General features: G+C 37.4%; 19 protein-coding genes and 7 pseudogenes across 28 annotated transcripts; 25 read left to right on the top strand and 1 right to left on the bottom strand.

Annotated features, from left to right (window-relative positions):
- The first annotated feature begins 2,598 nt into the window (after positions 1-2,598).
- LOC148062401 (interferon-inducible GTPase 5-like) lies at positions 2,599-3,441 on the top strand (annotated as a pseudogene).
- Positions 3,442-4,196: 755 nt separating this feature from the next.
- LOC148062400 (B-cell receptor CD22-like) lies at positions 4,197-10,650 on the top strand. The gene is made up of 14 exons (XM_087779094.1): positions 4,197-4,236; positions 4,288-4,665; positions 5,057-5,311; positions 5,463-5,723; positions 6,292-6,546; positions 6,608-6,895; positions 7,012-7,281; positions 8,337-8,606; positions 9,021-9,284; positions 9,385-9,467; positions 9,548-9,574; positions 9,986-10,074; positions 10,132-10,192; positions 10,255-10,650. Exons 2-14 carry the CDS (start codon positions 4,551-4,553, stop codon positions 10,423-10,425), a joined length of 2,409 nt encoding a protein of 802 aa, XP_087635220.1. The 5' UTR covers positions 4,197-4,236; positions 4,288-4,550; the 3' UTR covers positions 10,426-10,650.
- Positions 10,651-17,725: 7,075 nt separating this feature from the next.
- LOC148062399 (myeloid cell surface antigen CD33-like) lies at positions 17,726-24,039 on the top strand. 2 transcript variants are annotated; one of them, XM_087812076.1, is made up of 7 exons: positions 17,726-17,847; positions 18,313-18,702; positions 19,044-19,361; positions 19,881-20,156; positions 20,223-20,322; positions 20,393-20,435; positions 23,201-24,039. In XM_087812076.1, the coding sequence occupies exons 1-7, from the start codon at positions 17,772-17,774 to the stop codon at positions 23,417-23,419; spliced, it is 1,422 nt and encodes a 473-aa protein (XP_087668202.1). In that variant the 5' UTR covers positions 17,726-17,771; the 3' UTR covers positions 23,420-24,039. The 2 variants fall into 2 exon arrangements, with proteins under 2 accessions (XP_087668202.1, XP_087668203.1); XM_087812077.1 differs by lacking the exon at positions 19,881-20,156.
- A 2,496-nt stretch (positions 24,040-26,535) lies between these two features.
- Positions 26,536-36,731, top strand: LOC148062398 (uncharacterized; annotated as a pseudogene).
- An 847-nt stretch (positions 36,732-37,578) lies between these two features.
- Positions 37,579-39,653, top strand: LOC148062397 (interferon-inducible GTPase 5-like; annotated as a pseudogene).
- Positions 39,654-40,597: 944 nt separating this feature from the next.
- On the top strand, positions 40,598-43,323 carry LOC148062396 (B-cell receptor CD22-like). Its single transcript, XM_087779093.1, has 6 exons — positions 40,598-40,625; positions 40,681-41,058; positions 41,450-41,704; positions 41,856-42,116; positions 42,715-42,969; positions 43,031-43,323. The coding sequence occupies exons 2-6, from the start codon at positions 40,944-40,946 to the stop codon at positions 43,321-43,323; spliced, it is 1,179 nt and encodes a 392-aa protein (XP_087635219.1). The 5' UTR covers positions 40,598-40,625; positions 40,681-40,943.
- A 174-nt stretch (positions 43,324-43,497) lies between these two features.
- Positions 43,498-50,893, top strand: LOC148062395 (B-cell receptor CD22-like). Its single transcript, XM_087779091.1, has 10 exons — positions 43,498-43,746; positions 47,092-47,155; positions 47,321-47,590; positions 48,645-48,914; positions 49,328-49,591; positions 49,697-49,779; positions 49,860-49,886; positions 50,298-50,386; positions 50,444-50,504; positions 50,567-50,893. Exons 1-10 carry the CDS (start codon positions 43,498-43,500, stop codon positions 50,735-50,737), a joined length of 1,548 nt encoding a protein of 515 aa, XP_087635217.1. The 3' UTR covers positions 50,738-50,893.
- Positions 50,894-58,193: 7,300 nt separating this feature from the next.
- LOC148062389 (myeloid cell surface antigen CD33-like) lies at positions 58,194-98,984 on the top strand. Of its 3 annotated transcripts, none has more exons than XM_087812083.1 (7): positions 58,194-58,306; positions 58,769-59,158; positions 59,508-59,825; positions 60,326-60,601; positions 60,668-60,767; positions 72,231-72,273; positions 98,559-98,984. In XM_087812083.1, exons 1-7 carry the CDS (start codon positions 58,231-58,233, stop codon positions 98,616-98,618), a joined length of 1,263 nt encoding a protein of 420 aa, XP_087668209.1. In that variant the 5' UTR covers positions 58,194-58,230; the 3' UTR covers positions 98,619-98,984. The 3 variants fall into 3 exon arrangements, with proteins under 3 accessions (XP_087668209.1, XP_087668211.1, XP_087668208.1); XM_087812085.1 differs by lacking the exons at positions 72,231-72,273; positions 98,559-98,984 and adding exons at positions 60,842-60,884; positions 62,075-62,488 and having other exon boundaries at positions 60,668-60,714; XM_087812082.1 differs by lacking the exons at positions 72,231-72,273; positions 98,559-98,984 and adding exons at positions 60,842-60,884; positions 62,075-62,488.
- LOC148062394 (interferon-inducible GTPase 5-like) lies at positions 64,865-65,707 on the top strand (annotated as a pseudogene).
- LOC148062393 (B-cell receptor CD22-like) lies at positions 66,760-70,694 on the top strand. Its single transcript, XM_087779051.1, has 11 exons — positions 66,760-66,767; positions 66,851-66,939; positions 67,363-67,617; positions 67,679-67,966; positions 68,261-68,530; positions 69,121-69,384; positions 69,490-69,571; positions 69,670-69,688; positions 70,099-70,187; positions 70,245-70,305; positions 70,368-70,694. Exons 1-11 carry the CDS (start codon positions 66,760-66,762, stop codon positions 70,536-70,538), a joined length of 1,596 nt encoding a protein of 531 aa, XP_087635177.1. The 3' UTR covers positions 70,539-70,694.
- On the top strand, positions 76,661-83,692 carry LOC148062392 (sialic acid-binding Ig-like lectin 8). Of its 2 annotated transcripts, none has more exons than XM_087812075.1 (7): positions 76,661-76,773; positions 77,232-77,621; positions 77,969-78,286; positions 78,832-79,101; positions 79,174-79,273; positions 79,345-79,387; positions 82,244-83,692. In XM_087812075.1, exons 1-7 carry the CDS (start codon positions 76,698-76,700, stop codon positions 82,460-82,462), a joined length of 1,416 nt encoding a protein of 471 aa, XP_087668201.1. In that variant the 5' UTR covers positions 76,661-76,697; the 3' UTR covers positions 82,463-83,692. The 2 variants fall into 2 exon arrangements, with proteins under 2 accessions (XP_087668201.1, XP_087668199.1); XM_087812073.1 differs by having other exon boundaries at positions 78,832-79,107.
- On the top strand, positions 85,614-91,865 carry LOC148062391 (sialic acid-binding Ig-like lectin 5). Of its 2 annotated transcripts, none has more exons than XM_087812072.1 (7): positions 85,614-85,726; positions 86,207-86,596; positions 86,938-87,255; positions 87,757-88,026; positions 88,099-88,198; positions 88,270-88,312; positions 90,758-91,865. In XM_087812072.1, exons 1-7 carry the CDS (start codon positions 85,651-85,653, stop codon positions 90,974-90,976), a joined length of 1,416 nt encoding a protein of 471 aa, XP_087668198.1. In that variant the 5' UTR covers positions 85,614-85,650; the 3' UTR covers positions 90,977-91,865. The 2 variants fall into 2 exon arrangements, with proteins under 2 accessions (XP_087668198.1, XP_087668197.1); XM_087812071.1 differs by having other exon boundaries at positions 87,757-88,032.
- LOC148062390 (myeloid cell surface antigen CD33-like) lies at positions 94,813-97,044 on the top strand. Of its 2 annotated transcripts, XM_087812089.1 has the most exons (4): positions 94,813-94,933; positions 95,414-95,809; positions 96,113-96,430; positions 96,792-97,044. In XM_087812089.1, the coding sequence occupies exons 1-4, from the start codon at positions 94,858-94,860 to the stop codon at positions 96,794-96,796; spliced, it is 795 nt and encodes a 264-aa protein (XP_087668215.1). In that variant the 5' UTR covers positions 94,813-94,857; the 3' UTR covers positions 96,797-97,044. The 2 variants fall into 2 exon arrangements, with proteins under 2 accessions (XP_087668215.1, XP_087668214.1); XM_087812088.1 differs by having other exon boundaries at positions 96,113-97,044.
- An 8,878-nt stretch (positions 98,985-107,862) lies between the features above and the next one.
- On the top strand, positions 107,863-108,390 carry LOC148062388 (interferon-inducible GTPase 5-like; annotated as a pseudogene).
- Positions 108,391-109,289: 899 nt separating this feature from the next.
- LOC148062387 (sialoadhesin-like) lies at positions 109,290-122,101 on the top strand. Its single transcript, XM_087779090.1, has 19 exons — positions 109,290-109,351; positions 109,407-109,784; positions 110,176-110,433; positions 110,585-110,845; positions 111,439-111,693; positions 114,238-114,381; positions 115,653-116,070; positions 116,121-116,164; positions 116,226-116,450; positions 118,153-118,407; positions 118,469-118,756; positions 118,978-119,247; positions 119,988-120,257; positions 120,672-120,935; positions 121,041-121,123; positions 121,204-121,230; positions 121,648-121,736; positions 121,794-121,854; positions 121,916-122,101. The coding sequence occupies exons 1-19, from the start codon at positions 109,300-109,302 to the stop codon at positions 122,084-122,086; spliced, it is 3,813 nt and encodes a 1,270-aa protein (XP_087635216.1). The 5' UTR covers positions 109,290-109,299; the 3' UTR covers positions 122,087-122,101.
- Positions 122,102-126,622: 4,521 nt separating this feature from the next.
- On the top strand, positions 126,623-127,705 carry LOC148062386 (interferon-inducible GTPase 5-like). The gene has a single exon (XM_087812087.1). The coding sequence runs from the start codon at positions 126,623-126,625 to the stop codon at positions 127,703-127,705; it is 1,083 nt and encodes a 360-aa protein (XP_087668213.1).
- A 1,111-nt stretch (positions 127,706-128,816) lies between these two features.
- LOC148062385 (B-cell receptor CD22-like) lies at positions 128,817-131,534 on the top strand. The gene is made up of 6 exons (XM_087779089.1): positions 128,817-128,856; positions 128,912-129,289; positions 129,681-129,935; positions 130,087-130,347; positions 130,926-131,180; positions 131,242-131,534. The coding sequence occupies exons 2-6, from the start codon at positions 129,175-129,177 to the stop codon at positions 131,532-131,534; spliced, it is 1,179 nt and encodes a 392-aa protein (XP_087635215.1). The 5' UTR covers positions 128,817-128,856; positions 128,912-129,174.
- A 208-nt stretch (positions 131,535-131,742) lies between these two features.
- On the top strand, positions 131,743-135,128 carry LOC148062384 (uncharacterized). Its single transcript, XM_087812090.1, has 4 exons — positions 131,743-132,006; positions 133,174-133,449; positions 133,516-133,615; positions 134,773-135,128. The coding sequence occupies exons 1-4, from the start codon at positions 131,745-131,747 to the stop codon at positions 134,963-134,965; spliced, it is 831 nt and encodes a 276-aa protein (XP_087668216.1). The 5' UTR covers positions 131,743-131,744; the 3' UTR covers positions 134,966-135,128.
- Positions 135,129-136,026: 898 nt separating this feature from the next.
- LOC148062383 (interferon-inducible GTPase 5-like) lies at positions 136,027-138,373 on the top strand (annotated as a pseudogene).
- A 902-nt stretch (positions 138,374-139,275) lies between these two features.
- On the top strand, positions 139,276-145,431 carry LOC148062382 (B-cell receptor CD22-like; annotated as a pseudogene). Its single transcript, XR_015709213.1, has 14 exons — positions 139,276-139,338; positions 139,394-139,771; positions 140,163-140,417; positions 140,569-140,829; positions 141,410-141,664; positions 141,727-142,014; positions 142,174-142,443; positions 143,182-143,451; positions 143,866-144,129; positions 144,235-144,317; positions 144,398-144,424; positions 144,836-144,924; positions 144,982-145,042; positions 145,105-145,431. The product of XR_015709213.1 is annotated as a B-cell receptor CD22-like (transcript).
- A 2,235-nt stretch (positions 145,432-147,666) lies between these two features.
- LOC148062381 (interferon-inducible GTPase 5-like) lies at positions 147,667-151,899 on the top strand. The gene is made up of 2 exons (XM_087779087.1): positions 147,667-147,744; positions 150,811-151,899. The coding sequence occupies exons 1-2, from the start codon at positions 147,667-147,669 to the stop codon at positions 151,897-151,899; spliced, it is 1,167 nt and encodes a 388-aa protein (XP_087635213.1).
- Positions 151,900-153,695: 1,796 nt separating this feature from the next.
- Positions 153,696-157,504, top strand: LOC148062380 (B-cell receptor CD22-like). The gene is made up of 7 exons (XM_087779086.1): positions 153,696-153,879; positions 153,942-154,229; positions 154,367-154,636; positions 155,184-155,471; positions 155,609-155,878; positions 157,012-157,287; positions 157,354-157,504. The coding sequence occupies exons 1-7, from the start codon at positions 153,696-153,698 to the stop codon at positions 157,455-157,457; spliced, it is 1,680 nt and encodes a 559-aa protein (XP_087635212.1). The 3' UTR covers positions 157,458-157,504.
- Positions 157,505-162,218: 4,714 nt separating this feature from the next.
- LOC148062379 (interferon-inducible GTPase 5-like) lies at positions 162,219-163,061 on the top strand. The gene is given in 1 exon segment (XM_087779085.1): positions 162,219-163,061. A coding segment is annotated over 1 exon segment (843 nt).
- A 736-nt stretch (positions 163,062-163,797) lies between these two features.
- LOC148062377 (B-cell receptor CD22-like) lies at positions 163,798-203,017 on the top strand. Of its 2 annotated transcripts, none has more exons than XM_087812067.1 (14): positions 163,798-163,859; positions 163,915-164,292; positions 164,684-164,941; positions 165,093-165,353; positions 165,976-166,230; positions 198,349-198,636; positions 199,578-199,865; positions 200,775-201,044; positions 201,569-201,832; positions 201,938-202,020; positions 202,101-202,127; positions 202,446-202,510; positions 202,568-202,628; positions 202,691-203,017. In XM_087812067.1, exons 1-14 carry the CDS (start codon positions 163,808-163,810, stop codon positions 202,859-202,861), a joined length of 2,721 nt encoding a protein of 906 aa, XP_087668193.1. In that variant the 5' UTR covers positions 163,798-163,807; the 3' UTR covers positions 202,862-203,017. The 2 variants fall into 2 exon arrangements, with proteins under 2 accessions (XP_087668193.1, XP_087668194.1); XM_087812068.1 differs by lacking the exons at positions 163,798-163,859; positions 163,915-164,292; positions 164,684-164,941; positions 165,093-165,353; positions 165,976-166,230 and adding exons at positions 195,696-195,873; positions 195,929-196,306; positions 196,768-197,022; positions 197,174-197,434; positions 198,032-198,286.
- LOC148062378 (sialoadhesin-like) lies at positions 166,374-170,281 on the top strand. Its single transcript, XM_087779049.1, has 9 exons — positions 166,374-166,410; positions 166,781-167,050; positions 168,105-168,374; positions 168,755-169,018; positions 169,112-169,193; positions 169,283-169,301; positions 169,718-169,806; positions 169,865-169,925; positions 169,987-170,281. Exons 1-9 carry the CDS (start codon positions 166,374-166,376, stop codon positions 170,155-170,157), a joined length of 1,263 nt encoding a protein of 420 aa, XP_087635175.1. The 3' UTR covers positions 170,158-170,281.
- LOC148062376 (B-cell receptor CD22-like) lies at positions 193,905-220,104 on the bottom strand. 2 transcript variants are annotated; one of them, XM_087812070.1, is made up of 12 exons: positions 219,953-220,104; positions 217,207-217,267; positions 216,736-217,077; positions 215,677-215,964; positions 214,333-214,584; positions 213,083-213,343; positions 211,489-211,755; positions 210,041-210,307; positions 209,888-209,972; positions 209,754-209,823; positions 205,380-205,469; positions 193,905-194,119 (listed from the first exon to the last, which is right to left on the bottom strand). In XM_087812070.1, exons 2-12 carry the CDS (start codon positions 217,250-217,252, stop codon positions 194,075-194,077), a joined length of 2,013 nt encoding a protein of 670 aa, XP_087668196.1. In that variant the 5' UTR covers positions 217,253-217,267; positions 219,953-220,104; the 3' UTR covers positions 193,905-194,074. The 2 variants fall into 2 exon arrangements, with proteins under 2 accessions (XP_087668196.1, XP_087668195.1); XM_087812069.1 differs by lacking the exon at positions 193,905-194,119 and having other exon boundaries at positions 204,509-205,469.
- Between the last annotated feature and the right edge of the window lie 3,470 nt (positions 220,105-223,574).

Here is a 223,574-nt window from a genome sequence, read left to right as displayed (position 1 = left end):
TCTCTCTCTCTCTCTCTCTCTCTCTCTCTCTCTCTCTCTCTCTCTCTCTCTCTCTCTCTCTCTCCTCTCTCTCTCTCTCTCTCTCTCTCTCTACCTTCCTATTGTGTCACTAGAGTCATTATTCAATATTTATTGTCATAGTCATTTTTCTGATTAATATTTTCATGCAATAATTCATAATCATTTGAATTACTCATTTTCATAACTGATTAATTACAACTCCGATCGGCACCAAAATTATAAATCATGTTACGATACAACATTTTTGTTTAAATCTTTTATGAATGACAAAATATACCACCATGTTCGGTTTAAATGATGATAATTCATGATTCTTATCTTGTGGAAAAAGTTTCTGACCATTGAAATCCTTGTTCCCATTTTGGTGAGAGTTTTTTCGTCAGCAATCGTTTTTGGTTTGGTCCTGCGTTGCTTCAGGTAATTTTGATGTGTTGTTATATTACACTTTGTTGGTCGTTATGAATGAAAAACACACAACTAAATGTCTTCTCAGAAACAAACACAGGTCAGAAAATCACGATGACTCGGTCAAGATGGTAAGTTTTCTTTGGAAACCCTGTTACTCTAAACAACATCCAGCAATAAACAGTCTTTAAACTTACAGTTTGAAGATTCCAAGTCAGGGGTAGAATGCGAGGCGGTTTGCTTGGGTTCAGACCAGCAGATGCAATCAGAGGAGAAGTTAGTTGTGATCCTGTAACCAATCAAAGGGCAAGGCGATGGAACAGGAACAGAGACGATGTGATCAGACAAAGAGGAATTTTTCTTCACGCATATTGTAAAGTTCCCTTTGAAACCATCAAGTTATCCATCACAATACAATAAAACCCATCTTTATTCTACAAACTAGCAGTTAAACTGATGAGGCTTCTTGAAATATTAATCTCATTACCTGATCTCTGGTAGTTAACGCTTGTGTTGTCTCTGGGTCAAGGTGACCCGTTTGTGGTAGCCCTTATGTATAAGTTAATTTGTCAAAAGCCTGTGGTTTCTTAAATTCTCTGAAGACTTTTTAAACATGAACAATTTCTGGTGCCTTTAGGAAATATTTGCTAATTTCAAAATCTTCTTCACATTTGGAGCAATTATTTAAAAAGAAAAAAAAATGTAACCCTAGCCCTCACACTAACAATTTAATTGTTTTATTTTATTTCTTCAATTTTTTCCAAGACTGTCTTTATTTAACAATCTTCTTTTCTTTATATTATTTCATTGTGTTTTTCTAAATCACCTTTTTTTTTCAAATTAAATTATAGTAACTTTGTCAACTTCCATTTCAACTGTTTTTTTTTTCTATTAGGTGTTGGGGAATTTAAATGACTAATCGAGCAAATGCATAGAAAAGAAGTGTGAAGAGCGTTAGGAGATAAAATAATGAATAACTCGATAAATTTCATGAACTAATACTAATATTTTGGACTATTTTATTCTGTCATAGCATTGAATTTGCTTGCAGTGGAGGGGATTTAAGCTATTTAGAAAAATAAAATCCTATCCTTTGTTTAAAGAGTTAACTTGTGCTAACGACTACTCAATTCAGGACATCGAGTATTTAAACAATATTTGAAGGAGTGACATGTGAGAAACATTTAAACATTTTTTATAGATGCTGACACACTTTTTCCACCTCCCCCACAGACTATATGTTTTATATATGGTGTCTTGTTTATTTAAAGTGAGGTTTAACTTGATTTTTTGAATGCATTTGGTTGGAAAACATCATTTTATTGGTGCCATCTTTATTTATGAAGGTTTTGATATTCACTTATACGAATGGCTTTTATTTTGTGCTGCTCCGTGAAGATCTGGACATTTTTTGGAGAAATCATAAATCACAGCCGACCATCAAAACATTAAAACATATGAAACATTTATTGTGAAATAATCTTAGAAATATAACAAATTACCTCCCTGCTTTAGGTATACTCTGTCATAGTTCTTTAACAGTTAATAAATGCAATAATTTTATATAAATAAAACTTAAGACAGCACTGTAAAATGTGTTTCTTGCTACTTCACGTGAAGATTGTTCTTGCAATGTTGTGAGAACTTGACTGTTGTGCATTTATTTATGAAACAAGAGAATACCTTTGGTTTCCTGTTTTATCTTTCTGGATGCCACAAAAATCTCAGTTCTTTTCATTTTTTTTTTTTTTCATTTGCTCCCTCATGCTTAAAAATCACCTTTACTTTGTGAATTATTCATTAATGTCTTTTAACAAGTTTTGAATGTATTTAAAAATATATATAAGTATTTATGGATGTTTTTATAGATGGATGCGTTATTGCTGCTTGACCAAATAATTTCTCCTCCACGTATCAATAAAGTATCTGTCCATCCATCCATCCATCCATCCATCCATCCATCTTTTGACATTATGGAAATTAATGCAAACAGCGTTTTCAACCAACACGGTAAATTCCAGTCACAGTCAAAAAGCACTGTTGAATGATTACCTACAGAGTTCAACTTCTTTTGTGGTTTACAAAATTAAAACAATTAACATGTAAGAGATGTAACGGAAAACCTCCTCTAAATGAATCCCTCCTTTGATAACTGATCTCTTTCCTGCAGAGATGGCAGAGGTTCTTAAAAGCCTCAACCTCCTGGGGACACTGAAAGAGTCGATGGAGAGCAACCAATTTGCCGACATCAAGGATGCTGTGGAAGATCTCCTGCTGAGCAGGATCAACTTGGGCATTTTGTGAGACCGCAGCCACGAAAAATATACCTTCATGAACTCTCTCCGAGGGGTTGGACCTGGATATGAAGGAGCAGCTCCTTCACCGACTCTCGAAGGGGATGTAGAGAGCTACTCTGACCCTAAACACCAGGACTTTCGCTTGTGGGACCTGCTTCCTGTACCAAATGGGACTACGGTTGACATGGACAGCTACATGGATAAAGTAAACTTCCTTCGCTACAATGCGGTCTTTTTGACATTTTCACAGACGCCTGAAGCTAATGCAGTTGAGCTGTTTTCAGAGGCCCGGTCACTACAGAGACAAAATGTGTATATTATTATCTTATGGTTGGCGACAGAAACCCAAGAAGAAGTGGAGCTAAAGAGGAAGGCTTCCATGGAGGTGCTAGCATCACATGGAATTAGCCAGCCCAAAGTATACTTGGTGTTGCCCTCCAATCTAGAGAAGTTTGACTTCCCTGCTCTTTTGGAGGACCTGACCAAAGACCTTCCAGAGATCAGAAGTCAAGCTCTTCTCCTGGCTCTACCAGCGCTCACACCGGAGCTCATCGCCCAAAAAAAGGAGGCTTTTAAAGCTCTAGTCTGGGCAGCTGCCTCGCTCTCTGGTGGGATTTCAACCCTCCCTGTTCCCTTCGTGGCGTCCATGGTGGATTCAAGTGTAGCAGTTCGTATTCTGTCAAAGGCACAGACATCTCTCTGCCTCGACGAAGTTTGAACTTTGGGTTAACTACACTTTAAGTCGCACATTAGACAGGAAGTGAAACGAGTCTCACAATAGAAAAGTGAGCATTGAAGATGAACTGTGACTTCCTCTTGATAACACTTGAGCTGCTCATGTTCTCAGAGGTAAGTTTAAACTTTATTATATTAAGAAACATGCTGATGAAAGTAAATTACAAGTCTTTTTTTTAAGTCATTAACAAATTATAGTTCAATAATTGACTAAAACAATAATTTGGAATTGTATAGAAATATGTGTTTGTTTTAAATGTTTACTAGTTTAAAGGGTATTTTTATTCCTAGTAAATCATTTTATAACTTTGGTTTGACAAAAACAATCCTATGACTAATATGGAATTTCCCCGGCCGAGTAATGAATGTAATTAAAGGATTTATTGTATTTTTTTTTGTTTCTGTTTTAAACTGCAGAAACAAAAATATATCCTGAAAAGTTGACGTACACGATTCTCTAAATATATTTAAAAAAAGATGTGTCAGAAAAGGCACTTCACCTTTTTTATTCATGTCTTTGAACGTTCTTCCTCTTCCTGTTTCTCATTATCACTTCTTTAGTCCTTGTCTCTATTCTTTTTATGCTTTTTAAATTACAGCACAAGAGGTTTTGACACACAAGAAGAAGATTTTACAAATTAAACAACAATATATTTCTTATATTTAGGGTATTTATTTAATTTTATTCATAGTATTTCTTTCTTATTTCAGGTCATATCATTGAAGATGATGGGGAAAGATACACTTATATTAGTGTTTCTTCTGGCTGTAACAAGAGGTAAGTGTTGATTCACAGTTTTGAATTCCGACTCATCAGAACTCTTGTCAGCTGCAAATCAAAATCCCAACTTTGAGTTCAACAACAACCCACTGACTGCCACAGAAGGATCCTGTGTTCCAATTAAGGGAAGCTTCAAAAAAGATGTCGATGTAAACGAAGCCTATTGGATTTGGTTAAAAGATGCTCAATGGAATTATAAAGAAAATGACTTTGTGGGCACCGTCGTTCATAGTACTGATGTCGGGAAAAAACCCATCAGTCCAGAGTATGAAGGAAGAGTGACTTACATCAAAGAAGGGAAACAACTCACCATGACCATCTGTGACCTTAAAACAAAGGATAACGGAAAATATTCCTTAAGATTTTACAACACAAGAGACTGGGTAAAAAAATGGCATTTAAGTGATGTTTCTCTCACGGTTGAAGGTAAATTGTAAATCTGTATTTTTTCTGAACACAAATATACGTATATAAAAGACTTTCATGAATAAACTGTTGACAACGCCATGTAGGACTTACAGTATCTGAGATTAAATAACAATTTTTAAAACATACATTTAAGTACAAGAACCTCTTGATCGTAGGAGTTACTGAGAAGAAAGCTTGATTTTGGACGTCCAGAGTTGATTCTCTGATGTTTGTTTATTTGACGAAGACTTTTTAAAACCATTGATTTGTAAAAGACACTTATTAAATTACAATTAACATTGGACATGCATTCAATAGGTATGTGGAAGTGAAATGTGATCTTCAAGGGGATTTATACTTTGTATAGAAATGTTTTATATTTGTGTAATAAAAAGTTTAATTTCTGCAGAAAACCCATGCCTCATCAGTTTTGAGGAACGAGCTACAGTTTACTCCGTGACACTTCAGTGTTCCACCCTCAGCTCGTGCACCAGTCGTCTACTAATAAAACCTCTGGACCGATCATCAACAATCGATGGCATTGATGGACAACGTAGGACGGTCAGCTACGAAGCTAACTGGAAAGACAACGGGAGGCAGTTTTCCTGTCAAACCGAAGACAACAACGACCCGAATCTAGTCCGCAACCTCACTGTTAACATACGTAAGTGAACCTTTTCTACCGTCAAGATCGAAGACACTGGTGGAACACGTGAGAATTCAAAGGCAATGAAATACTGAACAAGTCAAAAGTATTAGCATCAGCTAGTTGACCGCAGCAATAGTATCATCGTTGGATTGTGATTCATCTCCAGATAAACCCAGAGAGACGCGGGTGAGCGTCGTCAATGCCAACAGGAAGTCTGACGTGGTGGAAAAGGACGAAGTGACCCTCGTCTGTTCATCAAGAGGGAACCCGGAGCCCACCTACAATTGGTATCTGGGGAGAGGGTGGAAATCCTCAGGACAAAACCTGACCTTCACTTCCATCAAACCTTCAGACAGTGGGAATTATACATGTGACGCTCAAAATGATCTCGGATTTCAACAGGATAGGGTTCAATTGAACGTTCAAGGTGAGATGATCAACTGTTGGTTCTTTTTTGATCAAAATTCCAGCAATTCTTCCCTCGCGTTCTTCAGTAGAAACTGGTGATTAAAAAAACAATCACTTATTCCAGTGGCGGCTTCTGATTCATTTGGTTAAAGAACGTTAGTGTGGAAGTCAATATGTGCCGACAGACTTTAAATTTCTAACACTGAGCATCAAAATCAGACTTTAAGATCAAACCCTCAAATGTTAAGTTTAATTTTTGGAAACATTTAAAAAAAAAAAAAAAATAAATAAATAAAAGTGGTTGAATTGTGATGGTTTTTTTAATTTTTAGTATGATTTTATTTTGATATTATAAAAACTTTTTACTTCAAAACACTTGTTTGTTTGTTTGTTTGTTTGGCGGGGTTGTTTACAACTAATTGATTTTAATTTAATTTTTTACATTGCATTCTTTTTTTTTACACCTAATTATAGCTACATTGAGTTGATTATATATATATATATATTCCTATAGTAATAAATACTTAAAGAGCCTTAAACTGAACTTCATTAGTTTAAATGTGTAACTCTTTACTGTCTATTTTCAGCTCTACCAGAAGTTGAGATCAAGACAACTAAAACTACAGTCAGACGAGGAATAAAGATGAGTTTGCAATGCATGGTGAAAAACAGTGACACAGAAGCTCATAGGTTTGAATGGAAAAAGGATGGAGAAACTGTGTCTGGAAAGGGTAATTATGTCATATTTAACACTCAACCTGAGCACAGAGGTATTTATACCTGCACTGCCTGGAACAGATTTGGTTCTGGAACATCAAGTCCTCTGCAGATTCCGGTTGAATGTAAGTATGAACAGAAAAACCATTAGAAATTCTAAACACTGAACGTTTTTTTGTTCCTTAGACAAACCCACAAATACAAGAATATTTACCAACATACCAAGCAAGACCATACGTTTGGATGAAACCCTCAAATTAACATGTGATGTTGACGCCTATCCTCCACCTCAAAGTTTCTCCTGGTACAAAACAACTATTGGATCTTCAAACAACCGGCACATAGACTCGACCATCATCAATAGCAAGACTATTACAAGAGTGCAGATATCAGACGAAGGTTGTTACCAGTGCGTCACCAGAAACAGCATCGGAAGAGGAGACGAGAGTGAATCAAAGTGCATCGAAGTTCTGTGTTAGTATTTCAACTTATAATCTCTCTCTCATTAAAAAATGCACCACGACAATTTAGCATTTCACCAGTAGAGGGCGACACCTCATTACTGTTTTTAACTTTCACTTGTGTTGCAGACAAACCCATGACTGTGAAAGTCCAGGTTGAACCAAGTCAGGAGGTGAAGGAGAACACGTTGATGACTTTTCAATGCCAATCACAGTCTCATCCCCCGGTGACCTCGGTGACCTGGACCAAGACGACCAACGGAAGAGCAGAAGATCTGGATCGATCTCAGACTTTGACTCTGCAGTCAGTCTCGTCCGCTGATAGTGGAGAGTATCGCTGCACAGCCCATAATGAAGTCGGAGCCTCAGAGTCTCCTCCGGTTAACGTCAGGGTCATGTGTAAGATGAAGACTCTTATTTTTTTCCATTTATCTGCTTGGATCTCGAATTTAAGAGAATGTCGCATAATTCAAAACTTCATTCTTATTTATTCGAGTTATTGGGGTCTGTTGGATGTAAACTGTCGTTTAATTAAACACAGTTCAAAGGGGCAAAGGTCATAAGAAACAGCTTAGCCAATTGTTTGCTAGAAATCAAACAATGGCTGAGTTAAAACACTCTACAGCTAAATGTGGACAAAACTGAAACTCTGGAGATTGCTCCTGATGATAAGGCTCCAGGGTTGAGTCAGTACTTGGGTGACTAAGGTCAGTCTGTCAAACTGAGCCTGAGAAACCTGGGTGTTGTATTTGATAAAGACATGTCTCTTGTTCAACACTGCAGAAAACTGACCAGAAACTGTTTCCTTCAACTGAGAAAAATCTCTAAACTTAGAAAAATGTTGTCGGAACATGATCTGGAGCTTGTAATCCAGCTCGGGCTCTGAGGTCTGTGGATCAGAATCTACTTATGGTTCCACGCACACGGTTCAGGACCAGAGGAGAGAAATCTTTTCAGGCTGTTGCTCCTAAGCTTTGGAACGATCTTCCTCTCTCTTTGCGCTTGATGGATCTACTGACTCCTTTAAGAAACATCTTTAGACGTTTCTATTTGTTCAGGCTTTTCCTTGATTTTCTGGAACTCCTGTTGTGTTATCAGTTTTATCTTGATCTTTAAAGTATATACTTTATTGAATATTGTTTTGATTGTTTAAGCGCTTTGTGACCCTGGTCTGGAAAAGCGCTATACAAATAAACATTTCTTACTTACATACTTACTATATGCGAGCAAAGAGAAAGGTTATCTATCATGTTACTGTATTTCAACACATTTTACTTCTTAATACTCTTGGATTTACACCATCTTTTATTCATTTTATGTATTTTGACTGTTAAGTCACTACAGAACATTTTGTGTAAATAATTTATGAATGAATAAATATACCACACAATTTATCATTTCACCAGTAGAGGGCGACACCTAATTACTGTTTTTAACTTTCACTTGTGTTGCAGACAAACCCATGACTGTGAAAGTCCAGGTTGAACCAAGTCAGGAGGTGAAGGAGAACACGTTGATGACTTTTCAATGCCAATCACAGTCTCATCCCCCGGTGACCTCGGTGACCTGGACCAAGACGACCAACGGCAGAGCTGAAGCTCTGGATCGATCTCAGACTTTGACTCTGCAGTCAGTCTCGTCCGCTGATAGTGGAGAGTATCGCTGCACAGCCCATAATGAAGTCGGAGCCTCAGAGTCTCCTCCGGTTAACGTCAGGGTCATGTGTAAGATGAAGACTCTTATTTTTCCCATTTATCTGCTTGGGATCTCAAATTTAAGAAAATGTCACATAATTGAATACTTCATTCTTATTTATTCGAGATATTGGGGTCTGTTGGATTAAACTTTCGTTTAATTAAACACAGTTCAAAGGGGCAAAGGTCATAAGAAACAACTATATGCGAGCAAAGAGAAAGGTTATCTATCATGTTACTGTATTTCAACACATTTTACTTCTTACTACTTTTGGATTTACACCATCTTTTATTTATTTTATGTATTTTGACTGTTAAGTCACTACAGAACATTTTGTTTAAATAATTTATGAATGATTAAATATACCACTCAATTTAGCATTTCACCAGTAGAGGGCGAATCTTCATTACTGTTGTTTTCTTTGAAACGTTTTTTCTGTTCAGATGTTCCAAGAGACGTCAAGATCCTGAAAGAGCAGCAGTTACCAGACCAAACAGGATCCGTGACGCTCACGTGCAGCGCTCAAAGCTACCCACAAGTCCAACAATACCTCTGGTACCTGAAGAAGACAGATGGACAAAATGACTCCCAAGTGTCGAGTCAGCAGAATCACACTGTGGACTCTGACAAGCCTGGGATCTACTATTGCTCCGCCAGAAACCAACTAGGCGAAAAGAGTTCGGAACCAGTGGAGATATTTTTGGAAAGTGAGTAAAAATTCCATCAGAACATTGATAATGATAATAACATATTTATTAAATGTTTTATTCAAGTATGAGATTCAACTAATGTTCTGTTTCAATACAGGCGTCTTTATGAAAGTCCTGAAGTACGTTTCCATCTGTGCTTCACTTCTGCTCATTCCTCTAGTATTTTGTCTCATCTTCAAGTAAGTCATAACATTAACACCATTTTTATTTTCATCTTGTACTAATTTGCCTTTTATTTAACATTACTTTTCAACCGCTGGATTTGGAGGAAATTCAAACATCGACAGGTAAGTTTTTCATGTCATACAAATAAATAAATACACATTTATTAGGAGACAAAAATAAATAAGTACTTATTTTTTACCTTAAAAATTTAATGACAACGAAACATTAACTCCACACGCTTTTGTTATGTTATGTTATTTCATGTTTTTATTTTTAATTGGGTTAATCTTGCTCGAAAAAAATGAATAAAAAATATTGGATAGTAAGTGAGGACATGGTTTCATTTATTTGCAGAATTGTCTCCATGACATTAATCCAATGTTGAATTTTTCATTTAACTTTGCTGTAACTTGACATTTCTAACTCCTTAAAATTAAAATATCATTTTAATAAAGTTTAATGATGATGATCATGATGTGACCAATAAAAAACATCATGGTCAAATTAGTAGATACACTTCACTTTATTTGCAGAATCAAGCGGTTAAAAACCCAAAGGAAGTTCAAGCCGGACCTTCTTCAGAGGAGCCTCTGAATTATACTTCAGTGTGTTCTAGAGAAAAGTGAGTTTTATAAGATGTTTCTGTCTGAAAATTATGGATTAATTGTTTTGTTTTCAGTAGAAAGCCAAGACCAGAAGACGTGTACGCTGTCGTATCCAAACAACATAAGCGAAAAAAAGTAAAATAATTAATTTCTTTTTTTTTTCCAAGCATTTAATAATTTATATTACTTTTTTCTAGGCTGCTCGAAATGATGCAAAAAAGTCTCCATCAAAGCATGACAGCAGTGACCAGGAAGTGGAGATGAATTATTCCGAAGTGAAGTTCACAGCTAACAGACCAAACTGCAAAGTCAGCAAATCAAGCAGCTTTGAAGAAGAGGAGACGGAATACTCATCGATCAAAGTCTGAGGAGAAGAAAAGTAGAACAGAATTGATCTTTTAAATCCTTCAATATTTTTCAAACAGAAGATAATTGAAGAACCATTGTTTAATTTTCTTGGATCTTTCATGTTGCTTAAGTTCTGCTGTTGAAACAAAAGAGTCCAAATTAAAAAAAAGTTTCTATATGTTTGTAATTTATGAAAAGAAGTTTTGTATGTTTTAGACTACTAGGTTCATGTTCTGGCAGATCATTTAAACACAAAGAAATGTTACCCAGATTGAAAATTGTCTCAAAAATCAGAAGAAGAAAAAAATGACATTCTTTCCTATGGAAAATTAACATCTCTAAAAATTGAGAAAAAATGCTGCGAAAACCAATAGAAATGTTCAGCAGACAATGTGAACAAAAACAAAATGTAACCTAAATACCGAAAATGTGACTTCATAAGTCCCAAAAATCTGATGAAAAAAAAAACGATTTTTCATTTGAAAAAGTTTTTTTTTTTTTTTTTTAATACACAGAATAGAATGTTTCTAAAATGGTAAAACATTTTGTGGGGGTTTTGTGTTCCGGTGAACCGACCCCTCCCCAGTCTCGTACTGGTAATCGTGGTGGTGGAAAATGAAGGACAGACACATGGATGAGTTTAAGAAAAATGCTCGTTCAGAGAATTATGCAAAAGTCAGAGACAAACTTACGTGAACACAGGTGCTAGCAAGCAGAGAGATCTATCGCAGACGTCTTTGAATGCCAGAACGCAAAGATCTCACAAAATGGTGGATCTTTTATAGTATGAATATTCATGTTAACGCCTCTAGTCATTTGTGCATGTAGGATTGGTCAGTAACTGTAAACACTTGATTCTAAGATGGCCGCCGCACGTGGCTGTCGTGGAAATTCACCAAAGTTTGTTGTCTTTTTTTTTTTTTACAAAAAGCAAACATGGTGTTCGGGTGGACACATCAACGTTACCCACATTTTAAAACATGACTTTCTGATTTATTTTTTTTTACTTTTAAAAAATGTCCCGAAATGAAAGTGTCTATAAATGGAGAAAGAAAAATGCATCATAAAAAATTCATGTGATCACAAATGAATGGTCACCAACATTTGAAAGTTGGGTTTACCGAAGTCTCAAAAATTCAGAAAAAAAATTAAAAATCACCTTGAAAATTGAAAAAAAAATGCTCAAAAATCAAAGTCTAACATAACTCCTCTTAATGTATGGAAAGAAAATGCATAGAAACCAAAGTTCTTCTTATTACAGACTGTATGACCACACAAAAAATATAGTAACATTTCAAAATGTGATCTTTTTGCGGAGTTAGTCTCGAATTCTCAAAATGATTTAAGTCTACAATGGGGAAAGAAATGATGAAAAAACATGTCCCAGCGGACCATGTTACACATGTGTAAAATTATTTGTGTTACCTAAATTTTTAATATATACATTTCTGAAGTCTCAAAAGCCCAGTAAAAAATGATTTTTTTTATTTGACGAAGTAAAAAAAAAATGTCTGGAAATCAATGTCACCAAAATGGTTTGGCACATGGCAGCGATAAACAACACAAATACAATGATAATTTGCAGTCAAAACTCTTGTTGGTCACATTTATCACTTTAAAAACAATTTAACTTGTATTTAAACCACAAACGAAATCACAAAAAGGCAATTTGTACAACAACCAGGTACAAGAAATTAGAATTAGAAGTATCAATCATGTAGAAATGATTATAAAATGATTCAGTAGCAGCAGTAGCAACAGTGTGGTTACATTATTAACATTAATTATAGAAAGTTGGGTACGATCTGAGTTTAATATATCTTTCATAACTACTGTGGTTTTGGTTGAGGAGACAAGAGTGAACCAAAGTGCATCAAAGTTCTGTGTTAGTATTTCAACTTATTATTAATCTCTCTCTCTCTCTCTCTCTCTCTCTCTCTCTCTCTCTCTCTCTCTCTCTCTCTCTCTCTCTCTCTCTCTCTCTCTCTCTCTCTCTCTCTCTCTCTCTCAATAGTAACCTTCCTATTATGTCACTAGAGTCATTATTCAATATTTGTTGTCATAGTCATTTTTCTGATTAATATTTTCATGCAATAATTCATAATCATTTGAATTACTCATTTTCATAACTGATTCATTACAACTCCGATCGGCACCAAAATTATAAATCACGTTACGATACAACATTTTTGTTTAAATCTTTTATGAATGACAAAATATACCACCATGTTCGGTTTAAATGATGATAATTCATGATTCTTATCTTGTGGAAAAAGTTTCTGACCATTGAAATCCTTGTTCCCATTTTGGTGAGACTTTTTTCGTCAGCAATCGTTTTTGGTTTGGTCCTGCGTTGCTTCAGGTAATTTTGATGTGTTGTTATATTACACTTTGTTGGTCGTTCTGAATGAAAAACACACAACTAAATGTCTTCTCAGAAACAAACACAGGTCAGAAAATCACGATGACTCGGTCAAGATGGTAAGTTTTCTTTGGAAACCCTGTTACTCTAAACAACATCCAGCAATAAACAGTCTTTAAACTTACAGTTTGAAGATTCCAAGTCAGGGGTAGAATGCGAGGTGGTTTGCTTGGGTTCAGACCAGCAGATGCAGTCAGAGGAGAAGTTAGTTGTGATCCTGTAAGCAATCGGAGGGCAAGGCGATGGAACAGGAACAGAGACGAAACAGGTCAGTGACAGGTGATCAGACAAAGAGGAATTTTTCTTCACGCATATTGTAAAGCTCCCTTTGAAACCATCAAGTTATTCATCACAATACAATAAAACCCATCTTTATTCTACAAACTAGCAGTTAAACTGATGAGGCTTCTTGAAATATTAATCTCATTACCTGATCTCTGGTAGTTAACGCTTGTGTTGTCTCTGGGTCAAGGTGACCCGTTTGTGGTAGCCCTTATGAATAAGTTAATTTGTCAAAAGCCTGTTGTTTCTTAAATTCTCTTAAGACATTTTAAACATGAACAATTTCTGGTGCCTTTAGGAAATATTTGCTAATTTCAAAATCTTCTTCACATTTTGAGCAATTATTTAAAAAGAAAAAAAAATGTAACCCTAGCCCTTACACTAACAATTTAATTGTTTTATTTTATTTCTTCAATTTTTTCCAAGACTGTCTTTATTTAACAATCTTCTTTTCTTTATATTATTTCATTGTGTTTTTCTAAATCACCTTTTTTTTCAAATTAAATTAAAGTCAACTTCCATTTCAACTGTTTTTTTTTTCTATTAGGTGTTGGGGAATTTAAATGAAAATTGCAGCTTGCTCACAAGGTTCTGAAGAACATTTAGCCCTCCTTTAGATGATAGTGTCGAGAATAACAAGGTAGAAGCCGAATTAAGCACCAAAATAATTTTACTTTAAAATGTGTTTTGAATAGGAAAATCAAGCTGACGAATACGAGGACTTCGATCCAGAGGAATCATCTCCATGACAATGATTCAATCACCAGAGTTGCACCACAGATCACAGAAATCAAGAGTTGGCTTCAGTCACAAGGGAAAGAGAAAATCTATCGTCTGTCATAATGTTATGGATACATTATAGTTTTGATCATCATCTCATATCATCTCTTGCCTCACTTTTTTATGCTCCTCACTTGAATAAAAGGTTAAAAATTTGTTGTAACGCTCCAAGAAAAAGAAATGAAAAGAAAGAAGAAATTGTGTTTTCATTATCATAATGCAGATCATTTTACGATCATTTATCTTAGAACATCTGCTCACTTCCTCCACCAACTCTTTTTCTCACCCATCATCTGATATCTCATGTTTCAATGTAATTGTAGATATGCGTTAATAAAATGTTCATTTTTACCAAGAAAATGCCTGTGTCTGCAAATAACAAGTGTTATTTAAATTTAGTTAGTAAATGCATGTCTGTGATTCAATAAGTTTTCTTCTTGAAAAGAAAATAATTTATTTTATAAAAAAAAAATCTATAATGGTTCAGACTATGACAAGGACACCTGCAGGAGCCAAAGATCTCACTCTGGGAATGAAAAAGAAAAAAAATGCTTCAGGGAATCTCGTCAATAACATTCCAGACGCACCAACCTTGACACTTAAACACATTGTTTTCTCTTCCTTTCATCGCTTCTCTACATTGTCTGTTTTTCTCTCCCCTAACTCTGACGCAGCTTAAGACAGAGCTGTTGGGCTCAAAGTTTAACTCCATTCTAGAGGAAACCACGGTAAGGTTCTCAACGAATCCCTATTAAAGTTCCGATCTCTGTAACTGGGTTTCCATTACCGTTTTCGTGAAATAAATCCATATTTCTTCCCTTTTGACTCAAACGTTCGCTAGCTAGTCAACTATTGCATTTCTTCCTCAAGTATGATCCCAAAAGGTTTTTTTCTGAATAAACTGGTTGCATGACTTGCTACATTATTTCCTATCTCTGCACGTTTTTTTTTTTTTCTAGAAAGGGTAATAGAAACCCAGCTATTGTCGCAAGCATCCAGGTTTCATTGTAAGCTGGCCTACACGTCATGACCGTCTTTAGCATAAATGCTAACTGAAGCTTCTAACGGTAAAACATCTTGTCGGCTACAAATAACACCTTACATTCCTGGCATTGAAATGTCCTCTGGAAATGGATAAATAATGGATAACGTCTTACCAGGTTTGTGTTTCTTTTACCAGCTATTAACGGCTATTAAATTGCAGTCCGATTAGAATAGGGGTTTGTACTGTTGCTTCTCAGTAAGGGTCGTCAGAGCAGTTGCTAAACCACCTTTAGCTGTGGTGTAGAATTGTAGTTGTGATGCCACAAAGAATCAAGAATGGGCACCAGATCAGAAACATTTCAATGCCCGTCGTCAACCATGTACGTGTGTCGCCTGTTTCCGTGCCCGTCGTTGTGGTCGGCCGCCATCGATTCTCCGCACTGATGCGTCCTTCTGTCTTCAGGGAGAAGACGGGGATAATCAACCTGTGGGCTCTTTGGCAGGACTGGAGAGGCAAGAGTTGAATTATGCTGCTCTGGAGTTTATCGGTGCCAGGCCCAGGGAAGGGGTCTTCGGGAGGGGGGATGATGGCAGCAACTACTCAGAAATCAAAGCCAAATGAATCGCGATCCTTCCCTGATCCCTTGGCTAGGCGAGACACAGTGGCAACCCAGTTCTCCCGCTTATCTTCTGCTGCACAAAATCTATTGTAACGTTTTCACCACTTTCTCTTGTTGTTACTCATCTTGTCCACATCCCTGTTCAGTCAATGGCCCTATACCTTTTGGGAAAAAGCCACTTCTTCAGGTCAGAACATGACCTACGGACAATGTAGAATTTTGCTACCAGAAACTGTAAATATTTCTAATTCATGCAATTTTAACCTGCTTTTTTATTATTTATTTTATTGATGTTTCCCACTCGTTCAAGATTCATCCAGTCATGCTTTTCATCTGTCTGATAATTGTTGCTGTGTCTGCTGCCTGTCAAAGTGTCAGGGCGGGGAAAACCGGTTTTTTTGTTTTGTTTTTATCTGTCTTTAGTCATCCCAACTTAGCAAGTTGATGAGAAATCATTGACGTTTTGTTCTGTTCCATCAATCGTGAGAAAAAGTTAATTTTTTCTCGTCAAAAAGATTTTGTCGTGCTAAGCTAAAGTTAGCGAGTCAATTAAAGCATTACATTTGAATTATTTTTATTTTTTTCAAATGTTCTACAATCTGTTAAATTCTCTTACTTTAATTGTAATAGTGCCACCCAACCACTTTAGCTACGAAGCTTGTTAGAGACGGCGTTTGCAGTCATTTCCATATACTCTTAAGCACTGAACAGACATTAAAAAAGTTTACACAAAAATAAAACAGAAAAGTGCCAAGGGCCTTTTCCTCGTTTTGTAAGCAAAAGTGTGTTGTGGCAGCCGTGCACAAGTTTTCATGAAATTGCAATTCCACTATTCTAACCCTGGGGGGAGCCAAATTCAAACATTTTCGAGCTTATGTAGCTCCGCTTTGAGGGCCTACAATCCAAACCTTTTTTGAATTCACTTATATCTGCATCTTTTCATTCGTGTTACTCTGCAAAAGTGAGGTTCAATTTCCACAAACATCTTTTGAAGACGTTTGATGAACAACAAAAACATCAATGATTTCATCCTCTGTAGGAGAAAATAAATGTTACGGTCGTTCCATCATTTCATTTCCAGCATGTGTGAGCTACTGGGTTGATTTGTAAAAAAAAGACAAAAAAAGAGCAAGCGTGCAACTGCAACTGAAGTGTTAAACCTGACAATGTTTTTGTGTGAGTGTGTGTTTCTATTCAAATAGTGCGTAAAAAGGGGCGACACTATGGTTTATTCTTGCATCACTGGTGAAGATAACTCTGCGTTTGACTGAAAATGATGCTGCCAAACCAGCGTTGCCGTCACCAAAAGACATTTGATGGACCTGTGATGTTACTTCACAGCTCACTAATAATCCCCTAACTCTCCTGACGGTGTTGATAATATTTATTAATATTTTATATATGGAAAGGAAGTGAAATGTACAGCTGGTTATGGGAGTTACGACGGTAGTCACGTGTCTGAGTACAAAATAAAGATTTAATTCCTCCAGTCGACTTAAACATTTATCTGCTTGAATACGTTGTAATTTTAAATAATAACTAATGTGCATTAGAGTGAACCTATGAACTCAAACAGACGGTTTATCTGCAAAACTTGTTCTTCACCGATCTGCTATAACATTATGACCACATGTGGGTGTAGTATTAAGTATTAAATAATTGACAATAGGGATGTCATTTGGATTGGTGGTCATTATGATTAGGCTCATCGGTGTGTAAAGTATATGGTTATTTGTTCATTTAAGTCATGGAAAGAGTTTTTTTTAAAAGCACAACTGGACCAATGTCTTTGACTTTAGATGATATCAATAATGCATTGATCAATATCATGTTGATACCGTTGAGTTGTTTTCACTCTTGCACAAACTCAATGACACTTTTATGTTCCATCACGTTCCAATTTGCATTATTTCATTGAATAAACAGCAGAAAAAGCCTCAAGATCTTCGTTCATTTTTTCTTATGAAAGTGTGTTGCTTTTGACTATTTTGAACATTTTAACCACAAATCTCATTGTACACAACGTTTTTGAAAATACTTAAGGACTGGTCATATTTTTACTTTTCATCTGAACAACTAATAGGATTAAAATATGTTTGTTTTTCCCCCCCAGAGTTTAAAAGAGGAACAAGTAGAATGATTGGCCAATTTTTTATCTCAGTGTGTGAAGGGTGGGGGTGTACATACTTGCCGAAAAAAGGGAAGAACAAAAGTGAGGACTAGTATTCTAGAAGCAACAAATCTGGTCACAGCTGCGTGGACAGACAAACTGTTGTCCATGTTAAAAGAAAAAATGATTATTCTCTTCTGGATTCATCTGCTCATTTCTATGGGAGGCAACGTTGGCGCTAAAGGTAGGATCCCTTTTTTCTATTAGCCTCTGTTGTATTGCTATTAAGCATCAGTGTTTTAACAGCTTAAAAAAAAAGAGGAAGTTAATTGAAACTTTGATAGACTTTGGAGCGAGGCACTCATAAGGATCTTTCATTTTGAGTTTACAGAAGAAATATGTAATATATAGGAAATGATCAGTGAGTGTGTAAAATACCAACAAAGTAACACAAATTAATCAAATAATCTGAATCAATTTATAAAAACAAACTATTGAATATATTTTTAAACTATTTGTATTCATACCATGTAAAAAACATACCACTATTGACATAAAATATATACATTTTAAATAAACAATTTATGAATAAAAAAAGATGCATGAAAGTGTGATATAAATGTGAGAATGTGTTCATCTAAAAAACAGATGATTAAATGTGATAATGTTTTTGTACAACTTTTCCCCCTTTTTGTGTTTTGTTAAACAGAGGTGTGTTACGACTACAACTACTGTGTCACGTTGAATGAAGGTGAAATAACTGCAGAAGAAGGACTCTGCTTGGTGATTCCTTGCTCCTTCACGACATCTAGGGTATTCATCCCTCAGTACATACTTTGGTACAAATGTCCAAATAAAGGACTTTGTACTCGATCATGGAAACTAATCTACACCAACAAGAAAGACACAACCGTTGAAGACGAATTTCAAGGACGAGTATCCATGTTGGAGCCTGATATGAGTCGACGGAACTGCAGCATCATCATCAATGACCTCTCACAGTCAGATTCTGGATCATACTGGCTCAGAGTTGAAGGAAGGAACACAGCAGGTTTTACCGGTTACAGCTACTTAATGAAAACAGACATTTCCGTCGAAGGTACGACCGCTTTCATTAATCATTTCTAATCACACGATCACTTGAGAAAATGTTTTTGAGAAATAGCAGTTTGTCGGAGACGGTAGTTTCATTCATTTCCCATCATGGCTGAAGTAGAGACAGTACATTCTGAACTATCGAAAAATTAAAACTGGATCCAGCCTTTCGCTTGTTTTAAAAACAAATTAACATTAAGACTTGAGACGCTTCAGTTTTCAAAGAAGTTTTATAATCTTCTAAAAGAAGGGGGCGCCCAAAACAAGCGGTGAACCCGAGCAGATGAGTCTCCCCATTTTAAGAATGTTTCCAGATAATAATCATAAACATTAATCTCAACCCAGTACTGCGTCAAACACCAACTCTGAAGGTTCCTTCACTGAAAGAGAGTCGGCTGGAAACATTGACCTGCACTGCTCCTGGACTCTGCTCCGGATCTGAGCCCATCATCAGCTGGAATTGGAAGGACAAGCAGAAGCGTCAAAGCTACATCGGAGGAAACGTCACTGTTCACGCAAATTTTCCTCTTGGTTCTTTCATGAAACAGTACAGCTCAACGCTGACATTCAACCCTACACCGGAGCACCACAACAGCACAATCACCTGCACTGTCAAATTTAAAAAGACCACCACGTCTAAGGATAAGACCCTGAAAGTTCAGTGTAAGCATGTCTCTCTTCTCGCTCTCATTTCTGTCGTTGATTTGATGAATGATGGAGGTCGATGATAAAGTGGAGTTACAGTCATAATTATTTTAACAGATACATATTATTTTAGTTTAACTCTGTCCCCAAGAATAATCCAGACAAGTCCTGATCCCTTCAGATGAGACTCAAGCTTGTTTAGTTTTTCTAATTTACCTGCAGATGTAAAGAGACCAGTCATTGTGGGAAACTCAGACGTCATGAATGGAAGTTCTCTAAGTCTGAGCTGCAGTTGTGAGAGTTTGCCTGAATCTCTTGTCACGATGATGAAGAAAGAGCTTAATCAGACTGATAACAAAACCACACATCGTGTTTTTATACCATACGTGACGGCAGAAGATTCCGGACGCTACATCTTTAACGTTCGATATGAGATGGAAACACTGAAAACACACGTGGATGTGACTGTGACTTGTTTGAACCATGTTTTCTGATCCTATTCAATTGTTTGAAAAACCTTTTTTTTTCTTTTTTTAGTGTCTGCTGGGATCTTGAACGGGTCATGTGAACGACATGCAGGAGTTCTCACTTGTGTCTGCGGCAGTCGTGGACGTCCCTTACCCTCCATCTCCTGGCCACTGCTGACCAACCACAGTGACTATACCGTCAACACCAACGTATCAGAAGATGGAATCGTGAGCAGCATCAGTGTGAGAGATGATCACAGTGTGAAAGTCCAGTGTGTTGTCGGCCACAACGACAGAGAAACAAAACAGGAACTTCTCGTTCTCAACGTGATCTCTAACCGTGAGAGTAAGTGTCTTCTCTTCAAAGTACTGTGAACACTCTTACATTTCATGATTCTTATCTTGACTACAGACCAGTGGAAAAAGATTCTGACAACTGAAATCGTGGCTGCATTTTCGGTGGGGGGCATTTCATCTGTGTTTGTCATTGGTTTGGTCCTGTGTTGCATCAGGTACTTTTGATGTGTTGCTAGTTTACAGTTGTTGGTCATTCAGAATAATAATAACACAATTTCTTCTCAGAAACAAACGGAAGTCAGGAAAGCATGACGAGTCAGTGGAGATGGTAAGTTTCCTTTCAAATCTGTTTGAAAAAACCCAACATTAATACTGAAGTCCCATTGGATGCTGGACGGCAAACTTTTATTACATTTATTTCTTCACACAAACCCTTAAGCCATTCATCGTGATAAAAATCTACTATCCAAAAATAAGCGATTGACCTGATAAATCAATAGATTGCACTATTTGCTCAAAAATGACAGATTTCATTCATATAGTTGCTCAAAAGGCAAAGGTTATTCATCCAAGAGCGCTTCATGAAGCGTCATCAACCCATCACTAAGAGATATCCAGTAATTATTTAACTTTAACTGTCATAATGACGGCATTAATCTGACTTCATGAAAATCCGTAAAAAAATATCAATGAGAGGGAAGCCTTGGGTTAAATGCTAGACTGAAATGTTATGCGGATTTCCAATCATGCTATAAACGTTAAATCTAAAGGTATAAACGAGGTTGGGCAATTACAGTGGTATGAACAAGTTTGGGCACCCCTGTACAGTTTCATGATTTTGGTATTTTTGTTGTTTGGATAAAAGCCTCAAAACTCTTCCTATAGCTTCCAATTAGGGTCTGGATTCTGATGGAAAGTTTTTTTAGACCATTCTTCTTTACAGATCCTCTCCAGTTCAGTCAGGTTTGAAGTCTTCCCAGCATGGACGGCCCGCTTTAAATCACACCATACATTTTCAATAATATTCAGGTCTGGGGACTGAGATGGCCATTCCAGAACGTTATACTTGTTCCTCTGCATGAACGCCTTAGTAGATTTTGAGCAGTGTTTAGGATTGTTGTCTTGTTGAAAGATCCAGTCCCGGCGGAACGTCAACTTTGTTACAGATTCCTGGACATTGTTCTCCAGAATCTGCTGATATTGAGAGGAATCCATGCGCCCCTCATCTTTAACAAGATTCCCAATCGCTGCATTGGCCACACAGCCCCACAGCATGATGGAACCGCCACCAAATTTTACTGTAGGCAGCAAGTTCTTTTTTTGGAATGCTGCTTTATTTTTCCGCCATGCATAACGCCCCTGGTTATGCCCAAATAACTCTATTTTAGTTTCATCAGTCCACAGCACCTTATTCCAAAATGAAGCTGGCTTGTCCAAATGTGCTTTAGCATACCTCAAGCGACCCCGTTTATGGCGTGTGCAGAGAAAAGACTTTTTACTCTTCCATAAAGCATCTCCTTGTGTAAAGTGCACTGAATAGTTGAACGATGCACAGTGACACCATCTGCAGCAAGTTGATGTTGCAGGTCTTTGGAGCTGGTCTGTGGGTTGACTGTTCTCACCATCATGCGCCTCTGTTTATCTGAGATTTTCCTTGGTCTGCCACTCCGGGCCTTAACTAGAACTGTGCCTGTGGTCTTCCATTTCCTCACAATGTTCCTCACAGTTGAAACTGAGAGCTTAAATCTCTGAGACAGCTTTCTATATCCTTGCCCTAAACCTTGATGTTGAACAATCATTGTTTTCAGGTCATTTGAGAGTTGTTTTGAGGCTCCCATGTTGCCACTCTTCAGAGAAGATGCAAAGAGGAGAAACACTTACAATTGGCCTCCTTAAATACCCTTTCTCATGATTGGACTCACCTGTGTATGGAGGTCAAGGGTCACTGAGGTTACCAAACCAATTTTGAGTTCCATGGTTGAGTTTCTCAGCAGCATCCAAAGGCAGGAAGTGCCTGATTTTTGAGATGTTACGAAGGTGGAAGTAGACAGTCCTTGAGATTTGTTTTATGTGTGAGTCAAATGATGAGTCATCGTCAAAGCAGACACCCATGCTGTTTCTCAAATCGCATACTTGCGTACTCAAAGTTAGTATTTATAGTGCGTAAGTGCGTCTCAATTCTCAATATGCGAAATTTAGTGCGGCATGCACACTTAAATGTCGCACTAAAACGCCCACAAAACTGAGTATGGTTCGATGGACACTATCTACTATAAATGGCTACCATCTTAGTGATGTAAACGGAAGTTACATCATATAAAAAAACATATATATGCATATACTTACAGGATATTTGCATCTGCATTTTCAGCCAACAGTAGAAGGATGAGACGTCTTCGGTGCTGATACCAGCTTCTATATCACGCGAATATTTCGATTCTCATATTTTTTCTTTATTTCTTTTTCCAAACTTGCAAAACGTGCTGCAAGCAGGTGTCGGCGATAGCGTTCAAACAGTTGGTTGCAACCATCGTTAAATAGTAGTAGAAGAAGAAGCTGTCGCGTCATTTCCTGTTAGTGCAAACGGCAGTGTTTGATTGAGACATACTATCTGTTGAGAATTTGCGTACTTGTTAGTACGTACACTATCCTGATGCATACTAACTTCTAGTATACTAAGAGAAGAATGCGATTTGAGACACAGCACCAGATTCTTTACAGTGGTGCTAGTAGCAGGGCCAGTTCCATTTTGTAAAGCTAGTCATTAGTTAAAGATTGTCTGAGATGTTGTGGGTCAACTAGTAGAACCTCAGTTTTGTCCAGAGTTCAGTAAGAGGAATTTTTAAGTCATCCAGGACTTGATATCTGTAATTTGTGTTAGCTGATTTAATTCATCTGACTTCATTGACGAGTAGAGTTGGGTGTCAGTGAAAGTTTACAAGAGTGTCTTCTGATCAAGTCCCGTGATCCAAGAATGTAACCCTGTGGGACACCGTGGCCGACCTTAGTGTTCACCGCTTTCAGAAGAATCTGCCGCATCTATACAGTTCAAGGTCCAGTGTGAAGGACCTGACAATTTGAAATTCTCCGCAGGAAAATGTCGGCGACAGGTCGGCGGACGTTGACCAGAACACAGCCATGTTGGAGCCGATACCTCGAGAAGCTGACGCGTCCTACTCCACCATCAACTTCTTCCACCCGAGAGAAAAAACTCCTGCCAAGCCATCGGAGACGACGGAGACAGAATACTCAGAGATCAAGAGAGGAGACATGACGAGCTCGACGGCTGTCAAAATATCACCAAAAAAATGATCAAGAATACGAAAGTTTATTCAGCAAAAATCCAGATGTGAAGGATGAAGAGGCCGAGAAGGAGACGGCACTATATTCCAATTCCAATGAGATCAGACATCGTCACTAGTCATTTCTATTAACCTTATTTTCCGGACTATAAGTCGCAGATTTGTTCATAGTTTAGCCGGGGTGCGACTTATACTCTGGAACGACTTATGTGTGAAATTATTCACATTATTACCGGTTTATCATTTCACATGTTATATTCACTTTAAGCCGCAAGAGGGCGCTCTAGGCCTGTGTTGATAATTTCAGAAGAGGAAGCGCCGCATCGTCTACCTCCGGAGTTAGCGGAGTTGTTTAAAAGTGAAACCGAGCATGAAGATTTCATTGGATTTTAGTTATTTGGAGTTACACGGATGGTTTGGTAAACTTCTTAGCATGTTATTTATGCTATAGTTATCTGAATAACTCTTAATATGTAATGTTAACATACCAGGCACGTTCTCAGTTGTGTCGTGTAACGTAAGCATACAATTATTCAGCCTTTTGTCGCATCTATTCTATTTTTATTTTAAATTGCCTTTCAAGATGACATGTCTGTTCTTGGTGTTGGATTTTATCAAATAAATTTCCCCCAAAAATGCTACTTATACTCCAGTGCGACTTATATATGTTTTTTCCTTCTTTATGATGCATTCTATGGCTGGTGCGACTTGTACTCCGGAGCAACTTAGTCCGGAAAATACGGTTCTATTCCTTGAATGAAATGCTTCTATCTGGGGAGTGGGAGACGACCACAGTCATGAGCTCATCATTGTTTATAGAAGAAAATCAATTACAAAAAGCAAAATTATTTGTGAAAGTGAAATGGTCATTATTCTAACTTTGTTGTCTTGACCTTAATTTGTAAGTATTTTTACCCGAGTGTTATTTTGTTTACTTAAGCGTTTGTGACCCTGGCTCCTGAAAGGTGCTTTTGCATATAAAGCTTACTTAAATACTTGTGGTGAGATGTTTAAAACGTTATCTTTTGATGTTTTTTTTTTCTTAATATCTTGACAGGTTTATATGTTTTAAGCTTGAAACCATCAGACGGACCGTGTCAGCTCCAAAAATTGTTGCCACAATCTGTAAAATGTTGTTTTTTGAAGGCTCGAAAAAAGATACAATTCGACTGATTTTAATCAGTCAAACTTTAAAAAATGGGCAAAAATCGACGTGTCCCAAATGAAAAAAAATGTCGGAATACTTAAGTATGATATCAGATGGACCATGTGAGTGCAAAAAATAGTTGCCCAAATGTGTAAAATGTCGTTTTTTGAAGGCTTGAAAAAATGTATAATTCGACCGATTTTAATGACTCAAACTTTAAAAAATAGCCAAAAATCGAATTATCCGAAAATGGAAAAAAAAAGTCGAATACTTAAGTATGATATCAGACGGACCATGTGAGCGCAAAACATTGTTGCCCAAATGGGAAAATGTTATTTTTGAAGGCTCGAAAAAAGGTATAATTCGACAGATTTTAATCACTCAAATTTAAAAAAATTGCCAAAAACCGACGTGTCCGAAAATGGAAAAAAAGGTCGAAATTATTTCTGAAAGCAAACCAACTTCTTTGGCTTTTGACTCACATTTGTTGAATAATTGGGTGAAGATTGGAATGTCTTCTTGACACACCTTCTTAGTTTCTGTCAAATCCACACTGGCATGTTGGTCAGGGGTTTGTTGGCAGTCAGCCGTTTTGTTTTCCCCTCTAATGACGTTTGTAACCCTTGTAGCCGCTGTTTCTTTATTTCTAAACCATTTGAGTTGTTTTTTTTTACCAATTTATTCAATTCATCCATTTTATCTTGGTTTAGAATCATTTTTTCAAAAATCATTTTTGTTTGAATCCTTATTTACCAGTATGTCTGTAAAATTAAATATGTGTGAATTCTATTATAATTGTTACTTAACCAAATCAGCTGAACTCAGAATTGTACGTTTCTTTCTTCTTAACTTTATATATGCTTTAGAGTTTAGAGTTTCCAATGTTTAAATCCTCGTTAGGTATACGCTCGTACCACTGTCGTGATTTTACACTCGTTTAGGCCTAAAGAATAAAGTTTGCAGTGTTTTAAACACTTAAACGAACATACGTATGTATAAGAAGACCGTTAGTCTTAAACAAAAGTTTAGGTACCACAGTTTAAGTTTTAGTTTTAGCGCTTTTGATTTACGCAGCTATTAGCTGGGCTCAGACTTCAGGAGAGATTAGGTGAAATAGAGTAAGAAGGGGCTGTATGGGGGAATCACACATTAAGAAAGCAGTTTAACTTCAGGAATCTTTGTTTAAAAGTTTTGGTCATAGCAAATACTCTTGTTCATTTTAGATCATAACCAAAATTTTGCAATTAATCAGCCTCATACAGATAAACCATAAATTGCGATTAAAACCCTTATGAAAAAAAGTATCTTTCAGAACATCTAAGTTTGGGTCGATTTAACTTCAAATTTACCTCTAGGTAAGATTACCTGAAGTGGGAGAACCACCTTTGATTTATAGTAAGTAAGTAAGTAATTCATTTTTATTTATATAGCGCTTTTCCAGACCAGGGTCACAAAGCGCTTAAACAATCAAAACAATATTCAATAAATATATACTTTAAAGGTCAAGATACAACTGAGAACACAACAGGAGTTCCAGAAATCAAGGAAAAGCCTGAACAAATAAAAATGTCTTGAGATGTTTCTTGAAGGAGTCAGTAGATCATCAAACACAGAGAGAGAGGAAGATCGTTCCAAAGCTTAGGAGCAACAGCCTGGAAGGATTTCTCTCCTCTGTTCCTGAACTGTGTGCGTGAAACCATCAGTAGATTCTGATCCACAGTGCGGCTAATAATTAATAAATTGTTATTAATTAACTATCAAACACTAATTCGAATCAATCTCATTAACTGTAATAACTACTTGTTTGCCGTGATTATTTGTTCTTTAATGAGTAAGAAGCTCTTAGATCGACTGTTAATCAAACCAAAATAGAGAAATGGATGATGAATGACGCTGCCATAAAAATCAAAATTGTCGAATACTGAATGTTATTCTACGGACCAGCTTCATGGCACTTGAAATGTCTTACCTCAGTTGAGATGGCTCCGTAAACTTATACAGACGATCATATGTCTACTCGTGTTGGACAAAGAATGAGCTCGAGTCCAGTCTTGGATCTTCATCATCATCATCCGTCAGCATCTCCAGGCGAGGACTCTTTGCTGATCTGAACACTGGTTGGTCCAAATTGCCCATCATCGGTGCAGAACGGAGCAAAAGCTCTGTGTCCAGCTGGCTGTCTGTACCAACACTTCTGCACTTGATGAAGCCTGTGTCGCTGTTCACAATATAAAAGGTGAAATAAATAAATGTCCATTAATACCGATACACATGATGCACTAACACACATCCGATAAACTAACACCTTTTACAGCATATTTTCACCAACACACCTGATTTAAAGATATTTTTAGTAGTCCATCACGTTCCAATTATATTACATTTAAGAAACAACAGAGACAGCCTCACGTTTGTCTTCTAGAAGTTCTTTATAAAATGAGAATTCAGAAAATAAGAATTTGAATTAAATTTCAATCAAAAAGTGTATTGCACACATTTTCTATGAAAAGTCTCGCTCTCGTATGTCTTCATGTAACACAAAAAAAGAGACATTTACGCATAAATTACTGTCCATAATAAACAAGCGATTATTTGTTACTTAATGATAGAATATTGATTGTAAGTATTGTTTACTGCATAAGTTCAAACCAAAAAAACAAAGACAATCTTCAGACATATTTCCAGAGTTTAAAAGAGGAACACGTAGAATGATTGGCCAATTTTTTATCTCAGGGTGTGAAGGGTGGGGGTGTACATACTTGCCGAAAAAAGGGAAGAGCAAAAGTGAGGACTAGTATTCTAGAAGCAACAAATCTGGTCACAGCTGCGTGGACAAACAAACTGTCGTCCATGTTAAAAGAAAAAAGGATTATTCTCTTCTGGATTCATCTGCTCATTTCTATGGGAGGCAACGTTGGCGCTAAAGGTAGGATCCCTTTTTTCTATTAGCCTCTGTTGTATTGCTATTAAGCGTCAGTGTTTTTACAGCTTAAAAAAAAGAGAAAGTTAAGAGAAACTTTGATAGACTTTGGAGCGAGGCACTCAAAAGGATCTTTCATTTTGAGTTTACAGAAGAAATATGTAATATAAAGGAAATGATCAGTGAGTGTGTAAAATACCAACAAAGTAACACAAATTAATCAAATAATCTGAATCAATTCATAAAAACAAACTATGGAATATATTTTTAAACTATTTGTATTCATACCATTTAAAAAACATACCAATATTGACATAAAATATATACATTTTAAATAAACAATTTATGAATAAAAAAAGATGCATGAAAGTGTGATATAAATGTGAGAATGTGTTCTTCTAAAAAACAGATGATTAAATGTGATAATGTTTTTGTACAACTTTTCCCCCTTTTTGTGTTTTGTTAAACAGGTGTGTTACGACTACAACTACTGTGTCACGTTGAATGAAGGTGAAATAACTGCAGAAGAAGGACTCTGCTTGGTGATTCCTTGCTCCTTCACAACACCGAGCTTATTCACCCCTCAGTACATACTTTGGTACAAATGTCCAAATAAAGGACATTGTACTCGATCATGGAAACTAATCTACACCAACAAGAAAGACACAACCGTTGAAGACGAATTTCAAGGACGAGTGTCCATGTTGGAGCCTGATATGAGTCAAAGGAACTGCAGCATCATCATCAATGACCTCTTACAGTCAGATTCTGGATCATACTGGCTCAGGGTTGAAGGAAAAACAACTGGTTACACCTACGCAATGAAACAAGACATTTCCGTCAAAGGTACGACCACTTTCATTAATCATTTCTAATCACACGATCACTTGAGAAAATGTTTTTGAGAAATGGCAGTTTGTCAGAGACGTTAGTTTCATTCATTTACCATCATGGCTGAAGTAGAGACAGTACATTCTGAACTATCGAAAAATTAAAACTGGATCCAGCCTTTCTCTTGTTTTAAAAACAAATGAACATTAAGACTTGAGACGCTTCAGTTTTCAAAGAAGTTTTATAATCTTCTAACAGAAGGGGGCGCCCAAAACAAGCGGTGAACCAGAGCAGATGAGTCTCCACATTTTAAGAATGTTTCCAGATAATAATCATAAACATTACTCTCAACCCAGTACTGCGTCAAACACCTACTCTGAAGGTTCCTTCACTGAAAGAGAGTCGGCTGGAAACATTGACCTGCACTGCTCCTGGACTCTGCTCCGGATCTGAGCCCATCATCAGCTGGAATTGGAAGGACAAGCAGAAGCGTCAAAGCTATATCGAACGGAAACCGTTCACGCAAATATTTCTCTTGGTTCTTTCATGAAAAAGTACAGCTCAATGCTGAAGTTCAACTCTACAGCGGAGCACCACAACAGCACAATCACCTGCACTGTCAAATTTAAAAACACCACCACGTCTAAGGATAAGATCCTGAAAGTTCAGTGTAAGCATGTCTCTCTTCTCGCTCTCATTTCTGTCATTGATTTGATGAATGATGGAGGTCGATGATAAAGTGGAGTTACAGTTTTTGTCATAATTATTTTAACAGATACATATTATTTTAGTTTAACTCTGTCCCCAAGAATAATCCAGACAAAATTCTCCTCAGTCCTGATCCCTTCAGATGAGACTCAAGCTTGTTTAGTTTTTCTAATTTACCTGCAGATGTAAAGAGACCAGTCATTGTGGGAAACTCAGACGTCATGAAGGGAAGTTCTCTAAGTCTGAGCTGCAGTTGAGAGAGTTTTCATTAAATCTCTTGTCACAATGATGAAGAAAGAGCTTAATCAGACTGATAACAAAACCACACATCGTGTTTTTATACCGAACGTGACGGCAGAAGATTCCGGACGCTACATCTGTAACGTTCGATATGAGATGAAAACACTGACAACACACGTGGATGTGACTGTGACTTGTTTGAACCAGGTTTTCTGATACTATTCAATTGTTTGAAAAAACTTTTTTTTTCCTTTTTTTAGTGTCTGCTGGGATCTTGAACGGGTCATGTGAACGACATGCAGGAGTTCTCACTTGTGTCTGCGGCAGTCGTGGACGTCCCTTACCCTCCATCTCCTGGCCACTGCTGACCAACCACAGTGACTATACCGTCAACACCAACCTATCAGAAGATGGAATCGTGAGCAGCATCAGTGTGAGAGATGATCACAGTGTGAAAGTCCAGTGTGTTGTCGGCCACAACGACAGAGAAACAAAACAGGAACTTCTCGTTCTTAATGTGATCTCTAATCATGAGAGTAAGTGTTTCGTCTTCAAAGTACCGTGAACACTCTTACATTTCATGATTCTTATCTTGACCACAGGCCAGTGGAAAAAGTTTCTGACCATTGAAAACCTTGTTCCCATTTTGGTGAGAGTTTTTTCGTCAGCAATCGTTTTTGGTTTGGTCCTGCGTTGCTTCAGGTAATTTTGATGTGTTGTTATATTACACTTGGTTGGTCGTTATGAATCAAAAGCACAACTAAATGTCTTCTCAGAAACAAACAAAGGTCAGAAAATCACGATAACTCGGTCAAGATGGTAAGTTTTCTTTTAAAACCCTGTTACTCTAAACAACATCCAGCAATAAACAGTCTTTAAACTTACAGTTTGAAGATTCCAAGTCAGGGGTAGAACGCGAGGTGGTTATGCATCACAATACAAAAAAACAACTTTATTCTACAAACCAGCAGTTAACCTGATGAGGCTTCTTGAAATATTAATCTCATTACCAGATCTCTGGTAGTTAACGCTTGTGTTGTCTCTGGGTCAAGGTGACCCGTTTGTGGTAGCCCTTATGTATAAGTTAATTTGTCAAAGGCCTGTTGTTTCTTATATTCTCTGAAGACTTTTTAAACATGAACAATTTCTGGTGCCTTTAGGAAATATTTGCTAATTTCAAAATCTTCTTCACATTTTGAGCAATTATTTAAAAAGAAAAAAAAATGTAACCCTAGCTCTTACACTAACTAGTTTAATTGTTTTATTTATTCAATTTTTTCCAAGATTTTCTATATTTAACAATCTTCTTTTCTTTTTATTATTTCATTATGTTTTTCTAAATCCAATTTCAACCGAACCTTAACCCTTACCTTAACCGAATGACTCACCAGGAGTCCAGAAAGGAAGAATACAATTCTGAACTTTACTAAACTATTTTCTCCAAAAAGAGTTTTAAACGACGATTGTAAGTTATTCTAGACTATAAAAAAAATTACAGTTTCTTTAAACAAAACATGAAAAGTTGCAATTTCAATTTGAAGTGTTTTTTGTGTTTGTCTTTCATCTATATCATACATATATATATATATATATATATATATATATATATATATATATATATATATATATATATATATATATCACCTTTTTTTTAAATCAAATTCTAGTGACTTTGTCAACTTCCATTTCAACTGGGGTTTTTTTCTATTAGGTGTTGGGGAATTTTAAATGAAAGATGCAGCTTACTCACAAGGTTCTGAAGAACATTTACCCCTCCTTTAGATGATAGTGTCGAGAATAACAAGGTAGAAGCCGAATTAAGCACCAAAATAATTCTACTTTAAAATGTGTTTTGAATAGGAAAATCAAGCAGAAGAATACGAGGACTTCGATCCAGAGGAATCATCTCCAAGACAATGATTCAATCGCCGCAGTTGCACCACAGATCACAGAAATCAAGAGTTGGCTTCAGTCACAAGGGAAAGAGAAAATCTTATGTCTGTCATAATGTTATGGATACATTATAGTTTTGATCATCGTCTCATATCATCTCTTGCATCACTTTTTTATGCTCCTCACTTAAATAAAAGGTTAAAAATTTGTTGTAACTCTCTAAAAAAAGAAATGAAAAGAAAGAGGAAATTGTGTTTTCATTATCATAATGAAGATCATTTTACGATCATTTATCTTAGAACATCTGCTAACTTCCTCCACCAACTCTTTTTCTCACCCATCATCTGATATCTCATGTTTCAATGTAATTGTAGATATGCGTTAATAAAATGTTCATTTTTACCAAGAAAATGCCTGTGTCTGTAAATAACAAGTGTTATTTAAATTTAGTTAGTTGAAAAGAAAATAATTTATTTTATAAAAAAAAATCTATAATGGTTGAGACTATGACAAAGACACCTGCAGGAGCCAAAGATCTCACTCAGGCAAGTTTTCACATATTATAGTTTGATATGATTCACTTGATCTGTAGTAGTAGCTCCACAACACAGATGGAGTGAAAAGAGAAATATATGTGAGGTTTAGACTAGAGCCGAACCCAAGTGCAGAAGTAAACAACCAGAAACAGAATAAAAAAAATGTTTAATCCCAATAGTTCCAAGATAAATAAAGTTCAAGTGTCTATATGAGAGTCCAAGGGAACTTAAATCTCACCACAAGTTGTGCGGGAAACAAAAACTCAAGGAGACTGAAACGACAAAATAGGCTCAGGATCGAGGAGAACAAAAACACTACAATTAATTAAATGTAATCCATCGTCGTTAGCACAGCCGCAGTATTTTCTCAAGACGCAAGCAAGCTGCACGCAACCCAGCAGTCAGCCTGAACCTCTGGCTCCTTCGAGCAACCAAACTGCTCTTCCAGAAAAGACTTGTGACCCCTTGCACCGAGTAAAGATACGTCTCTGGTTGGTTATGCCAAAGCGGTCAAGGTAGATCTTTGCCAGCCTGCAAGAAAGAACCAGGACCGGACCCAAGAAGACTGTCAGCACTTTCCGCCGCCAAGCCTTCTTCACCGTGGTCCCTGCAAAGTCACACCCCACATCGCTGGATCCAGGGCCTTCAGTCGTGCTCCTCCTGCTCCTGCTCATCCTCCTACTCCTCCTCATCCTCCCCATCCTATTCACCTCAACCTCCTCGTCACGCCTTCCTCTCGATGATGTAAGAAAGTAAGAAACTGTAAGATTGTCACTCTTGCATTGATTGATGTGTTGGGATTTTTCAAATTGATAGTTGATTGAGGTAGCGAGATTAGCTTAAGATAGTATGTAAAGCTTTCCCAGAAGTTGACAATTATCAAAGCCTTCAAGTCCATTACTTACTTGAGTAATTAATATTGTTCCTTGCATGATATCAAAGCAAGCATCATCATTCCATTACATCGTTCTTAACTGTTCTCACTTTTTTCTTTGTTTCTTTCAATGAATCCTATAAAAAGTACGTCAGTTGCCTTTACCATTTTTCATGTTTTTGTATAATCAATTTAAGAGCCTCTTTCTCAGAAAAGAACATTAATCACGACAACAAGTAGTAACTTCAGTAAATGTGATTGATTAAAACTAGTGTTTCATAGTTAATTAATAAGGCAAATTAATTCATTATTATCCATGTAAATTTAATAGTTTCCATTGGACTAGAATACAAGGGTGGTGCTCCAACTTCAGGTAATTTTACCCAGAGGCAATTTTTAAGTTAAATCGACCAGAACTTAGATGTTCGGAAAATAAACGTTTTTATAAGGCATATAACATTACTACACAAATAAAACTTAAGACAGCACTGTAAAATGTGTTTCTTGCTCCTTCACGTGATAAAAGATTGTTCTTGCAATGTTGTGAGAACTTGACTGCAGTGAATTTAATTATAAAACAAGAGAATACCTTTCGAGTTGGTTTCCTGTTTTTTCTAATTTGCTCCCTCATGCTTAAAATTCACCTTTACTTTGTGAATTATTCATTTATGTCTTTTAACAAGTTTTGTAGTATTTATAAATGTATTTGATTGTTTTTACAAGTATTTATGGATGTTTGTATGGATGGATGCGTTATTGCTGCTGGAGCAAATAATTTATTCTCCAGGGAATCAATAAAGTATCTGTCCATCCATCCATCCATCCATCCATCCATCCATCCATCCATCCATATATCTTTTGACATTATGGAAATTAATGCAAACAGCGTTTTCAACCAACACGGTAAATTCCAGTCACAGTCAAAAAGCACTGTTGAATGATTATCTACAGAGTTCAACTTCTTTTGTGGTTTACAAAATTAAAACAATTAACATGTAAGAGATGTAACGGAAAACCTCCTCTAAATGAATCCCTCCTTTGATAACTGATCTCTGTCCTGCAGAGATGGCAGAGGTTCTTAAAAGCCTCAACCTCCTGGGGACACTGAAAGAGTCGATGGAGAGCAACCAATTTGCCGACATCAAGGATGCTGTGGAAGATCTCCTGCTGAGCAGGATCAACTTGGGCATTTTTTGAGACCGCAGCCACGAAAAATATACCTTCATGAACTCTCTCCGAGGGGTTGGACCTGGATATGAAGGAGCAGCTCCTTCACCGACTCTCGAAGGGGATGTAGAGAGCTACTCTGACCCTAAACACCAGGACTTTCGCTTGTGGGACCTGCTTCCTGTACCAAATGGGACTACGGTTGACAAGGACAGCTACATGGACAAAGTAAAATTCCTTCGCTACAATGCGGTCTTTTTGACATTTGCACAGACGCCCGAAGCTAATGCAGTTGAGCTGTTTTCAGAGGCCCGGTCACTACAGAGACAAAATGTGTTTGTTATTATCTTATGTTCGGCGACAGAAACCCAAGAAGACGTGGAGCTAAAGAGGAAGGCTTCCATGGAGGTGCTAGCATCACATGGAATTAGCCAGCCCAAAGTATACTTGGTGTTGCCCTCCAATCTAGAGAAGTTTTACTTCCCTGCTCTTTTGGAGGACCTGACCAAAGACCTTCCAGAGATCAGAAGTCAAGCTCTTCTCCTGGCTCTACCAGCGCTCACACCGGAGCTCATCGCCCAAAAAAAGGAGGCTTTTAAAGCTCTAGTCCTGATCCCTTCAGATGAGACTCAAGCTTGTTTAGTTTTTCTAATTTACCTGCAGATGTAAAGAGACCAGTCATTGTGGGAAACTCAGACGTCATGAAGGGAAGTTCTCTAAGTCTGAGCTGCAGTTGAGAGAGTTTTCATTAAATCTCTTGTCACAATGATGAAGAAAGAGCTTAATCAGACTGATAACAAAACCACACATCGTGTTTTTATACCGAACGTGACGGCAGAAGATTCCGGACGCTACATCTGTAACGTTCGATATGAGATGAAAACACTGACAACACACGTGGATGTGACTGTGACTTGTTTGAACCAGGTTTTCTGATACTATTCAATTGTTTGAAAAAACTTTTTTTTTCCTTTTTTTAGTGTCTGCTGGGATCTTGAACGGGTCATGTGAACGACATGCAGGAGTTCTCACTTGTGTCTGCGGCAGTCGTGGACGTCCCTTACCCTCCATCTCCTGGCCACTGCTGACCAACCACAGTGACTATACCGTCAACACCAACCTATCAGAAGATGGAATCGTGAGCAGCATCAGTGTGAGAGATGATCACAGTGTGAAAGTCCAGTGTGTTGTCGGCCACAACGACAGAGAAACAAAACAGGAACTTCTCGTTCTTAATGTGATCTCTAATCATGAGAGTAAGTGTTTCGTCTTCAAAGTACCGTGAACACTCTTACATTTCATGATTCTTATCTTGACCACAGGCCAGTGGAAAAAGTTTCTGACCATTGAAAACCTTGTTCCCATTTTGGTGAGAGTTTTTTCGTCAGCAATCGTTTTTGGTTTGGTCCTGCGTTGCTTCAGGTAATTTTGATGTGTTGTTATATTACACTTGGTTGGTCGTTATGAATCAAAAGCACAACTAAATGTCTTCTCAGAAACAAACAAAGGTCAGAAAATCACGATAACTCGGTCAAGATGGTAAGTTTTCTTTTAAAACCCTGTTACTCTAAACAACATCCAGCAATAAACAGTCTTTAAACTTACAGTTTGAAGATTCCAAGTCAGGGGTAGAACGCGAGGTGGTTATGCATCACAATACAAAAAAACAACTTTATTCTACAAACCAGCAGTTAACCTGATGAGGCTTCTTGAAATATTAATCTCATTACCAGATCTCTGGTAGTTAACGCTTGTGTTGTCTCTGGGTCAAGGTGACCCGTTTGTGGTAGCCCTTATGTATAAGTTAATTTGTCAAAGGCCTGTTGTTTCTTATATTCTCTGAAGACTTTTTAAACATGAACAATTTCTGGTGCCTTTAGGAAATATTTGCTAATTTCAAAATCTTCTTCACATTTTGAGCAATTATTTAAAAAGAAAAAAAAATGTAACCCTAGCTCTTACACTAACTAGTTTAATTGTTTTATTTATTCAATTTTTTCCAAGATTTTCTATATTTAACAATCTTCTTTTCTTTTTATTATTTCATTATGTTTTTCTAAATCCAATTTCAACCGAACCTTAACCCTTACCTTAACCGAATGACTCACCAGGAGTCCAGAAAGGAAGAATACAATTCTGAACTTTACTAAACTATTTTCTCCAAAAAGAGTTTTAAACGACGATTGTAAGTTATTCTAGACTATAAAAAAAATTACAGTTTCTTTAAACAAAACATGAAAAGTTGCAATTTCAATTTGAAGTGTTTTTTGTGTTTGTCTTTCATCTATATCATACATATATATATATATATATATATATATATATATATATATATATATATATATATATATATATATCACCTTTTTTTTAAATCAAATTCTAGTGACTTTGTCAACTTCCATTTCAACTGGGGTTTTTTTCTATTAGGTGTTGGGGAATTTTAAATGAAAGATGCAGCTTACTCACAAGGTTCTGAAGAACATTTACCCCTCCTTTAGATGATAGTGTCGAGAATAACAAGGTAGAAGCCGAATTAAGCACCAAAATAATTCTACTTTAAAATGTGTTTTGAATAGGAAAATCAAGCAGAAGAATACGAGGACTTCGATCCAGAGGAATCATCTCCAAGACAATGATTCAATCGCCGCAGTTGCACCACAGATCACAGAAATCAAGAGTTGGCTTCAGTCACAAGGGAAAGAGAAAATCTTATGTCTGTCATAATGTTATGGATACATTATAGTTTTGATCATCGTCTCATATCATCTCTTGCATCACTTTTTTATGCTCCTCACTTAAATAAAAGGTTAAAAATTTGTTGTAACTCTCTAAAAAAAGAAATGAAAAGAAAGAGGAAATTGTGTTTTCATTATCATAATGAAGATCATTTTACGATCATTTATCTTAGAACATCTGCTAACTTCCTCCACCAACTCTTTTTCTCACCCATCATCTGATATCTCATGTTTCAATGTAATTGTAGATATGCGTTAATAAAATGTTCATTTTTACCAAGAAAATGCCTGTGTCTGTAAATAACAAGTGTTATTTAAATTTAGTTAGTTGAAAAGAAAATAATTTATTTTATAAAAAAAAATCTATAATGGTTGAGACTATGACAAAGACACCTGCAGGAGCCAAAGATCTCACTCAGGCAAGTTTTCACATATTATAGTTTGATATGATTCACTTGATCTGTAGTAGTAGCTCCACAACACAGATGGAGTGAAAAGAGAAATATATGTGAGGTTTAGACTAGAGCCGAACCCAAGTGCAGAAGTAAACAACCAGAAACAGAATAAAAAAAATGTTTAATCCCAATAGTTCCAAGATAAATAAAGTTCAAGTGTCTATATGAGAGTCCAAGGGAACTTAAATCTCACCACAAGTTGTGCGGGAAACAAAAACTCAAGGAGACTGAAACGACAAAATAGGCTCAGGATCGAGGAGAACAAAAATACTACAATTAATTAAATGTAATCCATCGTCGTTAGCACAGCCGCAGTATTTTCTCAAGACGCAAGCAAGCTGCACGCAACCCAGCAGTCAGCCTGAACCTCTGGCTCCTTCGAGCAACCAAACTGCTCTTCCAGAAAAGACTTGTGACCCCTTGCACCGAGTAAAGATACGTCTCTGGTTGGTTATGCCAAAGCGGTCAAGGTAGATCTTTGCCAGCCTGCAAGAAAGAACCAGGACCGGACCCAAGAAGACTGTCAGCACTTTCCGCCGCCAAGCCTTCTTCACCGTGGTCCCTGCAAAGTCACACCCCACATCGCTGGATCCAGGGCCTTCAGTCGTGCTCCTCCTGCTCCTGCTCATCCTCCTACTCCTCCTCATCCTCCCCATCCTATTCACCTCAACCTCCTCGTCACGCCTTCCTCTCGATGATGTAAGAAAGTAAGAAACTGTAAGATTGTCACTCTTGCATTGATTGATGTGTTGGGATTTTTCAAATTGATAGTTGATTGAGGTAGCGAGATTAGCTTAAGATAGTATGTAAAGCTTTCCCAGAAGTTGACAATTATCAAAGCCTTCAAGTCCATTACTTACTTGAGTAATTAATATTGTTCCTTGCATGATATCAAAGCAAGCATCATCATTCCATTACATCGTTCTTAACTGTTCTCACTTTTTTCTTTGTTTCTTTCAATGAATCCTATAAAAAGTACGTCAGTTGCCTTTACCATTTTTCATGTTTTTGTATAATCAATTTAAGAGCCTCTTTCTCAGAAAAGAACATTAATCACGACAACAAGTAGTAACTTCAGTAAATGTGATTGATTAAAACTAGTGTTTCATAGTTAATTAATAAGGCAAATTAATTCATTATTATCCATGTAAATTTAATAGTTTCCATTGGACTAGAATACAAGGGTGGTGCTCCAACTTCAGGTAATTTTACCCAGAGGCAATTTTTAAGTTAAATCGACCAGAACTTAGATGTTCGGAAAATAAACGTTTTTATAAGGCATATAACATTACTACACAAATAAAACTTAAGACAGCACTGTAAAATGTGTTTCTTGCTCCTTCACGTGATAAAAGATTGTTCTTGCAATGTTGTGAGAACTTGACTGCAGTGAATTTAATTATAAAACAAGAGAATACCTTTCGAGTTGGTTTCCTGTTTTTTCTAATTTGCTCCCTCATGCTTAAAATTCACCTTTACTTTGTGAATTATTCATTTATGTCTTTTAACAAGTTTTGTATGTATTTATAAATGTATTTGATTGTTTTTACAAGTATTTATGGATGTTTGTATGGATGGATGCGTTATTGCTGCTGGAGCAAATAATTTATTCTCCAGGGAATCAATAAAGTATCTGTCCATCCATCCATCCATCCATCCATCCATCCATCCATCCATCCATATATCTTTTGACATTATGGAAATTAATGCAAACAGCGTTTTCAACCAACACGGTAAATTCCAGTCACAGTCAAAAAGCACTGTTGAATGATTATCTACAGAGTTCAACTTCTTTTGTGGTTTACAAAATTAAAACAATTAACATGTAAGAGATGTAACGGAAAACCTCCTCTAAATGAATCCCTCCTTTGATAACTGATCTCTGTCCTGCAGAGATGGCAGAGGTTCTTAAAAGCCTCAACCTCCTGGGGACACTGAAAGAGTCGATGGAGAGCAACCAATTTGCCGACATCAAGGATGCTGTGGAAGATCTCCTGCTGAGCAGGATCAACTTGGGCATTTTTTGAGACCGCAGCCACGAAAAATATACCTTCATGAACTCTCTCCGAGGGGTTGGACCTGGATATGAAGGAGCAGCTCCTTCACCGACTCTCGAAGGGGATGTAGAGAGCTACTCTGACCCTAAACACCAGGACTTTCGCTTGTGGGACCTGCTTCCTGTACCAAATGGGACTACGGTTGACAAGGACAGCTACATGGACAAAGTAAAATTCCTTCGCTACAATGCGGTCTTTTTGACATTTGCACAGACGCCCGAAGCTAATGCAGTTGAGCTGTTTTCAGAGGCCCGGTCACTACAGAGACAAAATGTGTTTGTTATTATCTTATGTTCGGCGACAGAAACCCAAGAAGACGTGGAGCTAAAGAGGAAGGCTTCCATGGAGGTGCTAGCATCACATGGAATTAGCCAGCCCAAAGTATACTTGGTGTTGCCCTCCAATCTAGAGAAGTTTTACTTCCCTGCTCTTTTGGAGGACCTGACCAAAGACCTTCCAGAGATCAGAAGTCAAGCTCTTCTCCTGGCTCTACCAGCGCTCACACCGGAGCTCATCGCCCAAAAAAAGGAGGCTTTTAAAGCTCTAGTCTGGGCAGCTGCCTCGCTCTCTGGTGGGATTTCAACCCTCTCTGTTCCCTTCGTGGCGTCCATGGTGGATTCAAGTGTAGCAGTTCGTATTCTGTCAAAGGCACAGACATCTCTCTGCCTCGACGAAGTTTGAACTTTGGGTTAACTACACTTTAAGTCGCACATAAGACAACAACAAAGTTGATTAAGCAGTGACCACTAAACCACCAACCACTACACTGAAGCACACTAACAGGAAGTGAAACGACTCTCGACAGAAAAGTGAGCATTGAAGATGAACTGTGACTTCCTATTGATACCATTTTGCTTGAGCTGCTCATGTTCTCAGAGGTAAGTTTAAACTTTATTATATTAAGAAACATGCTGATGAAAGTAAATTACAAGTATTTTTTTTAAGTCATTAACAAATTATAGTTCAATAATTGACTAAAACAATAATTTGGAATTGTATAGAAATATGTGTTTGTTTTAAATGTTTATTAGTTTAAAAGGTATTTTTATTCTTAGTAAATCATTTTATAACTTTTGTTTAACAAAAACAATCCTATGAATAATATGGAATTCACCCAAAACATATATTCTACTAATAATAAATCCAATTTCTCGACGTTTCAGTGCAAGTAATCTCTCTCTTTTTTGGTCAAAAGTTATAACATCCATTAAATTCAAAGCAGTGAATCTCAAAATAAGAGCAACAACAAAAGTTAGGGTAAAGTAATGAATCTAATAAAAGGATTTATTGTATTTTCTTTTGTTCGGTTTTAAACTGCAAAAACAAAATATATCCTGAAAAGTTGACGTACACCATTCTCTAAATATATTTTAAAAAAGATGTGTCAGAAAAGGCACTTCACCTTTTTTATTCATGTCTTTAAACGTTCTTCCTCTTCCTGTTTCTCATTATCACTTCTTTAGTCCTTGTCTCTATTCTTTTTATTTGACACACAAGAAGAAGATTTTACAAATAAAACAACAATATATTTCTTATATTTAGGGTATTTCTTTAATTTTATTCGTAGTTTTGCTTTGTTATTTCAGGTCATATCATTGAAGATGATGCGGAAAGATACACTTATATTAGTGTTTCTTCTGGCTGTAACAAGAGGTAAGTGTTGATTCACAGTTTTGAATTTTGACTCATCAGAACTCTTGTCATTCAGCTGCAAATCAAAATCCCAACTTTGAGTTCAACAACAACCCACTGACTGCCACAGAAGGATCCTGCGTTCAAATTAAGGGAAGCTTCAAAAAAGATGTCGATGTAAACGAAGCCTATTGGATTTGGTTAAAAGATGCTCAATGGAATTATAAAGAACGTGACTTCGTGGGCACCGTGGTTCATAGTACTGATGTCGGGAAAAAACCCATCAGTCCAGAGTATGAAGGAAGAGTGAATTACATCAAAGAAGGGAAACAACTCACCATGACCATCTGTGACCTTAAAACAAAGGATAACGGAAAATATTCGTTAAGATTTTACAACACAAGAGACCGGGAAAAAAAATGGCATTTAAGTGATGTTTCTCTCACGGTTGAAGGTAAATTGTAAATCAGTATTTTTTCTGAACACAAATATACGTATATAAAAGACTTTCATGAATAAACTGTTGACAACGCCATGTAGGACTTACAGTATCTGAGATTAAATAACAATTTTTAAAACATTCATTTAAGTAAAAGAACCTCTTGATCGTAGGAGTTACTGAGAAGAAAGCTTGATTTTGGACGTCCAGAGTTGATTCTCTGATGTTTGTTTATTTGACGAAGACTTTTTAAAACCATTGATTTGTAAAAGACACTTATTGAATTACAATTAACATCGGACATGCATTCAATAGGTATGTGGAAGTGAAATGTGATCTTCAAGGGGATTTATACTTTGTTTAAAAATGTTTTATATTTGTGTAATAAAAAGTTTAATTTCTGCAGAAAACCCATGCCTCGTCAGTTTTGAGGAACGAGCTACAGTTTACTCCGTGACACTTCAGTGTTCCACCCTCAGCTCGTGCACCAGTCGTCTACTAATAAAACCTCTGGACCGATCATCAACAATCGATGGCAGTGATGGACAACGTAGGACGGTCAGCTACGAAGCTAACTGGAAAGACAACGGGAGGCAGTTTTCCTGTCAAACCGAAGACAACAACGACCCGAATCTAGTCCGCAACCTCACTGTTAACATACGTAAGTGAACCTTTTCTACCGTCAAGATCGAAGACACTGGTGGAACACGTGAGAATTCAAAGGCAATTAAATTCTGAACAAGTCAAAAGTATTAGCATCAGCTAGTTGACCGCAGCAATAGTATCATCGTTGGATTGTGATTCATCTCCAGATGAACCCAGAGAGACGCGGGTGAGCGTCGTCAATGCCAACAGGAAGTCTGACGTGGTGGAAAAGGACGAAGTGACCCTCGTCTGTTCATCAAGAGGGAACCCGGAGCCCACCTACAATTGGTATCTGGGGAGAGGGTGGAAATCCTCAGGACAAAACCTGACCTTCACTTCCATCAAACCTTCAGACAGTGGGACTTATACATGTGAAGCTCAAAATGATCTCGGATTTCAACAGGATAGGGTTGAATTGAACGTTCAAGGTGAGATGATCAACTGTTGGTTCTTTTTTGATCAAAATTCCAGCAATTCTTCCCTCGCGTTCTTCAGTAGAAACTGGTGATTGAAAACAATCACTTATTCCAGTGGCGGCTTCTGATTCATTTGGTTAAAGAACGTTAGTGTGGAAGTCAATATGTGCCGACAGACTTTAAATTTCTAACACTGAGTTTGTGCATCAAAATCAGACTTTAAGATCAAAACCCTCAAAAATGTTTTTAATAAAGTTTAATTTTCGGAAACATTTAAAAAATAAGCAATGTCAAAATAAAAGTGGTTGAATTGTGAAGGTTTTTTGTAATTTTTAGTATGATTTTATTTTGATATTATAAAAACTTTTACTTCAATACACTTGTTTGTTTGTTTGTTTGGCGGGGGTGGTTTACAACTTATTGATTTTAATTTAATTTTTTACATTGCATTCTTTTTTTTTACACCTAATTATAGCTACATTGAGTTGATTATATATATATATATATATATATATATATATATATATATTCCTTTAGTAATAAATACTTAAAGAGCCTTAAACTGAACTTCATTAGTTTAAGTGTGTAACTCTTTACTGTCTATTTTCAGCTCTACCAGAAGTTAAGATCAAGACGACTAAAACTACAGTCAGACGAGGAATAAAGATGAGTTTGCAATGCATGGTGAAAAACAGTGACCCAGAAGCTCATAGGGTTGAATGGAAAAAGGATGGAGAAACTGTGTCTGTTGAGGATATTTACGTCATATTTAACACTCAACCTATGCACAGAGGTATATATACCTGCACTGCCTGGAACAGATTTGGTTCTGGAACATCAAGTCCTCTGCAGATTCCGGTTGAATGTAAGTATGAACAGAAAAACCATTAGAAATTCTAAACACTGAACGTTTTTTTGTTCCTTAGACAAACCCACAAATACAAGAATATATACCAACATACCAAGCAAGACCATACGTTTGGATGAAACCCTCAAATTAAAGTGTGATGTTGACGCCTATCCTCCACCTCGAAGTTTCTCCTGGTACAAAACAACTATTGGATCTTCAAACAACCGGCACATAGACTCGACCACCACCAATATCAAGACTATTACAAGAGTGCAGAGATCAGACGAAGGATGTTACCAGTGTGTCGCCAGAAATAGCATCGGAAGAGGAGAAATGAGTGAACCAAAGTGCATCGAAGTTCTGTGTTAGTATTTCAACTTATTATTAATTCTCTCTCTCTCTCTCTCCCTCTCTCTCTCTCTCTCTCTCTCTCTCTCAAAAGTTTATGAATTATAAAATGCACCATGACAGTTTAGCATTTCACCAGTAGAGGGCGACACCGTATTACTGTTTTTAACTTTCACTTGTGTTGCAGACAAACCCATGACTGTGAAAGTCCAGGTTGAACCAAGTCAGGAGGTGAAGGAGAACACGTTGATGACTTTTCAATGCCAATCACAGTCTCATCCCCCGGTGACCTCGGTGACCTGGACCAAGACGACCAACGGAAGAGCAGAAGCTCTGGATCGATCTCAGACTTTCACTCTGCAGTCAGTCTCGTCCGCTGATAGTGGAGAGTATCGCTGCACAGCCCATAATGAAGTCGGAGCCTCAGAGTCTCCTCCGGTTAACGTCAGGGTCATGTGTAAGATGAACACTCTTATTTTTTTCCATTTATTTGCTTGGGATCTCAAATTTGAGAAAATGTCGTTGTTGTTTCTTTTGGAAAATAATGAAAAGGGCAAAACTAAAAGCAAGAAAACTTGAAAGTGTTGTCCAACACAAAGTAAGTAATAACTTAACAAAATTGGACGCTGGATTTTTGACGGCAGCATCAATAAATGTAAGTGCTGCATGAGGCCCCTGGACCGTACTTTGCTCCCCCCCCAACTTCTTCAGTTTTCAGTTTATTTTGATGATTTATTGATCTTAATTAACAACTGAAAATCTGATGTAAATTATTGAGATAGTTTGACGAGTGTTATCAGATTTTCTCAACCACAGGCATTAACATTAAGAATTTAATCATTGATTGTGTTTTAGGAATGGAATGTGTGGAAATTTATTTAAAGAACACATAACAGGTTTACTAATACTAGCCATAACGACAAACACTAACATTTGTCTGCGTCATTTAAGAGAAGCTGTAATTCATTCTAATCTAGTCTAACTTTTTTTTTGTTCCTTAGACAAACCCACAAATACAAAAATATCTACCAACATACAAAGCAAGAGCATACGTTTGTATGAAACACTCAAATTAAGGTGTGATGTTGACGCCTATCCTCCACCTCGAAGTTTCTTCTGGTACAAAACAACTATTGGATCTTCAAACAACCCGTACCTGAGCTCGACCACCACCAATAGCAAGACTATTACAAGAGTGCTGAGTCTGAGACCTTTCTACTTGCCACGGGAGTTTTCACATGTTGTCGCGGTGCTTGTGTACATTCCACCGTCGGCGAGCGCGGAGGCAGCATGTGACGTCATCACTGGAGCAGTGAACGGGTTACAGACTCAGAGCCCTCAGGCCCTCTTTATCATCTCCGGTGATTTTAATCACGCATCTCTTTCTTCCTGTCTGCCCAAATTCACGCAGTACGTCACTTGTGCCACCAGAGACAATAACACACTGGACCTTTTCTATGCGAACACTAAAGACGCTTATTTATCATCCCCCCTTCCTCCTTTGGGACGAGCTGACCACTGTCTGGTCCATCTCCTACCTGTTTACAAGCCACTTGTGAGCAGGCAACCAGCAGTGACTCGCTCAGTCAAGAAGTGGTCTGAAGAAGCTGAGGAAGCTCTGCAGGTCTGCTTTGAGACCACGGACTGGAGCATCTTCAGTGAGTCCCACAAGGAGGATATTGACGGACTAACTTCATGTGTCACGGACTACATAAACTTCTGTGTGGAGAGCATTGTACCAACAAGAACTGTACGATGCTTCTCCAACAACAAACCCTGGATCAATCCTGATATAAAGGCTCTCCTAAAGGAGAAGAAGAGAGTCTTTAGGTCAGGAAACAAAGAGGATCTGATGGCAGTCCAGAAGGAGCTGAGAAGAAAGATCAGGGAGGGAAAGGAGAGGTACAGGAGGAGGATGGAAGAGAGTCTGGCCAACAACAACACCAGAGATGTCTGGAGAGGTTTGAAATCCATATCCGGACATCAGACCAGGCTCTCTGTAGCAGCGGGGGATAAAAATTGGGCCGACAACTTAAACAGTTATTTTTCAAGGTTTGAGGTGTCGGCTCCCCCCCCTGCTCAACCATTCACACCTCTTCTTTTACCTTCTCCTCTCCCCCGAGCTTGTATTGTTTCAGCCCCCCCGCTGACTCCACAGGGGACAATGCCCCCCCACTCCAGCCTGTCCCTCACACCTCTCCAGGTGAGAAATCAGCTTAGGAGAACCAAGACAACAAAGGCCCCTGGACCAGACGGCATCGGTGGCAAAGTACTCAGGACGTGCTCTGACCAGTTAAGTGAAATTGTTGGACTTCTGTTCAACATGAGCTTGACCCTGGGAAGAGTTCCACTACTGTGGAAGACGTCCTGTGTGGTACCGGTGCCGAAGACTCAGCACCCTAAGGATCCCAGCTGCTACAGACCTGTGGCCTTGACATCCCACCTTATGAAGGCTCTGGAGCGGCTGGTCCTTAGTTACCTGAGTCCTCTGGTGCGCTCCTCCATGGATCCGTTGCAGTTTGCCTACCAACCTGACATCGGCGTGGAGGACGCCATCATCTTCCTTCTCCACCGAGCACTTTCTCACCTGGAGTTGCCTGGAAGCACTGTGAGGATCCTTTTCCTGGATCTAAGCAGTGCTTTCAATACCATCAGGTCAAACATCCTGAGGGACAAGCTGGAGCTGTCTGGAGCGGACACTCACCTCACGGACTGGATTGTGGACTACCTCACCAACCGTCCACAGTTCGTGAGGACCCGGGATGGTGTTTCGAGGACTGTACTGTGCAGTGTAGGGGTCCCCCAGGGAACAGTGTTAGCACCGTTCCTCTTTTCACTGTACACTGCAGACTTCCAACACCTGTCTCCCACCAGTCACCTGCAGAAGTTCTCGGACGACTCCGCCATCGTCGGCCTCATTAGGGACGGGGATGACGGGCCGTACCGGGGACTTGTCCAGGACTTTGTTGACTGGTGCCTGGAAAACCACCTTCAGATCAACTCCAGCAAAACTAAGGAGTTGATCGTGGATTTCCGGCGGTGTCCCTCCATCTCCCCCTCACCACTGAACATCCAGGGACAGGACATTGAGATTGTCACGACTTACAAGTTCCTGGGTGTTCACCTCAACAACCGCTTGGACTGGGTGGATAACACTGCTGCTCTTTATAAAAAAGGGCGGAGTAGACTCTACCTGCTCCGGAGGTTGAGGTCGTTTGGTGTCCGGGGGCCACTCCTGAAGTCATTCTATGACTCAGTAGTGGCCTCTGCCATCTTCAACGGTGTGGTCTGCTGGGGGAGCAGCATGACAGCAAAGGATAGGGCTAAACTGGACAGCCTTATTAAGAAGGCCAGTTACGTCCTAGGGCGCCCCCTGGATCCTGTGGAGGAAGTGACTGGAGGGAGGATGCGGAGCAAGCTGGGCTCCATGAGGAGGAACTTGTCTCACCCTCTCCAGCACACACTGAGGGCATTGAGGAGCTCCATCAGTGATAGGATGCTCCATCCCCGGTGTGTGAGGGAGAGGTACCGCAGGTCTTTCCTCCCTGCTGCCATCAGACTCCACAACAAAAACACACCAAGATAACTATTTAACTGCACCTCTTGTTATTTATGTAAATATGATTGTGTAAATATTATATGTGCAGATTTATCTTTTATTCCATTTAGATTTTATTTCTCGTTTTTATTTCTGGGTGTTTTTATTTCTCTTGCTGCTGTTAAACCGAATTTCCCCTCGCGGGACTAATAAAGGTTTTCTGATTCTGATTCTGATTCTGTTGTTACCAGTGCGACGCCAGAAACAGCATCGGAAGAGGAGACATGAGTGAACCAAAGTGCATCGAAGTTCTGTGTTAGTATTTCAACTTATTATGAATTCTCTGTCTCTCTCTCTCTCTCTCTCTCTCTCTCTCTCTCTCAAAAGTTTATGAATTATAAAATGCACCATGACAATTTAGCATTTCACCAGTAGAGGGCGACACCGTATTACTGTTTTTAACTTTCACTTGTGTTGCAGACAAACCCATGACTGTGGAAGTCCAGGTTGAACCAAGTCAGGAGGTGAAGGAGAACACGTTGATGACTTTTCAATGCCAATCACAGTCTCATCCCCCGGTGACCTCGGTGACCTGGACCAAGACGACCAACGGCAGAGCAGAAGATCTGGATCGATCTCAGACTTTCTCTCTGCAGTCAGTCTCGTCCGCTGATAGTGGAGAGTATCGCTGCACAGCCCATAATGAAGTCGGAGCCTCAGAGTCTCCTCCGGTTAACGTCAGGATCATGTGTAAGATGAAGACTCTTATTTTCCCATTTATCTGCTTGGGATCACGAATTTAAGAAAATGTCACATAATTCAAAACGTCATTCTTATTTATTCGAGTTATTGGGGTCTGTTGGATGTAAACTGTCGTTTAATTAAACACAGTTCAAAGGGGCAAAGGTCATAAGAAACAGCTTAGCCAATTGTTTGCTAGAAATCAAACAATGGCTGAGTGAAAACACTTTACAGCTAAATGTGGACAAAACTGAAACTCTGGAGATTGCTCCTGATGATAAGGTTCCAGGGTTGAGTCAGTACTTGGGTGACTTAGGTCAGTCTGTCAAACTGAGCCTGAGAAACCTGGGTGTTGTATTTGATAAAGACATGTCTCTTGTTCAACACTGCAGAAAACTGACCAGAAACTGTTTCCTTCAACTGAGAAAAATCTCTAAACTTAGGAAAATGTTGTCGGAACATGATCTGGAGCTTGTAATCCAGCTCGGGCTCTGAGGTCTGTGGATCAGAATCTACTTATGGTTCCACGCACACGGTTCAGGACCAGAGGAGAGAAATCTTTTCAGGCTGTTGCTCCTAAGCTTTGGAACGATCTTCCTCTCTCCTTGCGCTTGATGGATCTACTGACTCCTTTAAGAAACATCTTAAGACGTTTCTATTTGTTCAGGCTTTTCCTTGATTTTCTGGAACTTCTGTTGTGTTATCAGTTTTATCTTGATCTTTAAAGTATATACTTTATTGAATATTGTTTTGATTGATAAAGCGCTTTGTGACCCTGGTCTGGAAAAGCGCTATACAAATAAAAATTACTTACTTACATACTTACTATATGCGAGCAAAGAGAAAGGTTATCTATCATGTTACTGTATTTCAACACATTTTACTTATTACTACTCTTGGATTTACACCATCTTTTATTCATTTTATGTATTTTGACTGTTAAGTCACTACAGAACATTTTGTGTAAATAATTTATGAATGAATAAATATACCACGCAATTTAGCATTTCACCAGTAGAGGGCGACACCTAATTACTGCTTTTAACTTTCACTTGTGTTGCAGACAAACCCATGACTGTGGAAGTCCAGGTTGAACCAAGTCAGGAGGTGAAGGAGAACACGTCGATGACTTTTCAATGCCAATCACAGTCTCATCCCCCGGTGACCTCGGTGACCTGGACCAAGACGACCAACGGAAGAGCAGAAGATCTGGGTCGATCTCAGACTTTGACTCTGCAGTCAGTCTCGTCCACTGATAGTGGAGAGTATCGCTGCACAGCCCATAATGAAGTCGGAGCCTCAGAGTCTCCTCCGGTTAACGTCAGGATCATGTGTAAGATGAAGACTCTTATTTTTCCCATTTATCTGCTTGGGATCTCAAATTTAAGAAAATGTCACATAATTGAATACTTCATTCTTATTTATTCGAGATATTGGGGTCTGTTAGATTAAACTTTCGTTTAATTAAACACAGTTCAAAGTGGCAAAGGTCATAAGAAACAACTATATGCGAGCAAAGAGAAAGGTTATCTATCATGTTACTGTATTTCAACACATTTTACTTCTTACTACTTTTGGATTTACACCATCTTTTATTCATTTTATGTATTTTGACTGTTAAGTCACTACAGAACATTTTGTTTAAATAATTTATGAATGATTAAATATACCACGCAATTAAGCATTTCACCAGTAGAGGGCGAATCTTCATTACTGTTGTTTTCTTTGAAACGTTTTTCTGTTCAGATGTTCCAAGAGACGTCAAGATCCTGAAAGAGCAGCAGTTACCAGACCAAACAGGATCCGTGACGCTCACGTGCAGCGTTCAAAGCTACCCACAAGTCCAACAATACCTCTGGTACCTGAAGAAGACAGATGGACAAAATGACTCCCAAGTGTCGAGTCAGCAGAATCACACTGTGGACTCTGACAAGCCTGGGATCTACTATTGCTCCGCCAGAAACCAACTAGTCGAAAAGAGTTCGGAACCATTGGAGATATTTTTGGAAAGTGAGTAAAAACTCCATCAGAAGATTGAGATTAAAATGATAATAACATATTTATTAAATGTTTTATTCAAGTATGAGATTCAACTAATGTTCTGTTTCAATACAGGCGTCTTTATGAAAGTCCTGAAGTACGTTTCCATCTGTGCTTCACTTCTGCTCATTCCTCTAGTATTTTGTCTCATCTTCAAGTAAGTCATAACATTAACACCATTTTTATTTTCATCTTGTACTAATTTGCCTTTTATTTAACATTACTTTTCAACCGCTGGATTTGGAGGAAATTCAAACATCGACAGGTAAGTTTTTCATTTCATACAAATAAATAAATACACATTTATTACGAGACAAAAATAAATAAATACTTATTTTTTACCTTAAAAATGTAATGACAACGAAACATTAACTCCACACGCTTTTGTAATGTTACGTTATTTCATGATTTTATTTTTAATTGGGTTAATTTTGCTCGAAAAGAATGAATAAAAAATATTGGATAGTAAGTGAGGACATGGTTTCATTTATTTGCAGAATTTTCTCCATGACATTAATCCAATGTTGAATTTTTCATTTAACTTTGCTGTAACTTGATCTTTCTAACTCCTTAAAATTAAAATATCATTTTAATAAAGTTTAATGATGATGATCATGATGTGACCAATAAAAAACATCATGATCAAATTAGTAGATACACTACACTTTATTTGCAGAATCAAGCGGTTAAAAACCCAAAGGAAGTTCAAGCCGGACCTTCTTCAGAGGAGCCTCTGAATTATACTTCAGTGTGTTCTAGAGAAAAGTGAGTTTTATAATACGTTTCTGTCTGAAAATTATGGATTAATTGTTTTGTTTTCAGTAGAAAGCCAAGACCAGAAGACATGTACGCTGTCGTATCCAAACAACATAAGCGAAAAAAAGTAAAATAATTATTTTCTTTTTTTTTTCCAAGCATTTAATAATTTATATTACTTTTTTATAGGCTGCTCGAAATGATGCAAAAAAGTCTCCATCAAAGCATGACAGCAGTGACCAGGAAGTGGAGATGAATTATTCCGAAGTGAAGTTCACAGCTAACAGACCAAACTGCAAAGTCAGCAAATCAAGCAGCTTTGAAGAAGAGGAGACGGAATACTCATCGATCAAAGTCTGAGGAGAAGAAAAGTAGAACAGAATTGATCTTTTAAATCCTTCAATATTTTTCAAACAGAAGATAATTGAAGAACCATTGTTTCATTTTCTTGGATCTTTCATGTTGCTTAAGTTCTGCTGTTGAAACAAAAGAGTCCAAATAAAAAAAAAGTTTCTATATGTTTGTAATTTATGAAAATAAGTTTTGTATGTTTTAGACTACTAGGTTCATGTTCTGGCAGATCATTTAAACACAAAGAAATGTTACCCAGATTGAAAATTGTCTCAAAAATCAGAAGAAGAAAAAAATGACATTCTTTCCTATGGAAAATTAATAAAAATAGTCAAAAATCAACATTTTTAAAAATTGAGAAAAAATGCTGCGAAAACCAATAGAAATGTTCAGCAGACAATGTGAACAAAATGTAACCTAAATACTGAAAATGTGACTTAATAAGTCCCAAAAATCTGATAAAAAAAAAAAACGATTTTTCATTTGAAAAAGTTTTTTTTTTTTTTTTTAATACACAGAATAGAATGTTTCTAAAATGGTAAAACATTTTGTGGGGGTTTTGTGTTCCGGTGAACCGACCCCTCCCCAGTCTCGTACTGGTAATCGTGGTGGTGGAAAATGAAGGACAGACACATGGATGAGTTTAAGAAAAATGCTCGTTCAGAGAATTATGCAAAAGTCAGAGACAAACTTACGTGAACACAGGTGCTAGCAAGCAGAGAGATCTATCGCAGACGTCTTTGAATGCCAGAACGCAAAGATCTCACAAAATGGTGGATCTTTTATAGTATGAATATTCATGTTAACGCCTCTAGTCATTTGTGCATGTAGGATTGGTCAGTAACTGTAAACACTTGATTCTAAGATGGCCGCCGCACGTGGCTGTCGTGGAAATTCACCAAAGTTTGTTGTCTTTTTTTTTTTTTACAAAAAGCAAACATGGTGTTCGGGTGGACACATCAACGTTACCCACATTTTAAAACATGACTTTCTGATTTATTATTTTTTACTTTTAAAAAATGTCCCGAAATGAAAGTGTCTATAATGGAGAAAGAAAAATGCATCATAAAAAAATCATGTGATCACAAATGAATGGTCACCAACATTTGAAAGTTGGGTTTACCGAAGTCTCAAAAATTCAGAAAAAAATAAAAAAATCACCTTGAAAATTGAAAAAAAAATGCTCAAAAATCAAAGTCTAACATAACTCCTCTTAATGTATGGAAAGAAAATGCATAAAAACCAAAGTTCTTCATATTACAGACTGTATGACCACACAAAAAATATAGTAACATTTCAAAATGTGATCTTTTTGCGGAGTTAGTCTCGAATTCTCAAAATGATTTAAGTCTAAAATGGGGAAAGAAATGATGAAAAAACATGTCCCAGCGGACCATGTTACACATGTGTAAAATTATTTGTGTTACCTAAATTTTTAATATATACATTTCTGAAGTCTCAAAAGCCCAGTAAAAAATGTTTTTTTTATTTGACGAAGTAAAAAAAAAATGTCTGGAAATCAATGTCACCAAAATGGTTTGGCACATGGCAGCGATAAACAACACAAATACAATGATAATTTGCAGTCAAAACTCTTGTTGGTCACATTTATCACTTTAAAAATAATTTAACTTGTATGTAAACCACAAACGAAATCACAAAAAGGCAATTTGTACAACAACCAGGTACAAGAAATTAGAATTAGAAGTATCAATCATGTAGAAATGATTATAAAATGATTCAGTAGCAGCAGTAGCAACAGTGTGGTTACATTATTAACATTAATTATAGAAAGTTGGGTACGATCTGAGTTTAATATATCTTTCATAACTATTGTGGTTTTGGTTGTGGAGACAAGAGTGAACCAAAGTGCATCGAAGTTCTGTGTTAGTATTTCAACTTATTATTAATCTCTCTCTCTCTCTCTCTCTCTCTCTCTCTCTCTCTCTCTCTCTCTCTCAATAGTAACCTTCCTATTATGTCACTAGAGTCATTATTCAATATTTATTGTCATAGTCATTTTTCTGATTAATATTTTCATGCAATAATTCATAATCATTTGAATTACTCATTTTCATAACTGATTAATTACAACTCCGATCGGCACCAAAATTAAAAATCATGTTACGATACAACATTTTTGTTTAAATCTTTTATGAATGACAAAATATACCACCATGTTCGGTTTAAATGATGATAATTCATGATTCTTATCTTGTGGAAAAAGTTTCTGACCATTGAAATCCTTGTTCCCATTTTGGTGAGCGTTTTTTCGTCAGCAATCGTTTTTGGTTTGGTCCTGCGTTGCTTCAGGTAATTTTGATGTGTTGTTATATTACACTTTGTTGGTCGTTATGAATGAGAAACACACAACTAAATGTCTTCTCAGAAACAAACAAAGGTCAGAAAATCACGATGACTCGGTCAAGATGGTAAGTTTTCTTTGGAAACCCTGTTACTCTAAACAACATCCAGCAATAAACAGTCTTTAAACTTACAGTTTGAAGATTCCAAGTCAGGGGTAGAATGCGAGGTGGTTTGCTTGGGTTCAGACCAGCAGATGCAGTCAGAGGAGAAGTTAGTTGTGATCCTGTAACCAATCAAAGGGCAAGGCGATGGAACAGGAACAGAGACGATGTGATCAGACAAAGAGGAATTTTTCTTCACGCATATTGTAAAGTTCCCTTTGAAACCATCAAGTTATCCATCACAATACAATAAAACCCATCTTTATTCTACAAACTAGCAGTTAAACTGATGAGGCTTCTTGAAATATTAATCTCATTACCTGATCTCTGGTAGTTAACGCTTGTGTTGTCTCTGGGTCAAGGTGACCCGTTTGTGGTAGCCCTTATGTATAAGTTAATTTGTCAAAAGCCTGTTGTTTCTTAAATTCTCTGAAGACTTTTTAAACATGAACAATTTCTGGTGCCTTTAGGAAATATTTGCTAATTTCAAAATCTTCTTCACATTTGGAGCAATTATTTAAAAAGAAAACAAAATGTAACCCTAGCCCTTACACTAACAATTTAATTGTTTTATTTTATTTCTTCAATTTTTTCCAAGACTGTCTTTATTTAACAATCTTCTTTTCTTTTTATTATTTCATTGTGTTTTTCTAAATCACCTTTTTTTTTCAAGTTAAATTATAGTAACTTTGTCAACTTCCATTTTAACTGTTTTTTTTTCTATTAGGTGTTAGGGAATTTAAATGAAAAATGCAGCTTGCTCACAAGGTTCTGAAGAACATTTAGCCCTCCTTTAGAGGATAGTGTCGAGAATAAGATGGTAGAGACCGAATTAAGCACCAAAATAATTCTACTTTCTCTAAAAATGTGTTTTGAATAGGAAAATCAAGCTGACGAATACGAGGACTTCGATCCAGAGGAATCATCTCCAAGACAATGATTCAATCGCCGCAGTTGCACCACAGATCACAGAAATCAAGAGTTGGCTTCAGTCACAAGGGAAAGAGAAAATCTATCGTCTGTCATAATGTTATGGATACATTATAGTTTTGATCATCATCTCATATCATCTCTTGCCTCACTTTTTTATGCTCCTCACTTGAATAAAAGGTTAAACATTTGTTGTAACGCTCTAAGAAAAAGAAATGAAAAGAAAGAAGAAATTGTGTTTTCATTATCATAATGCAGATCATTTTACGATCATTTATCTTAGAACATCTGCTCACTTCCTCCACCAACTCTTTTTCTCACCCATCATCTGATATCTCATGTTTCAATGTAATTGTAGATATGCGTTAATAAAATGTTCATTTTTACCAAGAAAATGCCTGTGTCTGTAAATAACAAGTGTTATTTAAATTTAGTTAGTTAGTAAATACATGCCTGTGATTCAATAAGTTTTCTTCTTGAAAAGAAAATAATTTATTTTATAAAAAAAAAATCTATAGTGGTTCAATTATATGGTTCAGACTATGACAAGGACACCTGCAGGAGCCAAAGATCTCACTCTGGGAATGAAAAAGAAAAAAAATGCTTCAGGGAATCTCGTCAATAACATTCCAGACGCACCAACCTTGACACTTAAACACATTGTTTTCTCTTCCTTTCATCGCTTCTCTGCATTGTCTGTTTTTCTCTCCCCTAACTCTGACGCAGCTTAAGACAGAGCTGTTGGGCTCAAAGTTTAACTCCATTCTAGAGGAAACCACGGTAAGGTTCTCAACGAATCCCTATTAAAGTTCCGATCTCTGTATCTGGGTTTCCATTACCGTTTTCGCGAAATAAATCAATATTTCTTCCCTTTCAAACGTTCGCTAGCTAGTCAACTATTGCATTTCTTCCTCAAGTATGATCCCCAAAGGTTTTTTTCTGAATGAACTAGTTGCATGACTTGCTACGTTATTTCCTATCTCTGCACGTTTTGTTTTTTTTCTACAAAGGGTAATAGAAACCCAGCTATTGTCGCAAGCATCCAGGTTTCATTGTAAGCTGGCCTACACGTCATGACCGTCTTTAGCATAAATGCTAACTGAAGCTTCTAACGGTAAAACATCTTGTCGGCTACAAATAACACCTTACATTCCTGGCATTGAAATGTCCTCTGGAAATGGATAAATAATGGATAACGTCTTACCAGGTTTGTTTTTCTTTTACCAGCTATTAACGGCTATTAAATTGCAGTCCGATTAGAATAGGGGTTTGTACTGCTGCTTCTCAGTAAGGGTCGTCAGACCACATGGACAGCAGACATTCCGTCTTATTGTCTCTTTCGACTTACTCCATAATTGTATTTAATTTGAAAAATCGATTAGATCAGCAGAGAACAGGCGGCAAATGCAAAAGTTAACAAGCAAATTTCCAAATCCTAGGCCATCGAGGACTGTTAGCTTTTAAGCTAACTTGAGCAGTTGCTAAACCACCTTCAGCTGTGGTGTAGAATTGTAGTTGTGATGCCACAAAGAATCAAGAATGGGCACCAGATCAGAAACATTTCAATGCCCGTCGTCAACCATGTACGTGTGTCGCCTGTTTCCGTGCCCGTCGTTGTGGTCGGCCGCCATCGATTCTCCGCACTGATGCGTCCTTCTGTCTTCAGGGAGAAGACGGGGATAATCAACCTTTGGGCTCTTTGGCAGGACTGGAGAGGCAAGAGTTGAATTATGCTGCTCTGGAGTTTATCGGTGCCAGGCCCAGGGAAGGGGTCTTCGGGAGGGGGGATGATGGCAGCAACTACTCAGAAATCAAAGCCAAATGAATCGCGATCCTTCCCTGATCCCTTGGCTAGGCGAGACGCAGTGGCAACCCAGTTCTCCCGCTTCATCTTCTGCTGCACAAAATCTATTGTAACGTTTTCACCACTTTCTCTTGTTGTTACTCATCTTGTCCACATCCCTGTGTTCAGTCAATGGCCCTATACCTTTTGGGAAAAAGCCACTTCTTCAGGTCAGAACATGACCTACGGACAATGTAGAATTTTGCTACCAGAAACTGTAAATATTTCTAATTCATGCAATTTTAACCTGCTTTTTTATTATTTATTTTATTGATGTTTCCCACTCGTTCAAGATTCATCCAGTCATGCTTTTCATCTGTCTGATAATTGTTGCTGTGTCTGCTGCCTGTCAAAGTGTCAGGGCGGGGAAAACCGATTTTTTTGTTTTGTTTTTATCTGTCTTTAGTCATCCCAACTTAGCAAGTTGATGAGAAATCATTGACATTTTGTTCTGTTCCATCAATCGTGAGAAAAAGTTAATTTTTTCTCGTCAAAAAGATTTTGTCGTGCTAAGCTAAAGTTAGCGAGTCAATTAAAGCATTACATTTGAATTATTTTTATTTTTTTCAAATGTTCTACAATGTGTTAAATTCTCTAACTTTAATTGTAATAGTGCCACCCAACCACTTTAGCTACGAAGCTTGTTAGAGACGGCGTTTGCAGTCATTTCCATATACTCTTAAGCACTGAACAGACATTAAAAAAGTTTACACAAAAATAAAACAGAAAAGTGCCAAGGGCCTTTTCCTCGTTTTGTAAGCAAAAGTGTGTTGTGGCAGCCGTGCACAAGTTTTCATGAAATTGCAATTCCACTATTCTAACCCTGGGGGGAGCCAAATTCAAACATGTTCGAGCTTATGTAGCTCCGCTTTGAGGGCCTACAATCCCAACCTTTTTTGAATTCACTTATATCTGCATCTTTTCATTCGTGTTACTCTGCAAAAGTGAGGTTCAATTTCCACAAACATCTTTTGAAGACGTTTGATGAACAACAAAAACATCAATGATTTCATCCTCTGTAGGAGAAAATAAATGTTACGGTCGTTCCATCATTTCATTTCCAGCATGTGTGAGCTACTGGGTTGATTTGTAAAAAAAAGACAAAAAAAGAGCAAGCGTGCAACTGCAACTGAAGTGTTAAACCTGACAATGTTTTTGTGTGAGTGTGTGTTTCTATTCAAATAGTGCGTAAAAAGGGGCGACACTATGGTTTATTCTTGCATCACTGGTGAAGATAACTCTGCGTTTGACTGAAAATGATGCTGCCAAACCAGCGTTGCCGTCACCAAAAGACATTTGATGGACCTGTGATGTTACTTCACAGCTCACTAATAATCCCCTAACTCTCATGACGGTGTTGATAATATTTATTAATATTTTATATATGGAAAGGAAGTGAAATGTACAGCTGGTTATGGGAGTTACGACGGTAGTCACGTGTCTGAGTACAAAATAAAGATTTAATTCCTCCAGTCGACTTAAACATTTATCTGCTTGAATACGTTGTAATTTTAAATAATAACTAATGTGCATTAGAGTGAACGTATGAACTCAAACAGACGGTTTATCTGCAAAACTTGTTCTTCACCGATCTGCTATAACATTATGACCACATTTGGGTTTAGTATTAAGTATTAAATAATTGACAATAGGGATGTCATTTGGATTGGTGGTCATTATGATTAGGCTCATCGGTGTGTAAAGTATATGGTTATTTGTTCATTTAAGTCATGGAAAGAGTTTTTTTTAAAAGCACAACTGGACCAATGTCTTTGACTTTAGATGATATCAATAATGCATTGATCAATATCATGTTGATACCGTTGAGTTGTTTTCACTCTTGCACAAACTCAATGACACTTTTATGTTCCATCACGTTCCAATTTGCATTATTTCATTGAATAAACAGCAGAAAAAGCCTCAAGATCTTCGTTCATTTTTTCTTATGAAAGTGTGTTGCTTTTGACTATTTTGAACATTTTAACCACAAATCTCATTGTACACAATGTTTTTGAAAATACTTAAGGACTGGTCATATTTTTACTTTTCATCTGAACAACTAATAGGATTAAAATATGTTTGTTTTTCCCCCCCAGAGTTTAAAAGAGGAACAAGTAGAATCATTGGCCAATTTTTTATCTCAGTGTGTGAAGGGTGGGGGTGAACATACTTGCTGAAAAAAGGGAAGAGCAAAAGTGAGGACTAGTATTCTAGAAGCAACAAATCTGGTCAGAGCTGCATGGACAGACAAACTGTCGTCCATGTTAAAAGAAAAAATGATTATTCTCTTCTGGATTCATCTGCTCATTTCTATGGGAGGCAACGTTGGCGCTAAAGGTAGGATCCCTTTTTTCTATTAGCCTCTGTTGTATTGCTATAAAGCGTCAGTGTTTTAACAGCTTAAAAAAAAAAAAGAGGAGGTTAATTGAAACTTTGATAGACTTTGGAGCGAGGCACTCAAAAGGATCTTTCATTAGAGTTTACCGAAGAAATATGTAATATATAGGAAATGATCAGTGAGTGTGTAAAATACCAACATAGTAACACGTATTAATCAAATAATCAATTTATAAAAACAAACTATTGAATATATTTTTAAACTATGTGTATTTATACCATGTAAAAAACATACCAGTATTAACATAAAAATATATATATTTTAAATAAACAATTTATAAATTAAAAAAGATGCATGAAAGTGTGATATAAATGTGAGAATGTGTTCTTCTCAAAAACAGATGATTAAATGTGATAATGTTTTTTTACAACTTTTTCCCCTTTTTGTGTTTTGTTAAATAGAGGTGTGTTACCACGACAACTACTGTGTCACGTTGAATGAAAGTAAAATAACTGCAGAAGAAGGACTCTGCTTGGTGATTCCTTGCTCCTTCATGACCTCAAGCTTATTCACCCCTCAGTACATACTTTGGTACAAATGTCCAAATAAAGGACTTTGTACTCAACCATCAAAACTAATCTACACCAACAAGAAAGACACAACCGTTGAAGACGAATTTCAAGGACGAGTGTCCATGTTGGAGCCTGATATGAGTCGACGGAACTGCAGCATCATCATCAATGACCTCTCACAGTCAGATTCTGGATCATACTGGTTCAGAGTTGAAGGAAGGAACACAGCAGGTCTTACCGGTTACAACTACGCAATGAAACAAGACATTTCCGTCAAAGGTACGACCGCTTTCATTAACCATTTCTATATCTACATGTTCACGATCACTTGAGAAAATGTTTTTGAGAAATGGCGGTTTGTCAGAGACGGTAGTTTCATTCATTTACCATCATGGCTGAAGTAGAGACAGTACATTCTGAACTATCGAAAAATTAAAACTGGATCCAACCTTTCTCTTGTTTTAAAAATAAATTAACATTAAGACTGGAGACACCTTAGTTTTCAAAGAAGTTTTATAATCTTCTAACAGAAGGGGGCGCCCAAAACAAGCGGTGAACCCGAGCAGATGAGTCTCCCCATTTTAAGAATGTTTCCAGATAATAATCATAAACATTACTCTCAACCCAGCACTGCGTCAAACACCTACTCTGAAGGTTCCTTCACTGAAAGAGAGTCGGCTGGAAACATTGACCTGCACTGCTCCTGGACTCTGCTCCGGATCTGAGCCCATCATCAGCTGGAATTGGAAGGACAAGCAGAAGCATCAAAGCTACGTCGGAGGAAACGTCACTGTTCACGCAAATTTTTCTCTTGGTTCTTTCATGAAACAGTACAGCTCAACGCTGATATTCAACTCTACACCGGAGCACCACAACAGCACAATCACCTGCACTGTCAAATTTAAAAAGACCACCACGTCCAAGGAAATGATTCTGAAGGTTCAGTGTAAGCATGTCTCTCTTCTCACTCTCATTTCTGTCGTTGATTTAACGAATGATGGAGGTCGACGATAAAGTGGAGTTACAGTTTTTTTCATAATTATTTTAATGGATACGTATTATTTTAGTTTAACTCTGTCCACAAGAATAATCCAGACAAAATTCTCCGCAGTCCTGATCCCTTCAGATGAGACTCACGCTTGTTTAGTTTTTTTAACTTACCTGCAGATGTAAAGAGACCAGTCATTGTGGGAAACTCAACGTCATGAATGGAAGTTCTCTAAGTCTGAGCTGCAGTTGTGAGAGTTTGCCTGAATCTCTTGTCACGATGATGAAGAAAGAGCTTAATCAGACTGATAACAAAACCACACATCGTGTTTTTATACCGAACGTGACGGCAGAAGATTCCGGACGCTACATCTGTAACGTTGAATATGAGATGAAAACACTGAAAACACACGTGGATGTGACTGTGACTTGAAAACCCTTTTTTTTTTCTTTTTTTAGGGTTTGCTGGGATCTTGAACGGGTCATGTGAACGACATGCAGGAGTTCTCACTTGTGTCTGCGGCAGTCGTGGACGTCCCTTACCCTCCATCTCCTGGCCACTGCTGACCAACCACAGTGACTATAACGTCAACACCAACGTATCAGAAGATGGAATCGTGAGCAGCATCAGTGTGAGAGATGATCACAGTGTGAACGTCCAGTGTGTTGTCGGCCAAAAAAACAGAGAAACAAAACAGGAACTTCTCGTTCTTAACGTGATCTCTAATCATGAGAGTAAGTGTCTCGTCTTCAAAGTACCGTGAACTATCTTACATTTCATGATTCTTATCTTGACCACAGGCCAGTGGAAAAAGTTTCTGACCATTGAAAACCTTGTTCCCATTTTGGTGAGAGTTTTTTCGTCAGCAATCATTTTTGGTTTGGTCCTGCGTTGCTTCAGGTAATTTTGATGTGTTGTTATATTACACTTGGTTCGTCGTTATGAATGAAAAACACAACTAAATGTCTTCTCAGAAACAAACAAAGGTCAGAAAATCACGATGACTCGGTCAAGATGGTAAGTTTTCTTTTAAAACCCTGTTACTCTAAACAACATCCAGCAATAAACAGTCTTTAAATTTACAGTTTAGAGGGTAGAACGTGAGGTGGTTATGCATCACAATACAAAAAAACAACTTTATTCTACAAACCACCAGTTAACCTGATGAGGCTTCTTGAAATATTAATCTCATTACCAGATCTCTGGTAGTTAACGCTTGTGTTGTCTCTGGGTCAAGGTGACCCGTTTGTGGTAGCCCTTATGTATAAGTTAATTTGTCAAAGGCCTGTTGTTTCTTATATTCTCTGAAGACTTTTTAAACATGAACAATTTCTGGTGCCTTTGGGAAATATTTGCTAATTTCAAAATCTTCTTCACATTTTGAGCAATTATTTAAAAAGAAAAAAAAATGTAACCCTAGCCCTTACACTAACTAGTTTAATTGTTTTATTTATTCAATTTTTTCCAAGATTTTCTATATTTAACAATCTTCTTTTCTTTTTATTATTTCATTGTGTTTTTCTAAATCCAATTTCAACCGAACCTTAACCCTTACCTTAACCCAATGACTCACCAGGAGTCCAGAAAGGAAGAATACAATTCTGAACTTTACTAAACTATTTTCTCCAAAAAGAGTTTTAAACGATGATTGTAAGTTATACTAGACTATAAAAAAAATTACAGTTTCTTTAAACAAAACATGAAAAGTTGCAATTTCAATTTGAAGTGTTTTTTGTGTTTGTCTTTCATCTATATCATACATATATATATATATATATATATATATATATATATATATATATATATATATACTGTCATAATTATCTGATATCACATGTTTTGATGTCATTGTAGATATGCGTATATATATATATATATATATATATATATATATATATATATATATATATATATATATATATATATATATATATACTGTATATATATATATATATATATATATATATATATATATATATATATATATCACCTTTTTTTTTAAATCAAATTCTAGTGACTTTGTCAACTTCCATTTCAACTGGGGTTTTTTTCTATTAGGTGTTGGGGAATTTTAAATGAAAGATGCAGCTTACTCACAAGGTTCTGAAGAACATTTACCCCTCCTTTAGATGATAGTGTCGAGAATAACAAGGTAGAAGCCGAATTAAGCACCAAAATAATTCTACTTTAAAATGTGTTTTAAATAGGAAAATCAAGCTGACGAATACGAGGACTTCGATCCAGAGGAATCATCTCCAAGACAATGATTCAATCGCCGCAGTTGCACCACAGATCACAGAAATCAAGAGTTGGCTTCAGTCACAAGGGAAAGAGAAAATCCATCATAATGTTATGGATACATTATAGTTTTGAAATCATCTCATATCATCTCTTGCCTAACTTTTTTTATGCTCCTCACTTAAATAAAAGGTACAAAATTTGTTGTAATTCACCAAAAAAAAAAGAAATGAAAAGAAAGAGGAAATTGTGTTTTAATTATCATAATGCAGATCATTTTACGATCATTTATCTTCTTCTTCTCACTTCCTCCACCAACTCTTTTCCTCACCCATCATCTGATATCACATGTTTTGATGTCATTGTAGATATGCGTTAATAAAAAAAATCATTTTTACCAAAAAAATGCCTGTGTCTGCAAAAATCTAACAAGTTGTATTTAAATTTAGTTAGTTATTAAATTCATGCCTGTGATTCAATACGTTTTCTTCTTGAAAAGAAAATAATTTCTTTTATAATGTCAATATGACAAAGACACCTGCAGGAGCCAAAGATCTCACTCAGGCAAGTTTTCACATATTATAGTTTGATATGATTCACTTGATCTGTAGTAGTAGCTCCAAAACACAGATGGAGTAAAAAGAGAAATATATGTGAGGTTTAGACTAGAGCCGAACCCAAGTGCAGAAGTAAACAACCAGAAACAGAATCAAAAGAAGATTAATCCCAAAAGTTAGAAAAATAAAGTTAGAGTGTCCATATGATAGTCCAAGGGAACTTAAATCTCACCACAAGTTGTGCGGGAAACAAAAACTCAAGGAGACTGAAACGACAAAATAGGCTCAGGATCGAGGAGAACAAAAACACTACAATTAATTAAATGTAATCCATCGTCGTTAGCACAGCCGCAGTATTTTCTCAAGACGCAAGCAAGCTGCACGCAACCCAGCAGTCAGCCTGAACCTCTGGCTCCTTCGAGCAACCAAACTGCTCTTCCAGAAAAGACTTGTGACCCCTTGCACCGAGTAAAGATACGTCTCTGGTTGGTTATGCCAAAGCGGTCAAGGTAGATCTTTGCCAGCCTGCAAGAAAGAACCAGGACCGGACCCAAGAAGACTGTCAGCACTTTCCGCCGCCAAGCCTTCTTCACCGTGGTCCCTGCAAAGTCACACCCCACATCGCTGGATCCAGGGCCTTCAGTCGTGCTCCTCCTGCTCCTGCTCATCCTCCTACTCCTCCTCATCCTCCTCATCCTATTCACCTCAACCTCCTCGTCACGCCTTCCTCTCGATGATGTAAGAAAGCAAGAAACTGTAAGATTGTCACTCTTGCATTGATTGATGTGTTGGGATTTTTCAAATTGATAGTTGATTGAGGTAGCGAGATTAGCTTAAGATAGTATGTAAAGCTTTCCCAGAAGTTGACAATTATCAAAGCCTTCAAGTCCATTACTTACCTGAGTAATTAATATTGTTCCTTGCATGATATCAAAGCAAGCATCATCATTCCATTACATCGTTCTCAACTGTTCTCACTTTTCTCTTTGTTTCTTTCAATAAATCCTATAAAAAGTACGTCAGTTGCCTTTACCATTTTTCATGTTTTTGTATAATCAATTTAAGAGCCTCTTTCTCAGAAAAGAACATTAATCACGACAACAAGTAGTAACTTCAGTTAAATGAGATTGATTAAAACTAGTGTTTCATAGTTAATTAATAAGGCAAATTAATTAATTATTATCCATGTCAATTTAATAGTTTCCATTGGACTAGAATACAAGGGTGGTGCTCCAACTTCAGGTAATTTTACCCAGAGGCAATTTTTAAGTTAAATCGACCAGAACTTAGATGTTCGGAAAATAAACGTTTTTATAAGGCATATAACATTACTACACAAATAAAACTTAAGACAGCACTGTAAAATGTGTTTCTTGCTCCTTCACGTGATAAAAGATTGTACTTGCAATGTTGTGAGAACTTGACTGCAGTGAATTTAATTATAAAACAAGAGAATACCTTTCGAGTTGGTTTCCTGTTTTTTCTAATTTGCTCCCTCATGCTTAAAATTCACCTTTACTTTGTGAATTATTCATTTATGTCTTTTAACAAGTTTTGTATGTATTTGATTGTTTTTACAAGTATTTATGGATGTTTGTATGGATGGATGCGTTATTGCTGCTGGAGCAAATAATTTCCTCTCCAGGGAATCAATAAAGTATCTGTCGAACCATCCATCCATCCATCCATCCATCCATCCATCCATCCATCCATCCATCCATCCATCCATCCATCCATCCATCCATCCATCCATCCATCCATCCATCCATCCATCCATCCATCCATCCATCCATCCATCCATCCATCCATCCATCCATCCATCCATCCATCCATCCATCCATCCATCCATCCATCCATCCATCCATCCATCCATCCATCCATCCATCCATCCATCCATCCATCCATCCATCCATCCATCCATCCATCCATCCATCCATCCATCCATCCATCCATCCATCCATCCATCCATCCATCCATCCATCCATCCATCCATCTTTTGACATTATGGAAATTAATGCAAACAGCGTTTTCAACCAACACGGTAAATTCCAGTCACAGTCAAAAAGCACTGTTGAATGATTATCTACAGAGTTCAACTTCTTTTGTGGTTTACAAAATTAAAACAATTAACATGTAAGAGATGTAACGAAAACCTCCTCTAAATGAATCCCTCCTTTGATAACTGATCTCTTTCCTGCAGAGATGGCAGAGGTTCTTAAAAGCCTCAACCTCCTGGGGACACTGAAAGAGTCGATGGAGAGCAACCAACTTGCCGACATCAAGGATGCTGTGGAAGATCTCCTGCTGAGCAGGATCAACTTGGGCATTTTGTGAGACCGCAGCCACGAGAAATATACCTTCATGAACTCTCTCCGAGGGGTTGGACCTGGAGATGAAGAAGCAGCTCCTTCACCGACTCTCGAAGGGGATGTAGAGAGCTACCCTGACCCTAAACACCAGGACTTTCGCTTGTGGGACTTGCTTCCTGTACCAAATGGGACTACGGTTGACATGGACAGCTACATGGATAAAGTAAACTTCCTTCACTACAATACAGTCTTTTTGACATTTTCACAGACGCCTGAAGCTAATGCAGTTGAGCTGTTTTCAGAGGCCCGGTCACTACAGAGACAAAATGTGTATATTATTATCTTATGGTTGGCGACAGAAACCCAAGAAGAAGTGGAGCTAAAGAGGAAGGCTTCCATGGAGGTGCTAGCATCACATGGAATTAGCCAGCCCAAAGTATACTTGGTGTTGCCCTCCAATCTAGAGAAGTTTGACTTCCCGGCTCTTTTGGAGGACCTGACCAAAGACCTTCCAGAGATCAGAAGTCAAGCTCTTCTCCTGGCTCTACCAGCGTTCACCCCGGAGCTCATCGCCCAAAAAAAGGAGGCTTTTAAAGCTCTAGTCTGGGCAGCTGCCTCGCTCTCTGGTGGGATTTCAACCCTCCCTGTTCCCTTCGTGGCGTCCATGGTGGATTCAAGTGTAGCAGTTCGTATTCTGTCAAAGGCACAGACATCTCTCTGCCTCGACGAAGTTTGAACTTTGGGTTAACTACACTTTAAGTCGCACATTAGACAGGAAGTGAAACGACTCTCACAATAGAAAAGTGAGCATTGAAGATGAACTGTGACTTCCTCTTGATACCATTTTGTTTGAACTGCTCATGTTCTCTGAGGTAAGTTTAAACTTTATTATATTAAGAAACATGCTGATGAAAGTAAATTACAAGTATTTTTTTTAAGTCATTAACAAATTATAGTTCAATAATTGACTAAAACAATAATTTGGAATTGAATAGAAATATGTGTTTGTTTTAAATGTTTACTAGTTTAAAAGGTATTTTTATTCCTAGTAAATCATTTTATAACTTTGGTTTGACAAAAACAATCCTATGACTAATATGGAATTCACCCAAACGACATTTCAGTGCAAGTAATCTCTCTCTTTTTTGGTCAAAAGTTATAAAATCCACTTAATTCAAAGCAGTGAATCTCACAGTAAGATCAACAACAAAAGTTAGGGTCGAGTAATGAATCTAATAAAAGGATTTATTGTATTTTCTTTTGTTTGGTTTTAAACTGCAAAAACAAAATATATCCTAATAGTTGACGTGCACCATTCTCTAAATATATTAAAAAAAAGATGTGTCAGAAAAGGCCCTTCACCTTTTTTATTCATGTCTTTGAACGTTCTTCCTCTTCCTGTTTCTCATTATCACTTCTTTAGTCCTTATCTCTATTCTTTTTATGCTTTTTAAATTACAGCACAAGAGGTTTTGACACACAAGAAGAAGATTTTACAACTAAAACAACAATATATTTCTTATATTTAGGGTATTTCTTTAATTTTATTCATGGTATTTCTTTGTTATTTCAGGTCATATCATTGAAGATGATGGGGAAAGATAAACTTATATTAGTGTTTCTTCTGGCTGTAACAAGAGGTAAGTGTTGATTCACAGTTTTGAATTTTGACTCATCAGAACTCTTGTCATTCAGCTGCAAATCAAAATCCCAACTTTGAGTTCAACAACAACCCACTGACTGCCACAGAAGGATCCTGTGTTCAAATTAAGGGAAGCTTCAAAAAAGATGTCGATGTAAACGAAGCCTATTGGATTTGGTTAAAAGATGCTCAATGGAATTATAAAGAACGTGACTACGTGGGCACCGTCGTTCATAGTACTGATGTCGGGAAAAAGCCCATCAGTCCAGAGTATGAAGGAAGAGTGACTTACATCAAAGAAGGGAAACAACTCACCATGACCATCTGTGACCTTAAAACAAAGGATAACAGAAATTATTCGTTGAGATTTTAGTACAAGAACCTCTTGATCGAAGGAGTTACTGAGAAGAAAGCTTGATTTTGGACGTCCAGAGTTGAAACTCCATCAAATCTCTTTACTCAGAAACACTTCCTAACATCAACTATTGCTTTAAAATCCAACAAAAAAAATCTGATGTTTGTTTACTTGACAAAGACTTTTAAAACCATTGATTTGTAAAAGACACTTGTTAAATTACAATTAGCTTTACCATTCTTTTTACATTGGATTCTTTTTTTACACCTAATTATAGTTACATTGAGTTGATTATATATACTGTATATATATTTTATTCATTAATAAATACCTAAAGAGCCTTAAACTGAACTTCATTAGTTTAAATGTGTAACTCTTTAATGTCTATTTTCAGCTCTACCAGAAGTTGAGATCAAGACAACTAAAACTACAGTCAGACGAGGAATAAAGATGAGTTTGCAATGCATGGTGAAAAACAGTGACCCAGAAGCTCATAGGTTTGAATGGAAAAAGGATGGAGAAACTGTTTCTGTAGAGGATATTTACGTCATATTTAACACTCAACCTGAGCACAGAGGTATTTATACCTGCACTGCCTGGAACAGAGTTGGTTCTGGAACATCAAGTCCTCTGCAGATTCCAGTTGAATGTAAGTATGAACAGAAAAAACATTAGAAATTCTAAACACTGAACCTTTTTTTGTTCCTTAGACAAACCCACAAATACAAGAATATATACCAACATACCAAGCAAGAGCATACGTTTGGATGAAACCCTCAAATTAACGTGTGATGTTGACGCCTATCCTCCACCTCGAAGTTTCTCCTGGTACAAAACAACTATTGGATCTTCAAACAACCGGCACATAGACTCGACCACCACCAATAGCAAGACTATTACAAGAGTGCAGATATCAGACGAAGGTTGTTACCAGTGTGTCGCCAGAAACAGCATCGGAAGAGGAGACATGAGTGAATCAAAGTGCATCGAAGTTCTGTGTTAGTATTTATACTTATTATTAATCTCTCTCTCGCTCTCTCTCTCTCTCTCTCTCTCTCTCTCTCTCTCTCTCTCTCTCTCTCTCTCTCTCTCTCTCTCTCTCTCTCTCTCTCTCTCTCTCTCTCTCTCTCTCTCTCTCTCTCTCTCTCTCTCTCTCTCTCTCTCTCTCTCTCTCTCTCTCTCTCTCTCTCTCTCAGAAGTTTATGAATTATAAAATGCACCACGACAATTTATCATTTCACCATTAGAGGGCGACACCTAATTACTGTTTTTAACTTTCACTTGTGTTGCAGACAAACCCATGACTGTGAAAGTCCAGGTTGAACCAAGTCAGGAGGTGAAGGAGAACACGTTGATGACTTTTCAATGCCAATCACAGTCTCATCCACCGGTGACCTTGGTGACCTGGACCAAGACGACCAACGGAAGAGCAGAAGATCTGGGTCGATCTCAGACTTTGACTCTGCAGTCAGTCTCGTCCACTGATAGTGGAGAGTATCGCTGCACAGCCCATAATGAAGTCGGAGCCTCAGAGTCTCCTCCGGTTAACGTCAGGGTCATGTGTAAGATGAAGACTCTTATTTTTTCCCATTTATCTGCTTGGATCTCGCATTTAAGAAAATGTCGCATAATTCAAAACTTCATTCTTATTTATTCGAGTTATTGGGGGCTCTGGAGATTGCTCCTGATGATAAGGTTCCAGGGTTGAGTCAGTACTTGAGTGACTTAGGTCAGTCTGTCAAACTGAGCCTGAGAAACCTGGGTGTTGTATTTGATAAAGACATGTCTCTTGTTCAACACTGCAGAAAACTGACCAGAAACTGTTTCTGTACTTTATTGAATATTGTTTTGATTGTTTAAGCGCTTTGTGACCCTGGTCTGGAAAAGCGCTATACAAATAAACATTTCTTACTTACATACTTACTATATGCGAGCAAAGAGAAAGGTTATCTATCATGTTACTGTATTTCAACACATTTTACTTCTTACTACTCTTGGATTTACACCATCTTTTATTCATTTTATGTATTTTGACTGTTAAGTCACTACACTTATTTATGAATGATTAAATATACCACGCATTTAAGCTATTCACCAGTAGAGGGCGAATCTTCATTACTGTTGTTTTCTTTGAAATGTTTTTTCTGTTCAGATGTTCCAAGAGACGTCAAGATCCTGAAAGAGCAGCAGTTACCAGACCAAACAGGATCCGTGACGCTCACGTGCAGCGCTCAAAGCTACCCACAAGTCCAACAATACCTCTGGTACCTGAAGAAGACAGATGGACAAAATGACTCCCAAGTGTCGAGTCAGCAGAATCACACTGTGGACTCTGACAAGCCTGGGATCTACTATTGCTCCGCCAGAAACCAACTAGGCGAAAAGAGTTCGGAACCAGTGGAGATGTTTTTGGAAAGTGAGTAAAAACTCCATCAGAACATTGACATTTAAATGATAATAACATATTTATTAAATGTTTTATTCAAGTATGAGATTCAACTAATGTTCTGTTTCAATACAGGCGTCTTTATGAAAGTCCTGAAGTACGTTTCCATCTGTGCTTCACTTCTGCTCATTCCTCTAGTATTTTGTCTCATCTTCAAGTAAGTCGTAACATTAACACCATTTTTATATTCATCTTGTACTACTACTACTAATTTGCTTTTTATTTAACATTACTTTTCAACCGCTGGATTTGGAGGAAATTCAAACATCGACAGGTAAGTTTTTCATGTCATACAAATAAATAAATACACATTTATTAGGAGACAAAAATAAATAAATACTTCTTTTTTACCTTAAAAATGTAATGCCAACGAAACATTAACTCCACACGCTTTTGTAATGTTATGTTATTTCATGATTTTTTTTCAATTGGGTTAATTTTGCTTGAAAAAAATGAATAAAAAATATTGGATAGTAAGTGAGGACATGGTTTCATTTATTTGCAGAATTTTCTCCATGACATTAATCCAATGTTGAATTTTTCATTTAACTTTGCTGTAACTTGATCTTTCTAACTCCTTAAAATTAAAATATAATTTTAATAAAGTCTAATGATGATGATCATGATATGACCAATAAAAAACATCGTGGTCAAATTAGTAGATACACTACACTTTATTTGCAGAATCAAGTGGTTAAAAACCCAAAGGAAGTTCAAGCCGGACCTTCTTCAGAGGAGCCTCTGAATTATACTTCAGTGTGTTCTAGAGAAAAGTGAGTTTTATAATACGTTTCTGTCTGAAAATGATGGATTAATTGTTTTGTTTTCAGTAGAAAGCCAAGACCAGAAGACATGTACGCTGTCGTATCCAAACAACATAAGCGAAAAAAAGTTAAATAATTATTTTCTTTTTTTTTTCCAAGCATTTAATAATTTATATTACTTTTTTCTAGGCTGCTCGAAATGATGCAAAAAAGTCTCCATCAAAGCATGACAGCAGTGACCAGGAAGTGGAGATGAATTATTCCGAAGTGAAGTTCACAGCTAACAGACCAAACTGCAAAGTCAGCAAATCAAGCAGCTTTGAAGAAGAGGAGACGGAATACTCATCGATCAAAGTCTGAGGAGAAGAAAAGTAGAACAGAATTGATCTTTTAAATCCTTCAATATTTTTCAAACAGAAGATAATTGAAGAACCATTGTTTAATTTTCTTGGATCTTTCATGTTGCTTAAGTTCTGCTGTTGAAACAAAAGAGTCCAAATAAAAAAAAAGTTTCTATATGTTTGTAATTTATGAAAATAAGTTTTGTATGTTTTAGACTACTAGGTTCATGTTCTGGCAGATCATTTAAACACAAAGAAATGTTACCCAGATTGAAAATTGTCTCAAAAATCAGAAGAAGAAAAAAATGACATTCTTTCCTATGGAAAATTAATAAAAATAGTCAAAAATCAACATTTTTAAAAATTGAGAAAAAATGCTGCGAAAACCAATAGAAATGTTCAGCAGACAATGTGAACAAAATGTAACCTAAATACCGAAAATGTGACTTAATAAGTCCCAAAAATCTGATAAAAAAAAAAACGATTTTTCATTTGAAAAAGTTTTTTTTTTTAATACACAGAATAGAATGTTTCTAAAATGGTAAAACATTTTGTGGGGGTTTTGTGTTCCGGTGAACCGACCCCTCCCCAGTCTCGTACTGGTAATCGTGGTGGTGGAAAATGAAGGACAGACATATGGATGAGTTTAAGAAAAATGCTCGTTCAGAGAATTATGCAAAAGTCAGAGACAAACTTACGTGAACACAGGTGCTAGCAAGCAGAGAGATCTATCGCAGACGTCTTTGAATGCCAGAACGCAAAGATCTCACAAAATGGTGGATCTTTTATAGTATGAATATTCATGTTAACGCCTCTAGTCATTTGTGCATGTAGGATTGGTCAGTAACTGTAAACACTTGATTCTAAGATGGCCGCCGCACGTGGCTGTCGTGGAAATTAACCAAAGTTTGTTGTCTTTTTTTTTTTTTACAAAAAGCAAACATGGTGTTCGGGTGGACACATCAACGTTACCCACATTTTAAAACATGACTTGAAATGAATGGTCACCAACATTTGAGGTTGGGTTTACCGAAGTCTCAAAAACTCAGAAAAAAAAAAAAAAATCACCTTGAAAATAGAAAAAAAAATGCTCAAAAATCAAAGTCTAACATAACTCCTCTTAATGTATGGAAAGAAAATGCATAAAAACCAAAGTTCTTCATATTACAGACTGTATGACCACACAAAAAATATAGTAACATTTCAAAATGTGATCTTTTTGCGGAGTTAGTCTCGAATTCTCAAAATGATTTAAGTCTAAAATGGGGAAAGAAATGATGAAAAAACATGTCCCAGCGGACCATGTTACACATGTGTAAAATTATTTGTGTTACCTAAATTTTAAATATATACATTTCTGAAGTCTCAAAAGCCCAGTAAAAAATGATTTTTTTTATTTGACGAAGTAAAAAAAAAAAGTCTGGAAATCAATGTCACCAAAATGGTTTGGCACATGGCAGCGATAAACAACACAAATACAATGATAATTTGCAGTCAAAACTCGAAATCACAAAAAGGCAATTTGTACAACAACCAGGTACAAGAAATTAGAATTAGAAGTATCAATCATGTAGAAATTATTATAAAATGATTCAGTAGCAGCAGTAGCAACAGTGTTTGGTCCTGCGTTGCTTCAGGTAATTTTGATGTGTTGTTATATTACACTTTGTTGGTCGTTATGAATGAAAAACACAACTAAATGTCTTCTCAGAAACAAACACAGGTCAGAAAATCACGATGACTCGGTCAAGATGGTAAGTTTTCTTTGGAAACCCTGTTACTCTAAACAACATCCAGCAATAAACAGTCTTTAAACTTACAGTTTGAAGATTCCAATTCAGGGGTAGAATGCGAGGCGGTTTGCTTGGGTTCAGACCAGCAGATGCAGTCAGAGGAGAACTTAGTTGTGATCCTGTAACCAATCAAAGGGCAAGGCGATGGAACAGGAACAGAGACGATGTGATCAGACAAAGAGGAATTTTTCTTCACGCATATTGTAAAGTTCCCTTTGAAACCATCAAGTTATCCATCACAATACAATAAAACCCATCTTTATTCTACAAACTAGCAGTTAAACTGATGAGGCTTCTTGAAATATTAATCTCATTACCTGATCTCTGGTAGTTAACGCTTGTGTTGTCTCTGGGTCAAGGTGACCCGTTTGTGGTAGCCCTTATGAATAAGTTAATTTGTCAAAAGCCTGTTGTTTCTTAAATTCTCTTAAGACTGGGGAATTTAAATGAAAATTGCAGCTTGCTCACAAGGTTCTGAAGAACATTTGCCCCTCCTTTAGATGATAGTGTCGAGAATAAGAAGGTAGAGACCGAATTAAGCACCATAATAATTCTACTTCAAAATGTGTTTTGAATAGGAAAATCAAGCAGAAGAATACGAGGACTTCGATCCAGAGGAATCATCTCCAAGACAATGATTCAATCGTACATATGCGTTAATAAAATGTTCATTTTTACCAAGAAAATGCCTGTGTCTGTAAATAACAAGTGTTATTTAAATTTAGTTAGTTAGTAAATACATGCCTGTCATTCAATAAGTTTTCTTCTTGAAAAGAAAATAATTTATTTTATAAAAAAAAAATCTATAATGGTTCAGACTATGACAAAGACACCTGCAGGAGCCAAAGATCTCACTCTGGGAATGAAAAAGAAAAAAAATGCTTCAGGGAATCTCGTCAATAACATTCCAGACGCACCAACCTTGACACTTAAACACATTGTTTTCTCTTCCTTTCATCGCTTCTCTACATTGTCTGTTTTTCTCTCCCCTAACTCTGACGCAGCTTAAGACAGAGCTGTTGGGCTCAAAGTTTAACTCCATTCTAGAGGAAACCACGGTAAGGTTCTCAACGAATCCCTATTAAAGTTCCGATCTCTGTAACTGGGTTTCCATTACCGTTTTCGCGAAATAAAGCCATATTTCTTCCCTTTTGACTCAAACGTTCGCTAGCTAGTCAACTATTGCATTTCTTCCTCAAGTATGATCCCCAAAGGTTCTTTTCTGAATGAACTAGTTGCATGACTTGCTACATTATTTCCTATCACTGCACGTTTTGTTTTTTTTCTACAAAGGGTAATAGAAACCCAGATATTGTCGCAAGCATCCAGGTTTCATTGTAAGCTGGCCTACACGTCATGACCGTCTTTAGCATAAATGCTAACTGAAGCTTCTAACGGTAAAACATCTTGTCGGCTACAAATAACACCTTACATTCCTGGCATTGAAATGTCCTCTGGAAATGGATAAATAATGGATAACGTCTTACCAGCTTTGTGTTTCTTTTACCAACTATTAACGGCTATTAAATTGCAGTCCGATTAGAATAGGGGTTTGTACTGTTGCTTCTCAGTAAGGGTCGTCAGACCACATGGACAGCAGACATTCCGTCTTATTGTCTCTTTCGACTTACTCCATAATTGTATTTAATTTGAAAAATCGATTAGATCAGCAGAGAACAGGCGGCAAATGCAAAAGTTAACAAGCAAATTTCCAAATCCTAGGCCATCGAGGACTGTTAGCTTTTAAGCTAACTTGAGCAGTTGCTAAACCACCTTTAGCTGTGGTGTAGAATTGTAGTTGTGATGCCACAAAGAATCAAGAATGGGCACCAGATCAGAAACATTTCAATGCCCGTCGTCAACCATGTACGTGTGTCGGCCGCCATCGATTCTCCGCACTGATGCGTCCTTCTGTCTTCAGGGAGAAGACGGGGATAATCAACCTGTGGGCTCTTTGGCAGGACTGGAGAGGCAAGAGTTGAATTATGCTGCTCTGGAGTTTATCGGTGCCAGGCCCAGGGAAGGGGTCTTCGGGAGGGGGGATGATGGCAGCAACTACTCAGAAATCAAAGCCAAATGAATCGCGATCCTTCCCTGATCCCTTGGCTAGGCGAGACGCAGTGGCAACCCAGTTCTCCCGCTTCATCTTCTGCTGCACAAAATCTAGTGTAACGTTTTCACCACTTTCTCTTGTTGTTACTCATCTTGTCCACATCCCTGTGTTCAGTCAATGGCCCTATACCTTTTGGGAAAAAGCCACTTCTTCAGGTCAGAACATGACCTACGGACAATGTAGAATTTTGCTACCAGAAACTGTAAATATTTCTAATTCATGCAATTTTAACCTGCTTTTTTATTATTTATTTTATTGATGTTTCCCACTCGTTCAAGGTTCATCCAGTCATGCTTTTCATCTGTCTGATAATTGTTGCTGTGTCTGCTGCCTGTCAAAGTGTCAGGGCGGGGAAAACCGATTTTTTTGTTTTGTTTTTATCTGTCTTTAGTCATCCCAACTTAGCAAGTTGATGAGAAATCATTGACGTTTTGTTCTGTTCCATCAATCGTGAGAAAAAGTTATTTTTTTCTCGCCAAAAAGATTTTGTCGTGCTAAGCTAAAGTTAGCGAGTCAATTAAAGCATTAAATTTGAATTATTTTTATTTTTTTCAAATTTTCTACAATGTGTGAATTCTCTAACTTTAATTGTAATAGTGCTTCTCACAGCACAACTTTAAACACCCAACCGCTTTAGCTACGAAGCTGGTTATAGACGGCGTTTGCATTCATTTCCATATACTCTTAAGTACTGAAAAGACATTAAAAAAGTTTACACAAAAGTAAAACAGAAAAGTGCCAATGGCCTTTTACTTGTTTTGTAAGCAAAGGTGTGTTGTGGCAACCGTGTACAAGTTTTCATGAAATTGCAATTCCACTATTCTAACCCTGGGGGGAGCCAAATACAAACATGTTCGAGCTTATGTAGCTCCGCTTTGAGGGCCTACAAACCCAACCTTTTTTGAATTCACTTATATCTGCATCTTTTCATTCGTTTTACTCTGCAAAAATGAGGTTCAGTTTCCACAAACATCTTTTGAAGACGTTTGATGAACAACAAAAACATCAATGATTTCATCCTCTGTAGGAGAAAATAAATGTTACGGTCGTTCCATCATTTCATTTCCAGCATGTGTGAGCTACTGGGTTGATTTGTAAAAAAAAAAGACAAAAAAAGAGCAAGCGTGCAACTGCAACTGAAGTGTTAAACCTGACAATGTATTTGTGTGAGTGTGTGTTTCTATTCAAATAGTGCGTAAAAAGGGGCGACACTCTATGGTTTATTCTTGCATCACTGGTGAAGATAACTCTGCGTTTGACTGAAAATGATGCTGCCAAACCAGCGTTGCCGTCACCAAAAGACATTTGATGGACCTGTGATGTTACTTCACAGCTCAATAATAATCCCCTAACTCTCATGACGGTGTTGATAATATTTATTAATATTTTATATATGGAAAGGAAGTGAAATGTACAGCTGGTTATGGGAGTTACGACGGTAGTCACGTGTCTGAGTACAAAATAAAGATTTAATTCCTCCAGTCGACTTAAACGTTTATCTGCTTGAATACGTTGTAATTTTAAATAATAACTAATGTGCATTAGAGTGAACGTATGAACTCAAACAGACGGTTTATCTGCAAAACTTGTTCTTCACCGATCTGCTATAACATTATGACCACATGTGGGTGTAGTATTAAGTATTCAATAATTGACAATAGGGATGTCATTTGGATTGGTGGTCATTATGATTAGGCTCATCGGTGTGTAAAGTATATGGTTATTTGTTCATTTAAGTCATGTAAAGAGTTTTTTTTAAAAGCACAACTGGACCAATGTCTTTGACTTTAGATGATATCAATAATGCATTGATCAATATCATGTTGATACCGTTGAGTTGTTTTCACTCTTGCACAAACTCAATGACACTTTTATGTTCCATCACGTTCCAATTTGCATTATTTCATTGAATAAACAGCAGAAAAAGCCTCAAGATCTTCGTTCATTTTTTCTTATGAAAGTGTGTTGCTTTTGACTATTTTGAACATTTTAACCACAAATCTCATTGTACACAACGTTTTTGAAAATACTTAAACGACTGGTCATATTTTTACTTTTCATCTGAACAACTAATAGGATGAAAATATGTTTGTTTTTTTTCCCCCAGAGTTTAAAAGAGGAACAAGTAGAATGATTGGCCAATTTTTTATCTCAGTGTGTGAAGGGTGGGGGTGAACATACTTGCTGAAAAAAGGGAAGAGCAAAAGTGAGGACTAGTATTCTAGAAGCAACAAATCTGGTCACAGCTGCGTGGACAGACAAACTGTCGTCCATGTTAAAAGAAAAAATGATTATTCTCTTCTGGATTCATCTGCTCATTTCTATGGGAGGCAACGTTGGCGCTAAAGGTAGGATCCCTTTTTTCTATTAGCCTCTCTTGTATTGCTATTAAGCGTCAGTGTTTTAACAGCTTAAAAAAAAAAGGAGGTTAATAGAAACTTTGATAGACTTTTGAGTGAGGCACTCAAAAGGATCTTTCATTAGAGTTTACAGAAGAAATATGTAATATATAGGAAATGATCAGTGAGTGTGTAAAATACCAACATAGTAACACGTATTAATCAAATAATCAATTTATAAAAACAAACTATTGAATATATTTTTAAACTATGTGTATTTATACCATGTAAAAAACATACCAGTATTAACATAAAAAAATATATATTTTAAATAAACAATTTATAAATTAAAAAAGATGCATGAAAGTGTGATATAAATGTGAGAATGTGTTCTTCTCAAAAACAGATGATTAAATGTGATAATGTTTTTGTACAACTTTTCCCCCTTTTTGTGTTTTGTTAAACAGAGGTGTGTTACCGCGACAACTACTGTGTCACGTTGAATGAAGGTGAAATAACTGCAGAAGAAGGACTCTGCTTGGTGATTCCTTGCTCCTTCACGACATCGAGCTCATTCACCCCTCAGTACATACTTTGGTACAAATGTTCAAATAAAGGACTTTGTACTCAAACATCAAAACTAATCTACACCAACAAGAAAGACACAACCGTTGAAGACGAATTTCAAGGACGAGTGTCCATGTTGGAGCCTGATATGAGTCGACGGAACTGCAGCATCATCATCAATGACCTCTTACAGTCAGATTCTGGATCATACCTGCTCAGGGTTGAAGGAAGTTTAAAAGGACAAACAACTGGTTACAGCTACACAATGAAACAAGGAATTTCCGTCAAAGGTACGACCACTTTCATTAACCATTTCTAATCACACGTGCACGATCACTTGAGAAAATGTTTTTGAGAAATGGCGGTTTGTCAGAGACGGTAGTTTCATTCATTTACCATCATGGCTGAAGTAGAGACAGTACATTCTGAACTATCGAAAAATTAAAACTGGATCCAGCCTTTCTCTTATTTTAAAAATAAATGAACATTAAGACTGGAGACACTTCAGTTTTCAAAGAAGTTTTATAATCTTCTAACAGAAGGGGGCGCCCAAAACAAGCGGTGAACCAGAGCAGATGAGTCTCCCCATTTTAAGAATGTTTCCAGATAATAATCATAAACATTACTCTCAACCCAGTACTGCGTCAAAAACCAACTCTGAAGGTTCCTTCACTGAAAGAGAGTCGGCTGGAAACATTGACCTGCACTGCTCCTGGACTCTGCTCCGGATCTGAGCCCATCATCAGCTGGAATTGGAAGGACAAGCAGAAGCGTCAAAGCAACATCGGAGGAAACGTCACTGTTCACGCAAATTTTTCTCTTGGATCTTTCATGAAACAGTACAGCTCAACGCTGACGTTCAACTCTACACCGGAGCACCACAACAGCACAATCACCTGCACTGTCAAATTTAAAAACACCACCACGTCTAAGGATAAGACCCTGAAAGTTCAGTGTAAGCATGTCTCTCTTCTCACTCTCATTTCTGTCGTTGATTTGATGAATGATGGAGGTCGATGTTAAAGTGGAGTTACAGTCATAATTATTTTAACAGATACATATTATTTTAGTTTAACTCTTTCCCCAAGAAAATCTGGACAAAATTCTCCGCAATTCTGATCCCTTCAGATGAGACTCAAGCTTGTTTAGTTTTTTCCACGTATACTTGCAGATGTAAAGAGACCAGTCATTGTGGGAAACTCAGACGTCATGAATGGAAGTTCTCTAAGTCTGAGCTGCAGTTGTGAGAGTTTTCCTGAATCTCTTGTCACGATGATGAAGAAAGAACTTAATCAGACTGATAACAAAACCACACATCATGTTTTTATACCGAACATGACGGCAGAAGATTCCGGACACTACATCTGTAACGTTCGATATAAGATGAAAACACTGAAAACACACGTGGATGTGACTGTGACTTGTTTGAACCATGTTTTCTGATCCTATTCAATCGTTTGAAAATAATATGTTTCTAACCTTTTTTTTCTCCTTTTTTAGTGTTTGCTGGGATCTTGAACGGGTCATGTGAACGACATGCAGGAGTTCTCACTTGTGTCTGCGGCAGTCGTGGACGTCCCTTACCCTCCATCTCCTGGCCACTGCTGACCAACCACAGTGACTATACCGTCAACACCAACGTATCAGAAGATGGAATCATGAGCAGCATCAGTGTGAGAGATGATCACAGTGTGAACGTCCAGTGTGTTGTCGGCCACAACGACAGAGAAACAAAACAGGAACTTCTCGTTCGCAACGTTATCTCTAACCGTGAGAGTAAGTGTCTTGTCTTCAAAGTACCGGGAACACTCTTACATTTCATGATTCTTATCTTGACCACAGGCCAGTGGAAAAAGTTTCTGACAACTGAAATCGTGACTGCATTTTCGGTGGGGGGCATTTCATCTGTATTCGTTTTTGGTTTGGTCCTGTGTTGCGTCAGGTACCTTTTGATGTGTTGCTAGTTTACAGTTGTTGGTCATTCAGAATAATAATAACACAATTTCTTCTCAGAAACAAACAGAAGTCAGGAAAGCATGACGAGTCAGTGGAGATGGTAAGTTTTCTTTCAAATCTGTTTGAAAAAAACCAACATCACACAAACCCTTAAGCCATTCATCGTGATAAAAATCGACTATCCACAAATAAGCGATTGACCTGATAAATCAATAGATTGCACTATTTGCTCAAAAATGACAGATTTCGTTAATATAGTTGCTCAAAAGGCAAAGGTTATTCATCCAAGAGCGCTTCATGAAGCGTCATCAACCCATCACTAAGAGATATCCAGTAATTATTTAACTTTAACTGTCATAATGACGGCATTAATCTGACTTCATGAAAATCCGTAAAAAAAATATCAATGAGAGGGAAGCCTTGAGTCAAATGCTTGCCTGAAATGTTATGCGGATTTCCAATCATGCTATAAACGTTAACTCTAAAGGTATAAACGAGGTTGGGCAATTACAGTGGTATGAACAAGTTTGGGCACCCCTGTACAGTTTCATGATTTTCCTTTATAAATCATTGGTTGTTTGGATGAAAAATTCCAGTTAAATATATTTTATAGGAGACAAACACAGTGATATTTGAGAAGTGAAATAAAGTTTATATGATTTACAGAAAGTGTGCAAGAATTATTTAAACAAAATTAGGTATGTGCATAAATGTAGGCATCACAAAAGAAAAATTACTCAATATTTTGTGCATCCTCCTTCAGAAATAACAGCCTCTAAACGCTTCCTATAGCTTCCAATTAGGGTCTGGATTCTTGTGGAAGGTATTTTGGACTATTCTTCTTTACAGATCCTCTCCAGTTCAGTCAGGTTTGATGGTTTCCGAGCATGGACCGCCCGCTTTAAATCACACCATAAATTTTCAATAATATTCAGGTCTGGGGACTGAGATGGCCATTCCAGAACGTTATACTTGTTCCTCTGCATGAACGCCTTAGTGGATTTTGAGAAGTGTTTAGGATCGTTGTCTTGTTGAAAGATCCAGCCCCGTGCTCCAGAATCTGCTGATATTGAGAGGAATCCATGCGCCCCTCATCTTTTACAAGATTCCCCGTCCCTGCACTGGCCACACAGCCCCCCAAATTTTACTGTAGGCAGCAAGTTCTTTTCTTGGAATGCTGGGTTATTTTTCCGCCATGCATAACGCCCCTGGTTATGCCCAAATAACTCTATTTTAGTTTCATCAGTCCACAGCACCTTATTCCAAAATGAAGCTGGCTTGTCCAAATGTGCTTTAGCATACCTCAAGCGACCCTGTTTGTGGCGTGTGCAGAGAAAAGGCTTTTTCCGCATTACTCTTCCATAAAGCATCTCCTTGTGTAAAGTGCGCTGAATAGTTGAACGATGCACAGTGACACCATCTGCAGCAAGTTGATGTTGCAGGTCTTTGGAGATGGTCTGTGGGTTGACTGTGACTGTTCTCACCATCCTGCGCCTCTTTTTATCTGAGATTTTCCTTGGTCTCCCACTCCAGGCCTTAACTAGAACTGTGCCTGTGGTCTTCCATTTCCTCACAATGTTCCTCACAGTTGAAACTTAGAGCTTAAATCTCTGAGATAGCTTTCTATATCCTTCCCCTAAACCTTGATGTTGAACAATCATTGTTTTCAGGTCATTTGAGAGTTGTTTCGAGGCTCCCATGTTGCCACTCTTCAGAGAAGATGCAAAGAGGAGAAACACTTACAATTGGCCTCCTTAAATACCAATTCTCATGATTGGACTCACCTGTGTATGGAGGTCAAGGGTCACTGAGGTTACTAAACCAATTTTGAGTTCCATGGTTGAGTTTCTCAGCAGCATCCAAAGGTAGGAAGTGCTTGATTTTTGAGATGTTACGAAGGTGGAAGTAGACGGTCCGTGAGATTTGTTTTATGTGTGAGTCAAATGATGAGTCATCGTCAAAGCAGACACCCATGCTGTTTCTCAAATCGCATACTTGCGTACTCAAAGTTAGTATTTATAGTGCGTAAGTGCGTCTCAATTATTAGTATGTGAAATTTAGTGCGGCATGCACACTTAATTCTCGTACTAAAACGCCAACAAAACTGAGTATGGTTCGATGGACACTATCTACCATAAATGGCTACCATCTTAGTGATGTAAACGGAAGTTACGTCATATAAAAATGCATATATATGCATATACTTACAGGATATTTGCATCTGCATTTTCAGCCAACAGTAGAAGGATGACACGTCTTCGGTGCTGATACCAGCTTCTATATCACGCGAATATTTCGATTCTCATATTTTTTCTTTATTTCTTTTTCCAAACTTGCAAAACGTGCTGCAAGCAGGTGTCGGCGATAGCGTTCCAACAACTGGTTGCAACCATCGTTAAATAGTAGTAGAAGAAGAAGCTGTCGCGTCATTTCCTGTTGCGTAGCGGCAGTGTGTGATTGAGACATACTATCTGTTGAGAATTTGCGTACTAGTTAGTACGTACACTATCCTGATCCATACTAACTTCTAGTATACTAAGAGAAGTATGCAATTTGAGACACAGCACCAGATTCTTTACAGTGGTGCTAGTAGCAGGAGAAAGTCCATTTTGTAAAGCTAGATCATTAGTTAACGATTGTCTGAGATGTTGTGGGTCAACTAGTAGAACCTCACTTTTGTCCAGAGTTCAGTAAGAGGATTTTTTTAGTCATCCAGGACTTGATATCTGTAATTTGTGTTAGCTGATTTAATTCATCTGGCTTCATTGACGAGTAGAGTTGGGTGTCAGTGAAAGTTTATAGAGTGTCTTCTGATCAAGTCCCCTAGTGGACCAAGAACGTAACCCTGTGGGACACCGTGGCCGACCTTAGTGTTCACCGCTTTTAGAGGAATCTGCCGCTTCTATACAGTTCAAGGTCCAGTGTGAAGAACCTGACAATTTGAAATTCTCCGCAGGAAAATGTCGCCGACAGGTCGGCGGACGTTGACCAGAACACAGCCATGTTGGAGCCGATACCTCGAGAAGCTGACGCGTCCTACTCCACCATCAACTTCTTCCATCCGAGAGAAAAAACTCCTGCAAAGCCATCGGAGACGACGGAGACAGAATACTCAGAGATCAAGAGAGGAGACATGACGAGCTCGACGGCTGCCAAAATGTCACCAAAAAAATGATCAAGAATACGAAAGTTTATTCCGTGAAAATCCGGATGTGAAGGATGAAGAGGCCGAGAAGGAGACGGCACTATATTACAATTCCAATGAGATCAGACATCCAATTTCTATTTACCAAATTTTCCGGACTATAAGTCACAGTTGTTTTCATAGTTTAGCCAGGGGGTGCGACTTATACTCTGGAGTGACTTATGTGTGAAATTATTAACACATTATTACCGGTATATCATTTCACATGTTATTTTCACTTTAAGCCGCAAGAGGGCGCTCTAGGCCTGTGTTGATAATTTCAGAAGTAACGTAAGCATACCGTACAATTATTCAGCCTGTTGTCGCCTCTATTCTATTTTTTATTTTAAATTGCCTTTCAAGAGGACATGTCTGTTCTTGGTGTTGGATTTTATCAAATAAATTTCCCCCAAAAATGCGACTTATACTCCAGTGCGACTTATATATGTTTTTTCCTTCTTTATGATGCATTTTATGGCTGGTGCGACTTGTACTCCGGAGCGACTTATATTCCGGAAAATACGGTTATATTCCTTGAATGAAATGCTTCTATCTGGGGAGTGGGAGACGACCACAGTCATGAGCTCATCATTGTTTATAGAAGAAAATCAATTACAAAAAGCAAAATTCTTTGTGAAAGTGAAATGGTCATTATTATAACTTTGTTGTCTTGACCTTAATTTGTAAGTATTTTTATTTTTTAGTGTTATTTTTGTTTACTTAAGCGTTTGTGACCCTGGCTCCTGAGAGGTGCTTTTGCATATAAAGCTTACTTAAATACTTATGGTGAGATGTTTAAAACGTTATCTTTTGATGTATTTTTTTTTCTTAATATCTTGACAGGTTTATATGTTTTAAGCTTGAAACCATAGTTTCATATCAGACGGACCATGTGAGCGCAAAAAAATGTTGCCCAAATGTGTAAAATGTTGTTTTTTGAAGGCTCGAAAAAAGGTATAAATCGACTAACGATTTTAACCACTCAAACTTTTAAAAAAAAGGCCAAAAGTCAACGTCTCCGAAATCGTCCAATAATGTCTTTAAACTATAGTTTAATATCAGGCGGATAATGTGAATGCAAATAAATGTTGCCTAAATGTTGTTTTCTGAAGCCTCAAAAAAGGTTGAGATTTCGACATATTTTGACTACAGTACGTTGAAAAAGGGGTGAAAAATCAACGTCTCAGAAATCGGCCAATAATGTCTTTAAACCATAGTTTAATATCATTATCATATCATATCATAATATCATTTAAGGACAGCGTTTCGGATGTTTAAATCCTGGTTAGGTATACGCTCATAGCACTGTCGTGATTTTAAACTACTTTACAACATAGGTTTGCAGTGTTTTAAACACTTAAACTAACATATGTATGTATAAGAAGACCGTTAGTCTTATACAAATTTAGGTACCACAGTTTAAGTTTTAGTTTTAGCGCTTTTGATTTACGCAGCTATTAGCTGGGCTCAGACTTCAGGAGAGATTAGGTGAAATAGAAAAAGAAGGGGCTGTATGGGGGAATCACACAGACACATTAAGAAAATGGATCCCTAGGTCAGTTGAAGGTTGTTTATTTTAGATCATAACCAAGATTTAGCAATTAATCAGCCTCACACGGATGAACCTTAAATTGCGATTAAAACCCTTATAAAAAAAAAACTTTCAGAACATCTAAGTTCGGGTTGATTTAACTTCAAATTTACCTCTAGGTAAGATTACCTGAAGTGGGAGAACCACCTTTGATTTATAGTAAGTAAGTAAGTAAGTAAGTAATTTGTATTTATAAAGCGCTTTTCAAGACCAGGGTCACAAAGCGCTTAAACAATCAAAACAATAATCAATAAAATACTTTAAAGGTCAAGATAATACTGGGAACAACACAGGAGTTCCAGAAATCAAGTAAAAGCCTGAACAAATAAAAATGTCTTGAGATGTTTCTTGAAGGAGTCAGTAGATCCATCAAGTGCACAGAGAGAGGAAGATCGTTCCAAAGCTTAGGAGCAACAGCCTGGAAGGATTTCTCTCCTCTGTTCCTGAACTGTGTGCGTGAAACCATCAGTAGATTCTGATCCACAGTGCGGCTAATAATTAATTAATTGTTATTAATAAACTATCAAACACTTATTCGAATCAATCTCATTAACTGTAGTAACTACTTGTTTGCCGTGATTATATGTTCTTTAATGAGTAAGAAGCTCTTAGATCGACTGTTAATCAAACCAAAATAGAGAAATGGATGATGAATGACGCTGCCATAAAAATCTAAATTGTCGAATACTGAATGTTATTCTACGGACCAGCTTCATGGCACTTGAAATGTCTTACCTCAGTTGGGATGGCTCCGTAAACTTATACAGACGATCATACGTCTACTCGTGTTGGACAAAGAATGAGCTCGAGTCCAGTCTTTGATCTTCGTCATCATCATCCGTCAGCATCTCCAGACGAGGACTCTTTGCTGATCTGAACACTGGTTGGTCCAAATTGCCCATCATCGGTGTAGAACGGAGGAAAAGCTCTGTGTCCAGCTGGCTGTCTGTACCAACACTTCTGCACTTGATGAAGCCTGTGTCGCTGTTCACAATATAAAAGGTGAAATAAATAAATGTCCATTAATACCGATACACATGATGCACTAACACACATCCGATAAACTAACACCTTTTGCAGCATATTTTCACCAACACACCTGATTTAAAGATATTTTTAGTAGTCCATCACGTTCCAATTATATTACATTTAAGTAAAAACAGAGACAGCCTCACGTTTGTCTTCTAGAAGTTCTTTCTAAAATGAGAATTCAGAAGATAAGAATTTGAATTAAATTTCAATGAAAAGTCTCGCTCTCGTATGTCTTCATGTAACACAAAAAAAGAGACATTTACGCATAAATTACTGTCCATAATAAACAAGCGATTATTTGTTACTTAATGATAGAATATCGATTGTAAGTATTGTTTACTGCATAAGTTCAAACCAAAAATACAAAGACAATCTTCCGACATATTTCCAGAGTTTGAAAGAGGAACACGTAGAATGATTGGCCAATTTTTTATCTCAGGGTGTGAAGGGTGGGGGTGAACATACTTGCTGAAAAAAGGGAAGAGCAAAAGTGAGGACTAGTATTCTAGAAGCAACTGATCTGGTCAGAGCTGCATGGACAGACAAACTGTCGTCCATGTTAAAAGAAAAAATGATTATTCTCTTCTGGATTCATCTGCTCATTTCTATGGGAGGCAACGTTGGCGCTAAAGGTAGGATCCCTTTTTTCTATTAGCCTCTGTTGTATTGCTATTAAGCATCAGTGTTTTTACAGCTTAAAAAAAAGAGGAAGTTAATTGAAACTTTGATAGACTTTGGAGCGAGGCACTCAAAAGGATCTTTCATTTTGAGTTTACCGAAGAAATATGTAATATATAGGAAATGATCAGTGAGTGTGTAAAATACCAACATAGTAACACATTAATCAAAATCAATTTATAAAAACAAACTATAGAATATATATAATTAAGTTTAATTAATACTATTTTTAAACTATTTATATGTATACCATTTAAAAAAAATACCAATATTAACATAAAATATTTATATATTTAAAATAAAAAAATTATAAATAAAAAAAGATGCATGAAAGTGTGATATAAATGTGAGAATGTGTTCTTCTCAAAAACAGATGATTAATGTGAAAATGTTTTTTGTACAACTTTTCCCCCTTTTTGTGTTTTGTTAAACAGAGGTGTGTTACCACGACAACTACTGTGTCACGTTGAATGAAGGTAAAATAACTGCAGAAGAAGGACTCTGCTTGGTGATTCCTTGCTCCTTCACGACATCGAGCTCATTCACCCCTCAGTACATACTTTGGTACAAATGTCCAAATAAAGGACTTTGTACTCAAACATCAGAACTAATCTACACCAACAAGAAAGACACAATCATTGAAGACGAATTTCAAGCACGAGTGTCCATGTTGGAGCCTGATATGAGTCGACGGAACTGCAGCATCATCATCAATGACCTCTCACAGTCAGATTCTGGATCATACTGGCTCAGAGTTGAAGGAAGGAACACAGCAGGTGTTACCGGTTACACCTACGCAATGACACAAGACATTTCCATCAAAGGTACGACCGCTTTCATTAATCATTTCTAATCACACGATCACTTGAGAAAATGTTTTTGAGAAATGGCAGTTTGTCGGAGACGGTAGTTTCATTCATTTCCCATCATGGCTGAAGTAGAGACAGTACATTCTGAACTATCGAAAAATTAAAACTGGATCCAGCCTTTCTCTTGTTTTAAAAATAAATGAACATTAAGACTTGAGACGCTTCAGTTTTCAAAGAAGTTTTATAATCTTCTAACAGAAGGGGGCGCCCAAAACAAGCGGTGAACCAGAGCAGATGAGTCTCCCCATTTTAAGAATGTTTCCAGATAATAATCATAAACATTACTCTCAACCCAGCACTGCGTCAAACACCTACTCTGAAGGTTCCTTCACTGAAAGAGAGTCGGCTGGAAACATTGACCTGCACTGCTCCTGGACTCTGCTCCGGATCTGAGCCCATCATCAGCTGGAATTGGAAGGACAAGCAGAAGCGTCAAAGCTACATCGGAGGAAACGTCACTGTTCACGCAAATTTTTCTCTTGGTTCTTTCATGAAACAGTACAGCTCAACGCTGACATTCAACTCTACAGCGGAGCACCACAACAGCACAATCACCTGCACTGTCAAATTTAAAAAGACCACCACGTCTAAGGAAATGATTCTGAAGGTTCAGTGTAAGCATGTCTCTCTTCTCACTCTCATTTCTGTCGTTGATTTAACGAATGATGGAGGTCGACGATAAAGTGGAGTTACAGTTTTTGTCATAATTATTTTAATGGATACGTATTATTTTAGTTTAACTCTGTCCCCAAGAATAATCCAGACAAAATTCTACGCAGTCCTGATCCCTTCAGATGAGACTCAAGCTTGTTTAGTTTTTCTAATTTACCTGCAGATGTAAAGAGACCAGTCATTGTGGGAAACTCAGACGTCATGAATGGAAGTTCTATAAGTCTGAGCTGCAGTTGAGAGAGTTTTCCTGAATCTCTTGTCACAATGATGAAGAAAGAGCTTAATCAGACTGATAACAAAACCACACATCGTGTTTTTATACCGAACGTGACGGCAGAAGATTCCGGACGCTACATCTGTAACGTTGAATATGAGATGAAAACACTGAAAACACACGTGGATGTGACTGTGACTTGAAAACCCTTTTTTTTTTCTTTTTTTAGGGTTTGCTGGGATCTTGAACGGGTCATGTGAACGACATGCAGGAGTTCTCACTTGTGTCTGCGGCAGTCGTGGACGTCCCTTACCCTCCATCTCCTGGCCACTGCTGACCAACCACAGTGACTATACCGTCAACACCAACGTATCAGAAGATGGAATCGTGAGCAGCATCAGTGTGAGAGATGATCACAGTGTGAACGTCCAGTGTGTTGTCGGCCACAACGACAGAGAAACAAAACAGGAACTTCTCGTTCGCAATGTTATCTCTAACCGTGAGAGTAAGTGTCTTGTCTTCAAAGTACCGTGAACACTCTTACATTTCATGATTCTTATCTTGACCAAAGGCCAGTGGAAAAAGTTTCTGACAACTGAAATCGTGGCTGCATTTTCGGTGGGGGGCATTTCATCTGCATTCGTTTTTGGTTTGGTCCTGTGTTGCGTCAGGTACCTTTTGATGTGTTGCTAGTTTACAATTGTTGGTCATTCAGAATAATAATAACACAATTTCTTCTCAGAAACAAACAGAAGTCAGGAAAGCATGACAAGTCAGTCGAGATGGTAAGTTTCTTGGAGTGCTGGGTTATTTTTCCGCCATGCATAACGCCCCTGGTTATGCCCAAATAACTCTATTTTAGTTTCATCAGTCCACAGCACCTTATTCCAAAATGAAGCTGGCTTGTCCAAATGTGCTTTAGCATACCTCAAGCGACCCTGTTTATGGCGTGTGCAGAGAAAAGGCTTTTTAATCTTCCATAAAGCATCTCCTTGTGTAAAGTGCACTGAATAGTTGAACGATGCACAGTGACACCATCTGCAGCAAGTTGATGTTGCAGGTCTTTGGAGCTGGTCTGTGGGTTGACTGTTCTCACCATCCTGCGCCCCTGTTTATCTGAGATTTTCCTTGGTCTGCCACTCCGGGCCTTAACTAGAACTGTGCCTGTGGTGTTCCATTTCCTCACAATGTATCTCACAGTTGAAACTGAGAGCTTAAATCTCTGAGATAGCATTCTATATCCTTCCCCTAAACCTTGATGTTGAACAATCATTGTTTTCAGGTCATTTGAGAGTTGTTTTGAGGCTCCCATGTTGCCACTCTTCAGAGAAGATGCAAAGAGGAGAAACACTTACAATTGGCCTCCTTAAATACCCTTCCTCATGATTGGACTCACCTGTGTATGGAGGTCAAGGGTCACTGAGGTTACTAAACCAATTTTGTGTTCCAATAATTATTGCTAAAGGTAATAAAATCAATAAGATATAAGGGTGCCTAAATTTATGCACATGCTTAATTTTGTTTAAATAATTCTTGCACACGTTCTGTAAATCATATGGATTTGTTTATCCAAACAACCAATGATTTATAAAGGAAAATCATGAAAATGTACATGGGTGCCCAAACTTTTTCATACCACTGTATGGGCCCATACTTTATATGGGGACTGATGTGAGGGGCCATAATGCCGAAAGAAAGAAGGGACATTCAACTTTAATATGAAAGCTTGTATGGAAAAAAACAATAAAAAAACATTGATTCCTAATTTTTCCATCCATCCAACCGGCCGTCCATCAGAAATGTTAATCATTAGTTACTTGACAAACAGGCGATTATAGACATAAAATCTGTGAAATTGCAAGAGTGAAATGATTATGGAGGTCAGCCTCAGCAAAATGAAAGATAATATATCCAACCATCCACACCCACCCATAAATCTATCCATCCAGAAAAGAGGAGAGTATAGAAGAGTCCATGGAAGTTCTGGAGAGAACTCTGGATACTCTGGACACGAGCTGCAGATTCTGAACGAGCTAAAGAGTTCTGAGAGACTTCTCGGAACATCCTGACAGAAGACGGTTACAATAGTCCAGCCTGGAGGTAACAAAAGCATGGATGAGTTTCTCAGCAGCATCCAAAGGCAGGAAGTTCCTGATTTTTGAGATGTTACGAAGGTGGAAGTAGACGGTCCCTGAGATTTGTTTTATGTGCGAGTCAAATGATGAGTCCTCGTCAAAGCAGACACCCATGGTGTTTCTTAAAAAGCATACTTGCGTACTCAAAGTTAGTATTTTTAGTGCGTAAGTGCGTCTCAATTTTTAGTATGCGAAATTTAGTGCGGCATGCACACTTAATTGTCGTACTAAAAAGCCCACAAAACTAAGTATGGTTCGATGGACACTATCTACCATAAATGGCTACCATCTTAGTGATGTAAACGGAAGTTACATCATATAAAAATGCATATATATGCATATACTTACAGGATATTTGCATCTGCATTTTCAGCCAACAGTAGAAGGATGACACGTCTTCGGTGCTGATACCAGCTTCTATATCACGCGAATATTTCGATTCTCATATTTTTTCTTTATTTCTTTTTCCAAACTTGCAAAACGTGCTGCAAGCAGGTGTCGGCGATAGCGTTCAAACAGTTGGTTGCAACCATCGTTAAATAGTAGTAGAAGAAGAAGCTGTCGCGTCATTTACTGTTAGTGCAAACGGCAGTGTTTGATTGAGACATACTATCTGTTGAGAATTTGCATACTAGTTAGTACGTACACTATCCTGATGCATACAAACTTCTAGTATACTAAGAGAAGAATTCAATTTGAGACACATCACCAGATTCTTTACAGTGGTGCTAGTAGCAGGGGCAGGTCCATTTTGTAAAGCTAGATCATTAGTTAACGATTGTCTAAGATGTTGTGGGTCAACTAATAGAACCTCAGTTTTGTCCAGAGTTCAGTAAGAGGAATTTTTAAGTCATCCAGGACTTGATATCTGTAATTTGTGTTAGCTGATTTAATTCATCTGGCTTCATTGACGAGTAGAGTTGGGTGTCAGTGAAAGTTTATAAGAGTGTCTTCTGATCAAGTCCCGTGATCCAAGAACGTAACCCTGTGGGACACCGTGGCTGACCTTAGTGTACACCGCTTTCAGAAGAATCTGCCGCATCTATACAGTTCAAGGTCCTGTGTGAAGAACTGACAATTTGAAATTCTCCGCAGGAAAATGTCGGCGACAGGTCGGCGGACGTTGACCAGAACACAGCCATGTTGGAGCCGATACCTCGAGAAGCTGACGCGTCCTACTCGACCATCAACTTCTTCCACCCGAGAGAAAAAACTCCTGCCAAGCCATCGGAGACGACGGAGACAGAATACTCAGAGATCAAGAGAGGAGACATGACGAGCTCGACGGCTGTCAAAATATCACCAAAAAAATGATCAAGAATACGAAAGTTTATTCAGCAAAAATCCAGATGTGAAGGATGAAGAGGCCGAGAAGGAGACGGCACTATATTCCAATTCCAATGAGATCAGACATCGTCACTAGTCATTTCTATTAACCTTATTTTCCGGACTATAAATCGCAGATTTGTTCATAGTTTAGCCGGGGATGCGACTTATACTCTGGAACGACTTATGTGTGAAATTATTCACATTATTACCGGTTTATCATTTCACATGTTATATTCACTTTAAGCCGCAAGAGGGCGCTCTAGGCCTGTGTTGATAATTTCAGAAGAGGAAGCGCCGCATCTTCTACCTCCGGAGTTAGTTGTTTAAAAGTGAAACCGAGCATGAAGATGTCATTGGATTTTAGTTATTTGGAGTTACACGGATGGTTTGGTAAACTTCTTAGCATGTTATTTATGCTATAGTTATCTGAATAACTCTTAATATGTTATGTTAACATACCAGGCACGTTCTCAGTTGTGTCGTGTAACGTAACATACCGTACAATTATTCAGCCTTTTGTCGCATCTATTCTATTTTTATTTTAAATTGCCTTTCAAGATGACATGTCTGTTCTTGGTGTTGGATTTTATCAAATAAATTTCCCCCAAAAATGCTACTTATACTGCAGTGCGACTTATATATGTTTTTTCCTTCTTTATGATGCATTCTATGGCTGGTGCGACTTGTACTCCGGAGCAACTTAGTCCGGAAAATACGGTTCTATTCCTTGAATGAAATGCTTCTATCTGGGGAGTGGGAGACGACCACAGTCATGAGCTCATCATTGTTTATAGAAGAAAATCAATTACAAAAAGCAAAATTATTTGTGAAAGTGAAATGGTCATTATTCTAACTTTGTTGTCTTGACCTTAATTTGTAAGTATTTTTACCCGAGTGTTATTTTGTTTACTTAAGCGTTTGTGACCCTGGCTCCTGAAAGGTGCTTTTGCATATAAAGCTTACTTAAATACTTGTGGTGACATGTTTAAAACGTTATCTTTTGATGTTTTTTTTTTCTTAATATCTTGACAGGTTTATATGTTTTAAGCTTGAAACCATCAGACGGACCGTGTCAGCTCCAAAAATTGTTGCCACAATCTGTAAAATGTTGTTTTTTGAAGGCTCGAAAAAAGATACAATTCGACTGATTTTAATCAGTCAAACTTTAAAAAATGGGCAAAAATCGACGTGTCCGAAAATGAAAAAAAATGTCGGAATACTTAAGTATGATATCAGATGGACCATGTGAGTGCAAAAAATAGTTGCCCAAATGTGTAAAATGTCGTTTTTTGAAGGCTTGAAAAAATGTATAATTCGACCGATTTTAATGACTCAAACTTTAAAAAATAGCCAAAAATCGAATTATCCGAAAATGGAAAAAAAAAGTCGAATACTTAAGTATGATATCAGACGGACCATGTGAGCGCAAAACATTGTTGCCCAAATGGGAAAATGTTATTTTTGAAGGCTCGAAAAAAGCTATAATTCGACAGATTTTAATCACTCAAATTTTAAAAAATTGCCAAAAATCGACGTGTCCGAAAATGGAAAAAAAGGTCGGAATTATTTCTGAAAGCAAACCAACTTCTTTGGCTTTTGACTCACATTTGTTGAATAATTGGGTGAAGATTGGAATGTCTTCTTGACACACCTTCTTAGTTTCTGTCAAATCCACACTGGCATGTTGGTCAGGGGTTTGTTGGCAGTCAGCCGTTTTGTTTTCCCCTCTAATGACGTTTGTAACCCTTGTAGCCGCTGTTTCTTTATTTCTAAACCATTTGAGTTGTTTTTTTTTACCAATTTATTCAATTCATCCATTTTATCTTGGTTTAGAATCATTTTTTCAAAAATCATTTTTGTTTGAATCCTTATTTACCAGTATGTCTGTAAAATTAAATATGTATGTATTCTATTATAATTGTTACTTAACCAAATCAGCTGAACTCAGAATTGTACGTTTCTTTCTTCTTAACTTTATATATGCTTTAGAGTTTAGAGTTTCCAATGTTTAAATCCTCGTTAGGTATACGCTCGTACCACTGTCGTGATTTTACACTCGTTTAGGCCTAACGAATAAAGTTTGCAGTGTTTTAAACACTTAAACGAACATACGTATGTATAAGAAGACCGTTAGTCTTAAACAAAAGTTTAGGTACCACAGTTTAAGTTTTAGCGCATTTGATTTACGCAGTTATTAGCTGGGCTCAGACTTCAGGAGAGATTAGGTGAAATAGAGTAAGAAGGGGCTGTATGGGGGAATCTCACAGACACATTAAGAAAATGGATCCCTAGGTCAGTTGGAGGTCAGAGGAGAGAGGAGCTGTGAGGGGTATTCGCAGTTTAACTTCAGGAATCTTTGTTTAAAAGTTTTGGTCAGAGCAAATACGCTTGTTCATTTTAGATCATAACCAAAATTTAGCAATTAATCAGCCTCATACAGATGAACCATAAATTGCGATTAAAACCCTCATGAAAAAAAGTTACTTTCAGAACATCTAAGTTCGGGTTAACTTTAAATTTACCTCTAGGTAAGATTACCTGAAGTGGGAGAACCACCTTTGATTTATAGTAAGTAAGTAAGTAATTAATTTTTATTTATATAGCGCTTTTCCAGACCAGGGTCACAAAGCGCTTAAACAATCAAAACAATACTCAATAAAATATATACTTTAAAGGTCAAGATAATACTGAGAACAACACAGGAGTTCCAGAAATCAAGGAAAAGCCTGAACAAATAAAAATGTCTTGAGATGTTTCTTGAAGGATTCAGTAGATCATCAAGTGCAAAGAGAGAGGAAGATCGTTCCAAAGCTAAGGAGCAACAGCCTGGAAGGATTTCTCTCCTCTGGTCCTGAACCTTATTTGTTCTTTAATGAGTAAGAATCTCTTAGATCGACTGTTAATCAAACCAAAATAGAGAAATGGATGATCAATGACGCTGCCATAAAAATCTAAATTGTCGAATACTGAATGTAATTCTACGGACCAGCTTCATGGCACTTGAAATGTCATACCTCAGTTGGGATGGCTCCGTAAACTTATACAGACGATCATACGTCTACTCGTGTTGGACAAAGAATGAGCTCGAGTCCAGTCTTTGATCTTCGTCATCATCATCCGTCAGCATCTCCAGGCGAGGACTCTTTGCTGATCTGAACACTGGTTGGTCCAAATTGCCCATCATCGGTGTAGAACGGAGAAAAAGCTCTGTGTCCAGCTGGCTGTCTGTACCAACACTTCTGCACTTGATGAAGCCTGTGTCGCTGTTTAGAATCTGAATGGTGAAACAAAGAAATGTCCATTAATACCGATACACATGATGCACTAAAACACATCCGATGCACTAACGCACCTTTTGCAGCATATTTTCACCAACACACCTGATTTAAAGATATTTTTAGTAGTCCATCACGTTCCAATTATATTACATTTAAGAAAAAACAGAGACAGCCTCACGTTTGTCTTCTAGAAGTTCTTTCTAAAATGAGAATTCAGAAGATAAGAATTTGAATTAAATTTCAATGAAAAGTCTCGCTCTCGTATGTCTTCATGTAACACAAAAAAAGAGACATTTACGCATAAATTAATGTCCATAATAAACAAGCGATTATTTGTTACTTAATGATAGAATATCGATTGTAAGTATTGTTTACTGCATAAGTTCAAACCAAAAATACAAAGACAATCTTCCGACATATTTCCAGAGTTTGAAAGAGGAACACGTAGAATGATTGGCCAATTTTTTATCTCAGTGTGTGAAGGGTGGGGGTGAACATACTTGCCGAAAAAAGGGAAGAGCAAAAGTGAGGACTAGTATTCTAGAAGCAACTGATCTGGTCAGAGCTGCGTGGACACAACTGTCATCCATGTTAAAAGAAAAAATGATTATTCTCTTCTGGATTCATCTGCTCTTTTCTATGGGAGGCAACGTTGGCGCTAAAGGTAGGATCACTTTTTTCTATTAGCCTCTGTTGTATTGCTATTAAGCATCAGTGTTTTTACAGCTTAAAAAAAAGAGGAAGTTAATTGAAACTTTGATAGACTTTGGAGCGAGGCACTCAAAAGGATCTTTCATTTTGAGTTTACCGAAGAAATATGTAATACATAGGAAATGATCAGTGAGTGTGTAAAATACCAACATAGTAACACATTAATCAAAATCAATTTATAAAAACAAACTATAGAATATATATAATTAAGTTTAATTAATACTATTTTTAAACTATTTATATTTATACCATTTAAAAAAAATACCAATATTAACATAAAATATTTATATATTTAAAATAAAAAATTTATAAATAAAAAAAGATGCATGAAAGTGTGATATAAATGTGAGAATGTGTTCTTCTCAAAAACAGATGATTAATGTGAAAATGTTTTTTGTACAACTTTTCCCCCTTTTTGTGTTTTGTTAAACAGAGGTGTGTTACCGCGACAACTACTGTGTCACGTTGAATGAAGGTGAAATAACTGCAGAAGAAGGACTCTGCTTGGTGATTCCTTGCTCCTTCACGACATCGAGCTCATTCACCCCTCAGTACATACTTTGGTACAAATGTCCAAATAAAGGACTTTGTACTCGATCATGGAAACTAATCTACACCAACAAGAAAGACACAACCGTTGAAGACGAATTTCAAGGACGAGTGTCCATGTTGGAGCCTGATATGAGTCGACGGAACTGCAGCATCATCATCAATGACCTCTCACAGTCAGATTCTGGATCATACCTGCTCAGGGTTGAAGGAAGTTTAAAAGGAAAAACAGGTGTTTCTGGTTACACCTACGCAATGAAACAAAACATTTCCGTCAAAGGTACGACCACTTTCATTAATCATTTCTAATCACACGATCACTTGAGAAAATGTTTTTGATAAATGGCAGTTTGAGTTAGAGACAGTACATTCTAAACTATCGAAAAATTAAAACTGGATCCAGCCTTTCTCTTGTTTTAAAAATAAATGAACATTAAGACTGGAGACACTTCAGTTTTAAGAGAAGTTTTATAATCTTCTAACAGAAGGGGGCGCCCAAAACAAGCGGTGAACCAGAGCAGATGAGTCTCCACATTTTAAGAATGTTTCCATATAATAATCATAAACATTACTCTCAACCCAGTACTGCGTCAAACACCTACTCTGAAGGTTCCTTCACTGAAAGAGAGTCGGCTGGAAACATTGACCTGCACTGCTCCTGGACTCTGCTTCGGATCTGAGCCCATCATCAGCTGGAATTGGAAGGACAAGCAGAAGCGTCAAAGCTACATCGAAGGAAACGTCACCGTTCACACAAATTTTTCTCTTGGTTCTTTCATGAAACAGTACAGCTCAACGCTGACATTCAACTCTACACCGGAGCACCACAACAGCACAATCACCTGCACTGTCAAATTTAAAAACAACACCACGTCTAAGGATAAGACCCTGAAAGTTCAGAGTAAGCATGTCTCTCTTCTCACTCTCATTTCTGTCGTTGATTTGATGAATGATGGAGGTCGACGATAAAGTGGAGTTACAGTTTTTGTCATAATTATTTTAACAGATACATATTATTTTAGTTTAACTCTGTCCCCAAGAATAATCCAGACAAAATTCTCCTCAGTCCTGATCCCTTCAGATGAGACTCAAGCTTGTTTAGTTTTTCTAATTTACCTGCAGATGTAAAGACTCAGACGTCATGAAATGATCTTCTCTAAGTCTGAGTTGCAGTTGTGAGAGCTTTCCTGAATCTTTTGTCACGATGATGAAGTAAGAGCTTAATCAGACTGATAAAAAAAACACACATCGTGTTTTCACAGTGTGAAAAGTCCAGTGTGTTGTCGGCCACAACAAAAAAGAAACAAAACAGTAACTTCTCGTTCTCAACGTGATCTCTAACCGTGAGATTAAGTGTCTCGTCTTCAAAGTACCGTGAACACTCTTACATTTCATGATTCTTATCTTGACCACAGGCCAGTGGAAAAAGTTTCTGACCATTGAAATCCTTGTTCCCATTTTGGTGAGAGTTTTTTCGTCAGCAATCGTTTTTGGTTTGGTCCTGCGTTGCTTCAGGTAATTTTGATGTGTTGTTATATTACACTTTGTTGGTCGTTATGAATGAAAAACACAACTAAATGTCTTCTCAGAAACAAACAAAGGTCAGAAAATCACGATGACTCGGTCAAGATGGTAAGTTTTCTTTCAAAACCCTGTTACTCTAAACAACATCCAGCAATAAACAGTCTTTAAACTTACAGTTTGAAGATTCCAAGCCAGGGGTAGAATGCGAGGTGGTTTGCTTGGGTTCAGAAGAGGAGAAGTTAGTTGTGATCCTGTAACCAATCGGAGGGCAAGGCGATGGAACAGGAACAGAGACGAAACAGGTCAGGGACATGTGATCGGTCCAAGAGGAATTTTTCTTCATGCATATTGTAAGGTTCCCTTTAAAACCATCAAGTTATCCATCACAATACAATAAAATAACTTTATTCTACAAACCAGCAGTTAACCTGATGAGGCTTCTTGAAATATTAATCTCATTACCTGATCTCTGGTAGTTAACGCTTGTGTTGTCTTTGGGTCAAGGTGACCCGTTGTTATGTTCTGCGATGCTGAACCCAAGAGCAGACAGAGGCGAAGTTCCAGAGAGTACAAAAAGGGGTTTATTGAACGAAGGGGAAGCAGGTAGTTGAAGGGGAAGCCGGAGGGAGAGCGAGATCGGCGAGCTGGAGTGAGGGATCCAAGTTACACGGTAGAGTACGATCTGGCGCCGACCGCGGGGAATCCAAGGGTAGATGAAGGGGGTTGATTGAGGATCAGGAACAGGTGAGTGTGATTGGTGATGAGGACCAGGTGTGAGGTGAGGCGACAGGAGGAGTGGCAGACCAGGGGGAGGGGAACACAGCAGGCTGCTGTGACCACAACACCCGTTTGTGGTAGCCCTTATGTATAAGTTAATTTGTCAAAAGCCTGTTGTTTCTTATATTCTCTGAAGACTTTTTAAACATGAACAATTTCTGGTGCCTTTAGGAAATATTTGTTGAATTCAAAATCTTCTTCACATTTTGAGCAATTATTTAAAAAGAAAAAAAATGTAACCCTAGCCCTTACACTAACAATTTAATTGTTTTATTTATTCAATTTTTTCCAAGATTTTCTATATTTAACAATCTTCTTTTCTTTTTATTATTTCATTGTGTTTTTCTAAATCCAATTTCAACCGAACCGATGATTGTAAGTTATACTAGACTATAAAAAAAATTACAGTTTCTTTAAACAAAACATGAAAAGTTGCAATTTCAATTTGAAGTGTTTTTTGTGTTTGTCTTTCATCTATATCATATATATATATATATATATATATATATCACCTTTTTTTTAAATCAAATTCTAGTGACTTTGTCAACTTCCATTTCAACTGGGTTTTTTTTTCAATTAGGTGTTGGGGAATTTTAAATGAAAGATGCAGCTTACTCACAAGGTTCTGAAGAACATTTACCCCTCCTTAGATGATAGTGTCGAGAATAACAAGGTAGAAGCCGAATTAAGCACCAAAATAATTCTACTTTAAAATGTGTTTTGAATAGGAAAATCAAGCTGACGAAAACGAGGACTTCGATCCAGAGGAATCGTCTCCAAGACAATGATTCAATCGCTGCAGTTGCACCACAGATCACAGAAATCAAGAGTTGGCTTCAGTCACAAGGGAAAGAGAAAATCCATCATAATGTTATGGATACATTATAGTTTTGAAATCATCTCATATCATCTCTTGCATCACTTTTTTATGCTCCTCACTTGAATAAAAGGTTAAAAATTTGTTGTAACGCTCTAAAAAAAGAAATGAAAAGAAAGAGGAAATTGTGTTTTAATTATCATAATGAAGATCATTTTACGATCATTTATCTTCTTCTTCTCACTTCCTCCACCAACTCTTTTTCTCACCCATCATCTGATATCTCATGTTTCAATGTAATTGTAGATATGCGTTAATAAAATGTTCATTTTTACCAAGAAAATGCCTGTGTCTGTAAATAACAAGTGTTATTTAAATTTAGTTAGTTGAAAAGAAAATAATTTATTTTATAAAAAAAAATCTATAATGGTTGAGACTATGACAAAGACACCTGCAGGAGCCAAAGATCTCACTCAGGCAAGTTTTTACATATTATAGTTTGATATGATTCACTTGATCCGTAGTAGTAGCTCCACAACACAGATGGAGTGAAAAGAGAAATATATGTGAGGTTTAGACTAGAGCCGAACCCAAGTGCAGAAGTAAACAACCAGAAACAGAAATAAAAAAATGTTTAATCCCAATAGTTCCAAGATAAATAAAGTTCAAGTTTCTATATGAGAGTCCAAGGGAACTTAAATCTCACCACAAGTTGTGCGGGAAACAAAAACTCAAGGAGACTGAAACGACAAAATAGGCTCAGGATCGAGGAGAACAAAAACACTACAATTAATTAAATGTAATCCATCGTCGTTAGCACAGCCGCAGTATTTTCTCAAGACGCAAGCAAGCTGCACGCAACCCAGCAGTCAGCCTGAACCTCTGGCTCCTTCGAGCAACCAAACTGCTCTTCCAGAAAAGACTTGTGACCCCTTGCACCGAGTAAAGCTACGTCTCTGGTTGGTTATGCCAAAGCAGTCAAGGTAGATCTTTGCCAGCCTGCAAGAAAGAACCAGGACCGGACCCAAGAAGACTGTCAGCACTTTCCGCCGCCAAGCCTTCTTCACCGTGGTCCCTGGGGTGTAAGGCTGGATCAGATCAGTGATGTAAGGAGGAGCCTGACCATGAATAGCTCTGAAAGTAAGAACCAGAATTTTAAAGTTGATCCTGAAAGAAACTGGAAGCCAGTGAAGAGTTTTAAGGATCGGAGAAATGTGAGTTCTCCTACTTGAGCGGGTCAGAATTCTCGCTGCAGAGTTCTGAATCAACTGCAGACGAGACAGCTCCTTCTTGTTAAGACATGAAAACAAACTGTTACAATAGTCCAGACGAGAAGAAACAAACGCATGGATTACAAGCTCCAGATCATGTTGTGACAACATTTTCCATTTTTCAAGTTTAGAGATTTTTCTCAGTTGAAGGAAACAGTTTCTGGTCAGTTTTCTGCAGTGTTGAACAAGAGACATGTCTTTATCAAATACAACACCCAGGTTTCTCAGGCTCAGTTTGACAGACTGACCTAAGTCACCCAAGTACTGACTCAACCCTGGAATCTTATTGTGGTAACCCGAGGGTAATGATGCACGCACACTTGGAGCTCAGTTAGAGAACTTTACTTGAGAAGAGATCGTCATACAACAGTCCAGCATTCCATACATTCCGTAGGCGGTGCAACACACAAACCCGCCCGTAGAGAACACAGATAAAGGCACAAAGGTTCCGGGGTGCCATGAGTGCAACCTTAAGTCAGTCTATAACACTTCTCCCCCTTTAAGTAAACACTTAGAATACGGTTAAACCAATAAACTAACTTTGCCTGTATGTACCCTTGTACCCGATACCGAAGTACTATTGCACTTTTAATTCACATTTCTCCAGGCCATCAACAACATCCGGTATTGCACAACATTTCTCTTTATCACAACAGGCCTAAACAACCTGATATGGCATAACACTTTTTTTTTTTTAGTTTATAAGTTCAGTCTCTCTGGAGGCTGGTGTTGCCTCTTTGACCGTCTTAGTGACACATTAGAGTCCACAGCCTGGGCAACAGACGGTGCTCCACTGGGAGGAATTTGGGCAGGGGCAGGTGAGGCAGTCTGCTCAGACAATTCCTCAGGAGGCAGCAACCGTCCATCAATGCCCACCGGTGCTCCACAGTCCATAGAGCCGCTCACACTATCCTTGTGAGCAGCACTCCGAGACCCCTCCTCCTCTACGTTAGTGCGGGCCCGCACGTGATCCTGGTGCCTGCGAACCTGCCTGCCATCCAACAGGTCCACCACAAAGGAAACTGGACCAGACTGGAGGTGAATAACCCCTGGCAGCCATGGTGAGCCAGCGGCAAAGTTCTTCACGTACACACAGTCCCCCTGCTGCAACAGCCTCTCTCTTGCATGTTGGTCCCGTCTCACTTTTTGGTTCTCCTGCGATCGGGCAACTTTTGCCCCCACATCCGGGCGAAGGAGATCCAGATGAGATTTGGGCTTCCTTCCCAGCAACATCTCCGCTGGAGACAAGCCAGTGGTTGTGTGTGGAGTAATCCGATACTGGAACAAGAAACGTGCCAGCTTAGTCTCTAGCGTGTTCCCCGACATTTTCCTCAGTCCATCTTTCAGCGTCTCCACAGCACGTTCTGCTAAGCCGTTGGAAGCAGGGTGGTACGGCGCAGACCGGATATGTCGGATTCCATTCTTCTCCACAAACTCTTTGAACACCTCACTGGTGAAAGTGGGCCCGTTGTCACTGACCACTGTATCCGGTAGCCCGTGGGTGGCAAAGATGCTTCTGAGCGTGTCAGTGGTAACTGGGGCTGTGATCTTTGACATGAGGTGTGCTTCCATCCACTTTGAATGAGCGTCCACTAGCACAAGGAACATGTGACCCATAAACGGACCAGCAAAATCCAGGTGAAGCCTGGACCACGGACGGGCCGGCCACTCCCAGGGGTGGAGAGGCGCAGGTGCGGGCATCTTCTGGTTACTTTGACACTGTGAACATGCCTTGACCTTTTTCTCCAACGCAGCGTCCATCCCTGGCCACCATACAAACGACCTGGCGAGGCTCTTCATTCTTGACACCCCGGGGTGAGCTTCATGCAGCACTTCCATTACCTGAGCACGTCCTGCAGGTGGAATAATCACTCTGGAGCCCCAGAGGATACAGCCATCCAGCACACTGAGCTCCAGCTGTCGCTGGACATAGGGCTTGAGCTCCTCCTGCTCAACTGTTACCGGCCAGCCCTGCAGCAGCCATTGCTTTACTTGTGACAGCGCCGGGTCTCTTCCCGTCCACTGTTTGATCTGCTTTGCGGACACCGGGGAGTCAGACAGCCTGTCTAACAAAAACACAGTCTCTGGAAGGAGGTTAGCTTGGCTCGGTGACTCTGGGAGGGGAAGACGGCTGAACGCGTCTGCATTTGCATTTTCACTTCCTGCTTTATACACAATACGATACTGGTACGCTGACAAAGTTAATGCCCAGCGCTGCACTCTTGCTGACGCCATGGGTGAAATACCTTTAGTCTCACCAAACAGGCCCAGCAAGGGCTTGTCTGTGAAAATGGTGAATGGGCGACCATAAAGGTACTGGTGGAACCGTTTCACAGCAAAAACTACAGCTAGCCCCTCCTTCTCTAGCTGCGAGTAACCCCGTTCTGCTGATGTGAGGGTACGAGACACGTACCCAATAGGCTTCTCCCCTCCGTCCTCCATACGATGCGAAAGGACTGCCCCCACGCCGTAGGCTGATGCATCACAGGACAAAACAACTTCCTTGTCTGGGTCAAAGTGCACGAGCAGCGTTGCAGAGTGCAATAGTTATTTTACCTGTTGGAACGCTGTCTCTTTATCCTGCTGCCAAGTCCAGGAACAGTCTTTGTGCAGGAGCTGATAGAGTGGGGCAAGCACAGTGGAGAGTTCAGGCAAAAACTTCCCATAATAGTTCACTAAGCCCAAGAACGACCGGAGTTCTGCCACATTCTTTGGGCTAGGAGCCTCCTTAATCGACCTCACCTTCTCTGTCATGGGGGAAAGCCCCTGAGCTGAAATCATATGACCCAGGTAGGTGACACTCGGAGCTTGGAAAACGCATTTACTTCGCTTCAACCGCAGCCCGGCCTCCTTCATTCTCTGCAGCACCTGGTCGAGGTTTTTCAGATGCTCCCCTTCGGTCTTACCCGTCACCAAGATGTCGTCTAGGTAGACAGCAACATGGGGAATGTTCTGCAGGAGGTTGTCCATGGTGCGCTGAAAAATGGCTGGGCTGGACGCAACGCCGAACACCAAGCGATTGTACTTGAACAGGCCCTTGTGGGTGTTGATGGTCACATATTGTTTAGAATCCTCGTCCAGCAGCAGTTGTTGGTATGCGTGACTCATGTCCAGTTTGGTAAATGTTTGTCCTCCTGCCAGTGTGGCGAATAAATCCTCCACTCAGGGCAGGGGATAAGTGTCCAGTTGTGAGGCTTGGTTGATTGTCATTTTGTAATCACCACATACCCGCACCCCACCATCTTCTTTCAGCACCGGCACAATTGGGGCTGCCCAGTCAGAGAACTCCACCGGTTCAATGACACCTGACCGCTGCAGCCTGTCCAGCTCCGCTTCCACCTTAGCCTTCATAGCGTATGGCACTGTGCGTGGTTTACAAAAACGTGGCTTTGCGTTGGGGTCCACGGTCAACTTCACTGTTGTGCCTCGGAGGGTGCCAAGCTCATCCTTAAAAACATCTGCATACTTTGATAGGATGTCCCCAACCACCCTCATGTGCATGATTTCCCCCCAATTGAAGCGAATTCTCTTTAGGAGGTCCCGCCCAAGCAGACTCGGTCCCTCCCCCTCTACCACTATCAGCTCCCCTTTAGCTGACTGGCCTTCATACATCACGTCTACTTCTATAACTCCAAGTAGAGGAATGCACTCACCAGTGTATTGTCTCAGTTTGATGTCCGTCTTTCTTAAAGCGGGCGCCTTTCCAGAGCCCCGCAACCTGCAGTAGGTGGTATGACTAATCACTGAAACTGAGGCCCCCGTGTCCACCTCCATCGTCATTTTTTTTCCATTTATTTGCAGCGTTGCGCAGATCGGGGCTGCCCGGGGTTCCCTGAGGTCCATACTGAACATGTTGAATGAACACTGCTCCTCAGGTCCTTCTCTTTACAAATGGTGCGTTTTCCTTTGGGGTTTTGACTCTTCCCACTCCTTTTTCCATTGCTTTTTAGCACCTCTGCACTTCTTGGCTATATGCCCCTTTTTCTGGCAGTTATGGCAAACAGCATCTCTAAAACCACAGTCATTAGCGAGATGCGCTCCCCCACACCGGTAACATTCGCATGACTTCATCGGCTTTCCTCTGCCCTCTTTAAACAGACGGTGAACAGTGCTCTGTGGCACAACGGCATTAGCTGCTTGAATGTCTTTTGAGTTATTAGCTGCTGTTTCCATAGCATGAGCGATCTCCAACGCCTTCTTGAAAGTTAGTGTACATTCACCTAGCAATCGGCGTTGAATGCTGTCATTATTGATACCTCAGACCAACCTGTCCCGTAGCATGTCGTCAAGCACCGGTCCAAACTCGCAATATTCCGACAGTTGTCTCAGCTCCGCGATGAATGCAGCAACCGAAACTCCCTCTTTGCGTGAATGTGTGTGGAACTTGAAGCGCTGAACAATCACTGACGGTTTGGGGTTGTGATGCTCCTGCACCAGCGTCACCAATTCCTTGAATGATAAGTCACCTGGCTTCCGTGGGGTTGCTAAGTTGCGTATCAACTTGTACGTCTTGGCACCGCACACACTGAGGAGAATCGATCTTTGATGTTCCTCCTTCTCAATGAAATTCGCCAGGAAAAAGTGCTCCAGTCTCTCGACATATTCGATCCAGTCACCATCCTGCTCGACGAACTCACTGAGCGTGCCGAACGTAGCCATGCTACACGCTAGATGCTACACGGAACTTCTTCTCCGACCCTAACTTCACGACACTCCGTCGTATATGTTTTAATCCTCGTCGCCAAAAGTGTGGTAACCCGAGGGTAATGATGCACGCACACTTGGAGCTCAGTTAGAGAACTTTACTTGAGAAGAGATCGTCATACAACAGTCCAGCATTCCATACATTCCGTAGGCGGTGCAACACACAAACCCGCCCGTAGAGAACACAGATAAAGGCACAAAGGTTCCGGGGTGCCATGAGTGCAACCTTAAGTCAGTCTATAACACTTATCATCAGGAGCAATCACCAGAGTTTCAGTTTTGTCCACATTAAGCTGTAAAGTGTTTTCACTCAGCCATTGTTTGATTTCTAGCAAACAATTGACTAAGCTGTTCAGCCTTTGGGGTTCAGTTGGATCAAAAGAGCAGTAGAGCTGGATGTCATCAGCAAAAATGTGATAAGAAACATCTGGAAATCTCTGAATGATTTTACCAAGGGGAATCAAGTACAGCAAAAACAATAAAGGACCCAGAACAGAACCTTGAGGGACTCCACACAACAGATCTGCCGATTCAGACCTCATTTGATTGGCAGATACACTAAAACTGCGCCTAGAAAGGTAAGATGAGAACCATTCTAACACAGACCCAGACAGTCCCACTTCATCCCTTAGTCTTCTCAGCAGGATCTGGTGATCAACTGTGTCAAAGGCTGACGACAGATCCAAGAGAACCAGAACAGTGAATTTACCAGAGTCAGCCGACATCATGATGTCACTGGACACTTTCAATAAAGCTGTCTCCGTAGAGTGATGTTTACGGAAGCCAGACTGAAACTTCTCATGGATGTCGCTCTGATCCAGGAACAAAGACAGCTGCTCGGACACCACCTTCTCCAAGATCTTGGACAAGAAAGGGAGCTTAGAAATAGGCCTGAAATTACTGAGGTCAGTTGGGTCTAAGCCTGGTTTTTTGAGCAGAGGCTCCACAATGGCATGTTTAAATGCATTGGGAAAAACCCCTGTGGAAAGGGAGAGGTTTACCATATTGGTAACCCAGGGGCCAATTACATCAAATACTTTGATAAAAAGCCTACAAGGAAGGACGTCATCTGAGCAAGAGGAGGGTTTCATCTTGTTCACTAGTGCTGAAATATCACCCAAAGATACAGCAGTGAAGGATGACCAAGAGGAGGAGATGGGCTCAGAGACAGTAGGGGTTCCCAACAAAGGGGGAGAGATTTTCTCTTTGATCAATTTAATTTTGTCAATGAAAAATCTCAACAATGCATTGCTGTCAGCTTCACAGAAGACCGGCGTGATTTGAGGAGCAGGAGACACGAGAGAATTAATCGTGTCAAACAAAACTTTGGGGTTTTTCCTATTTGCTGCTACCAGTTTTCTGATGTAATCAGATCTAGCAGTTTCTACCATCTCATTGTAAGAAGTCAACAGATCCCTGAGGTGAAGTCTGTGCACCTCAAGTTTAGTAGACTTCCAGAGACGCTCAGTCTTTCGACAAAGTCTCTTCAGACTCAGGAGATCTTCATTTGTCCAAGGGCACCGTTTTTTCTGAATTTTCAAGTTCGATTTAACAGGTGCCACAGGTAAAGCTTTCCCAGAAGTTGACAATTATCAAAGCCTTCAAGTCCATTACTTACCTGAGTAATTAATATTGTTCCTTGCATGATATCAAAGCAAGCATCATCATTCCATTACATCGTTCTTAACTGTTCTCACTTTTCTCTTTGTTTCTTTCAATAAATCCTATAAAAAGTACGTCAGTTGCCTTTACCATTTTTCATGTTTTTGTATAATCAATTTAAGAGCCTCTTTCTCAGAAAAGAACATTAATCACGACAACAAGTAGTAACTTCAGTAAATGAGATTGATTAAAACTAGTGTTTCATAGTTAATTAATAAGGCAAATTAATTAATTATTATCCATGTCAATTTAATAGTTTCCATTGGACTAGAATACAAGGGTGGTGCTCCAACTTCAGGTAATTTTACCCAGAGGCAATTTTTAAGTTAAATCGACCAGAACTTAGATGTTCGGAAAAAAAACGTTTTTATAAGGCATATAACATTACTACACAAATAAAACTTAAGACAGCACTGTAAAATGTGTTTCTTGCTCCTTCACGTGATAAAAGATTGTACTTGCAATGTTGTGAGAACTTGACTGCAGTGAATTTAATTATAAAACAAGAGAATACCTTTCGAGTTGGTTTCCTGTTTTTTCTAATTTGCTCCCTCATGCTTAAAATTCACCTTTACTTTGTGAATTATTCATTTATGTCTTTTAACAAGTTTTGTATGTATTTATAAATGTATTTGATTGTTTTTACAAGTATTTATGGATGTTTGTATGGATGGATGCGTTATTGCTGCTGGAGCAAATAATTTCTTCTCCAGGGAATCAATAAAGTATCCGTCCGTCCGTCCATCCATCCATCCATCCATCCACTGGTGGAGATAGTGGACAACTATAAGTACCTCGGTGTGTGGATGGACAGTAAACTGGACTGGTCCTGCAACACAGACCATGTGTATAAGAAGGTTCAGAGTAGACTGTACTTTCTGAGGAGGCTTCGATCATTTAACATCTGCAAGAAGCTCCTCTGCATGTTCTACCAGTCTGTGGTGGCCAGTGTCCTGTTCTATGCTGTGGTGTGTTGGGGTGGAAATGTGTCCAAGAGGAGTGTCAACAGGTTGGACAGGTTGATCAGGAGGGCTGGTTCTGTGGTTGGAATGAAGCTGGACTCACTGGTGACAGTTGCTGAGAGGATATCATTGAACAAACTACTGTCCATCATGGATGATGACAGTCATCCTCTGAACACTGTCATCAGTGAGCAGAGAAGCAGAATGAGTGCACGAATGCTCCTACCCAGGTGCAAAACAAATAGACTCAGGGACTCATTCATCCCTCGGGCTATTAAATTGTACAATTCTGAGTTCGGGGGCAGGAGTGGAGTGAGAGTATCTGGATGTTCTGTTCCATGTTAGTCTTTGTATCTTTGTCTTTGTTGTTTTTCTTTCCTTGACCTATGTTCTTTGTCTTTGTCTTTAGACTTAGATTGTGTCATCTTGTTCTTCCTCTTTATGTTCTTCTTATTTTATTTTTTATGTATTATTTTTTATTGTTTATGAAAAATTGCTGGCTATTGTAAAAAAACAATTTCCCAAAGGAGACCTCCTGAGGGATCAATAAAGTTTTACCTTACCTTACCTTACCTTACCTTACCTGCTTCCTGTACCAAATGGGACTACAGTTGACATGGACAGCTACATGGACAAAGTAAACTTCCTTCGCTACAATGCTGTCTTTTTGACATTTGCACAGACGCCTGAAGCTAATGCAGTTGAGCTGTTTTCAGAGGCCCGGTCACTACAGAGACAAAATGTGTATATTATTATCTTATGGTTGGCTACAGAAACCCAATAAGAAGTGGAGCTAAAGAGGAAGGCTTCCATGGAGGTGCTAGCATCACATGGAATTAGCAAAGTATACTTGGTGTTGCCCTCCAATCTAGAGAAGTTTGACTTCCCGGCTCTTTTGGAGGACCTGACCAAAGACCTTCCAGAGATCAGAAGTCAAGCTCTTCTCCTGGCTCTACCAGCGCTCACACCGGAGCTCATCGCCCAAAAAAAGGAGGCTTTTAAAGCTCTAGTCTGGGCAGCTGCCTCGCTCTCTGGTGGGATTTCAACCCTCCCTGTTCCCTTCGTGGCGTCCATGGTGGATTCTAGTGTAGCAGTTCGTATTCTGTCAAAGGCACAGACATCTCTCTGCCTCGACGAAGTTTGAACTTTGGGTTAACTACACTTTAAGTCGCACATTAGACAATAAGAAAGTTGATAAAGCAGTGACCACTAAACTAACAACCACTACACTGACGCACACTAACAGGAAGTGAAACGACTCTCTTAATAGAAAAGTGAGCATTGAAGATGAACTGTGACTTCCTCTTGATACCATTTTGCTTGAGCTGCTCATGGGTAAGTTTAAACTTTATTATATTAAGAAACATGCTGATGAAAGTAAATTACAAGTATTTTTCAAATTAACAAATTATAGTTCAATATTTGACTAAAACAATAATTTGGAATTGTATAGAAATATGTGTTTGTTTTAAATGTTTATTAGTTTAAAAGGTATTTTTATTCTTAGTAAATCATTTTATAACTTTTGTTTAACAAAAACAATCCTATGAATAATATGGAATTCACCCAAAAAATATATTCTACTAATAATAAATCCAATTTCTCGACGTTTCAGTGCAAGTAATCTCTCTCTTTTTTGGTCAAAAGTTATAACATCCATTAAATTCAAAGCAGTGAATCTCAAAATAAGAGCAACAACAAAAGTTAGGGTAAAGTAATGAATCTAATAAAAGGATTTATTGTATTTTCTTTTGTTCGGTTTTAAACTGCAAAAACAAAATATATCCTGAAAAGTTGACGTACACCATTCTCTAAATATATTTAAAAAAAGATGTGTCAGAAAAGGCACTTCACCTTTTTTATTCATGTCTTTAAACGTTCTTCCTCTTCCTGTTTCTCCTTATCACTTCTTTAGTCCTTGTCTCTATTCTTTTTATTTGACACACAAGAAGAAGATTTTACAAATAAAACAACAATATATTTCTTATATTTAGGGTATTTCTTTAATTTTATTCATAGTATTTCTTTGTTATTTCAGGTCATATCATTGAAGATGATGGGGAAAGATACACTTATATTAGTGTTTCTTCTGGCTGTAACAAGAGGTAAGTGTTGATTCACAGCTTTTAATTTTGACTCATCAGAACTCTTGTCATTCAGCTGCAAATCAAAATCCCAACTTTGAGTTCAACAACAACCCACTGACTGCCACAGAAGGATCCTGCGTTCAAATTAAGGGAAGCTTCAAAAAAGATGTCGATGTAAACGAAGCCTATTGGATTTGGTTAAAAGATGCTCAATGGAATTATAAAGAACGTGACTACGTGGGCACCGTCGTTCATAGTACTGATGTCGGGAAAAAACCCATCAGTCCAGAGTATGAAGGAAGAGTGACTTACATCAAAGAAGGGAAACAACTCACCATGACCATCTGTGACCTTAAAACAAAGGATAACGGAAAATATTCGTTAAGATTTTACAACACAAGAGACCGGGAAAAAAAATGGCATTTAAGTGATGTTTCTCTCACGGTTGAAGGTAAATTGTAAATCAGTATTTTTTCTGAACACAAATATACGTATATAAAAGACTTTCATGAATAAACTGTTGACAACGCCATGTAGGACTTACAGTATCTGAGATTAAATAACAATTTTTAAAACATTCATTTAAGTACAAGAACCTCTTGATCGTAGGAGTTACTGAGAAGAAAGCTTGATTTTGGACGTCCAGAGTTGAAACTCTGATGTTTGTTTATTTGACGAAGACTTTTTAAAACCATTGATTTGTAAAAGACACTTGTTAAATTACAATTAACATTGGACATGCATTCAATAGGTATGTGGAAGTGAAATGTGATCTTCAAGGGGATTTATACTTTGTTTAAAAATGTTTTATATTTGTGTAATAAAAAGTTTAATTTCTGCAGAAAACCCATGCCTCGTCAGTTTTGTGGAACGACCTACAGTTTACTCCGTGACACTTCAGTGTTCCACCCTCAGCTCGTGCACCAGTCGTCTACTAATAAAACCTCTGGACCGATCATCAACAATCGATGGCGGTGATGGACAACGTAGGACGGTCAGCTACGAAGCTAACTGGAAAGACAACGGGAGGCAGTTTTCCTGTCAAACCGAAGACAACAACGACCCGAATCTAGTCCGCAACCTCACTGTTAACATCAGACGTAAGTGAACCTTTTCTACCGTCAAGATCGAAGACACTGGTGGAACACGTGAGAATTCAAAGGCAATGAAATACTGAACAAGTCAAAAGTATTAGCATCAGCTAGTTGACCGCAGCAATAGTATCATCGTTGGATTGTGATTCATCTCCAGATGAACCCAGAGAGACGCGGGTGAGCGTCGTCAATGCCAACAGGAAGTCTGACGTGGTGGAAAAGGATGAAGTGACCCTCGTCTGTTCATCAAGAGGGAACCCGGAGCCCACCTACAATTGGTTTCTGGGGAGAGGGTTGAAATCCTCAGGACAAAACCTGACCTTCACTTCCATCAAACCTTCAGACAGTGGGATTTATACATGTGTAGCTCAAAATGATCTCAGATATCAACAGGATATGGTTCAATTGAACGTTCAAGGTGAGATGATCAACTGTTGGTTCTTTTTTGATCAACATTCCAGCAATTCTTCCCTCGCGTTCTTCAGTAGAAACTGGTGATTAAAAAAACAATCACTTATTCCAGTGGCGGCTTCTGATTCATTTGGTTAAAGAACGTTAGTGTGAAGTCAGTGGAAGTCAATATGTGCCGACAGACTTTAAATTTCTAACACTGAGTTTGTGCATCAAAATCAGACTTTAAGATCAAAACCCTCAAAAAATGTTTTTAATAAAGTTTAATTTTCGGAAACATTTAAAAAATAAGCAATGTCAAAATAAAAGTGGTTGAATTGTGAAGGTTTTTTTAATTTTTAGTATGATTTTATTTTGATATTATAAAAACTTTTACTTCAATACACTTGTTTGTTTGTTTGTTTGTTTGGCGGGGGTGGTTTACAACTAATTGATTTTAATTTAATTGTTTACATTGCATTCTTTTTTTTTACACCTAATTATAGCTACATTGAGTTGATTATATATATATATATATATTCTTTTAGTAATAAATACTTAAAGAGCCTTAAACTGAACTTCATTAGTTTAAATGTGTAACTCTTTACTGTCTATTTTCAGCTCTACCAGAAGTTGAGATCAAGACGACTAAAACTACAGTCGGACGAGGAATAAAGATGAGTTTGCAATGCATGGTGAAAAACAGTGACCCAGAAGCTCATAGGTTTGAATGGAAAAAGGATGGAGAAACTGTGTCTGTAGAGGGTAATTATGTCATATTTAACACTCAACCTGAGCACAGAGGTATTTATACCTGCACTGCCTGGAACAGATTTGGTTCTGGAACATCAAGTCCTCTGCAGATTCCGGTTGAATGTAAGTATGAACAGAAAAACCATTAGAAATTCTAAACACTGACATTTTTTTTTGTTCCTTAGACAAACCCACAAATACAAGAATATCTACCAACATACCAAGCAAGACCATACGTTTGGATGAAACACTCATATATCGATATATATACCGTGAACACTCTTACATTTCATGATTCTTATCTTGACCACAGGCCAGTGGAAAAAGTTTCTGACCATTGAAAACATTGTTCCCATTTTGGTGAGAGTTTTTTCGTCAGCAATCGTTTTTGGTTTGGTCCTGCGTTGCTTCAGGTAATTTTGATGTGTTGTTATATTACACTTTGTTGGTCGTTACGAATGAAAAACACACAACTAAATGTCTTCTCAGAAACAAACAAAGGTCAGAAAATCACGATGACTCGGTCAAGATGGTAAGTTTTCTTTTAAAACCCTGTTACTCTAAACAACATCCAGCAATAAACAGTCTTTAAACTTACAGTTTGAAGATTCCAAGTCAGGGGTAGAATGCGAGGTGGTTATGCATCACAATACAAAAAAACAACTTTATTCTATAAACCAGCAGTTAACCTGATGAGGCTTCTTGAAATATTAATCTCATTACCAGATCTCTGGTAGTTAATGCTTGTGTTCTCTCTGGGTCAAGGTGACCCGTTTGTGGTAGCCCTTATGTATAAGTTAATTTGTCAAAGGCCTGTTGTTTCTTATATTCTCTGAAGACTTTTTAAACATGAACAATTTCTGGTGCCTTTAGGAAATATTTGCTAATTTCAAAATCTTCTTCACATTTTGAGCAATTATTTAAAAAGAAAAAAAAATGTAACCCTAGCCCTTACACTAACTAGTTTAATTGTTTTATTTATTCCATTTTTTCCAAGATTTTCTATATTTAACAATCTTCTTTTCTTTTTATTATTTCATTGTGTTTTTCTAAATCCAATTTCAACCAAACCTTAACCCTTACCTTAACCCAATGACTCCAGAAAGGAAGAATACAATTCTGAACTTTACTAAACTATTTTCGCCAAAAAGAGTTTTAAACGATGATTGTAAGTTATACTAGACTATAAAAAAAATTACAGTTTCTTTAAACAAAACATGAAAAGTTGCAATTTCAATTTGAAGTGTTTTTTTGTGTTTGTCTTTCATCTATATCATACATATATATATATATATACAGTATATATATATATATATATATATATATATATATGTATATATATCACCTTTTTTTTAAATCAAATTCTAGTGACTTTGTCAACTTCCATTTCAACTGGGTTTTTTTCTATTAGGTGTTGGGGAATTTTAAATGAAAGATGCAGCTTACTCACAAGGTTCTGAAGAACATTTACCCCACCTTTAGATGATAGTGTCGAGAATAAGAAGGTAGAGACCGAATTAAGCACCAAAATAATTCTACTTTAAAATGTGTTTTAAATAGGAAAATCAAGCTGACGAATACGAGGACTTCGATCCAGAGGAATCATCTCCAAGACAATGATTCAATCGCCGCAGTTGAACCACAGATCACAGAAATCAAGAGTTGGCTTCAGTCACAAGGGAAAGAGAAAATCCATCATTATGTTATGGATACATTATAGTTTTGAAATCATCTCATATCATCTCTTGCCTCACTTTTTTTATGCTCCTCACTTAAATAAAAGGTAAAAAATTTGTTGTAATTCACCAAAAAAAAAAGAAATGAAAAGAAAGAGGAAATTGTGTTTTAATTATCATAATGCAGATCATTTTACGATCATTTATCTTCTTCTTCTCACTTCCTCCACCAACTCTTTTCCTCACCCATCATCTGATATCACATGTTTTGATGTCATTGTACATATGCGTTAATAAAAAAAATCATTTTTACCAAAAAAATGCCTGTGTCTGCAAAAATCTAACAAGTTGTATTTAAATTTAGTTAGTTATTAAATTCATGCCTGTGATTCAATACGTTTTCTTCTTGAAAAGAAAATAATTTCTTTTATAAAAAAAAATCTATAATGGTTGAGACTATGACAAAGACACCTGCAGGAGCCAAAGATCTCACTCAGGCAAGTTTCCACATACTGTAGTTTGATATGATTCACTTGCTCTGTAGTAGTAGCTCCAAAACACAGATGGAGTGAAAAGAGAAATATATGTGAGGTTTAGACTAGAGCCGAACCCAAGTGCAGAAGTAAACAACCAGAAACAGAATCAAAAGAAGATTAATCCCAAAAGTTAGAAAAATAAAGTTAGAGTGTCCATATGATAGTCCAAGGGAACTTAAATCTCACCACAAGTTGTGCGGGAAACAAAAACTCAAGGAGACTGAAACGACAAAATAGGCTCAGGATCGAGGAGAACAAAAACACTACAATTAATTAAATGTAATCCATCGTCGTTAGCACAGCCGCAGTATTTTCTCAAGACGCAAGCAAGCTGCACGCAACCCAGCAGTCAGCCTGAACCTCTGGCTCCTTCGAGCAACCAAACTGCTCTTCCAGAAAAGACTTGTGACCCCTTGCACCGAGTTAAGATACGTCTCTGGTTGGTTATGCCAAAGCGGTCAAGGTAGATCTTTGCCAGCCTGCAAGAAAGAACCAGGACCGGACCCAAGAAGACTGTCAGCACTTTCCGTCGCCAAGCCTTCTTCAACGTGGTCCCTGCAAAGTCACACCCCACATCGCTGGATCCAGGGCCTTCAGTCGTGCTCCTCCTGCTCCTGCTCATCCTCCTACTCCTCCTCATCCTCCTCATCCTATTCACCTCAACCTCCTCGTCACGCCTTCCTCTCGATGATGTAAGAAAGCAAGAAACTGTAAGATTGTCACTCTTGCATTGATTGATGTGTTGGGATTTTTCAAATTGATAGTTGATTGAGGTAGCGAGATTAGCTTAAGATAGTATGTAAAGCTTTCCCAGAAGTTGACAATTATCAAAGCCTTCAAGTCCATTACTTACCTGAGTAATTAATATTGTTCCTTGCATGATATCAAAGCAAGCATCATCATTCCATTACATCGTTCTTAACTGTTCTCACTTTTCTCTTTGTTTCTTTCAATAAATCCTATAAAAAGTACGTCAGTTGCCTTTACCATTTTTCATGTTTTTGTATAATCAATTTAAGAGCCTCTTTCTCAGAAAAGAACATTAATCACGACAACAAGTAGTAACTTCAGTAAATGAGATTGATTAAAACTAGTGTTTCATAGTTAATTAATAAGGCAAATTAATTAATTATTATCCATGTAAATTTAATAGTTTCCATTGGACTAGAATACAAGGGTGGTGCTCCAACTTCAGGTAATTTTACCCAGAGGCAATTTTTAAGTTAAATCGACCAGAACTTAGATGTTCGGAAAATAAACGTTTTTATAAGGCATATAACATTACTACACAAATAAAACTTAAGACAGCACTGTAAAATGTGTTTCTTGCTCCTTCACGTGATAAAAGATTGTACTTGCAATGTTGTGAGAACTTGACTGCAGTGAATTTAATTATAAAACAAGAGAATACCTTTCGAGTTGGTTTCCTGTTTTTTCTAATTTGCTCCCTCATGCTTAAAATTCACCTTTACTTTGTGAATTATTCATTTATGTCTTTTAACAAGTTTTGTATGTATTTATAAATGTATTTGATTGTTTTTACAAGTATTTATGGATGTTTGTATGGATGGATGCGTTATTGCTGCTGGACCAAATAATTTCTTCTCCAGGGAATCAATAAAGTATCTGTCCATCCATCCATCCATCCATCCATCCATCTATCTTTTGACATTATGGAAATTAATGCAAACAGCGTTTTCAACCAACACGGTAAATTCCAGTCACAGTCAAAAAGCACTGTTGAATGATTATCTACAGAGTTCAACTTCTTTTGTGGTTTACAAAATTAAAACAATTAACATGTAAGAGATGTAACGGAAAACCTCCTCTAAATGAATCCCTCCTTTGATAACTGATCTCTTTCCTGCAGAGATGGCAGAGGTTCTTAAAAGCCTCAACCTCCTGGGGACACTGAAAGAGTCGATGGAGAGCAACCAACTTGCCGACATCAAGGATGCTGTGGAAGATCTCCTGTTGAGCAGGATCAACTTGGGCATTTTGGGCGACCGCAGCCACGAGAAATATACCTTCATGAACTCTCTCCGAGGGGTTGGACCTGGAGATGAAGGAGCAGCTCCTTCACCGACTCTCGAAGGGGATGTAGAGAGCTACTCTGACACTAAACACCAGGACTTTCGCTTGTGGGACCTGCTTCCTGTACCAAATGGGACTACGGTTGACATGGACAGCTACATGGATAAAGTAAACTTCCTTCGCTACAATGCTGTCTTTTTGACATTTGCACAGACGCCTGAAGCTAATGCAGTTGAGCTGTTTTCAGAGGCCCGGTCACTACAGAGACAAAATGTGTATATTATTATCTTATGGTTGGCGACAGAAACCTAAGAAGAAGTGGAGCTAAAGAGGAAGGCTTCCATGGAGGTGCTAGCATCACATGGAATTAGCCAGCCCAAAGTATACTTGGTGTTGCCCTCCAATCTAGAGAAGTTTGACTTCCCGGCTCTTTTGGAGGACCTGACCAAAGACCTTCCAGAGATCAGAAGTCAAGCTCTTCTCCTGGCTCTACCAGCGTTCACCCAGGAGCTCATCGCCCAAAAAAAGGAGGCTTTTAAAGCTCTAGTCTGGGCAGCTGCCTCGCTCTCTGGTGGGATTTCAACCCTCCCTGTTCCCTTCGTGGCGTCCATGGTGGATTCAAGTGTAGCAGTTCGTATTCTGTCAAAGGCACAGACATCTCTCTGCCTCGACGAAGTTTGAACTTTGGGTTAACTACACTTTAAGTCGCACATAAGACAGGAAGTGAAACGACTCTCACAATAGAAAAGTGAGCATTGAAGATGAACTGTGACTTCCTCTTGATACCATTTTGTTTGAACTGCTCATGTTCTCTGAGGTAAGTTTAAACTTTATTATATTAAGAAACATGCTGATGAAAGTAAATTACAAGTATTTTTTTTAAGTCATTAACAAATTATAGTTCAATAATTGACTAAAACAATAATTTGGAATTGAATAGAAATATGTGTTTGTTTTAAATGTTTACTAGTTTAAAAGGTATTTTTCTTCCTAGTAAATCATTTTATAACTTTGGTTTGACAAAAACAATCCTATGACTAATATGGAATTCCCCCAAACGACATTTCAGTGCAAGTAATCTCTCTCTTTTTTGGTCAAAAGTTATAAAATCCACTTAATTCAAAGCAGTGAATCTCACAGTAAGATCAACAACAAAAGTTAGGGTAAAGTAATGAATCTAATAAAAGGATTTATTGTATTTTCTTTTGTTTGGTTTTAAACTGCAAAAACAAAATATATCCTAATAGTTGACGTGCACCATTCTCTAAATATATTTAAAAAAAGATGTGTCAGAAAAGGCCCTTCACCTTTTTTATTCATGTCTTTGAACGTTCTTCCTCTTCCTGTTTCTCATTATCACTTCTTTAGTCCTTATCTCTATTCTTTTTATGCTTTTTAAATTACAGCACAAGAGGTTTTGACACACAAGAAGAAGATTTTACAACTAAAACAACAATATATTTCTTATATTTAGGGTATTTCTTTAATTTTATTCATGGTATTTCTTTGTTATTTCAGGTCATATCATTGAAGATGATGGGGAAAGATAAACTTATATTAGTGTTTCTTCTGGCTGTAACAAGAGGTTAGTGTTGATTCACAGCTTTTCATTTTGACTCATCAGAACTCTTGTCATTCAGCTGCAAATCAAAATCCCAACTTTGAGTTCAACAACAACCCACTGACTGCCACAGAAGGATCCTGTGTTCAAATTAAGGGAAGCTTCAAAAAAGATGTCGATGTAAACGAAGCCTATTGGATTTGGTTAAAAGATGCTCAATGGAATTATAAAGAAAATGACTTCGTGGGCACCGTCGTTCATAGTACTGATGTCGGGAAAAAGCCCATCAGTCCAGAGTATGAAGGAAGAGTGACTTACATAAAAGAAGGGAAACAACTCACCATGACCATCTGTGACCTTAAAACAAAGGATAACAGGAATTATTCGTTGAGATTTTAGTACAAGAACCTCTTGATCGAAGGAGTTACTGAGAAGAAAGCTTGATTTTGGACGTCCAGAGTTGAAACTCCATCAAATCTCTTTACTCAGAAACACTTCCTAACATCAACTATTGCTTTAAAATCCAACAAAAAAATCTGATGTTTGTTTACTTGACAAAGACTTTTAAAACCATTGATTTGTAAAAGACACTTGTTAAATTACAATTAGCTTTACCATTCTTTTTACATTGGATTCTTTTTTTTACACCTAATTATAGTTACATTGAGTTGATTATATATACTGTATATATATTGTATTCATTAATAAATACCTAAAGAGCCTTAAACTGAACTTCATTAGTTTAAATGAGTAACTCTTTACTGTCTATTTTCAGCTCTACCAGAAGTTGAGATCAAGACGACTAAAACTACAGTTAGACGAGGAATAAAGATGAGTTTGCAATGCATGGTGAAAAACAGTGACCCAGAAGCTCATAGGTTTGAATGGAAAAAGGATGGAGAAACTGTGTCTGTTGAGGATATTTACGTCATATTTAACACTCAACCTGAGCACAGAGGTATTTATACCTGCACTGCCTGGAACAGATTTGGTTCTGGAACATCAAGTCCTCTGCAGATTCCGGTTGAATGTAAGTATGAACAGAAAAAACATTAGAAATTCTAAACACTGAACCTTTTTTTGTTCCTTAGACAAACCCACAAATACAAGCATATCTACCAACATAACAAGCAAGAGCATACGTTTGGATGAAACCCTCAAATTAACGTGTGATGTTGACGCCTATCCTCCACCTCGAAGTTTCTCCTGGTACAAAACAACTATTGGATCTTCAAACAACCGGCACATAGACTCGACCATCATCAATAGCAAGACTATTACAAGAGTGCAGATATCAGACGAAGGTTGTTACCAGTGTGTCGCCAGAAACAGCATCGGAAGAGGAGACATGAGTGAACCAAAGTGCATCGAAGTTCTGTGTTAGTATTTATACTTATTATTAATTCTCTCTCTCTCTCTCTCTCTCTCTCTCTCTCTCTCTCTCTCTCTCTCTCTCTCTCTCTCTCTCTCTCTCTCTCTCTCTCTCTCTCTCTCTCTCTCTCAGAAGTTTATGAATTATAAAATGCACCACGACAATTTATCATTTCACCAGTAGAGGGCGACACCTAATTACTGTTTTTAACTTTCACTTGTGTTGCAGACAAACCCATGACTGTGAAAGTCCAGGTTGAACCAAGTCAGGAGGTGAAGGAGAACACGTTGATGACTTTTCAATGCCAATCACAGTCTCATCCACCGGTGACCTTGGTGACCTGGACCAAGACGACCAACGGAAGAGCAGAAGATCTGGGTCGATCTCAGACTTTGACTCTGCAGTCAGTCTCGTCCGCTGATAGTGGAGAGTATCGCTGCACAGCCCATAATGAAGTCGGAGCCTCAGAGTCTCCTCCGGTTAACGTCAGGGTCATGTGTAAGATGAAGACTCTTATTTTTTCCCATTTATCTGCTTGGATCTCGCATTTAAGAAAATGTCGCATAATTCAAAACTTCATTCTTATTTATTCGAGTTATTGGGGTCTGTTGGATGTAAACTATCGTTTAATTAAACACAGTTCAAAGGGGCAAAGGTCATAAGAAACAGCTTAGCCAATTGTTTGCTAGAAATCAAACAATGGCTGAGTGAAAACACTTTACAGCTAAATGTGGACAAAACTGAAACTCTGGAGATTGCTCCTGATGATAAGGTTCAAGGGTTGAGTCAGTACTTGGGTGACTAAGGTCAGTCTGTCAAACTGAGCCTGAGAAACCTGGGTGTTGTATTTGATAAAGACATGTATCTTGTTCAACACTGCAGAAAACTGACCAGAAACTGTTTCTGTACTTTATTGAATATTGTTTTGATTGTTTAAGCGCTTTGTGACCCTGGTCTGGAAAAGCGCTACACAAATAAAAAGTACTTACTTACATACTTACTATATGCGAGCAAAGAGAAAGGTTATCTATCATGTTACTGTATTTCAACACATTTTACTTCTTACTACTCTTGGATTTACACCATCTTTTATTCATTTTATGTATTTTGACTGTTAAGTCACTACACAACATTTTGTGTAAATAATTTATAAATGAATAATTATACCACGCAATTTATCATTTCACCAGTAGAGGGCGACACCTAATTACTGCTTTTAACTTTCACTTGTGTTGCAGACAAACCCATGACTGTGAAAGTCCAGGTTGAACCAAGTCAGGAGGTGAAGGAGAACACGTTGATGACTTTTCAATGCCAATCACAGTCTCATCCCCCGGTGACCTCGGTGACCTGGACCAAGACGACCAACGGAAGAGCAGAAGATCTGGGTCGATCTCAGACTTTCTCTCTGCAGTCAGTCTCGTCCGCTGATAGTGGAGAGTATCGCTGCACAGCCCATAATGAAGTCGGAGCCTCAGAGTCTCCTCCGGTTAACGTCAGGGTCATGTGTCAGATGAAGACTCTTATTTTTCCCATTTATCTGCTTGGGTACTCAAATTTAAGAAAATGTCACATAATTGAATACTTCATTCTTATTTATTCGAGATATTGGGGTCTGTTAGATTAAACTTTTGTTTAATTAAACACAGTTCAAAGGGGCAAAGGTCATAAGAAACAACTATATGCGAGCAAAGAGAAAGGTTATCTATCATGTTACTGTATTTCAACACATTTTACTTCTTACTACTTTTGGATTTACACCATCTTTTATTCATTTTATGTATTTTGACTGTTGAGTCACTACAGAACATTTTGTTTAAATAATTTATGAATGAATAAATATACCACGCAATTAAGTATTTCACCAGTAGAGGGCGAATCTTCATTACTGTTGTTTTCTTTGAAACGTTTTTTCTGTTCAGATGTTCCAAGAGACGTCAAGATCCTGAAAGAGCAGCAGTTACCAGACCAAACAGGATCCGTGACGCTCACGTGCAGCGCTCAAAGCTACCCACAAGTCCAACAATACCTCTGGTACCTGAAGAAGACAGATGGACAAAATGACTCCCAAGTGTCGAGTCAGCAGAATCACACTGTGGACTCTGACAAGCCTGGGATCTACTATTGCTCCGCCAGAAACCAACTAGGCGAAAAGAGTTCGGAACCAGTGGAGATATTTTTGGAAAGTGAGTAAAAATTCCATCAGAACATTGACATTTAAATGATAATAACATATTTATTAAATGTTTTATTCAAGTATGAGATTCAACTAATGTTCTGTTTCAATACAGGCGTCTTTATGAAAGTCCTGAAGTACGTTTCCATCTGTGCTTCACTTCTGCTCATTCCTCTAGTATTTTGTCTCATCTTCAAGTAAGTCATAACATTAACACCATTTTTATTTTCATCTTGTACTAATTTGCCTTTTATTTAACATTACTTTTCAACCGCTGGATTTGGAGGAAATTCAAACATCGACAGGTAAGTTTTTCATGTCATACAAATAAATAAATACACATTTATTAGAAAACAAAAATAAATAAATACTTATTTTTTACCTTAAAAATTTAATGACAACGAAACATTAACTCCAAACGCTTTTGTAATGTTACGTTATTTCATGATTTTTATTTTAATTGGGTTAATTTTGCTCGAAAAATGAATAAAAAAAATTGGACATGGTTTCATGTTTGTTGTTTTTTTTAATTTGTAGAATTGTCTCCATGACATTAATCCAATGTTGATTTTTTCATTTAACTTTGCTGTAACTTGATCTTTCTAACTCCTTAAAATTAAAATATAATTTTAATAAAGTTTAATGATGATGATCATGATGTGACCAATAAAAAACATCATCGTCATGATCAAATTAGTAGATACACTTCACTTTATTTGCAGAATCAAGCAGATAAAAAACCACAGGAAGTTCAAGCCGGACCTTCTTCAGAGGAGCCTCTGAATTATACTTCAGTGTGTTCTAGAGAAAAGTAAGTTTTCTAAGATGTTTCTCTCTGAAAATTATGGATTAATTGTTTTGTTTTCAGTAGAAAGCCAAGACCAGAAGACATGTACGCTGTCGTATCCAAACAACATAAGCGAAAAAAAGTAAAATAATTATTTTCTTTTTTTTTCCAAGCATTTAATAATTTATATTACTTTTTTCTAGGCTGCTCGAAATGATGCAAAAAAGTCTCCATCAAAGCATGACAGCAGTGACCAGGAAGTGGAGATGAATTATTCCGAAGTGAAGTTCACAGCTAACAGACCAAACTGCAAAGTCAGCAAATCAAGCAGCTTTGAAGAAGAGGAGACGGAATACTCATCGATCAAAGTCTGAGGAGAAGAAAAGTAGAACAGAATTGATCTTTTAAATCCTTCAATATTTTTCAAACAGAAGATAATTGAAGAACCATTGTTTCATTTTCTTGGATCTTTCATGTTGCTTAAGTTCTGCTGTTGAAACAAAATAGTCCAAATAAAAAAAAAGTTTCTATATGTTTGTAATTTATGAAAATAAGTTTTGTATGTTTTAGACTACTAGGTTCATGTTCTGGCAGATCATTTAAACACAAAGAAATGTTACCCAGATTGAAAATTGTCTCAAAAATCAGAAGAAGAAAGAAATGACATTCTTTCCTATGGAAAATTAATAAAAATAGTCAAAAATCAACATTTCTAAAAATTGAGAAAAAATGCTGCGAAAACCAATATAAATGTTCAGCAGACAATGTGAACAAAAACAAAATGTAACCTAAATACTGAAAATGTGACTTCATAAGTCCCGAATATCTGATAAAAAAAAAAAAAGATTTTTCATTTGAAAAAGTTTTTTTTTTTTTTTTAATACACAGAATAGAATGTTTCTAAAATGGTAAAACATTTTGTGGGGGTTTTGTGTTCCGGTGAACCGACCCCTCCCCAGTCTCGTACTGGTAATCGTGGTGGTGGAAAATGAAGGACAGACACATGGATGAGTTTAAGAAAAATGCTCGTTCAGAGAATTATGCAAAAGTCAGAGACAAACTTACGTGAACACAGGTGCTAGCAAGCAGAGAGATCTATCGCAGACGTCTTTGAATGCCAGAACGCAAAGATCTCACAAAATGGTGGATCTTTTATAGTATGAATATTCATGTTAACGCCTCTAGTCATTTGTGCATGTAGGATTGGTCAGTAACTGTAAACACTTGATTCTAAGATGGCCGCCGCACGTGGCTGTCGTGGAAATTCACCAAAGTTTGTTGTCTTTTTTTTTTTTTTACAAAAAGCAAACATGGTGTTCGGGTGGACACATCAACGTTACCCACATTTTAAAACATGACTTTCTGATTTATTTATTTTTACTTTTAAAAAATGTCCCGAAATGAAAGTGTCTATAAATGGAGAAAGAAAAATGCATCATAAAAAATTCATGTGATCACAAATGAATGGTCACCAACATTTGAAAGTTGGGTTTACCGAAGTCTCAAAAATTCAGAAAAAAAAAAAGAAATCACCTTGAAAATTGAAAAAAAAATGCTCAAAAATCAAAGTCTAACATAACTCCTCTTAATGTATGGAAAGAAAATGCATAAAAAACAAAGTTCTTCATATTACAGACTGTATGACCACACAAAAAATATAGTAACATTTCAAAATGTGATCTTTTTGCGGAGTTAGTCTCGAATTCTCAAAATTATTTAAGTCTAAAATGGGGAAAGAAATGATGAAAAAACATGTCCCAGCGGACCATGTTACACATGTGTAAAATTATTTGTGTTACCTAAATTTTAAATATATACATTTCTGAAGTCTCAAAAGCCCAGTAAAAAATGAATTTTTTAAGTAAAAAAAAAATGTCTAGAAATCAATGTCACCAAAATGGTTTGGCACATGGCAGCGATAAACAACACAAATACAATGATAATTTGCAGTCAAAACTCTTGTTGGTCACATTTATCACTTTAAAAATAATTTAACTTGTATTTAAACCACAAACAAAATCACAAAAAGGCAATTTGTACAACAACCAGGTACAAGAAATTAGAATTAGAAGTATCAATCATGTAGAAATGATTATAAAATGATTCAGTAGCAGCAGTAGCAACAGTGTGGTTACATTATTAACATTAATTATAGAAAGTTGGGTACGATCTGAGTTTAATATATCTTTCATAACTACTGTGGTTTTGGTTGTGGAGACAAGAGTGAACCAAAGTGCATCGAAGTTCTGTGTTAGTATTTCAACTTATTATTAATCTCTCTCTCTCTCTCTCTCTCTCTCTCTCTCTCTCTCTCTCTCTCTCTCTCTCTCTCTCTCTCTCTCTCTCTCTCTCAATAGTAACCTTCCTATTATGTCACTAGAGTCATTATTCAATATTTATTGTCATAGTCATTTTTCTGATTAATATTTTCATGCAATAATTCATAATCATTTGAATTACTCATTTTCATAACTGATTCATTACAACTCCGATCGGCACCAAAATTATAAATCATGTTACGATACAACATTTTTGTTTAAATCTTTTATGAATGACAAAATATACCACCATGTTCGGTTTAAATGATGATAATTCATGATTCTTATCTTGTGGAAAAAGTTTCTGACCATTGAAATCCTTGTTCCCATTTTGGTGAGAGTTTTTCGTCAGCAATCGTTTTTGGTTTGGTCCTGCGTTGCTTCAGGTAATTTTGATGTGTTGTTATATTACACTTTGTTGGTCGTTATGAATGAAAAACACACAACTAAATGTCTTCTCAGAAACAAACACAGGTCAGAAAATCACGATGACTCGGTCAAGATGGTAAGTTTTCTTTGGAAACCCTGTTACTCTAAACAACATCCAGCAATAAACAGTCTTTAAACTTACAGTTTGAAGATTCCAAGTCAGGGGTAGAATGCGAGGCGGTTTGCTTGGGTTCAGACCAGCAGATGCAGTCAGAGGAGAAGTTAGTTGTGATCCTGTAACCAATCAAAGGGCAAGGCGATGGAACAGGAACAGAGACGATGTGATCAGACAAAGAGGAATTTTTATTCACGCATATTGTAAAGTTCCCTTTGAAACCATCAAGTTATCCATCACAATACAATAAAACCCATCTTTATTCTACAAACTAGCAGTTAAACTGATGAGGCTTCTTGAAATATTAATCTCATTACCTGATCTCTGGTAGTTAACGCTTGTGTTGTCTCTGGGTCAAGGTGACCCGTTTGTGGTAGCCCTTATGTATAAGTTAATTTGTCAAAAGCCTGTTGTTTCTTAAATTCTCTGAAGACTTTTTAAACATGAACAATTTCTGGTGCCTTTAGGAAATATTTGCTAATTTCAAAATCTTCTTCACATTTTGAGCAATTATTTAAAAAGAAAAAACATTTAACCCTAGCCCTTACACTAACAATTTAATTGTTTTATTTTATTTCTTCAATTTTTTCCAAGACTGTCTTTATTTAACAATCTTCTTTTCTTTATATTATTTCATTGTGTTTTTCTAAATCACCTTTTTTTTTCAAATTAAATTATAGTAACTTTGTCAACTTCCATTTCAACTGTTTTTTTTTTCTATTAGGTGTTGGGGAATTTAAATGACTAATCGAGCAAATGCATAGAAAAGAAGTGTGAAGAGCGTTAGGAGATAAAATAATGAATAACTCGATAAATTTCATGAACTAATACTAATATTTTGGACTATTTTATTCTGTCATAGCATTGAATTTGCTTGCTGTGGAGGGGATTTAAGCTATTTAGAAAAAGAAAATCCTATCCTTTGTTTAAAGAGTTAACTTGTGCTAACGACTACTCAATTCAGGACATCGAGTATTTAAACAATATTTGAAGGAGTGACATGTGAGAAACATTTAAACATTTTTTATAGATGCTGACACACTTTTTCCACCTCCCCCACAGACTATATGTTTTATATATGGTGTCTTGTTTATTTAAAGGGAGGTTTAACTTGAATTTTTGAATGCATTTGGTTGGAAAACATCATTTTATTGGAGCCATCTTTATTTATGAAGGTTTTGATATTCACTTATACGAATGGCTTTTATTTTGTGCTGCTCTGTGAAGATCTGGACATTTTTTGGAGAACTCATAAATCACAGCCGACCATCAAAACATTAAAACATATGAAACATTTATTGTGAATTAATCTTAGAAATATAACAAATTACCTCCCTGCTTTAGGTATACTCTGTCATAGTTCTTTAACAGTTAATAAATGCAATAATTTTATACAAATAAAACTTAAGACAGCACAGTAAAATGTGTTTCTTGCTACTTCACGTGAAGATTGTTCTTGCAATGTTGTGAGAACTTGACTGTTGTGCATTTATTTATGAAACAAGAGAATACCTTTGGTTTCCTGTTTTATCTTTCTGGATGCCACAAAAATCTCAGTTCTTTTCATTTTTTTTTTTTTCATTTGCTCCCTCATGCTTAAAAATCACGTTTACTTTGTGAATTATTCATTAATGTCTTTTAACAAGTTTTGAATGTATTTAAAAATATATATAAGTATTTATGGATGTTTTTATAGATGGATGCGTTATTGCTGCTTAACCAAATAATTTCTCCTCTACGTATCAATAAAGTATCTGTCCATCCATCCATCCATCCATCCATCCATCCATCCATCCATCCATCCATCCATCCATCCATCCATCCATCCATCCATCTATCTTTTGGCATTTTGGAAATAATGGAAAAACTGTTTTCAGCCAACACTGGTAAATTCCAGTCATAGTCAAAAAGCACTGTTGAATGATTATCTACAGAGTTCAACTTCTTTTGTGGTTTACAAAATTAAAACAATTAACATGTAAGAGATGTAACGGAAAACCTCCTCTAAATGAATCCCTCCTTTGATAACTGATCTCTTTCCTGCAGAGATGGCAGAGGTTCTTAAAAGCCTCAACCTCCTGGGGACACTGAAAGAGTCGATGGAGAGCAACCAACTTGCCGACATCAAGGATGCTGTGGAAGATCTCCTGTTGAGCAGGATCAACTTGGGCATTTTGGGCGACCGCAGCCACGAAAAATATACCTTCATGAACTCTCTCCGAGGGGTTGGACCTGGAGATGAAGGAGCAGCTCCTTCACCGACTCTCGAAGGGGATGTAGAGAGCTACCCTGACCCTAAACACCAGGACTTTCGCTTGTGGGACCTGCTTCCTGTACCAAATGGGACTACGGTTGACATGGACAGCTACATGGACAAAGTAAACTTCCTTCGCTACAATGCTGTCTTTTTGACATTTGCACAGACGCCCGAAGTTAACGCAGTTGAGCTGTTTTCAGAGGCCCGGTCACTACAGAGACAAAATGTGTTTGTTATTATCTTATGTTCGGCGACAGAAACCCAAGAAGACGTGGAGCTAAAGAGGAAGGCTTCCATGGAGGTGCTAGCATCACATGGAATTAGCCAGCCCAAAGTATACTTGGTGTTGCCCTCCAATCTAGAGAAGTTTGACTTCCCTGCTCTTTTGGAGGACCTGACCAAAGACCTTCCAGAGATCAGAAGTCAAGCTCTTCTCCTGGCTCTACCAGCGCTCACACCGGAGCTCATCGCCCCAAAAAAGGAGACTTTTAAAGCTCTAGTCTGGGCAGCTGCCTCGCTCTCTGGTGGGATTTCAACCCTCCCTGTTCCCTTCATGGCGTCCATGGTGGATTCAAGTGTAGCAGTTCGTATTCTGTCAAAGGCACAGACATCTCTCTGCCTCGACGACAAGTCCGTTGAGCAACTCGCCCGACGGATGGGCGTCGAACCCGCTGCACTGAAATGTTTAAGGACTTGCGTGCTCTCAGTGGAGGTGAGCAAAGCTGAGGTGAAGAGGCGACTGGTGGAGATGGCGATGCCCAGGCACGCCCGCTACGCTAGTCGCTCTTTTTCCGCCATGATGCAAGCGTTAAATAGTGCCATCGAGGAAATGGCAGCTGATGCCGAACGTATACTGATGTCTGCCCGAGCATAAAAATAAAACACACAGCAGAAGATGAACGTTGTTCTCCAGTAGTTACTTACGCCAATGGTCAAAATAAAGATGCGGCACCTGTTTACAAAACTGTGACGAATGAATACAGGCTTGACTTGTTTTTTGAGTATTTGTAGCAATTGTGGTAGTTAATGTAAACTGAGCTCAAGTTGCTTCATTAAAATGAACGGACATTTTTGCCTATAACTCTAAAAAGAACAGATTACTCTGAAAATAATCCTAACCCTTAGTCTACATGAGGGGGAGTAGAACATTTGTGAAGTTTGAACTTTGGGTTAACTACACTTTAAGTCGCACATTAGACAATAAGAAAGTTGATTAAGCAGTGACCACTAAACTAACAACCACTACACTGACGCACACTAACAGGAAGTGAAACGACTCTCACAATAGAAAAGTGAGCATTGAAGATGAACTGTGACTTCCTATTGATACCACTTTGTTTGAGCTGCTCATGTTCTCAGAGGTAAGTTTAAACTTTATTATATTAAGAAACATGCTAATGAAAGTAAATTACAAGTATTTTTTTTAAGCCATTAACAAATTATAGTTCAATAATTGACTAAAACAATAATTTGGAATTGTATAGAAATATGTGTTTGTTTTAAATGTTTACTAGTTTAAAGGGTATTTTTATTCCTAGTAAATCATTTTATAACTTTGGTTTGACAAAAACAATCCTATGACCAATATGGAATTTCCCCGGTCGAGTGATGAATGTAATTAAAGGATTTATTGTATTTTTTTTTGTTTCTGTTTTAAACTGCAAAAACAAAAATATATCCTGAAAAGTTGACGTACACGATTCTCTAAATATATTTTAAAAAAGATGTGTCAGAAAAGGCACTTCACCTTTTTTATTCATGTCTTTGAACGTTCTTCCTCTTCCTGTTTCTCATTATCACTTCTTTAGTCCTTGTCTCTATTCTTTTTATGCTTTTTAAATTACAGCACAAGAGGTTTTGACACACAAGAAGAAGATTTTACAAATTAAACAACAATATATTTCTTATATTTAGGGTATTTCTTTAATTTTATTCATAGTATTTCTTTCTTATTTCAGGTCATATCATTGCAGATGATGGGGAAAGATAAACTTATATTAGTGTTTCTTCTGGCTGTAACAAGAGGTAAGTGTTGATTCACAGTTTTGAATTTTGACTCATCAGAACTCTTGTCATTCAGCTGCAAATCAAAATCCCAACTTTGAGTTCAACAACAACCCACTGACTGCCACAGAAGGATCCTGTGTTCAAATTAAGGGAAGCTTCAAAAAAGATGTCGATGTAAACGAAGCCTATTGGATTTGGTTAAAAGATGCTCAATGGAATTATAAAGAAAATGACTTTGTGGGCACCGTGGTTCATAGTACTGATGTCAGGAAAAAACCCATCAGTCCAGAGTATGAAGGAAGAGTGACTTACATCAAAGAAGGGAAACAACTCACCATGACCATCTGTGACCTTAAAACAAAGGATAACGGAAAATATTCCTTAAGATTTTACAACACAAGAGACTGGGGAAAAAAATGGCATTTAAGTGATGTTTCTCTCACGGTTGAAGGTAAATTGTAAATCTGTATTTTTTCTGAACACAAATATACGTATATAAAAGACTTTCATGAATAAATTGTTGACAACGCCATGTAGGACTTACAGTATCTGAGATTAAATAACATTTTTTAAAACATATATTTAAGTACAAGAACCTCTTGATCGTAGGAGTTCCTGAGAAGAAAGCTTGATTTTGGACGTCCAGAGTTGATTCTCTGATGTTTGTTTATTTGACGAAGAATTTTTAAAACCATTGATTTGTAAAAGACACTTATTGAATTACAATTAACATCGGACATGCATTCAATAGGTATGTGGAAGTGAAATATGATCTTCAAGGGGATTTATACTTTGTTTAGAAATATTTTATATTTGTGTAATAAAAAGTTTAATTTCTGCAGAAAACCCATGCCTCGTCAGTTTTGTGGAACGACCTACAGTTTACTCCGTGACACTTCAGTGTTCCACCCTCAGCTCGTGCACCAGTCGTCTACTAATAAAACCTCTGGACCGATCATCAACAATCGATGGCATTGATGGACAACGTAGGACGGTCAGCTACGAAGCTAACTGGGAAGACAACGGGAGGCAGTTTTCCTGTCAAACCGAAGACAACAACGACCCGAATCTAGTCCGCAACCTCACTGTTAACATACGTAAGTGAACCTTTTCTACCGTCAAGATCGAAGACACTGGTGGAACACGTGAGAATTCAAAGGCAATGAAATACTGAACAAGTCAAAAGTATTAGCATCAGCTAGTTGACCGCAGCAATAGTATCATCGTTGGATTGTGATTCATCTCCAGATGAACCCAGAGAGACGCGGGTGAGCGTCGTCAATGCCAACAGGAAGTCTGACGTGGTGGAAAAGGACGAAGTGACCCTCGTCTGTTCATCAAGAGGGAACCCGGAGCCCACCTACAATTGGTATCTGGGGAGAGGGTGGAAATCCTCAGGACAAAACCTGACCTTCACTTCCATCAAACCTTCAGACAGTGGGACTTATACATGTGAAGCTAAAAATGATCTCGGATTTCAACAGGATAGGGTTCAATTGAACGTTCAAGGTGAGATGATCAACTGTTGGTTCTTTTTTGATCAAAATTCCAGCAATTCTTCCCTCGCGTTCTTCAGTAGAAACTGGTGATTGAAAACAATCACTTATTCCAGTGGCGGCTTCTGATTCATTTGGTTAAAGAACGTTAGTGTGGAAGTCAATATGTGCCGACAGACTTTAAATTTCTAACACTGAGTTTGTGCATCAAAATCAGACTTTAAGATCAAAACCCTCAAAAAATTTTTTTAATAAAGTTTAATTTTCGGAAACATTTAAAAAATAAGCAATGTCAAAATAAAAGTGGTTGAATTGTGAAGGTTTTTTTTAATTTTTAGTATGATTTTATTTTGATATTATAAAAACTTTTACTTCAATACACTTGTTTGTTTGTTTGTTTGTTTGGCGGGGGTGGTTTACAACTAATTGATTTTAATTTAATTTTTTACATTGCATTCTTTTTTTTACACCTAATTATAGCTACATTGAGTTGATTATATATATATATATTCCTTTAGTAATAAATACTTAAAGAGCCTTAAACTGAACTTCATTAGTTTAAATGTGTAACTCTTTACTGTCTATTTTCAGCTCTACCAGAAGTTGAGATCAAGACAACTAAAACTACAGTCAGACGAGGAATAAAGATGAGTTTGCAATGCATGGTGAGAAACAGTGACCCAGAAGCTCATAGGGTTGAATGGAAAAAGGATGGAGAAACTGTGTCTGTAAAGGATAATTATGTCATATTTAACACTCAACCTGAGCACAGAGGTATATATACCTGCACTGCCTGGAACAGATTTGGTTCTGGAACATCAAGTCCTCTGCAGATTCCGGTTGAATGTAAGTATGAACAGAAAAACCATTAGAAATTCTAAACACTGAACATTTTTTTGTTCCTTAGACAAACCCACAAATACAAGAATATATACCAACATACAAAGCAAGACCATACGTTTGGATGAAACACTCAAATTAAGGTGTGATGTTGACGCCTATCCTCCACCTCGAAGTTTCTCCTGGTACAAAACAAGTATTGGATCTTCAAACAACCCGTACCTGAGCCCGACCACCACCAATAGAAAGACTATTACAAGAGTGCAGATATCAGACGAAGGTTGTTACCAGTGCGACGCCAGAAACAGCATCGGAAGAGGAGACATGAGTGAACCAAAGTGCATCGAAGTTCTGTGTTAGTATTTCAACTTATTATGAATTCTCTGTCTCTGTCTCTCTCTCTCTCTCTCTCTCTCTCTCTCTCTCTCTCTCTCTCTCTCTCTCTCTCTCTCTCTCTCTCTCTCAGAAGTTTATGAATTATAAAATGCACCACGACAATTTATCATTTCACCAGTAGAGGGCGACACCTAATTACTGTTTTTAACTTTCACTTGTGTTGCAGACAAACCCATGACTGTGAAAGTCCAGGTTGAACCAAGTCAGGAGGTGAAGGAGAACACGTTGATGACTTTTCAATGCCAATCACAGTCTCATCCCCCGGTGACCTCGGTGACCTGGACCAAGACGACCAACGGCAAAGCAGAAGCTCTGGATCGATCTCAGACTTTCTCTCTGCAGTCAGTCTCGTCCGCTGATAGTGGAGAGTATCGCTGCACAGCCCATAATGAAGTCGGAGCCTCAGAGTCTCCTCCGGTTAACGTCAGGGTCATGTGTAAGATGAAGACCTTTTTTTTTTCCATTTATTTGCTTGGGATCTCAAATTTGAGAAAATGTCCTTGTTGTTTCTTTTGGAAAATAATGAAAAGGGCAAAACTAAAAGCAAGAAAACTTGAAAGTGTTGTCCAACACAAAGTAAGTAATAACTTAACAAAATTGGACGCTGGATTTTTGACGGCAGCATCAATAAATGTAAGTGCTGCATGAGGCCCCTGGACCGTACTTTGCTGTACTGTGAGCAGAGACAGTTGGTGGTGAAATGTGAGTTGTTTTCGTAGCACTGAGTGAATAACATTCCACGACTACACAATACTTTCACTTGTGTTGAAGACAACAATTGATCTTCGTCCTCTATTGTACTCATCCGTATGTGTCTGTCTGTACAAAACTCTATTTTCATTGAAAGATTGACATTAGAAAATGTACTTAAGCCCCGCCCACTGAAAACAAATAGTTTTTCTGGAGAGGAAATCTTGTTTACCATTACCACACCCACTCTGGCGTAATTAGTAAAACATCAAGATGTCACCGCACGTCATCAATCCCGGAAGTCTCCACCTCCAAGGGACAGAGTTTTTGTAGGATATACATTTGTTTAAGAATGATACAAGTCTAGAGTAGACATTCTTATCACAGTTTTCTAAACATTAAGTAAAGTTGGCTGGATATTGTCAGATTTTGATCTTTGCGCTTTAATATGTTTTTATACTTACAGACGAATATGTTTCAAACTTATTTCTTTCACTTAATAGTAACCTTCCTATTATTTCAATAGAGTCGTTATTCAATATTTATTGTTCAAATGTTGTTTACATTTCATGATTCTTATAATTTATTGTTTTCCAATTAATATTTCCATACAATAATTCCAACATTTTGTTATAACTCATTAATTATAACTCCGATGGGCACCAAAATGATAAATCATGTACAACCTTTTTGTTTAAATCATTTATGAATGATAAAATATACCACCACGTTTCGTTTCAATACACGTCTTAATGAAAGTCCTGAAGGTTTCCATTTCTGCTTCATGAGCTCGATATAAGATGAAAACACTGACAACACACGTGGATGTTACTGTGACTTGTATGAACCGTGTTTTCTGATCCTATTCAATTGTGTGAAAAAATGATGTTTCCAACCTTATTTTCTTTTTCAGTGTTTGCTGGGATCTTGAACGGGTCATGTGAACGACATGCAGGAGTTCTCACTTGTGTCTGCGGCAGTCGTGGACGTCCCTTACCCTCCATCTCCTGGCCACTGCTGACCAACCACAGTGACTATACCGTCAACACCAACGCATCAGAAGATGGAATCGTGAGCAGCATCAGTGTGAGAGATGATCACAGTGTGAAAGTCCAGTGTGTTGTCGGCCACAACGACAGAGAAACAAAACAGGAACTTCTCGTTCTTAATGTGATCTCTAATCATGAGAGTAAGTGTCTCGTCTTCAAAGTACCGTGAACACTCTTACATTTCATGATTCTTATCTTGACCACAGGCCAGTGGAAAAAGTTTCTGACCATTGAAAACCTTGTTCCCATTTTGGTGAGAGTTTTTTCGTCAGCAATCGTTTTTGGTTTGGTCCTGCGTTGCTTCAGGTAATTTTGATGTGTTGTTATATTACACTTTGTTGGTCGTTATGAATGAGAAACACACAACTAAATGTCTTCTCAGAAACAAACAAAGGTCAGAAAATCACGATGACTTGGTCAAGATGGTAAGTTTTCTTTCAAAACCCTGTTTTTCTAAACAACATCCAGCAATAAACAGTCTTTAAACTTACAGTTTGAAGATTCCAAGTCAGGGGTAGAATGCGAGGTGGTTATGCATCACAATACAAAAAAACAACTTTATTCTATAAACCAGCAGTTAACCTGATGAGGCTTCTTGAAATATTAATCTCATTACCAGATCTCTGGTAGTTAATGCTTGTGTTGTCTCTGGGTCAAGGTGACCCGTTTGTGGTAGCCCTTATGTATAAGTTAATTTGTCAAAGGCCTGTTGTTTCTTATATTCTCTGAAGACTTTTTAAACATTTAAACAACAACAATTTCTGGTGCCTTTAGGAAATATTTGCTAATTTCAAAATCTTCTTCACATTTTGAGCAATTATTTAAAAAGAAAAAAAAATGTAACCCTAGCCCTTACACTAACTAGTTTAATTGTTTTATTTATTCCATTTTTCCCAAGATTTTCTATATTTAACAATCTTCTTTTCTTTTTATTATTTCATTGTGTTTTTCTAAATCCAATTTCAACCAAACCTTAACCCTTACCTTAACCCAATGACTCCAGAAAGGAAGAATACAATTCTGAACTTTACTAAACTATTTTCGCCAAAAAGAGTTTTAAAAGATGATTGTAAGTTATACTAGACTATAAAAAAAAATTACAATTTCTTTAAACAAAACATGAAAAGTTGCAATTTCAATTTGAAGTGTTTTTTTGTGTTTGTCTTTCATCTATATCATACATATATATATATACAGTATATATATATATATATATATATATATATATATATATGTATATATATCACCTTTTTTTTTAATCAAATTCTAGTGACTTTGTCAACTTCCATTTCAACTGGGTTTTTTTTCTATTAGGTGTTGGGGAATTTTAAATGAAAGATGCAGCTTACTCACAAGGTTCTGAAGAACATTTACCCCACCTTTAGATGATAGTGTCGAGAATAAGAAGGTAGAGACCGAATTAAGCACCAAAATAATTCTACTTTAAAATGTGTTTTAAATAGGAAAATCAAGCTGACGAATACGAGGACTTCGATCCAGAGGAATCATCTCCAAGACAATGATTCAATCGCCGCAGTTGCACCACAGATCACAGAAATCAAGAGTTGGCTTCAGTCACAAGGGAAAGAGAAAATCCATCATAATGTTATGGATACATCTCTTGCCTCACTTTTTTTATGCTCCTCACTTAAATAAAAGGTAAAAAATTTGTTGTAATTCACCAAAAAAAAAAGAAATGAAAAGAAAGAGGAAATTGTGTTTTAATTATCATAATGCAGATCATTTATCTTCTTCTTCTCACTTCCTCCACCAACTCTTTTCCTCACCCATCATCTGATATCACATGTTTTGATGTCATTGTACATATGCGTTAATAAAAAAAATCATTTTTACCAAAAAAATGCCTGTGTCTGCAAAAATCTAACAAGTTGTATTTAAATTTAGTTAGTTATTAAATTCATGCCTGTGATTCAATACGTTTTCTTCTTGAAAAGAAAATAATTTCTTTTATAAAAAAAAATCTATAATGGTTGAGACTATGACAAAGACACCTGCAGGAGCCAAAGATCTCACTCAGGCAAGTTTCCACATACTGTAGTTTGATATGATTCACTTGCTCTGTAGTAGTAGCTCCAAAACACAGATGGAGTGAAAAGAGAAATATATGTGAGGTTTAGACTAGAGCCGAACCCAAGTGCAGAAGTAAACAACCAGAAACAGAATCAAAAGAAGATTAATCCCAAAAGTTAGAAAAATAAAGTTAGAGTGTCCATATGATAGTCCAAGGGAACTTAAATCTCACCACAAGTTGTGCGGGAAACAAAAACTCAAGGAGACTGAAATGACAAAATAGGCTCAGGATCGAGGAGAACAAAAACACTACAATTAATTAAATGTAATCCATCGTCGTTAGCACAGCCGCAGTATTTTCTCAAGACGCAAGCAAGCTGCACGCAACCCAGCAGTCAGCCTGAACCTCTGGCTCCTTCGAGCAACCAAACTGCTCTTCCAGAAAAGACTTGTGACCCCTTGCACCGAGTAAAGATACGTCTCTGGTTGGTTATGCCAAAGCGGTCAAGGTAGATCTTTGCCAGCCTGCAAGAAAGAACCAGGACCGGACCCAAGAAGACTGTCAGCACTTTCCGCCGCCAAGCCTTCTTCACCGTGGTCCCTGCAAAGTCACACCCCACATCGCTGGATCCAGGGCCTTCAGTCGTGCTCCTCCTGCTCCTGCTCATCCTCCTCATCCTCCTCATCCTCCTCATCCTCCTCATCCTATTCACCTCAACCTCCTCGTCACGCCTTCCTCTCGATGATGTAAGAAAGTAAGAAACTGTAAGATTGTCACTCTTGCATTGATTGATGTGTTGGGATTTTTCAAATTGATAGTTGATTGAGGTAGCGAGATTAGCTTAAGATAGTATGTAAAGCTTTCCCAGAAGTTGACAATTATCAAAGCCTTCAAGTCCATTACTTACCTGAGTAATTAATATCGTTCCTTGCATGATATCAAAGCAAGCATCATCATTCCATTACATCGTTCTTAACTGTTCTCACTTTTCTCTTTGTTTCTTTCAATAAATCCTATAAAAAGTACGTCAGTTGCCTTTACCATTTTTCATGTTTTTGTATAATCAATTTAAGAGCCTCTTTCTCAGAAAAGAACATTAATCACGACAACAAGTAGTAACTTCAGTAAATGAGATTGATTAAAACTAGTGTTTCATAGTTAATTAATAAGGCAAATTAATTCATTATTGTCCATGTAAATTTAATAGTTTCCATTGGACTAGAATACAAGGGTGGTGCTCCAACTTCACTTTACCCAGAGGCAATTTTTAAGTTAAATCGACCAGAACTTAGATGTTCGGAAAATAAACGTTTTTATAAGGCATATAACATTACTACACAAATAAAACTTAAGACAGCACTGTAAAATGTGTTTCTTGCTCCTTCACGTGATAAAAGATTGTACTTGCAATGTAGTGAGAACTTGACTGCAGTGAATTTAATTATAAAACAAGAGAATACCTTTCGAGTTGGTTTCCTGTTTTTTCTAATTTGCTCCCTCATGCTTAAAATTCACCTTTACTTTGTGAATTAATCATTTATGTCTTTTAACAAGTTTTGTATGTATTTATAAATGTATTTGATTGTTTTTACAAGTATTTATGGATGTTTGTATGGATGGATGCATTATTGCTGCTGGAGCAAATAATTTCTTCTCCAGGGAATCAATAAAGTATCTGTCCGTCCGTCCGTCCGTCCGTCCGTCCGTCCGTCCGTCCGTCCGTCCGTCCGTCCGTCCGTCCGTCCATCCATCCATCCATCCATCCATCCATCCATCCATCCATCCATCCATCCATCCATCCATCCATCCATCCATCCATCCATCCATCCATCCATCCATCCATCCATCCATCCATCCATCCATCCATCCATCCATCCATCCATCCATCCATCCATCCATCCATCCATCCATCCATCCATCCATCCATCCATCCATCCATCCATCCATCCATCCATCCATCCATCCATCCATCCATCTTTTGACATTATGTAAATTAATGCAAACAGCGTTTTCAACCAACACGGTAAATTCCAGTCACAGTCAAAAAGCACTGTTGAATGATTATCTACAGAGTTCAACTTCTTTTGTGGTTTACAAAATTAAAACAATTAACATGTAAGAGATGTAACGGAAAACCTCCTCTAAATGAATCCCTCCTTTGATAACTGATCTCTTTCCTGCAGAGATGGCAGAGGTTCTTAAAAGCCTCAACCTCCTGGGGACACTGAAAGAGTCGATGGAGAGCAACCAACTTGCCGACATCAAGGATGCTGTGGAAGATCTCCTGCTGAGCAGGATCAACTTGGGCATTTTTTGAGACCGTAGCCACGAAAAATATACCTTCATGAACTCTCTCCGAGGGGTTGGACCTGGAGATGAAGGAGCAGCTCCTTCACCGACTCTCGAAGGGGATGTAGAGAGCTACTCTGACCCTAAACACCAGGACTTTCGCTTGTGGGACCTGCTTCCTGTACCAAATGGGACTACGGTTGACATGGACAGATACATGGACAAAGTAAACTTCCTTCACTACAATGCAGTCTTTTTGACATTTGCACAGACGCCTGAAGCTAATGCAGTTGAGCTGTTTTCAGAGGCCCGGTCACTACAGAGACAAAATGTGTATATTATTATCTTATGGTTGGCGACAGAAACCCAAGAAGAAGTGGAGCTAAAGAGGAAGGCTTCCATGGAGGTGCTAGCATCACATGGAATTAGCCAGCCCAAAGTATACTTGGTGTTGCCCTCCAATCTAGAGAAGTTTGACTTCCCTGCTCTTTTGGAGGACCTGACCAAAGACCTTCCAGAGATCAGAAGTCAAGCCCTTCTCCTGGCTCTACCAGCGCTCACACCGGAGCTCATCGCCCATAAAAAGGAGGCTTTTTTTTAAAGCTCTAGTCTGGGCAGCTGCCTCGCTCTCTGGTGGGATTTCAACCCTCCCTGTTCCCTTCATGGCGTCCATGGTGGATTCAAGTGTAGCAGTTCGTATTCTGTCAAAGGCACAGACATCTCTCTGCCTCGACGAAGTTTGAACTTTGGGTTAACTACACTTTAAGTCGCACATAAGACAACAACAAAGTTGATTAAGCAGTGACCACTAAACCACCAACCACTACACTGACGCACACTAACAGGAAGTGAAACGACTCTCTTAATAGAAAAGTGAGCATTGAAGATGAACTGTGACTTCCTCTTGATACCATTTTGCTTGAGCTGCTCATGTTCTCAGAGGTAAGTTTAAACTTTATTATATTAAGAAACATGCTGATGAAAGTAAATTACAAGTATTTTTCAAATTAACAAATTATAGTTCAATAATTGACTAAAACAATAATTTGGAATTGTATAGAAATATATGTTTGTTTTAAATGTTTACTAGTTTAAAAGGTATTTTTATTCCTAGTAAATCATTTTATAACTTTGGTTTGACAAAAACAATCCTATGACTAATATGGAATTCCCCCAAACGACATTTCAGTGCAAGTAATCTCTCTCTTTTTTGGTCAAAAGTTATAAAATCCACTTAATTCAAAGCAGTGAATCTCACAGTAAGATCAACAACAAAAGTTAGGGTCGAGTAATGAATCTAATAAAAGGATTTATTGTACTTTCTTTTGTTTGGTTTTAAACTGCAAAAACAAAAATATATCCTCAAAAAGTTGACGTACACGATTCTCTAAATATATTTAAAAAAAGATGTGTCAGAAAAGGCACTTCACCTTTTTTATTCATGTCCTTGAACGTTCTTCCTCTTCCTGTTTCTCATTATCACTTCTTTAGTCCTTATCTCTATTCTTTTTATGTTTTTTAAATTACAGCACAAGAGGTTTTGACACACAAGAAGAAGATTTTACAAATTAAACAACAATATATTTCTTATATTTAGGGTATTTCTTTAATTTTATTCATAGTATTTCTTTCTTATTTCAGGTCATATCATTGAAGATGATGGGGAAAGATAAACTTATATTAGTGTTTCTTCTGGCTGTAACAAGAGGTAAGTGTTGATTCACAGTTTTGAATTTTGACTCATCAGAACTCTTGTCATTCAGCTGCAAATCAAAATCCCAACTTTGAGTTCAACAACAACCCACTGACCGCCACAGAAGGATCCTGCGTTCAAATTAAGGGAAGCTTCAAAAAAGATGTCGATGTGAACGAAGACTATTGGATTTGGTTAAAAGATGCTCAATGGAATTATAAAGAAAAGGACTATGTGGGCTCCGTCGTTCATAGTACTGATGTCGGGAAAAAACCCATCAGTCCAGAGTATGAAGGAAGAGTGACTTACATCAAAGAAGGGAAACAACTCACCATGACCATCTGTGACCTTAAAACAAAGGATAACGGAAAATATTCGTTAAGATTTTAGAACACAAGAGACTGGGGAAAAAAATGGCATTTAAGGGATGTTTCTCTCTTGGTTGAAGGTAAATTGTAAATCTGTATTTTTTCTGAACACAAATATACGTTTATAAAAGACTTTCATGAATAAACTGTTGACAACGCCATGTAGGACTTACAGTATCTAAGATTAAATAACAATTTTTAAAACATTCATTTAAGTACAAGAACCTCTTGATCGTAGGAGTTACTGAGAAGAAAGCTTGATTTTGGACGTCCAGAGTTGATTCTCTGTTGTTTGTTTATTTGACGAAGACTTTTTAAAACCATTGATTTGTAAAAGACACTTATTAAATTACAATTAACATTGGACATGCATTCAATAGGTATGTGGAAGTGAAATGTGATCTTCAAGGGGATTTATACTTTGTTTAAAAATGTTTTATATTTGTGTAATAAAAAGTTTAATTTCTGCAGAAAACCCATGCCTCGTCAGTTTTGTGGAACGACCTACAGTTTACTCCGTGACACTTCAGTGTTCCACCCTCAGCTCGTGCACCAGTCGTCTACTAATAAAACCTCTGGACCGATCATCAACAATCGATGGCATTGATGGACAACGTAGGACGGTCAGCTACGAAGCTAACTGGGAAGACAACGGGAGGCAGTTTTCCTGTCAAACCGAAGACAACAACGACCCGAATCTAGTCCGCAACCTCACTGTTAACATACGTAAGTGAACCTTTTCTACCGTCAAGATCGAAGACACTGGTGGAACACGTGAGAATTCAAAGGCAATGAAATACTGAACAAGTCAAAAGTATTAGCATCAGCTAGTTGACCGCAGCAATAGTATCATCGTTGGATTGTGATTCATCTCCAGATGAACCCAGAGAGACGCGGGTGAGCGTCGTCAATGCCAACAGGAAGTCTGACGTGGTGGAAAAGGACGAAGTGACCCTCGTCTGTTCATCAAGAGGGAACCCGGAGCCCACCTACAATTGGTATCTGGGGAGAGGGTGGAAATCCTCAGGACAAAACCTGACCTTCACTTCCATCAAACCTTCAGACAGTGGGACTTATACATGTGAAGCTAAAAATGATCTCGGATTTCAACAGGATAGGGTTCAATTGAACGTTCAAGGTGAGATGATCAACTGTTGGTTCTTTTTTGATCAAAATTCCAGCAATTCTTCCCTCGCGTTCTTCAGTAGAAACTGGTGATTGAAAACAATCACTTATTCCAGTGGCGGCTTCTGATTCATTTGGTTAAAGAACGTTAGTGTGGAAGTCAATATGTGCCGACAGACTTTAAATTTCTAACACTGAGTTTGTGCATCAAAATCAGACTTTAAGATCAAAACCCTCAAAACATTTTTTTAATAAAGATTAATTTTCGGAAACATTTAAAAAATAAGCAATGTCAAAATAAAAGTGGTTGAATTGTGAAGGTTTTTTTAAAATTTTTAGTATGATTTTATTTTGATATTATAAAAACTTTTACTTCAATACACTTGTTTGTTTGTGTGTTTGTTTGGCGGGGGTGGTTTACAACTAATTGATTTTAATTTAATTTTTTACATTGCATTATTTTTTTTTACACCTAATTATAGCTACATTGAGTTGATTATATATATATATATTCCTTTAGTAATAAATACTTAAAGAGCCTTAAACTGAACTTCATTAGTTTAAGTGTGTAACTCTTTACTGTCTATTTTCAGCTCTACCAGAAGTTGAGATCAAGACAACTAAAACTACAGTCAGACGAGGAATAAAGATGAGTTTGCAATGCATGGTGAAAAACAGTGACCCAGAAGCTCATAGGTTTGAATGGAAAAAGGATGGAGAAACTGTGTCTGTTGAGGATATTTACGTCATATTTAACACTCAACCTGAGCACAGAGGTATTTATACCTGCACTGCCTGGAACAGAGTTGGTTCTGGAACATCAAGTCCTCAACAGATTTTGGTTGAATGTAAGTATGAACAGAAAAACCATTAGAAATTCTAAACACTGAACGTTTTTTTTGTTCCTTAGACAAACCCACAAATACAAGAATATATACCAACATACCAAGCAAGACCATACGTTTGTATGAAACACTCAAATTAACATGTGATGTTGACGCCTATCCTCCACCTCAAAGTTTCTTCTGGTACAAAACAACTATTGGATCTTCAAACAACCGGTACCTGAGCCTGACCACCACCAATAGCAAGACTATTACAAGAGTGCAGAGATCAGACGAAGGTTGTTACCAGTGTGTCGCCAGAAACAGCATCGGAAGAGGAGACAAGAGTGAACCAAAGTGCATCGAAGTTCTGTGTTAGTATTTCAACTTATTATGAATTCTCTCTCTCTCTCTCTCTCTCTCTCTCTCTCTCTCAAAAGTTTATGAATTATAAAATGCACCATGACAATTTAGCATTTCACCAGTAGAGGGCGACACCTAATTACTGTTTTTAACTTTCACTTGTGTTGCAGACAAACCCATGACTGTGGAAGTCCAGGTTGAACCAAGTCAGGAGGTGAAGGAGAACACGTTGATGACTTTTCAATGCCAATCACAGTCTCATCCCCCGGTGACCTCGGTGACCTGGACCAAGACGACCAACGGAAGAGCAGAAGCTCTGGGTCGATCTCAGACTTTCTCTCTGCAGTCAGTCTCGTCCGCTGATAGTGGAGAGTATCGCTGCACAGCCCATAATGAAGTCGGAGCCTCAGAGTCTCCTCCGGTTAACGTCAGGGTCATGTGTAAGATGAAGACTCTTATTTTTTTCCATTTATTTGCTTGGGATCTCAAATTTGAGAAAATTTCGCATAATTCAAAACTTCATTCTTATTTATTCGAGTTATTGGGGTCTGTTGGATGTAAACTATCGTTTAATTAAACACAGTTCAAAGGGGCAAAGGTCATAAGAAACAGCTTAGCCAATTGTTTGCTAGAAATCAAACAATGGCTGAGTGAAATCACTCTACAGCTAAATGTGGACAAAACTGAAACTCTGGAGATTGCTCCTGATAAGGTTCCAGGGTTGAGTCAGTACTTGAGTGACTTAGGTCAGTCTGTCAAACTGAGCCTGAGAAACCTGGGTGTTGTATTTGATAAAGACATGTCTCTTGTTCAACACTGCAGAAAACTGACCAGAAACTGTTTCTGTACTTTATTGAATATTGTTTTGATTGTTTAAGCGCTTTGTGACCCTGGTCTGGAAAAGCGCTATACAAATAAAAATTACTTACTTACATACTTACTATATGCGAGCAAAGAGAAAGGTTATCCATCATGTTACTGTATTTCAACACATTTTACTTATTACTACTCTTGGATTTACACCATCTTTTATTCATTTTATGTATTTTGACTGTTAAGTCACTACAGAACATTTTGTGTAAATAATTTATGAATGAATAAATATACCACGCAATTTATCATTTCACCAGTAGAGGGCGACACCTAATTACTGTTTTTAACTTTCACTTGTGTTGCAGACAAACCCATGACTGTGAAAGTCCAGGTTGAACCAAGTCAGGAGGTGAAGGAGAACACGTTGATGACTTTTCAATGCCAATCACAGTCTCATCCCCCGGTGACCTCGGTGACCTGGACCAAGACGACCAACGGAAGAGCAGAAGATCTGGATCGATCTCAGACTTTGACTCTGCAGTCAGTCTCGTCCGCTGATAGTGGAGAGTATCGCTGCACAGCCCATAATGAAGTCGGAGCCTCAGAGTCTCCTCCGGTTAACGTCAGGATCATGTGTAAGATGAAGACTCTTATTTTTCCCATTTATCTGCTTGGGATCTCAAATTTAAGAAAATGTCACATAATTTAATACTTTATTCTTATTTATTCGACATATTGGTGTCTGTTAGATTAAACTTTTGTTTAATTAAACACAGTTCAAAGGGGCAAAGGTCATAAGAAACAACTATATGCGAGCAAAGAGAAAGGTTATCTATCATGTTACTGTATTTCAACACATTTTACTTCTTACTACTTTTGGATTTATACCATCTTTTATTCATTTTATGTATTTTGACTGTTAAGTCACTACAGAACATTTTGTTTAAATAATTTATGAATGAATAAATATACCACGCAATTAAGCAATTCACCAGTAGAGGGCGAATCTTCATTACTGTTGTTTTTTTTGAAACGTTTTTTCTGTTCAGCTGTTCCAAGAGACGTCAAGATCCTGAAAGAGCAGCAGTTACCAGACCAAACAGGATCCGTGACGCTCACGTGCAGCGTTCAAAGCTACCCACAAGTCCAACAATACCTCTGGTACCTGAAGAAGACAGATGGACAAAATGACTCCCAAGTGTCGAGTCAGCAGAATCACACTGTGGACTCTGACAAGCCTGGGATCTACTATTGCTCCGCCAGAAACCAACTAGGCGAAAATAGTTCGGAACCAGTGGAGATGTTTTTGGAAAGTGAGTAAAAACTCCATCCGAACATTGACATTTAAATGATAATAACATATTTATTAAATGTTTTATTCAAGTATGAGATTCAAATAATTTTCTGTTTCAATACAGGCGTCTTTATGAAAGTCCTGAAGTACGTTTCCATCTGTGCTTCACTTCTGCTCATTCCTCTAGTATTTTGTCTCATCTTCAAGTAAGTCATAACATTAACACCATTTTTATTTTCATCTTGTACTAATTTGCCTTTTATTTAACATTACTTTTCAACCGCTGGATTTGGAGGAAATTCAAACATCGACAGGTAAGTTTTTCATGTCATACAAATAAATAAATACACATTTATTAGGAGACAAAAATAAATAAGTACTTATTTTTTACCTTAAAAATTTAATGACAACGAAACATTAACTCCACACGCTTTTGTAATGTTATGTTATTTCATGTTTTTATTTTTAATTGGGTTAATCTTGCTCGAAAAAAATGAATAAAAAATATTGGATAGTAAGTGAGGACATGGTTTCATTTATTTGCAGAATTGTCTCCATGACATTAATCCAATGTTGAATTTTTCATTTAACTTTGCTGTAACTTGACGTTTCTAACTCCTTAAAATTAAAATATCATTTTAATAAAGTCTAATGTTGATGATCATGATGTGACCAATAAAAAACATCATGGTCAAATTAGTAGATACACTACACTTTATTTGCAGAATCAAGCGGTTAAAAACCCAAAGGAAGTTCAAGCCGGACCTTCTTCAGAGGAGCCTCTGAATTATACTTCAGTGTGTTCTAGAGAAAAGTGAGTTTTATAAGATGTTTCTGTCTGAAAATTATGGATTAATTGTTTTGTTTTCAGTAGAAAGCCAAGACCAGAAGACATGTACGCTGTCGTATCCAAACAACATAAGCGAAAAAAAGTTAAATAATTATTTTCTTTTTTTTTTCCAAGCATTTAATAATTTATATTACTTTTTTCTAGGCTGCTCGAAATGATGCAAAAAAGTCTCCATCAAAGCATGACAGCAGTGACCAGGAAGTGGAGATGAATTATTCCGAAGTGAAGTTCACAGCTAACAGACCAAACTGCAAAGTCAGCAAATCAAGCAGCTTTGAAGAAGAGGAGACGGAATACTCATCGATCAAAGTCTGAGGAGAAGAAAAGTAGAACAGAATTGATCTTTTAAATCCTTCAATATTTTTCAAACAGAAGATAATTGAAGAACCATTGTTTCATTTTCTTGGATCTTTCATGTTGCTTAAGTTCTGCTGTTGAAACAAAAGAGTCCAAATAAAAAAAAAGTTTCTATATGTTTGTAATTTATGAAAAGAAGTTTTGTATGTTTTAGACTACTAGGTTCATGTTCTGGCAGATCATTTAAACACAAAGAAATGTTACCCAGATTGAAAATTGTCTCAAAAATCAGAAGAAGGAAAAAAATGACATTCTTTCCTATGGAAAATTAATAAAAATAGTCAAAAATCAACATCTCTAAAAATTGAGAAAAAATGCTGCGAAAACCAATAGAAATGTTCAGCAGACAATGTGAACAAAAACAAAATGTAACCTAAATACCGAAAATGTGACTTCATAAGTCCCAAAAATCTGATAAAAAAAAAAAAACGATTTTTCATTTGAAAAAGTTTTTTTTTTTTTTTTTTAATACACAGAATAGAATGTTTCTAAAATGGTAAAACATTTTGTGGGGGTTTTGTGTTCCGGTGAACCGACCCCTCCCCAGTCTCGTACTGGTAATCGTGGTGGTGGAAAATGAAGGACAGACACATGGATGAGTTTAAGAAAAATGCTCGTTCAGAGAATTATGCAAAAGTCAGAGACAAACTTACGTGAACACAGGTGCTAGCAAGCAGAGAGATCTATCGCAGACGTCTTTGAATGCCAGAACGCAAAGATCTCACAAAATGGTGGATCTTTTATAGTATGAATATTCATGTTAACGCCTCTAGTCATTTGTGCATGTAGGATTGGTCAGTAACTGTAAACACTTGATTCTAAGATGGCCGCCGCACGTGGCTGTCGTGGAAATTCACCAAAGTTTGTTGTCTTTTTTTTTTTTTACAAAAAGCAAACATGGTGTTCGGGTGGACACATCAACGTTACCCACATTTTAAAACATGACTTTCTGATTTATTTATTTTTACTTTTAAAAAATGTCCCGAAATGAAAGTGTCTATAAATGGAGAAAGAAAAATGCATCATAAAAAATTCATGTGATCACAAATGAATGGTTACCAACATTTGAAAGTTGGGTTTACCGAAGTCTCAAAAATTCAGAAAAAAAAAAAAAAATCACCTTGAAAATTGAAAAAAAAATGCTCAAAAATCAAAGTCTAACATAACTCCTCTTAATGTATGGAAAGAAAATGCATAAAAACCAAAGTTCTTCATATTACAGACTGTATGACCACACAAAAAATATAGTAACATTTCAAAATGTGATCTTTTTGCGGAGTTAGTCTCGAATTCTCAAAATGATTTAAGTCTAAAATGGGGAAAGAAATGATGAAAAAACATGTCCCAGCGGACCATGTTACACATGTGTAAAATTATTTGTGTTACCTAAATTTTAAATATATACATTTCTGAAGTCTCAAAAGCCCAGTAAAAAATGAATTTTTTTATTTGACGAAGTAAAAAAAAAATGTCTGGAAATCAATGTCACCAAAATGGTTTGGCACATGGCAGCGTAAACAACACAAATACAATGATAATTTGCAGTCAAAACTCTTGTTGGTCACATTTATCACTTTAAAAATAATTTAACTTGTATGTAAACCACAAACGAAATCACAAAAAGGCAATTTGTACAACAACCAGGTACAAGAAATTAGAATTAGAAGTATCAATCATGTAGAAATGATTATAAAATGATTCAGTAGCAGCAGTAGCAACAGTGTGGTTACATTATTAACATTAATTATAGAAAGTTGGGTACGATCTGAGTTTAATATATCTTTCATAACTACTGTGGTTTTGGTTGAGGAGACAAGAGTGAACCAAAGTGCATCGAAGTTCTGTGTTAGTATTTCAACTTATTATTAATCTCTCTCTCTCTCTCTCTCTCTCTCTCTCTCTCTCTCTCTCTCTCTCTCTCTCTCTCTCTCTCTCTCTCTCTCTCTCTCTCTCTCAATAGTAACCTTCCTATTATGTCACTAGAGTCATTATTCAATATTTATTGTCATAGTCATTTTTCTGATTAATATTTTCATGCAATAATTCATAATCATTTGAATTACTCATTTTCATAACTGATTAATTACAACTCCGATCGGCACCAAAATTATAAATCATGTTACGATACAACATTTTTGTTTAAATCTTTTATGAATGACAAAATATACCACCATGTTCGGTTTAAATGATGATAATTCATGATTCTTATCTTGTGGAAAAAGTTTCTGACCATTGAAATCCTTGTTCCCATTTTGGTGAGAGTTTTTTCGTCAGCAATCGTTTTTGGTTTGGTCCTGCGTTGCTTCAGGTAATTTTGATGTGTTGTTATATTACACTTTGTTGGTCGTTATGAATGAGAAACACACAACTAAATGTCTTCTCAGAAACAAACACAGGTCAGAAAATCACGATGACTCGGTCAAGATGGTAAGTTTTCTTTGGAAACCCTGTTACTCTAAACAACATCCAGCAATAAACAGTCTTTAAACTTACAGTTTGAAGATTCCAAGTCAGGGGTAGAATGCGAGGCGGTTTGCTTGGGTTCAGACCAGCAGATGCAGTCAGAGGAGAAGTTAGTTGTGATCCTGTAACCAATCAAAGGGCAAGGCGATGGAACAGGAACAGAGACGATGTGATCAGACAAAGAGGAATTTTTCTTCACGCATATTGTAAAGTTCCCTTTGAAACCATCAAGTTATCCATCACAATACAATAAAACCCATCTTTATTCTACAAACTAGCAGTTAAACTGATGAGGCTTCTTGAAATATTAATCTCATTACCTGATCTCTGGTAGTTAACGCTTGTGTTGTCTCTGGGTCAAGGTGACCCGTTTGTGGTAGCCCTTATGTATAAGTTAATTTGTCAAAAGCCTGTTGTTTCTTAAATTCTCTGAAGACTTTTTCAATATGAACAATTTCTGGTGCCTTTACGAAATATTTGTTGATTTCAAAATCTTCTTCACATTTTGAGCAATTATTTAAAAAGAAAAAACATTTAACCCTAGCCCTCACACTAACAATTTAATTGTTTTATTTTATTTCTTCAATTTTTTCCAAGACTGTCTTTATTTAACAATCTTCTTTTCTTTATATTATTTCATTGTGTTTTTCTAAATCACCTTTTTTTTTCAAATTAAATTATAGTAACTTTGTCCACTTCCATTTCAACTGTTTTTTTTTTCTATTAGGTGTTGGGGAATTTAAATGACTAATCGAGCAAATGCATAGATAAGAAGTGTGAATAGCGTTAGGAGATAAAATAATGAATAACTTGATAAATTTCATGAACTAATACTAATATTTTGGACTATTTTATTCTGTCATAGCATTGAATTTGGTTGCTGTGGAGGGGATTTAAGCTATTTAGAAAAATAAAATCCTATCCTTTGTTTAAAGAGTTAACTTGTGCTAACGACTACTCAATTCAGGACATCGAGTATTTAAACAATATTTGAAGGAGTGACATGTGAGAAACATTTAAACATTTTTTATAGATGCTGACACACTTTTTCCACCTCCCCCACACACTATATGTTTTATATATGGTGTCTTGTTTATTTAAAGTGAGGTTTAACTTGAATTTTTGAATGCATTTGGTTGGAAAACATCATTTTATTGGTGCCATCTTTATTTATGAAGGTTTTGATATTCACTTATACGAATGGCTTTTATTTTGTGCTGCTCTGTGAAGATCTGGACATTTTTTGGAGAAATCATAAATCACAGCCGACCATCAAAACATTAAAACATATGAAACATTTATTGTGAATTAATCTTAGAAATATAACAAATTACCTCCCTGCTTTAGGTATACTCTGTCATAGTTCTTTAACAGTTAATAAATGCAATAATTTTATACAAATACAACTTAAGACAGCACTGTAAAATGTGTTTCTTGCTACTTCACGTGAAGATTGTTCTTGCAATGTTGTGAGAACTTGACTGTTGTGCATTTATTTATGAAACAAGAGAATACCTTTGGTTTCCTGTTTTATCTTTCTGGATGCCACAAAAATCTCAGTTCTTTTCATTTTTTTTTTTTTTCATTTGCTCCCTCATGCTTAAAAATCACCTTTACTTTGTGAATTATTCATTAATGTCTTTTAACAAGTTTTGAATGTATTTAAAATATATATAATTATTTATGGATGTTTTTATAGATGGATGCGTTATTGCTGCTTGACCAAATAATTTCTCCTCTACGTATCAATAAAGTATCTGTCCATCCATCCATCCATCCATCCATCCATCCATCCATCCATCCATCCATCCATCCATCCATCCATCCATCCATCCATCCATCCATCCATCCATCCATCCATCCATCCATCCATCCATCCATCCATCCATCCATCCATCCATCCATCCATCCATCCATCCATCCATCCATCCATCCATCCATCCATCCATCCATCCATCCATCCATCCATCCATCCATCCATCCATCCATCCATCCATCCATCCATCCATCCATCCATCCATCCATCCATCCATCCATCCATCCATCCATCCATCCATCCATCCATCCATCCATCCATCCATCCATCCATCCATCCATCCATCCATCCATCCATCCATCCATCCATCCATCCATCCATCCATCCATCCATCCATCCATCCATCCATCCATCCATCCATCCATCCATCCATCCATCCATCCATCCATCCATCCATCCATCCATCCATCCATCCATCCATCCATCCATCCATCCATCCATCCATCCATCCATCCATCCATCCATCCATCCATCCATCCATCCATCCATCCATCCATCCATCCATCCATCCATCCATCCATCCATCCATCCATCCATCCATCCATCCATCCATCCATCCATCCATCCATCCATCCATCCATCCATCCATCCATCCATCCATCCATCCATCCATCCATCCATCCATCCATCCATCCATCCATCCATCCATCCATCCATCCATCCATCCATCCATCCATCCATCCATCCATCCATCCATCCATCCATCCATCCATCCATCCATCCATCCATCCATCCATCCATCCATCCATCCATCCATCCATCCATCCATCCATCCATCCATCCATCCATCCATCCATCCATCCATCCATCCATCCATCCATCCATCCATCCATCCATCCATCCATCCATCCATCCATCCATCCATCCATCCATCCATCCATCCATCCATCCATCCATCCATCCATCCATCCATCCATCCATCCATCCATCCATCCATCCATCCATCCATCCATCCATCCATCCATCCATCCATCCATCCATCCATCCATCCATCCATCTTTTGGCATTATGGAAAAAATGGAAAAACAGTTTTCAGCCAACACTGGTAAATTCCAGTCATAGTCAAAAAGCACTGTTGAATGATTATCTACAGAGTTCAACTTATTTTGTGGTTTACAAAATTAAAACAATTAACATGATTTAAAAAACTAAAACTAAAAATGTAATGTACAACCTCTAAATGAATCCCTCCTTTGATAACTGATCTCTTTCAGTTTCCCCAGGAGGTTGAGGCTTTTAACAACCTCTGCCATCTCTGCAGGAAAGAGTCGATGGAGAGCAACCAACTTGCCGACATCAAGGATGCTGTGGAAGATCTCCTGCTGAGCAGGATCAACTTGGGCATTTTGGGCGACCGCAGCCACAAGAAATATACCTTAATGAACTCTCTCCGAGGGGTTGGACCTGGAGATGAAGGAGCAGCTCCTTCACCGACTCTCGAAGGGGATGTAGAGAGCTACCCTGACCCTAAACACCAGGACTTTCGCTTGTGGGACCTGCTTCCTGTACCAAATGGGACTACGGTTGACATGGACAGCTACATGGACAAAGTAAACTTCCTTCGCTACAATGCTGTCTTTTTGACATTTGCACAGACGCCTGAAGCTAAAGCAGTTGAGCTGTTTTCAGAGGCCCGGTCACTACAGAGACAAAATGTGTTTGTTATTATCTTATGTTCGGTGACAGAAACCCAAGAAGACCTCGGGCTAAAGAGGAAGGCTTCCATGGAGGTGCTAGCATCACATGGAATTAGCCAGCCCAAAGTATACTTGGTGTTGCCCTCCAATCTAGAGAAGTTTGACTTCCCTGCTCTTTTGGAGGACCTGACCAAAGACCTTCCAGAGATCAGAAGTCAAGCTCTTCTCCTGGCTCTACCAGCGCTCACACTGGAGCTCATCGCCCAAAAAAAGGAGGCTTTTAAAGCTCTAGTCTGGGCAGCTGCCTCGCTCTCTGGTGGGATTTCAACCCTCCCTGTTCCCTTCATGGCGTCCATGGTGGATTCAAGTGTAGCAGTTCGTATTCTGTCAAAGGCACAGACATCTCTCTGCCTCGACGACAAGTCCGTTGAGCAACTCGCCCGACGGATGGGCGTCGAACCCGCTGCACTGAAATGTTTAAGGACTTGCGTGCTCTCAGTGGAGGTGAGCAAAGCTGAGGTGAAGAGGCGACTGGTGGAGATGGCGATGCCCAGGCACGCCCGCTACGCTAGTCGCTCTTTTTTCGCCATGATGCAAGCGTTAAATAGTGCCATCGAGGAAATGGCAGCTGATGCCGAACGTATACTGATGTCTGCCCGAGCATAAAAATAAGACACACAGCAGAAGATGAACGTTGTTCTCCAGTAGTTACTTACGCCAATGGCCAAAATAAAGATGCGGCACCTGTTTACAAAACTGTGACGAATGAATACAGGCTTGACTTGTTTTTTGAGTATTTTTCGCAATTGTGGTAGTTAATGTAAACTGAGCTCAAGTTGCTTCATTAAAATGAACGGACATTTTTGCCTATAACTCTAAAAAGAACAGATTACTCTGAAAATAATCCTAACCCTTAGTCTACATGAGGGGGAGTAGAACATTTGTGAAGTTTGAACTTTGGGTTAACTACACTTTAAGTCGCACATTAGACAATAAGAAAGTTGATTAAGCAGTGACCACTAAACCACCAACCACTACACTGACGCACACTAACAGGAAGTGAAACGACTCTCACAATAGAAAAGTGAGCATTGAAGATGAACTGTGACTTCCTATTGATACCACTTTGTTTGAGCTGCTCATGTTCTCAGAGGTAAGTTTAAACTTTATTATATTAAGAAACATGCTGATGAAAGTAAATTACAAGTATTTTTCAAATTAACAAATTATAGTTCAATAATTGACTAAAACAATAATTTGGAATTGTATAGAAATATGTGTTTGTTTTAAATGTTTATTAGTTTAAAAGGTATTTTTATTCTTAGTAAATCATTTTATAACTTTTGTTTAACAAAAACAATCCTATGAATAATATGGAATTCACCCAAAAAATATATTCTACTAATAATGAATCCAATTTCTCGACGTTTCAGTGCAAGTAATCTCTCTCTTTTTTGGTCAAAAGTTATAACATCCATTAAATTCAAAGCAGTGAATCTCAAAATAAGAGCAACAACAAAAGTTAGGGTAAAGTAATGAATCTAATAAAAGGATTTATTGTATTTTCTTTTGTTCGGTTTTAAACTGCAAAAACAAAATATATCCTCAAAAGTTGACGTACACGATTCTCTAAATATATTTAAAAAAAGATGTGTCAGAAAAGGCACTTCAACTTTTTTATTCATGTCTTTGAACGTTCTTCCTCTTCCTGTTTCTCATTATCACTTCTTTAGTCCTTGTCTCTATTCTTTTTATGTTTTTTAAATCACAGCACAAGAGGTTTTGACACACAAGAAGAAGATATTACAACTAAAACAACAATATATTTCTTATATTTAGGGTATTTCTTTAATTTTATTCATAGTATTTCTTTCTTATTTCAGGTCATATCATTGAAGATGATGGGGAAAGATAAACTTCTATTAGTGTTTCTTCTGGCTGTAACAAGAGGTTAGTGTTGATTCACAGTTTTGAATTTTGACTCATCAGAACTCTTGTCATTCAGCTGCAAATCAAAATCCCAACTTTGAGTTCAACAACGTCCAGAGTTGAAACTCCATCAAATCTCTTTACTCAGAGACACTTCCCAACATCAACTATTGCTTTAAAACCCAACAAAAAAAATCTGATGTTTGTTTACTTGACAAAGACTTTTAAAACCATTGATCTGTAAAAGACACTTGTTAAATTACAATTAGCTTTACCATTCTTTTTACATTGGATTCTTTTTTTTACACCTAATTATAGTTACATTGAGTTGATTATATATATATATATATATATATATATATATACAGGTATATATATTTTAGTCATAAATACTTAAAGAGTTTTAAACTGAACTTGCAAATCATTAGTCTAAATGTATAACTATGTACTGTCTATTTTCAGCTCTACCAGAAGTTGAGATCAAGACGACTAAAACTACAGTCAGACGAGGAATAAAGATGAGTTTGCAATGCATGGTGAAAAACAGTGACACAGAAGCTCATAGAGTTGAATGGAAAAAAGATGGAGAAACTGTTTCTGTAGAGGGTAATTATGTCATATTTAACACTCAACCTGAGCACAGAGGTATTTATACCTGCACTGCCTGGAACAGATTTGGTTCTGGAACATCAAGTCCTCTGCAGATTCCGGTTGAATGTAAGTATGAACAGAAAAACCATTAGAAATTCTAAACACTGAACTTTTTTTTTGTTCCTTAGACAAACCCACAAATACAAGAATATCTACCAACATACCAAGCAAGACCATACGTTTGGATGAAACCCTCAAATTAACATGTGATGTTGACGCCTATCCTCCACCTCAAAGTTTCTCCTGGTACAAAACAACTATTGGATCTTCAAACAACCGGCACATAGACTCGACCACCACCAATAGCAAGACTATTACAAGAGTGCAGATATCAGACGAAGGTTGTTACCAGTGCGACGCCAGAAACAGCATCGGAAGAGGAGACATGAGTGAACCAAAGTGCATCGAAGTTCTGTGTTAGTATTTCAACTTATTATTAATTCTCTCTCTCTCTCAAAAGTTTATGAATTATAAAATACACCACGACAATTTAGCATTTCACCAGTAGAGGGCGACACCTAATTACTGTTTTTAACTTTCACTTGTGTTGCAGACAAACCCATGACTGTGAAAGTCCAGGTTGAACCAAGTCAGGAGGTGAAGGAGAACACGTTGATGACTTTTCAATGCCAATCACAGTCTCATCCCCCGGTGACCTCGGTGACCTGGACCAAGACGACCAACGGAAGAGCAGAAGATCTGGATCGATCTCAGACTTTCTCTCTGCAGTCAGTCTCGTCCGCTGATAGTGGAGAGTATCGCTGCACAGCCCGGAATGAAGTCGGAGTCTCAGAGTCTCCTCCGGTTAACGTCAGGATCATGTGTAAGATGAAGACCTTTTTTTTTTTTCCATTTATTTGCTTGGGATCTCAAATTTGAGAAAATGTCGTTGTTGTTTCTTTTGGAAAATAATGAAAAGGGCAAAACTAAAAGCAAGAAAACTTGAAAGTGTTGTCCATCACAAAGTAAGTAATAACTTAACAAAATTGGACGCTGGATTTTTGACGGCAGCATCAATAAATGTAAGTGCTGCATGAGGCCCCTGGACCGTACTTTGCTCACCTCCCCCACCTTCTTCAGTTTTGAGTTTATTTTGATGATTTATTGATCTTAATTAACAACTGAAAATCTGATTTAAATTATTGAGATAGTTTGACGAGTGTTATCAGATTTTCTCAACCACAGGCTTTAACATTAAGAAGTTAATCATTGATTGTGTTTTAGGAATGGAATGTGTGGAAATTTATTTAAAGAACACATAACAGGTTTACTAATACTAGCCATAACGACAAACACAAACATTTGTCTGCGTCATTTAAGAGAAGCTGTAATTCATTCTAGTCTAGTCTAACTTTTTTTTTGTTCCTTAGACAAACCCACAAATACAAAAATATCTACCAACATACAAAGCAAGAGCATACGTTTGTATGAAACACTCAAATTAAGGTGTGATGTTGACGCCTATCCTCCACCTCAAAGTTTCTCCTGGTACAAAACAACTATTGGATCTTCAAACAACCCGTACCTGAGCTCGATCACCACCAATAGCAAGACTATTACAAGAGTGCAGATATCAGACGAAGGTTGTTACCAGTGTGTCGCCAGAAACAGCATCGGAAGAGGAGACAAGAGTGAACCAAAGTGCATCGAAGTTCTGTGTTAGTATTTCAACTTATTATTAATTCTCTCTCTCTCTCAAAAGTTTATGAATTATAAAATGCACCATGACAATTTATCATTTCACCAGTAGAGGGCGACACCTAATTACTGTTTTTAACTTTCACTTGTGTTGCAGACAAACCCATGACTGTGAAAGTCCAGGTTGAACCAAGTCAGGAGGTGAAGGAGAACACGTTGATGACTTTTCAATGCCAATCACAGTCTCATCCCCCGGTGACCTCGGTGACCTGGACCAAGACGACCAACGGCAGAGCAGAAGCTCTGGATCGATCTCAGACTTTGACTCTGCAGTCAGTCTCGTCCGCTGATAGTGGAGAGTATCGCTGCACAGCCCGGAATGAAGTCGGAGCCTCAGAGTCTCCTCCGGTTAACGTCAGGATCATGTGTAAGATGAAGACTCTTATTTTTTCCCATTTATTTGCTTGGGATCTCAAATTTGAGAAAATGTCATTGTTGTTTCTTTTGGAAAATAATGAAAAGGGCAAAACTAAAAGCAAGAAAACTTGAAAGTGTTGTCCAACACAAAGTAAGTAATAACTTAACAAAATTGGACGCTGGATTTTTGACGGCAGCATCAATAAATGTAAGTGCTGCATGAGGCCCCTGGACCGTACTTTGCTGTACTGTGAGCAGAGACAGTTGGTGGTGAAATGTGAGTTGTTTTCGTAGCACTGAGTGAATAACATTCCACGACTACACAATACTTTAACTTGTGTTGAAGACAACAATTGATCTTCGTCCTCTATTGTACTCATCCGTATGTGTCTGTCAGTACAAAACTATATTTTCATTGAAAGATTGACATTAGAAAATGTACTTAAGCCCCGCCCACTGAAAACAAATAGTTTTTCTGGAGAGGAAATCTTGTTTACCATTACCACACCCACTCTGGCGTAATTAGTAAAACATCAAGATGTCACCGCACGTCATCAATCCCGGAAGTCTCCACCTCCAAGGGACAGAGTTTTTGTAGGATATAGATTTGTTTAAGAATGATACAAGTCTAGAGTAGACATTCTTATCACCTATCTTATCATCTTTGCGCTTTAATATGTTTTTATACTTACAGACGAATATGTTTCAAACTTATTTCTTTCACTTAATAGTAACCTTCCTATTATTTCACTAGAGTCGTTATTCAATATTTATTGTTCAAATGTTGTTTACATTTCATGATTCTTATCATTTATTGTTTTCCAATTAATATTTCCATACAATAATTCCAACATTTTGTTATAACTCATTAATTATAACTCCGATGGGCACCAAAATGATAAATCATGTACAACATTTTTGTTTAAATCATTTATGAATGATAAAATATACCACCACGTTTCGGTTCAATACACGTCTTAATGAAAGTCCTGAAGGTTTCCATTTCTGCTTCATGAGCTCGATATAAGATGAAAACACTGACAACACACGTGGATGTTACTGTGACTTGCATGAACCGTGTTTTCTGATCCTATTCAATTGTGTGAAAAAAAGATGTTTCTAACCTTATTTTTTCTTTTTCAGTGTTTGCTGGGATCTTGAACGGGTCATGTGAACGACATGCAGGAGTTCTCACTTGTGTCTGCGGCAGTCGTGGACGTCCCTTACCCTCCATCTCCTGGCCACTGCTGACCAACCACAGTGACTATACCGTCAACACCAACGCATCAGAAGATGGAATCGTGAGCAGCATCAGTGTGAGAGATGATCACAGTGTGAAAGTCCAGTGTGTTGTCGGCCACAACGACAGAGAAACAAAACAGGAACTTCTCGTTCTTAATGTGATCTCTAATCATGAGAGTAAGTGTCTCGTCTTCAAAGTACCGTGAACACTCTTACATTTCATGATTCTTATCTTGACCACAGGCCAGTGGAAAAAGTTTCTGACCATTGAAAACCTTGTTCCCATTTTGGTGAGAGTTTTTTCGTCAGCAATCATTTTTGGTTTGGTCCTGCGTTGCTTCAGGTAATTTTGATGTGTTGTTATATTACACTTTTGTTGGTCGTTATGAATCAAAAACACACAACTAAATGTCTTCTCAGAAACAAACAAAGGTCAGAAAATCACGATAACTCGGTCAAGATGGTAAGTTTTCTTTTAAAACCCTGTTACTCTAAACAACATCCAGCAATAAACAGTCTTTAAACTTACAGTTTGAAGATTCCAAGTCAGGGGTAGAACGCGAGGTGGTTATGCATCACAATACAAAAAAACAACTTTATTCTACAAACCAGCAATTAACCTGATGAGGCTTCTTGAAATATTAATCTCATTACCAGATCTCTGGTAGTTAATGCTTGTGTTGTCTCTGGGTCAAGGTGACCCGTTTGTGGTAGCCCTTATGTATAAGTTAATTTGTCAAAGGCCTGTTGTTTCTTTTATTCTCTAAAGACTTTTTAAACATGAACAATTTCTGGTGCCTTTAGGAAATATTTGCTAATTTCAAAATCTTCTTCACATTTTGAGCAATTATTTAAAAAGAAAAAAAATGTAACCCTAGCCCTTACACTAACTAGTTTAATTGTTTTATTTATTCGATTTTTTCCAAGATTTTCTATATTTAACAATCTTCTTTTCTTTTTATTATTTCATTGTGTTTTTCTAAATCCAATTTCAACCGAACCTTAACCCTTACCTTAACCCAATGACTCACCAGGAGTCCAGAAAGGAAGAATACAATTCTGAACTTTACTAAACTATTTTCTCCAAAAAGAGTTTTAAACGATGATTGTAAGTTATACTAGACTATAAAAAAAATTACAGTTTCTTTAAACAAAACATGAAAAGTTGCAATTTCAATTTGAAGTGTTTTTTGTGTTTGTCTTTCATCTATATCATATATATATATATATATATATATATATATATATATATATATATATATATATCACCTTTTTTTTTAAATCAAATTCTAGTGACTTTGTCAACTTCCATTCAACTGGGGTTTTTTTCTATTAGGTGTTGGGGAATTTTAAATGAAAGATGCAGCTTACTCACAAGGTTCTGAAGAACATTTACCCCTCCTTTAGATGATAGTGTCGAGAATAACAAGGTAGAAGCTGAATTAAGCACCAAAATAATTCTACTTTAAAATGTGTTTTGAATAGGAAAATCAAGCTGACGAATACGAGGACTTCGATCCAGAGGAATCATCTCCAAGACAATGATTCAATCGCCGCAGTTGCATCACAGATCACAGAAATCAAGAGTTGGCTTCAGTCACAAGGGAAAGAGAAAATCCATCATAATGTTATGGATACATTATAGTTTTGAAATCATCTCATATCATCTCTTGCCTAACTTTTTTTATGCTCCTCACTTAAATAAAAGGTAAAACATTTGTTGTAATTCACCAAAAAAAAAAGAAATGAAAAGAAAGAGGAAATTGTGTTTTAATTATCATAATGCAGATCATTTTACGATCATTTATCTTCTTCTTCTCACTTCCTCCACCAACTCTTTTCCTCACCCATCATCTGATATCACATGTTTTGATGTCATTGTAGATATGCGTTAATAAAAAAAATCATTTTTACCAAGAAAATGCCTGTGTCTGCAAAAATCTAACAAGTTTTATTTAAATTTAGTTAGTTATTAAATTCATGCCTGTGATTCAATACGTTTTCTTCTTGAAAAGGAAATAATTTATTTTATAAAAAAAAAACATCTTTAATGTTTCCGACTATGACAAAGACACCTGCAGGAGCCAAAGATCTCACTCAGGCAAGTTTTCACATATTATAGTTTGATATGATTCACTTGCTCTGTAGTAAGTAAGTAAGTAAGTAAGTAATATTTATTTATATAGCGACTTTCGAGACCAGGGCCACAAAGCGCCCAGACAATCAAAACAACACTCAAAAAAGTACATACTTTAAAGATCAAGATAATACTGAGAACAACACAGGAGTTCGAGAAATTCAAGGAAAAGCCTGAACAAATAGAAACGTCTTAAGATGTTTCTTAAAGGAGTCAGTAGACTCCATCAAGCGCAAAGAGAGAGGAAGATCGTTCCAAAGCTTAGGAGCAACAGCCTGAAAAGATTTCTCTCCTCTGGTCCTGAGCCGTGTGCGTGGAACCATAAGTAGATTCTGATCCACAGACCTCAGAGCCCGAGCTGGGGTGTAAGTCTGGATCAGATCAGTGATGTAAGGAGGAGCCTGACCATGAATAGCTCTGAAAGTAAGAACCAGAATTATAAAGTTGATCCTGAAAGAAACTGGAAGCCAGTGAAGAGTTTTAAGGATCGGAGAAATGTGAGTTCTTCTACTTGAGCGGGTCAGAATTCTCGCTGCAGAGTTCTGAATCAACTGCAGGCGTTAAGACATGAAAACAAACTGTTACAATAGTCCAGACGAGAAGAAACAAACGCATGGATTACAAGCTCCAGATCATGTTCCGACAACATTTTCCTAAGTTTAGAGATTTTTCTCAGTTGAAGGAAACAGTTTCTGGTCAGTTTTCTGCAGTGTCAAACAAGAGACATGTCTTTATCAAATACAACACCCAGGTTTCTCAGGCTCAGTTTGACAGACTGACCTAAGTCACCCAAGTACTGACTCAATCCTGGAATCTTATCATCAGGAGCAATCACCAGAGTTTCAGTTTTGTCCACATTTAGCTGTAAAGTGTTTTCACTCAGCCATTGTTTGATTTCTAGCAAACAATTGACTAAGCTGTTCAGCCTTTGGGGCTCAGTTGGGTCAAAAGAGCAGTAGAGCTGGATGTCATCAGCAAAAATGTGATAAGAAACATCTGGAAATCTCTGAATGATTTTACCGAGGGGAATCAAGTACAGCAAAAACAATAAAGGACCCAGAACAGAACCTTGAGGGACTCCACACAACAGATCTGCCGATTCAGACCTCATTTGATTGGCAGATACACTAAAACTGCGCCCAGAAAGGTAAGATGAGAACCATTCTAACACAGACCCAGACTAGTAGTAGCTCCAAAACACAGATGGAGTAAAAAGAGAAATATATGTGAGGTTTAGACTAGAGCCGAACCCAAGTGCAGAAGTAAACAACCAGAAACAGAATCAAAAGAAGATTAATCCCAAAAGTTAGAAAAATAAAGTTAGAGTGTCCATATGATAGTCCAAGGGAACTTAAATCTCACCACAAGTTGTGCGGGAAACAAAAACTCAAGGAGACTGAAACGACAAAATAGGCTCAGGATCGAGGAGAACAAAAACACTACAATTAATTAAATGTAATCCATCGTCGTTAGCACAGCCGCAGTATTTTCTCAAGACGCAAGCAAGCTGCACGCAACCCAGCAGTCAGCCTGAACCTCTGGCTCCTTCGAGCAACCAAACTGCTCTTCCAGAAAAGACTTGTGACCCCTTGCACCGAGTAAAGCTACGTCTCTGGTTGGTTATGCCAAAGCGGTCAAGGTAGATCTTTGCCAGCCTGCAAGAAAGAACCAGGACCGGACCCAAGAAGACTGTCAGTACTTTCCGTCGCCAAGCCTTCTTCACCGTGGTCCCTGCAAAGTCACACCCCACATCGCTGGATCCAGGGCCTTCAGTCGTGCTCCTCCTGCTCCTGCTCATCCTCCTACTCCTCCTCATCCTCCTCATCCTATTCACCTCAACCTCCTCGTCACGCCTTCCTCTTGATGATGTAAGAAAGTAAGAAACTGTAAGATTGTCACTCTTGCATTGATTGATGTGTTGGGATTTTCAAAGCAAGCATCATCATTCCATTACATCGTTCTTAACTGTTCTCACTTTTCTCTTTGTTTCTTTCAATAAATCCTATAAAAAGTACGTCAGTTGCCTTCACCATTTTTCATGTTTTTGTATAATCAATTTAAGAGCCTCTTTCTCAGAAAAGAACATTAATCACGACAACAAGTAGTAACTTCAGTAAATGAGATTGATTAAAACTAGTGTTTCATAGTTAATTAATAAGGCAAATTAATTAATTATTATCCATGTCAATGTAATAGTTTCCATTGGACTAGAATACAAGGGTGGTGCTCCAACTTCAGGTAATTTTACCCAGAGGCAATTTTTAAGTTAAATCGACCAGAACTTAGATGTTCTGAAAATAAACGTTTTTATAAGGCATATAACATTACTACACAAATAAAACTTAAGACAGCACTGTAAAATGTGTTTCTTGCTCCTTCACGTGATAAAAGATTGTACTTGCAATGTTGTGAGAACTTGACTGCAGTGAATTTAATTATAAAACAAGAGAATACCTTTCGAGTTGGTTTCCTGTTTTTTCTAATTTGCTCCCTCATGCTTAAAATTCACCTTTACTTTGTGAATTATTCATTTATGTCTTTTAACAAGTTTTGTATGTATTTATAAATGTATTTGATTGTTTTTACAAGTATTTATGGATGTTTGTATGGATGGATGTGTTATTGCTGCTGGAGCAAATAATTTCTTCTCCAGGGAATCAATAAAGTATCCGTCCGTCCATCCATCCATCCGTCCATCCATCCATCCATCCATCAATCCATCCATCCATCCATCCGTCCGTCCGTCCATCCATCCATCTATCTTTTGGCATTATGGAAATAATGGAAAAACTGTTTTCAGCCAACACTGGTAAATTCCAGTCACAGTCAAAAAGCACTGTTGAATGATTATCTACAGAGTTCAACTTATTTTGTGGTTTACAAAATTAAAACAATTAACATGTAAGAGATGTAACGGAAAACCTCCTCTAAATGAATCCCCCCTTTGATAACTGATCTCTTTCCTGCAGAGATGGCAGAGGTTCTTAAAAGCCTCAACCTCCTGGGGACACTGAAAGAGTCGATGGAGAGCAACCAACTTGCCGACATCAAGGATGCTGTGGAAGATCTCCTGTTGAGCAGGATCAACTAGGGCATTTTGGGCGACCGCAGCCACGAGAAATATACCTTCATGAACTCTCTCCGAGGGGTTGGACCTGGAGATGAAGGAGCAGCTCCTTCACCGACTCTCGAAGGGGATGTAGAGAGCTACCCTGACCCTAAACACCAGGACTTTCGCTTGTGGGACCTGCTTCCTGTACCAAATGGGACTACGGTTGACATGGACAGCTACATGGATAAAGTACACTTCCTTCGCTACAATGCGGTCTTTTTGACATTTGCACAGACGCCTGAAGCTAACGCAGTTGAGCTGTTTTCAGAGGCCCGGTCACTACAGAGACAAAATGTGTTTGTTATTATCTTATGGTTGGCGACAGAAACCCAAGAAGAAGTGGAGCTAAAGAGGAAGGCTTCCATGGAGGTGCTAGCATCACATGGAATTAGCCAGCCCAAAGTATACTTGGTGTTGCCCTCCAATCTAGAGAAGTTTGACTTCCCTGCTCTTTTGGAGGACCTGACCAAAGACCTTCCAGAGATCAGAAGTCAAGCTCTTCTCCTGGCTCTACCAGCGCTCACACTGGAGCTCATCGCCCCAAAAAAGGAGGCTTTTAAAGCTCTAGTCTGCCTCGCTGCCTCGCTCTCTGGTGGGATTTCAACCCTCCCTGTTCCCTTCGTGGCGTCCATGGTGGATTCAAGTGTAGCAGTTCGTATTCTGTCAAAGGCACAGACATCTCTCTGCCTCGACGAAGTTTGAACTTTGGGTTAACTACACTTTAAGTCGCACATTAGACAGGAAGTGAAACGACTCTCACAATAGAAAAGTGAGCATTGAAGATGAACTGTGACTTCCTCTTGATACCACTTGAGCTGCTCATGTTCTCAGAGGTAAGTTTAAACTTTATTATATTAAGAAACATGCTGATGAAAGTAAATTACAAGTCTTTTTTTTAAGTCATTAACAAATTATAGTTCAATAATTGACTAAAACAATAATTTGGAATTGTATAGAAATATGTGTTTGTTTTAAATGTTTACTAGTTTAAAGGGTATTTTTATTCCTAGTAAATCATTTTATAACTTTGGTTTGACAAAAACAATCCTATGACCAATATGGAATTTCCCCGGCCGAGTAATGAATGTAATTAAAGGATTTATTGTATGTGTTTTTTTTGTTTCTGTTTTAAACTGCAGAAACAAAAATATATCCTGAAAAGTTGACGTACACGATTCTCTAAATATATTTATAAAAAGATGTGTCAGAAAAGGCACTTCACCTTTTTTATTCATGTCTTTGAACGTTCTTCCTCTTCCTGTTTCTCATTATCACTTCTTTAGTCCTTGTCTCTATTCTTTTTATGCTTTTTAAATTACAGCACAAGAGGTTTTGACACACAAGAAGAAGATTTTACAAATTAAACAACAATATATTTCTTATATTTAGGGTATTTCTTTAATTTTATTCATAGTATTTCTTTCTTATTTCAGGTCATATCATTGAAGATGATGGGGAAAGATACACTTATATTAGTGTTTCTTCTGGCTGTAACAAGAGGTAAGTGTTGATTCACAGTTTTGAATTTTGACTCATCAGAACTCTTGTCATTCAGCTGCAAATCAAAATCCCAACTTTGAGTTCAACAACAACCCACTGACTGCCACAGAAGGATCCTGTGTTCAAATTAAGGGAAGCTTCAAAAAAGATGTCGATGTAAACGAAGCCTATTGGATTTGGTTAAAAGATGCTCAATGGAATTATCAAGAAAATGAATATGTGGGCACCGTCGTTCATAGTACTGATGTCAGGAAAAAACCCATCAGTCCAGAGTATGAAGGAAGAGTGACTTACATCAAAGAAGGGAAACAACTCACCATGACCATCTGTGACCTTAAAACAAAGGATAACGGAAAATATTCCTTAAGATTTTACAACACAAGAGACTGGGAAAAAAAATGGCATTTAAGTGATGTTTCTCTCACGGTTGAAGGTAAATTGTAAATCTGTATTTTTTCTGAACACAAATATACGTATATAAAAGACTTTCATGAATAAACTGTTGACAACGCCATGTAGGACTTACAGTATCTGAGATTAAATAACAATGTTTAAAACATACATTTAAGTACAAGAACCTCTTGATCGTAGGAGTTACTGAGAAGAAAGCTTGATTTTGGACGTCCAGAGTTGAAACTCTGATGTTTGTTTATTTGACGAAGACTTTTTAAAACCATTGATTTGTAAAAGACACTTATTGAATTACATTTAACATCGGACATGCATTCAATAGGTATGTGGAAGTGAAATGTGATCTTCAAGGGGATTTATACTTTGTTTAGAAATGTTTTATATTTGTGTAATAAAAAGTTTAATTTCTGCAGAAAACCCATGCCTCGTCAGTTTTGAGGAACGAGCTACAGTTCACTCCGTGACACTTCAGTGTTCCACCCTCAGCTCGTGCACCAGTCGTCTACTAATAAAACCTCTGGACCGATCATCAACAATCGATGGCAGTGATGGACAACGTAGGACGGTCAGCTACGAAGCTAACTGGAAAGACAACGGGAGGCAGTTTTCCTGTCAAACCGAAGACAACAACGACCCGAATCTAGTCCGCAACCTCACTGTTAACATCAGACGTAAGTGAACCTTTTCTACCGTCAAGATCGAAGACACTGGTGGAACACATGAGAATTCAAAGGCAATTAAATTCTGAACAAGTCAAAAGTATTAGCATCAGCTAGTTGACCGCAGCAATAGTATCATCGTTGGATTGTGATTCATCTCCAGATGAACCCAGAGAGACGCGGGTGAGCGTCGTCAATGCCAACAGGAAGTCTGACGTGGTGGAAAAGGACGAAGTGACCCTCGTCTGTTCATCAAGAGGGAACCCGGAGCCCACCTACAATTGGTATCTGGGGAGAGGGTGGAAATCCTCAGGACAAAACCTGACCTTCACTTCCATCAAACCTTCAGACAGTGGGACTTATAGATGTGAAGCTCGAAATTATCTTGGATCTCAAAGTGATTTGTTTCAATTGAACGTTCAAGGTGAGATGATCAACTGTTGGTTCTTTTTTGATCAAAATTCCAGCAATTCTTCCCTCGCGTTCTTCAGTAGAAACTGGTGATTAAAAAAACAATCACTTATTCCAGTGGCGGCTTCTGATTCATTTGGTTAAAGAACATTAGTGTGGAAGTCAATATGTGCCGACAGACTTTGAATTTCTAACTGAGTTTGTGCATCAAAATAAGACTTTAAGATCAAACCCTCAAATGTTAAGTTTAATTTTCGGAAACATTTAAAAAAATAAATAAAAAAATAAATAAAAGTGGTTGAATTGTGATGGTTTTTTAAATTTTTAGTATGATTTTATTTTGATATTATAAAAACGTTTTACTTCAATACACTTGTGTGTTTGTTTGTTTGTTGGGGGGGTGGGGTTTACAACTAATTTATTTTAATTTAATTTTTTACATTGCATTCTTTTTTTTTACACCTAATTATAGGTCTGGAAAAGCGCAATATAAATAAATATTACTTACTTACTTACTTACTTACTTACATTGAGTTGATTATATATATATTTTTTCCTTTAGTAATAAATACTTAAAGAGCCTTAAACTGAACTTCATTAGTTTAAGTGTGTAACTCTTTACTGTCTATTTTCAGCTCTACCAGAAGTTGAGATCAAGACAACTAAAACTACAGTTAGACGAGGAATGAAGATGAGTTTGCAATGCATGGTGAGAAACAGTGACACAGAAGCTCATAGGGTTGAATGGAAAAAGGATGGAGAAACTGTGTCTGTTGAGGATATTTACGTCATATTTAACACTCAACCTGAGCACAGAGGTATTTATACCTGCACTGCCTGGAACAGATTTGGTTCTGGAACATCAAGTCCTCTGCAGATTCCGGTTGAATGTAAGTATGAACAGAAAAACCATTATAAATTCCAAACACTGACATTTTTTTTTGTTCCTTAGACAAACCCACAAATACAAGAATATCTATCAACATATCAAGCAAGACCATACGTTTTGATGAAACCCTCAAATTAACGTGTGATGTTGACGCCTATCCTCCACCTCGAAGTTTCTCCTGGTACAAAACAAGTATTGGATCTTCAAACAACCGGTACCTGAGCTCGACCACCACCAATAGCAAGACTATTACAAGAGTGCAGAGATCAGACGAAGGTTGTTACCAGTGTGTCGCCAGAAACAGCATCGGAAGAGGAGACATGAGTGAACCAAAGTGCATCGAAGTTCTGTGTTAGTATTTCAACTTATTATTAATTCTCTCTCTCTCTCTCTCTCTCTCTCTCTCTCTCTCTCTCTCTCTCACTCTCTCTCTCTCTCTCTCTCTCTCTCTCTCTAAAATTATGAATTATAAAATGCACCATGACAATTTAGCATTTCACCAGTAGAGGGCGACACCTAATTACTGTTTTTAACTTTCACTTGTGTTGCAGACAAACCCATGACTGTGAAAGTCCAGGTTGAACCAAGTCAGGAGGTGAAGGAGAACACGTTGATGACTTTTCAATGCCAATCACAGTCTCATCCCCCGGTGACCTCGGTGACCTGGACCAAGACGACCAACGGAAGAGCAGAAGCTCTGGGTCGATCTCAGACTTTGACTCTGCAGTCAGTCTCGTCCGCTGATAGTGGAGAGTATCGCTGCACAGCCCATAATGAAGTCGGAGCCTCAGAGTCTCCTCCGGTTAACGTCAGGGTCATGTGTAAGTTGAAGACTCTTTTTTTCCCATTTATCTGCTTGGGGTCACGAATTTAAGAAAATGTCACATAATTCAAAACTTCATTCTTATTTATTCGAGTTATTGGGGTCTGTTGGATGTAAACTGTCGTTTAATTAAACACAGTTCAAAGGGGCAAAGGTCATAAGAAACAGCTTAGCCAATTGTTTGCTAGAAATCAAACAATGGCTGAGTGAAAACACTCTACAGCTAAATGTGGACAAAACTGAAACTCTGGAGATTGCTCCTGATGATAAGGTTCCAGGGTTGAGTCAGTACTTGAGTGACTTAGGTCAGTCTGTCAAACTGAGCCTGAGAAACCTGGGTGTTGTATTTGATAAAGACATGTCTCTTGTTCAACACTGCAGAAAACTGACCAGAAACTGTTTCCTTCAACTGAGAAAAATCTCTAAACTTGGGAAAATGTTGTCGGAACATGATCTGGAGCTTGTAATCCAGCTCGGGCTCTGAAGTCTGTGGATCAGAATCTACTTATGGTTCCTCGCACACGGTTCAGGACCAGAGGAGAGAAATCTTTTCAGGCTGTTGCTCCTAAGCTTTGGAACGATCTTCCTCTCTCTTTGCGCTTGATGGATCTACTGACTCCTTTAAGAAACATCTTAAGACATTTTTATTTGTTCAGGCTTTTCCTTGATTTTCTGGGACTCCTGTTGTGTTATCAGTTTTATCTCGATCTTTAAAGTATATACTTTATTGAATATTGTTTTGATTGTTTAAGCGCTTTGTGACCCTGGTCTGGAAAAGCGCTATACAAATAAAAATTACTTACTTACATACTTACTATATGCGAGCAAAGAGAAAGGTTATCTATCATGTTACTGTATTTCAACACATTTTACTTCTTACTACTCTTGGATTTACACCATCTTTTATTCATTTTATGTATTTTGACTGTTAAGTCACTACAGAACATTTTGTGTAAATAATTTATGAATGAATAAATATACCACGCAATTTAGCATTTCACCAGTAGAGGGCGACACCTAATTACTGTTTTTAACTTTCACTTGTGTTGCAGACAAACCCATGACTGTGAAAGTCCAGGTTGAACCAAGTCAGGAGGTGAAGGAGAACACGTTGATGACTTTTCAATGCCAATCACAGTCTCATCCCCCGGTGACCTCGGTGACCTGGACCAGGACGACCAACGGAAGAGCAGAAGATCTGGGTCGATCTCAGACTTTGACTCTGCAGTCAGTCTCGTCCGCTGATAGTGGAGAGTATCGCTGCACAGCCCATAATGAAGTCGGAGCCTCAGAGTCTCCTCCGGTTAACGTCAGGATCAAGTGTAAGTTGATGACTTTTTTTTCACATTTATCTGCTTGGGATCACGAATTTAAGAAAATGTAGCATAATTCAAAACTTCATTCTTATTTATTCGAGATATTGGGGTCATTCTAGGACGTGGCAAAGGTCATAAGAAAAAACTATATGCGAGCAAAGAGAAAGGTTATCTATCATGTTACTGAATTTCAACACATTTTACCTCTTACTACACTTCTTACACCATGTTTTATTCATTTTATGAATTTTGACTGTTAAGTCACTACAGACCATTTTGTTTAAATAATTTATGAATGATTAAATATACCACGCAATTAAGCATTTCACCAGTAGAGGGGGAATCTTCATTAATGTTGTTTTCTTTTAACCGTTTTTTCTGTTCAGATGTTCCAAGAGACGTCAAGATCCTGAAAGAGCAGCAGTTACCAGACCAAACAGGATCCGTGACGCTCACGTGCAGCGCTCAAAGCTACCCACAAGTCCAACAATACCTCTGGTACCTGAAGAAGACAGATGGACAAAATGACTCCCAAGTGTCGAGTCAGCAGAATCACACTGTGGACTCTGACAAGCCTGGGATCTACTATTGCTCCGCCAGAAACCAACTAGGCGAAAATGGTTCGGAACCTTTGGAGATGTTTTTGGAAAGTGAGTAAAAACTCCATCAGAAGATTGACATTTAAATGATAATAACATATTAATTAAAGTATGAGATTCAACTAATGTTCTGTTTCAATACAGGCGTCTTTATGAAAGTCCTGAAGTACGTTTCCATCTGTGCTTCACTTCTGCTCATTCCTCTAGTATTTTGTCTCATCTTCAAGTAAGTCGTAACATTAACACCATTTTTATATTCATCTTGTACTAATTTGCCTTTTATTTAACATTACTTTTCAACCGCTGGATTTGGAGGAAATTCAAACATCGACAGGTAAGTTTTTCATGTCATACAAATAAATAAAAACACATTTATTAGGAAACAAAAATAAATAAATACGTATTTTTTACCTTAAAAATTGAATGACAACGAAACATTAACTCCACACGCTTTTGTAATGTTACGTTATTTCATTTTTTTTTTTTAATTGAGTTAATTTTGCTTGAAAAAAATGAATAAAAAATATTGGATAGTAAGTGAGGACATGGTTTCATTTATTTGCAGAATTTTCTCCATGACATTAATCCAATGTTGAATTTTTCACTTAACTTTGCTGTAACTTGACATTTCTAACTCTTAAAAATTATAATATCATTTTAATAAAGTTTAATGATGATGATCATGATGTGACCAATAAAAAACATCATCGTCATGATCAAATTAGTAGATACACTACACTTTATTTGCAGAATCAAGCGGTTAAAAACCCAAAGGAAGTTCAAGCCGGACCTTCTTCAGAGGAGCCTCTGAATTATACTTCAGTGTGTTCTAGAGAAAAGTGAGTTTTATAATACGTTTCTGTCTGAAAATTATGGATTAATTGTTTTGTTTTTCAGTAGAAAGCCAAGACCAGAAGACATGTACGCTGTCGTATCCAAACAACAAAAGCGAAAAAAAGTAAATTTTTTTTTTTTTTTTTTTTTCCAAGCATTTAATAATTTATAGTACTTTTTTCTAGGCTGCTCGAAATGATGCAAAAAATTCTCCATCAAAGCATGACAGCAGTGACCAGGAAGTGGAGATGAATTATTCCGAAGTGAAGTTCACAGCTAACAGACCAAACTGCAAAGTCAGCAAATCAAGCAGCTTTGAAGAAGAGGAGACGGAATACTCATCGATCAAAGTCTGAGGAGAAGAAAAGTAGAACAGAATTGATCTTTTAAATCCTTCAATATTTTTCAAACAGAAGATAATTGAAGAACCATTGTTTAATTTTCTTGGATATTTCATGTTGCTTAAGTTCTGCTGTTGAAACAAAGGAGTCCAAATAAAAAATGTTTGTAATTTATGAAAATAAGTTTTGTATGTTTTAGACTACTAGGTTCATGTTCTGGCAGATCATTTAAACACAAGGAAATGTTACCCAGATTGACAATTGTCTCAAAAATCAGAAAAAAAAAGACATTATTTCCGATGGAAAATTAATAAAAATGGTCAAAAATCAACATCTCTAAAAATTGAGAAAAAATGGTGCGAAAACCAATAGAAATGTTCAGCAGACAATGTGAACAAAAACAAAATGTAACCTAAATACCCAAAATGTGACTTAATAAGTTCCAAAAATCTGTTAAAAAAACGTTTTATTTGTTTTTTTTTAGTACACCGAATAGAATGTTTCTAAAATGGTAAAACATTTTGTGGGGGTTTTGAACCGACCCCTCCCCAGTCTCGTACTGGTACTCGTGGTGGTAGAAAAAGTGAAGGACAGACACATGGATGACTTTAAGAAAAATGCTCGTTCAGAGAATTATGCAAAAGTCAGAGACAAACTTACGTGAACACAGGTGCTAGCAAGCAGAGAGATCTATCGCAGACGTCTTTGAATGCCAGAACGCAAAGATCTCACAAAATGGTGGATCTTTTATAGTATGAATATTCATGTTTACGCCTCTAGTCATTTGTGCATGTAGTATTGGCCAGTAACTGTCTTAGATGGCCACTACACGTGGCCGTCGTGGAAATTCACCAAAGGTTGTTGTCTTCTAGAGAGAGTCTATTACCAGCGACTTGCTGGCCTGTTGTGTCTTTCAGTGTGAGTTCTCAAACAGGTTCCCACAGACTTGCTGGGAATCTGGGATTGTTTAATCTTTCTCAGTGTGTGAAAGGCTTTATCTCTACCTGGGCCTGTGAACCTGAGTTGTTTCAGTGAATGGATTTTAATGCAAGACAATGATTATTTAATATGAATTAACTATGAAGGATTATCAGTGAATCAAGTGATTATTTGAAATTTGTGTTAAATCTAGATTGATTTCAGCATAAGCTCGTCTATACCTAACCCTTCTCCACTACTCAATTATTAACCATCAACACCCAAAGTACATAAACAAACAAACATGCAGCAAAACACAGTGGAGATATTTAACTTATAGAGATAAACCACTGCTTTCTTGAAATCACCACACTTGCAATAACTTTCATAATGTTGTCATTCCATGTGATATGGGTAAGCAGTAAAAATTGATTTAATTCATCAGTAATCATCATCGTTTAAAATAGCAACTGAAGAGCTATTTGTAAATTACACTCAAACTATGAAATAGAAGACAGCACGTCTAAAAGCTTTGTGAGACCCACAGTACATGTTTGAACTTTAATATACATATTTATGTTATTGATAGGTGACTCAAGACTGCTGTTATACTATCAGAAAACTACACACACCAACAACAACAAATACGGAACGACTAACAGGGTTCTTCGTTTGTAGTGGCCTCTGCTACATCAAAGGGTTAATTCTCTTCTTCAAGAGGCATGAAGGCCCTTGTAAAGCTGATATTTATATGACACATTCAGATGGTCTCCTACTGTTATGTGAGAAGTTTGGTGTCAATGAGTCAAAAAATGAGGGAAGGGTTGTCATTCTTCTGTCAAGATGGTCTTTGAGTGTTACAGAATGACCAGACCTGATCCTTCAGAAATGGACTTAGGCAACTTTTTTTCTACTCAGACCTCAGAGCTGATATTTGGATATGTTATTCTAGACTCCATTCTGAGTTGAGCTGTAGTGGTTTGATGTCGCTATGAACTTCCTGTGCCCCATGGTATCATGGGAAACTTGGAGAAATCTGGACTTTGAAGCTCTATAAATCGACCATTGTTGATTTAAATGATCTGAAACTTTTAGAGGTTCTTCATGTTCCATTTGTACAAATATGTTTTCAAGGTGCTTCCTGACGCTACTTCCGGTTTGGGAGGGATTATCATTATGGTTCTACCAGCATATGATTTTACAGGTGTCAGAGGTCACACAGACCAAGTTTCATATGGCTGAGGGTCACAGAGGTCAAATTAGAGCAAAATAGCAACTGTTATAAAAAAAATGAGCTTTTTGGCTCCTGTTTCTGGTCTGAGGCCCCTGGAGGTCTGAAAATGAGTGCGTGTGTTCACAATGAGCTAAATATCAAACATGTACATTTTGGTTTAAGTAGCTTTAGAAATCTCTGACCTATTGACCTATTTTGGCTATTGTGGCCTGTTGGACATGAAAGGGTTAATTCTATAACTTCAAGAGACTGTCACGTGGGCCCATGTGAAGCTAGAAAGATCAAATTTAATTTACAGAGTCTGACGGTCCCCTAGTATCTATGTAAGAAATGTGGTGTCCATCGGTGCAAAAATGAGTGAAAGGTTGTCATTCTTCTGTCAAGATCGTCTCTGAGTGTGACAGAATGACCAGACGTGATTTTCCAGGAATGCATTTGGGAACTTTTTTTCTACTCAGACCTCAGAGCTGATATTTGGATATGTTATTCTAGACTCCATTCTGAGTTTAACTGGGGTGGTTTGATGTTGCTATGAACTTCCTGTGCCCCATGGTATCATGGGAAACTTGGAGAAATCTGGACTTTGATGCTCTATAAATCGACCATTGTTAATTCAAATGATCTGAAACTCTTAGAGGTTCTTCATGTTCTATTTGTATCACATATGTTTTCAAGGGCGTTTTTCTAGGTGCTTCCTGAAGCTACTTCCGGTTTGGGAGGAGTTATCATTATGGTTCCACGAGCATATGATTTAAGAGGTGTCAGAGGTCACGCAGACCAAGTTTCATATGTCTGAGGGTCACAGAGGTTACATAAGAGCAAAAGAGCAACAGTCATGAAAAACACGTTTTTGGCCCCGGTTCATTCCCAGCGGCCCCTGGGGGTCTGAAAACGAGCATGATAGTTCACACTAACCTCAATATCAAGCCTCTGTTAATTAATGTACATGTTATTGATTACTAATGTATGATTATGTTTGTACTTATGTAATACATATTATTAATTACATGTGATTATAGATGTATTTATAAGTAATATACGTATATAAATAAGTAGTACACTTTTAAATTTTGACACTGGATAAGCTATTAACTCCAATATGAATATTGTACATGAGCTGCTTTTTATCAACCTGTCATAATAAAAGATATGAACTGTTATCATAAAAACTTTATTTTAATTTTTTAAGCATTCATTGGTATCAATTATAGGCATCTCTGAAGTTACAACTGCATTGATCATGTTGGGATGAATACTATGGGAGCATTATTCAAAATGATATCAAATTTTGCTTTATTACAGGTTTCGTATCAAACAAATGTTCACAGATCGTCACAAATGTCACAAGTAACCATCAGAGTCAATCTGCACGACGTTGATGGTCTTGTCCTCAGTGAAGACTTGTGTGTAGTAGTTTCTGGTCCGAGTCATGGTTCGAGTGACGTCATGCTGACTTGCTGCTGCTCCTAAAATGCTCTGAAGATCCTTCAAAGCCTCACCAGTCAAGCCCAGTCAGCATCTTAAAAGAATAAGACAATAAGAACGATCAGCTGTACTTCCGTTCTTCACTTGCTAAATAAACTCTTACCTTGCTGTGACGCTGCCATGCTAGACAAATCTTTCAGGGAATCACACGACTTGACAGAAACCAGTGTTGGTTCATCTCCTTCTCAAGAATCTTTCACTTCCTGCCGTCTCCTTACTGCCATAAAAACGTTGAAAGTTCTTTGTCTGAAAGTCAACAGAACCTGGAAAACATTGTATTAATGGAGTCGTATGATTCTGATCATTTGAAGTGTAAAATCTATTGAAAAAGACTCTTCAGTCTGGTACCTTCCACCTTGACGGGCACGACCAAGTGTTTCCAACAACAGAAGTCAGAAAACCTTGACCATAAGCGTCAGCATGTCAGTGCGTCCTGCTGTATAAATGTATTTATCATTATTACCAAACATGACTATTTTAATGACCAAAGTGTGTATGATGTAACCATCTCACCTGCTTTTGACATGTTGACCCCTTCCACCTCCGATGGTTAGTCCAGCACCTGATATGCAGCACTCCATCTCACCTAGAAAAGAATATGGAATTGCATTTTAGATTATTTCCATGATGGGATGTGCTGTAGGTTTACAAGTTTGTGTTCACTATGTTACAAATATTACTTACTCACTTACTTCACATTTGAAATCATTTGTCAGGAACCACAGAGAGAAAGGTTTCATGTCAAGCAGGTCTGGAGTTCTGGGCAGTTCCTGCAGGTCACTTCCATGCAAAAACAAAACAAAAACATACTAGTGCTCCCTTTTAAATATAACAACTAAATAAATACAAGCAAGCAACTTTATCTTCAGAGATAAGCTCTCCATGTTTCCTTCATCCATTGTTTGATTGTGTTTCCATCTGGTTTACCTCTTTATGCTAGAATTTAAATTACTTTCCTTTATATTATATATATATTCATTCAAGAAAACAACAAAAGATCAAATCCCTCATCCAAAAGGGTTCAAATAAACTTATACTTATACTTATACTACATATACTTAAATACGATAAATATGTTATCTGTATTAATATGCAGAAGTGTTAAATTAAATCAATATCTTGAATATTAATAAAATAAATCGCCTACCATGACCTACCAATATAGCGAACTTTTTATTGGAATATAAATATATTTTTGTCCTTTCAAAATAACAAACAAAATACGTGTGTGAGTTGCATTATAATTTAAAATCTAAGTTTTAGCGAACTAGCTCTTGTGTTAACGCACCACAGAAAGTTACATTACACGCAATGAAACCTTATTTCTGATTCGACTTAAAGCAATAATTATATCTTACCTCAATAGACAAGTGACGCGCACCTGGTTCCGTCAAGTTACTGCACAAAATGCTATCTTCCGCTTCCGGTGAGCCTTTGATCGGCTGCTTGAAACGTGAGCTCCTGCAATAATTGCCAAAAACAGTCGTTTTAACGACTACTTGTCCGGATATTATGCTCATATCACTTAAGATATGTCTCAAGCATCTCGGATCTATGATCGTGATGCTCTTCTCAACATCAGAGAGTCGATGGAGGACTTCACTCGCGACAGTTACCAACGTCCGGTGAACGTGTTTCCGGCTCCGCTTCTCATCGACTCGGACTCTGTGGAATATCGTTTGATCTCTCGAGTACCGGGCGATTTCCACAAGGGATCGAGTCGGGCTGGAGTACAGGTCAGGATGAGACGTGCAGTTGCGATCGCTCGGAACAACTCTGACGTCATCGAACGTCATCGATGTTTGATCGACATCCCTCTCACTGTGTGTGACGACACATCAGCGCTGCCGTCTGTCCAGACCTCAACGAAAGGTGGTAAGATTTTTTCATTTCCTCTCTTTAATTCGGCTTTTACAACCGAGTTGAACTTCAGTGACAGCTGGTACCCACGTGACCGCTGTTCGCTTCAAAAGATCCCGCTCTGCGCGCCTGTCAGTGACGCGGCGTCGTCAGTGACGTCATCGGTGCTGAATGTGGGACTTCTTAATGTTCGCTCCATTACTAATAAATCCTTTATTCTTAATGATCTTTTCACAAGAGTTAATTTGGATTTATTATGTCTTTCTGAGACTTGGCAGAGAGAGGAAGAGTTTATTCATCTGAACGAACTCTGTCCAGTAGGGAGCGCTGTCCTGGGGAAGCCTCGCCTCTCTGGTCGTGGAGGAGGTCTTGCTACTGTTTTTAGGGAGAGTTGTTCTTGCAAAGTGATTGAGACACAGGAATTCACTTCTTTTGAGTCTCAGATGGTTGGTTCTACAAGACCTTTCTATTGTGTGTCAATCTACCGTACGCCTGGTCCTGCGGCGGTGTTCTTGAAAGACTTTAGTGACTTCTTATCTTCCATTATTCAGATGGAATCTGTTCTTATTCTTGGAGACTTTAATCTTCATGTTGATGACGTCACATCTTGTTCTGCTAAATAACTTTTAACTTTAACTGAAGCCTTTAATTTTGAGCAACATGTTTCTGAACCCACTCATCAAAAAGGCCACATTTTAGACTTAGTTTTTACTCTTGGCCTGAACATTTCTAATGTATCTGTACATGATGTCCATCTGAGTGATCATTCTCTTGTCTTGTTCAACCTGGACTTCATCCCTGAACCTAAGCCTTTGAAAGTTAGGTCTCAGAGGCGTGTCATCTCAGCCGATACTGCAGACAGCTTTTCTGCTATGTTTGACCGTCTTTCCTTTGATGACTGTCCAGATGTGGACAGTTTGATTCACTGTTACACTGATCATTGTGTTGAAATACTGGATCAAGTGGCACCTGTTAAATCAAACTTGAAAATTCAGAAAAAACGGTGCCCTTGGACAAATGAAGATCTCCTGAGTCTGAAGAGACTTTGTCGAAAGACTGAGCGTCTCTGGAAGTCTACTAAACTTGAGGTGCACAGACTTCACCTCAGGGATCTGTTGACTTCTTACAATGAGATGGTAGAAACTGCTAGATCTGATTACATCAGAAAACTGGTAGCAGCAAATAGGAAAAACCCCAAAGTTTTGTTTGACACGATTAATTCTCTCGTGTCTCCTGCTCCTCAAATCACGCCGGTCTTCTGTGAAGCTGACAGCAATGCATTGTTGAGATTTTTCATTGACAAAATTAAATTGATCAAAGAGAAAATCTCTCCCCCTTTGTTGGGAACCCCTACTGTCTCTGAGCCCATCTCCTCCTCTTGGTCATCCTTCACTGCTGTATCTTTGGGTGATATTTCAGCACTAGCGAACAAGATGAAACCCTCCTCTTGCTCAGATGACGTCCTTCCTTGTAGGCTTTTTATCAAAGTATTTGATGTAATTGGCCCCTGGGTTACCAATATGGTGAACCTCTCCCTTTCCACAGGGGTTTTTCCCAATGCATTTAAACATGCCATTGTGGAGCCTCTGCTCAAAAAACCAGGCTTAGACCCAACTGACCTCAGTAATTTCAGGCCTATTTCTAAGCTCCCTTTCTTGTCCAAGATCTTGGAGAAGGTGGTGTCCGAGCAGCTGTCTTTGTTCCTGGATCAGAGCGACATCCATGAGAAGTTTCAGTCTGGCTTCCGTAAACATCACTCTACGGAGACAGCTTTATTGAAAGTGTCCAGTGACATCATGATGTCGGCTGACTCTGGTAAATTCACTGTTCTGGTTCTCTTGGATCTGTCGTCAGCCTTTGACACAGTTGATCACAAGATCCTGCTGAGAAGACTAAGGGATGAAGTGGGACTGTCTGGGTCTGTGTTAGAATGGTTCTCATCTTACCTTTCTGGGCGCAGTTTTAGTGTATCTGCCAATCAAATGAGGTCTGAATCGGCAGATCTGTTGTGTGGAGTCCCTCAAGGTTCTGTTCTGGGTCCTTTATTGTTTTTGCTTTACTTGATTCCCCTTGGTAAAATCATTCAGAGATTTCCAGATGTTTCTTATCACATTTTTGCTGATGACATCCAGCTCTACTGCTCTTTTGACCCAACTGAGCCCCAAAGGCTGAACAGCTTAGTCAATTGTTTGCTAGAAATCAAACAATGGCTGAGTGAAAACACTTTACAGCTTAATGTGGACAAAACTGAAACTCTGGTGATTGCTCATGATGATAAGATTCCAGGGTTGAGTCAGTACTTGGGTGACTTAGGTCAGTCTGTCAAACTGAGCCTGAGAAACCTGGGTGTTGTATTTGATAAAGACATGTCTCTTGTTCAACACTGCAGAAAACTGACCAGAAACTGTTTCCTTCAACTGAGAAAAATCTCTAAACTTAGGAAAATGTTGTCACAACATGATCTGGAGCTTGTAATCCATGCGTTTGTTTCTTCTCGTCTGGACTATTGCAACAGTTTGTTTTCATGTCTTAACAAGAAGGAGCTGTCTCGTCTGCAGTTGATTCAGAACTCTGCAGCGAGAATTCTGACCCGCTCAAGTAGGAGAACTCACATTTTTCCGATCCTTAAAACTCTTCACTGGCTTCCAGTTTCTTTCAGGATCAACTTTAAAATTCTGGTTCTTACTTTCAGAGCTATTCATGGTCAGGCTCCTCCTTACATCACTGATCTGATCCAGCCTTACACCCCAGCTCGGTCTCTGAGGCCTTTGGATCAGAATCTACTTATGGTTCCACGCACACGGCTCAGGACCAGAGGAGAGAAATCTTTTCAGGCTGTTGCTCCTAAACTTTGGAACAATCTTCCTCTCTCTTTGCGCTTGATGGAGTCTACTGACTCCTTTAAGAAACATCTTAAGACGTTTCTATTTGTTCAGGCTTTTCCTTGAATTTCTCGAACTCCTGTGTTGTTCTCAGTGTTGTCTTGATCTTTGAAGTATGTACTGTTTTGAGTATTGTTTTGATTGTTAAAGCGCTTTGTGACCCTGGTCTCGAAAAGCGCTATATAAATAAATATTACTTACTTACTTATTTACTTACTTACTATCAATCTTTGTCAACAAGTGTGACGTCATCCGGAGGTTTGGCGGAAGTTGCGTGTGCAGAAGTTTGAAAACTTTTTAGCTTTAGCTGACACTGAAACTGCAAAACTTAACTCGGTCTTTATACAAGCACACATCTACAACTGTATTCCATGGCGCTTTTAAACAAACAAGCACAATATCTCATTTTATTCCTGTGGTGTGACGGCTCTACATTTCTGCACGATCAGTTTATTAGCGTGTGTTGTCACCTCTGCAGGATCGCGATTACTGTTGACAAACATCACGTAGACGCACATAATCGCAGCTAAATAAAAAGAAAACATATGTCCATAAACGCAATCTCAATGAAAGATTCTATTTTCATAGAAAAGCGCACCGGATTATAAAGAGGATCAAGCGAAATAGCACATCCAGACTTTATTTTACTCATTCATAAAACAATGTCAACATGATGGAGTTGAAACACCTAAAAATATACAATATAGTCACATTTACAGGATCTTTTAAGCTTGTATTAATCCGCGAGAGCCTCTTGACTTCCGTGATGCGTGAACAATCCAAGCTTCAAAAAATAAGAATTAAGCATTTTTTACTAATTTATGTTCACTCTGTACCTCCTTAAAGTGGTTTGAGGTTGTTAAGCACAATCAGGGGTTGAATCGCACTGTTGACATTAAACATTTCAAGTGCGCTTCATAGTTTTAGAATTACGGTAGCCAAATGACAACAGCGAAACGTCACGTCATGTTACCATGGCAACGAAGAGGTGGGCGACACGTCAAATGTAACCCGGGTCGTTTGAATCCGACGTCAGGGGAGTGCTCTGTATATTACTGGGTAACTCAGGTAGGCGAACGTCGTTTTAGTCCCCCCTGTAAAGTCGCCCTAGTGACGCCAGGGGGAAATTGCATGGCGTCGGACGGTATGACGCCTTGGGTGTGAGGACGTATTAGGGCATCCTCTTCATGTTGAGATAGGAAGCATGAACGATCTTAAAATGTCATGACCCAGAATTTATGGTCTACAGACCTGGTTCGGGATAACAAGTCTGAAGGAAGACTGAAGATTCAGTGTTAAGGTCAGTGTTTAGGTAAAAGCTTGAATGCAACATCTGTTGTTCATAATTGAGTCCGATTTTGCAAAACATCCCGTACTCCGAGTTTGCAATTGTATACTCAACTTACTTCACGTGTACGGGGAGGGTCTCGAGGTCTTTAAAAGAAGGGACAGGCTAAGGGGTTTTCAGCCATTCTCTGGAAGGATCTGGTGGGTGAACCAAGATTTAGGACAGAGTCTGGACTGAGCGCTCAAACTTCTGGTATTTCTGAGGTCTACTATTGGAATCATTTTTTACTTTTAATAAATTGACTGTTTTAATTCTAAATGTTACTCTTCCTTGGATCAAATGAATGCGCAGAACTCATTAGACAGGAAGGAGTTCTTGAGTGCTCTTTAATTTGGTAACCCTGACGTGATCCAAGGAGGAAAAGACGATTCTGGTTGAAGTGGCAGAGCCTGGTTCTTGGATTCAAAAATTAAAGACTGTGCAGCATAAACTGTAAGAAGACACCACTTTATTGATTATAAGTCTTCTTTTGAGTCCAAGTCCCGGTTCCGTGGCTGAGACCAAGTTAAATTTAAATGTAAATAAGTATAGAGCGAAGTGTGTTTGATTGTTCAGAAATGCAGAAGTTGATTGGTAAACTTTGTTGTTGTTGTTAAATATGCATATGGTAAAAAGTCAGATGTGCTGCTTTTGATTTTAAAAGTTATAAAGTTAAATAAATAAGCATCTCTTTAATTTAATGAACCAAGTTGGGGAAAACTGACGGTGCTGACACAAACAACTTGTTCATTGAAATAAACATGATCATTAGCTGTTAAAGTTAAAAAGTTAAATAAATAAGGGTCTTGTTGGGGCAATGAACCAGGTTGTAGAAACCTGACGGGTGTCAACACATACAACTTGTTCATTGAAACAAAAACGATCATAATTTGTTAAGATTAAATAAATAAGGGTCGGTGATCTCTCTCATGATCATCAAAAAGCAGACATATCGGAAAAAAAAAGTATTGATTTGTATTCAATATCTTAAAAAGGACCATAAAAAGGTTAGAGGCCTTGGACATTGTTCAATTGATCAAATCCTAAAGAACCACACGATAAATAAAACGTATAACATCTGTGAATGTTACGTTTTTCTTTTCATATTCTCTTGAAATAAAACGTATTACATCTGTAAATGCTGTTTTTCTTTTCATATTTTCTTGAAAAAAAAAGTATAACATCTGTGGATGTTATGTTCTCCTTTATATTTCATGATATCAAACTTACATCGTCTGTACACGTTGCATTTTTCTTCTTTTGCTTTCCTTATCTACAGCTGCTGAGAAACGTCTGGATGTTTTCATCTCTAAACTGCCTTCTTGCATTAAAGGCTGCTGTGATAAGAAACAATGATTGCTATTGTATCAAAAATTGCAACAAAATTAGCATCGAATGTTGACTTATGAATAGGAGCATAAGAATAAATGGGGAAAAAGCTAAAAGAATAAAAAAGATACAAGAAAAGGTAAAGCTGGACATGCTCTGGGTGTTGACGGAAATGTTTGTGAGACTCTGCAGGAGATTGTCTCTGAGAGGAGAAAGGAGGGGAAATTCCTCGCAACCCCCACAATACCCCAGAATCACAGAGGAGAAACCTGTAACCACATGCAGGGCCACGGCCAACCTCCACATCACTCTACCCATCTCTGATCGACAGGAGGAAAACAGAAAACTTGCTAAAAGACCTCTGAGAGGCCAGTGACTTGACATGGAATTATTGTCGACCCAAGAGACTTCTGACTTGGTAATATAAACACAAAAATACAGTCATTGTGAATGGTGTGGAAAACTAGGCCTTAAAATATTGTTATTGAAAATGAATATTCCTATTCAAAAGACCAAACGGATACAAACTGAATACAATAAATTACTCTAAAGAAAATAATTACACCGAATAAGATTATAGTGCTGGAAAAATCCTATACCAATAAAAAGCAACAGTAGGTAAAAAGATAAAAGCTTTTAAATAAATTAAAGTAACCTCCAAAATGGCAATCAAAAATAGCAATGGTGCATATTTAGAGATGGATGTTAAATTGATGGAATTCCGTAAACCAGGAATAATTAAATGTTGAAAAATGGAATAAAGAATATAGATTTACTGAGAATTAGACAAAAAAATGTGAAACAAATCTTCTTCTGAAGTAGAGGCTGTCTAGGATTTATGGGCAACTCCTTGAGTAAGAAATACCCAAATAGGGGGTAGGGAAGAACACATAAGAGGAGAAGAACAATACATATTGAAACTGTTTTATTTGCCACAAACCAGGTCGCATGGCAAGAGATTGTAAATAAAACTTCACTGAATAAAAAGATTAAGCTTGTAAACCAGATATAATAAAAAAAATATAAAAGGAAATCGTTATGTTTTCCTTTGTTTCTCAACATCAGTGACAAGACAAGAAACTAACTTAAAAATAGAAAAATTCAAATGAAAGTGTGTTTAGTATCAGTAAATGGTGCTACCAAAAGTTAATTAAAGATTGAAAGTGAAATTACTGATCCAGTAACAAAACCATCATGAACATAGTTGCTTTTAGAATAGTGCAGTGGTCATTACCTGACATGAATGAAGTGAGCATAAGTGGCTGATACAGAAAAGTGTTTTAGGCTACAAGAACTACACATCTGATAAGTAATATTGACCCAGCTAAGGTTAAACTAACTGTTAAAGATGAAAATGAATTTGAACATATTAAAGTAAAACCAGTTCCATTATTGGACAGGCTCATTGTTGGACAGAGTTGTGTCATGGTATAACACATGTCTTAACAGGGGGATAGTAAGGTCAAAAGGACACTGTGCAGCAACAGGCATCCCTCTATACTGTGAATTGTTTATGTTTACTTTTTGTAAATCTTATGTTAGCTTAAGCTTAAAAAACACAACCAACATATCATGAGGTAAAATCTTAGAAAAACCATTATTTCATTGTTAAATAAGTAGTATAGACTTTATTGAGGTCAATTCCATGTAAAAGGAGAATTTATTGTTTGAGTTAATGAGTTTTAAGTTAAAATTAATTTTTCTGTGTTGAAATAATGATACTGTATTGGTCAAATAATTGCTAACTACTAGTTTTTGAAATCTAGTTGGTTTTATAGTAGTTGTTTTGTGAATTTATGTTGCTTGACTCTGTATGTTTGGACTATGGACGTATTTGTCTTAGCTGATAAAAGTAATTGTTACTTGTTTAAATTGTGAGTTAAAGTTAGTCCTTGTTGTAAAGTTTCAACTCTGACTGAGATTGTTTTCTGTGGCTTGTTTGTTAACTCTGAGACTGTGTCAGCTGTTTTAACATCTAGGATTGTTTAAATTAAGTAGTTGTTAGGTTTGGAGGTCATTTTGATAGTTCAAAGCGAGTTCTGCTCCAATCGTGTGTGTTTTCTGGTCCATGACATGAAATTAGACTGAACCTCTAGGGCACAGGTGTCAAACTGGTCCAGAGAAGGGCCGAGCCGGTGCAGGTTTTGGATCCAACCAGTCAAGCACATTATAGTTGAACCAATCAGGCGTCTGAAGACAGTAATCAATTAACAGTCAGGTGTTGCTTGTTTAAGAAGCCGACACCTGATTCGTTAGCTCATGTGTGCTTGACTGGTTGGAACAAAAACCTGCACCGGCTCGGCCCTTTTCTGGACCAGTTTGACACCCCTGCTCTAGGGGGAGGAGATCTATCTGTGGGGTTGTTCACTACTTGGGGTTGGACTCTGAGATCTGTTCCTGCCCTACTAACACACTCCTTCCACTCTGTGACTTTTCACACAATTTTGAGAATTTGAATACTAATAGATACTGATTAAGATTCAAATCTACATAGTTAGTGTCTATCTAATTACACTTTTTAGAAGAGCTTTTCTTTTATGGAGATGACATTTTCTATAAAACAATCAAAGTACTATGGGTCAAAGTGAAACATCAGAAAATGATCAGTACTTTCACAAACAATGTTCTGGGTTACAACAGTCAGCACAACAAATGTTTGGATTGAGAAAAAGGCAAAGTCGCTTCTCTCCCCTCTAGTGTTATCACTCTCGCCCTCTGAGCAACCTGATTCAGGAGGGTATGGAAGGCTGGATCGCTAATGAAGGGTAAGATCCTGACTAAAACCCTGGGACAACCTAAGACAGGCACAGTCACGATTACTTGTCCTAAGTCCCTGTGAGAAGAGTCTCACTGAACAAGCTCATCGAAGCTTGGTTGGGACCATGCAGGTGATGCTGGTGGGCCGAGGTGGAAGAGAAAGTTTGTCAGCAACCTTGTCTGATGACATGACAAAGCCACTCATGGGTCATGTTTTGCGAAACAGGCCAAATCCAATACATTGACTGATCCCATGAGGATGTTTGCAAACTGAAGAAAATCCTCTTTTCCTTGCATGATAATGTTTTCTTGTCATTTTCTTGTCCGTTAATTGAAAGCATTGAAACCTCTGATTTCAAAAATATTTCTCTATAGACATAAGATTTTGAAATGTTTTAGTTGATTGGGAAGTATAATGTAAACTATCCTTCTATCTGCTACTTTTGAAAAGGAAAAAAGGGAGAAAAGGAGAGGGAGAAAATACATGGTTGAAAATGTAGTACCATTGAATAGGGATAATTGTTGATAAGTATTTCCACATCATATTCTGAATGAAAATGACTTGATACGCTGACTGGTTTGGAGTGACAGGCTTGACAACAGAACAATCTCAGATCTACTTTGAAGATCAAAAGGAAACTTGTTTGTGTTTTCTAGGAATTGTTAGGGGTTTCTCTGTTCCGAGGAACCGACCCCTCCCCAGCCTCGTACGTGGTGGTGGAATGAAGGACAGACACATGGATGAGTTTAAGAAAAATGCTCGTTTAGTGAATTATGCAAAAGTCAGAGACAAACTTACGTGAACACGGGCGCTAGCAAGCAGAGAGATCTATCGCAGACGTCTTCGAATGCCAGAACGCAAAGATCAGACAAAATGGTGGATCTTTATAGTAGAATATTCAGGTTAACGCCTCTAGTCAAATGTGAATGTAGGATTGGTCAGTGACTGTAAACACTTGATTCTAAGATGGCCGTCGCACGTGATCGTAGTGGAAACTTACTGGAGGTTGTTGTTTTCTGGAGAGAGTTTATTCCCAGCGAATTGCTGGACTGTTGTGTCTTTCAGTGTGAGTTCTCAAACAGGTTCACACTGAATTCCTGGAATCTGGGATTGTTTAATCTTTCTGTGTGTGTGAGGCTTTGTGACTTTGGCCTTGTGTTGCAGTCAGTGAATCCAATGCAAGAATAGGATTATTTAATATGAATTAAATATGAAAGATTATCAGTTAATCAAGTGACTATTTGAAATGTGTGTTAAATGTAGATGATTGATTACAGTAAAGTTGTCATTTCCTTACATTCCCCCTGATTGCATCATGAACTAATGATGCAATAAAACAAAGACAAGTCTGATTTCAAAATAATGATCGCGATTCTGATTATAAACTAAACATGCTAAACTATCATCCGTATAGTGCCACACAAAGATTTCATTCTGTGAGAAAGCAACAGAGGAAACACAGATTCATTTAATGAAAACAATTGTACATTATGAGCATTTCTCTCAAATCACAAAAAAAAGGAAAAATCCAAAAAAATGTAATAATAATAATAATTCCAAATTATGCTATGAATTAAAACTGAAGTAATTGAATGCCAAATCATCAAAACAAACATATTCAAACTAACTAACTCAACTCTAATAAGTCTATTTTGAAGTAGAGATTTTGATAAAATATATATTGATAGGGAGCCAGTATCCACTGCTTTGAAAAACCTCTTTAACGAGGTAAAAAGAAAGCAGCAGCCCCGTTGTCGGCGACTTGGATGTGGGCTCTTCGTGTGAGGTGTTGTTGACGTACTCCCCCGTCAACAGTGCATCATTGAGCTCGTCCTGTAACATAGGAAGGAAATGAACAGCATCGCATTCTTTGGACAAATGAGAAACAATACATCTTTAAATCATGCTTTTGATTTAGAATTTACTCATACTACTTCATGCAGACAAAATTAACCCCTTCCTATTTACTACCTAAGTCAGAGAGATAGTAAAACACAGTCGTACCTTATTCTCGAGCTGTTTTCTACACCAAAAATTTTAACTAATTGAATGCAATCTGGACAGAGCTCCCTTCAGCAGTGTTGATCGGCAGAACCGTGCAACAAGAATCACCAAACATGTAACAAACCTATTATCCAGCTAAGTGTCTATCTAAGTCCTCCCCCTGAGGGACAAATAAACAACCTTATTTATTTGTATTTAAAAAAATGTTTTCTTGGATAATTTATATCCAAATCTATTGTCAAATCATTTAATTAATTAATTATATGACATTATTAGCTACAAAAATATTCTAAGCTTTGTTTAATCATTATTATTCCTCTTAGATGTGGTTTGAAAGTCTATTGCTAAAGTAAATGGATAATATCAAATAGAAAAAAGTGACTGTCAAAAGTGACCATTTCTGCATTCCGTTTGTTTATTTAATTATGTTTTTTCTATATTAGCTTTGCTATTGTTGGATTTCTGGACCTAAGTTTAACCAATTAATAAAAGTCTAACTAAGACTTACTTTATGAATACATTTTTTTTTTAAAAAGTAAAAAAAAAAAAAAAGTAAAAATCTACTCTATAAAATATTTTTCGATTATAATTATAATGATTGATTCTTTTATTTTATTTTCTTCTCCTTTGTTAGATATAGAACTCCACAAACAATTTTAACGTTATTTTCCATTATTAATCAATTCAATTCAATTTTATTTTAAGTGTCTTATCATAACAACCAATTTATTATCTTTATTTTGAAGTTCCCCAAAGAACTGTTAAACTCTAGTATTAATTTGGTATTTATTTTAGGTTTCCTTTGTTTAAGACATCAATCAAATCATTTTGTCATGTGGATGAAAACTAGTAATTTTCAATGCTTATATCATTTAATTCCTTCAATAAATTACACTCGCAAGTCCATATGTTTTCAATTTAGAACTCAACTTGTTTATTTTCCATCAATCTCTTGCTCTTGTTCTTATTTATTTATTTTTTTTTCAACTTAGATTTAAGGTATATTTATCTGTTATCTGTTTATCTGTTTATCTGTATAGTTAATTTAAAGATTGATATGATTCTGTAGTTTCTAAATAGATTATTTACTATTTTCTTTCCTGAAGGCATCATTTATTAATTTATTTATTTATTCTTACATTTTCCAGAGTCAATTTCTTTTCCCTGCTTTATATTTTTTGTTAATGTTTATAGTTGCCTTAGAACGTTAGAAGCAGCTTTAGAAACATATTTCCATTTCTTATTGAACTTTTTCAATTAATCAATTTCAGTTTTTAATTCCAAGTTTCACTTTTCATATTGTCTATTGTATCATTGGCTGCTATTGATGTAAATAAAAGTATTCTATTTTAATTTATTTAAAAATACATGTTCTTAAAATGATTAATTCGAAAATATAATTTAATCATAACAATATGTTTTCTGTTCTTTGAAACTTCTCCAATGTTTGGACATTTTCCAGCCCATTTGATTGTCCTTTTAAATATATAACACCAATATGTAACTTCTTTTAGCATTAAGTAAAGTCCTATTCGTTTTAGGGAAGTTGTATTTATCTCAAATCATGATTTCTTGTGTTTGGTCATTTACACATCTTAACTATTTCACCACATGTCCAAAGAGTAGTTTCCTAAACTACATTTGTTCATGTATATATTTAAAAGTCTGCTAGTCAAGTTTTTAGCTTTACTCATGCTGGCTCATGTTTCTTGTTCACCTTCTAAGAAGGAGATCTTTTGATATATTTAAAAGTCTGCAGTGGACAGTGGCTTCTTATTTCTCCCTCACTGGAGCTTCTCAACACCACCTCTAACAGGATAAGAATGATCAGAAGTTATGAGAAGGTCAGTTATGAATCTATTCAGGTGATGATGAGGATATTGTGTGTGTGTCAGGAATTGTGTATTCCAAACTTTGTATGTCTTTTAAAGTTTCTCATGTGTTTTATTTGAATAAACCTTGAAGTTAGCAGAGAGTTCAAATTATCAGTATGTTTTGAAGAGAGAAACAGAGGCGGGTGTTCGAGGGAATTATTTCATTCTCTCACACATACACACACACACACACACACACACACACACACACACAGACACACACACACACACACACACACACACACACACACACACACACACAGGGAGCAGGTTGTAGCAGAGACACTTTTTTATCTTATTCAATTTATAATTTAAGACACCATGTGTTTGTTTGTTTATCTCTGAGATCACTGAGTTATTTGTAATATCTATGTGAATGTCTGAGAGTGTTGTGTGAGTTCAAATGTGTTTTATGAATGTAATGGTTAATTTGATCAGGTGTCAGTCAGACCTCTTTAATTATTTACCCACAACAGAAATACAGTATCTATTCTAGATGACTCTTTTGCTTATCTTAACTAGTTTTCTTTAATTAATATTCACTTCAAAGAGATTTCCTTTTATTCTATAGTTGTTTGGTTTATTCAACTAGAGAGAAGAATGTCATATTTATTTTTCTCAGTGTTCCTTTTAATTTATCTCTTAATCTATTCTTTTTTGTTTGACCTTTCCTCCTACAGTATTTTAGTCTCTATTTTTACCATTTTCACTATTTTAGTCTAATTCCCAAAGAACAATATATCATAAATTTCACTCGCATCAAGATGGAGTGGTTTAGTATAGTATAGTCTAGTCTCTATAGTATATTCTTTATTGTCTAGTCTCTATAGTATAGTTTCTGGAGGTGGCAAGTCAGCAGCTCTAGACAGTCACTTATAATTAGTTTAAATAAAATTCTGCATCAGTTGACCACACAAGTTTTTGTTTAGTTTTCTTATGGCTGCTTTCATCATAGCTCTGAGTGGAGCAATCAGAGTATGTTATTCTGGGATTAACTTTTTAGTGTTACATTTCAGACTCAGGAAGATATCATGTCTCTAACATGCTATATTTGTATGCTTTTTTCGTCAAATCGCAAACAACTTTGCATTTCTTAATCATTTGTTTCAGGGTCCTAGCTTCTCCACCAGCAACCACAGCAAGAGCAACACGAGGGACAGAAGTGTCAGAGAGAGCACAGAGAACACCTTGTTCGTTTGTTAATTCAACTTCAGCAGCCACACCATCAGGACCCACAAAAAATGTCGCCGCAGACAAGAGTCAAGTTCATGTTTGCGACCAGATCGTGCCATTTGTCTTCATAATCACGTTCATCATCATCCCAGACATAGTTAATAGTGCAGCGTGGGGGGTCCAAAGGTGGATCATAGGAATGAAGTCTCAAAAGTATTTTCAAGATCAGGGAAATCAGATGTTCAATCACGTTGAACCAGTACAGCTCCTCCCTCTCTGGAGCAGAAGTTCATTCTTGGTGGAGAGTTGGGCGAGGTTGAGTTCTTGTTTGTTCAGCTCAGAAAAATTGCTTAAATTGTAGGTGTCACCAATAAGGAACTGGACCAAAGTTCCTGGACTAAAAGCCAAAAATGCGCCATTGTTGACCAAAATTCTTTGTTTGTTTGTTTCCATCCCCTCGTCCTCTTCTCCTGCCACACCCATGCACTCCAGCCAGTGGCCAATAGGGAGATATGATAGGACCCTAGAACTATCATCATCTATCATCTTCACTATTTTTCAGAGAAGCTCTTTCAAGTCTTTAATTTGAATCTTAATTAGCTGTATCTGGAGCTCAATAAGAGCATTTTGTTTAACTATTCTATTTATTATGAATTCTCAGAAATCATTGATGTGAGTAACCCAGTTATAATAATATTTACCATTAAGTTAAAAACAGAGTAAAGATTCTTCTTTTTCTTCCCTGTCAGGAGCTTTAACTTGTCACCTGTAGTAATAGTTACTTTTCTTTTAAAAAGAGAAGGTCAATAAATGAATAGCACAAATTAATAATAATATTAATAATATTAATAATAATGCTAATAATAATAATAGGTAAAGAAGCAATTACCAAAATAAACAATTAAATGAAAATATGAAAGAGGAAGAATCTAAAAATCTAAATTAAGAACCAAAACTTTAATTAACTAATTCAAATATTATAAAATCCGAGATAAATAAAACAAAAAAGTAAATTAAGATATTAATAATAAAAATGATAAAATTAAAATTAATGGAATAATTTGAAAATAAATGCAATTAGATCTAATCATATATATACTAATTCATTAAAATTATTCAAGTCAAAACAATTGTCAATTAACAACTTATTATTTGTTTATTATTATTTATTTAACTTCCTAATTAGCTGCATATATATATATATATATATATAGCACAATTGACAAAGAGGAATAAGAATGATTGTCAAAAGACCAAATACAACATGTAACTTAATATTCCTACAATAATTAAAAAGATAAAAATCCAATCCCTAATTTACTAAAAATAATAAAATAGTAAATTCATGACTAATTGTTAAAATAATAAAATGTATTTAAAGTAATAATTGAAAAATTAAGAAAACAAAATAAACTGCAATTAATTCAATTAATCAATAATTAAATAATTACACCAATTGAGTCAGAACAATAGTCAATTAGGAAGTAAACAAAGAGCAAACCAGCAGGGGGCAGCATAGCAAATACAACACCAAAGATCAGAAATTGAGAGAAGAAGAGAAAACAGGAACTGGATATCAACAAACGTACACACGTGCAAGCAGTCAGTGACACACTTGTTTTAGATAAGCAGTATTAGCAACACAAAACAACAAAAGTTACACTCAATGTGACCAATTGTGAGTTGATCAATTGACAATGTTAAATAGGAAGAGAGGATGGTCAAGATAATGGGGTCAAAGGGTCATTAATACATATAGAAACAAAGGATGTCAACAATCAATGTTAATTGTGTTATTGTTATTGAACACAGCAGAAGAAGGAGAAAATCTAAATGTGAGTTGGTTTGTTTTTCTTCTTAAACCAATTATACCACTAATTAACCGTATATATTCGTATATACCTCAATTAAGAAACAGGATTAATAGTAAAAGTCAACAAAGAATGTTACTTAATAAAGAGAAAAGATAATTATATCAAACCCAATAGTGAATAGAATTCAAGATGACGTAAGAATGTGTGTGCGTCTAGAGAAGACATGAATACAATGGGAGGGTCGGTGAGGAAAAGAAGGAAGTCTTAAAAGTTCAACCTCCAAGCGAAACCACTCCCACTAACAAGGAAAAACTCTTTCGGAGCTCAGTTGCCTTGCAGCAGCTGACCAGACAACGTCTGCCAAGAAGCAGTGTTCTTATCAGCAAGAGATAGTGTCCAAAGACACAAGAACCTGGACTCTCAGCTGAGTCACAGAAAGTCAGAGATCTCACACAAATGAATGCTCATTTTTACAAGTACCGCAGTGAGAAAAAAATATTCAAAATATAAAAATATACAGACACAGACAATTTAAACAAAACAATATGTCATGACAATACGACGACAACAGTATTTTACCAAAACAGGTCAGAGAGACACACTATGCTACGTGGAACGAGACTCTTACCAGCCTGTCGTGTCTAAAGTGTTGAAGTCATAATGGCAGGAGCCCCTCGACCGCTCAATTAGCTTCCAAACACCCTGGATAGGAGACCCTCAACTCATCCATTCTATTTTAACCCCCGTCGAACTAACTCTAAACTAATCACCAATGAGACTTTGTCCATCACCGTGATGGTTCGGAAAAATTAACTAGCCCTGACTATACTGCCAATTTTTTGTGGAGCCCCTCAACACCGAACACAATGAGATCTAACTGGCCTACACACCCACAGCTGGCAGTCTTCAGACCAGGGTATTGGGAGACCCCCTCAAATCACCACATATCCCCAAATTTATGATAGCTACTCGGCTTACCGAAAAGGTACGTCTACCATAACCAACCATAGGCCAAGTATCCTACTAAACTAGTATAGGATTCTGAAATTTAAAATGTCAGACGCCCCGTAGAGGGAGCCACTTATACTTCCACCCTTACTCAGAATTCCCAAGGGTTACCAGGTCGTGTAACCGTCTCCTCTGCCTATTAATTCAACTTAAATTCTAATCAGCGTTTTTTTCTTCAAAACTTCACAACGTTTTTTCTTCAAACTTCACAACGTTTTTTCTTCAAAACCCGGGACACGATAATGTCGTCTACACTTAATACAACAAAAATCAACAACTGACCATGCAATACCTCAAAAAACGAGCACCAGCTTGAGAAAGCACTATTGAAAATTATAATTAAAATATTAAATTGCTAGACTGTTGTGTCTTTCAGTGTGAGTTCTCAAACAGGTTCACACTGAATTCCTGGAATCTGGGATTGTTTAATCTTTCTGTGTGTGTGAGGCTTTGTGACCTCGGCCTTGTGTTGCAGTCAGTGAATCCAAGAATAGGATTATTTAATATGAATTAAATATGAAAGATTATCAGTTAATCAAGTGACTATTTGAAATGTGTGTTAAATCTAGATGATTGATTACAGTAAAGTTGTCATTTCCTTACAGAATGTTTAGACTTTTCTAACCAGAAGTTAAGAAGTTAATGAAGAAGTTGATTCCTAATTCAGTCTGTTGAGGTTTGTATGTAAAAATAATTTTCTAACTTGGATTTGAAAAGCAATGACGTGGCTTAATCATTGTCATAAGCGCTGATGGCAGCGAGATCATGTCCTCTTCCTATGTGATAACTGATAATTGATTGATATCTTACAGAAGTGATAACTGATAATTGATTGATTTTAAGATACTTTTAGGGAACAGTTCGGTTCCTTTGAAGACTCTAGAGTTAATTTGTTAGTCTGATTCAAACCTATAGTTTATTATCATAAACTGGAAATAACTTATTATGAATTTGATTTGAGTCAAGTTTAATTTAAAAAAAAAAAACCTTTATGAGCCGATCAGTGGATAAATGAATTGAAGAAAGAACATTTGAAAGAAACAACTGCTTCATATTTGAATCCTCAGTTTGATCACATGATACCTGAACTGATGCATTTGACTAACTTACAAACATGACGTGACGTAGACCAAACACTGTGCAGCTGCAGTAAAACAGACTTTGTGTCTATGTGTGTGTGTGTGTCTATGTGCTGCCAGAATGAATCAAATGGGAGCATGTGTGTGTGCACTGAGAGAAAGAAGCAATATACACTAACACATACCGGCATGTGATACGTGCATGTGCATGATTCAATTGATCATTGTTTTGATGTTTTGTCTAATGAAGAGAACAGTTAAGATTTATTCTAAAAGGTTCCAGGAATTCTGCACCTCCAAAGACGTGAGGTGGAGTGGGGGGAGGGGGGGGGATTCCATGAAAAAACTCATGTTTCGTGGGCCATGCAAACATAAATAAATCTTACCTAAAATATTGAAAATGTGATTTTCTGAAGTCTAAAAATTCGAGGAGGGTACATCTGCAGCCGTTAATTTCAGACGGAATTATAAACAACACAACTAGTTAGTTAACAGCCTTTAAAGATACTTCTGGCAGATAATGTATGATCTAATGATACCTGCTACGTAATGTGACTTAAATAAAAAATAACATGTTTTGAATGACAGGCATTTATACAGGTGTGACATGTTCCATTTTTTTTTTTTCATTGTTTATGTCCTCAGCAAGGGTTACCATAAACAAGTACTTATTGTATTGCTATGAACTATTCACTCAATTGTTTATTTTTACCATTAAAGAGAATCCCTTATTGTTTTAAGATAAAGGTTGTTGCGTCTCAAAATCAAACATAAATTAGTGTTTATTGGTATAAAATCCTGAACAGTTTACCAAACAGACACTGGAACACTGTACACAATATCTTGGCAGTTTCATTCTTCGTATCTGAATAAAACCATGCTACTATGATGCTTAAATATGAGACACCTGCAACAGTAGTTATCATTTCATCATTTTACATTGCTGTGAAGATTCATTTAGATGTTAACAACACATATATTTGAATGACATGATAGAAAGAAACAGTGGCACTGTTCATAAAACTTTATTTACATAAAACATCCAACAACAAAAAGGAACAAACAAACCACATAACCCAAACTATGAAATAAAATACTCATCTCTCTCATCATGGTTTTCTGTCCGGCAATTAATTGGTCAGACGTGGGTTCTTCACACAGTAATTCAATGTTGTAGGACTTGTCTTTCATGGAACTCCCCAAAGTTCTTTCCTTATTGTTGGAAGGTCAGACTGGAAGACAAATATGTGTTGGAAGAACTCAATGTTTGTTTGGAAAAAAAAAACATAGGTTAATATTTTCAATTGCACATACTGCTGTGAAGTTGTATGGTGCCGCAAGGCATACTAAAAAAAACAATAAAAAAGATAAATTGGAAACAAGTTAAATGATAAACGTGTTAAGTAAAACCCGAATTTGAAATAGTTACAACCATGTCTCACCATCAGCATGAAGATCCACAGTCAAGCCCACCAATTTGTTGGGGAGTGTGCTATATAAATATTAAAAATATATAGACAGTATATAAAACAAAAAAAAAGGTAAATGATAATGTGAGCTTTACCACACTTTTTTTGCCAAATCTTGTTTCACATCAGCTGCCAGGACTTACTTTGGATGTAATCTTAGTGCAAAGATAACAGATGAGTTTGTTAGCATTGTATGAAAACGTTATTAAATTTTAAAAAGCGTAGAACTTATCATTTAACTATGTGAACTATTGGATCTTCAAACAACCGGAACGTGAGACGGACCACCACCAATAGAAACTAAAAATTTTAATTATCCTACACTAAATGAGGTTGAAAGTTGGAACGTTTTTAAGTGAGTCTTTTTGGATGAACATACAGACATGGAAACTGAGCTCAAGTTGCTTCATTAAAATGAACGGACATGTTTGCCTATAACTCTAAAAAGAACAGATTACTCTGAAAATAATCCTAACCCTTAGTCTACATGAGGGGGAGTAGAAAATGCGTGAAGTTTGAACTTTAGGTTAACTACACTTTAAGTCGCACATAAGACAACAACAAGTTGATAAAGCCGTGACCACTAAACTTACAACCACTACACTGACGCACACTAACAGGAAGTGAAACGACTCTCACAATAAAAAAGTGGGCATTGAAGATGAACTGTGACTTCCTCTTGATACCACTTTGTTTGAGCTGCTCATGTTCTCAGAGGTAAGTTTAAACTTTATTATATTAAGAAACATGCTGATGAAAGTAAATTACAAGTATTTTTTTTTAAGTAATTAACAAATTAATAATTCAATAATTGACTAAAACAATAATTTGGAATTGTATAGAAATATGTGTTTGTTTTAAATGTTTATTAGTTTAAACGGTATTTTTCTTCCTAATAAATCATTAATCATATAACTTTTGTTTAACAAAAACAATCCTATGAATAACACGGAATTCACCCAAAAAATATATTCTACGAATAATAAATCCAATTTTTCAGTGCAAGTAATCTCTCTCTTTTTTGAACAAAAGTTATAAAATCCATTAAATTCAAAGCAGTGAATCTCACAGTAAGATCAACAACAAAAGTTAGGGTCGAGTAATGAATGTAATAAAAGGATTTATTGTATTTTTTTTGTTTCTGTTTTAAACTGCAAAATCAAAAATATATCCTGAAAAGTTGACGTACACGATTCTCTAAATATATTTAAAAAAAGATGTGTCAGAAAAGGCACTTCACCTTTTTTATTCATGTCACTGAACGTTCTTCAACTTCCTGTTTCTCATTATCACTTCTTTAGTCCTTGTCTCTATTCTTTTTATGTTTTTTAAATTACAGCACAAGAGGTTTTGACACACAAGAAGAAGATATACAAATAAAACAACAATATATTTCTTATATTTAGGGTATTTCTTTAATTTTATTCATAGTATTTCTTTGTTATTTCAGGTCATATCATTGAAGATGATGGGGAAAGATAAACTTATATTCGTGTTTCTTCTGGCTGTAACAAGAGGTAAGTGTTGATTCACAGTTTTTAATTTTGACTCATCAGAACTCTTGTCATTCAGCTGCAAATCAAAATCCCAACTTTGAGTTCAACAACAACCCACTGACTGCCACAGAAGGATCCTGTGTTCAAATTAAGGGAAGCTTCAAAAAAGATGTCGATGTAAACAAAGCCTATTGGATTTGGTTAAAAGATGCTCAATGGAATTATAAAGAACATGACTTCGTGGGCACCGTCGTTCATAGTACTGATGTCGGGAAAAAAACCATCAGTCCAGAGTATGAAGGAAGAGTGACTTACATCAAAGAAGGGAAACAACTCACCATGACCATCTGTGACCTTAAAACAAAGGATAACGGAAAATATTCGTTAAGATTTTACAACACAAGAGACTTGAGGGGAAAATGGCATTCAAGTGATGTTTCTCTCTTGGTTGAAGGTAAATTGTCAATCTGTGTTTTTCCTGAACACAAATATACGTATATAAAAGACTTTATGAATGAACTGTTGACGACGCCATGTAGAATTTACAAACAGTATCTGAGATTAAATATCCATTTTTAAAATATACATTTAAGTACAAGAACCTCTTGATCATAGGAGTCACTGAGTAGAAAGCTTGATTTTGGACGTCCAGAGTTGAAACTCCATCAAATCTCTTTACTCAGAGACACTTCCTAACATCAACTATTGCTTTAAAACCCAACAAAAAAAATCTGATGTTTGTTTATTTGACCATGACTATTAAAACCATTGATTTGTAAAAGACACTTATTAAATTACAATTAACATCGGACATGCATTCAATAGGTATGTGGAAGTGAAATGTGTTCTTCAAGGGGATTTATACTTTGTTTAGAAATGTTTATATTTGTCTAATAAAAAGTTTCATTTCTGCAGAAAACCCATGCCTCGTCAGTTTTGAGGAACGAGCTACAGTTCACTCCGTGACACTTCAGTGTTCCACCCTCAGCTCGTGCACCAGTCGTCTACTAATAAAACCTCTGGACCGATCATCAACAATCGATGGCAGTGATGGACAACGTAGGACGGTCAGCTACGAAGCTAACTGGGAAGACAACGGGAGGCAGTTTTCCTGTCAAACCGAAGACAACAACGACCCGAATCTAGTCCGCAACCTCACTGTTAACATACGTAAGTGAACCTTTTCTACCGTCAAGATCGAAGACACTGGTGGAACACGTGAGAATTCAAAGGCAATGAAATACTGAACAAGTCAAAAGCATTAGCATCAGCTAGTTGACCGCAGCAATAGTATCATCGTTGGATTGTGATTCATCTCCAGATGAACCCAGAGAGACGCGGGTGAGCGTCGTCAATGCCAACAGGAAGTCTGACGTGGTGGAAAAGGACGAAGTGACCCTCGTCTGTTCATCAAGAGGGAACCCGGAGCCCACCTACAATTGGTATCTGGGGAGATGGTTGAAATCCTCAGGACAAAACCTGACCTTCAATTCCATCAAACCTTCAGACAGTGGGACTTATACATGTGAAGCTCAAAATGATCTCGGATATCAACAGGATACGGTTCGATTAAACGTTCAAGGTGAGATGATCAACTGTTGGTTTTTTTTTTTTGATCAACATTCCAGCAATTCTTTCCTCGCGTTCTTCAGAAGAAACTGGTGATTGAAAACAATCACTTATTCCAGTGGCGGCTTCTGATTCATTTGGTTAAAGAACGTTAGTGTGGAAGTCAATATGTGCCGACAGACTTTGAATTTCTTACACTTGTGCATCAAAATCAGACTTTAAGATCAAACCCTCAAATGTTAAGTTTACATTTTTTTAATAAAGTTTCATTTTCGGAAACATTTAAAAAATAGGCAATGTCAAAATAAAAGTGGTTGAATTGTGAAGGTTTTTAAAATTTTAAGTATGATTTTATTTTGATATTATAAAAACTTTTACTTCAATACACTTGTTTGTTTGTTTGTTGGGGGGGTGGTTTACAACTCATTTCTTTTAATTCAATTTTTTACTTTGCATTCTTTTTACATTGCATTATTTTTTTTACACTTAATTATAGTTACATTGAGTTGATTATATATATATTTTTTTTTTCTTTAGTAATAAATACTTAAAGAGCCTTAAACTGAACTTCATTAGTTTAAGTGTGTAACTCTTTACTGTCTATTTTCAGCTCTACCAGAAGTTGAGATCAAGACGACTAAAACTACAGTCAGACGAGGAATAAAGATGAGTTTGCAATGCATGGTGAAAAACAGTGACACAGAAGCTCATAGAGTTGAATGGAAAAAAAATGGAAAAACTGTGTCTGTAGAGGATAATTATGTCATATTTAACACTCAACCTGAGCACAGAGGTATTTATACCTGCACTGCCTGGAACAGAGTTGGTTCTGGAACATCAAGTCCTCTGCAGATTTTGGTTGAATGTAAGTATGAACAGAAAAACCATTAGAAATTCTAAACACTGAAGGTTTTTTTTGTTCCTTAGACAAACCCACAAATACAAGAATATCTACCAACATACCAAGCAAGACCATACGTTTGTATGAAACCCTCAAATTAACATGTGATGTTGACGCCTATCCTCCACCTCAAAGTTTCTCCTGGTACAAAACAACTATTGGATCTTCAAACAACCGGCACATAGACTCGACCACCATCAATAGCAAGACTATTAAAAGAGTGCAGATATCAGACGAAGGTTGTTACCAGTGTGTCGCCAGAAACAGCATCGGAAGTGGAGACAAGAGTGAACGAAAGTGCATCGAAGTTCTGTGTTAGTATTTCAACTTATTATTAATCTCTCTCTCTCTCTCTCTCTCTCTCTCTCTCTCTCTCTCTCTCTCTCTCTCTCTCTCTCTCTCTCTCTCTCTCTCTCTCTCTCTCTCTCTCTCTCTCTCATTTTAAAGATTTAATGTAATGTTACTCAATATAAATATAGTAAGAAGATTTTCATATGTTTTCATTTTCATTTTATTTTGTTTCGTTTGGACAATAATGAAAAAGGAAAAACTAAAAGCAAGAAAACTTGAAAATGTTGTCCGACATAATAATTTAATAATTTAACAAAATTGGACGCTGGTTGTTTGACGGCAGCATCAATAAATGTAAGTGCTGCATGAGGCCCCTGGACCGTACTTTGCTCACCTCCCCCAACTTTTTTTGTTCTACAATCAGTTTTAAGGTTTCTTTTGATGATTTATTGATCTTAATTAACAACTGAAAATCTGATGTAAATTATTGAGATAGTTTGTAGAGTGTATCGTATGTATATGTGTATGTGTATGTAATGTATGTAGTGTTATCAGATTTTCTCAACAACAGGCATTAACATTAAGAAGTTAATCATTGCTTGTGTTTTAGGAATGGAATGTGTGTACATTTATTTGAAGAACACTTCTTATACTAGCCATAAGGACAAACACAAACATTTGTCTGCGTCATTTAAGAGAAGCTGTAGTTCATTCTAGTCTGTGTTTTCCCATTTCCATTTAGTTCTTGCCTCTCGGCTAATCAATAACATACAGAGTATAAAGATGTAACTTAAACAGTTCTTACTTAAGAGTGAAATCAGACATTTTATGAAGAAGGTTCTGTATTAATCTCTCCTTGTACAAGTAAAATTGCCGTGAACAAATGCATCTTCCTTAAATTCACTGCTTTAAAGCAGATTCCTAACTGAACAAAATTCAGACACACTTTTTTTTCCCTCCACAGATCCTCCATCAAAACCAAAACTGATTATGAACACAGAGGTCACAGAAGGTCAGAACATTACAATCCGTTGTGACGTGGAGAGTTCCCCACTATCAGAGCTGACCTTGATGAGAAATTCAGAGACGATTTCTCACAGTTCAGAGTTTCAGTATTCCAATAAAGAGAGAAACCACAACACAATAATCTACACCTTTAAAGTCATGCAGCGACACACAGGGTTATACTCGTGTCTTGCTGAAAACACTGAAGGCAGGAGCACCAGTGAGCAGAGACAGCTGGTGGTGAAATGTGAGTCGTTTTCGTAGCACTGAGTGAATAACATTCCACGACTACACAATACTTTCACTTGTGTTGAATACAAAAATTGATCTTTGTCCTCTATTGTACTCATCAGTATGTGTCTGTACAAAACTTTATTTAAATTGAAAGATTGACATTATAAAATGTACTTAAGCCCTGCCCACTGAAAACAAATTGTTTTTCTGGAGATTAAATCTTGTTTACCATTACCACACCCACTCTGGCGTAATTGGTCAAACATCAAGATGTCACTGCACGTCATCAATCCCGGAAGTCTCCACCTCCAAAGGGACTGAGTTTTTGTAGGATATACATTTGTTTAAGAATGATACAAGTCTAGAGTAGACATTCTTAGCTCAGTTTTCTAAACATTAAGTAAAGTTGGCTGGATATTGTCAGATTTTTATCTTTGCGCTTGAATATGTTTTTATACTTACACTTGAATAGAATAAACCATGATGTATTCTAATCAGTGTTACACTAGCTACGGACTACACCCTCATTTTAGAAGAAAAAAAAACCAGCAAAAAAAGTGTGAAAGAGGCTCCACAGCTGAGACTAAGGGACCATCTACAAAGTACCCGCAATGACAAAAATGGAATCCTAAAAAATATTGACGTACTCTAACTACAACAAATATGTTTCAAACTTGTTATTTCACTTAATAGTTACCTTCCCATTATGTCACTACAGTCGTCATTCAATATTTATTTATTTTTCCAATTAATATTTTCATGCAATAATTCATAAACATTTTGTTATAACTCATTAATTAGAACTCTGATGGGCACCAACATTATAAATCATATTACTACACAACATTTTTGTTTTAAATTGTTATTTCACCAGTAGAGGGCGACACCTTATTACTGTTTTTAACTTTCACTTGTGTTGCAGACAAACCCATGACTGTGGAAGTCCAGGTTAAACCAAGTCAGGAGGTGAAGGAGAACACGTTGATGACTTTTCAATGCCAATCACAGTCTCATCCCCCGGTGACCTCGGTGACCTGGACCAAGACGACCAACGGAATAGCAGAAGATCTGGATCAAACTCAGACTTTGACTCTGCAGTCAGTCTCGTCCGCTGATAGTGGAGAGTATCGCTGCACAGCCCATAATGAAGTCGGAGCCTCAGAGTCTCCTCCGGTTAACGTCAGGATCATGTGTAAGTTGAAGACTCTTATTTTACCATTTATCTGCTTGGGATCTCGAATTTAAGAAAATGTTGTGGTAGGAGTGAAGAAGCAAGGGATGATGTAAAACACAACTTTATTCTTTACTCAGCAAAACCAAACTGAACTGTTTGTCCCGAACAGGTCCTAGTGCCCGCCACATTGTCACATAATTCAAAACTTCATTCTTATTTATACTAGTTATTGGTGTCTATTAGATTAAACTTTCGTTTAATTAAACACAGTTCAAAGGGGCAAAGGTCATAAGAAACAACTATATGCAAGCAAAGAGAAAGGTTATCTATCATGTTACTGAATTTCAACACATTTTACTTCTTACTACTTTTGGATTGACACCATATTTTATTAATTTAATGTATTTTGACTGTTAAGTCACTACAGAACATTTTGTTTAAATAATTTATGAATGATCAAATATACCACGCAATTAAGCATTTTACCAATAGAGGGCGAATCTTCATTACTGTTGTTTTCTTTTAAACGTTTTTCTGTTCAGATGTTCCAAGAGACGTCAAGATCCTGAAAGAGCAGCAGTTACCAGACCAAACAGGATCCGTGACGCTCACGTGCAGCGCTCAAAGCTACCCACAAGTCCAACAATACCTCTGGTACCTGAAGAAGACAGATGGACAAAATGACTCCCAAGTGTCGAGTCAGCAGAATCACACTGTGGACTCTGACAAGCCTGGGATCTACTATTGCTCCGCCAGAAACCAACTAGGCGAAAAGAGTTCGGAACCAGTGGAGATATTTTTGGAAAGTGAGTAAAAATTCCATCAGAACATTGACATTTAAATGATAATAACATATTTATTAAATGTTTTATTCAAGTATGAGATTCAACTAATGTTCTGTTTCAATACAGGCGTCTTTATGAAAGTCCTGAAGTACGTTTCCATCTGTGCTTCACTTCTGCTCATTCCTCTAGTATTTTGTCTCATCTTCAAGTAAGTCGTAACATTAACACCATTTTTATATTCATCTTGTACTAATTTGCCTTTTATTTAACATTACTTTTCAACCGCTGGATTTGGAGGAAATTCAAACATCGACAGGTAAGTTTTTCATACACATTTATTAGGAAACAAAAATAAATAAATACGTATTTTTTACCTTAAAAATTGAATGACAACGAAACATTAACTCCACACGCTTTTGTAATGTTACGTTATTTCATGTTTTTATTTTTAATTGGGTTAATTTTGCTCGAAAAATGAATAAAAAAATATTGGATAGTAAGTGAGGACATGGTTTCATGTTTGTTGTTTTTTTTAATTTGTAGAATTGTCTCCATGACATCAATCCAATGTTGAATTTTTAACTGAAACATTTAACTTGCTGTAACTTGATCTTTCTAACTCCTTAAACCACAGGAAGTTCAAGCCGGACCTTCTTCAGAGGAGCCTCTGAATTATACTTCAGTGCATTTTAGAGAAAAGTAAGTTTTATAAGATGTTTCTGTCTGAAAATGATGGATTAATTGTTTTGTTTTCAGTAGAAAGCCAAGACCAGAAGACGTGTACGCTGTCGTATCCAAACAACATAAGCGAAATAAAGTAAAATAATTAAACCTTTTTTTTTTTTCAAGCATTTAATAATTTATATTACTTTTTTCTAGGCTGCTCGAAATGATGCAAAAAAGTCTCCATCAAAGCATGACAGCAGTGACCAGGAAGTGGAGATGAATTATTCCGAAGTGAAGTTCACAGCTAACAGACCAAACTGCAAAGTCAGCAAATCAAGCAGCTTTGAAGAAGAGGAGACGGAATACTCATCGATCAAAGTCTGAGGAGAAGAAAAGTAGAACAGAATTGATCTTTTAAATCCTTCAATATTTTTCTAACAGAAGATAATTCAAGATGCTATTACATGTTGCTTAAGTTCTGCTGTTGAAACAAAAGTGTCTAAATAAAAAAAAGTTTCTATACATTTGTAATTTATGAAAGGAGTTTTTTTTGTGGACTACTAGGTTCATGTTCTGGCAGATCATTTCAACTCAAAGAAATGTTACCCAGATTGAAAATTGTGATTTTGTGAAATCTAAAAAATCTGAGAAAAAAACTATTTTTTTTCTTATGGTAAAGTAAAATAAATGGTAAAAAATCCACATGTCTAAAAATTGAGAAAATGCTGCAAAACCAAAGGTAATGTTCAGCAGACCATGTGAACAATAAAAACAAGTTTTTTCATTTTATAAAAGTTCTTTTTACATACTCATTATAGAGTGTTTCTAAAATGGTAAATCATTTTTAGAAAAGTAAACATGGTGTCCGGGCGGACACATGTGAACACAAATAAATGCTACACAAAATTTGAAATGTGATTATCTGAAGTCTTTTTTATTTTCACTTTTAAAAAATGCCCCAAAATCTGGGTGTCAAAGTAAAATCTAAAAAATACAGGGAAAAGGATTTATTTATTCAAACTCTCTCCACTCTAAAAATGGGGGGAAATGCCATGAAAAAAAGCTAATGTTTTGTGGACCATGTGAACACAAATAAATCTTACCTAGAATATTGAAAATATGATTTTCTGAAGTCTGCAAAATTCAGAAAAAAATCAATCTTTTCACCTTGAAAAGTTGAAAATAATGCTCAAAAATCAAAGTCTAAAATAACTCCTCTTAATATATGGAAAAAAATTAGTTCAGTTTCAGTTTATTTAAAAGTCAATCTGAGTTTAATATATATCCCTCATACCCAGTGGCGGACTCTGCATTTCATACCTAAGCTTTTGCTCCTAAGCTTTGGAATGATCTTCTTCTCTCTTTGCGCTTGATGGATCTACTGACTCATTTAAGAAACATCTTAAGACGTTTTTATTTGTTCAGGCTTTTACTTGATTTTCTGGAACTCCTGTTGTGTCATCAGTTTTATCTTGACCTTTAAAGTATATACTTTATTGAGTATTGTTTTGATTGTTTAAGCGCTTTGTGACCCTGGTCTGGAAAAGCGCTATACAAATAAAAATTACTTACTTACTTACACATAGGACTTCAGTGGTTGAATGAATCCACCTCTCAATAACTACTTTAAGGTTATTTACACACCACAGGGATCTGACCGTGTACTGTTATAGGTCAGGAAGACGTTTAGATCATCATCAAATGAACACAACATTAGAGTATTATTATAAATATCACTCCGACTACAGTCTGTGTGGTTTCCTTGCCCAAGAAACACACGCTCTGCATTGAAACTTGTCACCTGAAGCTTCCCCCTCAAAACCACAGCCTTCCTTCTCATTTTGATACAACTTCCTCATCAACTGTTTTGTCCGAGAACTTCTGCCTTTTCTGCTGCCCTCAAAACCTACCTGTGGTGTTGTGGTTTGGTAGTGAAATGGGTCCCTGCTGTAAACAGTACCCAGGGTGCAGTCACTGAAGTTGAATGCTGTGCACACCGGCGTAACAGCATATGAAAAATGCATACCATAATGAAAATAATACAGTTTATTGAGAGGAACCAGTAAAATACACAGTCCTATTAAACGACTATGAAATGGATAAAGTTAGAACTCTTTTATACGACTTATACGACGAAATCTTATAGACGGCTATCAGTAAGACTTCTAAAATACTTTATACGACTATAGACTTCTAAATTTAGATGTCTTATCTACGACTGTTATGCATCTAAAGTAAGATGCATTTCATACGACTATTAGACATCTAAAGTAAGACCTATTTCAATGAATATTAGATGTATTAAGTTAAGTTAAGACATCTAATAGTTGTTGGAAAGATGGGTTAGTTAAACATATTTTGACTATTAGAATCCTAAAGTTAGATTTATTTAATACAACTATTAGACTCTAAAGTTAGACATATTACGATGACTATTGGACGTCTAAATGTAGATATCTGTAATATGACTTTTAGCAGTCTAAAGTGAGACTATCAATCTAAACTAAATAGCCGCTAACAGACAGTTAGATGTCTATAATTAAAAATAATAGAAGCGTTCATTTAAACGCAAAATATTAGACGAGACATATAGACATATTCGACGATAAAGTGTTTAAAAACAGTCCTTTTCAAACGAGTGGTCAACTGCTTATAGCCCAGATGTCCGACGTCCATTAAACATCCATTAGACATATTTTAAACCGAACAATACTTGGTGGGTCGATACAAATCAAGTTTCTCAGCTGACGTTTATCTTCTCTCTCAGGGGGCTTTCATCTTTGGCACTTTCCTTCGAGCACAGCCGGACCTCTGCGTACTCTGCTGTCTTAGAGGACAAACCCCAGATCTGACCTTCGTCCTGCTGTTCACTCAGATGCCCCCGGAATTTGGTGAATTGTACCGTGGCGTAGTGAAGCTGGTCCTCGTCCAACTGCTCTTCTTGATCCATTATTTTTCTGTTGGCGTAGATTGTGTTGATTTCTGAGTTGCTCTGCGGAAAAACGTATAATGATAGTAAAGTTAAAAAAATGTCACATGAAAGAAAAAGTCAAAAACTAAAACTCACTTCACTCGTGTCTATTAGACGTCTAAAATTAGAAATCTTTTAGGCGACTAATACACGTCTTAAGTTAGATATCTTATATACGACTATTAGACGTCTAAAGTCAGGCATCTTTAAGACGACTACTACATGTCTAAAGTTAGACATCTTTTAGACGACCATTAGACGTTTAGGTTAGTCATTTTTTAGGTGACTATTAGACATCTAAAGTTAGAAATCTTTTAGACGACTATTAGACGCCTAAGTTAGATTTATTTTAGACGGCTATTAGACATCTAAAGTAAGACATCTTTTAGATGACTATTAGAATTCTAAAGTTAGACATATTTTATACAACTATTACACATCTAAGGTAAGGTAAGGTAAGGTAAAACTTTATTGATAAATAAATTGTTTTTTCCAATAGCCAGCAATTTTTCATAAACAATAAAAAATAATAAATAAAAATAAAATAAGAACAAGAACATAAGAGAAAAAGAACAAGATGACACAATCTAAGTCTAAAGATAAAGATAAAGAACATAGGTCAAAGAAAAACAACAAAGACAAAGGATACAAAGACTAACATAGAACAGAACATCCAGATACTCTCACTCCACTCCTGCACCCAAACTCAGAATTGTACAATTTAATAGCCCGAGGAATGAATGAGTCCCTGAGTCTATTTGTTTTGCACCTGGGTAGAAGCATTCGTGCCCTCATTCTGCTTCTCTGCTCACTGATGACAGTGTTCAGAGAATGACTGTCATCATCCATGATGGACAGTAGTTTGTTCAATGATCTCCTCTCAGCAACTGTCATCAGTGAGTCCAGCTTCATTCCAACCACAGAGCCAGCCTTCCTGATGAACCTGTCCAACCTGTTGACACTCCTCTTGGACACATTTCCACCCCAACACACCACAGCATAGAACATGACACTGGCCACCACAGACTGGTAGAACATGCAGAGGAGCTTCTTGCAGATGTTAAATGATCAAAGCCTCCTCAGAAAGTACAGTCTACTCTGAACCTTCTTATATACATGGTCTGTGTTGCAGGACCAGTCCAGTTCACTGTCCATCCACACACCGAGGTACGTATAGTTGTCAACTATCTCCACCTCGTCGCCTCTGATGGACACTGGACGTGGCTTTGTCCTGGACCTCCCGAAGTCCAAGACCAGCTCCTTGGTCTTTGAGGTGTTCAGCTGCAAGTGGTTCCTCTCACTCCAGTCCACAAAGTCACGTATCAGACTCCTGTACTCGTCTTCGCTGTTGTCCCTGATGCATCCAACAATGGCAGTGTCGTCAGCATACTTCTGGACGAGACTCAGCTCTGAGTTGTAGCAGAAGTCTGAAGTGTAGATGGTGAAGAGGAGAGGGGCCGGTACTGTCCCCTGAGGTGCTCCTGTACTGCACACCACAGTGTCAGACTTGATATCCTTCAGCCTGACATACTGTGGTCGATCATTAAAATAATCCGTAATCCAGGAGACCAGACCAGGGTCCACATGCATCTTAGTCAGTTTGTCCTGCAGCAGAGTGGGTTGGATAGTGTTGAAGGCACTAGAAAAGTCCAGGAACAGGATTCTCACTGAACCGCTTCCTTTTTTCCAAGTGGGAGTAGGTCCGATGCAGGAGGTGAAGGATGGCATCTTCCACACCAACTGCTGGCTGGTAGGCAAACTGCAGGGGGTCTTGCGCGTGCTGGACTTGTGGCCTGAGATGTTTTAGGACCAGCCGCTCCAGTGTCTTCATCAGCTGCGAAGTCAGTGCCACCGGTCTGTAATCGTTCAGCACACTCGGTCTGATCTTTTTAGGGACTGGAACGATACAGGAAGTCTTCCACAGAGTTGGTACTCTCCCCAGCCGTAGACTGAGGTTGAAGACATGCTGGAGCGGCTCAGCTAGTTCAGCAGCGCAGGTCTTTAGCAGTCGAGCAGACACCTTATCAGGACCAGCAGCCTTCCCTGGACGAATCCTCCGAAGTACATCCTGTACCTGGAGTGAGGTGAAGCTGGGAAGTGGTTGTGTGGAGCTGAGGGGGGCACAAGAAGGTGGGGCAGGTCCTGAGGCGGACAGCAGTGAGGGTGAGGTGACCTGGTCAAACCTGTTGAAAAAGTTGTTCAGTCCATTTGCCTCCTCCACCGTGTCCACTGCAGTCAGAGAGGCCTTGGTCTTGTGTCCAGTGATGGTTTTAACACCATCCCAGACCTCTCTTCTTTCTTCTCGGCTCAGCTTCTCCTCCAACCTCCTCCTGTAGGTGTCCTTTGCCTTCCTCAAGCATCGCTTCACCTCCTGCTGAGCTGACCTCATGGCGTCCCTGTCTCTGCTCCTGAATGCCACTTTCTTCCTGTTAAGGACATCCTTGACCTCCTTTGTTACCCACGGTTTATTATTAGGGTAACAGCGGACAGTCTTAGTAGGGGCGACAACATCCAAGCAGAAATTTAAATAATCCGTTAGACAGTGTGTCTGTCCCTCGATGTCCTCACCATGAGACTTCAGCAGCACATCCCAGTCTGTTGTTTCAAAGCAGTCTCTGATGGCATCCTCCGCAGCTGGTGTCCACTTTCTGATTCTCTTAGTGGTCACAGTCTGTCTCTGCACCAGAGGAATGTACTGTGACTGAAGGTGGACCAGGTTATGATCGGACCTTCCAAGTGGAGGAAGAGGTTTGGCTCTGTAGGTGTCCTTCAAGTTGGAATAAAGAAGGTCAATTGTCCTGTTATTCCTGGTGGGACAATCCACAGCCTGATGGAAAGTAGGCAGAGTAGAGTCCAGGTTGGCATGATTAAAGTCTCCAGAGATGATGATAAACGCGTCAGGATGTTGATTCTGAAGTCGAGCTGTCATTGTGTGGATCTTCTCACAGGCAGATGCAGCCGCAGCGCTCGGAGGAATGTAAACACACGTGCGATCACGTGACTGAACTCACGCGGTAGATAATATGGACGCATGCTGACAGCCAACAGTTCTAAATCTTGACAACACGAGACTTTCTTCACAGTAACGTGTCCCGGGCTACACCAGCGTTTATTCACGTACATGATCAGACCTCCTCCTCTGCGCTTCCCACAAGCGTCTGCGTCTCTGTCCGCTCTGATGGTGGAAACCAGGCAGCTCCACGTGTGAGTCCGGAGTCAGCTGCGTGAGCCACGTCTCCGTGAAGATCAACAAGCTGCTCTCACTGTAGATCCACTGGTTGTTGAGGGCAAACAGCTCGTCGATCTTATTCGTCAGTGAATTGACGTTCCCCATTGTGATCGTTGGGATCGTTGGTCTGTGACGTCTCCGATTGTCCGTTAGCTTAGCCTTTAACCTCTTGCCTGCTCTACAGCCACGATACCGGCGCTGAAGTTCGATCGGGATCTCGTGGCGATCTCCAGCCCGTGTCTTTGACTTCAGCGATAGTAGATCCTCTCTTGAGTAAACAAGACGATTCTCTCCATGTTCAAAAGTATCCATTTAAAAAGTTATAGTAAAAAGAAATTAATAAAAACAGAAAATTATAGAAATTGCTGCGGAGCTAATGGAGAGGCAGCCATCTTTGTCGGCGCCTTTAATGTGTCTAAGTCAGGCATCTTTTGGACTAATATTATATGTCTAAAGTTAGAAAACTTATAGGACTATTAGACGTCTAAAGTTAGGAATCTTTGAGGCTACTATTAGACGTCTAAAGTTAGTCATCTTTTAGACGACCATTAGACGTTTAGGTTAGTAATCTTTTAGGTGACTATTAGACATCTAAAGTTAGACATCTTTTAGGCGACTATTACACGTCTTAAGTTAGAAATCTTTAAGACGACTATTAGACGTCTAAAGTCAGGCATCTTTTAGACGACTATTAGATGCCTAAAGGTAGGAGTCTTTGTGGCGACTATTACACGTCTTACGTTAAATATCTTGCATACGACTAAGGTAAGGTAAGGTAAAACTTTATTGATCCCTCAGAGGACTATTAGACGTCTAAAGTCAGGCATCTTTAAGACGACTATTAGGCGTCTAAATTAGACTTTTTTTAGACGACTACTAGACGTTTAACATTAGAAATATTTTATACAACTATTGGACATCTAAAGTTAGAAATATTTTATACGACTATTAGATGTCTGAATTTAGACATACAGTATTTAAACGACTATTAGGCGGCTGTGCGAATAACCAATTATTAAAAGAAAAAACACTTTGCTAAGATATCAGACAAAGAAAAGTCAAAAAATAAAACTCACTTCTCTCGTGTCTAGACAGTAAGTGGGGTTCATCAGAGATGTATCAGATGAAGGATCCTTTTTCCTCCCACTTGGACGAATCAGAAATCAAAAATAAATCACTTGACTTAAGATTTACACCTTTAATCACTCACATGAAGAGGTAGTACATCAGAGGGATGGACAGGAGAAGGAATAAAAGCACTCCGATCAAGGAACCCACCACAAGGGGGTCTAGCCCTGAAAGAAGCCATATGTAAGAATGCTTAAAGAATATTATATTTTTAATAGGATTAGAGTGATTCCACCTTGCTGGAGCTGAAGTGTCGACACGTTGAAGACCAAAGTGTCGCTTCCCAGCGAGTTGACGCTGACACAGACCACGAATGGCTTCCCTTCGTTCAGGACAGAAAGCGTGATGTTGCTCTGCCTGTTGAAATTCCCAACCATGGTTTGGTTTTCCGAGGGAAACTCCCATAGAATTCGGGGCGGCGGGTTTCCACGGCTGTCGCAAGAGCATCTACTCTGGGCTTGAAGCTCCACGCAGTGAGATGATGGAAGGATTTCAGGAGCAACTGAGAAGAAAAGACGACGAAATAAAATTTGAAGGGAGATTTGCCATGAATAAATATCTACTAAAAACTCCTGTTTGAGTGACAAGAACCAAAAATAAAAGTCCTTTAATGGTTGAAACCCTTCAAATCACTATTTGATCGCCTATGGATTGATCAAAAAAGCATCTAAATGAAGCTTCACAAAGCATTGTCAGAGTCCACTAGATGGCACACTTTGCATTTTCAAACTTTTTGGGTTCAAGCTACTATTTTAATGAAATCTCTCTACAACTTTTTTTTTAAATATCAGCGCACATAGTGAAATAAGGGCGATGCTTCATGAAGCTTCAACAGCACAATCAGTAGTAAGAGGTTTTTGGTGTTTGCTTATTTTGATTAAATCATTTGATCACATTTTTAATAAAGAACAAGAACGAAGTGTAAATAATTGACAAAGTGCAAGGGATGACAAAGTGCAAATATAAAGAACATAGATCAAAGAAAAGAACATAAATAAAAGCATACAAGGATTAACATAGAATATATATATATAATTTTTTTTTTATGAATAATGGACATTTGCAGTCCAATATGAAGATGTTTTTGTAGCTATGATTAGTCGCAATTAATCGCAAAAATAACCAATAAATAATTCTGCCTTTATTCCTCAGAAATCCAACTCTAATCTCAGAATTCTGACTTTATTCTCAATTCTGACTTCTCCCTTTAATTTCAAATCCTTCCTTTATTCTCAGAATGACCCCTTTAATCTCGGAAATCTAACGTTAACTCATTGTCAAGGTGACCCTGTTACGTTCAGAAAGGGTTGAAGTCAGAATGCGTATTAAGTTATATTTTTTGTTGGATTTAATTTTCAAATTGTCACTTAGATTTTATAATTCTTCATTTAATCTTGTATTTCTTAATTGAATCTCACACTTCTTATGTAATATATTTATAAAGCATTCAAACAAGCCATTAACAGTCTATATATAAATATATATATTTTCAGAATAAATTAATAATTCTTAATTATAAACTGTAAACTGTTAATCATGATTAATCGCAGAAATAAAATTCAGTTTCACATTCAAATGTTTAATTTTGAAATGAACAAATTGCTCAATTTTATTAAGTGACTTGTAAAATTTAAAATTGTATGAAATGGATTTAAAAAAGACATAGTAAGTTGAAAAACTCACACAAGACGTTTAACTTGACGACGTCAGAGTTTTTCGTCCCGTGGACGTTCGAAGCCCCACAGAAAAACTCATCCTGGGATAGTTTGATGGCGTTGAAGGAGAACTTCTCCCCAGAACCCACCATCTGTTTCCCAGTACTCGTCACTCTGTACCAGGAGATGTTGACTTGTGACGGGTTGGCTCGGCTGGTGCAGGTCAGAGTCACGTTGCCGCCGTCAACAACATCCCCGGGTGGGTCCTTGGAAACGCTTGTGTTTTTGGGAGCGTCTGAAACAATAGCAGCCATTATCAAGCTTAATACGTTTAGGTGGAATAGACGAATGTTCTGAGATTAAAGACAGATATTGTGAAATTAAAGTTATTTAAAGATTTAAGTGACAGTTCTGACTTTAATCTCGATTCTCATATTAATCTTATAGTTTTAACTTGAATCTCATAATTCTCCCTTTAATCTTAGAAACCACACTTTGAAGTTTAAAACCAGAATGGTGCGATTAAAGTGACTTTAAAGTTTCATTTCTGAGGCTAAAGCGAGTATTCTGAGATTAATATCAGAATTCTCAGATTAAAGTGATTCTAAAGTGAGAGTTCTGGGATTAAATTCGGAATCCTGAGATTAAAGTGACTCTAAAGTGAGAGTTTTGATATTAACGTCCAAATTCTGAGATTAAAGTCGGGATTCTGAAATTAAAGTGACTCTAAAGTGATAGATCTGAGATTTAAGTCAGGATTATGAGATTAAAGTGACTCTAAAGTGATAGATCTGAGATTAAAGTCAGGATTATGAGTTTAAAGTGACTCTAAAGTGAGAGTTCTGAGATTAAAGTGACTCTAAAGTGATAGATCTGAGATTAAAGTCAGGATTATGAGTTTAAAGTGACTCTAAAGTGATAGATTTGAGATTAAAGTCAGGATTATGAGATTAAAGTGACTCTAAAGTGATAGATCTGAGATTAAAATCAGGATTATGAGTTTAAAGTGACTCTAAAGTGAGAGTTCTGAAATTAAAGTGACTCTAAAGTGATAGATCTGAGATTTAAATCAGGATTATGAGATTAAAGTGACTCTAAAGTGAGAGATCTGAGATTAAAGTCGTAATCCTGAGATCACATTCGGAACTCTGAATAGAATTCAGAATTCATACTCTCAAATCTCAAAACTCAAAACTTTATTCTCATTATTTCGCTTTAATTTCAGAATTCTCTCTTTAATTTCAGAATTCCTTTTTAATTTCAGAAATCAAACTTTTAAAACATTAAAGTGAAGTAAAATTTCTGAAATTAAAGTAAGAATTCTGAGATTTAATTCAGAATGTTGAGATTTAATTCAGAATGTTGAGATTTAAATCAGACTGACTAGATTAAAGTTAGAATTCTACAATTAAAGTGAGAATTTTGAGATTAAATTGAGAATTCTGAAAGTAGTTTTCTTTTTTTTTCCCTCCTCTGTTCATCACAGACACACAAGAGCCGACAATAACAGTTTGTGTTTGTCGCGCAGCAACAGTCCAGACTCTTTGGCTCCAGACCGTGATGACGTCCAGCACACAAGATACTTTCATATCTTTGGTCAAAGTGCTCTATGTGTGACTTACACTGGACGTCCAGGATCAGCGGCGATGAAGCGCTTCGTCCCATCTCGTTCTCGGCCTCACACTTGTAGACGCCGCTGTGTCCGAGCCCGACGGCGTCTATAAACAAGTTCCTCTCACGCGCCGGCATCCGGACTTCTTCTTTGTACCAGGTGAAGTTGCTCGCTGCAGGGTTCGCTCGACTGTTGCAGATCAGAACCAAAGGGTCGCCTTCAGTGACCGGGCCTGAGACGCCGGCGGTCACTGCCACGTCTTTTGGAGCAACTGGAGGAGAGAAAAGAAGGATCATACTTTCATTGAGGTTGTTTTTGCAACTTAAAAAAAAACTTGTCGAAGACACAAAATACGACCAGACGCAACACAAAAACACAATCACTTCTTTTATCTATTTTTTTTTCTTTGATCTATGTTCTTTATCTTTAGAATTAGATTATATCATCTTGTTCTTTCTCTTCATTTCTCTTTGTTCTTGTTCTTGTTTTATTTTTTATGAAAATTGCTGTATTTGCTGTGGCTATTTCCCAAAGGAGACCTCTTGAGGGATCAATAATATTCTACCTACCTTATAAACGCTTTATATTTTAATTTTGATGAAATTGAAAATTATTATTTTTTAATTACCGTATTTTCCGCACTTTTAGGCGCACCGGATTATAAGGCGCACTGTCGTTTAAAAAAAAAAAAAAAGACTTTTAAGTGCACCTTATAGTGCGGAAAATACGTTAATTAAAAATTATAATTTTTACATATAAATTAAAATAAAAAGCAGGTAAGCAAGGTAAGTGTTTTTCCACAAATATCATCACACCTTCAATTCATGCTTGTTGTTATGTAAATCTTGTAATTTTATGTTAATATTTAATATAAACACACTTTTTATGTGTTTTTTCCTTTTTTTTTAACGTTTACTACGTAATAGAAATTTTACTAATTTGATTTCAGTTTTCCGTGTTGGATTGTCAGGTGAAAATATAATTATTATATATACTTTCAAGTCTTTATGACTTAATAATTGACTTTTTAGATTTATCAATCAATTGTTTAAAACCTGGGCAACTATTACTTGCATAAAAATGAGATAAATGAATTATGATTTCAAATATTTCTGAATTGTCATCTTCAGCACATGTGGAGAGGAAGAGAAATAACTTAATAATAACAATGACTGGTCTAGAAAGGCGCTATATAAATAGAGATTATTGTTATTATTATTATTATGACTGTTCCTTTTGTCCTTTTCCACCTGAACTTACATCGTACATCGAGGGCGATGATTGACGAGCTGATTCCGAGTCCGTTTCTGGCCGTGCAGTGAAAGCGGTTGCTGGACTCGGAGGCTAACACTGTGAGTTGCCAATTTAAGCTAAGTTGGACCAGATCAGCTCCAACTTCTCTGAACCAGATGAAACTAGGATCTGGATTTGCAGTCGAGTAGCAGTTTAGCGTCACTCGGCTGCCCTTGATCACTGGACCGACGTGACTGATGTTCGGCTGCCGAGGAGGGACTGAAAGATGAAGAAAATTGTCTTATTATTAAAAGATGAAAACATGTCAAAGGCGAGGCCTTTTCACTATTCAAGGGCACACAAGAGCTTTAACATTGAGTTTTGAAAATGTAATTTTGTAATAATTTAATGAACCAACAAACCGATGACACACAATATATAAATAATGATGTGACATACAAAATAATTACAAAATAACATGACATAAAATATAAATAACATAAATTAATACATTAGTGATGACATATATCATGATAATATAATATGAATAAAATATAATTTAACATAAATAAATGATTATGTTGAATATGTAATAATAATGTGACATAAATAAATTATAATATAACAGAGATAAATACATTATTGATGAGATATATCATGATCATTTTACATAAATAAATGCTAATGTGACATATATAAATGATAATGTGGCATATATAATAAGAATATAACCTAAATACAAGATAATATAACATAAATAACAGTAATATGAAATATATAATATAACATAAATATATGATAATGTAGCATATATAATAAGATAACATTAATAAATGATAATGTGATATATATGATAATATAAAATTAAATAAATAATGTGGCATATAAAATAATATTATAATATAAATACGTGATAATTTAACATGAATAAACAATAATGTGACATATATAATAATATATCATAAATAAATTATGATATGGCATATATAATAATAATGTAAAATAAATAAGTATTGTGTGACAAACAAAATAATTAAAAAAACATAATGATAATATAATGTAATAACGGTTACACAATTTTCACTTGTCATGTTGTAACATTACAAATAAATCCATACAATTATGCATTTAATTTTGTTTGATTTATATTTGCTTGAATAAAGTTGAAAATGTTTGACTCCTGTTGAAAAATGATCCTGAAAGTGATGCTGAGAAACTAAAATACCTATAATTGGAAGGGAACCATTGTGTGACAACTGATAAACTACAAGATAAAATGAAAACAAATCATTAAAAACCTTTTTTTCTAACACGCATCAATCCAGAAAATACAATGCTTCACGAAGCCTCATCACAATCAATAGTACTTACAGTGTACATTGAGTACGACGTTGCTTTGGGAAGAGAAGTTTCCATGGACAGGTGATCTTTGGTACAAAGCGGTGCAGGAAATCTGGAGTCCATTGTCTAGGTAGGAGGTGTTGAAGGTCATTACCGAGGACGAGGAGGCAAGGCTGGTTTCTCCTAGAACAGGGGACCATCTGAGAACTGGGGGGCTGCTGGGACACGGATCAGGGGCGGCGCAGTTTAGCGTGATTCGGACGCCCTCCTCTACTGGCAGTGTGGGCGACGTTATTATGGTGGGGTTCGCCAGCGTCTCTGGGAAACATTGAGAAATAAAATAGTGATTCATCGATAAAACCACAAGCACTATTAGAGCGACGCTACATTTGTTTTGCATTCATTTTTGAAGTTACACTGTTCTGGCACACGGGGGAGCAGGAAACAATATTATAAAACTTACATATTATCACTTTAAAGGGCAACTGATGTTCTGACTCACTCACATGTTTCAAATGTTGAAGTCTTCCTCTCCAAGAGGCAATAAGTCCCTCATGATGACCATGATTTAAAGTTATTACTTTATAAAGTTCTCCCCCGTCTGAAATCTCCGCGAACGAGAGGTTACAAGAGTCCATTATGACATAATAATGGCTTCACTCCTCCAGCCAGCTGTAATCAGACCCCTGCTCCGTCTATACAACGAGTCAGAGAATTTCGGGATTGACGACGTGCACTGACAAACCTCGCTGTTCGACCAATCACAGCAGAGTGGGCGTGGTTATGGTGAACATGATTTAATCTCCGGAGAATACTAAAGGTTTTCGGTGGGCGGGTCTTAAGGACATTTTCTAATGTAAATATTTCAATGAAAAGGGCGTTTTCTACAAACATACTGATGAGTACAATAGAGGTCAAAAGATTAATTTAAGACACACTTAAATCAACAAGTCAGTTGTCCTTTAGGAAGAAGGGTTCAGAAGTAGTTTTTACGTGTGAAGGAAGTATTTTCCTTGATGGAAAAAAAAAAATGGTGATGGAGAAGGTCTGGTACATACAAAAAGGTCACGAGCTTCTCATTGTTGTTACCTTGAACTAAGATAGTGACCTGATCTCCGAAGTTGTATCTCAATTTGTCACATTCAATTCTCATCTTGTAGTTTCCGCTGTCAGACGGCCACAGGTTGTAGAAGATGGTGGTGCAGTTTTTGTCCGCCATGTTTCCTGCGAGGCTCCCAGCCAGTCTGTTCGTGTTTGAGCTGGAATCAAACATGTAGCTCGAGCCTCTTTTCCAAATGGCCCCACAGGAACTGTCCAAATCTCCCTCATAGCTTGTTGGAACTGTAAAAGAACATTGGACCAGAACACACGACCCCTTTAGAACCTGTGACGGGGCTTGAAGGGTGATGGAGAACGTTTGGCATCGACTTCCTGAGTGTTAAAACAACAGAAGGACGTAAAAAACAGTTAGTTACACGGTTATAACATTTTTTTTTTTTTTTTAAGCAACTACAGAGAAATACCAGCAGCACTTCTATGAGAAATAATAATAATAATGACCTTGAATCAGAAAGCTCATGAGAATTATCTTCAAGACACTCGCCATGTTCTCGTCCAAGTCCTACAAAGAATAAGAACCGTGATATTATTTATAACTGTGATTTATCAGGTCACAATAGATGCATTGAATACATGAATTTTTTTTTAAACTGTTGAGGTATAATTGTTTATTAGTTAAATCCGCGTCTGTGATTCGTTAAAAACTTTATTATTAGGTTCAGTAGATTTAAAAATAATTGACATTTGTCTTTAAGTCTTAGCAGAAATCATTTTGATCGATACATTTTGGTTAAAACTAAAGCTCGGTCGGTTATAGTGGAAAAAATATGGAAGTATATCAGTGCCATTGTAATATTGAATGGTTTGAATTTATTTATTTTTTATATTGAAAGGTTGAAATCATTTCAATTATTCAATATTTGTTATATTTTCATTTTAATTATTCAATTTTTTTTATTTGTAGCCTTTTAAATGTAATATTAAAAAATTCTAAATCTTTTAAATTCAATCTTGAGAATATAATTAATATCATGGTCACATTGTTTATCCGCAAGGTTTTTTTTTAGTTTATGTGATGTCTCGTCTTTTGGAGTCACGTGTTCGAAACCTGCTCTAGAACTTTTGTCAAGCGATGTGAAGTTTTAGAATGATCTAATATCTGGTGAGACTGACTCTCTTTATAATGCTGGTTCTGTTGAAAAAGGTACTTTTAAAAAAAATTGCAGGCTTAAACCTCGGAGCCTCATGATCTATGAGAGCATGCGTAGTTAAACATGTTGTTAGATTAAAATTGTTATATACATATACGCCATAGTTAAATTAATGCTAAAAGATAATGAAATAAAAGTAAGTAAGTAAGTAATTTTTATTTATATAGTGCTTTTCCAGACCAGGGTCACAAAGCGCTTAAACAATCAAAACAATACTCAATAAAGTATATATTTTAAAGATCAAGATAAAACTGATAACACAACAAGAGTTCCAGAAAATCAAGGAAAAGCCTGAACAAATAATAACGTCTTAAGATGTTTCTTAAAGGAGTCAGTAGATCCATCAAGCGCAAAGAGTGAGGAAGATTGTTCCAAAGCTTAGGAGCAACAGCCTGGAAGGATTTCTCTCCTCTGGTCCTGAACCGTGTGCGTGGAACCATCAGTAGATTCTGATCCACAGACCTCAGAGCCCGAGCTGGGGTGTAAGGCTGGATCAGATCAGTGATGTAAGGTCTGACCATGAATAGATCTGAAAGTAAGAACCAGAATTTTAAAGTTGATCCTGAAAGAAACTGGAAGCCAGTGATGAGAATAGTTTTAAGGATCGGAGAAATGTGAGTTCTTCTACTAGAGCAGGTCAGAATTCTCGCTGCAGAGTTCTGAATCAACTGCAGGCGAGACAGATCCTTCTTGTTAAGACATGAAAATAAACTGTTGCAGTAGTCCAGGCGAGAAGAAACAAACGCATGGATTACAAGCTCCAGATCATGCTTGATGCTAAGAGCCGGGGAACTTTTGTCTCCACACACAAGCACACACACACACAATCAACATACATGCATACTGATTACTGAGTTGAGACCAGCTCAACTCAGGTTTGAGTCAAATCACCGGTAGAATAAACATTTCTGTCTGCCTGGCAACCTGAGACCCCAGGGGGGAAGCGGAAGACAGGAAACACTGCCCATACCGAGAGTGATCTCCGCCCGGGAACATTTGAATTATTAGATTACAGGAGACAAGCTCTCCCAGCGGGACAACAGGGAATCAGAAAACTTGAAAGAACAATTTGGCTGGAAGACCTCCTGGTTGGGGAATTGGATGTAAATAATGCAAGCTTTCTACAGCTCGACGCTATTCTGTCCTGGACTGTCAATTTGTTGAGTCTCAGGGAGAAGGACGCCCGGTCGATCGTGAAGAAAGCTTGTATTTCTTTTGCTTGGAAGTGGTAAATAAACTACCCAAACATACTCTGGATTGTTCCTTGCCTCCACAAATCTAGGTATAAGACCCGGGACGGAAGTGATCGGTCGTGTTTGACATTTTAATAAGGTCAAGGTACATATGTATCAAGAATGAACAGATTATGAAAAAGTGTAAACTTTCCGACCGGTTTGAAGGTGATTTACAGCGTAGCTCGTCTGAACTCCTTTACAACATTTTGATCCATGTCAACAAAATATTTTAAAAGAACGATTATAAACTGTTAGTACAGTCTCAATTGATGTTTTCATTGCACTTTTTTTCTGATCACCAAAAGGGAAATCATTGGGATTTATTTGGAAGAAATTGAATTTTTTCACAGAAAAAAACGTTATAAAGAGAGCCCGCCTCACCAGATATGAGCTAATTCTAAAAACATGACATCACTTGACAAAAGTTCAAGAGCAGGTGTCGAACCCGTGACTCCAAAAGTATGATGGCGCTGTTATGCTGAATTTAAAAGGCTTCATATTCTTTATACTGAATTGAAAAAGGCTTCAAATTTAAAAACATTTAATAATGAAAGTAAAATACAACAAATATTGAATAATCGAAATGAAAATATAACAAATATTGAATAATAGAAATTAAAATATAACAGATATTGAAAAATCTAAATTTAAATATACAAAATATTGAATAATTGAAATGAATTTAACCTTCCAATATATTCAACCATTTAATATTCTGATGGAATTGATTTACTTCCATAATGAAACACCGACTATTGTTCAAAAAATGAATACAGTCGAAGCTAAAGAACTTAGTTTTACCTTGATATTCCGACGTCGTTACTCCTGCATCCAAACAGAAGAAAATGTGTGAATCCTTGTTTTTAATATTATTGTTATGTTGATCCAGTGAAGAAGGCAGTGGGGAATGGAACCATCCACTGTTTGACTGAACCAACTCCTGTCTGCTGGTGTTCTCCTGGGGAGTGGCACATACGTGAGCTTCTGCTTTTCTATTTGAATAAGAAACGCTAAGAAGGGGAAGCAATAAAAAGACTATAAAATAAGAATAATAAAAATGATCCAAGATCCTTACAAATGTATTTTTCTAGTAATAAGGGATTCTAAAAAAAAAAAAAGATTAGGTTATGCTTTTACCATCGAAATTATATTCAAATTATTTCTGTTACTATAGTAACAATCTGGTTCAGTTTGTCAAAGTCAAAAACAAACGGAGGGAATGTTGAGTAAAGAGGAAATGTTGCAACGCTGGATTTCTAAAAGCTTTGAGCCGTGACTGAGAGAAAAGCACAAGCGGGAAAGTTGCACAAAAAAACAGAGAAGAAGTCTGAGGTCACACGAGTGAAAGACGAATCGTCATGGAGTGAGTGTGACTTTTTTTTTTTTCACACCATCTGCAAACGTGACGGGGGGAAATGTAACAACAGAAGAAATAAGAACTATCACAATGAGTTAGTCAATCTTTTCCCAGCATCGTCCGACATGACGATTAAAATACATTCCTGAGCAAGATTGCAATTCATCTCAATCGCAATTTTTTTTAAGATACTTAAAGAAATATATATTATTATTTTTAATAATATATATTTTATCTTATCTTGTACCAAATGTGTCAAATTCATGCCTCGAGGGCCAAAAATCTATGGGGTTATTTTTGTCTCATAATTATTTGTACATGCGCAGATGGAAATATTCAATGGTTGCATATGTGTTCTGATATTCACATTTCCAAATTTAATATTAGCAACTTGTATTTTGGTATTTACAAATTAATTATTAATATACCCCAAAAAAATTGTGTGAAATTACATTTACATGTGGTTCAGCAATTACAGGCAATCACCACTAACAAACCAGACATATTTTGAGACAATTGTAGTACAAAATCAGCAAAACTGAGTTTGCAAATCAGACTTGTCTTACCTTCACTTTTTTCTTTTTGTTCAGTTTAGTTGAGGAGATTGTTATTTGCTGATCATTTCCATGTAAAACCTTTCAGATAAATGCATGCATTTTTTTAGGGTACCGTATTTTCCGCACTATTAGGCGCACCGGATTATAAGGCATACCTTTAAAGAATGGACTATTTTAGAAGTTTTCATAAATAGGGTGCACCGGATTATAAGGCGCATAGAATAAAAGGTACAGTCAAACGTTTGACTTGGGTTGCGTTATGGATCCACTATATAAAGCTGGGCTAAAGGGAATGTCAACAAAACAGTCAGATAAAGTCAAACTTTATTAAGCGTTCTGACAAATCGATTCACTCCCATGGTAACGATGTTCAAATGATGTTTAAAAAGCTACAAGCAGCAGCGCGCTGAATGTTGAGTGCGCAGCAGAGAAGTTGAGCGGGTGTATGACAGCTAGAGCGCGCTAAGACAACCAAGACACACTCGCTTAAAACGACGTGGATTAGTTCATGTTGGACACCAGTGAAGGCCTAGGTGTGAAATGCACGGCCCGCCACTGGCTTTCAATTACGGTCGATCGGACGCACTTTTCCCGGCAACTTTACAGATCAATAGCCCCGGGCAAAAAGGTCCCGATCTGTAGAAACATCGCTATATTTAAGTCAAATTTCCCGCCCAGGGGGGTCGTCCTCTCCGGCCAAATTGTTCCTGTAAGTTCCCTGTGTCACCGATCCCCCATTAAGAGTCCTAATTGTTTTTCTGTAATCTAATTATTGAAATGTTTTCGGGCTGGGGTCACTTTCTCTTCCGTCTTTCGCTCCCCCTTCTTGCTTCGTTCTTTGATATACCATTTAAGGTGTGATTTGCAGATAAACAGAAGTTTGAATTTTCCGGTAACTATAATTCTGTTTCAAGCTTGCCTCGAACCAGTGTGAATCAGTCTGAGTAAAATGTTGATTGATGTGTAGTCAATCGTCACGCTCTTAGATCAAGCGAGTAATTTAAACATTATATTTTGATTATCTTTTAGAATTAATTTAAGTATGGCGTATACGTATATAATAATTTTAATCTAACAGGAAACAGCTGCAAGCCACTATAGCCAAACGTAAGAAGAGAGACATCACCATTCTCATGGGGGGGACATGAACGCCAAAGTGGGATCTACAGACAGTGGCAATGAGAGAGTGATGGGGACCATGAACCAGAAAGGAGAGCTCTTTGTCGACTTCTGCTCCTTAAACGACCTGGTAATAGGTGGCACCTTGTTTCCATACAAGAAGGGCCACAAAGGGACCTGGAGATCACCCGATGGATCATTTGAGAACCAGATAGACCACATTGCGATTTCCAGTCGGTGGCGTGGAACCTTGCTAGTCTGCAGAATAAAGAGAATTGCGGATGTTGGCTCAACAACAACTACTCCTGGCCGCATGCAGGATACGTCTTGCCGCCTGTAGGAAGAAATTACAGAAGACAATAAAGTATGACGTAGACAGGCTGAAAAACCCGGAAACAAAACAGGAGTTCGTACTCACCTTGGCGAACCGCTTTGAAGCCCTACGATACAAGTCAGATAAAGAGGAAGAGGTAGATGACGATGAAATCGAAATGAGAAGAAGGTGTGGATGAGTCAAGGCACATGGAAGGCCTTGACTCAGGAAGTGAGAAGGACGCAGGAAGTGGATCTCGGACAAGGCCACTGAGGCAGAAGAGGCCGCTGCAAAGCAGGACACGAAAACCCTCTACAGAATCACAAAAACACTGAATGGTAAAAGAAGACGGATTGACAAACCAGTACAGGATAAAGACGGCCAACTGCTGACAGTAAAGGAGCAACAAATGAAACGCTGGAGAGAAAACCTTGCAGAAATAATCAACCACACTCCTCCACCAGATCCAGCGGAAGTAGAACCTCCAATGGATGTGCTTGATGTATGCACCGGCAACCCAAGCAAGGCAGAGATACGTAAGGCAATTGCTTTACTTAAGAACGGTAAAGCGGCAGGATAAGATGGGATCTCTTCGGAGGCCTGGAAAGGGGCAGGCAGTCTGTCTGTTGATGCCCTACACCCTCTCCTTAAGAGAATATGGCAAGAAGAAGAAATCCCCTTGGATTGGAGGAGAGGCATCATCGTAATACTACCAAAGCAAGGAGATCTTACGCAGTGCAAGAACTGGCGTGGCATAATGCTACTCTCAGTTGCCAGCAAGCTACTGTGCAGCATAATACTTAACCGCAGCAAATGCCATGGAATACAAACTCTGGGACAACCTGGCAGGCTTTTGTCCAAATAGATCCTGTGGGGACCAGATCCCAACTCTGAGAATTATAGTAGAACAATCTGCAGAATTTAACTCACAACTGTATGCCGTCTTTGTTCATTATGAGAAGGCCTTTGATTCACTCGACAGGTCCAAACATTGGAACATCCTGGGTCACTATGGAATCCCCACAAAAATCATCAATATGGTCAAAGTCTCTTACAGCAACTTCCAAGCACAAGTAT

Source organism: Callionymus lyra, chromosome 17, assembly GCF_982586985.1.
Source record: "Callionymus lyra chromosome 17, fCalLyr1.hap1.1, whole genome shotgun sequence".
NCBI classification, from domain to species: domain Eukaryota; kingdom Metazoa; phylum Chordata; class Actinopteri; order Syngnathiformes; family Callionymidae; genus Callionymus; species Callionymus lyra.
This window is presented reverse-complemented; position numbering and strand designations above follow the sequence as displayed.

Bases quoted from the DNA above. Each gene is read 5' to 3' on its own strand.
- LOC148062393 (XM_087779051.1), top strand. The intron at 66,940-67,362 runs GTGACCTTAAAA...GTCTATTTTCAG, and splicing joins ACAACTCACCATGACCATCT to CTCTACCAGAAGTTGAGATC. The intron at 70,306-70,367 runs GTTAAATAATTA...ACTTTTTTCTAG, and splicing joins AACAACATAAGCGAAAAAAA to GCTGCTCGAAATGATGCAAA.
- LOC148062400 (XM_087779094.1), top strand. From the start codon at position 4,551: ATGACCATCTGTGACCTTAAAACAAAGGATAACGGAAAATATTCCTTA. The intron at 4,666-5,056 runs GTAAATTGTAAA...TAATTTCTGCAG, and splicing joins TGTTTCTCTCACGGTTGAAG to AAAACCCATGCCTCATCAGT. The intron at 7,282-8,336 runs GTAAGATGAAGA...CTTGTGTTGCAG, and splicing joins GGTTAACGTCAGGGTCATGT to ACAAACCCATGACTGTGAAA.
- LOC148062378 (XM_087779049.1), top strand. From the start codon at position 166,374: ATGTTGACGCCTATCCTCCACCTCGAAGTTTCTCCTG. The intron at 168,375-168,754 runs GTAAGTTGATGA...TTTTCTGTTCAG, and splicing joins GGTTAACGTCAGGATCAAGT to ATGTTCCAAGAGACGTCAAG. The intron at 169,807-169,864 runs GTGAGTTTTATA...TTTGTTTTTCAG, and splicing joins TCAGTGTGTTCTAGAGAAAA to TAGAAAGCCAAGACCAGAAG.
- LOC148062392 (XM_087812073.1), top strand. From the start codon at position 76,698: ATGTTAAAAGAAAAAATGATTATTCTCTTCTGGATTCATCTGCTCATT. The intron at 76,774-77,231 runs GTAGGATCCCTT...TTTGTTAAACAG, and splicing joins AGGCAACGTTGGCGCTAAAG to AGGTGTGTTACCGCGACAAC. The intron at 79,388-82,243 runs GTAAGTTTTCTT...AATTCTCCGCAG, and splicing joins ATGACGAGTCAGTGGAGATG to GAAAATGTCGCCGACAGGTC.
- LOC148062396 (XM_087779093.1), top strand. From the start codon at position 40,944: ATGACCATCTGTGACCTTAAAACAAAGGATAACGGAAAATATTCGTTA. The intron at 41,059-41,449 runs GTAAATTGTAAA...TAATTTCTGCAG, and splicing joins TGTTTCTCTCACGGTTGAAG to AAAACCCATGCCTCGTCAGT. The intron at 41,705-41,855 runs GTAAGTGAACCT...ATTCATCTCCAG, and splicing joins CAACCTCACTGTTAACATAC to ATGAACCCAGAGAGACGCGG.
- LOC148062381 (XM_087779087.1), top strand. From the start codon at position 147,667: ATGAATGAGAAACACACAACTAAATGTCTTCTCAGAAACAAACACAGG. The intron at 147,745-150,810 runs GTAAGTTTTCTT...GATCTCTTTCAG, and splicing joins ACGATGACTCGGTCAAGATG to TTTCCCCAGGAGGTTGAGGC.
- LOC148062384 (XM_087812090.1), top strand. From the start codon at position 131,745: ATGACTGTGAAAGTCCAGGTTGAACCAAGTCAGGAGGTGAAGGAGAAC. The intron at 132,007-133,173 runs GTAAGATGAAGA...TTTCTTTTTCAG, and splicing joins GGTTAACGTCAGGGTCATGT to TGTTTGCTGGGATCTTGAAC. The intron at 133,450-133,515 runs GTAAGTGTCTCG...TCTTGACCACAG, and splicing joins TGTGATCTCTAATCATGAGA to GCCAGTGGAAAAAGTTTCTG.
- LOC148062389 (XM_087812083.1), top strand. From the start codon at position 58,231: ATGTTAAAAGAAAAAATGATTATTCTCTTCTGGATTCATCTGCTCATT. The intron at 59,159-59,507 runs GTACGACCGCTT...CTCTCAACCCAG, and splicing joins ACAAGACATTTCCGTCAAAG to CACTGCGTCAAACACCTACT. The intron at 60,768-72,230 runs GTAATTTTGATG...ATGTCTTCTCAG, and splicing joins TTGGTCCTGCGTTGCTTCAG to AAACAAACACAGGTCAGAAA.
- LOC148062386 (XM_087812087.1), top strand. From the start codon at position 126,623: ATGGCAGAGGTTCTTAAAAGCCTCAACCTCCTGGGGACACTGAAAGAG.
- LOC148062395 (XM_087779091.1), top strand. From the start codon at position 43,498: ATGACTGTGAAAGTCCAGGTTGAACCAAGTCAGGAGGTGAAGGAGAAC. The intron at 48,915-49,327 runs GTAAGATGAAGA...TTTTCTGTTCAG, and splicing joins GGTTAACGTCAGGATCATGT to ATGTTCCAAGAGACGTCAAG. The intron at 49,592-49,696 runs GTGAGTAAAAAC...GTTTCAATACAG, and splicing joins ATTGGAGATATTTTTGGAAA to GCGTCTTTATGAAAGTCCTG.
- LOC148062391 (XM_087812071.1), top strand. From the start codon at position 85,651: ATGTTAAAAGAAAAAATGATTATTCTCTTCTGGATTCATCTGCTCATT. The intron at 87,256-87,756 runs GTAAGCATGTCT...TTCTTTTTTTAG, and splicing joins AATGATTCTGAAGGTTCAGT to GGTTTGCTGGGATCTTGAAC. The intron at 88,033-88,098 runs GTAAGTGTCTTG...TCTTGACCAAAG, and splicing joins TGTTATCTCTAACCGTGAGA to GCCAGTGGAAAAAGTTTCTG.
- LOC148062399 (XM_087812076.1), top strand. From the start codon at position 17,772: ATGTTAAAAGAAAAAATGATTATTCTCTTCTGGATTCATCTGCTCATT. The intron at 18,703-19,043 runs GTACGACCGCTT...ATCTCAACCCAG, and splicing joins AACAGACATTTCCGTCGAAG to TACTGCGTCAAACACCAACT. The intron at 20,436-23,200 runs GTAAGTTTCCTT...AATTCTCCGCAG, and splicing joins ATGACGAGTCAGTGGAGATG to GAAAATGTCGGCGACAGGTC.
- LOC148062380 (XM_087779086.1), top strand. From the start codon at position 153,696: ATGGTGAAAAACAGTGACACAGAAGCTCATAGAGTTGAATGGAAAAAA. The intron at 153,880-153,941 runs GTAAGTATGAAC...TTTGTTCCTTAG, and splicing joins TCTGCAGATTCCGGTTGAAT to ACAAACCCACAAATACAAGA. The intron at 155,472-155,608 runs GTTAGTATTTCA...CTTGTGTTGCAG, and splicing joins AAAGTGCATCGAAGTTCTGT to ACAAACCCATGACTGTGAAA.
- LOC148062390 (XM_087812088.1), top strand. From the start codon at position 94,858: ATGTTAAAAGAAAAAATGATTATTCTCTTCTGGATTCATCTGCTCTTT. The intron at 94,934-95,413 runs GTAGGATCACTT...TTTGTTAAACAG, and splicing joins AGGCAACGTTGGCGCTAAAG to AGGTGTGTTACCGCGACAAC. The intron at 95,810-96,112 runs GTACGACCACTT...CTCTCAACCCAG, and splicing joins ACAAAACATTTCCGTCAAAG to TACTGCGTCAAACACCTACT.
- LOC148062387 (XM_087779090.1), top strand. From the start codon at position 109,300: ATGATGGGGAAAGATACACTTATATTAGTGTTTCTTCTGGCTGTAACA. The intron at 109,785-110,175 runs GTAAATTGTAAA...TAATTTCTGCAG, and splicing joins TGTTTCTCTCACGGTTGAAG to AAAACCCATGCCTCGTCAGT. The intron at 116,071-116,120 runs GTCACTACAGAG...GGTTGGCGACAG, and splicing joins GAGCTGTTTTCAGAGGCCCG to AAACCTAAGAAGAAGTGGAG.
- LOC148062385 (XM_087779089.1), top strand. From the start codon at position 129,175: ATGACCATCTGTGACCTTAAAACAAAGGATAACGGAAAATATTCCTTA. The intron at 129,936-130,086 runs GTAAGTGAACCT...ATTCATCTCCAG, and splicing joins CAACCTCACTGTTAACATAC to ATGAACCCAGAGAGACGCGG. The intron at 131,181-131,241 runs GTAAGTATGAAC...TTTGTTCCTTAG, and splicing joins TCTGCAGATTCCGGTTGAAT to ACAAACCCACAAATACAAGA.
- LOC148062377 (XM_087812067.1), top strand. From the start codon at position 163,808: ATGATGGGGAAAGATACACTTATATTAGTGTTTCTTCTGGCTGTAACA. The intron at 163,860-163,914 runs GTAAGTGTTGAT...CTTGTCATTCAG, and splicing joins TCTTCTGGCTGTAACAAGAG to CTGCAAATCAAAATCCCAAC. The intron at 202,511-202,567 runs GTAAGTTTTATA...TTTTGTTTTCAG, and splicing joins TCAGTGCATTTTAGAGAAAA to TAGAAAGCCAAGACCAGAAG.
- LOC148062376 (XM_087812069.1), bottom strand. From the start codon at position 217,252: ATGGCGAGTGTCTTGAAGATAATTCTCATGAGCTTTCTGATTCAAG. The intron at 210,308-211,488 runs GTGAGTTTTTCA...TTTTCTTCTCAG, and splicing joins CGTCAAGTTAAACGTCTTGT to TTGCTCCTGAAATCCTTCCA. The intron at 209,973-210,040 runs GTGGAATCACTC...GGCTTCTTTCAG, and splicing joins GACACTTCAGCTCCAGCAAG to GGCTAGACCCCCTTGTGGTG.